This window comes from Pipistrellus hanaki (genome assembly GCF_964339955.1).
Source record: "Pipistrellus hanaki genome assembly, chromosome: 7".
NCBI classification, from domain to species: Eukaryota; Metazoa; Chordata; class Mammalia; order Chiroptera; family Vespertilionidae; genus Pipistrellus; species Pipistrellus hanaki.
The window spans coordinates 35981383-36269740 of NC_140509.1; the positions used below are offsets into that span (position 1 = coordinate 35981383).

The 288358-nt window shown below is 38.3% G+C and overlaps 1 protein-coding gene across 1 annotated transcript; it reads left to right on the forward strand.

The window, feature by feature from the left end:
* Positions 1-29479: 29479 nt before the first annotated feature.
* On the forward strand, positions 29480-212127 carry BCKDHB (branched chain keto acid dehydrogenase E1 subunit beta). The gene is made up of 11 exons (XM_084889141.1): positions 29480-29733; positions 37748-37825; positions 38935-39003; positions 62330-62463; positions 62691-62846; positions 65023-65131; positions 88559-88656; positions 91087-91197; positions 149662-149748; positions 210233-210380; positions 211836-212127. The coding sequence occupies exons 1-10, from the start codon at positions 29538-29540 to the stop codon at positions 210371-210373; spliced, it is 1179 nt and encodes a 392-aa protein (XP_084745267.1). The 5' UTR covers positions 29480-29537; the 3' UTR covers positions 210374-210380; positions 211836-212127.
* The last annotated feature ends 76231 nt before the right edge of the window (positions 212128-288358 follow it).

Sequence of the window (288358 nt, forward strand, 5' to 3'; positions counted from 1 at the left end):
GAATACATGAATAAAAAGGGCTTTTTTTTTTTTTTTTTTTTTTTTGCTGGAAAGAAAGCATTATAAAGTGTTTCTTACAGAGAAACAACATTAGCCATATTAAACTGCTAGCCCTGCAGACTGATGTAACCCATAGAGTGCTAGACCAAATGAGATGTCTGTTATGGATATCGCCGTTTTAAGTGACCTAGCTTGCAGCACTGGGATTTTCGGAAGGAAGGCTGTTCACAGGCAGACCTTTTCCAGACATGCTCTTGACTGACAGGGAGGGTTACATAGAGAATGAGGGATTTGCCTTTGTACAGAGGCATAACATGGTACATGGTCCTAGAAGTGTTTCTGTGTTCAAGTAAAGGGAAGTAAGTGGAAGTCCCTGCCCTCCAGGTGCTTATTTCTGTTTCCTCTCTTTCTATGTTAGGAAGGGGAAGTTTTATATTCTTGGCCCTAGCCCAAATGTCCTGGCATTGACTTTCTAGTTCTTGCTGATACCATGCGTGGTAGAGCAAATGCATGGGAGTATTGACAAGACAGGAGGGACAAGCATTGCACCTGTGTATGCCCACAGCTTTGGGAGGCCAGGGAGGGTGGGATGCAAGGAGTGCCGTCTTTTCCCTCTCTGTTGCAGTCTCTGCTGGCTTCCTTCTCTGGCAGGGATGTCCCAAGGGCTGACTCTGTGATAACCAGATATTCTCCCCACCCCAGGCTCCCCCTTCCACACTCTCCTGCTGGCCCAATTCTCCAGAGGGCTGGAAGGGGCCCTCTGGTGGTAAGGGGGAGAACTGAGGGTGCTGCCTATCCTGGAAGCTGGGCAGCTGGAGGCCTAGTGAGTCAAGGTTCACTGCCTCCAGTTCTGTGTAGAGTGCCAGGGACAAAACTGGTTCCAGTGTTTTAAGCAGGAATTTCTGGTCTGGGTGTCTGTCTGTACAAATGACTGATCTGAAAAAGCCAAAGGGCTCAGCCAGGGACAGACAGGCTTGCTAAATGGGTCAGGCCAGGTTGGAAGACATTGTGCATCACTACTTACCCAATCCACCTGGTGAGTGCTTAGAGCACATTCCTGTAACTGTTGCAGATCTCTGCATTCATTTGTCCTCACCAGCTTGTCCTTACTGCTTAACTTTCTAGGACTAGGGGCAATGTGGAACAAAGCAAGAATGATTTAACTCAGGCTACAACTCATAAGGATGAAGACAGATTTTCACCTTCCTATAATTAAGATGGCTCTACGGGCAACATTCTTTTTTTTTTTTTTTTTTTTTTTTTCCTTCTTGCCTCACCATAGACCTTCTGGATTGGAAATCAGGGGAGGGTCCTGAGGACCCATAAATTGAATAAATGTTCAAACATGACTTTTAGTGTTTTTTTTTTTTCTTTTTCAATTTTAATTTTTAATATTCTTTTGTATTGGTTTCAGGTGTACAGCATAATGGTTAGACAATCATATACTTTACAAAGTGTTCTAATATTTCTAGTACCCACCTGGCACCATTCATAGTTATCACAGTATTATTGACTATATTCCCTATGCTGTACTTTACATCCCAAAACTATTCTGCAACTATCAATTTGTAATTCTTAATCCCTTCACCTCTTTCACTCAGTTCCTCAAACCCCCTCCCCTCTGGCAACCATCAGTTCACTCTCTGAGTCTCAGTCCCTTTCAATTTGTTTGTTTATTTGGTTCATTGATTGAAAGAAACAAACAGGAAAGGAAGAGCCTTTGTTAGACACACCCTGTGAGCACCTAAGTACTTGCTGAATTCCCGAGTCTATAGAGGAAATTGGGAAGGAACAATCAAGGAAGGCAAATTGGGGCCAGACCAGGGTAGAGCCATCTAGGCCAGGCAGGATTGAGCCAAAACTTGCTCTCCGGCATCCCCCAAGGATCCCGGATTGCGAGAGGGCGCAGGCTAGGCTGAGGAACCCCACCATTGCGTGATTGGGACTGGGGAAGAACACGGGAAGTTGGACAGCCTGTTAGAGACCTCGGGAGGGCTCCAGTGCATGTCTGTCTCATCTAGCTCAGTCCTGATCAGCTGGACCACAGAAGCAAGCTAACCTATTGGTTGGAGCATCTGCCCTCTGGTGGTCAGTGCACGTCATAGCATCTGGTTGAGCGGCCTTAGCATATCATTAGCATATTACATCTTGATTGGTTGAAAGACTGGTTGATCGGACACTTAGCATATTAGGCTTTTATTATATAGGATGTTTGTTGATTTATAAAAATACGATTTTATTGATTTTTTTTTTCTTTTACAAAGAGGGAGGGAGAAGGAAAGAGAGAGAGAAACATTGATCGATTGCCTCCTGCACACACCCTGACCAGGGATGGAGTCCAACCTGGGCACATGCCCTGACCGGGAATTGAACCGTCAACCTTTCAGGCATTGGACGATGCTCAACCAACTGAGCCACACTGATCAGGACTGAACAGCCTGATTTAAATAACACCTTGCTTCTCTTCAGAAGAGGTGTGCCACCCCAGTGCCAGCTGGTGAGTAGACTCCAAGTGGGAAAGTGGGAATGTGAGTAAAAATAAAGGGGAGATAATGATAAAACACACACAAAAATTCCTTTTATGGTGTCTCGCTCTGTGAGCTGATTTTGACATTTGTGAACCATCAGAAGCCAAGAATTGCTTTCCCCCTGAACCATACATGCCAAGAATCCCCAAGAAGATGATATATTTTTTTAGACTAACATTCAGGCCAATCTGTATCACTTTCTAGATGAAAAAACTGATCCCAGAAAGTAAACAACTTGACCAATAATGTGTTGCATTTTATTTTCAGAGTGGAAACGAGGATGTAGGCCTTCTAACTCAATCATTCTAGGCCTCTTTTTAAAAATAATTGTATTGTCCTGATCAGTTTGGCTCAGTGGGTAGAGCATTGTGGACTGAAGAGACCCAGGTTTGATTCTAGTCAAGGGCATGTACTTTGGTTGTGGGCACATCCCCAGGAAGAGGTGTGTAGGAGGCAGCTGATCGATGTTTCTCTCTTATCGTGGTTTCTAGCTCTCTATCCCTCTCTCTTCCTGTCTGTAAAAAATCAATAAAATATATTTTAAAAAATAATTGTATTGATTTTTAAGAGTCACTAAGTCTCCTTTTTCCTAGACAAGAATAATATCTAACTTGATCCAAAATTTTCAGAAGTGAGATCTAATCCTTAAAAAATGTTAATAACTGATATAACTGGAATAATTATGTAAAAGTGACTGGCCTTTCATGCCCGTCTATTCTGATAGCCTTTGAATTATAATTCAGATCCTCACCTGAAAGTTCATCAATTTCTATTGTTGCATAATTAAGTGCATTGACTTTGGAGTTATTCAAATCTGAATTTGAATCTTGGCTCTGCCATGCACTGTGTGATTTTGTTCATATTGTTTAATCTTTCTAAGCCTTGGTTTCTCTACCTACAAAGTGGGAATAATAATGCCTTGCATGGTTGTTCTGAAGAGTTAACATGCTGGAGTTTGAAAGTGTTTAGCACAATGCCAGACATTTAGTAAGTCCTTAGTGAATATGTTATTTTTGTTATTGATTTGCAAAAAAACTTTAGTCTGATCTGCCCCCTCTTCCAAAAGAGGCAGTAATGGAAAAAGAGTGGTATTTGAGCCAACTACTGGAATTTGAATCTTGGATCCAGCTCTGAACTACTTGTGTGGTCTTAGAAATGTTATTTAACTATTCCATGCTTCAGTTCTTGCCCCCATATTATAAATGAAGACACTCTACCTGATTTGCAGGGTCATTGTGGTAAAGGAATGAGTTGTTTATATATAAAAAGTGTTTGGTATAGTGCATGACACTGCATAAATACTCAATAAATATTAGCTTAACATATTAATATAAATATTTCTGTACCTATTGGCCTTGAGATTTTTCTGATTTTGAAGAGAAGGTCCTTTTCTCTGGCTAAGGGTGAACTTTCCTTTTTGTCTATTTCTGTGTATTTTTATTGGCCTATACTTCCAAGTCTGTCATTTCTTCTTTTCCTTTTTTCTTCTTAAGGTTGAAAGAATCCTTCGCCCAATAATCAGAAATTAACCAATTATGCATGAAAGAAATGATCAATAGTAGAGGAACAACAATGCTGGCAATATGTCAGACGTTTAGAGCAAGTCTGGAAAAAAAAAAAACTAGAGGAAATGTTAGGAGATATTAAAAAATGAGTTAATGATCTAGACAAAATAGAAACTATGCTAAAATTCCTTGAAATTAGCCCAATTTTCCAGGTATGAAAAAGAAATAATAATATAGCCAATAATATATCTTTCTGTTTGCCAAAGATACGTTCTTTTATTTGTTCCTTTCTACCTTCTGTATATTCAATAATCATTTCTAAAAATTCTCAAAATTTGGTGTATTTATCTACTGATCCCATCCTGTTCATGTTAGTACTCTCTCTGTGTCAAGTTTCTGGAGCGTTTCCACCTCCCTGTCTTTGTGTGCACTGTAGCCGCTTTAACTGCTGCTCTGCTCACAGTCCTTCCCCAGTTCTGCCTGATGGCGGGGTTCTGGTTTTACAAAGATGTTCATACCTCCTCCAAGGAACCCAGAAAAGAGGGGCTGCATTCCCAGCTCTGGGCGTCAATCCTGACTGGCCAAAGGCCAACTTGGTCTTCTCATTATCTGCCAATGATTGGGTTAGGCCCCGGGCATATATCTTAATTCTGGCAAATGAAACATGAAGGGAACTCTGCTGGGGACCTCTAGGAAATGTATTGTTGTTCTTAAAAATAAATTCATGGTAAAAAGCAGTGCCTATTCTTCTGGGTATGGTCTGAATTTAATGTCATGAACTCCAGCAGCTTTCCTGCAACCTTGAGGATTGGGGATCGGGCCTAAACCAGCAGTTGGACATCCCTTGAGGGGTTCTGGATTGGAAAGGGTGCAGGCTAGGCAGAGGGGATGACTCCCCCGCCCCAGTGCATAAATTTCATGCACTGGGCCTCTAGTTAGTAAATAATAATACAAGAATAAACTCTGTGTTTCACGTGCTCAAAACTGAAAACCGACTTTTGCCCACTCCTGTATTTAAGCCAAGCTGAGTTGTATGTCATCTCATGTCTTATATGTAGTTGGAAGCATCCTAAATAATATACAAGCTCTCATTCTGCTTAGAGAAAGACATCTCTCTAGACCTCATACCTCCAAGTTCTACTACTTCTGTGAGGCTGGCCAAAGAGTCCCAACTTAGAGGAACTACTTTATTCACTTAGTTTTGGACTCTCTCTCTCTCACTCACTATAAGACATTCCCATTTTATTGCACACCATCTGGAAAACACATCTCACTGATATTCTCATTATACAAATGAGTAAACAGAAGCCTAGAAATGTCCTAAGATTCACCCAAAGTTTTACTGCTCTTTGATGCACTTTTATGTACACAAGTGAGCTTCTCACCTCAGAATGTGTGATTTCAATGACTAGGATATATCTATTCCCCTAGTTTTTCCCTTCTGCTTGCCTTGAGATTTGGATCAGGTGACAAAGAGGGAGATGTCAATATGAAATACTTTCATGACCAACCCAAGTGAAATCAGGTAAGAACGTACTTGCCAGGGGGATCTACAAACTAGTTTTACATCATCATACTTTAGAGTCACAACATGAACATTGGGAATGTAAACTATTAACCAAAGCGAAGACTAAGGGAAATAAGGAGCAACTCTATTCTAATTTTGACAGTAGGGTAGATGTTCTAACGTCAACAATTTGATTAACCTTATTTTCCTCATCTATAAATGGCTTTGCTCTCTAAATCATACTTTCTCCTTGTTATTTGAAAAATCACAATAAATGGAAGGGGAATTGTGGAAGCAAGAAAAATAAGTGTGAAATGCCTTGGTCACTACTAAACCTTAAATCAAACACCAGCATCCCATAGGACTCTCAACTTGCTCAAATTCATCAAACTATTGAAATTTGCTCAGAAGAGAAGTCACTGCTCTTTTTTAATCAAAGTGTAAATATGCAGAGGAAGTAATGATTATACTTTAGTTGCGTTAATTTGCCTTATATTTAGCACAGTAGATGTCCCTGAATGAGGAGACTGAATATGTTCCTAAACTCTGAAATCATGACATGAAAATTATGTCATGAGGCCAATCATTGCTAGAGTTGGGAAGGAAGCCCAGTAGGTCCTGGGTTCCCAGAGCAGAAGTAGGAGTCTTGGCTGTTGACACACCTAGTTGCAAAAGAAAAGGAAAGACTATCACTAATGAGTGAATTGTGATACACAATGATGTAGGTTAGCCAAATATATGATAAAATAAAACAGGGTTTATACTTTAGTTAAAAAATTCAGCTGAGACCGGTTTGGTTCAGTGGATAGAGTGTTGGCCTGCAGACTGGAGGGTCCCAGGTTCAATTTCAGTCAAGGGCATGTACCTTGGTTGTGGGCACATCCCCGGTAGGGGGTGTGCAAGAGGCAGCTGGTCGATGTCTCTCATCGATGTTTCTAGCTCTCTGTCCCTCTCCCTTCCTCTCTGTAAAAAAACAATGAAATATATATTTTTTAAAAATCAATTTCAAAAGTCAACCATGGGTCTTGCCAATCTTTCATTTTCCTTACTTTCCACTATCTATACGTCAGAAATATCAAAAGAAAAATGGATATTCCTATAATTCAGGCACTTTTCCCCATACCCTTTCCTGTCTTATACACTCCAGACTCACATCTATATTGATAATTCTTCTATTATCTTCCTTTTTTAAAACTTAAAAAAAAACCAACCATTTAAATTCTTCTATAGATCTAACTTTTAAAAAACGTTTTCATTGAATTTATTTGGTTGACATTGGTTACTAGAATTATATAGGTTTCAGGTGTACAATTTTAACTTTTTCTTTGCTCTTTCTTCCTGTCTTAGATAGTAAAGGTCATAGCTCATCTATTTTGTTATAAGGAGAATTTCTCACTTAAATTTTCCCTTGGTAATTATAATTACTATTGCTAAGGAATGTCCATGGCCCACCATGCAGAGCTCTCCAAAACAGTGAAGAAACAGAATAAACTCTGGAGCATAATAGCATTTATGTTTGTGACTTCTGTCCTCCATTATTTAGATTACCCTTCACATTGCATCATCTGTCCTCAATTGACTTCTCTAGCTTTGTTTCCTCATTACCCCCACTTCCCACCTAGCACCTTATATGCTACGAGTCACAAACTCTCTTGCTGATTCTCACACTGGTTCCTCTGATGGATGCTCCTATCTCCCCCCACAAACTATTTCTCCTTAAAGGTCCAGTTTATGTCGCCTCTCTTAAAAAAACTTTCCTTGATTTGGGCTCTTTGTTGGTCCCATCACTCAGTCAGTAGCTTCTTCTCAATATTTCATAGCTTTTTGAGTATGCCACCATATGATAATAATTAATGGCTTATTTGTCTCAGAGCAGAAGTAGGAGTCTTGGCTGTTGACACACCTAGTTGCAAAAGAAAAGGAAAGACTATCACTAATGAGTGAATTGTGATACACAATGATGTAGGTTAGCCAAATATATGATAAAATAAATAGATGAGCTATGACCTTTACTATCTAAGACAGGGTTTATACTTTAGTTAAAAAATTCAGCTGAGACCGGTTTGGTTCAGTGGATAGAGTGCAGGATGCTGGATTGTTAATTCCTTAATTCCATAACCTTAGTTCATACTATCTAGGCCTTCCTGTGGCCTAGAACAGAGCTTGGCACAAGGCAGGTACTCAGTTCGGCTATGAAAGTCAGTGCAGCTGTTTGAAATGATGTCCAATATGTTGCCACACACATAGGTCAACAAGACATTACACCAGGTCACAGCCACAACTTGTTCAGGTGTGACATTTTTTGGCCTGATCCCTATTCTTTGGGCTGCCAGTTGCAACAGCTCCTTGCCTTTCTTTTTTATCTGACTTTGGATCTCTTTATTCTCAATTTTCTCTAACGATGAAACTTATCTGATCTCAAATCCTAGATGCCTGCTTTAAAAGTTCATTTAATTGCCACCATTTAATAAAAAATATACCACTTTTTAATCTGGCAAAAAGATGCAAATGTCAACACATTTATCATACTAACATATTTGGATTTCTAAAACAAACATGTTTATATTTTATGGAATATGTCTGTGTGTATACATGCTCACATGTATATTCAGGTATATGTATACAGATATAAGTATACTAGTACACATGTATAAAATATGGTTTCTATGTTCAGTTCCTAAGGGTCCAAATTGAGCTTTGAATAGACGTTGAAGTTTCACTCTCACAATCTGAAATAAATTTGAATCATTCATAAAAAACCTAAAGCTTAAAAGTTTTTAAAAATGAAGTTCATGCCTGTTATTATGCCTTCATTGTGCAAACATTTATCAAATCCAGGAGTGGGGTAAGTGCCGGAATGCAAAAATAAATGAGGCAGTGCCTTCCCCCCACAAGCTGGTCAGGGCACAGCAGGAGCTGAAGCAGGAGTGGGTATAGGGAGGGCTGGATGGGTAGAATTGTGTACATCATCCTAAGGGGCTGGTTCTTTTTCTGCCATCAGCTGGGAATCATGAAGGCTTTAAAGAGAATAGAGGCACCATTCTCTCTCTCTCTCTCTCTCTCTCTCTCTCTCTCTCTCTCTCTCTCTCTCTCTCTCATCTTTAAAATGTCTCATTCTTTGAGAGAAATGGAATAGTGAGGACACAAGCAAATAGATTATTGTTAAAGGTTAGGTTGGGACAGTGAGGGTTTAAGCTATGACAGTGGACTAGGAATGCAAAAAATGGATTCAATCGCTAAAAGGTAAATCAATAAAATGGTTCCTTTCATTGGGGAAGGTGGAAAAGGGAAAGGGAAATTGTAGGTTTCTGCCTTGGACAGGGTTTAAGGGAATAAGGAACACAGAGCAACATGAAATAAGAAGCCAGATGTACAAGCAGCTACCTCTTGGGAATAGCTATGTGTCAGAAACAGCCAGAGCACAGCTGCTCTGAGTCCATATATTCTTCTGAATTCTGCTCGACTACGCCAACTGTCAGGGCAGGTTCCTTCTCAAACCCTACCAATTGCGCTAACTGTCGGATCCAAGTCCCTCTGCCAGGGACTGGACCTTCTTGGGCGAAGGTGGTGGACAGAGAAGCCATGAGAAGTTGCGGGTGTATATAAAAAAGCCTTTATTGTAGAAACCAGTGGCCATATAGCCATCAGACCAAGCAATCCGTCATAGCAAAGTCCCATACAAGTAGCCACACACCGGCTGACAGACCATACATCTTTCCAATAAAGCAGTAGTGGTCTCTGTACCCATAGCTATTATCTGAGCAGTTGCATGCTGTCTCTGTGCTCACAGCCTCACATAGCAGGAGCACCTGAGTTCTCTGCCTTAGTAGCTTCTCCAGTCTTTCCAGCCTCTCCTGCACACACAGTAGCTCCATCCTCTGGGCCTGTCTTTTCTCCTCAGCCTCTCCTGCACTCCTTGCTTCACATAGCAGCAGCACCAGTACACTGGCTTGTCAGTACCATGCATTAGATGACTTAGTAGACCCATGGTCGGCAAACTGCAGCTCATGAGCCACATGCGGCTCTTTGGCCCCTTGAGTGTGGCTCTTCCACAAAATACCAAGTCCTGGATGAGTCTATTTTAAAGAAGTGGCATTAGAAGAAATTTAAGTTTAAAGAATTTGGCTCTCAAAAGAAATTTCAATCGTTGTACTGTTAATATTTGGCTCTGTTGGCGACTAATGAGTTTGCCAACCACTGACGTAGACAAAAGAGGCCAGTTGCCAACAGTGGCATCCATCATTTGGCTACAGAAAGGTACTTGTGCACAGTGTACTGTGAGATTGTAGTCCTTGCACCTGCTTATGCTCTCTGAGCCTTGAACATTCTGATTAAGATCCCCATGTTGGGAGCGGCCTCGGCCATCTGGCACATTAAGAACAGGCCTGTCATGCTCTGAGTTGCCTTGACTGTCTGGCGACTCTGACATGGTTCCCACGCTCTGTTTGAAAGTTCAAGTCAGCTTTACGATTATTTAAAGTCAAGATCCTGAAAACACTACTTTAAACTGCCCTTCTAATCAGACAGCAGGAAAATGGATCATGTTTCTATGGTCAGGCTATGCTTTTCACACTTAGGCCACGGGACACAGCTTCAGTGCTTGAATCAGAGGCTGGGGCTCCCGTGCTTGGATCCAGCCATTCTGAATGGCAGTGTGCTGTGCTGCTTTGGTATCTGTGCTGGTTACCATTAAGAGAGTGACCACCTGGGACTGGTAACACCCCAAACTGCTGAAAACATCACTGGATAGTTGATTTATTTCTACAAGTTCCATGTTTTAAATTCCTAGCTCCTATTCCTGATCAACCATTTTGCAAACATAGGTCACACAAAAAGTCAGAGTGTATGAATGACCAATACAAAAGATAATGTAAAACAAACAAACAAACAAACAAAAAACATAACTTCTATGGCTGAAAACCTTTTTATAAGTGAGCTTTTCTTTTTAAAAAAAAGTTTTTATTGGTTTAGAGAGAGAGAGGAAAAGAGAGGGAGAGAGTGACAGAAACATCAATGAGAGAGAAACGTCAATATTGATTGGCTGCATGCCTCCCACTGGGGCTGGAAACCTGGAGCATATGCCCTGACAGGGAATTGAACCAGCAGCCTCTTGGTGCCTGGGTCAACACTCAGCCACTGAGCCACACAAGCCAGGCTGAAAACCTCTTTAAAGAAAGACTTTATTAAACCTTATGCTAGCCAGACAAGGGCTAGATCCTTGGGCATGAGGTCTAAACCAGCAGCAGCAAGGCTACATGGAGCAGGCAGCATATCCACCATCCTGAAGCTGGCAAGTGCTTTTATTAATATACATTATGTTTTGGAGAAGAAAGATATAAGTTGTTTTGAAAGAATTTACATTGGCTACAGGTAAGGAGGGTGGGAGAAGGTGAAGCGGGGGCAGTTCTATGATAGGAGCACAGTCTGCAACAAAAAAAATATTTACTACTTTTGATTGGTGAAGGTCAACAGCCCTGCAAGGTCATGCATATACAGGCAATGTTAAGTCTCATGGTTGGCTAATAGAAGCCTGGAATTGATTAAAAGCTGCAACATATATTTAATAATGTGGCAGCCTTTTGTTAATTGGTACACAGCTATTAACTAGCTAATTATTCTTGTCTTTCTCACTCTCTAGCTGCTTCAATGTAAGAATATCTCAGAATTTTTCTCTTGTCAATAGTAATAGCTAAAATGTGTTGAGCACATTAATCATCATAACATCTCATGGAGATGAAAACTACTGTACACTATGACCATTTTGCAGATAAGGAAACTGAATCACAAATTTCCCTGATGTCATTTGCTAGTAAATGGTTCCAACTATACAGACTGAGACCAGATCCTTAACTATTATACTCAATGTAATAAATATGACACCCTTCTAAAAATGAAAAAGCCATGCCCTAACCAGTTTGGCTCAGTGGATAGAGAGTCGGCCTGCGGACTGGGGGGTCCCAGGTTTGATTCTGGTCAAGGGCATGTGCCTTGGTTGCAGGCACATCCCCAGTAAGGATTGTGCAAGAGGCAGCTGATTGATGTTTCTCTCTCATCAATGTTTCTAACTCTGTATCCCTCTCCCTTCCTCTCTGTAAAAAAAAATCAATAAAATATATTAAAAAATAATAATAAAATAAAAATGAAAAAGCCAAAAAATTTCAAGACAAGGAAAACTCAGTGTACGTTGGGCAAGAGGCAGCGAGTAAGTTGTAAGTATAGCTGGTGACAGAACTACATTATTTACAAAACTCCAAGATCTGTTTTATTATTCCAGAATCATTAATCAAAACCAAGCTTTAAATATAATCAGTTTGCTTAATATTTGTCCATTTGGGGATTAGCTTGTCTTTCACTGAAGGTTAAAGTGTTACTTATAAAGATTGTGGATCTATTGCCTGTTACCGATGCATGGTGAGAACCAGAAGGCAGTTCAGGCAGGAGCTCCAATAAACTAAAAATAGCCCATAAATCATGCCTTTGCTGCTGCAGCAGGTTCTCAGGCCCTTACTCTGAAATAATGTAAGGCTAACCTGCCCTCCCTGGAACCACGCTGGGCATGAAATATATATAATGGTCCTGATTCACCAAAGAGGTGGTTTTAGTACTGAAAGTGCCACATCCTGGGAAACTTCTTCATACGGAGCAATGGATGGGACCTGGGCACCTGGCCAGTTGGTGTCCCTTGCACCATAGCTTGATTTGACTCCACAGATAAAGGTGAACCAAGTCCTTGTGAAATGCCAGGAAGTGTTTCTTTGGAGCCTTTGCTTTGTATTTACTATTCTTCAGTGTTTATCACTCCCTCTCCCCCCCACACACAGCCTGAATACAGGATTAAGCCCCCAGCTTTCTTGGTCTTTCTAGTTTCTGAGTCTCTCCCTCAATCCAATCAAAGATCTGTGATCATCATTTGCATTTCAAAACTCATGTATAGTAACAGGTGAATTCTCCCAGTGTGGGTTTTAAGCCCTTTATTCTCAATTCTGAAAGACATTTCGGGGAATTTGGGCAGGTGTGTTAGGCAATTTTGTAAGGGTAGGCATGCCCTTATGCATGAAATAGCACTCGAATCTTTAAGACTCTTAAGGGGAGAGGTTCCGAATAGATTGGACACACTTAGTTGCCTCTCTACAGTATTCCACTTCTTTACCCACGCTTCCCACACCATCTTTCCATGACCTTGGCCCTCCTTTATGTTTTGTAACTACAGGCCTAGATAAGCTCTCTGGACCTTAAGACAAATTCAGTGAGAGTCTTAAAGGACTGAAAACACAAGACACCAATACCCTATTTTTCCTTACTGAAATTTGCTTCAAATTTCAGGGCAAAATTGAATGGGCACAGGTAGATTTATTCCTGAAGATCTAGAATCAAGGAATCTCTTACATGATCAAGGGCTTTTCTTGTTTCTAGTGCTGTCTGGGTGCCTTTTTGCCCTTCTATTCTCAGAACCTTCTCTGTCAAGAGGAGGCAGAGTAGAGGTCAAATGTCCCAGAATCCTGAAGAGCATGCATCTAAAGAGATAGACATGTCCAGGGGAATTTAAATTAAGAGGAAGGTGGAGAAAGTGTCAAAAGCTTGGGAATTCTAGCTGTTAGGCAAGGTGGTGTTTAAAATGTGTGTTTGTAATGAAGATGCTGACAAACATGGGACATCAGAATATAATTGAAATGAGCTGAGCAAAATTGTAAAGTAGGCTCAGTATATGAAGGAATTCTAAGTATAATCGCTTGTGTGAGATGCTTATAGTTTTAAGGATAAATGGTATATGATTATGCAGCATAACAATCTCTCTACATATCAAGTTGACTTGGTTGCTCTTTGTGATTAGAATAGTAAATTCTATTTGTGTGTGCTCTCTGTGAAATTTTATTTAGGTATAATGGCCCTTTAATTACCACATGAAGCAGCAGAGCAGAAATTCCTTAGCATTTATTTTAAATATAATATATCTGTAATGCTGGGCATTGTGCTGAACATTTTACAAGTAGAAATTTATTTAAGCCTGATGATAATCCTTTGATATGCTATTATGAAACCCATTTTACATATAAGAAAATGAGACATAGGGAGGCGAATAACATAAACAAAGTGAAACAATAAATAAATAAATGGTGGCAGAAATAGGATTTGAACCCAGGCAGTTTGTCTCCAGTGTCTATGCTCAACTATTAATTTTGCCATTTCTAGAATTTTATATAAATGGAATCATGTTGTGTGTCATTAATAATTGATTTTAAAATGTAATTTTATTTTAAATAGTTTGAGCTTTTCCTTGAAAATCTTCTAAATAGCCTTAGTTGGTTTGGATCAGTGGATAGAGAGTTGGCCTGTGGACTGAAGGGTTCCAGGTTTAATTTTGATCAAAGGTACATGCCCGGGTTGTGGGCTTGATCCCCAGTAGGGGGCATGCAGGAGGCAGCCAATCAACGATTCTCTCTCATCATTGATGTTTCTTTTTCTCTCCCTCTCCCTTCTTCTCTGAAATCAATAAAAAAAAAATATTTTAAAAAAGGAAAATCTTCAAAATAAATTATTTGTTCACTGAATTACCATAAGAGTATCATCCAATAGAGAAGCATCTCTTAATTGCCTTAGCAATTTATTTATGTAAGTATATGTGTGTGTATTTTTGTGTGTTCCATTATTTAGCCTTTTATTGCATTTTATTTTCTTTAAAAAATATTTAAGCCTCAAAAATGATCCTTTTAAAGTGTCTTGTACAACCTGGTGTCCCACTGGGGCTTAGCTCTGGCTTTAAACACAGTAGGTGCTCAGTAAACACATAACTAAGTCAAACAGCTATTGCCCAAAATTCCAATCCAATTGCTTTATTGATCAAGGATGTGGTTGTGTAGTCCTGCCTACCTATGTTGCATTTCTAACCTGTAACCCATAATACTATCATAACAGAAGTAGATCTGAAACAGATTTGGGCTGAGCTTTCTGGAGCAATCCAAAGCAGTGGAAAGGCATCTTGCATCACTGTGGACCTGAAGCTCATACCCCACTTACTCCCTGCAGACTTGGCTGGTAATTAATTTTGCCTTCAGGAATGTCAGGATTAAGTCACAAAGATGAAAAAGACATGACCTCTTTTTTTCTGAATTCACGGTTTACCAACCTCTCTGAATGATGATGATTTCTTTTGGAGAACATATACATCAATTCCAAAGATGTCAGGACAGGGGTGTAGGCAATTGGTGCAGTTGTCTGGGGTGCAAGGATTGGCAAGGGCATATCTGGGTTGGCAAAGGGGAGTTTTCTCCTGAAGGCTGGTCCCTGAATTGAGCAGAGGGAATAAAGGAGAAGTGCTTGAGATTACACAGCAAAAGGAACTGGAACTGGAATCCTCTGAGATTTACAGAAATCGTAAATCTAGGGTGCCCTAGATAGGGTCACAATTTGTCCCTCATTCAAACTCACATTTATTCCACATGCACTTCAAAGAGAGGTCTAGGGGTGAGTGGGGGAAGAGCTGAGAGAAGCCTTTTGGAGGCATGGCCTGCCTGGCCTCTCTCCTCTAGGTCCTAAGCAGTTTAGCTCCGGCCCCAACTGTACACTCCAGAGGCACATGGCAAAGGCAGCGGCCAGCAGCAAATTGGACAACCACCCCAAAAGGTAGCTGAGGAATTACTCATCTTTTGCTACTCATACATGCCCCTTGGAGTCTCACTCTAGGCCCCAAGCAGATTATCAGTGTATTACCCCAGCCACACACTTCTACTGCCTCAGAGGAGCACAGTGAGAAGGGGTGATTCTGGAAGATGTGTAGAGGAGGCCAAAATGTGCTCTCCCCACTCCTCAGTTACTTTCCTGAGCAAGGCTGTTTTATACTAAAGGCACTCGAGCACCTTGTTGTGCCTGTGTGAACTGAGGTAGGTTACCCAAACTCTCTGAGCCTCAGTTTTAATTCATCACTTGTTATTAAGTCACTTCAATTTTCAGGAAGTGGCCGAAATCTCATGAAATCCAACAAACAATGAGAAGGAGTACAATTCCTAAAAGATTGGATCTCTCATTTACGTTTCTGCCCTATTGCTTAAAACAGATCTTCAAGCCGAAACCTGTATGGCTCAGTGGTAGAGCGTTGGTCTGCGGACTGAAAGGTCCCGGGTTCGATTCCGGTCAGGGGCATGTACGTTGGTTGCAGGCACATCCTCGGTAGGGGGTGTGCAAGAGGCAACTGGTCGATGTTTCTCTCTCATCGACGTTTCTAGCTCTCTATCTCCCTTACTCTCTGTAAAAAATCAATAAAATATATATTAAAAAAAAACACACCCAAAAAAACACACAGATCTTCAATTATACCTTAAACATTTGATAAAGAGCTGATTTTTAGATGTATAAGAAATGCGTTGATATTTATTTTAAGCAATATAATAAACAATGGCATAATATATAATCTATATCTATAATAATAAAAGGATAATATGCTAATTAGACCGGATGTCTTCCGGACATCCTTCCTGACAAAGCTGGGACTGGAGGGAAGCCAGCCCAGGTCCTGGGTGCTGGAGGCAAGCTGGTGCAAACAGCTGAGGGAAGGAAGGCCTATTCTTGCATGAATTTTCATGCATTAGGCCTCTAGTCTACATTAATAAAAGAGAAAGATGCAAATTGACCACCAGACAATCAGGAGTGAGTATGCAAATTAACCCAACAATGATGGTGGGTTAATTTGCATACGCAGGCATGGAGTGAACACTGAAGAAGCCAAGCCTTGCTGCAGCTGGAATAGAGAAACCTAACCTTGAGGCCTGGCTTCTCAGCTGCAGCCAGAACACAGAAGCCTAGCCTCGAGGCGTGGCTTTACCGCTGTGGTGGGAGTGATGGCCTGGGTCCCAGGTGCTGGAGGAAAACTGGTGCCGGTAGCCTGGGGAAGGAAGGCCTATTGCATGAATCTTCATGCAACAGGCCTCTAGTATATGTATAAAAGCCTAGCGACCGGTCACTATAATGCTCACTGACCACCAGGGGGCAGACGCTCTGCTGCAGGTGGATGGTAAGGAGCAAGGGACCCAGACTGGGAGAGACCCAGGTCTATCGCAGTCTGGGCTGCAAGAGGGATGTCTAACTGCTAGCTTAGGCCCAAACTCTCTTGGGATTGGGCCTAAGCTGACAGACGGATATCCCCTGAGGGGTCCCAGACTGTGAGAGGGCACAGGCCGGGCTGAGGGAACCCCCAACAGTACACGAATTTTGTGCATGGGTAGGGTCCCTAGGCCTGGCTGGTGATCATGGCTGATCTGTGGGGCAACCAGCAGGGTGATCGGGGAAACTGGTGGGGTGATAGGGGGTGGGACCCCTTAGGCACATGTGTCAAACACAAGGCCCGCGGGCCAAATCCAGCCCGCCAGGCCTTGCAATGTGGCCCGCACTGCGCTGTCATCACTGCACTCCGCTGTCAGTTTATGACATTGTCAGTTTATGACTGTTCAGTAAACCATTCAGCCCACGATTTAGGCTGGATTTTAGATTTTGGCCCCTTCTCTGATTGAGTTCGACACCCCTACTAGGGGATATCTGCCTGCTGGTCCCACTGCTGCTAGTGGTTGCCTCCCTCTGTGGGGTGATAAGCAGGGTGGTTCTTGGGGGAGAGGGGGGCCTGCTGGCACCTACCTTGGCTGGCCTGGGGCCTGCGGGCTGGGGGAAGCGCCTGAATTAAGCATCTTCCCCCTGGTGGTCAGTGCACATCATAGCAACCAGTCGTACCACTGGTCTTTCTGCCATTCAGTCAATTTGCATATTAGATTTTTATTATATCAGATAAGTAGTCTCATAGATTATTATTAATTATTGACAGGTATAATAAATATTGATACCCTACTCCCATGATACTATTGATATCTCTGTGTACAGTTAAAGGAGCAGCAGTTGGTTATGTGACCCTCAGCCTCCTATCAGTTGTTGTATTAGAGCAGGCTGGGCTATGCTCTGGTAATTAATCCCACTTGCTTAATCAAGCTGTCACAAGGTCTTGTGAAATGGATATCTAAACACATAGTTGTCAACTTGTCACCCAAAGAGAAGAGGAAACTGAAGGGTCATTAGGCTCAGGAATAGGATGTATCCCTTCTACACATTGTCCGTTGTCTAGAACTAGTTATAAGGCTCCACCTTGCTGTAAAGAGAGTGAGAGTGAGGCTTGCCCAGCCAGTAAGCAGTACGTTTCTCAGAACCAGATGGGTGTATAACAAGTACGACTCCAACCTAGATCTGCATGTGAGGTCACTTCTACCATGTCACCGCTTTTGCCAGAATGAGGGTTTTTTTTTTGTTTTGTTTTTTTGCGTACTTATCTCTGTTGAACACTATGTTTATCACTCTGAAGAGAAAGAGATCTTCTCTAGATCAATTCCATCAACCAGCCTAAAGGTGGGCTGACACTGCAGTGTCTCTGGGTGGTAACTGACCGTCCCTCATGCACATTCTGACCATTGCATGTGCAGTTTTACTTGCGAGTTAACTGCACTGAGGGGGTCAATGAGCTGGAGAATCCTTTGCTGAGGCTGAGTTTCCTTTGTAGAATGAAATCTTAGGCAAAGCTAAAAATCTATTGAGATGTGTAACCTGAGACACAGTCTACAAAAGTGTCATTGGGATCTTATGTAGAATTTATCCATGAAAAAGATATTTATAGTGTCACCTACTAAAGAAACCATTAAAGAGTCCATCTCTTTTATTCAGAACGTGTGTGCCCTTCTCTCCCTTGGAATCTAGAATATTTAAAGCAGTGTCTTAAAACTAAAGGCTACACTGGTTAAACAGGGTGGGAGACCCAGATCCCCACTTGACTGGCCTTCTACATGCCACTAGAGTTAGCAGAACTTTGAAGATTACCATACTTAGTAATATCTTTTTTTCCCTCTAGTATTTTCTGATTCTTTTCAACAAAAGCATTCCCTGCTTTGAGTTTATTAAAACTTGAGAGGATAGTCAGAATGGAAAATAAACCAATGGAAAGTTCTCTCTCTCTATTCAAGGCCTTGTTTCCATGCCACTACCTTCATTTACTTCTCCTTGACCATGAGCTAAAATAAATAATCAATATTCAATTTTAAACCTTTACACCACAGTCACCTAATGAGCCTGTTAAAAATGCAATGTGAATTCCCAGGCTCTATCCCAGGAGGAACTACTGATTTGGTAGGTCTCCAGTAGATGCTGGGATTCCATATCTTTTAAAAAATATATATTTTTATTGATTTCAGAGAGAAAGAAAGAGGGAGAGAGAGAGATTGAAACATCTATGATGAGAGAGGATCATTGATCAGCTGCCTCTACATGCCCCCCACTGGGAATTGAGCTTAAAACCTGGACATGTGCCCCTACCGGAATCGAACCCGGGACCCTTTAGTCTGCAGTCCGATGGTCCATTCACGGAGCCAGACTGGCCAGGGTGGATTCCATATCTTGTTGATAATAATGAACTAGTCAGGGACCACACTGAGAAACACTGCCATATTTTTAAGGGTGTGCTTTCTTTCTAGTTTGTATTACATAGTATGTGGGTTGCATAATGGTCTTTGGAATGGCTTATCTATAGCTGTCCTAGCTTACACATTTCCAATGAATGGACATTTCTGTGCACCAAGGTTTTTTTTTTGTGTGTGTGTGTGTGTGTGTGTGTGTTTTTTTAAATTGGAAAGGAGGTCTATGTTGGTTGGTGAACCACATACAGAAAAGGTAGTAGCAGTTACTATCCATCTCCCTACCCTCTCATTCCATGGACTCAGGAAGGACCTTATTAAGGTCCAGGAATGCTTCTCCCTCAAGCTGACAGACACTGTATTCAATAAATGTTTGTTAAATGAAAGAGAAAATAAATAAATGTTACTTTGGTCTGGGAAACCAGGCATATAAAAACTCTGAAACCAATTCCAAAATGAGTTTGAAGGGAATGAATTTGATTAAATGACTTATTCCCGTATGTGCTGTGTTCTTTTATTTGTAAATAGAATATTGTGGTGCCTGTCTAGTGTGTATTAATTTTTAAACAGCGGAGTATTTTAAGACTTCTGGATATGGACATTATATAAACATTTTGCATTAATATTTTCGCTTATATTTCTTTACAGATGGCTTCTAATTTAAATAATGTATATTTATATGCAAACTTATAAACAATAAGTTTGGAGATTGCTTTTTATATTTTTTTTGAAAAGTTACTTTAGCTATTATTTAATTCATACTTCTTCAGAGGAATTTAAAGCTATTTGTGTCAAGCCTTGACTTGAATCCCATTTTCACCCTAATCTTGTTTTCTTATCTAAAAACCAGAGTTAATACCTCCTTCCTAGAAAAGTTGAGGATAAAATAAAATAATGTTTGCAATATTTTGGGCTTGGCCTGTTATTACTTTAAGAAGTAAAGGCAGATAAGCTGAAATTGCTGCCAAAAGATGAAATAATAAATTCATTTTGAAATTAGTTGGTTGCTTTAGAAATCTGAATCGCAACCTTTCAAGGACACATGCAGTATGCAAATCATTGTACAATTGCATTATGAAGAGAATAACCAAGTGGCAATAATTTTTATTGTCTCATGCCACCTGGTGTCTTGACCAGGTTACTACAAACCATAATTGTAAATTGTTTCTTGGTGTCTTTTTAAACCAGAGTTTATATTTATTAGATTTTTTTTTCTGAACCAGGCACTGTATTAAACCTTTTATATGTGCCAATTATCTGATTAATTAATTAAACAAATATTCATTGAGCAACTTCCATGTACCAGTAATTTTTATGTATTATGTGGTTTTACCATCGTGACATCCCTCTTGGTGAGTTTTAATGTTCTCCCTATGAGACTCAGAGACGTTGTGATACACCCAATGTCAGACATACAGCCAGAGATAGAGGAACTGATATTTAAGTCAATTTCTATCACGGCCTGTATAGTATATAATAGTTAATTTACGCCAACTTCTTTCTGTAGCCATTTTTGTTTTACAGGATGATGATGAAGGTGCTTCCAAAATAACAACTTTATCAATCAATTTTTAACACCAAATACTTAGGTTACTATCACACTATTTATGCAAGATCCTTGAGCACTGTAATCCCATTTCACCCCTATTCTTTGCCATACATTTTACATCTAAACATATCATACACTCCACAATACAATGTTATAATTTTTACTTTAAGTAATTATTTGTCTTTTGATGAAATTAAGAAATGAAAAAGTATGATAGCATTTGTATTTATTCACCTATTTACCATTGATGGTTTCTTTTATCCTCTTTATTCTTTCTATCTGAATTTTCTTTCTTTAATTTCTGTTCTAGTAATTTGATTCTTATCTCATTTTTTTTTCTTGGCCATTGTAGTTAAATGTTTGTTAATTTTCTTGATCTTTAAAAAAAAACACACAACTTTTGGTTTTATTGATTTTTTCTATTTTAAACCTCTTTTTCATTAATTTCTAATATATCTTTATTATTTCCTTCTTCCTGCTTGCTTTAGGTTTAGTTTGCTCTCTAATTTCCATTGTTTTAAAGTGGGAGACTGGTAGTTGATCAGACTGTTCTTGTTTTTTTTAAATAGGCATTTACAGATATAAATTTTTCTAAAAGTACTGCTCTAGTTTTATCCCATAAATTTGATATATTGTATTTTCACTTTCATTCAGTATTTTATAATTTTCCTTTTTATTTTTTTTTACCCATTGGTTATTTGGGATTATGTTATTTATTTTCATATACTTAAGGGTTTCCAAAATTTCCTTGTTATTGATTTCTATTTTTATTTCATACTTTGTACTATTTCTATTCTTTTGAATGTGTGGAGATATATTTTGTGGTCTAATATGTGGGATCCCTTAACAGGACCCGCATGGTTCAGGGCCCACTCAGGGTCCGGTTTCTGGGGAAGGCCGCACAATAAAATAAAGAGAGAGACTGGAAAAGAGTTAATTTGGGGAAATGGGGGCCAGGCGGGAAGTCCACCTCTAGTGGGAAGACTAACCCCTCTCTGGCCTTTTACCATTCCTTTTATTGAGATTCTGAAACAAAGACATCTCTTAGGCGGGAAGTTCCAACAACAGAAAATCAACTTGCATTTACATATGATTAACAAATTAAAGTTGCCTCAACCACCACTATCTCAAATAGACAATTAGTTAATAGCTTTGACCATTCAGAGCCATCAAGGTTGGCTAGCTCTTTCTATAATTTACTACCAGTGACTCAACTTAGAGTCAATGAGTTAATAGCTCTGACCATTCAGAGCCATCAAGCCTGCCTAGCTCTTTTTACATTTTATTACCAGTGACAATGTTAGGTTTTGGTTCCGGCACTAATACATGGTGTATCCTGGAGAATGTTCCATGTGCACTTGAGAAGAATGCATAGTCTGCTGTGTTGTCAGGGGGAGAGACCATAGATGTCTGTTAGAAGCCTGAGGAAGGTCTTTCATGGTGACATTTTTGTGACTGGAGGGACCAGACATGCACCTCCCAGGCAGGATGACTGTATGGTCATTAGGTTTTCTTTTGGCTTTCACGCACTAATTCCCCCATTGGCTGGTAGCAGCTCCTTGATGTACGTTTGAGTAATCTCTTTTACTTTGTATATAGTTGTGGTTTATAAGATATCCACTTCTTTCTTAGTTGAGACAGCAATGAGCCCTAGCTGGTTTGGCTCAGTGGATAAAGTGTTGCCCTGTGGACTGAAGCATCGCAGGTTAGATTCCAGTCAAGGGCACATGCCTGGGTTACTGGCTTGATCCCCAGTGGGGGGTATGCAAGAGGCAGCCAATCAATGATTCTCTTTCATCATTAATGCTTCTATCTCTCCCTCCCTCTCCCTTCCTCTCTGAAATCAATAAAAAAAATCTATCTATCTATCTATCTATCTATCTATCTATCTATCTATCTATAAAAGCCTAAGAGACTGAACAATTGAACAACCAATTTTTTGGGGTGCCAGAAGAAGAGAGAGAGCAAGATATTGAAAACCTATTTGAAGAAATAATGACAGAAAACTCCCCAAACCTGGTGAAAGAAATAGACTTACAACTCCAGGAAGCACAGAGAACCCCAAACAAGAGGAATCCAAAAAGGACCACACCAAGACACAACTTAATTAAAATGCCAAGAGAAAAAGACAAAGAGAGAATATTAAAAGCAGAAAGAGAAAAACAGTTAGTTACCTACAAGGGAGCACCCATACGACGATCAGCTGATTTCTCAACAGAAACTATGCAGGCCAGAGGGAGTGTTAAGAAATATTCAAAGTGATGAATAGCAAGAACCTACAACCAAGATTATTCTACTCAGCAAAGCTATCATTTAGAATTGCAGGTGAGATAAAGAGCTTCACGGATAAGAACAAGCTAAAGAAGTTCATCACCACCAAACTAGTATTATATGAAATGCTGAAGGGTATTGTCTAAGAAGAGAAAGAAGAAGAAAAAGGTAAAGATAAAAAAAAAAATTATGAACAACAAAGTGACAATAAATATATATCTATCAACAAATGAATCTAAAAATCAAGTGAATAAAAAGTCTGATGAATATAATAGGATCAGAGGCATAGAAAGGGAGTGGACTGACAATTCTCGGGGGAAAGATGTGTGTGGGGTGTGGGAAGAACCTGGACAAAAACTGAACATCTATGGATGAAGATAATGCGGGAGGGGGGTAAGGGCATGGGGTAAGGTGGGAACTGGGTGGAGGGAGGCTATGGGGAGAAAAAAAGAGGAACAACTGTAATAATCTGAACAATAAAGACTTATTAAAAAAAAAAAAAAAAAGAGCAGATGCTCTACCCTAGGCCTAAAGAATAAGAATTTTTCAGTGTAGAGTCTAGGAAATCTGATATTTGAACAAATTTCTCAGGGACTATTTTACAAAATACATTTGAGAAACATGGTATAATGGCATTGGTTCTTAAATTTTAAAAATGTGTATTAGAATGATTTATGATATTTAAACTGAGGTTAGTCATTTACTTTCTCTGATCCTATCTTCTCATCCACAAAATGAGGATAGTAAGAACTTGCTCATGAAACTTATGAAATATTGAATATGTATGTAAAAAATTTTCATGTTGACTCAATAGAAAACAGTTGCATCATTTGTAAGTGTTTAGATTCCAAAAATCTAATGTCTAAGTTAAAATTTAGGAGCAGCCAAAACTGTGATTAAAAATAATTTAATAGACAATAATAACATTTGGCCACATTTATGCATCATGTTGTGGATAAATATACTGTCTTTCAGTAATTATACAACTAAGAATTTCCCTGATGAGTTAGAACAGATTTCCCTGATGAGTTAGAACAGCTGAACACCATGTAATGTAACTAGCTTGTGCTTAGAAGTCATGTTCTATTAAAAAAACAAAAACACTACATTCTCATGCTCTACGTCCAAGAAGAGTAAGTGGGGGATAGTATCACTCCAGGAACAGGCTGATGACTGCTGTAATGTCTGGAATGCCGCTAGCCTAAAGAACTGGCCAGCAATTCTTAAATTCTACCACTCAGTAGTAGCTGTCTAAATTTGTGCTTAAATTCATTGACAAATCAAATCACATTGGCCTGCCTAATTTCACGTGACTGGGACTTGCAATCTGCCCGAGATCTCAGAAGCAGAAGGAATGGAAATACTTGTGAGTGTCACTAATATTTACTATATGGGGCCTGGTTGTCAATAGGTGATTCCAATGTGAAGTCAGGATTGCACATCACTGGTCGAGGGTTTGTATTTTTCAGTGGAGGAGGGGGAAGAATTACCTGCTCTCCTGCAAGTCTCATGTTAATTTGTGTGTGCATGATATGACATAGGCCAACTTCTACTTTGCCTGTGCCTTGGGTGGCTTTACATGGTGCAGAGAACAAATGGTCATGAGTCATTGTTGATGACCACTTGCCCCTGTTCTCTTACCTCCTTAATATATATATATATATATATATATATATATATATATATATATATATATATATATATTGTTTTCAGAGAGGAAGGGAGTGGAAGGGATAGAAACATCAATGATGAGAGAGAATTTTTTATCTACTGCCACCTGCATGCCCCCTACTGGGGAAACCAGGCATGTGCCCTGACTGAGAATTCAGCTGTCTCCTCCTGGTTCATAGGTCCATGCTCAGCCATTGAGCAACACCGGCTGGGCTGTTCTCTTACCTGCTTTTCCACACTGGCCATCATCAAGCATTCCCAATATCCTTGCAAAGTCTCTGATACCTTCAGGAGTGCTAGCTGTTCAAAGTTTTGAAATGAGATAAATGAATAAAAGTCACAACAGAAAAGAAATGGAGGTGAGTTAACATATAATTCTCAAAAATTTCTTTTCATCCCAATTATATGTAAGCCACAATGTTAATTAGGCTTTTAGAAACCTGGAAATACAAATTATCTTAGGAATAAAGAAAAAAAATCACTACTTCCCGACTGGCATGTATTTTTGTTTACAGATAAGAGGCTCTTTCTGAAACATTATACAATCGGGAAGATATAAATATTCGGAGCAGAGTTCTGAGCCATCATTTGTATATAATCCTTCCACCAGGCTGAATACAAATGCCAGATAACGTCACTTTGAAGGATGCCCTGTCTGCAGTGACTGCTTCTAGGTTTTCTGTCCATGTAGGATGGTTCAGGTTCTTAAAAGGCTGACCACAGGGTACCTCAAGCCCTTGCAGGAGACTAGAGGCCAGAGAGAAGTTGCCTGGATGCTTGGGAAGCAGAGAAAGAGGGATCATTCACATGCTGAATGGTACAGGCAACAGACCCATGGATTGGCTTAAAACAATGTTCATTAAAACATAGTGCCTTGCTCATGCAAGCTCTCAAGACACACTAGTGAATAGTAGAATCAGAGCCTTAAAATTAGAAAGATCGTAAACAACTCCTAAATGACGCATGCATCCTCTCAAGAAGCTCCTCCAATAGTGTTTATCCACCGTGTACTTGACCGTCTCCACTGACAGAGAATTCATTATTTACCAAGACAGTCTATTTAGTAAGAAGTTTTTTTATACTGAGTTGGATTTCCTTCTTCTGTTTCTTGTTCTTCCCTCTGGAACCAAACAACGAACTTAATCCCTTTTCCACAAGAGAGCCCATCAAGCATTTAAAGAGAACTAATATATCACTTTAAAAATCAAACATATTAGATTTGTAGACCAAGTATCTTGTTTGTTTACTAGTAACTCCTCCAAAAATATTAGAATATCACATTGAAAGAATCTATTAGACAATATATAAAAACTCTTGAATAATGCAAGCATCTCCAGAAAGTTCATAAAAGCCTCCAGTTGTGTTCTACCACTGAGTTTTTGGCTGTTGTGGGTTGAGTTGTATCCATCCCTCAGAAGGTATGTTAACTCTAACCCAGCCACTGACACTTAGAGCCTCAGAATGTGACCTTATTGGGAAATAGAGTTGTGTATGTAATTAGTTACTAAGTTAGGATGAGATCATATAGGAGCAGGCTGGGCTTCTAATTCAACAAGGCTGATGTCCTTATAAGACGATACCTGAGACAAGAAAGAAAGAAGAGTAAGAACATCATGTGATGACAAAGGGAGAGACTGAATTGAGGCAGCTGCAAGCTGAAGAATACCAAAGATTGCCCACTAACCATCAGAAAATAGGAAGAGGCAGAGAAGGGTTCCTCCACAGGTTTCAGAGGGAGCATGACTTTGCCATCACTTTCATTTTGGACATCTAAGCCTCCAGAATTATGGGACAATATACTTCTGTACACAGATGTACCTAGTTATAGCAGCCCAATGAAACTAATATGCTGGCTTTGACTATAATTTGGACTTTCTTTTCAGAAGGATCCCAACAGGATCATTCCATGTAGTAATCAGCAAAGAAAGGAGAATCATGAGTTCTTCCATCTAAATATTCCCAGTCCTGAATTGAAACCAATTTCAAACAGAATCTTTGAACTAACATACATGCTGTCAAACACATGCTGTAGAGCATAATTCTTCTAACCCACATATTTAGGTGTACAAATGTAACTTCTTTATTTTTCCATAACTGGATTTTTAAACAGAAGCTTTGCTGATATATTGATATAATTTTTATGGCATTAAATTCACATTTTCGTGTTTTTATTTTTATATAATTTTCACAAAGTTGTGTAACCATTACCATGGTTTAATTTTAGTACATTTCCCTCACTTCCCCAAAGAATTCCATACCAAGTAACAGTCACTCCCCATTGCATCTTTACCCCAGACCCTGGCAACCACTAATTGATTTTCTGTTTCCATTGATTTAACTTTTCTGGGCATTTTGCATAAATGGAGTTGTAAAATAAGCAGTCTCCAGTGACTGGCTTCTTTCACTTAGCATAATGTTTTCAAGGTTCATTGATGTAACACTACCCCATTAATTTTATTACTAAGTAATATTTCATCATATTGATATGTTATACTTTGCTCATCCACATCTGTAGATGGAGATTTGAATTGTTTCCACCTTTCGGTTACTTTATAAACAATGCTGCTATGAACATTTGTGTACAGATTTTTGTGTGTACATAGTTTTCATTTCTCCTGGGTGTGTGCTTAAGAGTGGAATTTCTGGGTCATATGATAAATCTATTTAACATCTATAGAAGTTATAAGCTATTTTCCACAGCAGCTGCATCATTTTATATTCCCATTAGCAATTTACAAGGGTTTCAATTCCTCCGTATCCTAACCAACACTTGGTATAGATGTCTCATTTTGGCTATCTTAGTGAATGTGAAGTGGCATCTCATCGTGGTTTTGATTTGCATTTCTCTAATGATGTTGAACACATTTTCATGTGTTTATTGGCCACTTGTATATTTTCTTTAGAGAAATGTCTATTCAAAACCTTGCCCATTTAAAATAATGGACTTTACTTTTAAAGCATTTTTCCTAAACCTTGATACCATATCTGCATCTCTCAGCATATGAGAGAAGCATTTTTCTGTTCCAAATGCCATGTCATGATCATAAGTTGGAGGACCTGTGATACTCTTTCAGGTCCATCTACAAATAAAGATACCTACAGTTCTGTTTTATGGCTCTACTTTTATGGAAGGTGGGAAAAACTGGCCCTTAAATTAGCATGCTCTTTATAAACTTTTGTTTAACTCATACATTTTGTACCCTAAGTCATTCAGGTTCTTGAGGTTTAGTACTCAGAAACCAGTCTTTAAAGGCCAAGCTATTTTCTCTAAAAATTGTCTCTGCCATTGGCTTAAAGATCTATTTTGTAATTCAAGGGCAAGAATTTGACTCCTATGTTATTTGCCTCCTGATGTCTCTGCTTGAGTTTGAATCGGAACAGGTAACAAGATATAAGGATAAGATATTACAAGGATAAGATATTATAAGATATTACAAGATATAAGGATAAGATATAAGGATAAGATATTATAACAGGGATATTATGTTGCTACTAGAGGCCCAGTGCATGAAATTTGTGCACAGGGTGGAGACAGGGGTTATAGGGGGTGTCCCTCAGCCCAGCCTGCATCCTCTCACAATCCAGAACTGCTGACTCCTAACTCACCTGCTGGTTGCCTGATAGCCCCCTAACCACTCCCCTGCTGGCCTGATTGACACCTAACTACTCCCCTGTTGGCCCAATAACCTCCAACTGCCCTCCCCTGCAGGCCTGGCACCCCCCCTCTCCCCACAGCCCTCTCCTGCTAGCCATCTTGTGACACAAGGGCATGAGGGTCAATTTGCATATTATTTCTTTATTATATAGGATATGAAAGGGTATCCAAAAGCTGAGTCTAAACAGGTACATGTTGCACAGGTAGTGAAACTCAGTGACAGATAGTGAGCTAAGAGTTATTCTGAAGAGTGAACAGCAATTTTGCCTATCTTTCTAAATTACACTTCCAAAATTTCCTGAAAATGACAGTTTCCCAACCTAATATCAATGAAATGTGGCCAGGGTGGGTCCCACTTTAATTACATACGTACATTTCCAAGGTACTAGGCAGATGGTGTGGTGGAGATTGCGAAAAAATAAAAGTTAAAAAGTGATTTGTCAGGCAGACAAATCTGTTGGTACTCTCCTTGCTGTTCTTGACTGCATATAGTTGGACGTGAAACTTCTTAACTAGCATATGAAGACCTTCAACATTTTTGATCTGTCCTTTCCCACCCTCCTATCTTTATCTGATGGAAACACTTTCACTCTAGTTTCTGTCATATTTTACTACTACTTGTAAATTCACGGACAGGGAAAGTATCCTTTGAAACATCTGGATTTTGAAAAAGGAAGTTTACCAAACCGATTATTTTAAATGTAAATTAATGACTGGAATCCTTCAGGTTTTTAGGCTAATTAGAATACACCAGTCATTTTTTTCCCCTGCACCTGGGCAAAAAAATGTACCGAATATCTCTATTAATTGGATTTTTCGGAATGATATCCAAGTATATCTCTTTAAACTGCCATCTAAACAAAAACAATATTCTATAGAGGATGATTAAACCTTCAAGGAAGGTTTGGAACTCAAGACCAATAACGAATGCCCATCAGCAACCTTTCAACCCCTTCCTTCTAGGAGGATCTAGAGATAAAGAATAGGAGAGAACCAACAGGGGGTTACACTTCAGAAAGAAAGCATAAATGTTAAAAGGGAAAAAGCCACCGACCCTGACAAGTGACATTGGAAAAGAACAAACCCGGGGACGGGGTGGCCCATTGCAGGACCGCGTCCCAGAGCAGCCCGGCCGGCCCAGCGGACTTCGGGGAGACTCCGCTGGGAGGGACCGTGTCATGGGCTCTCACGCCCGGGCCCGCTTCCGCGTGCGTGCGTGCCGCGGGCCCACGCCGCTTGGCTTTGCTCCTCGCCTTTCCCACCTCCGAATGCCGAGCTCCGATTGGCTCGCTTCACGGAACCGCCCCTTCGGCCGCACCAATGGGGGAGCTGCCCCGGGGCTCCGCCCCCCTGCGGCCGGTGTGCGGCGGCGCAACTCGCAAACCCGGCGGCGGCGGCGGCGGCGGCGGCGTGCGGGGATGGCTGCCGTAACGGCGATTGCGGGCCGCCTGTGGAGGCTGCGTGCGGCCAGGGCCGAGGGGCCCTGGCGCGGGCTGTGCGGCGCGGGGCTGCTGCGGGGCTTCCTGCAGCCCGCCTCGGCCGGCGGGGAGGCGGCCCCGCGGCGGCAGGTGGCTCACTTCACTTTCCAGCCTGACCCGGAGTCCCAGGAGCACGGTGAGCGAGGAGGGGCTGCCCTGGGCTTGGAACCGCAGCCCTGCCCCCTGGAGCCTCGCCCTGCCTTTGGGTCCGATGAAGGCGGTCTCCTCCTGGCTCTGATTTTCTGACAGCTGAACTCTTGGGAGGAGATCTTCTGCACCCTCGACAGGGGTGGGAGCCTGGGAGGGCCTGAGGGTGAAGGGGGTGTCGCCCAGGGTTCACCCCCTTTCTTCGCTCCCCATCCTTGCTTCTTCTCCCTACCCTGGCCTCAGGTATTATGGTCCCGCTTGCCCAGGCCTGGGCCACTCACCACAGGCTGCCGTGTTTCCAAAGGAAGATTGATGTTTATTTCTTCCTTTGGCAGATTTAGAGCAAACAGAGGAAGTCATTGGATTGATTCTTCCAAGGTCACAGAGTAGGTGCTTTCTGGAGATGGGAAAGGATCCAGGCTTCCTGGCTAAGTCTAGTCCCGAGCCCTGGGCTGCGCTGGGCTGCAGGTGGAGGGAGGAGGGAGGCACCCAGAGCTGCCCGAGGTAGAAAGGACCTAAAGCACACCCCACACGTACGGACAGGACTTGTACGATTTATTCTGCAAGTTCCGTGTAATCTTCAGACGTCCAGAGTGTGTCATCAGAATATCAGAAACAAAACGGTTACCTTTTCCGTGTCTAAAAACGTCTCTGGTGCTACAGCTGAAGTGTGTCTTTACTTGTGAATAAGTCAGAAAGGACTTTGAGGGCTTACGAGGGGCAGGCACGCCTTTGATGCTTAGGACAACCTTAAAGAGGCTGGTAATGTTGAAATCCCCATTTTCAGTTAGGCTATTTGAGGTCTTGATAGTTTGCCCAAGGTTACGAAGATAAATTAGTGGAATTAAAGTTCTCCATGATTGTAGTTTCAATGCAAATATAATCTGCACTATTTAATCGAAAGCATCTCCCATGTTGTTATATAGTTTTTGTAACCGTCCTTTAGAAGACATGTGCTCTGGAGTAGGAACACTGATTGCATGGCTAAAAATCCTGGTCTGTGAATCAGATTGTCCTAGGCCCTGGTACCTGTAACTTTGAACTCATCACTTAACCCTCCGTAAGCCTCTATTTCTTTATAAGTAAAGAGTTAATAATAATACCTACTTCAGAGGGTTTTGTTATGAGGACTAAATTAAGTATGGTATACTTAACACAGTCTCTGACTACACTCAGCAATAAGTGGAAACTTTAAATAATTACCATTATGCTTTAGATAGTACACTTTTGCAGTGTTATACATAATGCATATAGAAACATTTCATGTGCCATTCATGTAACATTATTTCTTAAGGATAAAATCCCGGGGAGGATATTTCTGACTTGAAGAAAGAACATGTTAATGGATTTTATTGCATAGCTCAGATTTCCGTTTTACACTCCCATTGGTATGTATGAGGGTGAGTGTTGGGTATCATGCTAAAATCACAGGTGTACTGTGATACTGTGATTTATAATAAAGAATACCTATTCAGTCTTTGTTCCACTCCTGGCACTGAGCTACTGAAACACTGAAATTTCTTGTGATGGGAGCAATAAAGGTGTCTTGTTATGTTAATGTTGACTTTTGCAAAGTCCCTAAGTCTCTTAAGGATGGGAGCTGGTCTCTAGAGCAGTGTTTCCCAAAGTGTGGTACGCGTACCCCCAGAGGTACGGGAAGAGTTTGGTGGGGGTACGAGTTGCACCGGAGTTTGGTGGGGATATGCGCTGCACCGTGCTTAGCTGCGCCTAATTCTACGTTCTCATGAGTACGAGGGGTACTCAGCGTTACGGAAATTATAGAAGGGGTACCCATATGTCAAAAGTTTGGGAAACACTGAGGATTAGAGCATTGACCTGCACACAGAAGAGTCTCAGGTTCAATCCCTGGCCCTGGTCGGGGGCATTCAGGCAACTGATAGATGTGTCTCTCTCACAATGATGTTTCTTTTTTTGTTGTTGTTTTTTAAATTTAAATTCTTTATTGTTGAAAATATTACTTATAACTCCCCCCCCCCCCCCATTGATGTTTCTTCCTCCCTCCCTGCCTCCCTTCCTCCCTCCCTCCCTCTTCCTCTCACTCTATCTAAAAATCAATGGAAAATATCCTGGGGTGAGGATTTACGACAACAAAAAATGCAAACAAAAGCCCAAGATACCCAAGTGGAGAACTGCTGTTGGATATGTTGATGTAAGAACATCCAAACCTGTAGTTAATTTTTATAAAAATTTATTTTATCCAAAAAGGATATACCGGGAAGCAAGATACCGACAGACAGATGAGTGCTTTGGAGAATAATAGTTTGCAGTTGCTTTTCTGCATTTGAGATTAAAGAGGGAACTAAGGAATATTACATAAAGGTGGGAGAAAGCAACATGATGGGAATTACAGGAGAGTTAAGATTATGTGCTCTCTTGCATGCTTTAGAGCAGTGCTTTTCAACCTTTTTCATCTCATGGCACACATAAACTAATACTAAAATTCTATGGCACACTAAAAAAGTGTTATATTTTTTGTCAATCTGACAAAATAGGTATAATTTTGATTGATTCACACTGGATGACTATTGTGCTGGCTTCTCTCTTTTTTTTTTTTTGACAATCTAAGGGAAAAAGAAGTCAGTGCATGTTTTGCATAGTCAGGTATTGCATGTTTTAAAAGGTCTTGAGTCACATTAGTTGAAAATCGATGCTTTGGAAGGAGGGGTTTGAAAAGGATAGTATTAGAAGGTGAGGTCTGAAGAGCATTTCCAAGACATATGAACCTAGGTGCACCAAAACAACAGCCAGGGCTTGCTTAAGGCCAAAAGTTATATGTCTGGGCTGTGACTGCCCACCATCACCTTCCCCTTTAGGAACTATGATCAGATCACCTTTGCAAAGAACCTTTTTTATTCATTTACAGGTATAAAATCAGGAGCTCAGAGGAGAGATTTGGGTTATAGATATCCATTTGGGAGTCACCAGTATGTAGATGCGCTTAAAAACCAGTTAGAAATTGAGTAGAGAAGGAGCCAGCAAAACAAAGGGCAGTGACATCGCTTATCATATCATTATTGAAGTTACCAGGAGTCCTGGAGGGGCAGCCTCGGGGCTCTAGTCACAGTCTCTTCAACTTTAAGAAACATAGGGCCTCCCTATTTGGTTACCCAATCACTCTCCTTGCCAGCCTGTGTTTACTTTCTTCCTTTGACTGGATATGCAATATACACTGGCACCTTAAAAGACATTTGTGTTTACAGATCCTTCATTTACATTTTAATATCAAATGTTTTTGTCCCTAATATTGGACTCTCTCTGAAACGTCCTATATGGGATATATAGTAGTATGTTTAATAGAGCTTAGAATGGGGCAGAGCACCTAGCACATAGAAAGGGATTCCTGGACAGCAGGGTATCTAGAGAGGTGGAAGAGGTTTTGTTGGGGGAAAATAGGTAGTTTCTTAGGCATCTTCTCATTTCACAGTGGGGTTAGTGTCCCTGTAAGCCACTGAAATAGTCATTCATCATGCTTCATAAGCACATACTGATGGTCATGTATGTGGTAGGCACTGTGTGAAATGCTGAGATTTCTTTTTTTTTTTTTTTAAATATATTTTATTGATTTTTCACAGAGAGAAAGGGAGAGAGAGAGAGAGCTAGAAACGTCGATGAGAGAGAAACATCGACCAGCTGCCTCTTGCACACCCCCTACTGGGGATGTGCCCACAACCCAGGTACATGCCCTTGGCCGGAATCGAACCTAGGACCTTTCAGTCCGCAGACCGACGCTCTACCACTGAGCCAAACCGGTTTCGGCGAAATGCTGAGATTTCTAAGGAATAGAGTGAGACAGTGTTATAATACCCAGGTCTCCAGCAAGGACTAAGCAGCTCAGAGTGCTGGCAGAACCCTCATTTTTCTGAAACTAGACCCTAATTTTCCATATCATAGCTGTGTATTTTTGTTTAGGGTCTAATTACAAATATACTTACTTATTTATTTCTGAAGACTGCTCCTAGGGACCCATTTGCCTCTTTTGTCTTAAGTGGTCTGACTCTGTGGAAGGCTTCTCTCTCCCTTCAGCACTACTGCCTACTGGAGGTATTCAAAATAATTGAATACTCCATCATCCTGTTATAGCAATATCCCTTCTCCCTGCCTTTTCCGCAGTCTCTTTGAATTGTGACTTTGGTAGATTTTTTACCCCCTTCTCCATTCCCACTTCTTTAAGTGGTTGTTTAACAATTTGATTTGTGTATATTTTGTCTTTATGGAAACAGCTGCTTTTATTTATTTGTTCAGTCATTGACCATATGCCAGACACTATTATAAACACAGCCTATAGCTCTGGTCAAAGGCAGATAAAAATCCCTGACCTCTTTGAGCTCATGTTCTATTGTGTCCCTTCCATTCCACCCGCATGCCACTTATCTTTTTAGCAGTGATGATGATTCATGATGCGCTGAATAACAATTTTAATGTGTTCACAGACTACCTTTCTTCTTTTTCCTTTTCCTTTTTTTTTTTTTTTTTTTTAAACTTTCTATTGATTTCAGAGAGGAAGGAAGAGGGAGGCAGAGATAAAAACATCAATGACAAGAGAGAATCATTGATCTGTTGCCGCCTGCATTCTCCACACTGGGGAATGAGCCCGCAACCTGGGCATGTGCCCTGACCTCCTGGTTCATAGGATGACACTCACTCATTGAGCTACGCCAGCCAGGCCTTTTTTCTTTTAAAAAGTCTTGCCAGTGGCACAACTTTCGTTAGATGTGCTGGAGGTGCACTTATCTTATTATGAGGGAACACAGGCATATTTTATGAATGGTCTTTGACATAACCTATCCTATATAACAAAAGCCTAAGATGCAAATTATTCCCTCTACTGGGAGTTCGACTGCTTACTATGAGGTGTGCTGACCACCAGGGGGTGGTGCAGAACATGGCGGGTGTCAGCGACGCAGCGCTGGCAGCAGGTGCAATGGAGACGCTGCCAGCCCTGTTGGGCCCTGATGGGAGTGGGGCAGCAGAGGGATGGTGGAGCAGGTAAGTGGGTGGCACCAGGCCAAGGTGGGGGTATGAGCGTGGCCCGATCGCCCTGAAGATCACCCCGCAGGTGGCGACCAGCATCCATTACAGAGAAAGGGCAAACAAATAGCAATATTAAAATATTTCTTCCAAATATTTTCCTTTCAATGTGCATGAACTTGTGCACTGGGCCTCTAGTAGGAGAATAAATAGTTATAGGGAAATTAAATACTTAAAATGATCTTACCTATGATCCTGACCCATTTACAAAGCATACTATTGTACAACTTTAAAAAGAATTGAAAGTAGATGTTGCTGTATTAAAAATTGTCATTTAATAATATGTTGGAAGGATGTTGGAGCAGATGGGTGGAAAAGATAAAGGATTTAAGAAGTTCAAATTGGTTGCTATGAAATAGTCATGGGAATGCAAAATATAGTCAGTAATATTTTAATAAAAATGTATTGGGGTGATCATTTCTTCAGTTATATAGATGTTAAATCACTGGGTTGAATACCTGAAACTAATATAATATTGTACAACTGTAAAAATAAGCTATTTAAAAAATTTTAAAAGTTGTCTGCCCTGGCCAGGTAGCCCTGTGTTTAGAATGTTCCAATACTCCAAGGTTGTGGGTTCAATCTTCAGTCAGGACACATACAAGGATCAATGAATGAATGCATAATAAGTGGAACAATAAATATTTCTCTCTCCCTCAAAAAATCAGTAAAATATTGACATTTAAAACTTTTAAAAGCATTTGGTAGAATAGCAGTTAATCCCAAACCCTAAATTTTTGAATTTATTTGAAAAAAAGTATTCAGGAGTGAAAGTTTATGTGCTTACATGGAAATATAACCTTTAAATAACCTTGTAAATTATTTTCATATGAGTAAATTCTTTGTGGTTATCAAGCAGTACTTTCCAAGTTTCCTTGATATGATTTTTATTGTTAAAATATTTGCTTTATTCCCACTGGAAATTTGCTGAGCAGCAATGAAGCATTCAATATTAATTCTAATGGTCAGCAGACTTGAAATAGAAGCTTGGATGTTTAGGCATTTTTCATCTTCCTAGGTATTACCTATGAAAATCCTAATTGACAAATAAAAATCTTGCTTTAGGAAATGTATGAAATAGGAGAAAGAATGGGAATGCCATGGTGTTTGGAGAAAAAAATTTAACCTAAACAATTATCATCTGATGCTGGGCACTAATAAGTACTTTAAATAATTTTTATAGCCTGGAGAAGGATTTAAGGAAACTGTTAAATTATATAGCCTTAGCCTGAAGAAAAATAAATTATGGATGTGGTATGATTATTTTTTCTTTGACATAGTTGATAAAACAATATTTTCTTTAATAAATTCCTGTTATCTCTATCAAAAATAAGAGTAGAAACAGGCCTTTATTTTGGGCAGGAGGGCAGCAGGGATGATCTGATTGGGGATCGACAAGACCTGCAGTCTGCATTTAGCAGTATTGATGGGTTTAGAGTAGATAGAGAAACAGTAGGCGGTATGTCAGTAGATAATAGAAGATTCAAGATGTCATAGATCAGAGCCTGCCATGGAAAACATTTTTTCTAGGAAAAAAAGTGAGTGACCAGTGTCTGATGGCTAGAGGGCTGAAGGCAATAGCAATAGCTGCTGTGACCCAAAGTGGGAATTAGAACCTGGATTTTGGAACAGACTAGGCTACTGAGGAGCACAGAGATTAGAGGGGGCAGTAGTCAAGGTAGGCAGCAGGTGTTGAAGGGATTTGATACCAGCATAGCTATGGGCTAAAGTGAGCACCAGTGCATAGATGCACACTAAAATGAAGACTGGGCCTGTGGATCAGAGAAGATTTAGGCAGAAGCCATTCTCTGCTCTGAATAGTGGTTTTGGAAAGGAGTTGACCCAAAGTTATAGGATGACTGTGGTCACTGGGCAGCATCAAAGCTTAAATCATAGCTCTGAAGTCATAATGTTTTTGAAATTTTACATTTGGAACTTTATCAAATAAAGCTTTGTACCTTTCAGAATAGTGCCCAGACCAAGATGAAGGTCATGGACAAAGTCCAAAATCTAAGAATAAATAACTAATATTTACTCAGCACTCACTGTGTCAGGCATCATTCTTTGTGCTTTACATGTATTATCCATTTAATCCATTTAGGGAGATAGAGGTTGGCTTGCAGAGATTCTGTTTGGAGCAATAGATAATAGGAAGAACCAAGTGTGGTTTGTGTAGTCCTGGAGTTCTGTATTCTCCAAACACCAGCTGTTCTGGATACTGAAGTTTATTGTTCTTTTTTGTTTGTTTGTTTGTTTGTTTGTTTTTAAATATATTTTATTGATTTTTTACAGAGAGGAAGGGAGAGAGATAGAGAGCCAGAAACGTCGATGAGAGAGGAACATCGACCAGCCGCCTCCTGCACAACCCCTACCGGGGATGTGCCCACAGCCAATGTACATGCCCTTGACCGGAATCGAACCCGGGACCTTTCAGTCCGCAGACCGATGCTCTACCACTGAGCCAAACCGGTTTCGGCTGAAGTTTATTCTTAATGTTCTTCATTGTTTTATGGCCGATGACCATTTGCTTTCATTGGCATAATTAACACATGCCTCTGTGGTCATGTGCATTCTTATGGCTATGTTCCTAACATCCCTTAGGGCATATTCCCAGGCTACTCTCACTCTGGTGGTAACTGTCCTGACTTTGCTTAGCCTTTATTTTCAACATACATTTGGCCACTTGACTATATGCCTTCTTCCTTTTTTTATACTTGTTTTTTTGATTGTTTAATATGTGTAAATTTTGCCTCTTCACCAGCCTTCTAGAAGTCTGTGTTGCTTTTGTATCTTCTATAGAGCCATCATAATTTCAAATACTACAATAAATTAATGTAATGTGTTCCCTACCTTCTTTTTTACCTTGATTTTAATCAAGTTTTAATCCTTAAAAGGAGTTATTTTTATATATTTTATTATGTATGAAATGTGACTTAAAATTTTTATTTTTACAGGACAAACTCAGAAAATGAACCTTTTCCAGGCAATAACAAGTGCTTTGGATAACTCACTGGCCAAAGATCCTACTGCAGGTAAACTTCCTTTGTGCTTCTTGTGGTTGCTGCGTTACTTCAGAATTGAAGATTTACTGGAAATATTTGTCTGGAGGTCAGTGGTTAACTTTACACTAGTATGTACCTGAAATTTATAAAACACCTGACCAAATGGTTAAGGTTCCATAGTCTAATCATAATGTTAACATGTTTTAATCCACTCATTATGAACTAGTTCTCATTTATCTTTAACATCATCAAATTAACTTTCTCTCATGGTATGTATGATACTATATTAACACGTTCTGATTAATACCTACTGTGTACTATGTTTCTCTAGCACAGTGGTTGGCAAACCGCAGCTCACAAGCCACAGGTGGCTCTTTGGCCCCTTGAGTGTTCTAATGCTACTTCTTCAAAATAGACTTGTCCAGGCCGAAACTGACTTCTGTGCATGGGCCACGAAGTTTCAATTGCACTGTACGTGAGCACCCACATGTGGTATTTTGTGGAAGAGCCACACTCAAGAGGCCAAAGAGCCACATGTGGCTCGAGAGCCATAGTTTGCCGACCACTGCTCTAGCATATAGGAAAAACTAGAAAGTACCACTTTGTTCAGCCATCCTTCCTATATAGTAAAAGCCTAATATGCTAAGTGTCGTCCATTCAATCAATTGAAGTGTAATATGCTAATGATATGCTAAGGCTGCTCAACTGCTTGATATGACATGCACTGACCATCAGGAGGCAGATGCTCTGACTGGTAGGTTAGCTTGTTACTGGGGGTACAGCCAATCAGAACTGAACAAGACGGGCCAGACATGCTCTTGAGCCCTCCTGCAGTCCCTCCTGGCTGGCCAACCTCCTGTGTCCCTCCCTGGCCCCGATCGTGCACTGGTGGGGTCCCTCAGGTGGCTGCGGGTGCGGTGGGGTGGGCAGGTGGGCGGGGCGTGCTGCCACCACTGCTACTGCTCACCCCGCCCTGCCTGCTGCAGTGGGAGAGGTGGGGGGCAGGAGAGGTGGCTGTGGGGGAGGGAAGGTGGCTGTGGGGGAGGGAAGCCCACTGGAAGCCTTGTTGTTGCAAGAATCTTTCTGCAACGGGCCCCTAGTTATTAAATAAAACATGTTCTTTAAACATTGTTTTTCAGTAATATTTGGTGAAGATGTTGCCTTTGGTGGAGTCTTTAGATGTACTGTTGGCTTGCGAGACAAGTATGGTAAGTTAATATCTTGACATATGAACAATATTCTTGTAGAACTTTGACTTAAAGATCTTGAGAATATAAAATATACCTGTTATATTATTGCTATGTTCTTATTGTATGAAGGGGTTTCTTTGTCATTCCCATAGCCACCCATAGAATCCTTTGGCCTAGATTTCTCCAAATGTAGCATCCCTTTGATCTGGTTCATGTTACACATTATAGATTTCAAAATAATCTTCATTAAATGTATTGCTTATCACCTCATTCATATATCCAGAAATCTTTGATATTGTTGCTGCTTGACTTAGCCCATTTCACTTCCATTGCCTCTAATTTAAGATTCTACCCTGTTGGTCTCTGTTAATACAGTTCATCTTTCATCTTTTATTACCTGCACTAGAGGCCCGGTGCACACAGTGCACGGGGCAGGGATGTGTGTGTGTGTCCCTCAGCCCAGCCTGCACCCTCTCCAATCTGGGACCCCTCAAGGGATGTCTGCTGCCCATTTAAGCCAAATCCTGGTAGATATCCCTTTCACAATCCAGGACTGCTGGCTCCCACCTGTTTGCCTGCCTAATTGCCCCTAACCGCTTCTGCCTGCCAGCCTGATCACCCCCTAACTACTCCCCTGCCAGCCTGATTGATGCCTAACCACATCCCTGCTGGCCTGATTGCCCCTAAGTACCCTTCCCTGCCAGCCTGGCCACCCCTAACTGCCCTCCCCTGCAGGCCTGGTCCCTCCCAAATACCTTCCCCTGCAGTCCTGGTACCTCCTAAATGCCCTCCACTGCCGGCCTGGTTGCCCCTAACTGCTCTCCCCTGCTGGCCTGGTTATCCCAACTGCCCTCCCCTGCAGACTTGGTCACTCCCAACTGCCCTCCCTTGCAGGCCTGGTCCCTCCCAATTGCCCTCCCATGCTGGTCTGATTGCTCACAATTGCCCTCCCCTGCAGGCCATCTTGCGGTGGCCATCTTGTGTCCACATGGGAGCCATCTTTGACCATATGGGGGTGGCCATCTTATGTGTTGAAGTGATGGTCAATTTGCATATTACCTTTTTATTATATAGAATTAGGGTTCTTCAGAATATAGAAGTATTAGGATATATCTATATTTCTGTATGTATATGTATATATGTATCTATAATCTATATATGTATTTGTAACTCTCTCTATATAGATATATGTATCTATGTATCGACAGAGAGAGAAAGAGAGGGAGAGAAAAATACAGAGATTTACACACAATTGTGGGGACTGGCAAGTCTGAAATCTCTAGGGCAAGCGAGCAGCTGGAAACCCAGGCCTGGTTTCTATATTGCAGTCTCTAGGACAAATTTCTTCTTCTGTGGGAAACCACAGTCTTTTCGCCTAAGGCCTTCGTGTGACTGGTTGAGGTCCAGCTACATTATGAAGGGCAATCCTCTTTACTTAAATTCTGACTTTAATGTTAATCACATCGAAAATATACCTTCACAGCAATATATAGACTGGCATTCGATCAAACAACTGGGCATCATTGCTTAACCAAGCGAATACATAAAATGAACTATTACATTACCTTTCATCCCAGCTGATGGGTGTCTTTTGTAAGCATGTGATTCATTTCTGCCTCTTGCTTTCTTTCGTTTCATTTGACTCAGACTCTCAGAATGCATTGTGGCCCATCCCAGCCTTCCCACTCCTGATTTTTTATGTCGGGAATGTTTTACTGCCACCTATTGTGAGGGATGCCTTGCTGTACTTTTGACCATTTATTTCTTCTCTCGGTTTTATCTAATCTGGCAAAACAGTTAAGATGGGCTGGGGGAGTTGACATTTATCTTTCTTCTTACAATTGGCAATGCCCTGCAAGGCTTCTGTGTGCTAGCAGAGTACAGGGTGAAGGTCTCTAAGAAATTTTTTCTAATTGTTTCTTCTTATTCCATTCTTCTGTGAATTCAGGAAACCATAGCACATTCCACATCACTTACCAGTTCTTCTCTCTTCTCTTTAATAGCAGGTTGATTTCCTGGATCCTATCCCTCTGCTTTTGCCTAGCTGTCTGTTTCCAACAGCTGTTTAGAGTTTGACATAGTTGGGCCAGCCTCAACTGACTCAGACTATTTTCCAGCTAATTTAGACACCTAAAACTTTAGATCTTAAAAAAATGTAAAAGCCTTCCTACATTTAATTTAAAAAAGTAATGCATGTGCATTGTAGACTATTTGGAAATAGTCTTTATAGAAGATGGAAATAATTGTCTGTACTTCTAGAGACAACCATGATGGGTCCTCTGTAAAGCTTCTTGACCCTCAAGAAGACCCAGATGCTACTTAATCACTGCTCAGATTTTGCATCTTGCAAGTAATGTTGTAATTGTCTTTCCACCAAATCTGTGTACCAGGCAACTTCTTAAAGGCAACAGGTATTTAAAATGTTTGTGTATTCCTAGCTCTTAACATAGTGTCGGTGAATATCAAGAAGTGACCTATGGCCTCAGAAAGGGGATTTGCTTATCTCTCTTTAATGATTTTTTGTTGGTCTGATTCCTCTTTCTTAAAAAACGGTTAAGAAAAGGGAGAAACTAAGCCCATTGCTTTTAGAGGGCACTGCAGATTTATGTTTATATGACAAAGGGCTGAGCTAATGAACGGCTCTCTTGGCTTTATTGTCAGCAACTGCTGTGAATTTTCATAACAGCTTTAGGACTATGACTCCAGGTTGATCAATAGGAACAATTTAGTCACCACTACTTTCTCTAATGAGAGGAGGTGAGCTTCAGTGTGGGAAGTGAAGAATAAAGAAAATTAAGAAGAGAAATATGTTATTAAAAAGCTTTCTGCATATTAAAAAGTATCACTTGCCTTTTAAAAATACTCATCTGCCCTTTTGAGTGGGAATTTTCAGTTATATGGAAACATGTCTGTTTAGTGTTTTTCCCCCCTAAGTTAATTAATTAAAATATTATTTTGATATATTGAATGCATTGCATGAAATGACATAACGAAGATAGCATTAAATGACAGCAAAGGCAATGTTTTATGAGGGATTGATGAGCTCTCTGGGGAAGGCGGAGTGTGGAGTGGGAATCACAGTCAGTCAGTAGGTGGCAGCCTGCACTTTGAAATGAGACTGTCCGTGTTGGCATTTTACCAATGTTCTGGAACTGTGGAGAAACGGTTTAAATCCCATCGAGAGGGAGAATTTGAAGTATTGGGGTTACTGATATAATACTGTAAAGCTGTATACTACTTAATATAAAAAAGAAGGAATTGTATGAGTAAGGACAATGCTGTAAAAGAAGTAGATAGAATTCTGTTGTATTCCAGATAATCCAGGTGAGTGTGGGTTTAGAACCACTAAACTGCTTTTCTCCTTCCTTGTACTTTGATAGAACAAAATAATAGTCCTTTGAAGACCTAAAATTGAGTAGTATAACCTTATCAACACATTGCACACCAAATGGCAATTTTAAACTCAGCAAGGAGATCCCTTGATCAGGAGCAAACGTTGGAACTTAGAGAATTCTAGGGAAGCATTGAGTAGAAGAGGGCAATTAAAGGTCGTTGATTTTAGGGTGTGTGTGATTTTTATGCTGAATAACACACATTCTTTCATTTCTCTTTGAGACAGATTCCACAAGCCATATGCAAAATGTGTCCTCAATAGAGCGTGCGTGTAGTTTAGTCAGATAAGACTTTGGTAGGTCAGGCTCAGGGTGTGTTTTTATTTAACATATTAGAGGCCTGGTGCACGAAAATTTGTGCACTGGAGTGGGGGTGAGGGTCCCGCAGCCCAGTCTGCGCCCTCTCACAGTTTGGGAGCCCTGAGGGGATGTCCTACTGACGGCTTAGCCACAGTCTGGCTCCCTCTGTGGGAGGGGATTGGGTGGGTGATCGGTATGGTGCTGCCCCCATCACCCTGCCACTTCTCTTTGTGGGAGGTGACCAGGCAGGCGGGCGGTCAGGGGACAGCGCTGCCCCCATCACCCTGCTGCTGCTGCTGGCCTCCCTCCTTGGGAGGCAACCAGGTGGCCAATCAGGGGATAGCACCTACTGGTGTGGCCCTGCCCTCCCTGCCCCCCACCCCCCATCGCCCTGCCCGCCCCCATCGCCCCTCTGCTGACCCTGGTTGCTGCCTGCTCCTCCCCTCCCTCCCCCCATTGCCTGCCCATCCCTCTGTCTGCTGGCATGCACCTTGGCTGGTGCTGCCTGCTAGCACGCCCTCCTCCTCCCCCCTGCTGACTGGTAGTTTCACCTTTTGGTCCATTTGCATATTATGCTTTTATTACATAAGATTCTGTACTGATAGGAACACAACTGGGCTGTGATTTCTAAGGCTGTATTTTGGTCCACTCATTGGAGGAGAGGAGACTTAGGTGAGAAAAGGAACAGCAGAGGACTTACTGAATTAGTCTCCAGGACTAAACATCTGCCTTTTCATGGGATCTGAGGTGTTTCCATTACTGTATTCATTCCTCTATACCAGCTGCGGGCTGTCGTAGTAACTTGGGAAAATGAATATAACCATTTCTCATGTAAACATTATAGAAATTGTATAACCAGATACTTTAATACACTGAATTCAGGAAGGGGAAGTAGGACAGGCGTGTGGAGAGGGTAAGACTTCATCTATAATATGCCAATATTTGGGAGTCGACTCAGCCTCGGTGTCCTCATCAGTAAAATGAAAGGACCAGGTGATCCTCATGGACACATCTGGGTCATCTTTGTGCTTTTATTTTCTTCTTAAAGTGAAACACTTTTGCTTTATGCTTTGATTTACTTTACATTTAGAGGTCTACTTATTATAACAGTTGCTATATCATCTTAGAACCCTAGGCAACCTTAGGCATTATTGTTCTCTTAATATGTCCCCTTTCCAGTGTAATTTATAAGCAAAATCCTTTAACAAGTCTCTTATACTTTTATATGAATTATGAAATAACCTCAACAGAAAATGACCTTTTATTATACATTAGAGGCCTGGTGTACGAAATTCATGCACTCACTGGGTCCCTCAGCTTGGCCTGTGCCCTCTTGCAGTCCACGAGCCCTCAGGGGATGTCTGACTGATAGACATCCTTAGAGCTGCTGTGGAGGTGGGAGAGGCTCCAACCACCACTGCTGCACTTGCCAGCCATGAGCCTGGTTTCTGGCTGAGTGGTGCTCCCCTGTGGGAGCTCACTGACCACCAGGGGGCAGCTCCTGCATTAAGCGTCTGCCCTCTGGTGGTCAGTGCGCATCACAGCAACTGATCTATCAGTAGTTAGGTTTTTATATATATAGATTCCTATTGCAAAGAAATGGTTACTTGGGTGATAATCATATTCTTGGGTTAAGTTTCAGGGTTCCATTGAAGAATGGCAATCTGTGAAATGGGTTTGCCCTTTGAAGAGTTGAAATTAATTTTACTGAAGAAAAAAACATATAAATTAATGATAATTCTTCAGGGAATGAAAGTACATAGTTTATTTCCCCTATTGAAGTGGGTGCATTTATGACTTCAGAGAAGATTGAATGCCAGTTATGGATTCTAAGATGTCTAACTGTTCCATAAACTGGGAGTGGAAACAGCTATCACTAAGATGGTGTAAACTTTTTTTTATAATATGCCTATTAAAATATTTTTAAAGAATTGCTAGTAGCTTTAGGCATTTTTATACTTCCCAAAAGTTGGACACTTTAAATTGCTTCTAATAATACAAGGCACCTTTATTTTCTAAAAATATACATGTAGAATTAGTTAAAGAACATGTTTAATGTACCCTTCTTTTTGTCTCTTCTTTTTTAACCACTTGAAAGTTATCCTAGAAAATGGGATAAAAACATTGACATGAACTGCATGAGCTATGTTAGTTTCCCTTATATATTGCTTTGATGTCCTTTTGTGAACTTTCATTCCAAAAAAAGATTTTAGAATCTACTAAAATAAAAATTGGTATAAGCGGTCACTGTATTTCAATTTCTCTAAACATTGTAGCTTAACAAATAACATTTAAGAAAATAAGATATTTAATATATTTTGTAGAATATCAGAATTGGAGAGAAATGGAGGATATATCTAGTTCTGTGGATCTCAGCTGAGTGTGACTTTGCCCTCTTGGGAGCATCTGGCCATGTCTAGAGACATTTTTGGTTGTCATGATTGGAGCTTGCCAGTTGATATCTAGTGGGTGCAGGTCAGGATTACTGACCCATGATGCACAGGGCAGCCCTCTCCCATCAAACAAAGAATTATATGAAGCAAAATGCCAACAGTGTCAGGGATCAGAAACCCTGATCCAATCCCTCTCCATGGGATGTGGAAGCTGGAGTTCTGAGAGGTCAAATGTTACCAGTTTACCCATTGGCAGGTGGATGAGCCAGATCCCAAGTTCAGGCTTCCTACTGCACAGTTCTGAGTTTTTTGAACTACATTGTTTTCCCTTCTTATATATAAGTGAGCAACTCATTTATATAAAAACATGAGATATGTAAGAAATATATAAAGAATTTTAATAAACAAAGCTCAGTGATTTTGATTATTCATGGAATGAAAAGAAGCTAGTAATCCACATTAAAGTTGTAAAAAATTTGCCGAAACCGGTTTGGCTCAGCGGTAGAGCGTTGGTCTGTGGACTGAAAGGTCCTAGGTTCGACTGAAAGGGCAAGTACATTGGTTGTGGGCACATCCCCGGTAGGGGGTGTGCAAGAGGCAGCTGGTCAATGTTTCTCTCTCATCGACGTTTCCAGCTCTCTATCTCTCTCCCTTCCTCTCTGTAAAAAATCAATAAAATATATTAAAAAAAAAAAGTTGTAAAAAATTCTCTTTTTGGTTTTCTTTGATTTTTTTTTTTTTTTTTTTTTTTTTTTTGTGAACAAGTGTTTTGATTAGTGTATTAAGTTGTTTTGGGGTTGCAGCTGCTGCTTTGACAATATTTTTTTCCTTAGTTGATTAAACAATAAATGTTAGAGCTGTCCACAGGTGATCTCCCTGACATTTTAAGCATCAATGTAATGTCTTCACGCCAGTTTTTCTCAACTTTATTCATCAACAGCAGGTTTTTAGAATTATTAAATGTGTACAATAAGAGCTTAAGAGATAGGCTAGGACTAGTAGACTAGGAAAAATGGGACTATAGATCATTATTGTCACAAAGTATAAAATTGATTTACTTTTTAAACATCACTATTAAGAATTAGAAAAATGAAATTATATTTTATTAAGAAAAATATAAAGAGAGTGTAAAAGATCTTTTTGTTTTATATTTTCACTGTCAATTGTGACACATATTTTATGTCCATTTATTTTTAGGTATGTTAATGCTATGTTAGCTTCCCAAATCCAGTGCTGAATCATATGAAAACTCTCTTTCAGACTGCACTTCATTTATTTTTTTAATTGATATTTAGAAAGAGAGGAAGGGAGAGAGAGAGAAATATAGTTGTGAGAACAAAACATCAGTTGGCTGCCATCTGTACACTCCTTGTTGAGCCTACAACCTTGGCATGTGCCTGAATGAACCAGAGGAATTGAACCAACCACCTTTGGAGTACAGAAGAACACCCAACCAACTGGACCACACTGGCCAGGGCCAGAACGGCACTTTTAACAGAGGGAAGAACATGCATTTTTTTCTTTAGTATTTAGTATTTCTTGACTTAGAATGCATTAGACGTATTTAGTTGTTGTATTTTGGACAGCTCATTTTATAATTTTTATACATTGGAGCCAGTGATTTATTTCTTTATTAAAAAATACTTTTTTCTATATTTACAATTTGACTCAAATATAATTTTGAATTAAGAGACTTTTCTTTTTAGATCCCAGAAATTATCAGGCTGAAAGGAGATCAGTATAACAATCTATCTATATAATAGAGAAATATGCAAATTAGCCAGGATGCCGTAAATTCACAATGCAATAGCAGGGACCTCATATTGCATGGCACCTGGCTGGGGCGAGGGACCTCAGGCTGCAACCCCCACCCCATGGAGTTTGACGAGGACCTCAGGCCACGCCCCTCATCCAGTGGGGCTTGATGGGGGGTGGGGAGGACTTCTGGCCATGCCCCCTGCCCAGTGGGGCTTAATGGGGCCCTCAGGCTGCACCCCTTGCCTGGCAAGGTTTGACGGGGGACCTCAGGCCATGCCCCTCCTGCCCCAGTGCTGGGTTGGGGGACCTCAACCGTGCCTCCCACCCCAGCACCATGGAGGGGGACCTGAGGCTCCTCCCTTTACCTGGTAGGGCTTGACAGGGGACCTGAGACTGTGACCTCCACCTGGTGCTGGGTGGGGCCTGGTGCTGAGCTGGGTGATCTGAGGCTGTGCCCCCCACCTGGAGGGGCTTGATGGGGGTGGGGCCGGCCAGGTCTGGTCTCCTGCATTTTTAAAGCACATGTGGGTGGTGGGCAGGGACATGACTCTAGGTCCCATGGTGTGGTGTGCCTTAGACTCTGACAGGAGGGAGATTTTCATAGACATTTTACTAATTTTCTTTCATCTCTGACATTCCATTATAGAGAAAGGGCAAAGAGCAATATTAAAATATTTCCTCTAATTAATTCCCTTTTAATGTACGTGAATTTTGTGCACCGGGCTACTAGTTTTTGTATAGATAGTTGAAATTGCTCAGTACCTGAATCCCTGGATTCACCCATCCTATTTTGTTTATCTTGTGGAAACATCACACAGTTTGTTAAATTACAACTAAGGATGCTGTTCCTTCTAGAAGTTACATGCCTGATGTCTGTGGCAGCCTACTAGTAGCTTTATGTTGACATTGTGCTCAGGTATTTAGTTGATGTTGTCACTTACCTGAAATCATGTATCTGTTGTAAGAGATTTAAATCTAAATGCATAGATTATTACAAGCTAGACATTCTGTGTTTTAATTCTAACTTGGAATTCCACTGGGTAGCACCTTTGATACAGTTATAAAGTCACATACTAATTAAATTTACCATGAAAAATGACTTTTTCAGCCAAATTGGGAGTAGCCAGTAAAAACAATCCTGCATGGACTACAGCATTCATGCCATTTGCCAGATATTTGTTGAGCAAGACCTATGCAAACTCTTAGAGCATTGGAGCATAGTGCTTTTGTTTTCTGTCCCTGTTTAGCTTGGATGAGGTTCTCAGTTGCTTTGATTGGCAGAGGGGATGAGGGATGTGTTAGGTCAAGGTTGGCAAATGTCATGTACTAAGGAATCACTTGGGAAGTTTGTTGGACAAAAAGTTTTCAGTTTCCTAGTGAGCAGCTACACCCAAAGGCAGCTTTAGCAATGAAATACATGACCTTCTCCAGTGGCATTCTGCCATCCCTCTCCCTCCCGCGGTCCTCTGGCTATCAGCCAGAAGTGGTGGCATCTGGCCAACCTTAAATTACCCAAAAGATTCTTTTTCTGTAGTTTTGGCTCCCAGACACTTAAGCATTATTGGTAATAAAGGATTTCTCCTCATCACAATCTCTGGGCAGGCTGTTCATTTAACCCTCTTCTTTTCTTCTTCTCATGTCTGCCAGATTGGTGTCCAGCACAAACAAAGATACTTATTTTCTAAGCCGAAAGGAAACACACAAACACTGCATTACATTCTTAATCAAGATCCTGTAGTGGGTGAATTTGAGCATTTCATTCTTGGAAAGTGGAGGTTCCTCAAAACTCAAAAAGGAAACTTTTACATCACTTTAGGAACATGTTAATTCTTTTTTTTTTTTTTTTTAATATATTTTATTGATTTTATACAGAGAGGAAGGGAGAGAGATAGAGAGTCAGAAACATCGATGAGAGAGAGTCATCGATCAGCTGCCTCTTGCACACCCCCTACTGGGGTTATGCCCGCAACCAAGGTACATGCCCTTGACCGGAATCGAACCCGGGACCCTTCAGTCCCCAAGCCGACGCTCTATCCATTGAGCCAAACCAGTTTTGGTGGAACATGTTAATTCTTAAAGGAAGAAAGGAACATATTAAATGGCATAAACCCATTGTATCTATTAAAATCTAAATTAAACAGCGATAGCATAGACATTAAAAAGTTCCACAACATTTTCACAAATTCCTAAGTCCAGTAGGTCACCTGGATCATTTGCCTGAAGAAGGCACCTTTTTATTTTTTAAAATTGTTTTTATTGGTTTTAGAGAGAGAGAAAGGGAGAGGGAGAGAGAGATACAATAGAAACATTAATGAGAGAGAAGCATCTATTGGCTCCTGCATGCTCCCTACAGGGGATTGAGCCCAGAACATGGCCATGTATCCTGGCTGAATCGAACCCATGACCCTATACCAGGTGGCCGAAGTCACCTTTTCTTTTGTTAAGTAAAGAGTCTATGGAGTTTATGCCCACAGACCATTTAGCCATTTATTTAGCTTTTAGTTATTCTGTGTGTATATGGTTATATGGTTTTATGTTTATAATGCTACTCACAATGTTTAACTCTATACAAAAAGAGAAAAGTAAGATATCATGGATTACAATTATTGCATGAATTGTGTTCTCTTAAATGGCTTCAATTACCCAAGAATCTATTGAAAGTGAATCAGGAAGGGAACCAGCATCCATTGTGTGCCTCTGACCTTCCCAGCCTCTCCTAGTTTCTCTCAGATAACTTGTAAGTGGAATTTGAGCCAGATAGTCTCCAGGAAGTGTCTCCCTCATTCAGTTCTTGCCAAATTACTTTTATTTGCTCTCATATCTACTTCATGCTATTATCTATTTTTTTATTTTTTAAAAAATTTATTTTTATTGTTGATAGCATGCTATTTCTTTTTCTTTCTTTCTTTCTTCTTTTTTTTTTTTAATGTATTTTATTGATTTTTTTACAGAGAAGAAAGGAAAGGGATAGAGAGTTAGAAACATCGATGAGAGAGAGACATTGATCAGCTGCCTCCTGCCCACCCCCTACTGGGGATGTGCCTGCAACCAAGACCAGAATCGAACCCGGGACCTTTCAGTCCGCAGGCCGACGCTCTATCCACTGAGCCAAACCGGTTTCGGCGATAGCATGCTATTTCTTTATTCAGGCCTGGGGAAGCTGACCACTCAGCTTTAGCAGCCATTTCACTTAAAAATTTTAGTAAAGTACAATTTCAGAAAAATGTGTTTTCTAGGCTAGGTGATTCTTGGCTGTCAATATTTTACTCAGGGAGCAATAGGCAAGTTATTGCACTATCTTTCACTATTTAAATTTTCTTGTATCTGTATAGTGCTACTGCACTTATTTCCACTCTATGTCCCATTTCTCTCAGAATAATCTCTGTGTTGCCAGGAATTACAAGATTAGAGGAAAGACATTGTTCTTTGTAAGAGTTATCGATAGGTCTATGACTTTCAAGAGCCTAACATATCAGGATTTCCTGCTTAGTTTTATTTTCACAGGTACATTCTGATAGTATTTTCTGTTTGATCCCTAGTGGGGTCTTTGTTTAACATCATGAGCCTTTTCTCCCTAATTTCTGGTGGACTGCTGAAAGATTAAGTCCAATAGTTAGCATTTGATGTATATTTTTCCCCTTCCGGGCCACATGATACTATTTTTACATCGTGAGTCCCTTTTGTGGCGTCTTTAACAATTTTTTCCTATTTCTCCTTGCTTGTCCTCTTCTTCCCCTCACTTTGTATGCATCCTTAAGTGATATAGTGTCTATCCTCTAAAGAATAGGTAGAGAGAAAGAGAAAAAAAGAGAGAGACAAAGAGAAAGAGATATGGATCAAGAGGTCTTTTGGATGGTGCAACAACATAAGGATCTATGAACCCTGCCTTTGCTAACGTTGTGGTATTGGGTGCCTCAGGTGACTTTAATTTTTATCAATTCCCCCAGATCACCTCATGCACATATAATCCTATATAACAAAAGCCTAATATGCAAATTGACGAAATGGCAGAATGACTGGTCGCTATGATGCTCAACGCAGGAGCTACCCCCTTGTGGTCAGTGAGCTCCCATAGGGAGAGCGCCCCTCAGCCAGAAGCTGGGCTCAGGGCTGGCAATCATAGTGGCAGTGGCAGGAGCCTCTCCCGCCTCCACTGCAGGAGGGTGGTAAGGAGCTAGGGTCTCAGACTGCGAGAGCCCCAAATTTTGAGAAGGATTTCAGACTGCCTAGGCGGACATCCTGTGAGGGTTCCCAGATTATGAGAGGGCACAGGCTGGGCTGAGGGCGCAGGCTGGGCCTCCCCGCCCCAGTGCATGAATCTTGTGCACCAGGCCTCTAGTCTATTATATAAAAGCCCAGTGACCATTGTGGTGGAATGTCCAGAACAATCAACACTATGACACATACTGACCACCAGAGGGCAAATGCTCAACACAGGAGCTGCCCATGGTGATCAAGTGCACTCATATAGCGGGAGTGCTGCTCAGTCAGAAGCTGGCAAGTGCAGTGACAGTGGCAGGAGCCTCTCCCACCTCCCTGGCAGTGCTAAGGAGCAGTGAGCTGAGTGGTAAGGAGCCTGCTGCTAAGGAGCAGTGAGCTGAGTGATAAGGAATGATCAGGTGGGCGGTAAGGAGGGAGGGATCCTGGACTGTGAAAGGGGTCAGGACTGCGAGACCCCTTCCAGCTGAGGGAAAACCCCCTGCCCCAGTGCACAAATTTTGTGCACTGGGCCTCTAGTATCTAAATAAAAACAATGGGCTTGCTATGCAAATATAAGATTAAGACAAACATCTGACTTTTGTCTCCAACTAGAATGCTTCTCCTGAGCTCCTCCTACATAGATAGATATTCTGGAGTTTCTGCTGCCTGGCAACTCTGTCAGTTTCTGTTTGGGTCATTTTTATAGTTTCTGCAGAACTGGAAGGTTGCCACTCAAAATAGTCCTGGCTCCATTCAAGCATGTGATATGACTTGTAGGCCAACTGCTGCAAGATATGAAGGCTGTGATAGGTTGAAGTGCTCTCAATAGAGAAAGGCTGGCGTGGACTGTAACCACTGCCACATTGACCAGTGGGCACAAGGAAGTAGGTGATTAGTATTAAAGTGTTATCTGATAAGCAGAAAAAATGTCCCTGAATTTGGTCTTGGGCTAAGGCACTTCTTTGGTATGTCCTGGGATTACTCAGGTTATTTTTCAGGTTACAGAGACCAATTTACTAGGCGGGGTGCTTGTGGAGATGCTATCTGAGGAAGATAGGTGCCTTTCAGTTGTGTGCGTACTTATGAGTGTGTACGTACAGGATGAGTTTGAAATAGGATTCACTTCATAATACTGCTTTCACCCTAGCCTGCATGTTGCAGTACTGATGCGTAGGTCTCCCCTCAGAGTTTCTAAGTTACTGGTTTGGAGCATGGCTAGGTGTTGGATTTTTTAAAGGTCCCCAGGTGATTCAAATACGCAGCCAAGTTAGAGAACTACTCTATAAGTTACTATACATTTTAAGATGTGAACCCTGCCTTTAAGGAAATCCCAATACACTTGATAGGCCAAAGCATAATTACATGGTAGGTAAAATAAAAGTGTAAAAGTGAAATAACATAAAAACGATAGAAGTGCCCAAAACTTTGCTTTTTTTTATTTTTATTTAGGTCAGAATTTAAATGACAGAGAGTAAGCTAAATTGTGCACTGACAGTTTTAATAGAAACGAAGCTGAGAGTTGTGGAAAAAGAAACAGTTGAACATAGGTATCTACTTTTCTCCAAAAACTCTCCACTGAAATGTCCAGGGATCTTCTTTTGTAAAGGCCTAAATCCACAAGGATGGGAGACTGGGACTGGAGACAATATGAACAAAGTGCTGGAAGCTAGAAGGCAAAGGGCTTAGGCTTGGAAAATCAGAACCTGGAATGGGCAGTGGGGCAGCCAAGAACCTGCCTGGTTTATGTCACAGAATAACCCAAAGGCTCAGGAGTTGGCAACACCAAGTACTTCTGGGAATAGGGGTGAAGAGTGTTCGCTTCAGAATAAGGAGAACTAATTGAGTCTTTTTAAGAAGCCCTCAGATCTCCAACTTTTTTCTATTGCCTGGGAAATTCCTGAGGTTAATTCTTCATGAGAGGGCAGATGTTAACCCATCTAGAGGTAAAGGGAGGGCGGGGGGCGGGCCTTGGAAATATAGTCTTTATTTTGTGTGGATATGTGCTCAGCTAAACCTCTGGGGTTCTGTTATTGTACAAGAAAGAATGAATAATGGGGGATAATTAGCAATCAGTACTGTGCTTAAATATACAGGCATTGGCTACATTAGTATAATAATAACAATAATAATGGTAATAGTAGTAGTAGTGAACTCCTGTAGTGCTTTCTACATGTCCAGCACTGTTCTAGAAACTTTAAGTGTATTAATTCACTTAACACTCACAATCCTGTGACATTGGTTCTGTTATCCCATTTTTCAGATGTAGAAAGTGAGGCAGAGACTACTTGATAGGCCAAATCTTTGAGGGATTCTGATTATTCTCTAGTAGCTTGAAAATATGGATTTCTTTATTTTGAAACACTAGATTATATTCTATACCACTGCTCATTTTAGCTGGCTATTTGCATTGGACCAGACTAAAGGGTTCTATCATGTTACGCATCATGATACTTTCTGGCTTTCCTCAACCATTTGTTTAAAATGGATCTGACATTTTAAAAAGTTTCTATATCCAGTTTATTTCAAGTGAAATTCATCCTTCTGCATATATGCATTAGTTTTACATCCAAGTAGAAGCTGTTTTCCTTGTATTTTGTTGTGCACAGTGGCTTTCAAGCTCTGTCTGCCTGTTGATCTTGCTTATGGATGCTCCAGAGAAGTCATTAAAAACTTCAGAGTTGTCAGTTTTGTTGGACTTACCTTGGGGTTTCTCTCACTGCTGTTTTATTGTTACTATCATAGTTCATGCCCTCAGTATTTTTGACTTAAATGATTATGTATTCATGATAAGAGTGTTCTCACTCTTTCCTATTCTAGTTCACATTAATATAAAATTTTCCCGGAATACAGCTCCTATTATAATAATTTCTTGTTTAAAACATTCCCCATGCTTAATAGTAAAGTCCAGTTTTCTCAGCTTAGCATTTAAGATCTTAAGTGAACTGGCTTTCACTTTTCTTTCTGACTTTAGTTTTTAACCTCATGTTCTGCACTGAGTCCGTACTACTCAGCAAATGCACCAAAGCTTCCCTGCCCTTCTGCTTTCCTTACAGCTTCTACCCCTCAGAATTTCCTTTCTTTTCTCCCAATTGTTCTTGGCAGTTTTCATCTGGCACTACATCTATAACTCATTATAATTATTTTGTCCCCATATTTTACTAAAATATAAAATTCATCTTCATATCTCCGATGATGCTCATAATAATCCCAAACATAGAAATTGGTTGAATGAATGAAACAATGGGAAGCTAGTGGTCATGATTTAGTGCAAATAAAGTGTTGATTCATTTAACTGACAGTTTTTAGAGTATTGTGTATCAGTGAATGACTTCCATTGGAATTTTCTAATGCTGCTGTGAGTGAGTGTTTAAGGGACCTCTTCTAAGTATAGTCTATTAGCTTTGTCATATATTGGTTGATTGTTCAGAAATCTTTTATATTTATATTGATTTCAGAGAGGAAGGGAGAGGGAGAGATAGAAACATCAGTGATTTTTGCATACCCCCTACTGGAGAATGAGCCCAGAATCTGGGCATGTATCCTGACTGGGAATTGAAACCTGACCTCCTGGTTCATAGGTTGATGCTCAATCACTGAACCACACCAGCTGAATCAGAAATCTTTTTATTTTAACTTTTTTGTATTTGATTGTGATCTGAATACTTCCCTTATTGTAAGGTATTATATTATGATGTTTATGGCAAACTTGCTAAGCACCACTTAGATGTTATGTGTTTAAGTACACATATAGACACAGACATGGATTCACACATATTTTACCTGAGATTAATATGGGGGACAACTGTGTTTTCCCACACAGTGGTTATTAGGTAGATGTTATGAATGGTTTCACTAGTTAGAGCAATGATCTGTACCAGTTATTTTCTGCCTTTTGACAAATTCCGTTGACGTATTTTCTGATTTTGCTTTTGGTTACTAATGAGAATGTGCACTGGAAAAGTGCCAGTAGTCAAACTGTAAAAGTAATGCGTAGAGAAAGAAACATCTAACTCTAGCATAAGAATTTATAGTGCTATAAGTTATAAAAATTATAAAACATTTCAGATTTAGAGTAGAATGATTCAATTGAATTTTCAAAACTAATTTTTTTAAACTTGTTTTCTTTTTGACCAAACATCAATAATTTGGGATTTTTTAGACTCTTGCTTTTGGGATCATATTAAGGATCAGAATTATGGTATTTGTGTTTAGCTCTGCTTACACGTGGGCCTTGAATTTCTTAGAAAATCAGAAAAACTTACAGGTATTTTAAAAAGAGCAGATATTTAATGAATGTTGTTTATTTTCAGTTAAATTGATTTTTTATTCTTTTGAGCTTTATTTTATTAATAGCTCTTCAATTGGACTTAGAATTGGTTTAATGTCAACTTTCTCCTGTTTGCAAAGGGGAAAGCTCATTTATTTTTCATACTTTGTCATGTTGTTCCCTTTGCTTCTGAGAAAAGGGCAACAACCTATTTAGATAGGGAAATTTAGGCTATTTATAAAGCGAGGCAGGTTAATTTAAGTTGACAGCGTGGTAATGTCCTCCTTGGTGAATGACGCACATGGGTTTTAGATGATGTTAGCGTGCTGTTTTCACTTATAGCTAGGAATTAGCTGGAGGAATTTGTGTGCTTTGGGCTTTGGTGTTGACGTAGGTACTTGGTATACAGATATGTTTTAGGAAACATCTCATTTCCATATAAATGAAGGAAGATTAAAAAAATAATTTGGAAGGCTTGCTCTTAAATTCCAGCTGGTATCACAAGGATGATGAAAATATTTCTTTTGACTTTCTGGAAAAACAGCTTTGGTTGTGTTCAAGCAAAGTGAAGTCATTAGAAGTTTATTCAGAAATACCTTTGTGTTCATTTTATGAATCATTTTTTAGTATCAGCTATCTGTACATTTATTTAAAAAATTACATTTTCAGTGTACATTTCTCTAAACTCCAACTTTAATCTCTTAGTTTTATAGATATCTTCACTTAAGAAAGTTTTACAATCATGTCAATGACCTTGTCAATTTTATTTTAATAAAAGAAGAGCCAAAGAGTTCATCTTCCATGAGAAAACTGTGGTTCTCTATTTAAAAGACATAGTAAATATCAATTTGATTGAAAGGGTTTCTGTTTTTTTTCTTTTTATTTACGAGTGCCACTTAAAGAAGAGTCTTAAGTAATTGTATGGTACATATTCCCTGGACCCCAAACATTAAAATTACACTTGTTATATTCCATTTCATAAGGTGATTTCATAAGTGGGAATTTTATCTTCTTAAATCGCATTGATCATGGGGCAGATGCTCCGACCAATAGGATAGCATGCTGCTGGGGTTTGGCCTATCAGGACTGAGCGATCAAGATAGGCCGGACATGCCCTGGAGCCCACTGGAGGTCCTTCCCTGGCCTGATTGTGCATCTGTGGGGTCCCTCAGCCTGGCCAGTACCCTCTCACAATCTGGGATCCCTGGGGGGATGTTGGAGATCTGGTTTCAGCCTGGTCCAGAAGGCCACTCCACTTGGGAGGGCGCCAGGCCCAGGGCTCATGGCTGGCAAGTGCTGCTGCGGCAGCACCAGCCTCTCCCAATTGGAACTGATTGGGCGCTAGCCCACGGCAGACACAGTGGGGCTGGGATGAGTGGTAGGAGCTGCAGGTGGCGTTGGCCTGCAGGTTTTGGCCTGATTTGATTTCAGAGAGGAAGGGAGAGGGATAGAAACATCAATGATGACAGCGAATCATTGATGGCTGCCTCCTGATCCCTGCAGGCCACCCAGAGGGAACCAGTCCATGCACCAGATCTCTAGTTGGTTTGTAAGATTATATAGATTTCAAGTGTATAATTCTATGATACATGATTTGCATATTGCGTTGTGTGTCCACCACCCAAAGTCCAGACTTCTTCTATCACCATATATTTGACCACCATTACTCTTTACAACCCCACCGACCCTCTTCTCTCTAGTAACCACCATACTATTGTCTGTGTCTATGAGTTTTTGTTTGTTTGTTTTTGTTTGTTCATTTGTTCCCCTCAGGTTTATATCCCTCAATAAGTGAAGACATATGGTTTTTAACTTTTTTTGTCTGACATTTCACTGACTTGATATTATCAAGATTCATTCATATTGTTGCAGACCCCTTTTGGGTATCTACCTGAAGAATTTGAAAACATTTATTTGCAAAGATATATGCACCCCTCTGTCATTGCAGCATTACTCAGGGTGGCCAAGACAACTGAAGTGTCAAAATTCTGCTGATCCTTTAGTGCTCAATTCCAGTGCCTTCTCTTCCATGAAACTTAGCAGATTTCTGCAAGCCTGAAATAATCCCCTCTTCTCTAACAGCCTTTTACTTTAATGACACTTCTTTGTGTTATAGTTATTTGTATTTGACTTATCTCCTTATTGCATAAATTGTTTGAATGTTTAAAGTTGTTTAAATGGTATCTCTTCTTTATATCATTTGTAGCATCCAACAGTGCCTTGTAGATGGTCAAGTACATAGCTATTCCATTGGTTGAAAACAAATAATATCAAGTTATATTTTTGGTAGAACAGAATTAAAACCTCTGATGGTGTCAAAAGGGAATGGGAAGGTTCAATATTATCCTTTGCCACATCTATCCAACGAGCTTAGGAAGGTATATTTGAAGTATCTTTCTCATTATGTCCTCAGTTTGCTCTACCTCTTAGGATATAACATATTCATTAAAGATCTCATCTAAATTGTGGCAAATTGAGTACTTTGTTCATTTGAAAATAATTTTATTCCAATATTTCATATTTTTAGCAGTCTCTAATGTGGTATTTGCTGGTAGTAATTGAATTTCTTGGCAAACAAAAGAAGATCCGACTTTTAGTGCCAAAATAATTTTTATTTTACTCTTCAAGATCTCTTTGTAATTCATTACAAAGTAAAAATCTATTTAAAGTTTTTACCTAACTTTAAGAGCATAGTGAGAAAGAAATGTTGAATATAATTAAAATTTTTTTGAATAACTTGGTAAAATTAAGATAATCTGAACTGTGATATTGATATAGTCAGTTGGAGATACTTACTTGAATCCAAATTAATATGAGGATTTTCCCTCACATATAGTTAATTGCTTCTCTTTTCTTTCACCACCTTTTTCCATAAGAGTGGACAGTGTGAGAACTATGTCACTTCAGTATCAGTGATATTTTAGTTTTATGCACAAGTTTGGCAATTTTATACTACGTTTTGGAAATAGAAACATGTATATACTTATATATAGTAACTAGAGGCCCAGTGCACGAATTCTCTACATGCTCATCTAAATTTACTTGGTAATCTCATCTAGTCCCTTGTTTTCTTTAATGCTATTTTTATGCTTAAGAGTTTCATATATCCAACAGTCAAATTAATAGCTTATCTTAATATCTGAAGGTATTCCTAACTTAGCATTTCCAAAACTTAACTTCTGATATCTTAACATCTTTCTTTGTGGTTTTCCTTTTTTTAGTTAATGGCAACTCTCTTCTTCAAGTTGCTCAGGGCAAAAACCTTTGAATCATCTTTAGCATTTCTCTGACTCATACTCCACATCCAACTCATCAGCAAATCTTTTAGACTCTATCTTTAGACTATATCCAAAGTCTCACACCTTTTCTGCTTTTATAATTCATCATTCTTACTGAATTATTGTGATATCCTGTAATCAATTTTGCTGTGTCCATCCTTGTCTATTTATAGGCTATTCACCAAATACCAGCCATAGGGATCCTATTGAAATGCCACGTCAGAGAATGCTATGATTTTGCTCACCGGCTTCCTGTCCAGCTTACCTACTTGACTCATTCTCACAGTTAAAGTTTACAGTGACCTACAAGGCCCTCTCTCTGTGCCATCTTCCCATACCTTTCCATTAACTCTGCAGTTTTATCTTCTCTCATTATTTCTTACTCCAGACCATTCTGAACTTTTTGTCTTTCCCCTGATGTGCTAAAACATTTTTATACCTCAGCACCTTTGTACTAGCTGGTCCCTCTGCCTGGAACATATATTCCCTTGCATGTATGCATGTACGCTTCCTCACGCTTCATTTCTTCCTTTAGCTGTCACATCTCAGTGGGTCTTTTCCCATCATCCTGTTTAAAATCATAGTAGTTCCACCTGCTGTCCCAGTCACCTACTTCCTGCTTTACTATTCTCCATACCACTTGTCATTTAACACACTACATATTTTACTCATTTATTTTGTTCTTGTCCTTTTCCTGATTGGAATATAAATTATATAAGAATAGAACTATTTTTCTGCTGTATCTTCTGCATCTAGAATAGTGTCTACATAGTATTAAGTATTTTGTAAATGTTTGAAAAAGGTGTGAATTTTCAGTCTTCAGTATCATGATTTTTTGGTTACAAATAGAAATTGAGCCTTAGGAGTTAGTAATTTGTGGAGATTATACTTAAACTCACATCTGTCTTGGCTAATGGTATAATCATTGAATGTATTATTAATTTACCCATTCGGTATGAATTTTATACCAGGTTAATTGCATTATAATATAGAAAGTCATCAGTATTTTACATTTTATGTGTGTTCTTCTCTCAATCATTACCTGTTTGGGAGAAAATAGAAATAGATTTTTAACATTTAATTCATGTTGAAGCAGGGTTTTGTTTTTTTGTTTTTTGTTTGTTTGTTTTGTTTTTCCCCCTAGATCATAGAAACATGAAAAGAGTAAAGCTGTTTCCTCAAATAAAGCATCTTTTGGAGTAAGAATTCTGATAAACTCAACTTTTCTGCCTTCTAGGAGCAAAACGGACTATACTTACTGAGATGAAAAATATCTGAATTCAGGGAACTAGAAGTAGTAAGGAATCCTATACTATAAAAGGCTAATATGCAAATCAACTGAAGAGTGGAATGACCAGTTGCTATGACGTGCACTGACCACCAGGCATCAGATGCTCAATGCAGGAGCTGTCCCCTGGTGGTCAGTGCACTCCCACGGGGGGGAGTGCTGCTCAGCCGGAAGCTGGGCTCACAGCTGGCAAGCGCAGCGGTGGTAGTGGGAGGTGGTAGTAGAAGCCTCTCCCATCTCCGTGGCAGTGATAAGAATGTCCAACTGATGGCTTAAGGCTCACTTTTTATGGAGAGCATGCCTAAGCCATCAGTCAGACATCCCCTGAGGGCTCCCCAACTGCAAGTGGATGCAGGCCCCCCTGAGTGCATGAATTTTGTGCACCGGGCCTCTAGTAAACAATACTCTTCTTCTGGTTCAGATGGTTCAGGTATTCCACAGGTGTGGATTCCACAGGTGGCAGCTGGAATCTGTGTTCATTTTCTACCAGTGAATTGTTCTTAATTCAATGAAATCATACATTTTCAGAAATTATCAAGCAACTCATGGTCAAATAGGGAACTGATGAGGGATAGAGGTCAGTCAGAAGGTAGCCACAGATTGGGATGAGTATGAATCATGCTTTAAGTTTTTGCAGCTGCTTTTAGAGTGCAAACTGTAGGATGTTGCTAGTTGGCATTTTCTAGCACCTGCTCTATTTATGGTTCATATTCAAAAGGACTGATTGAGCTGAAAGTAAATTCTATGTGCCAAAAAGAACTAGAATCCCTATATTATGGAACTGAAATATGTCATAGATCTATGCCCAAACTTTCGGACTGTGGCTATTGCTTGTGTCTATCCATCCATGTCCCTGAAATTAGAATTTTTCATGAAATGCTAATATGGTTTGAGGGGTGATAAAATTTCAGATGAGAATTGAATTGTGTATGTTAGTAACATTATACCTTGTTGTTTCAGTGGAAAGCCTAAGGTGTTTGTTTATCAAGCTCCTTTATTTGACAGAATCTCAAATTCCAAATTCTGCCTGCTTTTTAGTGAGCAGAGCTGAAATCTATGCTCAGCTCTTTGAGCTTTCAGCTGCTACTTCCAGTGCTTTTGGAGTCTCTCTTAGGCACAGGGATCAACCAAGGATTTAAGAAGATTTAATGCACACTTTTTGGGTTGCCCTCACATGTAGTGCCCTTTTTTTTTAGGGACCAGTGCCTCAATTTCCAGCTACTAGCAGCTCCATACTCCATTCTCCGACACCTCATGCCAATAAGACTGTGTCTGTCTGTTTGAATTCTAGCTGTCTCATGTTACAGAAACTGGGGAGTCACCTCAAGGAATATGCCTTATATATGCCATGCTCATACACTGCTATTCTTCTAAGGATCCAATCTCTTTCAGTTTAGGCTTTTTTTTTTTTTTTTTTTTTTTCCTCTCCAGTGCCTTTAAGTAGTTGTTTTGTCATATTTTGTTAAGAGTTTGTAATCATTAGATGTGTAAGGGTTACTCTGCGATTATTGAAATTGGAACCTCCATAGCTTGGAATACATAGAGTTGTTGTTATCATTCCGGTCAAAATGCCTTCTAATTTTCATTATAACGTAGTCTTTGAGTCATGAGATACTTTGACACATGTTTAAAACTTTTTCTAATGTAAGGATTTTCTAATTACCTTTTTGTTAATAATTTTTAGCTTAATTCCATAATGGTCAGAGAATATACTCTATATTATTTCAATTCTTTGAAATTTGTTGAGATTAGATTTATAACTCAGTATGTGGTTAATTAACACCAGTGTTCTCTGTTGTCTTTATCAGTTAAATCATATTTGTTGATGGTGTTCAAATCTTACATAGTCTTTACTTTTATTTTGGTATGTTTTATCATTTACTGAGATTGATATGTCAAAATTGCCCACTATCTTGGGAATTTATCTATTTCTTTTTCAGTTATGTTTATTTATTTATTTATTTGAAGTCCATGTTGTCATAAGAGTTTAAATTTAGAATTATATCCTCTTTGTGAATTGAACTCTTTTAGAGAATGAATTTTCCCTCTTTATCTCTGGTAATGCCTTTTCCTTTAAAGTCTACTTTGTCTACTATTTAATGTAGCAACTTTCTTTGTTTTTTTAATTTTTATTTTTAGTGTGTGTGTGTATGTGTGTGTGTGTGTGTGTGTGAGTGTGTGTTTTATTTATAACTTTCTGATATCTTTACTCTTTATTTCATTTTAAGTAGTTGGATTTTGCTTTTTAAAAAAATCTCAGTGTGACACCCTGTCTTTTAATTGTAACATTTAGATTACTTATGTTTGCATTTAAAGCAGCTATCATACTAGTTACTTTCTATTTTTTTCACCGGTCCCTTGCTTTTTTTATCCATCTTACCAATACCAAACCATTGGCTTTTCAGTTGTATTGTGCATTACATTACACTCATTTGTGATAGTAAAATGATTTTATTTTCTTATTTTAGGAAAAGATAGAGTTTTTAACACCCCTTTGTGTGAACAAGGAATTGTTGGATTTGGGATTGGAATTGCAGTCACTGGTGCTACTGCCATTGCAGAAATTCAGTTTGCAGATTATATTTTCCCAGCTTTTGATCAGGTAGGAAGATTGCATTTTACTATAATTGGTCATTTCTAAGGTTAAGTCCATGAAGTATTGGTTTTTCCTCTACTCCCCCTATCTTAAGAACTTTGTGCTACTCTTGAGCTAGTGCATTGCAAGTTATGCTGTTATGGCATATATGTAAAGATCTAATAAAGGGTCGAAAGAAATGGATGGGAATGAAGGACTCCCTGTGACATGTCCCTTCTCTTTTCCCTTCTCAGATTGTTAATGAAGCTGCCAAGTATCGATATCGCTCTGGGGATCTTTTTAATTGTGGAAGCCTTACCATCCGTTCCCCTTGGGGCTGTGTTGGCCATGGGGCTCTCTACCATTCTCAGAGTCCTGAAGCTTTTTTTGCCCACTGCCCAGGAATCAAGGTATACTCATTTATGTATTTTATTTGATCTTCATTTGAGGTTTTCATTTTGGTTCATTCTATTAATATTAACTAAAATGCTTAACTAGAGGAAAACAAAACAGGATTTTGGGAATATATGTAAACCTTTAAAAAAAAAAAAAGAGCACAGTTTTTTGTTTTTTTTTATATGTATATTCATTAACCCATTGCTCAGGTTTATAGAGTATTCTTTTTGAAATAGTACCTGGCTTGATATTAATAGTACCTGATATTAATTTTAGGCTTCAAAGAGTAGGACTGAGAACATAATTGCTTTATCTTCATCTGTTTCAAAGCTCTGTTTCCTTCTAATAGGTGTTTTTCATGTAAATTAATAAATCTTTTTCTGGGATACATTTATAAACCTGTTTAATTCCTAGTCAGAGGGATAGACTTTTATTTTTAGTCTGTGTCTTTTTAAATAGACCAACAGAGGCCTCTGTTACCCAGCCGTGCTTTTCACTTCAGGCAAGGTAATATTTGCTCAAACAGTGAAAGTTGAAATATCTTTCTTTGCCTTCCACAACAATCTTCAATTTCTATAATATAATAACTTGGGTCTTTTAATAAAAACATTTTGCGTATTTTATCTTAATTTTTTACATTATCTTCTTTTCTAGTTCTATTTACTAAAGAGCCTTTTAGGGAATCATTATAAAAAATCATAGATATGTTCACCCACAGCTGTGTGTCTGTTTTTTGATAACATGAACTGGTTGTGAACATGTGTTTATATTTAAAAAAAATTTTTTCCCTACTAGAGCAAAGTCATAAAGTTTTCCCAGTAGGGTACAGGTTGCATAATTTTTCAGTGTAAGCTGGAAGTGGTAAGTTGGAACAGAAGCCACATTTGAGGAAATAGTTATTTTTGTGCTTGAGCTGAACATTGATTCACATTTAATGTTTATGATGTTACCCAGTATTTTTAAGAATAAATCTTTTCTCTCAATCCTCTACTTTTTCTACCCTCCCTTTCTCTTTCTTTAATCCCAAATGAAAATTGTACATATAGTACAAAATGCTAAAAATAAATACATGAAGAAAGCAGAAGAAAAATAATAAAGTGGGAACTTAAGATAAAGACATTGTGATGTGGTAAGCACTATGTCCAGGAGTCAGTTTATAGAAAGTGGAATAGTGTCCTCCAATAAAAATTATATGAAAATGAGTTTTGAAAGCTGAATATAGCTTGCTTCAAGGAACCTTATTTAAGCCTTTGTGATAAATTCAGGTTTATTTTAATGGTAACTTTTTCTATATAACTCTTTATTTTATGCAATTATTTAGTAATCATTGAAAATTAGGTGAAGTTTATGATTTGAGAGAAAATGGTGTAGAAACTTGAGCTGTGTATCAGTCAGAACTGGGTGAGAATCCCTGGTGTAGCAAGCGATGTAACCTTGGGTGAACTATTTGATCTCTCTTTAAGCTGTAGTCTGCATTTCTAAATTGGGGAAAATAACAATAGCTACCTTGTGGAGTTGCTGTGCACAGTAGATGAATTAGTCCACAAAGTGTTCTTGACCCACTTAACACATGTGGTACCTCCTGTCATTACCATTTTCTTCATTATCAACCTCATTCCCAGGAAGGTCCTGGAGTCTTTCCTGGTCAGCGGGAAGTGTGCAGTATCCACACTTTTCTTTACCTTTGCATTAACTACTTTAAAGTGCTCGATTATAAAGTTCAGAGTATTACCCTTTCCTGTAGGAAATGCAGACCATGTTTTTTATGGAAAAGGAGATTTTGATATTTAAAATTGGAGAAGAGAGTTGCATACCCTTCGAAATTAGCTGTAGAGTATTAGTAGAAAATATTTATTTATAGATAAATACAGAAAGATACTGACAACTTTACTTTTTTGTTTTGATGAATGCTCTTTGTAGAATACTTTTATTTTTATGTATATGCAGGTTTAGCTCCTTAGGAGAAGAGCATTTTTAGTCACCAGAATGTGATAGGCATCTAAAAAATGTTGATTTTATTTTGGGACAGAATGTAAATTTTTATTAAGAATTGTAATTAGGCCAAAAATGCCAGATTTCTATTTTTAATTAGTAACAATTGGTTATTTAAATGTCAACTCTTCTTATAATGAGTTTGCTGGGATACATTTTTTACTGAAATTGTCTTAAAAAAAAAATCTGTTTTTGCAGGTGGTTATACCCAGAAGCCCTTTCCAGGCCAAGGGACTTCTTTTGTCATGCATAGAGGATAAAAATCCTTGTATATTTTTTGAACCTAAAATACTTTACAGGGCAGCAGGTAAAGGTTTTCTTTATTTTATATTTGTGAATATCTTCATATTTTTTGTTATTTACTGTTCAAAAATATTTTTTCCTTGTAAGTTTGGTTTATACTTACTTACCTTGTAGAAAAAATTCTGATTTGTTCCATATTTAGTTTGTTCTCAGTTGTATATTTTATGTTAAGTTTAGAGGAAATCTAGCTATTTTATATTTTGATTGTGGAAAAAGAAGCAATGTGAATTATTTGAGAACATGGGACTATGGTCATCTACATAGTAGATGCGTTGTAAATGTGGGTTGAATGAAAAAGTGAATGAGCTTATTATAATAAATAACATTAAATGCTCTTATAGTTGAAGTGTCCATATAAGTGTTAATCTAAATTAGAATACTTTGATGATGAAGGAGGCACTATTAATGCTGTGACGTCAGGACTACATTGGGATGACTGACTAAGGAAAACTGGTGTACAGTCATGCTCCTTTTAGCTTAAAATCATGATTCTGTAAACACTCATCTGTGACATCAAATGATTTGTTCTGTTTAATGTATATTTTGAATTCAGGAAACACTACTTTGGCAAATCATTCTTTTCTTTGAATGGTTAAGCTTAAGAATATCTTGTTTTAGTGCAGTGTCATTTGCATATAATAAAATGCATAGATATTAAGTGTTCACTTTGATAGCTTTTTTGACAATCTTACACATCAATGTAACCACTGTGCAAAATATGACATAGAGCATTTTCATCATTTCAGGAATGATGAATTAATCCATCTTCCCTGCCAGTTCATTATCCATGTCCCAAACTTAGCCACTTTCTGCTTGCTATTACCATAGGTTGTTGCATATTTTGGGGCTTTGTATTAATGAAATCACACAGTGCTGTATATGTTCTTTTGTGTTTGGCTTTTTCAACCTAATGCTTTTGAGATTCATTCATATTGGTGCTTATATAAGTAATATATTCCTTTTTCATTGCTAAGTACCATTCCATTGCATGAATAGATCATAATTTGTTAGTTTTTGACTATTTTGTACAAGGACTTTGTGTGTGTGTGTGTGTGTGTGTGTGTGTGTGTGTGTGTGTATGTAGCCTGTCTCAGAGCTTGAGTTAAGCTAGGGATATTATTGTACATAAGTTTTGTTTTGTTTTTATTAATCCTCACCTGGGGATATTTTCCCATTGATTTTTAGAGAGAGTAAAAAGGAGGGGGAGAGACAGAAACATTGAAGTGAGATAGACACACGGATTGGTTTCCTCTCACATTTGCCCCTACTGGGCCAGGGATCTATCCTGCAACCAAGGTGATGTGACCTTGACTGGAATCAAATCTGGGACCCTTCAGTCCAAGGGCCAATACTCTATCAACTGAGTCTAACTGACTGGGGCTGTATATATGTTTTTGTGAACATTGTAAAATTTCTTTTGGGTAATAAACATCCAGGAATAGAGTCATTGTGTCACATGGTAGATGTCAATTTAACTTTAAAGAACCCATTTAAGAGAGTTTTTCAAAGTAATTGTGCCATTTTACACTTCCATTAGAAATTTATGAGAGTTCTAAGTTAAAAACAACTTGGTCTTAAGTTAAACATATTATAAATGGAATCTCTCTACTTTTTAGAAAATGTATTGTCACCAATATCCTATCATGGGATAAAAAATAATTAATGTAAGAATTTAAAATATTTAGGTGAATAGGAAAACATCGATGGTATATACTGAGTAGCTATTTGATTTGTAATAATTTGGATACCCTTATGAGAATTATATTTGTAAGGCCAACCAGTTGTTATATAGCTAATCAATTAGTGCAGATTTTTTTTCAGTATTTCATAAATGGAAAATTCATAAGAAACATTTGAAAAAGTAATTCACTTTGCAGAAATTTTGAAATCAGGACTGGTTAGGGGAATGTTTAATCCTATAAGATTCCAGTTAAGTGAATGAGCTTGAGAAATTTGTTGTAGATTTAGTCCTGTGGGAGATTATGAAAGTCTCTGATGAGGATCATGGATCAGAAGTTTTTCAGAAGTTTCCCCATGATTGATTATGTGCTGTTGCAAGAACACTCACTCTGAATGTTTTCTTGACCCCCCAATGGCTCAGTAGAGACCACAAAGTCTCTAATTTTTTCATTTTTTCACAACTAGAGAGCTTCTCTGCAGAAGAAAGAGAAAAAAATGTTACCCACCCAAGTCTTCATATGAATGTTCTCTAGGTGGTGATCAAAGTTGAACCTAGGGCCAGCAGCATAAGATTCATGAGAGCTTATTAGAAATGCAAATTGTCAGTCTTCATTCATGACCTACTGAATTAGAGACAGCGAGGCCCAGCTGTCTCTATCTTAGTAGTACTCCTGGTAATTCTGACTCATACTAAATTTTGAGAACCACTGCTTAAGGTCAGTTGCTTATCTACACTTACTTTATTTTAATTACTAGAAACCTGGGGTCCCAGATTGCAAGAGGGTGCAGACCAGGCTGAGGAACCTTCCTGGTGCATGATCAGGGCTGGAGGGGAGGGAACTCGGGAGGGCTCAGCCTGTCTTGCCCACTCCTGATCGGCTGGACCCAGTCAGCAAGGTAACTACTGGTTAGAGCATCTGTCCCCTGGTGGTCAGTGCGCATAATAATTACTGGTCAAATGGTCAAATGATCAAATGGTCGCTTAGCCTTTTATATATATAAACTAGAGGCCCAGAGCATGAAATCCGTGGCTGGGTAGGGTCCCTAGACCTGGCCGGCGATCAGGGCTGATCTGTGGGGCCACCCGCTTGCACCGCCATGGCTGGCCTGGCACCACCTGCTTGCTGGCCTACCCCCTGCCGCTGCCACCAGTCACCTCCCTCTGTGGGGCAACTGGCAGAGTCATTGGGGGAACCCTGCTGGCACCCGCCTTGGATGACCTGGGGCCTGCAGGCTGGAGGCAGTGCCTGTGTTGAGAGTCTGCCTCTCTTCCTCCCCTCCTCCCCCCCCCCCCCCCCCCCCCCCGGTGGTCAGTGCATGTCATAGCGACCAGCCATTCTGCCTGTTGTTCCGCTGTTCAGTTGATTTGCATATTAGGCTTTTATTATTTAGGATTTTTTTGGGGTAGAATTTGGGATGCTTTTAACCCATGGTTTTCTTTGAGTTGGCCTCTGGTTTGAATCAGTATCTTGCAGCTGACTATATCCTGGCTTTTGCTTTTTTTTGGGTAGGGTGTGGTGGAGGGGAGTTGACTGGTCTGACATTGATTCTTCAATTGCTGTCTACATGCAGCCAGCTCTTCTCCAGCTCTGTCTGCTAATCTCTCAGATCTTCTTCACAGTGAAGTAAATGCCAAACTTCCACTTGTTTGGAATGATATGAAAAGAAACGGAGCATTGTGATTTAGGTATCTGAGGTACCTCATGTCTGTGTTGACAATCAAATGGATCTATAAAAGAAGGTGCTTTAATTTCAAAGACCAGAGTAGCTTGATGATTTCTAAGTGGCAGTAATAGGAAAACTTTCCGTATCCTATATAATAAAAAGGTGATATGCAAATTGACTGAATGGCAGAATGACCGGTCACTATGACATGCACTGACCACCAGGGGGCAGACGCTCAATGTAGGAGCTGCCCCCTGGTATTCAGTGTGCTCCCACAGGGGGAGTGCTGTTCAGCCAGAAGCCAGGCTCACAGCTCACAGCTCACAGCTCACAGCTGGAGGGAGCTTCTTCCGCCTTCACTGCAGTGCTACGGATGCCTGACTGACATCCCCCAAGGGCTCCTGGACTGTGAGAGGGTACAGGCTGGGCTGAGGGGACCTCCCTGCAATCTTCCATTGTCTCCCCCCCCCCCCCCCCGCCCCCCATGCATTAATCTCATGCACCGGGCCTCTAGTTTGTAAATAATCATTTAATGGACTTTTTCTTACAGTCTTTCTTTTTGAATTTCCAACATACACTAGGGAATAGTTAAAATCTTGGGGACTAAAGATATTGCTGTTTATGTTTAGATTTTTGAAAAAAGGTTTCATTTTGTGAAGGTTCATAGAGTAATCTTTGTGAAAATAATTGGGAGTGGTGTTCATTCCATAATAGCTCAGTTAGGTTAATTATTCAGCAGTGTTAACTAAATGGAAAGTAGTTGAGTATAAGTAAATATAACCTTTGAGTAGTTTAAGGCAATGTTTATAAAATTGATGCACTTAAGCCCTTACATTTTATTTGTTGGATGATATAGAAATATTCATGAATTAGGCAATCCCAAAACAATTAGATATATTAGTTAGGATTACCCCATAATAAGACTGTAAATTAAATGGACATTTTATTTCTCTCACATAAATATCCAGATTGCCAGTTCATGGCTGAGGTGGTGGCTCCTCAGTTGTCAGAGTTCCAGGACTCTTCTGTCTATAAAAGAAAAATATAAGTGAAAGGAAAAGATAATCTCTGGAAGTTTAACCAGACATTTTAAACAGATAAAGGGAGGATTAGTACACTGGAAGATTAAAGCCAAAGAAATGACCAGAATATAATCTAGAGAAATAAAGAGAAGGAAAACATGAAAGATGTTGAGTATGAAGGGGGAGCGAGTAAATATACTTAAGGAACAGAGATGAGTATATTTTCTAATAATGTTCATTAACACAATTTTGTGGGCAGAAAAGTAATTCTGTCGTATGTTTGCCATTCTGCTCCATCAGGACTAGAGTGATACAGTAGGAAATATTTTAGGAAAGTATCAACTATTACCTGCTTTTTCCTCCGGCATCATTAAAATAAGATGTGATTTTCCCAAGTCTAGAGTCAATTCTATACATAATTCCTGAAGTAAATAGGATACTAGGTAAAGAGTTAACTTGCTAACTCAAAGAATTTCCCTCTAATTTTTATCTATGTCAGTAAATCCTGTTCAGGATTGATTCCGTTATAGTTATTCAAGGCTTTAGCTTATAGTTGTAGTGCACATCTTTCCCTCATTAGTTCATCTTTTGGCATCTATTGGTCCATTATTTTCCTTGTAGGACATATTCTTCCCATGGCCACTACTCTTACTCCTCTCCATGTGTAAGTCATCCTGTATGATGTTATGTGATGGACATGCGACTCTTCCCAGCTTTGTTACTTCCTTGGGATTTTATATGTGGACATAGAGCTGTCCTTTCTATATGTGGTTTGCCTGGGATGACATGAGAATAAGGCCAAGGCCCCTGTCACTGAATGAATGAGAGTTGCTAGTAGAAGATTGTGAGGCCAAGCAGATATGTTCATTGAAAATGGGAGGAAAGGAGGGAAATAGAAATCCAAAGTGAAGATTTTCACTATTTCATTAGGTTAATTTTTAAAGTTTGTTGAGTTATTCTTACTTCTTTAATCTTCCTTTGATAAATGGAAGATTTTTTGGGAAACTTATTAATCACATTTTAGGTTCAACTTCCTTTGAGTTTCAGTCCCCTGTAGACTTTAATAAATTTAATAATCTTGGCTAATATAATACATAATCTTGTTTAGAGCAAAGATGCTTCTCTCATAAGATGAAAACATTCCCAGTTTGACTAGCACAATAAACGGCAGCCTTTTATAAACATAATATAAAATCTACGTTTGTCCTAATAGCTGCAGCTGGAACCCCATCTATTTATACTTAACTAGGGGTCCAGTGCACAAATCGTGCATCTTGAAAGGAACTGTGAGCCGCAAGGCTGTGGTAGGTACAGGGACAGTTCTCAGCCCATCCTCTGCACCCCTGCCCAGCCCCTCCCGCTGTGATCCCCGGTCCCTTATCTGCCAGCAGCTCCACTCCTGCTGCTGCTGCTCCCACATGCTAATGGTGTCGGCCCTGCTTGCACCTGCTGACAGTGCAGAGCTATTGGGGCCAGTACCAGCAGCGGGTGTGATTGGGGCCAGCATCATCAGCAGGTGCCAAGTGGTGGCTGCTGCCCAGATCGCCCCTCAGGAGCAGAGGGAGGTGGAGAAGCCCTCAGGGGCAGCTGGGGCTGGCAACGGGCACTGGCAGTGGGTATGAGTAGCAGCTCTTGTGCCAGCAAAAGGTATGAGCGGGGCCTGCAGCAGGTGCAAGCACCAGGCGGGACTGCAGTGAGTGGGAGCAAAGAATTTTCACTAACCATCAGAGGCTGGCTCTGATGACAGCAACAGGCTTCTCGCCTTGGTCTGGTGCCCCCACTCATTCCATCATCCTGCCGCGGCTGCCGCCTGCCATGTACCATGCTCTGCCACCTGTTGCTGACACCTGCCATGTTCTGCGTGCTCCCTGGTGGTCAGTACATGTCATAGCGACCAGTTCAGTTGTTCTGCCATTCGGTCTAATATAATAAAATATTAGCCTTTTATTATAGAGGATAGTACTTAATGGTACTCACAGTGTTGCTGAAGGGCTTTAGATAAATCATGTGTGTATCTGTGTCATCTTTAAGCACTGTTTAGACACAGTACTAGACACTGTGCTATGATGTGTAGACAATTGGACTATTTCATTTAATTCTCACAACAACCTCATCAAAAAAGTTCTGCCACTGCCATAAGAACCTGAGCATTAGGGAAGTTAAGCAACTTGCTCAAAGCTCATTTTCAAACCCAGGTATTGGGCACTTATGGTGAAGATGGTTCCATTTAATCTTCACAAAAGCCCCATGAGGTGGTGGGACCCTGAAACTGAAGTTTTAGAGAGCATAAGAAACTTGCTCATAGAGAACTAAGTGATAGAGTTAGTTTTAAATGAATTTGTTCTGACCCAAAGCTGCTGTCTTTCTAACATTAGAATATGTTGCAACATATTTAAACATTTAATGAATGTAGGGCATACGTGAAACAAATTCTTCCAGAGGTCTAGTTTCATGCCAAAATCTGTTCTATTTATTCTTCCACAATTAAAATGATTCACTTTCTAATTGAATGAAAATATATATTATCAGTAGCTCTTTATTAAGGTAGTATATCCCTCATATTACAGAGTATAGGCATGGGATTAATTCGATTCTTTGAGAGTTATAAAAACTATACATGTCACAAGTCTAGTTAGTCACAGATGGGGTTTGGGAATGTCTGCTCCATGCTGCTTTTAGGGGCCTAGTCACATGTCCCCTTCTAGAGGCTAAGGTAGCTGAGAAATGTAGCCTTCCTACATTTTTGGGAGAGGGATAAAACTGGTGAATGCACAGTACTGGCCATTGCAGCTCTTCCGGACCTCTCTGACACCCGCATTTTTGGACCTGGTCTCCATATACTGTTCTATATTCAAACATCTGTGCTGTAGTGACTTTCACAGGTCTGGTCTACAACACATTGAAATAACTTCTTCAAGTTCAGCCATTAACTTTATAAACTACAAAGATAAAAGTGAAAATAGGTAATGCAGCAATTTTCTTCTATTATTATGAATATATTATAGATATAAAATGTATTTTCTAAATTTAGACAGAAATAATGAATATTTCTGGATTATTAATAAATATGGCATTTAAATACAAATAAACTTAAAAATGGCAGAGGGATACTTAGTAAAGATAGATAAGGAAGACAGTGTCAAAATGTATAAAATAGTTATAATTCAAGAAGAATGAGTCAGTGAGACATTATAAGATATAGGCATCTGTGGAGAAGCTGTTCTTGCATGTCTTGAACTCTTTGGTTATTTAATTGAATGATTGATGACACCGGTGATATCGAAGTAACCATGGTTTTTATCCTTAGTTAGTCTAGTGAGAAAAAAAGTAAGGGTAAAAGCCTTATGCTGCTTTATTTCCAGAATTTAAATTATCTTTTCAGGCAAAAATAGGTCATAATGATACTGATTCCTTTTTTCTTATTAGCAGATACACTAATTATGTATAAATTGTAGATGACTTTGAAGTTATTTTTGCCCAATAGCAGTATACACAAAAGCAAGGAATTAGTATTTCACATTTAAATTTGTTTTGGTTGGCATCATTAAGCTGATTATTTTTATGCAGGCTGGTACATTAATAGTACACTCACTGATAAGAATGGTTTGATCCAGTAATGAAAGGGAATTTAATTTATATTTTTAAATTTGTTTTTAAATTGAAATAATACTTCTACAGATTTTAGATAGCCAAATAATATATCTTGTAACAAATGCGTGCTTCTTCCTCATAGACAAGCCTTTTCAACTCTTTTAGTAAATTATTATCATATCCTATGTAATAAAAGAGTAATATGCAAATTGACCATCACTCAAACACACAAGATGGCTGCCCCCATGTGGTCAAAGATGGGTGCCACCATGTGGACACAAGATGGCTACTATAAGATGGCTGGCAGGGGAGGCAGTTGGGAGGGACCAGGCCTGCAAGGGAAGGCAGTTGGGGGAGATCAGGCCAGCAGGGAAGGGCAGTTAGGGGTGACCAGGCCTATCGGGGAGGACAGTTGGAGGAGGACCAGGTCTGCAGGGGAGGGAAGTTGGGGGGAGGGGGCAGGCCTGAAGGAGAGGGAAGTTTGGATGAATCAGGCCTGCAGGGGAGGACAATTAGGGGCAACCAGGCCTTCAGAGGAAAGCAGTTAGGGGTGACTGGGCCAGAAGGGGAGGGCAGTTGGGGGCATTCAGGCCAGCAGGGGAGCTGTTAGGTGTCGATCACACTGTCATGGGAGTGTTTAGGAGTGATCAGGCAGCAGGTAGAAGCAGTTCGGGACAATCAGGCAGGCAGGCAGGCAGGCAGGCAGGCAAACAGGTGAGCAGTTGGGAGCCAGCAGTCCTGGATTGTGAGAGGGACCCCAGATTGGAGAGGGTGCAGGCTGGGCTGAGGGAAACCCCCACCCCCCCACCCCATTTACACATTTTGTGCAGCAGGCCTCTAGTTTATAAATAATATACTTAAACTGTTGGTTTATCTTCCTATTATCAATAGTTATTTTGTCTCACCTTTTCCCCAGCAGCTGCTATCCTTCCCTCAACATATGCAAATTTTCTTTAATATCTTTCTAGAGTTACAGTGTAAATTTTTTCAGATCATTATTTAGTGTTTACATTGCTGTTACAATAATAGTATGATTCACAACGGAGTCCCCCAAAATAAATAAATAAAGCATTCTTTCATCTCCTCTTCAGTATACAATTGTTTTCTCTGAATACAATGCTTTTTTCTCTGTTTTTATTTGCTTAATTTCACATGGTTCCTAATTTCCTTAATATGATCTATTTTCATTATGCTTGGACATATTAGGTGGCCAATCAGCTCTTTTCTCCATCTTCATCCCTATCCCCTCAGTCTAATAACATGGTTAAGAACGTGGGTTCTGGATCCTGACTGCCTGAGTTTGAAGTACTGCTCTACTAGTTACTAACTGGGTGACTTTGGCAAGCAACTTAACCTTTCTATGCTTTAGTTTTCTCACCTGTGCCACCAGGACAGTGACAATACTTAGCTCATCTAATTTATTTAAAGATAAAATGGATGACTGAGGAAATTTAAAGGCTCTGAGTATCCAACCTGGCACAGAGAAATTTCTTAATGCCTATTGTGATTGATGTGACTGTTCTTTCCAGGGATAAGTTAGTTCTATCATTAGTCTTTGATATGTAATTGAAACAAATTTTGTCACACACTAGTTTTTTTTTTAGTCTATACACTAGTGCCCTGGTGCATGGTTTCGTGCACATTGAAAGGAAATTAACTAGAAGGTGGCTGGCAGGGCGGGACTGCGAGAGATGGGCTGGACACACCCTGGAGCCAACCTCCCATCATCCCGCCCTGGCCAGCCACATCTGTGGCAGTGCTGCACCCCGAAGGGTGTCTGTGGAGTGAGCAGGGTCCCTCTGGTAGGAAGGGTCCCTCGACCTGGCTATGACAAAACCAGATGTGACAAAATCAGATCTCTGACATCCCGAGGAGTCTTGGATGGCGAGAGAGTGGTTCTTGGGTGACGCACCCCAGGATCAGGTTCCCTCCTCTCTGGTTCTGGTTTGTGTCACCCAAGAACTGCCGCTGCCAAGTCACCGCAGCTCAACAGCTCCTGTGTTGAGCATTTGCCCCTAGTGGTCATTGCGCATCATAGCTACCAGTCGGACGGTCGCTTAGCCTCTTATATATAGAGATACAAGGGTGTAAAAAGGTTTGCTAAATGTGAACTTGGATTCTTCACTATAAAGTATCAATAGTTCCATTGCACTATTGAGCTAATTTAATTTTTCTGTGGTACATCTACACAATGGAATATTACCCTGATGTACAAAGAAAGGAACTTCTACCATTTGAAACAGCATGGATAGACATGGAGAACATTATGCTAAGTGAAATAAAGCAGTCAGAGAAAGATAAATACCACATGATCTCACTAATTTATGGAATATAATGAACAACATAAATTTATGAACAAAAACAGATCCAGAGACAGAGAATAATCAATCAGACTGTCAAACCTCAGAAGGAAAGTAGGGGAGAGTAGGGGGAAAAGGAGGAGATCAACCAAAGGACTTGTATGCATGCATATAAGCATAATCAATGGACACAGACACTAGTGGGGTGAGGGCACAAGTGTGGGGAGAGGAGCAATGGGGGGATAAAGACACATGTAATACCTTAATCCAGCGTTTTTCAACCGCTGTTCCGCGGCACACTAGTGTGCCGCGAGATGTTGCCTGGTGTGCCGTAGGTGCAAACAAGACAAGAATTTTATAATTTTTCACTATTTTGTTTACTTAATATTTCATAATAAAGTAATTATAAAATACTTTCTTTGTGTTTATTTGATTCCTATTCAAGAGAATTACTTTATATATAGTCAATATAGGCACAGAGTTAAATTTTTTAACATTTTCTAATGGTGGTGTGCCTCGTGATTTTTTTCATGAAACAAGTGTGCCTTTGCCCAAAAAAGGTTGAAAAACACTGCCTTAATCAATAAAGAACACACACACACACACACACACACACACACACACACACACAAACACAAAAACTTGGTAGCAAGACAACATGATGATTAAAAACAACCCCCCCCCCCCCCCGAAACTCATAGATACAGACAGTAGTATGGTTGTTATCAGAGGGAAGGGGGTTGAAAGTTAGTAAAGGGTTAATGGGGCCAAATATATGGTGATTTGACTTTGGGTGGTGGGCACACAATGCAATATACAGGACATATATTATAGAAATGTATACATTTTAAACCTACATAATCTTATTAACCAATGTCACCCCAATATATTTAATTAAATAAAATAAAATAAAAATGTTATTTTAAATAAAGAAAAAGATACACACCTGAAAATATGATATTTTAATATTGTATGGTAAACAATGTTATAATTAAAAATGAACAATGCCTTTTATTTTTTTAAGCTTATTTATAATGATAAAGAGCCAATATGCTAATGGTCAGGACTCTGTAACACATAATGACCGGTTGCAGGAGGCTGCCTGCGCATGCGTGGTGGGGTGTTGTTCTGGAGATGGGGCAGAAGCGGGAAGGCGCCCGGAGGAGGTGGGACCCTCACCAATCCTTCGCCACCTACCACTGGCACTCAGAGTGCCCCATCGCCCATCTGCCAAGGGAAGGAGCACAGCACAGCAGGCGGGAGGCTTCCATGCTCTACTCTGGTGCCATGACGGGGCAGAGCCACCACATTGCTCTGGAGATGGGGCAGATGCAGGGAGGTGCCCAGAGAAGGCAGGACCAGCCCAAGAAGACTCAAGGGACTGGGGCTAGGGCTTGAAGCGGCCAGAGAAGGCCAGAGGGCTCAGGGGCTGGGCCAGGCACTCTGGAGCTCTGTGTGGAGAGATTTGGGTGTCCAGACAGGGTGGCGGGTGGGTGGGTGAGGCTGAGTGATTTTGCACGTTGGGCTCCTAGTATTTTTTTATTTTTATTTATAAAAGTCATGTTCTGTCAGCAAGCTACTGATGCTAAGCAAGCCACCCATAAAATTTACTGGATTAAATCAAATTTTTTATATAGTTCATGTGCAGACCTGCAGTTTAGGCTGAGCTCAGCTGGCCAGTTCAGATTTCATCTACGCTCCTCATAGATCAGTTGTCAATTGCAGGCCATGTGGCTTGGATTTGTTGGTCTTAGCTGGGCTGTCTCAAATATCTGGGGCTGGGACTGGTAAAACTGTGGTCTACTTCTCCCTAATCCTCCAGCAGGCTAGCTTGGCCTTGTTCACATGGTGGAAGCAGAGGTTTCACGGGGACAAGTAGCAGCATCCAAGGTTCTTGAAGTACAGGCTAGAAACTAGCACACATCACTTCTGTTAATAGAGTGTTGGCCAAAGTAAGTCACAGGTCAGCCCATCTTTAAAAGATGGGCAAGTCGCATTGTGAAAGACTGTGGATACAGGAAGGTTTAAAAGAGTATGGCTATTTTTCAGTCTTTTATGTATGCTTGTGAACTCTTGAAAAACACAAAAGAGAAGATAAAAAGAGCTCATAAATCTATCCCCTAGCTACTGTTGCCATTTTCTTGTATATACTACCAGATTTTTATCTATATTTTTAAACATATGCTATTACTGTAATTTATTTGTTTTCATTTATTTGATTACAGACTTTTTACAGTTTTTTTTTTTCATATTCTTTCACTTCTAAGTTTACATTGTACATGTAAATTTCTGTCTTAACCTTGCTGAGTGGCATTTATTGTAAACCTGAAACAGGCAGGGGATGCAGATTATTGCTCTATTTTGTGACCAAAAGGCCTGATCTAGTAGCAAGAAGAATCAAAAGGTTTTCAATCAATTTGAAGTGCAAAATTGCCTTTGAATTTGTTTATGTATCTTCTGTGGTTGACATGATAAAATGAAATATTTGTGGAATGCGACAGTAGAATTTTTGTGTGCTTCTGGCATATTCTTTATATTATTCACATGCACTTTCAGACTAATTTGGGGCATTATACTGATGTCTATTTTTGATCATTGTCTTAATTTAACTGGATACATTCTCAATGACTAAGGTTATACTACATGGAAAAGAGTGATTTATTTATTTTATTTATTTTTTAAATAAAATTTAATGTCATGAATCATATGCACTCTTTGCAAAAACTTCAAGTAGCATAGCACTATAAAATGAAAAGTGAAAGTTCCTTTTCTTTGTTCTACTCCTGTCCTTAGACCTTTTTCCTGCATTTGCATTGATATACGTATGTGAATGTTTATAACATATTTACATATAAACTGAGTTATATAAAGTCATACTTTAAACACTGTTTTGTAACTTGGCTTTTCTTACCAATTCATTTTGGACATATTTCAATTCAGTGCACAAAGATTTAGCTAATTTTTAGTTCATATAATTTTGAGGGATGTACCATAATTTGTCCTTTCCCCTATTATGGAATTTTGAGTTGCTTCTAAATTCTGCCTATTCCAAACTATGTTGGAGTAAACATCCATGTTTATATATATTTGGGCATGTGGAAGGAGAAAATTATAGACCACTGTTTCTTACAGTAAAACTATAAACCTATATTTTTTAATTCCATCCTTGTTTCCTGTTCTTTGATTAAGCCCTGCACAATAAATGATTGATGAAGCCAAATTCTGCAAGTCTCTAAATGTCAGTTAGTGAAAAACTGGAAGGATAGGGTATTTTTGACGCAGTTACTAGGCAAAGACAAGACCCAATATGTAAGTATTTATAGTCTCCAAGCTAAAAATGAAAGCTGGAAATGTTTGTGAGACATGTCACTTGGGAATACTAAGCATAAAAATTTTTATGCTTTTTGCATTTTTATTCTCTTATGTATCAGAATTTTGCCTGTTATTGAATTTTTGAATTCTAAACTTTTTTTCTGAATTTTGTCATAAAGTTCTTTGCTAGTATGTTTAATAGAAGTCCACCTTGAAACAGCTGGATTCCCAACAATTTAATGCTGCCTTCTGGAAATGTCACGATTATATTTATGCCCATGTACTGGTTGTCATTGAGAGCAGCGTTTAACCTATTTGTATAAATTTAAATTTAAGTATAAATATAAATATAAACACAAATACAAACATAGAGTTTTTAAAGTTTCCCCCCCCTATTTTTCATCTTCACTGTAATGATTCTTAATTTCCAAGATCATTGCTATCTCCATTTATTTAGACTTCTTTTATTTCCATGAATAACTTGTGTAGGTATTTTCATTAGGTTTGACACATTTGTTGTTAAGATTATTACTAGATGTTTCACGTTTTTTTTTTTTTTTCTATATAGATAGGATATTATTTCTTACTGTTTTCTAAATGGTTATCACTGGTTTCAGAAAAGCTTTAAATTTATTTTTTAAAATCTTTATTGTTGAAAGTATTACATATATTACCCTTTTCCCCCATTGATCCTCTCCCTAGGCCTGGTTAGGTTTGAGACTCAGCATTATGCTGTCTTTTTGTGTGTGTGTGTGTGTGTGTGTTTTAAATATATTTTTATTGATTTCAGAGAAGAAGAGAGAGACAGATAGAAACATCAGTGATGAGAGAATCATTGATTGGCTCCCTTCCACTGGGGATCGAGCTCAAAACCCAGGAATCAAATGATGACCTCCTGGTTCATAGGTTAATGTTCAATCTCAGCCACACCAGCCAAGCTATGCCAGTCTTACAGAATGAATTGGGCTAATTTCTTTTTTCAGTGCTCTAGATCTGTTTGGGTAACTAGAATTATCTGTTGATAAGTTTTTTGCTTATAAATTATATATATATGTGTGTGTGTGTGTGTGTGTGTGTGTGTGTGTGTGTGTCTGTGTGTGTACACACACACACACACACACACACACACCAGTCCCTTCCTATCCATGCAACATATGTTCTAAGATCTCCAGTGGATGCCTGAAATCAAGGATAGTATGGAAGGAACCCTATATATAGTACTAGCCTCTTCACCCCCCGTTCAGGTACATAGAAAACTTTTCACTTGAAGCTCTTTCTCTTTGGCATATCTGAATGATCATATTCACTACTATTGCACTTTGGGGCCATTATTAATTTAAACAAAGGCTTAAAATAAAATTTCAGCAACATCAGAGAACTACACTTTAACAATGAAGTTCCAAATGGTTGTGATGGATGAAAGGCTGGGGGAAAGTGGAGAATCACAGTAATTTAACAGTCTGTGGAAGTAGGAGTCAAAAGTCGGCTATTTCTAAGTACTGTGCTAGCTTGAGAGCGGAGCACCAATATTTTAATTCCTTTATGGTTCCATTTAAAAAGTGCTGCATCACCGATATCCTTGGTGACAAATAAAATGATATTCTGTGGAGAGACAAGGGCACTGACAATTGAAAGTCAAAAGGAGAGGGAGAAGAATTTGATTCTGAATGTCAGTTTTAGTAATAACTTAACACTGACTTATCTATAATAATCAAAGCATAATATGCTAATTAGACCAGATGTCCTTCTGGATGTCCTTCCAGACAAAGTCAGGACTGCCAGGGAAGCCTGAGGGAAGCCTTCCCCTTGGTGCCAGAGGGAAGCGGGGGAAGGAAAGCATATTCTTGCATGTATTTTGTGCGTTGGGCCTCTAATTTGATTATATTTTCATCTTTTGTATATACTGGAATTCCAGTGCATGAAATTTGTGCAAGAATAGGCCTTTTTTCCCCAGCTGCCTCGGCCCTTGCAGTCCTGGCTGCCTCAGTGCTCGTAGCCTTGGCTTCATCTGGAGGTTCATCTGGAAGGTCATTGAGACAATCATTCTGCTCTTCAGCCATTTGGTCGATTTGCATATTACACTTTTATTATTATAGATAAGGGTGTTATAATAAAGCCCATGTCTGATTAGCCTAAAACTTTTTCTTTCAGAAAGAATAAAATAATTCTAAATGGTACTTGTGTCAGTTTAATTGGCAGTATTTTCATTCTTAGTGGTTCATAAAATAATGGTATATCTTATAATTGACAGTGAAAATTAATATATTTCTTTTTCATTTCCACATATTATTTTTATTAGGTGGTTATTTCCTTTTTAAACTTTCCATGCGCTGATGGAGTATGTCTTTAAACTAGTGCCCTTTAATTCAGCAGTGAATTATTTACTTTTTCAGGTAGATGCCAGTTTACCTTGTTAGAATCTGTCTACGTGAATCAAGTTAACCCATATATAGCTACTTACTATAGAAAATGCATTGAAAAATATTTACTAAAGAAATTCTAATATATTAAACTCAAAAGATAGATAATTGCTGATAAAATTGTTGAAGAGAGAACTTTTGTCAAATTATGAAATTCTGGCAGGAGAGCACATGAAAAAAATGCTAGGAGTAATTGCAAAATTATTATTTTATTTTAAGCCTTTATTTAAATTAATAATGATCCCCAAATGAAATAGTAGTGAGTCTGGTAGTTCAGATATTCCAAGAGTAAACAAGATATATTATAAATATAGTTAAATTTTAGTATATATTAAATATGCTGATGCATATTATACAATAATATCCTACCTAATAAAAGAGTAATATGCAAATTAACCATCACTCCTCTACACACACAAGCCATGCCCACCAGCCATGCCCACCAGCCAATTAGAGCAAATATGCAAATAAACCCAACCAAGATAGCTACAGCCACAAAAAGTGGGAGAGAGGCTTGGGTTTTCCAGGCAATGGAAGAAGCCAAGCTTTCTGCCTGCCCTAGCCAGCCTAAGCCTTCACTCAAGGCTGCAAAGTTTCAATTGTAGATAGTAAATAAATTCCAGATACCAAGGCCTCCGCTTGGGTCACCAGGGGGTGTGGCTGGCCTGCAAACCACCACAGGCCCCTCACCCAGACCACCCCTCGCCCCAAGGGAACCCCCACCCTGATCTGGGACACCCTTCAGGGCAAACCAGCTGGCCCCCACCTGTGCACCAGGCCTCTATCCTATCTAATAAAAGAGTAATATGCAGATTGACCATCTTCCAACACACAGTAAGGCTGCCCCCATGTGGTCAAAGATCCTGCCCCTATGTGGACATAAGATGGCCACCATAAGATGAGCAGCAGGGGAAGGCAGTTGGGAGCCACCAGGCCTGCAAGGAAGTGCAGTTGGAGGCGATCAACCCTGCAGGGGAGGGTAGTTAGGGGTGACCAGGCCGGCAGAGGAGGGAAATTGGGGGCAAACAGGCTGGCAAGGGAGCAGTTAGACATCAATCAGGCTGGAATGGGAGTGGTTAGGGGGAGATCAGGCTGGCAGGCAGAAGCTGTTAGGGGCAATCAGGAAGGCAGGCAGGCAAGCAGTTGGGAGCCAACAGTCCTAGATTGTGAGAGGGATCCCAGATTGGAGAGGGTGCAGGCTGGGCTGAGGAATTACCCCCCCCCCCCTGCCCCGCCCCAGGCCCCGTGCACAAGTTTCATGCACCAGGCATCTAGTCATCTCATAAAATCTTATTACATTAAATTATAGAAAATAGGTTAATTTTGAAGTTTTGTAAGGAAAACTGGCTGTTTTATCAGATTTGCTTTTATGATATATGTTTGCAAACTGTTTTGAAAAGAAATCTAGTTTGTCTCATTATGCAAAAGAATGACAAATGTGGGGTTTTCAAAGTAATTAATTATCAAAGGAAAAGAAATTCAAATGCATTTGATTTGAAATAGATCCAGGACTTCGCTGTTTCAATTTAGCATTGCTATTCAGTTGAAAATAATTGGTGAGTTTTTAAATTTTTCAGTGATATTTTAGTAATAAGAATACCTTCGGAAACAAACACAGGCTGACGCTTTATCCACTAAGCCGAACCAGCTAAGGCTGTTTGTATACTTTTTTTTTTTTTAATATATTTTATTGATTTTTTACAGAGAGGAAGGGAGAGAGATAGAGAGCTAGAAACGCCGATGAGAGAGAAACATCGACCAGCTGCCTCCTGCACACCCCCTACCGGGGATGTGCCCGCAACCAACGTACATGCCCCTGACTGGAATCGAACCTGGGACCTTTCAGTCTGCAGACCAACACTCTACCACTGAGCCAAACCGGTTTCGGCTGTTTGTATACTTTTTAACATCAGTGTTAAAAGTAAGTTTTGGTATAGAAGTGAGAATTATCAAAAAATCATGACCATGATTAATAATTGCAAATCTGAAAGGAGATTATTCAGAAAGATAACAGCTAATATAAGTTAAATATCAGTTTTATACAGCAAATGATAATAAGACTCACAATTACTGTTTCTAGAATGAAAACTTCCTCTTATAGTCTTAATGACTATACCATTGAATTATTTTAACTTATGAAGCTGATCTTCTAAAAACTGAAAGATGTCTACATCAATTAACTGTAATATGGCCTCATTTTGACCCTATGGTGTGGCAGATAGCCACATGCTGCTTTCACTGTTTACAGGTGAGATACTGGGGCAGAAACGCAATATAATGCTTTATATTGCAATATGCTTTATAACGCAATATAATACAGAAGTAGAGCCAGTCCTGGGCTCTGGTTGGGTGGATTTGCCCACCCATTTCCCATTGCACCATAAATTCTGATGAGTAAGATAGGCTTTCTCAGGTCTGGAGACTTTGACTGTGTTGTTCATAGTCATGCAGCATGAAGTAATGTATATTTTAAAAATATACTCTCTTTAAAAAGAACATTTATGTTTGATCACTGCATCATGTATAATGCAACATGAATAAAGCCCTACCGAGTTTCACAATTATGAACATTAATGGTAGATTAGTGCTAGGGCAGAAAAATGACCCTATTATCTCTGTAATGGTAAGATTGTACCCCATAAGGGAACTTACAGCCTTAAGAAGGAATTATTCTCTTGCAGATGCTTTCTACTTGAGTTGTTAATACATGAAATCAGAAGGAATTGGAAAAGTTTTTTTTAGGAACTTGGGAGTATTGAGCTTTACTTGAAACATCATGTAAATCTGTGTTTACACGTGTTTGTAGATGTGTGTATACACACACACACACACACACACACACAATTTCACACCTCCATGTCTTTGTATACACCTTTTGTTTCTACACGGAATACCTTTTTTATTTTCTCTTTATCTTTAAGACTCCTATCGCTTGTGCCCTCCTTGGTGGCAAAGTCTTCTCAATCCTTTTAATCAGGTTGTTGCTTCCCTTTGTATTCCTAGAGCCATGTGTCTTTACTGCTGTATCATGTTCTTGTTTGTTTCCTGATCTCTTTCCATTATTTTACTCCCAGTTGAATGTGTGTTTGTCAAGTACAGGGACTGCCTCTTACAATTTCAGTCTAGCGTCTTGCATTATGTCTGCAAATATTGGTTATGCAAAAACTATTAAATGAATACATGTATATAAAAGTATTTATATTTGTATATTCTCCCTTATTTTAAAAATGTGTTTACTAGTAAGATATCAAAAGCAATACAGTAATTTAGAAGAAAACTAGAAGGAAAAAGGAGGAGAATGGTAAGTAAAATGGGACTAGGCATGAACTAAGTAATGCCATGAATCTATAAGTATATAACTAATATGAATATAAGTACATTTGCAATTACAGAGGGAGCATATATATGGAACTTACAAAATACATGAAAAGCTATCTTATCTGATAGTTGAACAAAAAATTGCATCTCTTATTTTGGCCTTGGAAATAACTTTTTTTTTTTTTAAGTTATTGATTTTAGAGAGAGGGACATCATTTTGTTGTGCCACTTAGTTATGCATTCATTGGTTGATTCTTTGTGTGTAGCCTGACTGAGGATAGAACCTACAACTGGTGTATTAGGATGGTGCTCTAATCAGCCAAGCTACCTGTCCAGTGTTGGATTTCTTATTTTCTAAGTTACATTTTTGTCAACATATACTTGATGCTGAAGGATTTCTCTGTGGACCACTCATTAGTTCATGGATCAAAATGTAATCAGCATGTGGTATAAAGGAGTGGTCTCTGTACCACTGCTGTGAAGACAGGAATCTGTAATATTATTGTATAGGGTGCGCCTCACTTCCTGAAGTTTCATGCTCTAACTCCTCTTACCTGCCCTCTTTCAAAAAGCACATTGCCATAGGATAGGAATGCAAGAAGGTTGATTTGAAATAATAACTTTCTTTTATTATAAACATTTTTTAAATTAATGTAACTAAAAAGTATCTGTGAATTATAGCTTGCACTCTGGGTTGCCTATTTGCAAAGTTTTGAGAAATTGAACACATTAAAATTCTCTCCTTTCAGGGTTAAATTTATGCAAAATTTAAGAGATTAAAAATATATATATATATATATATATATTTTATTGATTTTTTACAGAGGAAGAAAGAGGGATAGAGAGTTAGAAACAACAATGAGAGAGAATCATTGATCAGCTGTCTCCTGCACACCCCCTGCTGGGGATGTGCCTACAACCAAGGTACATGCTCTTGACCGGAATCGAACCTGGGACCTTTCAGTCCACAGGCTGACTCTCTATCCACTGAGCCAAACCAGTTTCTGTGAGATTTTTTTTTTTATCGAAGATTCTTCTTGAATTTAATTCTCTGCATATTTTCTTGATGGGGGATTAAATTTTGCCATTTTGTTCCTTAATTAATTGATAAAATAATGAGGTTTTACTATTTTGGGCAATTTGATACTTTGAAACAGTCTCTCATTTGAACTTTCCAAAGGAGGTGCACGCACAACCTTTTTGGTGTGCCAGCCTTTAGAGTTGTGTGTTTTAGGGATTTACTAATCACTAGCTGGTAACTGATTTAAAAAGCAGGAAAGACAGGACTTCTGAATGATGGCCACTGACCAGTAAGACAGAGTGTGTACTGGCTTCAAGCCTTGTCTATGGGCTTGCAGATCTTGCTGCTGACAAAGATTTGATGTCAGATAGTCTATGTGCCACCTTTGGAATCTTTGCCAGATGTCATCGTGTTGTTCTTGACCCTCACTTTTGTTTAGCCACAGAGAACTGCCATGTAGGATATACATTTGAATATATCTGTCTTCCTGTTTGTCTCTTCCTTTGTTTCTCTATTCATCCTCTCATCCACGCATTCATCATCCAGCCAACCATATAGCCATCGGTCCATCAATCCATCTAATATTGTATTTAAGCTGTCAATGTATGGGATAGAAGTATGGGCTGGAATTCACCTCTGAAACCATTGCTTAGAACTGAGGTTGGCAAACCTTTCCTGTAAAGTAAGGTGACCAGACGTCCCGCTTTTGGCGGGACAGTCCCGATTTTTAACAATTTGTTCCACGTCCTGCGGCATTTTTAAAAAGTCCAAAAGATTTAAAAGAATCTTTCCAAAAATTGGGACTTTTTTAAAACGTCGTGGGACGCGGGACAAATTGTTAAAAATCGGAGCTGTCCCGCCAAAAGAGGGACAGACGTCTGGTCACCTTATTGTAAAGAGATAGACCCATGGTTGGAAAGCTGCGGTTCATGAGCCACACACTCTTTGGCTCCTTGAATGTGGCTCTTCCACAAAATACCATGGCCTGGGCGAGTCTATTTTTAAGAAGTGGTGTTAGAAGAAGTTTAAGTTTAAAAAATTTGGCTCTCAAAAGAAATTTCAATCATTGTACTGTTGATATTTTGGCTCAGTTGACTAATGAGTTTGCCGACCACTGGGATAGACAATAATATTTTAGGATTGCTGCCTCGATCACCCTTCAGGAGCAGGTGGAGAAGCCCTCAGGGGTAATCAGTGTCAGTACCTGCCGCTTGCACCCATTGACGGCGCCAAGCGATTGGAGCTGGTGCTGGGTGCCAGAAGCAGATGTGAGGGGTGGCTCTGGCAATGGCTGTAGGTGTGAGGGGGGCCATTCCCATCAGCTAGTGCGAGAGGCAGCTGCCAGCCCTGATTGCCCTTCAGGGCTTTTCCACCTCCCCCTGCTCCTGAGGGGCAACCAGGGCTGGCAGCCAACACTCGCACCCACTGACAGCATCGAGTGATTGGGGCCAGCACCAGGCACTGGCAGTGGGTGCAAATGATAGCTCCGTGTCCGCTGTGGGTGCAAGTGGGGCCTGCACCAGCAGTAGGTGCAAGCGCCAAGCGGGTCTATGATGCACGGGAGCAAGGAATTTTCAGTAACCAGTGCCCTGCTGGTCTGGTGCCCCTGCTCACCTGCTTCACCATCCCTCCGCAGCCAAAGCCTGCCATGTTCCGCACTCTGCCACCTACTGCCAATGCTTGCCATGTTCTGCGTGAGCCTCCCCCCCACCCCCTGGTGGTCAGTGCATGTCATAGTGATCAGTTGTTCGGATGTTCGTTTGTTCCCCCTTTTGGTCTATTTGCATATTAGCCTTTTATTATATAGGATATTGGTGATTGAAAAAATTCTCTCTCTCTAGTATTGGTTATAGAAATGTCATGGGGTTGAAAATATACAAAAAAAAATACAAGGAACAAAATTTTCTACTACATCACTGATAATAAATTTATAGTTTTTACTTATAAATATGATTTAAAAAAACCTTATTTTTGACCTGAAAATATGGCCAAGCTATATTGCTAAGTGGGGAAAAAGGGATATTATAGAAGGGTTCTTAACTTGTTCTTAACAGCATGTATGATGTGATTCTGTGAAAAGAAAAAAATTACATATGTCTTTGTATGTGCCTGAGAACCTGGCTTAGAGGCTTTATATCTATCTAGAAACAATGCCCCCAATTCCACTGCATAATTGGCTCTGCAAATATTCCCTAGCAGTTGTCAGTGGACATGGAACTACAGTCTGAATCATGAATACCCCTGAGCCTGGATAACAGATCTGCCTCCACTGTTACTAGTACTCTGGAATAGATTCTGAACAGTTTCCAATTCAGAGTTTGGCATGGATGCATTTGATTGGCAGAGCCCATGTTTTGTGCCCTAGCCACAAGAGAAGATGAGAAACTGAATACACGGACTTCACTTTTGTAGTGGAGAAAGGGTCCTCCCTCGTAAGATGGGGCATTTCCCAAATTGCAGCGATAGGATTAAGAAACCTGAATGCCACAGAGAAAAAGCTGTCCCCTGCAGACACCCAGGAAATTGCTGGCATTGATCACTTTTGGGCCCTGCTATCTGGTTTTATCTCTACCCCCAGACTTCTGTAAATTTGCTCCTTAATATAATAGAAAACTTGTCTGGGAACTTAATTTATTCCAGTAAAGTTTTAGCAGATATATTACGTTTTTTAGCTTTATTATTCAGATCAGTTTTAGATTTATAGAAAAAAGTATGAAGGTAGTACAGAGTTTCCATATATCCCACACTCAGTTTTCCCTGTTACGAACATCTTCCATTAGTATGTTACAGTTTGATACATTATTATTGTGTAAAGCCTAACTATTATTATGTAAAGCCTTAGTTTTTACCTAACATGCTTTTTCTGTTCCAGGATAGCTGCTATATTTCATACATTTATATTGTATTTTTCATCTTTGTAGTCATATCACGAAGCTGTATGGTAAATGCCATTTCTGTTATAAATGACCTGACATTTATGGAAGAACAAATAAAGCTTTGCCACAATGAGTTTCTTATATTCTTTTATGTACAAATGTCACACAAGAGAAACTAATTAACCTTTCATTCCCCCCCCCCCCCCCCCCCCCGTTTCATATTCAGTGGAACAAGTTCCTGTGGAACCATACAACATCCCCTTGTCTCAGGCCGAGGTCATACAGGAAGGGAGTGATGTTACTCTAGTTGCCTGGGGCACTCAGGTGAGTAACATTTATACCAACTGGTAAGGTTCTTGTGCTTAGAAGCTCTTACTTTTAATCCTGATACTATGAAGAATTAAAAACAATGCTTTCCTTGTGTCAGATTTGTCTTGTTGCTGGTACTGGTTTTTGATGGAAGGTCAGGTGCTTATTCAGTCATTAAAATATACATGCATACTAGAGGCCCAGTGCACAAATTCATGCACCAGTGGGGTCCCTTGACCTGGCCTGCGGGATCGGGCCCAAACCGGCTCTCTGACATCTCCTGAGGGGTCCCAGATTGTGAGAGGGTATAGGCCAGGCTGAGAGACTCCACTAGTGCATGATCAGGGCTGGGGAAAGATGCAGGAGGTTGATCAGATGGGGAGGGACCATGGGAGGGCTCCAGAGTGTGTCCGGCCCATCTCGATCAGTCCTGATCAGCCAGACCCCAACAGCAAGCTAACCTACCAGGCAGAGCATCTGCCTCCTGTTGGTCAGTTCACGTCATAGCAACTGGTTGACCAGTCGATTGTTTGCCCCCTGGTGGTCAGTGCATGTCATAGTGGAAAGTTGAGTGGCCTTAGCATATCATTAACATATTTTGCTTTGATTGGTTGAATGGCTGACCAGATGACCGGACACTTAGGCTTTTATTATATAGGCTTGCGAAGCCATTAAAAATAGGTTGAGTTTACAAAGATGAATTAATTAAAACACTTGTTTCTTTTGTAGTGCATTTTACCTATTCACTACTTGTTACTACACTTTAATATTTTCTTTTTCATCTCATCTGTTGCTATCTATCATGGTTACTTTACTGACCATGTGGACCATTCACTGGTCCAACCTTAGAATTCCATACCGTTCTCTTTTCTAGTAAACCTCACCATAATCTGTACCTACTTTTCCCAGTGCTTGTTGTCTCATTGCTCTATCTCCAAGCATTTAAGCTCAAAGCTTTTTCTCTGGCCATAGATATCTCTCTCTTACCTTTTCACCTTTTACAGGAGTGCTCAGTTTTTCTTTTTTTTCTGTGTAAAGGAAATATTTGTTTATTTTAAACTTTAATATGGTAGTATAAAGAAGATAATGCAAATTATTTGCAGTATCACAACCTCCTCCTTTCTTCTCCAGTCCTCATTGTTTCTTGCCTCTGGTGGGAAACCTTTTTATCCACATCCCTGACACTCTCAACATGTGTCCTTCTCTCTTTATCTCTCTATTTAAAAAAAAAAAGAATTGTTTCTTATTTATTTCAGAGAAAGAAGGGAAAGAGAGAGAGGGATAGAAACATCAATGATGACAGAGAATCATTGATTGGCTGCCTCCTGCATGCCCTCTTCTGGGGATCGAGCCTGCAACCTCGATGTGCCCTGCATGTGCCCTGACCTGGAATAAAACCATGATTTCTTGGTTCAGGGGTTAATGCTCAACCACTAAGCCACACCTGCCAGGCTTTGCCTCTCTTTTAAATAGGGAAATTAGTGTGCATTAGAAAGTAACTTCCATTACTTGTTTTCCCTTTAGACCTATCACCTCTTTCAGTCATTTCCTGTTTTGTTTTGTTTTTTGTCTTCTAAAGGGAGGCGTCTGTCATAGCTACCTCTCCAATCTGTTTCATATTATATTACATTTTTTTTTAGTACTGTGATGTATCAAACGGTTCCTCTCTCTCCTCATCTTTAGTTTCTTCTTTCCATGTCCATTTTATTAAAAATGTGTATCTCTTCATTATCTAAAAAGTACATTTTTTCCATCCTATTTTTCTTTTTAGTATTAGTATAGTTTCCTCCTTTCTTTGATTACTAATCTTGAACAATTTCTTCCACAGTATTTAATTTGTTAACTTCCTTATGATTTTTCACCTTATGAATTCTATTCCCATTAAGTCACTACAACTATTCTGTTAATATCACTCACCTTCTAATTGTTAAATCTAACTCTATCCCATATTTCTATGGCATATGGCACTTGATACTCTATTTAGCTTCTGGAATACATAGTCTCCTTATTTTCTTCCTGTTTCTTTTTTTTTGTGTTTTGTTTTTTGTTTTGTTGTTTTTGAAGCTCATTTTCATCTATTTCCCCCTTACTTATTGGTTATCTGCAGGGTTCCATGATTCTGCTTTTAACTCTTCCCTCTGAAAGCTTTCCCTAGAAACCCACTTACTCCTGTGACTTGACCTCAGTATTTGAAACCAGTATTTCTAGTAATGACTCCTCTCACTTTCTCTAGGAACCTCTTTACACCTGTTTTATAGACATTTATACTTTATTATTTTGGTGGGATATTGAGTTCAACATGTCTAAAACAAATTTATTAATTCTCTATGAAATTCAATTCCTCCGACTTTAAATAGTACTTCTATTAATGATGTCAGAACTCAACTAATGTTTTTGGCCTGAATTTCTGTATTTATTCTCTACATATTTTTCTTCTTATTTCAGGTTCATGTAATCCGAGAGGTGGCTTCCATGGCTCAAGAAAAGCTTGGCGTGTCTTGTGAAATCATTGATCTGAGGACTATACTACCTTGGGATGTGGATACAGTTTGTAAGGTGAGAATATAGAGCATCATTTTTTAAAAATCTTGGGAAAAATTTGTTAAATATTTGCAAATAATTATTTTGAAATTTTGAGCATTGTGAGCATTTTGGACTGATTTTAAATTTTAAAAATTTATACCATAAAAGATATGTATGTTATATAATAAGCCAAACACTTAATAAAACAAATCACTTAGGTGTTTTTCTTCCCATAGTTCTCTGTGTTGATTTGAAAATACTGTATAACTGTGTTCTTTATATCCTCAGCTTGGGTTGACTTGTGTGAGTAATGGAGTAATGTAAAGAAACACAGGGAGGTCATCTGAGTTTTTAACTTCTGATTAGTTATAATTTAATAAGCTAGGTTTAATATAGTTAGAAATAGTTTGGTTAAATTTCCTTTTGTCTCTTCTCTAAAAGAAATAGAGATGGATTATTTTAAAAAACTAACTCTTTATATAGTCTTAATCTGTGGATCATAGTTTTAATGTTGTGTTGTGGGATTCTGGCTGCTCTAAACCTATAGTTTTCTATCTAAGCTTTCTCTTAAACTCTGGCCTAATTAGATTGATCTTGTTGCTTACTATTCAGATGATTCACATAACCCATTCTCAAGGGTACAATTTAGTCCTAATTTACTGGGCTATGGCCAATATCATCTACTCCTTTATTGGTACGTAAGTAAGGTTAAGCTCTTTTTTGTGATGGTTTTATCTACTAAATCTTGGGTAACATTGCATGTGTTCTTTTTTTCTTGATTTATTGCTATAGCAAATAAGTCTTATGACCTTAGGGTATTTTACACTTACTATTTTTAGGAACTTTGGCATTATCATAGCTTTACAGGCTGTTTCAAAGGTTAGTTACATGAAAATCATCTGCAGTTACTCCTACTATAAAAGTATAGTGTAGAATAGATTTATTTATTTATTTATTTATTTATTGTTAATCATCATATGATGATATTTTTTCATTGATGTTTAGAGAGAGTGGAGGGAAGAGAGAGAGACAGAGAGAGGGAAACATTGATATGAAAGAGACACATTGATTGGTTACCCTCCTGCATGGGCCAGAGATCAAGCCTGCAACCAAGATTCATGCCCTGCCTAGAATCGAACCCAGGACCCTTCAGTCCATGGGCAGCTGCTCTATCCACTGAGTCAAACTGGCTAGGTCATATAGAGTGTTTTTAGGTGAAGATGGTGATGCATGTGTAAGAACTTTATATAGAAAAATCACAAAGTATCACTCAATGAGAATAGAGAAGATCCAAATAACTGAACCACATACCATGTTAACAATTTTTTAAAGCCAAGAATAGCCAAGGCAATTGAAGAATAAAGCTGGAGGATGTAATTACCAGGTTTCAAAATGTGTTATAAGGCTATAGTAATCATAATGTTGTATTGATGTAAAGATAGACACATAGACCAATGAAACAGAATAAGAGTCCAGCCGAGACCGGTTTGGCTCAGTGGATAGAGCATCGGCTTGCAGACTCAAAGGTCCCGGGTTCGATTCCGGTCAAGGACATGTACTTGGTTGCAGGCACATCCCCAGTTGGGGGTGTGCAGGAGGCAGCTGATCGATGTCTCTCATCGATGTTTCTGGCTCTCTATCCCTCTCTCTTCCTCTCTGTAAAAAATCAATAAAATATATTTAAAAAAAGGAGAAAAAAAAAGAATAAGAGTCCAGAAACAGTTTGTTGTGTCATCTGAATCAAGAAAAAGGTGAAATTGCATTCAGAGTGGAAAAGAAAAAATGATAAAGTTCTTGGGGAAAAAAGCATAGGTGACTATCTCTATAGTCTTGTGTAGTCAAAGATTTATTATTTTTAATATATATTTTCATTGATTTCAGTGAGGAAGGGAGAGGGAGAAAGATTATTACAATTGTGGGTCGTGTTCTTTCCCCCCCCCTTCATAGCTCCCCTCCACCCGGTTCCCACCCATCCTCTGCCCTTAACCCCCTCCCCGACACTGTCCTCATCCATAGTTGTACAATTTTTTGTCTAGGCTCTTCCCACACCCCCTACATCCCTTTCCCCCCAAGAATTGTCAGTCCACTCCCTTTCAATGCTCCTGATTCCATTATATTCACCAGTTTATTCTGTTAATCAGATTTTTTATTCACTTGATTTTTAGATTAACTTGTCAATAGATATGTATTTGTTGTTCATAATTTTTATCTTTACCTTTTTCTTCTTTTTCCTCTTCTTAAAGAATACCTTTTAGCATTTCATATAATACTAAAGTTTGGTGGTGATAAACTCCTTTAGCTTTTTCTTATTTGTGAAGCTCTTTATCTGGCCTTCAATTCTGAATGATAGCTTTGCTGGGTAGAGTAATCTTGGTTGTAGGTTCTTGCCTATTCAACACTTTGAATATTTCTTGCCACTCCCATCTGGCCTGCATAGTTTCTGTTGAGAAATCAGCTGACAATCAAATGGGTGCTCCCTTGTAAGTAACTAACTTTTTCTCTTGCTGCTTTTAATATTCTCTCTTTGTCTTTTGCTCTTGGCATTTTAATTATGATGTGTCTTCTTATGGTCCTCTTTGGATTCTTTTTTTTTTTTTTTTAAGATATATTTTATTGATTTTTTACAGAGAGGAAGAGAGTGGGATAGAGAGTTAGAAACATTGATGAGAGAGAATCATTGATCAGCTGCCTTTTGCACACCTCCTACTGGGGATGTGCCCACAACCAAAGTACGTACAAGCCCTTGAGTGGAATTGAACCTGGGACCTTTCAGTCAGAGGGCAATGCTCTATCCACTGAGCCAAACCAGTTTCGGCTGGATTCCTTTTGTTTGGGGTTCTCTGCACTTCCTAAACTTGTAAGTCTATTTCTTTCACCAGGTGGGGGAAGTTTCTGTCATTATTTTTTCAAATAGGTTTTCAGTATCTTGTTCTCTCTTTTCTTCTGGCATCTCCATAATTTGGATGTTAGTACACCTGAAGTTGTCCCAGAGGCTCCTTATACTATCTTCATATTTTTGGATTCTTTTTTCTTTTTTCTTTTCCACTTGGGTGTTTTTTGCTTCTTTGTGATTCAAATCTTTGACTTGATTCTTGCATTCCTCTAGTCTGCTGTTGGATCTCTGTATATTATTTTTTATTTCAGTCAGTGTATGCTTAATTTCTAATTGGTCCTTTTTCATATCCTTGAGGGTCTCATTAAATTTATCGGCGGTTCCTAAAAGATTCTTGAGTAACCTTATAATCGTTGTTTTCAACTTATATCCAGTCATTTGCTTTCCTCCATTTCTTTCATTTGTGACCTGTTCATTTGTCTCCGCATTTTGCCTGCTTCCCTGAGTTGATAGAGTGGCTTTTTGTGCTAGGATTCCTACAGGGCCCAGTGGCTCAGACTCCCCAGTTACCTGAGGTGAACACTCTTGGTGCACCCCTTCGTGGGCTGTGTGCATAGTTTTATAGTTAAGCCTTGATTGTTGTTGGTATCACTGGGAGGAATTGACCTCCAGGCCAATTGGCTGTGAGATCAGCTGTGTCTACTCTGGGAGAACTTCTGTGCTGGAGACACCCTTATGAGACAAGACTTACTTCAGTGGGGCTTTCGTACTCACTGAGTCTGCCCCCTGAATGTGTCCCTTATGGATCTGAAAAAAGTTGTAATCTGGATGGTCCTATTCTGACCCCTGGATACACTGGCTCTTCGATGTCCAAGGATGTGCTAATTTAACCTCTGCCTGAGGCCACCCAGCAGGAGCTATGGAGAGATCTGCAGATTCCTTTTCTTTGTTTTGTTTTGTTTTTGGAGATGCCCAGATGAGGTCCAGCTGTGAAGCAGTGCAAGCTGCTGTGGGGCCTTGGGCCTTATTTTGGATGTTATGGGTCTCAGTGACTCAGCAGCAGTTTGTTAGGTAAGTTTAGAATTCAAAGGACCAGGAAATTCATATGCAAAAGCCTCTTCGCTAAGCTTGAATGGGGCAGAGTCTTGGAGTGAGCATACAACAATGGTTTCCTGTCAGCCCTGCCCTAAGAGGCCCCTGGGTCTCAGTGTCCTGCAGTAATTGCTGCAAGCACCTCTGAAAGAAAGCCACCCCTGAGTTTCATCTTCTGCCAGATAGTCCAGTTTCTCCTTGATGAGTCTGGGTCCCCAGAGTCTCGCCTGGAACTGGAGTTCAGAGCAGTTGGGAGCTTTTGTCTCCCTCCTGATTGAGAAAGCCAGCTGCATACTCAGTTGCCAGCCCTTTCTGCATGTGCTCCTCTATACCTCTGCCTTCCACAGCTCCTGTGAGTATCAGTGTACTTTTCCCTTTCCTTATAGAATTTCCTCTCAGCCAGCCTTCCTGTGGTTTTGGATGATGTCTGTTTTGCCTTTTAGTTGTAGTTTTGAAATTGTTGTGCAAGGCAGCAGTTCAGATGTTTACCTATGCCACCATCTTGGTTTCTCTCTGTAATGTTTTCTTATGAATCAAGAACAAATGTTTTACCCTTCAAACCTTATGAAAACAATTTGGGCTTTCCACAATCTTTCTCCTTGCATTTCCTTGTCTGCAGGTGGGCCATTGTCATGGAATTTAGAGTTGGAAGAGGTCAGCCTGGGCCTGTTCCTTTTGGCCTTCTTGCTGGTCCCAGGAGTAACCTGTGAATTTTTCATCCATCACTAAAATGTAGTGCTTCTTATCAGGATTTTTATCTGTTTCAATATCTGTGGTACAAGATATTATCTCAGAGCTCCCTACCCAGGAATAATCTACTTCTTTTGAGGTACTTGGGTGGTGTTTTTTTTCTTTTCAACTTTTTAACAAAGTTAGGAAATGTCATGGAAAGAATCTTCTCTCTATTGCCTCTACTCTTTTCTCCACCCTGCCCCTTGCTTCCCTTCTTTATTTTTTAAAGCTAAGTTATGTTGCAAAAGATGCTGTGCTCATGGATGCAAATGGTTCTTCTTTGGCTATATATTGAGGTATCCATTGCCTCAGAGTATTTTCGGAGTAGGCTATCACTATGGCAGGACAAGTCCTCAGCAATAGCTCAGTGTGGGACAAGGCTGGGAGTGAATCACTGTGGCATGAGGGAGTGAAGATAGTTGGGAGTGAGGGTTCAGCATTCCTAGATTCAGCATACTTCTACTCCTGCATTCAAGCTATTTCCATTTTTGCTTCAAAAGTCTTCATTGGGGCCTTGGATAAAGATAAGGCAGTTCCTAAGCCTGGCATGGTGGGGTGGGTTTGTGGTGGTTCTGGAAGCTGAGTGGCCTTCAAAAATAAAGGAAAGGAACATTTTAGAAGTGGAACTGCAAAGGAGTTACACCATAGTCATCTGAATGTGGTTAATCATTTATATAGAGAGAACCAAGTTTAGACTTGTATTTGCATCTAATGTTAATATTAAGTATTTGTGAATAGTGCAAAACATGTTTAGAATTCCCATAGAGCTACTGAAGGTAAACATAAAAACATGTTATATTTTATGCCTTGAATTCTAATTTGTAGACTGTTTTTTTATTTTTGTAGTTTGTTTTTGTTTTTTTAAGACTATTGTAGATTTAATTTTTATTAAGATTGTTAACACTAGGAAGGTAATGTTTAGGGTCTCTATTATACTGAATTCTCTATATTTGTTTTATGGGGAAGTTGAAGTATTTACCTTTAGAAAATCCATAATAATTTAATGCCACCAATTTGTATACATATTTTCATTGATTTCTGGCACTTAATTGAATAATTCAATGATAAAATAGTAGCTATTTTACTTGAGGTTTTTAATTGGGGAGGGAGAGGAGGGAGAATGACTGAAGAATAAGAATAAGAGCTTGGAAGAAGTTGGTGGTGGGAAGGGGAGCTAACGTCTACAGACAACCACTAGAGGCCTCTCTTAAGCCAAGTTTCATGGCTAATATCACCAGGTTTACATAGTGGGGTCTGGCTGTGTCATTGTAAATTTAGCATCTTTTATGTATTGTTCTGAAGTAACATGAAAGTATTTTTGTTCTAGAGCATATATTATAATGTAACCCAGATGTTTTCTTTAATATGTATGTTATATCAGAATAATTGATTACCTATTGGACTAAAAACCAATTGGAAATTTGTGCTCTCTGTTTTTCTCTAACTGAGCTTTTATTAAAAATATGTAGTCAAAGAATGGCTAGGTGAAAATTATGTTTCTTTGACAATACAAGTATATTTGGTTTTAAAATTATTACTGATTTAGGATGTGTTTAATTGTTGAGAATAGTTTATTGTTTTCTGATGGTAATCTAAAAGTAAAGTTATTTTAAATTCTACGTTAAAAATTGTGTACTTCACTTATGATTATAATAAACTTTTTATAGCAAAAACCTATTTAAGAAATGAGTCAAAATTCTTTTTAGACTTAATATTATCTGGGGTAAATGAAACTTTTTTTTTTTTTTTTTTTTAAGAGTAATGAAAATAAGCTTCTTTTAGTTTGAGATTGTTTTGGATGCAGGTTAACTTTGCTGAGACAACAGGCAGACAGAGCAATGTTGTCCTATCCTGCCCCAAATGAGGAAAGCTGACAGCTAGGAACCTGGTTCCACTTTTGCCAAGTCATTGTTCCCATAGGATTTTTGTCATGACCACAACTATTTAGTTTTACTAATTGGAACAAGTTTTAAATCCTTGGACGCTATGTTTGAGATGTGACTACAACACTATTGCTCTGTGTAGTGACCCTTGGTCAGTTCTTCTGAATTCTGTAAGGGCAAGACATTTGTATATTTTTATTTCTGTATCCTGAAATAGCATGAAGATGTCCAATATGTACAAGATACTTATAAATATTTATTGAATGCTTTTATGGAATTTCAAAAATAACATAATAATTTGGTTTTTCAGTGAAAGAAATTAAAGGAGAAGCTGATAATTCCTGTAGAAAAAAAATATACACTGAGCTGAGTGTGTCACTCCTGCCATCTGGCCTATTTTTGCTATGACTTATGTTTTAGATATGCTTTGAAGAAGATTAAAATAATGGAATCTGATTTAATTTTGTATAGTATATTTTATATAACAAAGTTTAGCATAGTGTACGGTAAATAAAAAAAGTTAAATGACATGTTTTATGCCTATCTCTCTTAGTGTTCACAACTGTTCTTTGAATTAGACATCCATGTCATTTATTATAGGTGAGAAAGCTTAGGTTTAGAGAAAGTAGAGTAATTGTTCCAGGCCTCACAGCTCACAGAGCTGGCTCTACCAGATCGCTAGACTCTAGAACCTTTACTTTTTTATTTTATTGCTTTTATTAAGAAGCATGCAGCTTCTCAAGCAGAGTTTGCACACAATTTGTAAATAATTTTCAGATGTGATTTGAATATAAATTGAAAGTAAAAGAGATATTGGCAATAGAAATGTATTTATGGGGAGGGGTACTACTTTTTATGTTCATGTTTATTTTGGGTAGGGCTGTCACAACTCTATGTGTTCTGGTTTAATCCTTTCAGTTGCCTTGTGTGCTACGAATTATTGCTCCTGTTTTAGTGATGAGAAAGCCGAGTCTCATAAAGATTAGGAACTTCTCTAAGTCCCTCAGCTAATAAGTGGTAGAACTGCAGTTCAATCTCACATCTTAAATTCTTGAGTCCTGATATTTTCATAGTACAACAGGGCCTCATGTTAGATAGTTATTTTGCAGTTAACTAACTTCATGCCTTAATAATTATTGTGAATTTTGCTGATGATATGCTTCTAAATTTGAACTTGCAACATCTTTTATAACATTTTAGGAATTTATTTTCACATTTGCCCACCTGTATAACAATTTTAAAAATATATAATATTCCTGAATACTGTACACACCTTGTAAATTATACTCTCACATTTCATTTCATTTGGCTCTTTTTTCCTTCTACGTGGAACTGGAGAAAGCAAGATTAGATTATATAATTATGTGTTTCTGTTTCTAATTATTTTTGATGTGCCCCCTTATACACTTAAATTATTTGAGTTTCACTCAAGATTTTCCTTTTGTTTAAACTTGTGCTTTTGCTATTAGCAACAGCAGTGAAAAGAAAGAAATCATTACCTCATTTCATGTTGAAAAAGTTTTAACATTTTAAGTGTTAAGTAAGAAATTTACATTTGTTGACTTTCTGTTCTTCACTTTTGATGGTCATGTAACTTACTTTCCCATTAAAATGGTAATTACACTTTTAAAAAATTATAACTTTTGTGCTATAACTGGTAATATTTTCTTGTCTTTTCTATAATACTGTGATTTTGTGGTATCTAGCTGTTTTAATTTAATTTAAAAATTTATTGAAACCGTGGTCTACAGAGGTTTTGAAAAATGAAATTAGGAAGTATACCATTTTACCTCTATAATTTATCTACTGCAAAATTTTAGCACTTTTATCAGTCATGGATAATCAGCCTTTGCAAACATATACACTCCCTGCCACTTCTGTTGCTGTTTCTTCCACGAACTTGGTTTTGTTTTGTTTTTTTCTATTTATCTTTTTTCTTTTACAACTTTGACTATGTTATATAGTTTCTTGCATCGCTGTTCCACATCTTGAGAAGTTTATTTTTTTAATATTTTTGTATTTTTGTTGATATTGTGAATATTATCATTGTTGTTATAGTTCTTCACCTCCCATTTTTTCCCTTTTCTATGTATGGCAGTAAAAGATTTAAAAAATTAGAGTAATACGTAAACATGTCAACAACACATATAGTTGAGCAGAGCTTATAATGCAAAGCAACACTTTCATCCCTATCCCTAGGTTCACTTCCTAAACACGGTCCCTTTTAACCATTTCTCTATTTTGTTCTTCTGATGGCTATTTCCGTATCTCTAAGTAAAACATTGTACCACTATTTTGGCTATAGCACAATTTATTCATATCTGCAAAGTCCTTCATTCTACAGAAATACTCACTAAAACAAACAGGGTCTATGGACCACTTAAAACTTATACAACTTTGTAAGCGTTTGCAATTAGAGTCAGGAAGGATTGAATCTGCTGAGTTATAGAGTTAAGAGCAAAATGCATAAAAGTTGGGGAGAACCATGTAATAAACACTTTTGAAATGGAGCAGATGGGCCAGCCTGAGCCAAAAGGCATAGTGCATGGAACTGAATTTCTGAGACTCAGCGCTGTGATTATGCCATGTCTTTTATTGTTTCTTAGTTACACGAATCTCTAATGTGCTGGAACAAATTGCATATATGCCAATATGATTAAGTCAGTTGCTGCTTCCTTTGACCCTAAAACACATTTTATACCTGTGCCAAAAAATGGACTCCCCTTGCCCAGTCCACTCACTCCTGTGACTCAGTGCTGAATTAGGTTTGATTGACAAAGTGTAGGTCACATCATTATTTTAGCTATGATTAAGACTGGAAAATATAGTTTTTTACATTCTACCTTGAAAAAGTGGGATTAATAATTAGGGCAACTATGAAAATGTGGAGAATATGTTTTAAAAGTTTCGGGTTACTCAGGAATATGAGGCTTAGTTCACATGTGTGATACCTGTTTGTGTATCATTGTACATATGTCTTTATTTATCAGACTTGAGCATCATTTATTTTACACTTTGATAATGAAGTGTCAAAATGTGCTTACATTACCTATTAACCTGTTATTTTCATTTCATCATTTCCCCAATTTTGAGTTATATTGTAGTATTTTACTTTCTAAAATGGATTGCCTTTTGATTTTTAATAATTTAAATCTCTATTATCTTGTTCTGTTAACTTTTCTCAGTATGTCTCAACCTTTCACTGTGTGAAAGTGACATTAATGCCCTCTACCCCTATCTTCACTGCCTTTTTTCCCTGCCCACTCATATTTTCTGTTATTTATTTTTTACAATGCCAAGACTGATAACAATAAATTGTATTCTGTAACCACATTTAAATTCTTCAGCTTTTTTTCTTCTTCTATAGGTTGATTCTAAAAGTTAAAAATCAGTGACACTCTTGATATTATTATGATAAAATAGGTATTTTTCCCACTGTGATGGCCTGGGAGGAAGTAAAATTTCATTTATCAATATTTTTAATTGCAGGTCAAGTGTGTCAGCCCATAGGCTCCTTAAAGGAGATGCTCTTGGCATCTAGATCTAATGGTTTGCTTTTCCTTATAGTGCATCAATTCCATAAAATCTTGCCACATTTCAGATGTTTCATACTTGGGCATGGCATTCTTTTAGGTTCTTTTGGATCCTCTAGAGTTTTTAATAACCTTTCCTTTTCTCCTTGAAAAAAAACATAACCAGTCTTTAATATATCTTGAAAATTAATGCTATGTCCTGGAATCTTGTCTTCTTAGGAATGATAGTCCCTGTTCCAGTCTTGACTATCATTCTCTAAATCTCCCTTACAACAGTCTTCAAGGATGTTTCTCCATTTGACTCTTAAAGACATTTTCTGGGTTCTATGACTTTCTCTTTCATGGTTTTTGCCCTTATTTTGATGAGGAATGTACTTAACTTCTTCAAGTAAAAGGTATATAGACGAGGGAGGCTTTCAGCACTTGTATTTGGAAAATATTTATTTATTTTGCAGTCAGACTTGATATTTGGCTGGATATAGAATTCTAGTTTCACAGTTACTTTCACTTAGGATTTTGAAGATAATGCTCGGTAAAAAAAAAATTTCTATTAGTGTGGTTCTCATTCTTGTATAGGTGATTTTTGTTTTGTTTTTCTGGAAACTTTTATGATTATTTTGGTCCTTTTATGGTGAAATGCCACAGGTGTGATTTTCCTCTAGGAATTTATTACTGATTTAAAAATAATTATACCCTTTCTCTTTGTATACTAGTACATAGAAAAACACACTCATATTAGTTGAATAATAGACTTTCTAGATTGATTCCTTGTTTCACATATTTTCTGTGCTAGTTATCCAATTGTGTTCTTGCAACATTTGGGACATTTTCTCTATTTTATCTTTTAATTCTTACTCTGAATATTTTTTAATTCCAGCAAACAAATGTTGTTTTCTTATGCTTAGTTTTTTTTGTAGCATGCTGTTTGTTTTATGTTGTATCTTCAATTATTCTGGGTATATAATATAAATTATGCTTATATATTATAAAGTAAAAGAACAATAATTTTAAAAAGTTCTGTTCTATAAATTACCACTGTTTATTCAATAGTTTGTTTCTTTTGTAATACTTTTTCTTTTTGATGATTATTCTGGGTAGCTGACTGTAGTAGGCATCTCCATTATATGGAAAAAAATGAGTAGATCTGTGCACATGGGTGAGACTGTGCTTTAGGGTGAGGGAATGAGAGAGAGGTCTGTCTTTAGGCCTCTAGATGTGCAGATAAGCTAGGCTTGCCTCTTTGATATCAGCCCTCATGGTATAGGCCTATTTTTGTAGGCCATTTGATTAGTTTTATCAGCAACTAGCTTCTTTGCCTGGATTGTCTCTGAGATCAGGGTTAGATAGATATTTCATTGGAGAAAGTGGGACAGTTGGTTCAGCTGCTTGATTTAATTTTCATGTTTTCATTCCCCATTCTTATATCCATTTTTCATACTTGCTGCTGAGCCCATCTCGGATCTATGGGGAGATTAGTTGGCTTCCTCTTCCCTTGTGCACCCTCCTTCCCCACCCCTCATGTGTCTGGGCTTTAGCTTCCTTTGCTTGGCTTACATTTTTGTCATACATCCACAGGAGACCTATCTTAGTCTCTTATGTCTAATAGTCACTGCCTCTCTCCAGCTTAAGATGTTTTGGCTGTTCTGGGTTTTTTCCCTTTTTGTAATCATTTCCTGTCTTGGGAAAGCAAAGGAAACAAAGCATGTACTATGTTCAGTCTATCATTTTGAGTTGGAAAACTTCTCTATTACATATTTTTATTTTTTAATAGAAAGCTTGATGATTTGTATACTTCCATCTATGTATTGTTATTTTACCAAAAGCTTATCTATTTCAATAGTTTCTTAGTTGATTTTCTCAGATTTCCAAATTGGTAATCTTATTCGTCAAGTAAGACCAATTTTATCTATTAGTCTATATTCTTATTTGGTGAGAACCACCGAACATTGTTAAATGACAGGGATGATAATAGACATTGAATGGGATATTTCTTAAGCACCATCTTGAACTTATTGAATTATTAAGTAGAAAATGGAAAGTACATTACATGAGTTTCTGGCTTATTGAGAAAAGTATCAGAATTTCCTGCTCAGGTAGTGTTTTTGAGTGAGTGGATTTGGCACTTATGGCCTGAATACCTGTTATACTTCTTATGCCAATAACCACAATTTAGAATTGGAGATGGAAAAGAAGGGAAAGTCAGCTTTGTCAAATAATAAATTCTCTCAGTAGAGTTAATCAAATTTTAGATGACTCAGTTGGTAAATCATTTTTGGGCAGTGAAATTAATCTTAATTCTTGACAGTAAATCAAGAAAAACAAGTCATTTAGGGGTAGTAAAAATGGATCTTCTAACCTGGAGTGAATGAGCACCTAGTGAAACAGCCATCACTGGAGAGATACCTGCATGTGATAAATAAAGCCCACCTGCTTGCCTATGGGTCATTGCAAGGACAAAAATATATGGTTATTGGTTTCATGTAGAAGAAATTTACTTCTTGCTTTATTTTTATTTTTTAGAGGTGCTTTAAGAATCGCCTTGTAGATATCAAAATAGATTCATGATGTGAAAGTTCTCAGTATAGTATTTGGAAATGCTTGGTGTAGTTGTAGAGAAGAGATTTTATGTCAGAGAAAAGATTGTATATCAGATGTATCCATAAAGGGACTTTATATCTGATGGGATTGTCACAAAACTAAATAAGTGGCCTCTTGTGGTCATGAGACCCTCATTAACGGGAGAAGCTTGATGATCATCTATCAGAGTGGTTAAGAGAAGGATTGCGGAGGATAGCCTACATAATGCCTTCTACATCAAAGGTTGTATGAAATAAAGGAAAACAATCCTTTAGTATTTTGAAATATAATAAGTATTAAGTTAAATACTATAATAAAATAATACAGATATTATAAGAAATTATTAATTTACCATATATTTTATATAGGATTTATCTTTCACATTTCTGGTAAAATGCCTGTGTCTTTAAACTTTTCTTTTGCTAGCTTTTAAAAAAAAATATTTTTTATTGATTTCAGAGAGGAAGGAAGAGGAAGAGAGAGAGAGAAACATCAATGATCAGAGAGAATAATTGATTGGCTGCCTCCTGTACGCCCCACACTGGGGATCGAGCTTGCAACCTGCGCATGTGCTTTTGACAGGAATCGATAATGGGACCCTTCAGTCCTCAGGCCCATGCTCTATACACTGAGCCAAACCAGTTAGGGCTCATTTTGCTAGCATAATCTTCTTTTTCAAATGGAAAATTATTGATCAATTTTGTAAGTAGAACAGACATCTATTAGCCAAGTTTTATGGCTTTTTTTTTTTTAATAACACCCCTGGCATATGCCTTTTTAACTTTCCATAGTTGCTATTATCTACGCTGTCCCCTCACCCCCAGGTTTAAACCCATTTTGATTTATACTGAACCACCTGCAGAACCTCTTGAACCATTTGTTGCTTTAGTCAAGCCATAGTGATTACTTAGGACATAGTGTCCTCTTGCTCCTTTTAAGACTTTCTTTCTTGCCAAAGTAATGTTTTATAAACTGAAGAACTGGATTCCTATACTTATAGTTCAGTTCTGCCGATGGTTTTGGATTGCTCTCAAGACAAAATGTAAAATCTTATTATTATACTAGAGGCCCGGTGCATGAAATTTGTGCACGGGATGGGAGGGTGTCCCTCAGCCCAGCCTGCACCCTCTCCAATTTGGGACTGCTGGCTCCAAACCGCTCGCCTGCCTGCCTTCTTGATTGCCCCTAACCACTTCTGCCAGCCAGCCTGATCATACCGAGGGCTCTTTCTGCTAGCTTAATCTTCTTTTTCAAATGGTAAATTATTGAGCCAATTTTGTAAGTAGAACAGACATCTATTAGCCAAGTTTTATGGCTTTAAAAAAAAAAAATAACACGTCTGGCATATGCCTTTTTAACTTTCCATAGTTGCTATTATCTACGCTGTTCCCTCACCCCCAGCCTGATTTATACCTAATTGCCAGCCTGATTGATGCCTAAATGCTCCCCTGCCAGCCTGTTTGCCCCCAAGTTCTCTCTTTTGCTGCCCATCTTTGTGGTGGCCATCTTGTGTCCACATGGGGGCAGGATCTTTGACCACATTGGGGTGGCCATCTTGTGTGTTGGAGTGATGGTCAATCTGCATATTACTCTTTTATTAGATAGGATAGAGGCCTGGTGCATGGGTGGGGGCCGGCTGGTTTGCCCTGAAGGATGTCCTGGATCAGGGTGGGGGTTCCCTTGGGACATGGGGTTGCCTGGGCGAAGGGCCTGTGGTGGTTTGCAGGCTGGCCACACCTCTTGGTTACCCAAGTGGAAGCCCTGGTATCTGGGGTTTATTTATCTTCTACAATTGAAACTCTGTAGCCTTAAGCGGAGGCCTGGGCTGGTCAGGGTGTGCAGAAAGCTTGGCTTCTTCATTGCCAGGGGGCAACCCTAGCCTGCCCCTCTTTCCAGCACCATGGCTGACGCCATTTCTGTTTAGATTTATGTATCTTCTATCATTGAAACTTTATAGCCTTGAGTGGAGGCCTAAGCCAGCAAGGGCAGGCGGAAAGCTTGTTTTCCTCCATTGCCTGGGAAACCCAAGCTTTCCTCCTGGTCTCTGTGGCTGTAGCCATCTTGGTTGGGTTTATTTGCATATTAGCTCCTTATTGGTATAGTGGAGTGATTTTTAATTTGCATGTTACTCTTTTATTAGATAGAATATTTGGTCCTCCATTATCTGATGCACGTCTACTATCGCATTTCATTTTTTGCCATTTTCTCCACACATTTGTGGTAGTCTAGTTATACAATACTGTTTGTGGTTCTTTGTTACTATAGTGCCTTGGCACATGCTGGCTTATCTGCTCCTTCTTTTCGGATGGACCTGAGATCTGTGTAGTCTTTTAACACTCAGTTTACAGTATTTCCCTCCAGGAAGCTTTCTCTGACCTGCCTTCAAAGTCTGCACTGGCATTGTTTTCTCAGTGTTTGCAGGGCAGGCACTTTGCACCTAACTCACTCAGAGCAGGTTTCCCTTCATGTTGTCTTAATGTCCTAGGTTAGTTCTTTCAGTAGACCCTGCCTTTTGTATCTGTATCTTCACAACTACTAGAATGTGTAGCGGCATATAGTAGATTTAAAAAAAAAATTGTTTCTTGTGTTGTAACATATGAATTTATCAGAGATTAAGTTTCTTAGAATCTTATTTTTTTCAGGTTGTGGCTGAGTATTGAAGCAGGTAGAATAGGATTCTTAGTAGCTGAGGTGGTTGCCATAAAAGAACACAAACAAGAATTCTGTAGGAGAGTATATGAGGCCCTTAATCATATCTCTTCAACTTTTGCTTTGCATAGAATTCTAAAAAACTTCTTTACATAGTGCTATATCTCACATTATTAGATTTAGAAACAGCACATTAGAAGATGGGGGAAAGTTATTTTAACAGAGATAGGGATATTGGCAAGACTAAAGCTGATATATTGATAGCTTGAGAAAAAGGCACTGTATAAGAAAATAAAATAAAAAACAAACAATAAAAAATGCATATGAATATTTTCAAAAAATTACAGCTGTTTTTTAGCGATTTAATGTAGAAACAAGGTTGACATCTTCTTTGATCCAATGGTATTATAATTGGTATTTAATTTCAAATTCTACCTATCACCATGAATAGATTAATTTCTGTACTGTATACTGAGCTTGAAATACAGTATTATTGCTTAAAGGTACGAGTGGGGTGAACTCTCAAATATGTTGAATAACTCAACCCCTATAGTGCTAAATAAATGAGTTCTTGCTGACATTCTCTCTAAAAGCTGCAGGGTACCAGTTAATTATTTGCTTCTAATAATTAATTTTCCTTTGGTTACATTAACATTACTAATAATATTATGTACTATTTTTGTTAGAGCATTTTTTTTCTATTAATTTCTGATTCACATGTCACATTTGGAAACTAATAAAATGACCCTTTTCTCTTGGCTCTTATTATTCTTTAGTTCTTTTAATCATGGAACTGATACTATTTTGCATGAACTCCGTCTGACATTTTCCAAACTGTAAGTGGATTGGCAGAGGAAAAATTGGGGAGAGATTAATCCTACATTTTTATAGTTTGAGACGTTGAGGTTGAGGTGTGGCATATTTTATAGTAACAATACTAAAAGTCCCTGTGCTGGGGCTTGGGACTATTGATCTTCTTGGTGTGAATCACTTGAGACATGTTTGTTGTCTTCCAGTGTGGTTACACTCTTCTAGAGCAGGTTGGACTGGTGGTGCCAAAGAGTGGGGTGCGTTTTGACTAATCTGCTAAGTAGCCTTTTATCTGAACGCCTAGTTTCTCATTGGTGTTTCTGACCAAAAGGAAATGGTTGGAAATAGGGATTTTTGTTTTTAATTAGTCTCTCTAGGGATGAGAGGATTATTTTTGAAGAATGGAATTTTAAGAAAGCCTGACAAGCTCATTTCCCATGTGACTGAAAACATTGGCAGTTGAAAAGATTTCACAAATAGGAATTAGAGCCAGATTTTCCCGTAGCTAAGCTGCTCTTTGGGAGTTAGACTTATGGGTAATCTTTATCCCTACTTTGCTCATGGGACTTTTATGCTTTTTCTTCTCTAATGGCTCCAAAGGCTTTCATGGGGCTTTGTCCTTCCATCCTGTACATTACAAAGATCTTCAATACCATTCTGTTTTGTATGCATTTAAATCAGATCATTTGCTATCTGCCACAGGCATCAGGCTGCTCAATGCTTCATTATCTCTCTAAGATATTTGTCCTCTTCTCTTATACCACCATCTGCTAATAAAAGCCTAGATTGTCCTCGTGCCATTGCACAACACCCTCCCATCATCACAAGATGGCTGCCACAGAATGGCCACAACAAGATGGCTGGCAGGGGAGTGCAGTTATGGGCAATCAGGCCAGCAGGGGGGGTGGGGTGCCGTGGGGGGCAAACAGGCCAGCAGGGTAGGGTAGTTGGGGGTGATCAGGCCAGCAGGAGAGGGCAGTTGGGGGGGGGGGATCAGGCGTTAGGGGACGGCAGTTGGGGGCAACCAGTCTGGCAGGAGAGGGCAGTAGGGTGTGACCAGGCTGGCAGGGAATGGCAGTTGTGGGCAATCAGGCCAGCTGGGGAGGGCAGTTGGGTGTGACCAGGCTTGTAGGGGAGGGTAGTTGGGGGGGACCAGGCTTGCAGGGGAGGGCATTTGGGGTGACTAGGCCTGCAAAGGAGGGCAGTTAGGGGCGACCAGGCCTGCAGGGGAGGGCAGTTGTGGGTAATCAGGCTGTCAGACAGAAGCAGTTAGGGGCAATCAAGCAACCAGGCAGGCAAGCAGTTAGGAGCCAGCAGTTCCTGATTGTGAGAGGGATGTCTGAATGCTGGTCCAACTGCAGGATCGGGTCTGAACCAGGCAGTTGGACATCCCCTGAGGGATCCCAGATTGGAGAGTGTGCAGGCCTGGCTGAGGGACACCCCTACTCCCATGCATGAATTTCATGCACCAGGCCTCTAGTCTATAATAATAAAAGCATAATATGCTAATTAGACTGGACAGCTGAACGATCTTTTGGACATAATTCCAGACATCTTTCCGGTTGATACTGCGGCAGTGGGGGTCGATGCAGTGGTGGTTAGGGGCGATGAGGCAGGCAGGTGTGTGGTTAGGGGTGATGAGGCAGGCAGGTGAGTAGTTAGGGTTGATCAGGCAGGCAGGCAGGCAGGCAAAGGGGTTCAGGTGATCAAGCAAGCAGGTTAGTGGTTAGGGGTGATGAGGCAGGCAGGTGAGTGGTTAGGGATGATCAGGCAGACAGGCAGAAGGGTTAGAGGTGATCAGGCAAGCAGGCAGAGGGGTTAGAGGTGATTAGACAGGCAGGCAGGTGAGTGGTTAGGAGCCCAGTGGTCCGGTCCCTGATTGCAAGAGGGTGCAGGCTGGGCTGAGGGACCCCCCTCCTCTCCATTCATAAATTTTGTGCATCGGGCCTCTAGTAAAATTACAATGCTGCTGTATTACCACAGCTTTACAACTTAAGAAGCAAAGGGATTGGTTGTTTTGCTCAAGATCCTATAGGGAAAAAGAGAAGTAACCAAAAGTGAACGGACTTTGGAAGTCCTCAAGTTTGGTTCCCTGGGCACTGTGTTGTAACACCCTGACGGTCATCTAGCTCCCAGTAGAGCCTTCCTCTGAAGTAAGGTAGCCAGTTCTCATGTTGTGCAGTTCTAGTTGTTAGAAAGGTTGTAGCTAAAATTTGCTTTTCTGTAACTTCCACCTTTTGATTCTGATTTTTCCTTTTAAAAGACCATGTTTGTATCTACTTCTATGAGACTTGTCTTAAAATATTTGGATACCTTCCAAGCTTCATTGTAATCTTCTCATCTTTAGGTTAAATATTCCATTCAGTCTTTTCAACTGTTACTAAATATTTTGCTTTCCAAATTCCTCCTATCCCGATATTCTCTGGACATACTCTCATTGATCAATGACCTTTTTAACTTCAAATAACTTGAAATGATACTTGAGATATTGCCAGTTAGTCAAATGCTCAGTAGGACTTGTTTTCTCCTCAAAGGTCAGCTCTGTCATGACCTAGAAGAAGGAGATCTATTTATGTTTCAGTTCTGGAATACCTGAGAAAGTAGCGAGTTTCATGTCATTGGATATGTTAATCAGATGCTATATTATATATGTCATGGATCTTTTAGATAAAAACTAATAGAAAGGGTGTTGAGTGTGTGGTGTCCTTACAAAATAAATTAAAATTGTTGTGTTTAAAAAAACAACAACAACAAACAAAACCAACACATCACCGTTAGTACTTGCTTTGGCAGTACATATACTAAAATTTGAATGATACAGAGAAGATTAGCATGGCCCCTGCACAAGGATGACACACAAATTCATGAAGCATTCCATATTAAAAAAAGAAACCACCTTCATGGAACAACCAGCTATACAATATAGGGTGTAGTAGAATGCATAATATTGGGAATAATACTTGAGTGAATATTCTTCTCTTAGAAGAGCATTTAGATAGTTTTGTCTTTCGATCAACCACCAAATGAACTTGTGAGGATAATTTGCATCTGTGAAACACTGTATCTTTGTCAAAACTTTTAGTTCACAAAAATTTCATCAACATTTTCCCTTCATATCAACATACAGCACTTTAGTTTTCTCCATATTTGCCCATATTTAATTCTTTATAGAGAAAAGATTTGGGGCAAAAAAGGTTGTTACAACCTTTTTTAAAAAACCTTTGTTACTAGCATTATTTTATCCATTACCACCTACTTAGCCATTTCCTTTGCTAGGATAATGTTAACTATGCTTTATTAGATTATCTCAGTCATTTATCAATGACACTTTTGTAAATGGAGTATTGTTTACTCTTAACCCAAATATTAAGTTATTGAAATATGTATTGACCTTACTATAAATTCAGGCTTAGCTGCTAGATTTTGCCAGACCCTATGGTAGTGACAGTTTTTATGGAGTCTGTTTTAGGACAAGTAGTTCTTTAGTGACCATGATAACAACATTCCACCGTATAGTCTGATTTATTTTTTTCCATGAAGTAATTTTTAAAATGTGTGGCTGTTCTGAGCTATTTAGTCCAATAATATGTTGCATATAAAGACATTCAATGAGAGGGTTCTTGTGTTACAAGGAAAGGTTGTTAAAAACCAAAATCTCTCAAGTAAATTGTGGTCTGTAACAGTTTCACCCTTGGGGAAGGGAGGCTTGTTGAAACTTCCATGACTATTAATCTTGAGAAAGAACATGTATCGTCTTGTTGGACCAAGGCCGGGAGCCATCTTATCAAGCCAGGGCTACACAAGTAGGGTCAATTTAAATCTCGTTTCGGCCTGGTAATCAAAATGAAGATGGTTGTTGGTGTGCATGGATGGTGTTGGGTCTTTTGACAAGTATGTGTAGGCGTGAGTCATGACTAGTCCTTTTTTCTTCATTTTACCAATTGTCTCCCTAAAGTCACTCACCAGAAATATATAGTAAGAAATTGAATTTGCTTGGCTCACTAAACTTGTTTTAGAGAATGGTTGAGAAAGACTTCCAGCTGGAGCTGTTGGTTTTTTCCTATGCAGATGCCTGCTTTTAGCCTTTTGTAAGGATAACCTGATATACTGCTTCCTTATTTTGCTACCAGGAAGTGCTCTGTCCTGGTTTTGTAGCCCTCCGGCTATAAGGCCAACTGCCTGGTCTGGTTAGTGCACAGAGCTTGGTGGCATGGAGAGGAGGGAGGGTTCTCAAGCCTGGGTTTTCCACTAGTTGCTGGATAACCTTGGGCAAATGAGTCAACCTGTTCTCTGTTTTCTTTCCTAACTTTATAAAATTGAGACTTTCTCTTAGTCCTTAGTCTTTAAAAAAAAAAAAAAGGTCACAATAATTACAGAAAAGGTAATAAGAGTGAGTGAATTAACACTTATCTGGATATATTAGTTACTATAAATAGGGTGACTTTTCAGATTTCTAGAACAAATTAAACAAAATGCTCCAAATGTGTTTAATATGTATCCCAGATTGTCTATGTGAAATAAAAGATGTAAGTTTGGTTTAGTTTGTTTAAATAATTTCAATTTCTTGAGGAAAGGCAATGTAGTTATTTATGTTGTCCATGTAAATTGTATTATAACATTAAAGAATTTAACAAGATACAGGGTTTAGTCATTTAAATCCTTATAGTCTCTTCAGGAGGTCTGCTTGTAGACATTCATGTGGATCCTTCAAAATCATCTAGTTAACCAAAATTTTAAATTGCATCAGGATTATTTAATCTCTTTAGTGTCCTCACTTTTTAATTTAATTAAATAAACAAACCAGTGAATGAAATAAGCTAATTTTTGAAAAAGTATTTGTGTTCCAGTTTACATAAATTTAACTTAAGTTTTTGTGTCCTAAAAGTCTATTTCTATTATGTCTTTAAAATCCTATTAGCTCATTAATACTTCACTTTTCATATTTGGGTGCCCTTGAAACATATAAACTTCAGTAACCTGAACTCTAATCTGCAGTTATTAATGCAACCTTGTTTTAGGTGTATGACCATAAAACTCTTTGAAGTAAATCTTCTGTTTATGGACCTAAAAGTATTGTACTTGGGGTAACAAGCTAAAGTGTAATGTGAGAAGGGTTTTGAAAATTATAAATCACTCTACTAATGGTAGAACTGAGATCTAATAAGAATAAGTCTGTGACTCATTGTAGCTTTCCTTGCTTTTTATTCTCGTGAGCAATTGAAGAAACCCACTGTAGGGGGTTGGAAATAGTCTTTCTTCTGATTGTGGGATGACACAGTGATTGCTTTTTCCAACCACCACATGTGGTGATTCTGCTCTCTGGAATGACATGGGGCACTCTCTGAGCAAACAGCAACAGCATTCCAAGGAATGTACAATAAATAATGAATGTTAAGACATTTTCCCTCGCCAGATGTAAGGTTTAATAGTAGAGGAATAATATAAAATGACCTACAGCAAAATTTGGGAAATGCCTAGATAGATAAAGCACTCCTGCTGTTAGAAATAAGCAAACTCCTTTTCAGGTAAGAATATATGACTTAATACATTTAAATGTTGTTTTCATGATTTTTGGAATTACTTAGAAAATACATTGATTGATAAAACCGAAAAACTTTAGTGAACTACTAGTCTATTTGAGCTATTATAGAGTCTTTGTTTCCAGATATTCACAAATATCTAAGCATGTCGTGCACTTTGGTGTGGCTTATTTTCCCCAAATGTTTAGTAACTGATAGAATTTTGTAAATTAAATTATATTTTACATACAGTGGAATGAAATCTAGTTCCTAAGAGAATTCTGGGAAGGAGACATCTAAACTTATGCTTCAGAAATCCCATTCAACCACCTAAAACAGCAGCTTCAGAATTTCTAGAAGAAGGAACTTGGGGGTTAAGTAGGGAACACCTTACAGACTTGCCCTGAAATGGTGTTTTCTTTATGTACCATTGGGGTGGGCGCTGTACATCTGTCATAGCCAGCCTTTGGTGCCTCACGTCTCTTCAGACCAGACCCAAGCCAGAACAGGCATGTGTGCAGAGATTCTAACTTTTAAGACCTCAGAACTTTATTCTCCCCTCTGCAGGATGGGAGGGCAAAATAATAGCAGTGGAGAGACCTAGTATGAGTTCCTGGACCTCAGAGCTGCCCAGGAGCCTGAGAACTCCTCAGGGGAGCTTGGCACCTGCCCAGTAGTCCTATGTCAATGACTCTTCACTAAAATAGTAAGGAACAAAACTAGGATGTGCTAAAGGCTCATTAAGATTATCTATTCATTCAGTTTATTTTTTGTACAAGTATTCATTGAGCATCTTCCAGCACTGTATAGGTGTGCTAGAAATGGAGGGCATACCAGCAAACAGAACAGACAGTATTTTATCCTCTACTGGGGAGACAATCAGCAAATCTGTATGTACATCACTATATCTATGTCAGATCACAATAAATTTATGAAGAATGATGAAGTTTAAAGGGATAGCAAGGTAAAGGGAGGTGCTGTGTTACACAGGGATGACCACTCAGGTGGCTTTTTTTTTTTTTTGAGAAGATATTTGACTTAAAGAAGAAATCTATGTAAACACAGGTATATATTGGAGATATTGCAAGTTTGGTTCCATACCACAACAAGAAAGCAAGTCTCAATCTTCCTACTGGTGGAGGGACTTGTCTTCATTTTGTTAAAAAAAATGCAACATAAGTTAGGCACAGTAAAAGAAGAGCAATAAAACAAGGTATGCCTGTATCTGGGGATGAAGATAATAATAGTATGTGCAGAAGGCCTGAGGCAGGGATATGCATGGCCTGATGGAATAACAGGAACCAGCAGCCAGGTCAGGAACAAAATAGGGATGTCTGCTCTCACCATTATTTATCAACACTTTTTCTGGAGTGTTAAATAATGATATAAGACTAGAAAAATTTAAAAATTGTTGTAAATGTAAAAAAGAAAAATAGTTACTAGTATTTTAGATGACATCTTTGAAGAGTGAAACTCAGGAGACTTTAAGTAAACAGTTGAGAATTAATAAAAGAATCCTATATAATAAAAGCATAATATGCAAATTGACCAAACGACCAAACAGCTGAATGAGTATCCTGATGATGATCCAGGACCACGCTATGACACCCACTCGTGCCAGGCCAGCCAAGGTTGGTGCGATGCGATTGGTCGGGGGCCCGGCCATTATCACCCCGTGATCGCCCCACAGAGGGAGGCCCAGGTCACTGGCCAGCGGGTCAATCAATTGGGGGTTCCATGATTGCAACAAAGGTGATATTTCACATAACTTGCAAAATTCAACTTATTTAATAACAGGTGCTGACAAAGTATAGTTAATCTAAAAAAAAAATAACATTATATTCCTACCTAATACATAAACATTATTTCTTGGCATATAAAGATTTAAATATAAAAATGAAACAATAAAATACAAGAAAATTTAAGAGAATATTGTAAAATCTAGGACTGGAGGATATAGTTTTAAACAAGAGAGAAAATATAGAAGTTATAAAGAAAAAAGATATTTGACTAAATATATGAGAAATTTTATTTATGGCAAAGTTACAGAATTGATAACTTACAGACAAAATTTGACAAAGAAATAAAAATGGCAGTTTGTGACATGTGAAGAAAAGGGGCAAAGTACCTTTACAGTTGTCCCAGCAGAAAAAAAAGGCAAAAATGATAATTCTTGCAAAGAGAAATCAAATAGCCAGTGGCTATGGATAAGATGCTCGGCATCACAGAATCTATGTTCTTCTTCTGTAAAAATGGATAATTATAGTACCCACTTCATGCTGTAGCTGGCAGGGATAAATCAGATAACGCAAATAAGATATTACAGTGCTTGGCACACAGTATGTGCTCATTAAATGCTAGTTTATTGCCCTGTAGAAATAAAACATGAATAGGTAAGGATTGTTGTGAAAGGATAGCTATTGTAGTAGTGGTTGTAGTTGAGAATATTTGGAAAGAAAACGGAATAGCCCATAAATAGGAAATAATCGGATAATTTGTATATCATTACTATGGAATTTTATGCCATTGTTAAAAATAGTTTAAATTATATCCTTAGGTTTAAGTAAAAAAGACTTTTTTTTTTTTTTTTTTTTTTTTTTTTTTTTTTTTTTTTGAGTGAGAGGAAGGAAGAGGGACAGATCAGTTGCCTCCTGTCCATTTCCTGACCCGGGATTGAACTAGCAACCCAGGCATGTACCCTGAGCAGGAATCAAACCAATGACCTTTTGGTGCACAGGACGATGCTCATCCAACTGACCCATACTAGTCAGTGCGAGGAACTATCCATAGGTTAGAAACTGGTTTATGATGGTTTCAGTTTTATAGAATGATACGGCAAATATCCTTTGAAATGTTTTTATATGGTGCTGAACTATTACATTTCTACACTTAAAAGCTACCATTTTGCTCTGGCCAGTGTGCCTCGCAGGCTGTTTTGTTCCCAGTGCTGAGAGGTTGCCACTTAGATTCTGGGTCAGGGCATATACCCAGGTTGTGGGCTTGATCCCCAGTAGATGGTGTGTAGGAAGCAGCAGATCAATGTTTCTCTCCTTTCCTCTGTCTAAAATCAATAAAAATATACTTTTAAAAAATCACCATTTTGATGTACAACATTCTAAAATCACACTATATATGTCACTGCCTTTTTCTACCCCTTTCAATATTGATCTCTCACTCTCTTTTTTTTAAACTCAAGGTCATTAAACCATAAATTCTTGTTCTAGGTTAAAATACCAGAATGTTTTCAGAGAATTAAAGAGTAAAAGTATTTGCCATTGACTCCCTAGTTTTTGTGATATTCCTGCTTTTTTTTTTTTTTTTTTGAAAAAGACTTTATTTTTTTAGAGCAGTTTCCATTGTTTGGATGTGCCACAGTTTATGCATAATCAAAAACATTTGGCATTAAGAATAAAGCTGCTATAAACCTCTGTATGCAGGTTTTCTTGTGGGCATACGTTTTCAGCTCCTTTAGGTAAATTCCAAGGAGCATGAGTGTTGGTTTGTATGAGTAGGTTTAGTTTTGTAAGCCACTTCCAAAGTGGCTGTACCATTTTGCATTCCTACCAGCAACGAATGAAAGAGAGTTCTTGTTGCTCCAAGTTTTCACTAACATTAATTGCTGGTTTCTAGATTTCATCATTCTAATAGGTATGTAGTAGTATCTTATTGTTGTTTTAATTTGTATTTCTCTGATGACATATGTGGAACATCTTTTAGATGCTTATTTTGCATTTGCATATCTTTTTTGATGTCTGTTAAGATCTTTGACCCATTTTTAATTGGATTATTTATTTCTTATTATTGAGTTTTAAGAGTTGTTTATATATATATATATTGGGTAACTCTTTTTATCAGATGTACCTTTTGTAAATATTTCTCCATTTATGGCTTGTCTTTTCATTCTCTTGATACTCTATGCTGCAGAGCAGAAGTTTTGAATATTAATTAAGTTCAGCTTATCAATTACTTCTTTCATGGATTGTGTTTTTGGTGTTATATCTACAATGTCACCAATTTCTCTTCCCCACACCCCCACGGTGCCTACCAGCTGGTTTGGAACTGGTCCAGATTAGAGGAATCTGTCAGCTTAATTTAAACAAAGCATCCTGGATGGGTTGTGTGTTGACACTGTGATTTCTGTCTAGTACTCTGAATGTCAAAGTGCAGGAATTCAGTGATGTGTGGATAAAATGTTTTTTATACTGGTCTTTTTTCTCCTTTGCTGTCAAGCAATATCTCTTTCTCATTATATTTCTTTATTTCTCTTTGTATCTCTGCTTCTTAAATAGGAAAGAGAGACCTGGAGTTGGTATTGTATACACATTGAGATCCCATAGGCCTTTTGTAAGATCATCATGAGTGAGCTTTAGAATATGAAAATTACAGTATCTTTTGGCTTTAATATATTCAATTTTTCTTCTACAGTCATTTGTGTTCTGTGGTGACTAGTTACATTGATTTGTAAACAGCCAGAGGAAAGTAGGCATTGCTTACACTAAAAAACTAATGTGATTCTGTGTTGGGAGTTGATGCTTCCATGAGCACTGGCATTGGGAACCCCTGGTCAGCCATGCCTTGCAGATAGAAATGGCTTTGTTTGGCCATGGAACCTGGTATCAGTGTCCAGTTGAGAGTAAGATCAGGCTGTGCTGGTTAGCCAGACAACTAACCTGTGCTTCATGTGGAATAGCTGGTTTTGCAGCTATTCAAGTTCGGATGTCAAATGTAAAACTAATTTATTAATACTAGTTTATTAAAAATGTTCAAAACAATTGTTATTCAGCCATTTAGATGTTATATGTTTTTTTTTGTTTGTTTGTTTTAATATATATTTTATTGATTTTTAACAGAGAGGAAGAGAGAGAGATAGAGAGCTAGAAACGTCGATGAGAGAGAAACATCGGCCAGCTGCCTCTTGCACACCCCCTACCGGGAATGTGCCCGCAACCAATGTACATGCCCTTGACTGGAATTGAACCTGGGACTTTTCAGTCCGGAGACTGACGCTCTACCACTGAGCCAAACCGGCTTCGGCATAGATGTTCTGTTGTTTTTAAATAAAAAATTAGGCTGTGAATTATTGCCTTATATCTTTAATGTTGTGTTGCTGTGTTCCTACTGCACTTTATACATGCAACTAATGCATTATTTATATTACAGTGATTTGTTTACATGCATATTCCCTGCTTAACCAAGAAGTATTTGGAAGAAGGGCTTTTTGATACTTGTGTTTGAACAAGTTACAGACTTTTAGGTGACCAATTAGTGTTGAACTGATCTGAAGTGTAAAATCAAAGTCCACTCTTCAGAATACTGTATACATTTACTTAAATTTAATTCAAACTTTAGGTCTCAGTTTAGCTGGAAAAATAATTTAATCTATGAATGTAAATATAATTTTAGGTCTCCTGGTCTTTCATAGTTCCATATATAGCCCAAGGCTCTCTGTTATTTATATGGGGGAAAAGCTAAAGCTCTCACTATATGGCTGTTTTAAGCATTTTACATTTATTCCTTACCACATCAGCATGAGGGAGCTATAGTGAAAATACTGAAGTATAGAAAGATTAAATAATTGGCTCAACTCACATAAAAAATGAGCCAGGCTTTGAACCCAGTTAGTCCAGCTTCAGAATCTGTGCTTTTTCATTTATCTGTATGTATTGTGTGCATGTATGTGAGTCTGTATCTAGAAAGAGAAGATTAAAAGACATATTCTCTATTTGGCATTCTGTAATGGATGTCATTAACACTTCTTGGAAAATATATAATATTTTGCAGCCAAATCTATGTTTCTCTAAGGTCAATATTTAACATGAAATAAAGTATATTTTTTTCATATACGTTAACTCTAAGAGGAATTATGATGCATTGGAATGGGTTTTGGAGAAAACCAACAGAAAAGTGAGAAAATTCAAGCCATGCTATTGTAGAAAGCATTGTAGATATTTTATTTTGACAAGGTTTTATAAGGGAATTGAAATGCTTTTACAAATATTTGAAGATTTAAGTTGGTGGAAAGTTCATTTTTTTTTTTTTTCTTTATAGTTTGGGCAGATAAACCTAGGAGTGCTTAATAAAGGATTTAGAGCAATAGGTTTTCCTCAGGGTAAGGAGGAATCTTCTGCACAGATGGGCTGTCTAAGAAAATAATGAGTTTCTTCATACCAGAATGGTCAGAGATCGGCTGGAAATGGGATTGTTACTGAGGATAAGCAAGTATTTGGCTGATTGAATAATTGAACTAGGTGACCAGGTATAAAGTTCCTTCTAAACCTGTCCTGCAATTTAGTGATTCTAACAATTTGGGACAGAAGATAATCTGTTAAATTTACTCTTACCACACACCACATCACCTGGAAAAGATCCATGTAGATGATTTCTAGTGAACCCTTGCTCATTAATCCTACTGGTTGTAGAAAATGGTGCCTGTCACAAAGTTATTCATAGTATCAAGCTCATGAAAAATCACTCATGAAATTTAGTGATAATTGTTGCTTATATTTCCTTAGTGTTTATTATATGTCAGGAATTTTGTTAAACACCTTATTTACTCTTCATTGTCACCCTCTAGGTAAGTAATATTATAGGTAATCCCTGCTTTTCAAAAATTTGCATTATACCACTTTGCTTTTACAAAATTAGTACCTGTTTTTGCTAACCGAAAGAAATCCAAAGAGGCTTTTTTAATTTTGACAAGAAGTGAAAAACCAAAATAGTGTTCAGAGCGTTTTCCAGTGAACCGTTATAGGGGCAGCGTGCACCCTGAGCTGCCAGGATGTTCCACCAAGCTCCTTCCCCGGACCACACTCAGCATCCAGTCACCATAGTTTTGAACTTTGTGTGCATCTGTGCTTTATGTCGATTTATTTTGTGCAGCAGTTAGCAAAATGTGTACTGAGGTATCAGAAAAGCTTAAGAGAGCTCATAAAGGTATTATACTTAGCATAAAACTGAATGTTATTAAGGGTATTTGGTATGATTTGGTAGGTTATATTTTGGGTTTGGGGACATGAAAACTTTTTCATATAAATTAATGCTAAATGCTTCCATTTCAGCTTATAAAAGGTTTTCATAGGAACACTCTGCTTTTGGATATGTGGGAAACCTATACTGTCTGTCCCCCAGGTGTAGGTGAGAGGGTAAATAATTTGTCCATGTTCCCATCAGCCAGTAAATTGATTTCCCTAGGACTTAAACTTAAGGCTTTCATAGTCTAAAACCATATGCTTTACCACAGTGCAACCTTTCAACTTCTTAGCACAGGTCAGAAATTGAAAATCAAGGTAATTATTAAGCTAAAGTTCTTGGAATATGTTGTTTATAATTGTTTATATCAGGAGAAAAAAGTTTGGATAATTCCATCAGTTGGAGGAGACTGTTCTAAGGGAAGGAAGGAATTAATGAAAAAGAAAAATGGATGGAAAGGAAAGCATTTTCTAGAAACATTTTATGTTGAGGTGAAGTATATTATAAAACTTAAATTAATTTTTAAAGTTCTGTTTTTATAAACTAACTCTTTAAAAAAATAAGAAATAGGTGTTGAGATTATCTCTAAATTACTCATTAAACAACAGGTAATTATGGACCATCTTTAAGAAAGGAAATTGGTTCCTCTGTGGTGAATCTGCAGTCTTGGATGTTGATGCCTGGGTGTAGAGGCAGTGTGCATCTCAGTGTCACTCCTGGATGAAGAATATTCCACACAGAGTAAAAGTCAGTTCAAGCACTAAAGGCGGAAGTGTGCCTAGTGTACTTAGGAAATGCCAAAAAGTTCATGTGGCTGGAGCATTGATAGTGACAGCAGGTGTAGTCAGTGGTGAGGTTGGAGAGTGGAGTGTTAGTCCTTTGGCTTTTACTTTGAATGAAAGGCGGGCTATTGTGGAGTAAAATGATGTAATATATTGCAAAAGGCTTGATCACATTGCTGTATTGGAATACACTGGACTGAGTCACTGAGATCAATTTGGAGATTATTGTGGCAACTTGGAAGAGACATGATGGTGGCTTGGACCATAGTGGGTAGGAGTAGAGGTGGTGAGAGAAGTGGTCAGATTCTGGGTGGTTTTAAAGACAGAAACAATAACATTTACTGACAGATTGGATGTAGGGATTGGGAAAGAGGAGTCAAGGATGACTCAAACTTTTTGACCAGAGCTATTGGAGGGTGGAGTTACTGCCAACTGAAATGAGATGACTGCAAGGATATGCTTTTGGAGGGAAGATAAGGAATTGAGTTTTGACTGTGTTGTGTTTCATATGTTCTTTATGAGTCTGAAGTTTGGGAAAAAGTTCTGAACTGAGGATATACATTTGAGATGAGTCATCGGCATATAGGTGGTATAATCCATGAGACTGGATACAATTACCAAGGATTGAATGTAATATATAGAGATCAGACAGAGAGAAAGGCAGCCTTGGAACCCTCCATCCTTTAAGGGGCAAGAGAAGACACCAGCAGAGGAGACTGAGGAGTGATCAGTGAGGTAGGATACACCAGGGAGTATGAAATCCTGGTCGCCAAATGAAGAAGAGCATGTGGTCAGCTGTGCCAAACAATGCTGATAGGATCTGTAGATGAGTACTGAGACCATTGGTGAATTTGAAAAAAAAATTTAATGAAATATTAGGGAGAAAACCTGACAGGTGTGTTGAAGATAAATAAAAAGAGAAGAATTGAAAATTGCTAATGTAGAAAATTGTCAAGGAGTTTTTTTGAAAAAGGAGAGGTGGAGATAAATAGTATATACTATGTAGGATTGTGGAAATAGGTTCAAAAGAATGTTGTTTTCTTTATTTTAAAGAAATCATCTTCCCAATAAACAGCACAGGTTAAAGTTGATGTCCAGTCTACAAATTGGCTTTTTTTTTTTTTTTTGTCATTTGCTTACCCTTTGTTCAATCCTCTGTAAAATGACTACACATCCCAGTTTTCCCAGCATAATTGTTTTTAAATATATATATATTTTATTGATTTTTTTACAGAGAGGAAGGGAGAGAGATAGAGAGCTAGAAACGTCGATGAGAGAGAAACATCGACCAGCTGCCTCTTGCACACCCCCTACCGGGGATGTGCCCGCAAACAATGTACATGCCCTTGACCAGAATCGAACCTGGGACCTTTCAGTCCACAGACCGACGCTCTACCACTGAGCCAAACTGGTTTCGGCTCCCAGCATAATTGTTGTTCCAGAATAAATAATAATAACCCCTTCTCAAAACTGAATTTGAACAGTACAGTACTTGGTTTCACTGCTCATTAGTCACCCAGGCCTACAGAATGTGACTTATTCTGAAAGCAGATACTATGAGTGATGTGTGTGGTGATGATCAATTAGGCTAGGGGGTAAGTAGCACTTCTAGTATACCTAAGGTATAGTAATTGTGGACTTGAAGAATCTGTGAGATGTCCCGACATAGTCCACTGGTAATGAGGTCTCCTACTAAAAGGAAGAGAACACTTAAAGTATGCCATTTGGGTAGGTGTCCAGAGACCCAAGTCAAACAGGGATAAAGGTAGATATGGGGTCTTGAGTATTCAGCTAAGGATCAATAGAGAATGGTTTGGCAGGTGATAGAGACTGGCACCTTTTAAAAATTGTATTGATGAGAGAGAGAGAGAGAGAGAGAGAGAGAGAGAGAGAGAGAGAGAGAGAGAGAGAGAGGGAGGGAGGGAGAGAGGGAGAGAGGAGAGAGAGAGGGAGGGAGGAAAGAGAGAGAGTACATTGATTTGTTGTTCCACTTATTTATGCATTCATTGGTTGATTCTTTTTTTTTTTTTTAATATATTTTATTGATTTTTTACAGAGAGGAAAGGAGAGGGATAGAGAGTTAGAAACATCGATGCGAGAGAATCATCAACTAGCTGCCTCCTGCACACCTCCCACTGGGGATGTGCCCGCAACCAATGTACATGCCCTTGACCAGAATCGAACCCGGGATCTTTCAGTCCGCAGGCTGATGCTCTATCCACTGAGCCAAACCGGTTTTGGTCATTGGTTGATTCTTGTAGGTGTTCTCACCAGGGATCGAATCCACAATGTTGGTATATAGTGCAATGATGCTCAGATCAACTGAGATATCCAGGCAGGGTTGAGACTGGCATCTCTTTAACAGGCAAAATGTTCTATCTCTTGATCAGGGGTTAAGGGAAAATGATTCAGTCATGGAACATCAGGGCTCTAATACCATATACTCCATGTATCATATACCAGACTAACTAGACAGGTTCTAGTCACTAAAGGACTGGATGACAGGATAAAATATAGCTACAAAGAGACAAAGCAAAAGGAAGCACGACCGAGTACTGACTCCCAACTAGAAGTACAGGGATATTAGAGTGATACTGACCCTGCTGATTTCCAGGCAAAAGTTATTATGCTTTGTTCTTCAGCATGAACATGAAGGCTGCAATGTCAGTGGATGCAATCCCAAAGGCAGGAGTGTCCCACTTGGGAGGGGTTAATGGAGCCCATGGTTCATGACATATTTTGCTCATTGATGAGGTGATAGGTGTGGAATCTGTATATCTGTATATATCTGATATGGGAAGATTCAGAGTGCATAGAAAGAATAGTTTAACCTCATGTCTGGATAACACCAGGCTAAATTAAGCATTGCCTGTCAATAGCTATCAATTAGTGAGACAAGTTCTCAAGTATCTGTATTTAAAAAAAAATCTTACTCTATATGGATCTCAGTGTAAGTATAGGAAATTAGAATTACGAAGCATGTGTTTATATTTGCCTATTTTAATAAATTTGTGTAAGAATGAATGAACAACTCATCTTTTTTCAGTATATTGTGACTTAGAGAAGTTATAAGCTCTAAATATAATAAGCAAAGTGTCTATGAAAAAAAAACACTATTTTCTAATTACTACTTCTGCCAACCTGAGTCTATCAAATGATAGAAGCTACTGGGTTTTTATGTTGGAGAAACTGTAATTGGGAAACACATGTGACGAATGTATATTTGGGGAAGACTGAGGTGTTGGATGACAGATGAAAGTGGAGACTGGAGAGATGTAGAGAGGGAAGGACAGAGTTTTGAGGTTATTTTGCCATGTGTGTAATTATATATCTTGAACCATGAAATAGCATAACTAATGCTATATGTTATGATAAGAAATAGCTAGGCAATGAGTGGTTTCAAAACCATGTTTAAAAATTAAGCTTCCTTTAGAGGTAGTACCCCATAGTGATTCTAAAAGGGGTTGCTCATAAATCAAATCCTGAAGGGCTCCAACATAATTATATATATATAAAATAGCTCTGTTAAAATTACCATTAAAAGAATTAGGCATAAATCTTTTTGTTTTGTTACTATCTAAATAGAGAACAGATTTGTCTTTGTTCTGAGGGATAAATGGATAACAGGCCTTTTGTTTGTGTGGTTTGTGCTTTATGTGTGTGTATCGACTATAATAGTAACAGATAATGTCTTTTAACAGCTCATGGAAAGAATTAGTTTTTTTCTCTACCAAAAAGCTAGCCTTGTGGAAGCTGACAAAAGTCATTACATTATGATTTTTGGCTCAAGAAAATAATGATATCTTGGAAAAAGTGAAGGAATATGGCAATGGAAGAAAGACATCTGTACTACAACAGACAAATTATTTAAACAAAAGATACAGTGTTCCTTTAATTGGATTCTCATGGACTACTAAATGTGCTGACCAAAGACAGTATCTGGAAGAAAGGAACTTTGAATTTCTGAATCATAATTTTTACAGCTTGGGTTCAATTTAACAAACTTTATTGAGCATCTACTCTGACTCAAACAGCCCAAGTTTGATTCTCAGTTCTATTATTCTATCTCTCTGTGTATTTATATCCTCATTTCTGAAATAAAAGTGATAATAGCCCTTATCCTCTGGTTATTTTGAGGATGAACTGAATTATAATGCATGTAAAGTATTTAACCATGTTTGCCTGCCATATTAACATAGAAGGTCATCGAATTAGAGTCTGGCAATTTAAAGATGCTAACATTCTCTTGGTGGGAGAGATAGTCAAGTGATCCAACAGTTTCAGTATTTTACTGATGATGCCAAGAAAATGTTTATCAAAAGGTTGTGTGGGGCCCAACCGGTGTGGGTCAGTGGTTGAGTGTTGACCTATGAACCAGGAGGTCATGGTTCAATTCCCAATCAGGGCACATGCCCAGGTTACCAGCTCGATCCCCAGTGTGAGGCATGCAGAAGGCAGTCAGTCAATGATTCTCTCTTATCATTGATGTTTCTATCTCTCCCTCTTCCTTCCTCTCTGAAATCAATAAAGATATATTTTTAAAAAGGTTGCTGTGGGGACATAGAGGTGGAATAAATAACAATTTTAGTAAGAGAGTTTTCTGGAGTAAAATCAAGAATAATTTTCTGTAGGAAAGGAGAAAAGATTCCTCCAAAAAGTCCAATAAAGAAAATGTAGATGAAGCTGAAGGCTGGGACACATCAATTTGTTGCATTTTAAGCTTCCTTTCTTGCTGGGTCTACCACAGCATGTGATCACCACTTAGACACTTGGTAACAGTATCATGGTGATCATTCTGAATTCTGATTCCCTTTTTATTTGTACTATCAATTACAGAGTCTAATAGAATCCAAATAGAATTGGAATAATTGGAATGGCAGGTGACTTTTCCTTAGTGTAGAGCTCTCCATACTCTGGACAAAGTATTGGCTTCTTGGTTGGGTTAGAAGAATGCCATGAAGAAGGAACAGCACTTGCCTGTCATGGCCTTCTTTGTCAGTTGTAATGAATTAAGAGGAAAAGACATGAGTATATCTTGTCAAGAATAAAGCATGTGGGAATCATGCTGTAAGATAATCTTGACATTAATTTGTGATTCTCTAAACTGTAAAAACTGTACACTGTTAAGCAATATGTGCAGAAATTTGACTTTATTTCTTTGTAACTGAACCTGGAACCTCCTTTTCTGCTCCTACTGAGGAAACATGTTATATATTGCTACTTTAAGTTAACATTTTGGGTAAATATTCACTCCTATGCAAGATGTAACAGTCTTCAAAATTCATAGTCCTTCTTAGGGCTGTCGTGCTCATTCTTCATCCCCACCCTCACGGCCACCACAATATACACCAGATGGGGTCTCAGTGTAGGGAACGTTGTGAGAAGGGAGGCATCCATGTAATCCATTGTTCCTGGGCCTCCTGGTCTTTCCTGTGTATCTCATCCTGCTTGGGCTTTGGCCTTTGCCTTCATGTAGTCAGTCTGCTATTGCTGTATCTTATTGTGATTTTGGGGTGTAAGATAGAGTGTTGACTGCTTGTTGATCCATCAACTGGCCCCATAGTTCTCCCTGCTCAGTCCACCCCCTAACCGCACTGCTGCAAGAAAAGCTTTATCAGACATCCCTGGGAGGGGCCGTGGGAGTATTTCGAATCTCTCTGACACCCCACTGTAGCCAGGAAGACAGGGAGGCTCAGAGCTCTCAATCCTATTCTTCCTGGCAAATTTCCCCATCATTGCTGCTCCGACTCAGAGGACCCATCAACGTGGTTCTCCCAGAGGGTTTAGTTAGGGAACAGGCACAAGCCCCTAATATTTGTAGCTACCCTCAATTCATCTAAATTTGTTACCCTGTCTCCTGTTCATCCCACTCCAGACACACACTTGCGTGTGTATGCACACACACACATACCTTCAAAGACCAGACAATGTCTAAACTCTAATGTCTAAACTCTACCAGCCAATTGGATATTCGTCTCTTTTCCCAGAGCCAGGAAAACTGCTCTAATACCATATTGTGCTATTGCCATAATCTGAATAACTTGCATATAAACTCTCAATTCTAAATGTTACAAGCCAAATGCTTTTGGAATATCAAAACATACCATCTCTCGAACTCTTTCAATAGAGAAAGTAGGTTTTAAAACAATTGCTTCCACTGATCTAATTTTAAAAATTCTATTGATAACTTTTATTTGGAAAGTTAGAACTGAACAACAAAGTCTTTGTTCTTGGTTGTATCTGCCTGTCTGCCAAAGCAGAAGCTATCTCAGTAGGAATGAAATCAGATAATATTTCAGAAACACTGTGTTTTTTTTAAATCGTATTGCCTAGACCTGAGTTGCTACACCACAGGAGAGCACTCAGTCATTCACAGCCCTAACTATGGTAACAAGTCAGGCTGATATCCATGCATATTTTATAAACAGAATTGTTAGTTTGTCACAGATGTGTGATAGGTAAGCTGATGTTAGTTAGATGTAGAGGGGAAGCTGTTGGTCAGCATTTACATACTGACTCCTCTCTGATTCACTTGGATATCTTTACGTTTATTAAACCTTCCGGAACCTTATCTCAAAGAGACAGTGACTCACTTACAATAATAAAGCAGACTGTCTGTACTTTTGAAATCTCTATGGAAAGATGTCAGCAGATGACCAAATTCTGTTGTTAAACATGCAAAATGACTAGAAATGGCTCTTGAAGTGACCCCTGTTCAGTTCCTGAAATAGCAGCTCCTTGGATAATCACCGTTGTGGATTGCTGCTCACAGCTGTGTTAGTGGAAGTCTGGGGTGATGAGGAAGCGTGAACACTGGTCCTGTCAGGGTTTTGATGCTTTCTACTACTTAACATTCCGAATGATCCACAGCTCTTCTTAAATTGCTATTAAAAATTCCAGTGTTTTATCAGTTTCAAGTACTAGTATCATTGTCCAGTAATTATAAGACCTACTTGCCTCAAAGTTTTTTAAAGAATAAAATTAGATAAAATATGTGAACATTGCAAACTTCAACTCAATGAAAGTGTTAGGCTGTTATTGCTAATTTTTACTACCCATCCTCATTGTACTCTGTTTTTCTTTTATATATATTGTTTTTTTATTTTTAATACTTTGGGATAGCCTTGCCTGTAAAGGTTGATTTTTAAAGAAAGTGATCTTTTCTCAGAGTCAGCACCCACCTGGTCAGTATCATCTGTCATCTCAGCATCTTTTTCACTGTGTAAGTCATGTCCTGGGGTTTTGGCTCTTTTGGGGCCTGTGATTTTTTTTTTTTAAATGTATTTTTTTTAACATGGATACACTTCCAAATATGCTGCTATTTTATACTGCACTTCATTCTTTGCAGTGTTTTTGTTGTTCTGTTTTTTTTAACTCTAGTCTCCTTGGGCTTATCAATTGTAAATTGGTTTGAAAAAATTTGACTCATATTTAACATTTGGATCAAGTGCCAATTACAATACAGTGATAGTACTGGGGAGGGGAATGAGCCCACGGTACCCAGGCTTCCTGTTTGAGTACCAGTCAATGGTGGTGCATTCACCAAAGCTGGGAATACAAGAGGTGGAGTGGAGAAGGAGAGGAGGTTGGGGTAGAGTTGGGGTGATCAGAGATTGCTGCTAGCTTTGGATTTTGGGGGTAACAGGAAGTGTCCAAGATGTGATACCTGGGAGAGGCCCTGACTCCCAGTATCAGATCTGGGAGTCATTAACATAAAGACTGTGATTGAAAGAAGGGAATGGATGAAAGAAAAGATAGATAAATTCCCTTTTGGGAGTTTGGTTATTCTTCTGTAAATAGAATCCTGGTGGGGGAGGACCCCTCAAATAGTTATGGTGATGTCAAGGTATTTATGTGTTGGGTTTCCTTGATAGGCTTTCTGGAATCTACAGTTTAACAATCAGTGACACTCTTAGAGTAGATTGTCTCAGCCTGAGCACTGTTTGAATTTTATTTCAAACTAGAGGCCAGGTGTACCCATGGGGTCCCTTAGCCCAGCCTGCGCCCTCTCACAATCCGGGATCCCTGGAGGGATGTCGGAGGTCCGGTACATGGACTTGGCCTGATCCCCGCAGGCCAGGCTGAGGGACCCCATTGGTGCATGACTCTATGCACCGGGCCTCTAGTATACATATAAGATCTTGCTTAATCTCTTCCTGCCATCTCCTCTTCCTCTTTTCTTCTGAGATTCATCATTCTGTTCCATGTTTTTATGCTGTGCCCTGAGTGCCCATCCCTTGGTGGTCAGTGCATGTCATAGCTACCAGTTGAATGGTCAGACAGTTAGCACATTATCCTTTTATATATAGACTAGAGGCCCATTGCAGGAAGATTCCTGCAAGAAAACGGCTTCCTCGGGCCTATTCCTGTAAGAACAGGGCTTCCTGCGGCCGGAGCGAAGCAGAGAAGGGCGTGTCTGCACTGCCTCGCTCCCCTCCCGTCCCCGCTGCCTCGCTCCCCTCCCGCCCCGCTCCCCTCCCGTCCCCGCTGCCTCGCTCCCCTCCCGCCTCCGCTGCCTCGCTCCCCTCCCGCCCCGCTCCCCTCCCGTCCCCACTGCCTCGCTCCCCTCCCGCCTCCACTGCCTCGCTCCCCTCCCATCCCCGCTGCCTCGCTCCCCTCCCGCCCCGGTCCCCTCCCGCCTCCGCTGCCTCGCTCCCCTCCCGCCCCGCTCCCCTCCTGTCCCCGCTGCCTCGCTCCCCTCCCGCCCCGCTCCCCTCCCGTCCCCGCTGCCTCGCTCCCCTCCCGTCCGCACTGCCTCGCTCCCCTCCCGTCCGCACTGCCTCGCTCCCCTCCCGCCTCCACTGCCTCGCTCCCCTCCCGCCCCGCTCCCCTCCTGTCCCCGCTGCCTCGCTCCCCTCCCGCCTCCGCTGCCTGGCTCCCCTCCCGCCCCGCTCCCCTCCCATCCCCGCTGCCTCGCTCCCCTCCCGCCCCGGTCCCCTCCCGTCCCCGCTGCCTCGCTCCCCTCCCATCCCCGCTGCCTCGCTCCCCTCCCGCCTCCGCTGCCTCGCTCCCCTCCCGCCTCCGCTGCCTCGCTCCCCTCCCGCCCCGCTCCCCTACCGTCCCCGCTGCCTCGCTCCCCTCCCGCCCCGCTCCCCTCCCGTCCCCGCTGCCTCGCTCCCCTCCCGCCCCGCTCCCCTCCCGCCTCCACTGCCTCGCTCCCCTCCCGTCCCCACTGCCTCGCTCCCCTCCCGCCTCCACTGCCTCGCTCCCCTCCCGTCCCCACTGCCTCGCTCCCCTCCCGCCTCCACTGCCTCGCTCCCCTCCCGCCCCGCTCCCCTCCCATCCCCGCTGCCTCGCTCCCCTCCCGCCTCCGCTGCCTCGCTCCCCTCCCGCCTCCGCTGCCTCGCTCCCCTCCCGCCCCGCTCCCCTACCGTCCCCGCTGCCTCGCTCCCCTCCCGCCCCGCTCCCCTCCCGTCCCCGCTGCCTCGCTCCCCTCCCGTCCGCACTGCCTCGCTCCCCTCCCGCCTCCACTGCCTCGCTCCCCTCCCGCCCCGCTCCCCTCCTGTCCCCGCTGCCTCGCTCCCCTCCCGCCCCGCTCCCCTCCCGTCCGCACTGCCTCGCTCCCCTCCCGCCTCCACTGCCTCGCTCCCCTCCCGTCCCCACTGCCTCGCTCCCCTCCCGCCTCCACTGCCTCGCTCCCCTCCCGCCCCGCTCCCCTCCTGTCCCCGCTGCCTCGCTCCCCTCCCGTCCGCACTGCCTCGCTCCCCTCCCGCCTCCACTGCCTCGCTCCCCTCCCGCCCCGCTCCCCTCCTGTCCCCGCTGCCTCGCTCCCCTCCCGCCCCGCTCCCCTCCCGTCCGCACTGCCTCGCTCCCCTCCCGCCTCCACTGCCTCGCTCCCCTCCCGTCCCCACTGCCTCGCTCCCCTCCCGCCCCCACTGCCTCGCTCCCCTCCCGCCCCGCTCCCCTCCCGTCCCCACTGCCTCGCTCCCCTCCTGCCCCGCTCCCCTCCTGTCCCCGCTGCCTCGCTCCCCTCCCGCCCCGCTCCCCTCCTGTCCCCGCTGCCTCGCTCCCCTCCCGTCCGCACTGCCTCGCTCCCCTCCCGTCCGCACTGCCTCGCTCCCCTCCCGTCCCCGCTGCCTCGCTCCCCTCCCGTCCCCACTGCCTCGCTCCCCTCCTGTCTCCACTGCCTCGCTCCCTTCTCCACAGCATTGCTCCCTTCTGCAGTGCTTGGCTTCCTTCTACATTGTCTTCAGTCTTCACTCCAGTGCCTGCGTACGCAAATTAACCACCAGCTTTGTTGGGTTAATTTGCACACTCTCTCCTGATTGGCTGTGGGTGTAGCAGAGGTATGGTCAATTTACATGTTTCTCTTTTATTAATGTAGATAATTATTTGTTGTGGAAGCTGTCCTATGCATTATAGATTGTTTAGCAACATCTCTGCTTTCTACCAGATAGTGATAGCATTCCATTCCCTCCCTCTCCCACTCTAGTTGTGACAGCCAAAACTGTCTGCAGACATTGCTAAGTGTCCCATGGGCTAGATAATGCCACCAGAGCAAGTTTTTCTCTGTTTATGAAAAGCATTTTGGGAGGAGCTGTGTTAGCTTTTTTGTTCCAAAATAGCCAAAAACAAAAAGAACAAAAAACAAACCCCCCCCAAAAATTCACTTCTGCAGCTCATTCATTTAGGAGGATTAAGAAATTTTAGTTAAAGAAATCTGCACATAAAAACACAGATAACTACTAATTTCAAATCAAATCTTGTTTCCTGTGTTGCGTATCATATGTGAATGAAGGGGGTGCTTTACTCCAAATAAGGAAATGACCTGTGGCAGCTATTTCACAAGAATTGCTTTCAGTTCCTTACGTGTCAAACATTTAAGGCAGAACATCCAAAAGAGTTACCTGAGAAAACTCTTACGGATGCAGGTAAGAGAGTGGGGTTCAAGTTAAGAAATCATGATCTTCGTTATAGTAATTTAAAAAGCAAACACACAAGAACTAGTACTTAATATTTTTAAACTTACACTTTTTATAGCTCATAAAGAAAAAAACAACATAAGAAAGTAACTTAATAAATTACCTGCCGTGTAGCTGAATTAATCTATAGCTTGAAACATTCCTATTAGAATTAGTTACTCAAATTTACAGAAACATTTATAAGGTATGTTAATTGCAAGCACTTGCTCTGAACTGATGCTGTTAATTATTCTATTTGAGTATAAATTCCGTGAGGGCCGGGATTTCATCTTTTTTTCCTTTTTAGACTTTTCTTTCTTAAACACTCCCCCCACTTCCCTTTTATATCCATGTTACAGTTCACAGTAGTGCAGAGAGGAAGCAACCTCTGAGGGTATTTTATTGTCTTGTTTGTTTGGCTCTGTTTCTGACCACTGGTTCCCTTCCTCACAGCCTATTATCCTTAACACTCCATTTGGAAGAGAGCTGAGGTTAGAAGTTTAGACCATGGTGGCATCAACTTTCCTCAAAGATCTTATAGCATTTCTTTATAAGCTCTCATAAAATTGTGTCTATTGACTTCCAGCCCCTATTTTAATCTTGTTCTACCAGGAAAGGGAAGAGGGAAAAAAAAAGATTCTAGCCTTTACAACATGTGTTCAGCCTTTATTCAGAGGCCCGTTTCTACCTCCTCAAAATCTGATCATAGTACTTGATGGATGGAAGTGGGAGGAAAGGGGGGAAAGGAAGAGAATAATAGAGTTTGGAAGTCATTATACTGCTTTTCATTCTGAAGACAGGGATAGTGGTATCCGGATAGCAAGAAAGGTGATACCTTTACTGTTTATTTACTACTGCTATTTGATTGGAATGACAAGACCACTTTGGAACTATGTTTTATCATCTGAAGCAGAATTGGATTTGTGTTCATCTAGTCATGTACAGTACAGGGAAAATGGAGTGAATACAGTATGACAACTCTGAGTCTCATCCCTCAAGAGTCTGTGGTGCAGTGGGTAGAGTGCACTTCTCCAAGAGTAAGTGCTGGCTTGGGTGTACTTGGGTGACTTAACCTCTCTGTTCCTGACTCCTCATCGATGAAACCCACTTAGATCTGTGAGGATTTCATGTGATCATTGTGTAAAGCAGTAGTTGAAGCAGCATTTTTTATTTTTAAATGGTGAATGTATAGATTGTTTGTTTGCTCAGGAATTATGTGATAACTATTTCAGAATTATTTCCTGGTTGTTGTAGGAAATTACAAGAATTGTTTTGGCATTACCACAAACTAAGTAGTATCATTGGTTAAGTCATTTAACTTTGTGGACCCTGGAGTCCATGTATTCAAAACTAGTGAAATTGACTGTCTTTCATTTTCTAAGCTCTGAAATTCTATTTTATTTTTCTATTTAAAAACCTAGCTCTCATTTTGTTAAAAATATATCTATCAACTAATTTGATTTAGATTCATCTGCTAGATTTAAATAGCCATGGTAACTGTGAGTCTTTTATAAATAATCCTGCCATTTTTCAGGTATGTGTGTGCAAATAGAATAGCTTAATTGATGTCTTGCAAGTTAATAAGTATTAATGAGTCCTAGTCAAGATTAAGGGATAGTATAAACTTATTTAAAATGTATCCAGAACACCCAGCCTGTCACTGAGATACATGACTAATGCAAAATTCTATTAAGGTAATATTTGTAACCAAATGCTCATAATTTCCAAGCAATCTGTTGCTGTAGGGAGGTGAATCATGTGTCCTTTCTGTGTTTAGATTTTTTTTCCTCCCGCCATATGTTTATTGTATAAACCAAGGAGATTATGTACAATTAAGAGGGAACAACTCTAACTCCAGGCATCACTCACATTCTCTATTCTCATGGAAAACTACGCTTAGTGTCTTAAAGACCATATTTTTCTGTTATGTATTTCTGTTTGTTTATAGTGTTTGCAGCAACCAACATCAACAGATGGTTTGTGCTTTCATGTATAATTTTTAAGGTAATGATAGGGAGCTATTAACCCTCAAATCTAACCTACAAAATATTTTCAACAAGCTGTGCACAGAATTTTTATTGAGTTATTAACTTATTGGACTCTGCTGCTAAATAAAAGTGAGTGGAAACATAATATAAATATTTCAAAACTAATATGCAAAGAGAATATGAATTGACACAGAACAAAATCTCAATTTATACTATGATTAGAGGCCCGGTGCATGAAAATTCATGCACTGGAAGGGGGGATCCCTCAACCCAGCCTGCCCCCTCTCACAGTCCAGGAGCTCTCAGGGGAGGGAAGTGACCCCACGGTCAGGGGAAGGCAATGCCCCATCACACCTCGGCTGCTGCCACTGGGTGGCTGCAGGGGCCGAGAAGACTGGGGGACTTTGGAGGCGGGAGTCCATTTTTGTGGCTGTGGGTGTGACATCTTTGAGGTGACAGTCATCATTTTGTGAACCATCTTTGAGGGCGTGACAGTCCATTAGCATATTCCCTCCTTATTGGCTGTGGGTGTTGCCATCTTGGAGGGTGGGGCAGTCAATTAGCATATTCCCTCCTTATTGGCTATGGGGACTGCCATCTTTACAGTGGCGTGAGGGTCAATTCGCATGTTCCCCTCTTTATGAGATAGGATAGTTACAGTAGAATGCTCACTGTGTGCTAGGCATTATGTTAAAAAACTTGATATGCACTATTTCGTTTAAACACTCCAACATTACTCCTAGGCAGTTGTGATTCCATCTATTTTATAGACAAAGAAATGAGACTCAGATAAAGAAACTTGCCTATGTTCAAACTAGTGAGCAACAGAAGTAGGGGTTGATCAGGCAGCCCAAGTCCAAAGGCCATGCTGAAGTGGCATTTTAAAATAAAATTTCCTAAATTTTCTTCAGTTCAACACTGGGACTTATTTCTGTTTAAGTCAAATGAAGTGGCAAATTGAGTACCTTAATTTTCCACTTACTATCAATCTCAATTGTATTTTGACAAGGTTATTGGTCATAAGTTATTTATGAAAATATAATGTTTAATATTTAAAACAATCCTAACCTAATTTATTAACACTGAAATTTTAACAAGGAATAATTATATCCTACCTAATAAAAGAGTAATATGCAAATTAACCATTACTCCGCTCCACAAGCCATGCCCACAAGCCACACCCACAAGCCAATCAGAGTGAGTATGCAAATAAACCCAACCAAGATGGCTACAGCCACAGAGAGCAGGAGGGAGGCTTGGGTTTCCCAGGCAATGGAGGAAAACAAGCTTTCCGCCTGCCCTTGCTGGCCTAAGCCTCCACTCAAGGCTACAAAGTTTCAATTATAGAAGGTAAACAAATCCAAACAGAAATGGCTGCCCCACTGAGCAAGCAGGAGGCTTGGCTCCGCTCCAGGCTACAAAGTTTCAATTGTAGAAAGTAAATATATCCCAGATATCAGGGCCTCTGCTTGGGTCCTGGTTGGCCTGTAAACCACCACAGGCCCCTTGCTCAGGCCGCCCCACACCCCAAGGGAACCACACCCTGACCTGGAACACCCTTCAGGGCAAACCAGCTAGGCCCCAACCATGCACCAGGTCTCTATCCTATCTAATAAAAGAGTAATATGCAGAAGATATTTTCAAACTTGTATGCTTATGGTGGATGGTTTTATTCTAAAATCTAGATGTTTTCTGATTCAGTCTTATAGTTTTTAACAAATATGGATACCCACATTATTAAGAATAAATTAATATTTAAAGCAATCCGAATGAGACAACTACATTTATCATGGTTAAATTTTCACACAGAGAAATTAAATACTGTATGATCTCACTCATATATGGAATCTAAAAACACCCTAACTCATAGAAATAGAGAACAGATTTGTGGTTGCCAGGGGTAGGCAGCATGTGTAGGAGGTGGGGGGAAGAGTGAAGGTGGTCAAATGGTACACACTGCTACTTACTAGTATAAGGTAAGTTCTAGGGATTTAATGTGCAGTATGCCTTTAGTTAACAGTACTAAAAGTTGCTAAGATAATAGATCTTAAAAGTTCTTAACACACACACACACACACACACACACACACACATTTGTAGCTATGTGAGGTGATAGAAGTGTTAACTAACCTTATTGTGGTAGTCACTTCACCACATATACATTCATTAAATCATTACTTTGCATACCTTAAACTTACCCAATGTTATATATCAGTTATCTATATATACAAAAGCCTAAGCGACTTGCTGACCAGCTGACTGGTAGACTAGCTGGTAGTTATGACACACACTGACCACCAGGCAGCAGACGCTCAATGCAGGAGCTGCTGAGCGGCAACAACTTTGCAGAGTGCCCTCTCGTACTCCGGGACCCCTCGGGGGATTTCGGGCTGCCAGTTTTGGTCTGATTTCCACAGGCCAGGCCAAGAAACCCCACCTGCCAGAGGGATCCCGCTCACTCCACAGATGCCCTATGAGCCCTGGTGCCACCCCAGTTGCAGCCAGACAGGGAGGGACCATGGGAGATTGACTCCAAGGCCTGTCTGACCCATCTCGCCCAGCCCCGCTTGGCTGGCCACCTTCTAATTAATTTTCTTTCCACGTGCATGAATCCGTGTACCGGGCCTCTAGTATCTGAATGAAGCTGGGGGAAGAAATAAATTTGCCCATTATTGTTATAGTCCATTTAAAGTTATTTATGAGACTCTTAAAAAAGGAAAAAAATATTAATGTTTAGCCCTTCAGAAAATGAGTTTATTGAGCATCTATTCTGTCCTGAGGCACCAAGGTACAGCAGTGAAAAAACAAAGTGCCTCCTGTCTTAGAGCTTAAATTTATGATAGGATGAATGACTGATTTTGGTTTAAAATTCTAGTTTCTCTTATCTTTAATATCCCTTTCCCTCTGTCCACACACACCTGTATACCAACCCCCGAAATATATATATATACATTTGCATACACATTATAAGTATGATATCATATAGTTATATGTATGTATATGCAGATAATATATATAATGTAACAGTATAAATATCTTGTGTGGTGTAACTTAACATACATTTCTCTGTTTTTATGGTAAAACCTACAAATCAGGGAATTAATTATATATGAGAATAATGTACATTTTAAAAATTTGAATTCTGCCTTTAAATATTTCTTATTACGTATTCCGAATGTCCCACCAAATGTCCCACTTAATGTTCTGGCTCTATAATATGTCTATTTTCCACATTAATTTGTTGACAGACATTTTATATATATATGTGTGTGTGTGTGTGTGTGTGTGTGTGAATATATATATGTAAATATATATACATACATATATATGTATATTTACTGGTGCAAGGGACCCCACTGGTGCATTCATTTGAGTATACACACACACACACACACACACATATACATACATATACATGTATATATACATACACACATATACACATACACACATATACATATACATACACATATATACACATACATATACATACACACACAGATATATATGTATGTATATACTAGAGGCCCGGTACACGAATTAATGCATCAGTGGGGTCCCTTGGCCTGGCCTTCAGGATCAGGTCAAAACTGACATCCTCCAAGGGGTCCCAGATTGTGAGAAGGTGAGGCCAGGAAGAGGGACCCCACCAGTGCATGATTGGGGCCAGGGAGAGACGTGGGAGTTTGGCCAGCTGGGGAGGGACCCCACAGCAACATTATAGCGACTGGTTGACTGGTCGACTCTCTTCTCCCTGGTGATCAGTGCACGTCATAGCAAGCAGTTGAGCAGCCTTAGCACATCATTGCCATATTACGCTTTTATTGGTTGAATGGCTAACTCAGTGTTCAGCAAACTCATTAGTCAACAGAGCCAAATATCAACAGTACAATGACTGAAATTTCTTTTGAGAGCCGAAAACTGACCTGCTGATGGGCCATGAAGTTTCAATCGCACTGTATGTGCACATCCACACATAATATTTTGTGGAAGAGTCACACTCAAGAGGCCAAAGAGCTGCATGTGGCTTGTGAGCTGCAGTTTGCTGACCACTGGGCTAACTAGTCGGCCAGACACTTAGAATATTAGGCTTTTATTATTATAGGATATGATAGATTTCTGAGAGGAAAGGAAGGGGAGAGAGATATAGAAATATCAATGATGAGAGAGAATCGTTGATTGGATGCCTCCTATCCGCCCACCTCTGGGGATGGAGCCCACAACCCTGACTAGAAATGGAACCATGACCTCCTGGTTTATAGGTCAATGCTCACCCACTGAGCCAAGCCAGCAGGGCTACAGACTTTTTTCTTTTCCTTATTTGACTGAAATGAAACAAAACAGAAAAATTTGTTACCATATTTCTCCTATGAAGGACTGAAAATAATTGGCAAGCTGATTTTCACTTCCACTGGCGTATAAACACATTGGAGGCCTCCTGGTAGGATTGATGGGCGCTGTGAAGGCCTCAGGAGTGCAGTGTTGCCCAGTTCCTTTGAGCCAGAATTTAAGAGTAGTAGGCTACTTTTCTTCTTGTACTTTTAAAATTTCAAATGCTGTAATTTCCACTTATGATGTCATTTTGGAACATACTAGTACAACAGGACTACTGAGAACTTGAAGCGATCTTGGATAGCTTTTTGTTTTTCTGGGTTTTTGAAACACGTGGTGAAGAAATGGCTCAAATATCTTTCTTTTGAAACTGGGTCTGCTCTGCTAAATGTACTGTTCAATGAAATGGATGTTTATATTGGTAAATATCCGCAAAATGTTTGGGGAGGCCAGAATGGAAAGATGTGTATTCAGTGTATAATTTTGTGGGTAAAGATAGCATGGCAGAAAGTACATCTTGACATTTGAAAAAAAATGCATTGTTTTGCCAGAAAGATGTTTCCTTAAAGTATATGTTGCAAAGTCTTGGGTAGAATCCAGCCTGGAGACATATCTCAGCTTTCACAATACTAAAAAAAAAAAAAAAAAAAAAAAAAGGAGTTTGACCACCCACATCTGAGACTGTGTTCCCTGGCTGACCACATTGAGCGCCACTTGCTACTGCCTCTACTATTCACATTACTTTGGGCGCTGAGACATTGTTTATAAGGAAAGAACATTTCAGAGTTTTCCCCTGAAAACAAACAGGGTGTTAACTATAAATATAAACTGATTTTTAAATATTGAATTATATTTCTGTTCAACCAATACTATTGCATCTTAACTCATCACTATTAGTCCATTGGCAATGAATTTGATACAGTAATTCTTGACCCTGAGATCTAATCTCTGCCCCTTACTGCCTCTATCAAATAATCAATGAATGTTTATAGACAAATTCCTTTCTGCTAAAGGAATTCTTCTCTTGAAACCATCTATCATATACTAATTTCTCATTATCATCTTGGTTTTAATAAGATCAAGAAAATTATGTACTTTCACTTCAAACTACCTTAGTTATATATACTCAAAAACATGAGTAACTTTTACAGAAACATCTTTTGAGTCATACCCCCAAAGGACCTAAAAGATCTTAAGCTTTGCCCATGTAATATGAACTACACAGGATTTTTTGTTTCATAATGCACTAAAAATCCATTTACTCCAATAGAATTGGACCAGGCTTTAGAAAATTAAAGCATTTATCCATGGTGATTCCGCAGTATAGCAGTGTTTATACTTTTGATCTTTCCTTAGAGAGGAATTACCTTGGTAGACAACCAGCTGGCTTTAGGCAAAATTATACCCTTGATATGTGCTTAAAACAGCAGTGTAAAATGTAACTGCTGACAATCCTGGTTTTTGGTTAAAGTCACTTTCTTATTACACAGTATGTTGGAAGCACAAGGGATGATGTCAGTTTCTACCCTTTAGAACTCTTATGATGGCCAGACATAGCATTTCCCTCTCTTGTCAACACTTGAGAAAAATTTGCCAAATGGAGACTTGTGATTGGTAAAGGAGAAAATATTAGTAATTATTTATGAAAAGAAAAATTCATTTTTAATGTTATTTGCAAAAGACCTCAGGAGTTGAAACTTTAAATTCTAAAAAACATTGTTTTTAATAATTATAACTTGATTTCTAAAATACTTTAAAAAATTGATTTTAGAGAGAGGGAGAGAAGGAGGTAGGGAAGAAAGGAGAGAAAGAGAGAAAAAGAGAAACACCAATATGAGAGAGAAACATTGATTGGTTGCTTCCTGCAGGTTGCTTCCTGCACATACTTGGGTTTGGATCCATAACCTGAGTATGTGCCCTGACCAGGAATTGAACCCACCAACTTTTGATGTATAGTATAATACTCTGAGCTACACTGGACAGTGCTGTTTTTGTTTTTTTTAATTCTTTTCCTAAAAATCAATTTTAGAGAAATGAGGGGTTGGGAGTGAGAGAGAGAAGAGAGAAGAGAGAAGAGAGAGAGAAGAGAGAGAGAAGAGAGAGAGAGAGAATTCTGCCTTAGCAATCTTTAAGCTACTTTTCTTCTGTTTGGATATGCTTTGCCCTAGGACATGTGGGAGCCCATATTAGAAACCTTTAAGGACCTTGGTTAACTCATCTTTGTTTCCCCAATATTGGCACATGTGAGTGGCTCACGATACTCGTTTTGATATGAACCAGTGACCTTTGGAATTTATATATCATTATAGCAAAATGAATATTTATTGTTAAAAATATATATTTTATTGATTTTGTACAGAGAAGAAGGGAGAGAGATAGAGAGTTAGAAACATCGATGAGAGAGAGTCATCGATCAGCTGCCTCTTGCATACCCCCTACTGGGGATATGCCCGCAACCAAGGTACATGCCCTTGACTGGAATCGAACCCGGGTCCCTTCAGTCTCCAAGCCGACACTCTATCCATTGAGCCAAACCGGTTTCAGCCAAAATGAAAATTTATTGAAGAACAAGTACAGACTCCCACATGGGGAGGGGGAAAGAGTCCCCAATAACATTAAAATTTAATTGGGAAATAGCATATAATACTCAAGATGGTGAAGGTGATTTTCTGGTTTGTGCCAGTGTTACAAACTTTTTTTGTTGGCATTATTCTGTCCTAACTGTTGATAGAGTATGTGTGGGACAAAGATACAGGGCTCAGAAGGTTCTATAGTATGTACCTAGACTCCATTGTTTCCTTGGGCAGTGGATTGCAGCTACTATTGCGGTTTATAAGTTATCTTTGTGATTCTGGCTTCAATCTCCATTGAAGATTTCTCAGGAGAGGAGAAATGTCCTTGTGTCTGTTTTGGAATAGAGGATGGTGAGGAAGCCAGATGTGAATTTTTTTGCAGGAAGAAGGACATGGTGAACCACTGAGTTTGATTATATCTTTTTCCATATGGAATATCATATTCTGAAAAGATGTTATTTCCAGTCCGTAAGGAGATCAATTTAAGAAATTAGATGTATTAGCACTCTTAAAACACTCTTTGTATAACAACAAAATTCAAAGAACCTGATTTAAAATTGAGCAGAAACAGATTGAAAAATGGTTAGTGATTATCCATCGGTAATCATTAGAGAAATGCCAATCAAAACCACAAGATACTACCCACATCCATTAGTATGTTTCTAATATGAATGAATGAGAGAGAGAGAAAGAGAGAAAGAAAGAGAGAGAGAGAGAGAGAGAGAGAGAGAGAGAGAGGGAGAGAGAGAGAGAGAAGAAGAAATAACAAGTGTTAGTGAGACCATAGGGAAATCGGAACCCCTGTGGCATTGGTGGTGGGAATATAAAATGGTGCAACTACTCTAGAAATGGTATGGCTAGTTCTGAAAAAAATTAAACATAGTGTTTAGCAACTCCACTTCTGAATATATACCCAAAAGAAGTGAAAGTAGAGGTTTGAATAAGTTCATAACAGCATTATTCACAATAGGCAAAAGGTAGAAGTAATCCACTTATTCAAGAGATGAATGGATAAAAAAAATGTTGTATATACATACAATGGAATATTATGCAAAGCATAACCACTTCTAGGAGTTAGTATAATTTTTATGTGCCAAAAACAATTTTTCAAAGTTAGAAATAGCCATTATCTTAAGGAGAGACATTTTGACACATCCTACAACAAAGATGACCCTTGAAGACATTGTTGTAAGTGAAATAAGTCAATCACAAAAAAGATAAATTGATAAAGTTGAAGCAGAGATTGAATACAGGTATTATAAAAATATTTTAAGTGCTGCTCAGAAATCATAGAGCAATAATAAGAATGAAAACACAGAAACAACTTAAAGTGGCTATTTTAATCTTTGAAAAATTTTTTGGCAATCAAAAAATTATATTGACTCCTAGAAATGGTTATGCTTTTCATGATTCTTAACCTAATGGGGATGTGGAAAAAAATTTTTAAGACAGATTTATTTATATACTTACCCATGTCATGTTTCACTACATATCATAAATGTCCACCAGTCCAGTACAATACGCTCATCATCACAGAGACGTGACCGTTTGTCAATGGAAAGGAAACTTCATGCTCAGTAGAAAGGGAAGAATGTTTTCTGTGTGTTTGTGCCTTGCAACCATGCACTTAAAAATGTCCATTAAAATGTACTGCTAACTCCCTATTCTAAAAACAATCTATAATAGAGCAGGAAATATAGGTGAAAAAAGTTGGCCCAGGGTAGTTCTCTGTTAGAATTAGAATAATGATTAGAGCTTAGTTTTTAGGACTTCCCTTTTAATGCCTTTCACAGCATTATTAGTCTTTCTTAAGAGCTTCAAGACATCAGAAAATTGGAGGCTTGTCAGTGATTCATTTTAATCACTATGTGCTTTATAAAAAATGTTAGGAACATTTGTTGAACAATCACAACCATTCATTAGGTATTGTGATTAGCTACTGAATATTTGATACCTTCTGAATTTGTGCTTATGAATGATTTAGAATTTGCTGGAGGAGACAGTACAGACTTATGCACACATACCCTACGAAAAAGAATACCCTCCAAAACAAAGAAATAGGTGATACATAAGAACTTTTTCAAACTGTTTATAATTTGACTAGCGGCCCAATGCATGAAATTTGTGCAAGGGACTCGGCCCTCGCAGCGGCAATGGCTGGCCTTGATCCTCGCAGCCCCAGCTTCGTCTGGAAGGTCGTCCAGCTCTCTGATCTAATTAGCATATTACAATTTTATTATTATATACTAGAGGCCTGATGCACAAAGATTCATGCAAGAATGGGCCTTCCTTCCCCTGGCTGCCGGCATCGCCTTCATTCTGGCTGGAGCCACCTTTCGGCCTTTGTTCCAGCCTAGAGCCAATTTCTGCCTTCGCTCCAACCCAGAGCTGCCTTTTCGCCTTCCCATGCTGCCCAGAGGCCTGGAGCAGCTGAAGCAGTATGGAATGCCTGCATAGTCACCATGGTGACGATGCAAGCGTCCTGCCCCTGGCTGCTCAGTGCCTGTGTATGCAAATTAACCCACCATCATTGTTGGTTTAATTTGCATACTCATTGGTGGGCATCTTTCTCTTTTATTAGTGTAGATAACATGTAAATTTGTTCCACAATAATGAAATGAGCATAATTTGCTCAACTTAATGTACATTTGTCATATGCTATATTCTGCAGAAGATATAGATATAAATTATAAATCTTAAGAATTCCTGTCTTAAGACTTATAATTTTTAAAAAATATATTTTATTGATTTTTTACAGAGAGGAAGGGAGAGGGATAGAGAGCTAGAAACGTCAATGAGAGAGAAACATCGACTAGCTGCCTCCTGCACACGCCCTACCGGGGATGTGCCTGCAACCAAGGTACATGCCCTTGACCGGAATCTACCGGAACCTAGGACCTTTCAGTCCGCAGATCGACGCTCTACCACTGAACCAAACTGGCTTCGGCAAGACATATAATTTTGAGTGTGGTTGAAAGGGTTAATAAGACAGATGTCCACAGGGCTGTCCCATGAGGTAAATTAATAGTGTTCTTAACCAGAGGTATAGCAGTGAGTGCTGCCTTGATCCTAGTACTTGACCCTTGCCCTTGTACCCGCATTGTCACCTACCTCAAATTCTATCAGGAAATGGCTGCTAGAATCATGAAAAGAAATGGAAAAAATTACTATGGGATTTAAGCCTAGCTAGTTGGAGGGACCTCTGAGAAGGTGTTGTCTGCAGTGGGTCTTGAGGTATTGTGATTGAGGAAGGGAATGAAGGCCTACCAATTCGGGAAAGGAAGTCAGAGGAGGGAGAGCAGCCTAACATGTCTGGAGCGCAGAGGGACTGTGAGGAAACAAGCTGGAAGGGTATGGTTGATTGTCAGAACATGTTTATTTGACATGTCTGGATGTAGCATTCAAAATCTTTCCACTTCCAATTTTTGCAAAAGTGTTTCAGCTCTGATCAGGCAATAATGAATCAGTGAGAATGTGTGAAATTTCCCCAAATATTTCAAGCCTTTTCAGTATTATTTGTTCATTTTTCTCCTGTTGACTTTATTCACTTCTCTTTATGCTCTGTTTGCTCCCTTACCTACTTTTTCCAACGGGTATAAAGCTATCAGGATTTAGGTTTTCTCAGCTTACACCACTTTCCTATAATACCAAATATTCATGACACCATCACTAATATCCTTGCCAAAATGGACTTTTCCGAACTTTCTCTGGAGTTCGTGACTGTTCTTTCTCTTTTTGCATTGGCATTTCTCCAGTAGAATATTAGCTTCTAATCTGATTATGTGTGAAGACCATGCTGGTTATAATGATTACAAGGCATATATTAATACATTTGTTAGCCTGGGATTGATTGTGAGTTTTTTCTGGTTAATTTTTCTAATGAATTTGGTTTCTAAACAAGAGGCCATTTAAAAAACTTAATTCATTTGCAATGATATCTGAAGCTTATTTAAATCAGGTCTTTAATGATTGTAAATTATATAAATAAGTATTAATTAGTATATTTGATTAATGAAACACAAGTATATGATTTTACTATTACTTCTGCTCATATGTATTTATAAACAGATTTGATTCCAAAAGGAAGTGGAAAAGGTCAGTTGTGATTTTTAAAAAATTTTGCTTTTCATTAGCTTTACATTTAGCAGGAAAATGTTAAAAGAGCTATGAGTTGCCTATCCAAAGTGTTAGTTTCCTACTTATAGCAGTCAGAAAAGGTGGCCAGACTTGGTGTTTTCCCCTACAGGCTGAATGGCTCTGTGGGAGAAAAATCTTGCTGTAGATTTTGAGTAAACAATAAGTAATATATACTTATATATTTGCTTTTTGAATGTCACTGTTGCACTTGCAGGCATATGCAGGCTTAATGGTCTGTCTGTCTGTTTACTTTCCTCTGGAATGACAGTTTCACAGTATTCCTGGTTGGATTATATTAAAATCTTTAAAGGCTACATTAACTGAAACACATGTCCAATGTTTGGACAGCCAAAATCTGTGCAATCTTTTTAATGGAGTATAACTTAGCAACTCTGCTATTATCACAGATATCTTATTGTTAGAGCTCTATTAAAATATCCTCAATTTGGAGTCCTTATTTAAATTGTTCTGGGATGTGCTGAACAATACTTTTGCACTATTTTAAAATGGATTTTGCCAAGAAAGCAATAGTTTCGTAAGTTAAACAAGAACTTGCTTAATATAGTTTAATTATTTTAAGATATTTTTTAACTAATTAAGTTTTTTTTCCTGTCTACCATATTTTGAGCATTGTGCTAGATATCCTGCCTGGATAACTTGAGGTTCTGGCTATGAGTGATAGCATCTAGGTAGAAGATGAACACTGGGAAACAGTCGTGACGTGGCCCAACCGGGAACCACGGTATCTTTTAGGGTTTTATCAGAACAGGTATTGTGATCTGTCTATTATTGGCGAAATCGAGATTTTGATAGCTCCTCTTGTTATAATATTCTGTGTTGCCCTGGAGAAGGGAGTGATTAACTGAAATAGTGAGAAAGAATGAGATTCCTTGGGACAAATGCAGGACAGACCAGTACTGACTGACTTAGCAGCCCACAGTCTGTTTCACTGCTTGCCGTTTAGAATTGCTTTTTAAAGTTTTCTTGGCACTTTTTCTTGAGGTCCTGTAAGGAACAAAGACCTTTTATTTTGTGGCAGAGGACGTGAAGAACAATTATTTGCCCAATCTTTTATTGGCACAGGTTTCCCTGGTACATCTGTCCCTTCTAACTTATTGGTGCTCCGTTTGCCTAAGGCCAGGGTCCTTGGAGCAGGTTTTAGTGGCATGAAGTTGAAGAAGCAGATACTGGAAAATCCAGGCTTATGTGATCTTTCGTGTCTTTGATAAGTTCAGCTTTCACATTGAAAAGTTGTTTAAACCTTTATAATTTTTTCAAGTTGTGATATATATTTATCTCAAAAGAAAACTTGAAACTTTAAAATTAGTAAAATCAATTTTAAAGTATTATTTATATTTATATCTATAGTTATCATTTTAAAAAACTTAACAGCCACCTCCATTGAAAGGCACAATATTAATTTTTAACTAAGTACACCAAAATGCTAAATTGGACTATAAAAATTTCCTAGCAGTTATATATCATTTGTGCCTCAGGGTATAAAAATTAATTGCTTATTACAGTTGACAGAAATACATAGTTTAATAAAAATATCTTATTTAATCATAGAAAATAGGAAGACTATCACACTCTTCAAACTTGTAGATTTGTAAAATCTCATCATAATATCACCAAAGCTTTCATGATTTCCAAAATAGTAAAAGAGCCATCTTCAGAAATTTTAGTAAATTAAGGTTGTGAAGGATAAAAAGCATATACTAAGTTGAATTTATATTATACCTTACAAAATCATTGAACTGTATTCACAGACTCAACCTTTTAATGATATATGTTAATTATATTTTTAGGGTGTGACTTTGAAATATCAGTGTTACTTCTAAATTTTGGCATTTTTCAGAATTTTGATGTAATTTGTTTTATCTATTTTAATACTTTTCAGATATCAGAGTTGATTTTAAGAAGCAAAAATAAAACTTAGGTACTTTCCAAATTAAATGAAGTGACCAATGTAAAGTGCTGAACTCAAAACCTAGCATATAGCAACTCCTATGATAATCAGTTTATGATTATGATGGTTATTTCTAACTCCTGTCTCCTTGCCACAGTCTCTCACTGGTTTGTATACCTGACAATTTCCATAAACTCACAGTATTATTAATTTTCATTGTGTCTACCTTCTAGCTCTTGATGTTTAAGAAATTTCTGGTATTACTTCTTTAACTGTCAGTACATAACTGTTGCTCCAGAACACACATGTTTACATAACACACACACACATATGTGTTAAAGAACTTCACTTTCTCTAATACCAGTAGCTTATTTCCAAGAGCTTGTGGGTCAAGAGATAAGCTGGATATGATCCTGACCTGCAGCAGATTATACAGATACTGGCATGGCAAGGCTGATTCCCTGTGTTTTTAGTGTATTTATTTGCTGTGGGAGTTTGGGTTCTCTGTATCTTAAACTAGTCCTATAATAACAAGAAAAACATTATATGTTTTTCTGAGGAAATTATGGCTGCACTATAAAATATATTTTTTACTTTCAGCATTAATTCAAGTACATTACTTTTATTTTAGACTATTTATTTTAGACTTACTAAAAATACTTTTAGTAATTAAAAATATCTTTTATATAAAGTAAAAAAACAAAAGTCCCTTCCCTCTAATTCCTTTACTGTCATTTTTTCAGGAGAAATAAGTTTTGATAGTTTGGAATGAATCCTTCCAGACTATTGACACCTGTGGCTCAGTGTATACATGGCTGTTTTTGTTTGTTTGTTTGTTTTTGTTTCCCCACTGTTGTTTTTCACTGGTTGTTTTTCACAAAAATGAAATTGTATTGTTCTGGAATTTGCTCATTTTGTCAAACGTATGGGCATCATTTTATATCCTCAGTCTTTTTCATGTCTGTGTAATACTTGACTATATTGATATATCTTGGTTTATTTAGCCCTCTCCTGTGAAAAAATATTCAAGGTCTCTGCTTGCACATCATGTTGTATGAACTCCATGGTTGAAAGCTTAGTTTCCCAACTACACTGTGCAGGCTATAGGAAGACTAGGTTGCTTACTGGCATTCATTTGATCTTGGATAGACTTCATTTCAGAGTACCAGTTCTGTTATGGAGTTTTCAGGTAACAGTAGCAGTATTATGGAAGTTTCTCATTCTTACCTCTTAGAAATTTAAAATGCATTGCCTAACTCAAGAGGATTTTTTTTTTAGCTGTTCCTTTAGACTAGAGGCCCGGTGCATGAAATTCGTGCATGGAGGCGGGGCGGGGGGGGGTATCTTTCAGACCAGCCTGCGCCCTATCCAATTTGGGACCCCCCCCAACGGATCGGGCCTAAATGGGCAGTCGGACATCCCATTCACAACCCAGGACTGCTGGCTCTCAACTGTTTGCCTGCCCTGTCTGCCTGATCATCCCCTAACCACTCCCCTGCTAGCCTGATTGATGCCTAACTGCTCCCTTGTCAGCCTGGTTGTCCCTAACTGTCCTCCCCTGCAGGCCTGGGTCTCCCCCTTCCCCTCCCCCCCCCCCCCCCAACTGCCTTCCCCTGCAGACCTGGGTTTCACCAAACTGTCCTCCCCTGCAGGCCTGGTCACCCCCAACTTCCCTCCTCTGCCAGCCTGGTCACTCCTAACTGCCCTCCCTTCCTGGCCTAATCATCCACAACTGCCCTCCCCTATCAGCCATCTTGTGGTGGCCATCTTGTGTCCACATGGGGTGGCCATCTTCTGTGTTGGAGTGATGGTCAATTTGCACATTAGTCCTCTATTAGATAGGATACTATTATATTGGCAGTGGTCTGGGCTTTTGATCTATAAAGTATGACAAATCCTTTTTTAAAAATTAAGAATTCTTTAGATCAGAACATCTTTTGGAGAATTTTTTGAGAATACATTTGTTTTCTTTCAATTGTGTAATATTTTTGTTTCTTTATATGTCTAACTGGTGTATTAAAGTTTAATTTGTGATATTTCTGGTGGGGAGGCTGTTGTTGGGGGGTGGAGGGATTGAGCAAAAAAGAAAAAAAAAACTCATGGAAAAAATTTAATTGTGACCATCATAAACAGCAAAATTAATCATAGTTCTAAAAATTCAAACATCAATATTTCACAGTCAGCATTTCATTGGGGTTGGGTATGACATTCATAAAATTTTATGTTCTTTAGTCACTATTTACTTAGTAGATATAATAGTAATTTATTTTTGTTGTGGCTACAGGCTATATCTTAGAGTTTAACATCTGCTCATTTAAACTACTGCATATTTTTAAAATTCTCTACTCCCAATTGCCTAGAATGAAGGAAAAGAATTGATTTATATGCATATTTTTGCTTTGGAGATTTTTTTTCATATTTATAAAATAATAATGTAGAATTTAAGGAAGGTAATACATTATTAGACATGTAGAGGAAGAATTACCAATTCTCTTTGGTAATATGGTAATTGTTTAACATATTTTAAGTAATAACCAGCTGTTGACTTTAATATTTTTTACCTTTCAACAAAGCTGGTATTCTGCTATGATGTCATAGCTATATGCTTTGATTTATTACTGCATAGATTATGTCATGCATACTCTGTGAACAACCATGCTGAGCCAGTATTGAGAATACTCTTTATTATTTGTGACATTTTCTACGTTAAAATAGAATTGAGGTTCTTAACCAGATATTAATGCACATGGTTGAAGAGAGTTGTAAACCTTTTACTTTTGCAGTGATTTCTCCCTTCTAACTCTCAATGAACATTTACTTTGCTACAGAGTTTACATGCCATTTTTGTGTTTTTCTTCTCTCCAAAACAGTATTTCCTAAGGCTATTTGTTTATATGTAAATATACCTCAAAAAGTGTTAAAAATACTTTTATTAATGTAATTTGAAAAATAAAAAAGATTGATATATGAATATGTGAAATACAGTAATTCATTTTATAACAAGAATATTTTATATAATGAAGTGCATTTTTTATGACATACATAGAATTAAAAATCTCTATTTTATAGTAGCATTATAAAATTTTTAGCCCGGTAAAAATCAAATGACTGTCTACTTGAAATAGTTGTGCTGTAACTTATTAGACATAGGATTGAATTACTAATTTTTTATCATTTATTGAAATTAAATAATTCATTTTATTACTTAATCAAAACTGCAGTCATATACTTGACAATATGTATTCTGTTCAACATTAGGTTTTCCTTTTCTTTTTCAGTCTGTGATCAAAACAGGGCGACTGCTAATCAGTCACGAAGCTCCCTTGACGGGCGGCTTTGCATCGGAGATCAGCTCCACAGTTCAGGTACAGTAACTTCTTGGCATTGATTTTAACATTTGTGCAATTGCACATGTCTATTCCAAGAAAAAATCACTTGTCACAATATATAAAAATATGCACTTTTTGGAAGTGCACATTTTTCATTTGACTCCACCTCACTCTTTTAGTAATGGTCTAATTACATCATCTAAAAAAGAAATCTTAAAATAATAAAAGCTGAAAATTTCTTTATAGGAAGAAGAATGTTTCAAATGAGTTTAATAAACTAATGTCACTTATGTTTCTGGGATAACAAAACTTTATATTTGTATGTGACATTTCTTTCTTGATAAAACATAAGCTTATTATGAAATGTGTTGTTATAAAATTGATTTTAGATTCTCCTGCCTTCACCTAACAAAAAATGCACCTGTCAAAATGTAATAATGTAAATTCAATAAATAATTTCAAAACCAATAATTTAATTTATTAAATTAGTAATTTTTGTTGTTATTGGTAATCCTTTAGAAATGGTTTAAAAATGTATGTCTGTTTTTAAAATATTCAGTTAAAATGCTGCATATCAGGGAAACTTCCTAGCTATCTCCATATGGAAAATTTTTATTTAAAAGTTTTATTTCCATTTGTATCACAGATATGAATAAGATGATTTAAATGGGTTTCATTTTTCCTCATTTTTAAAATTAAAAATTATATAACTATATTTTAAATGTAAAATATATGCATTTTAAATTCAGAATATTTTTTGCAGTTTGCAAACATTTTACTTTATGGGTGTTAAGATAATTTGTTGTTAATACATACAAATTGAGAATTTCTTTAAGAATATATGGTTTAATAACTTGGTTGCTAATTAAGATTGTGATATATAAGAAATGATAAGTTTTTATTTTTAATCATTTAACTAATAAATAATGATTTCTACCAATGAAATATCTTTAAATTCTAATTGACAGCACTCTAAATATTTTTAAATTAGATGAAGCCAATATAAACATAAAGTTTAAAGCTAGATCAAAATAATTCATAAGTACATTCAGAAACAAAATATACTGTTATTTTACATGTTATATATAGTCACAAACTTAAGAAAAGAAAATTGAGTGTTTTTTATAGATTTGTTGTTTTCCCATTTATTATATAAATTAAAATTTGAAACATACTGCTTTTCATATAAAACAAGTACCCGGTATTTATTGTACATATTACTAATATAGTAGCATACTGTTCTAACTTTGTAAAAAATGAAGGTTGCAGGGATGAATTATTTCAACACCAAGATGTTATTTCAAGTTAGAGACAAGACTGAAAAAAAGAAACCGGGATTTTCTGATTTCTAGTTAATGCGTAGTCCACTAATCCATTTGAAATGATAGTGATTGTTGCTCATAGAATCTTTATCTGACAGCCTCCTTTTGTTTTGTTATCTGAATGCCATCTTCTTCTAGCTCAAACATTTTATTTGCATTTGAGTATAAAAGGAAAACAAGTAGAACCTGTACAAACTCCTCTTGTGAAGTTACCTTTCTCTGTGCACTTCTTAAATTTGATCTCCATAAATTATTAATAAGCTGCAGTAGGATGAAATGTATTTTTTAAACTGGGAAGGAATTAGAATTAGGAAGAGTATCTCATCTAGTGTTTCTTTGTTTTGAATAATATTTGGACTTGTGTTGGCAGAAAAATGTTTCTGAGGCCCCAAGAACACGTGAATGAATTCCAGTTTGAGGAACACTGTACTGTGAATTAGACACAGTCAGTTTAAGAAGCTGGCACCAACTAGATAATAACACTGAATCAAAATCAGATTGATTCAGTGTTATTGATAGGTGCTAAAAGTTATGAAAGAAATTACCAGAATATAATTATATTTATATCATAATATAAAGACAAAACAAAACAAGACACTTTGTAATACTCTCATACTTCTGAGAATATGCCCTGAGGTCTTCAGGTGTCTGTTGTTAGAGAAATCCTGACAACCTACGTCAACCATGTTTCTTTTATAGTTAAGTGTTTGTCATCTAGAATGCTTGTGATTTATCTGGTTTAAAAGGACAGTGAAAACTCTGGGACTTGGATAGGAATATTAAGTAAATATTGTGTGTATGCATGCGCATTCTTTATTCAAAGTCCCCACCTCCTAGGGGAAGATAGCAGTTTTAGATTCATTATAAAATATTCTGTTTTCTCTTTTAAAATCATTCAACCAAATAACAAGAAAATGAATTAAGACAATATTGTAAAATTGATAGGGGGATCTGCATTTGATATTTTGGGGAATTAGAATTTGATTTATTAATATGCAAATGATTTCAAAAATGATTTTACCTAAGTGTTTAATTCAGATTTTACTTGCACAAATGGGAAGTATGGAGAATGAATTTTAATAATATAATCAACATAGTATCCTCAAAAGTTTGCCTGTTGGCTTTAATGTAGTGATAAAGGAGAAAACAAAAGAAGTAAAGCTAGATACCTTGAGAGATTTTATTCTTTTTTGGTAATAATGATTTTATATACTAATTTAGAGTATTCTGAATAAGAAAAATCTAATTTTCAGTAATTATTTTATGAAACATATTCAATTAAATACAATATACTATATTGAGCATCTTCTTCATCTTATGAAAAGTGAAGCCTGTGTCAAATTACTAGTGTCTAGTATTTAAATGGAAATCACTTAAGTGTGAGGTGCAGTTGCTTTGATGTCTTGGAACGAGTCATTTCTATATTTCTTTTTGCTGTGTATACTTAGCTAGGTTAAAAAGGGTAAAACAGGGTTAAGAAATTGAAAGCCAGTAACAGAGAACTTTTAACTGTTGTCTTGAAAAAGAACTTTGAAATTATGGATGAGAATGATCTATAAATTTGAGCACTATTGATTAAAAGACTAAATTATTCTCCTTGTATCAGCACTTGTAAATTCCACATGAAAATGAGCAAATACAAAATAATATCAATAAATAATATTTTGTGGAAGATACTTGGTACCTCTTTAAAAGCTCAAGACAAATCTTAGAAAGGTGCTCTTAAAATTATACTTTAATGGTTATTAGTTTTTTATCAAAGTATTATTTATACAAATATTTTATCATAGTTTAATAATACAATGATTATTAATAATAAAACTATTTTAAGTGCATTAAAATCTGATAGCATGGTTTTTTGTTTTTCTAGTATTCTAAATTATTACTCATATTAAAAATTTAAAAGTTGGAGGAGAATGCAGCAATATGGGGGTATTCTTTTAATGTTGTAGTTGGTATTTTTAGATAGAAAAATTGTCATGCTATATAAAATTGGATATCAAGTAAAGGGGCTTTTTTGGTAGGTATAGGAAATATTGCTGGCATTACCATTAAGATTATTTTTAGTTATACAGATAAAATATGAAAAGAATGAAAATATATTTATATTTTATTTACATAGTTTTTCAACTTACGGCAGATGTCATTTCCATAATACAAGGAACTCAGTATCAACATCTTAAGTTTTTTCAAGCTTGTTGCCTGTTTTTCATAAAGCCATTTGTTTTATTATTAAAAAAAGTATTATTAACATTCTAAGTTTGAAGGTATATTAAACTCACAAGTGATTAGATTTCTTTATATTGAATATAAAAAATTTTACTTATATTTATCAATAGTTTCTTTATAAAATATATGCTTACAAAAATCAAAGCTAATACATTGAATCTTCGAACTTCTTTACATTCCTACTAGATTTAATTTGAAAGTCAACTGGGAGCAGAATAAGCTGAGGTCTGGTATATTTGGCTCCCCTCAAGGGGAGATTTTTTGGTCGGTCATCCAAAGCTTCACTGTCTCTTCCCACCTAATTTTACATTCCCATCTGTTCTCATTTTGGGGTGAGGGAACTTTTTCCTTTTTCATTTGACACACAAAACTTGGAGATGTGCTTCTTTTAGGGAGTTAAGCATTCCCATTGTGCACCCTGATCTGTGGAAAAGTGCAAAGACAAGAGTTTAGACAATTCACTGACTGCGATATTTAGTTTGAGCAAATATTTCGTTGTTTAGAAAAGTATATAAATTAATTTTATGTGGTGCTTATATTTCTCAGCTTTATGTAACCACAGCTGTAAATAAAAAAACCTTTATTGTGCTAAAGAAGTGTTAATATCATCTATTTTAATATTTCTCCAAATGAATTTATATATTCTAGAACACACTATTAAAAATAGGCATTATTTGTTTAAATGTTGATACCAAGTAATTTGTGATATTTTAACAGCTTTAAGTTTTAAATAATAATACTTTATTTAAGCCATATAGAAACCAACCTTTATTTTTAATTTCTAACACATTCTCATAATGAAATAAATTTTGACTCTGATAGGCTATGATAATAAAAAATGTTTTTTCTGGATTCAATGCTTAATATGAATGCCAAAAATTTTAGGGATTGGGATTGGCTTAAAGGTTTCCTTTTTTTTTTTTTTTTTTTTTTTTTTTTAAACACATGGAAGCAATAAGCCTGTAATAAAGAGTCCATTTGGAGAGGATGGTAAGTTTCCATACCATTGTTTCATCCTTTCTGTGCGGTCTCTTTTCATAGAATAAGAATGAGGAAATTATACATACCAACATATATTTTTAAAGAAAATAATATTCTACTAGTTTGAAAAGATTTTTTAGGGTCTATACAAATCATCATGAAAGGAAAATTTTCATAATTTCAAGTAAAGGAATTTTCTTTTCTTACTCTTTCATGTTAGATAGGATTATACAGAAAGATTTTATCTAGTGGATTTAATATTACTACCAAATTTACAAGCACTCTTAGAAGCATCAATTTGAAGAAGAGGGAAAAGGTCCTACGTAATCTTGAGTTTTTACCATTGTGGAAATATGTTAGTTAAAATTACTTTGTTGGTAAAGTAAGTCATCAGAGAAAACTGTCAGAGTAGTAATTTGATGAATAATTTACTGCAATTTTGTAATCTGAATTTTTTTTTAACTAGTGATGGCAAAGCATTTGTGGACAACAGCTATGATAATCAGGAAAAGTGTGCTTTTGTACTAAAATCTATTTAGATGGAGCCAGAGCATTAGAAAAGCAGTTAAACACAGAATGTTCAGATATAGATTGGCATTTTGCCCTAAAGCCTGTTGAATGTTCATTAAACAAATGGGGTTTGTAGTCATAGAGCTGAACTATAGACTAAAATCTTTCAGGGCTGCATCATGGATGGGGCTGCTGATATCACTGTGTTCAACCCATATTGTACTATTTTGGTCTTCCTACTTACCCTGACCACACCATGTCTCTTTCTCCTTTGTTCATTAGTATAAATGCCAAGGTTCTACCACCAGTCCTTTAATTCTCCCCATTTTTCCTTGGGAAGGATCAACCATATGCATGGCTATTTTGAAACTTTTAAATGCAAAACTTTCAAAATTTGCTCTTGAGTGTTAGACTCAAAAGCCAAATTCATGTTAAGTTTGGCAGTGATAAGAAATTTGGCATGTCCTACTGGAAATATATTTATAAGAATCAAAAATGAGACAAGCAATAATCGTTATGCTGAAAGGCATATACATCAGTCTGTAGTGAGAACAGAGGCAGAGATAAGGAGCTATGCGTCAGACTGTTGGACCTCAAAAGGAGGGTGGGAATAAAAGGGAGAGATCAACCAAAGGACTTATGTGCTCACATATGAGCCTAATCAGTGGTCAAGGACAATAGGGAGGTGGGGGCATGAGTGAGGGAGGGGGGGTTTGGAATGGGGGTTTGAGGACATATATGTGATACCTTAATCAATAAAGAAATTAATTTAAAAAATAAATTTGGTATGATAAAATAATTTATATGGAAGGAAGGATTTTAATGTGAAAGAGTAAAAAAAATATCAGCACATAGTTTGGCTCTCTGCCAGTTTGTAGAAATCAGCTTATATCAAGACCAGCTCTATTTCTCAATATTTTTCTGGATCCTTTAAATTGTCTTCTTTAGTCTCTCACATTTTATCACATTACTAAGTATTGTTTTCTTAAAACACACATCAAGAGAGGATTAAAAATGGTGGCAGAATAAGTGGATACTGCACAGACATGCTCCCAGGAACAACTCAATATATAGAAAAACTTGCTGATAGTCAACAGAAAACTCACAGGAGAGAACCCTGACACCTGAGGACTGGAGACCACATAAAAACTGGTAGGAGGAGCAGAGGCAGGAAAAGGCTGGCCAGGTGCCCACAACAGCAACTGAAGTCCCGGAGAGATATCTCAGCTATGGGGGTTGCTACTGAGAACTCTGAGATCTAATCCTCAAGCTGGGCTCTTCAGCAGAGAGCACTAAACTGAGGAGGGTACCCACATAACATCGAGCTGTGAAAAGCAATGGGATGCTGTCTGCCAGGGAATAATAGCTGGAAATTCAGGTACCATCTTAAAGTTCCAATAGACAAAATTCCCTGTGGAGCCACCCACCTAGTCCTCTGCCAGGGTGTGGATGAAGTGGACTGGAGCTGTGAGGGCAGAAGACAGGGCTGGGGACTTGGGAGATAGAGCTGAGAAGGCAGATACTCTTAAGTTTCCTGGACTGAGTCATTCCCTTACACAGCTGAGGACATCTTTCCCACTTAGGCATCTGCCTTCCTTGTCTGGGGGGAAGACAATTGACACACACTATTAGAAAACATTTTGCCCTGAAGCCACTTAAGAGATTAAAATTAACAATTAGCCTTCAGGCAGTAGTAACTGCCCCAGTCTGTTGAAAAACACTCTCACCACACTTGAGGACAATTGCCTGGGAGGCAATTCAAGTCAGAATCCTATCAATCTGTAGGTAGAGGCAGTCTCTGGAGGCTTTGAGTCTATGCCTGATCTAATTAGTCAGAAATAGCCCTTAACACTGTCCTGCACTAGAGATTAAGAGGTATAGAGGATATACCTAATACATAGTCACAAACCCAAATAGAAAGCCAAAATGAGGAGACAAACAACTCCCAAATTAAAGAATTAGAGAATTATTCAGAAGAAAAGATAAATGAAGCAGAGATAAGAAATTTATCTGAAACAGTTTCAGGTAAAGATGCTCAGCAGCATGAAGAAAGATATAATAACTATGAGAAAAGAATAGTCTGAGATAAAGAATAACATAACACAAATAAAGAACACATTGGAAGGAATACACAGCAGATTAGGGGAAGCTGAGGATCAAATCAATGAATTAGAAGACAGTGTTGAAAATATCACTTACTCAGGAAACCAGAAAATAAAAAGAATTAAAAAACAGGAGGGCAGCTTAATGGAGCTGTGGGACAATGTGAATTGTAACAATATTGGAATGGCAGGTGTGCCAAAAGAGGCAGAAAGAGAGAAAGGCATAGAGAAGGTATTTGAAGAAATAATGGCAGAAAACTTCCCTAACCTGGTAAAGGAAAAAGTCACACAAGTTCAGGAGGTACAGAGAATCCCAAACAGAGGAACCCAAACAGGCTCATGCCCAGACACATGATAATTAAAATACCAAAAATTAAAGACAAAGAGAGAATCTTAAAGGCAGCAAGAGAAAAGAAAACTGTTACCTGAAAAAGAATTCCCATAAAGCTGACACCTGATTTTTCATCAGAAACTCTACAGTACTGAAGGGAATAGCATGAATTACTCAAGGTAATAAAAAGCAAGGATCTGAGGACAAGATTATTATATCCAGCAAGATAACTATAATCATATCAGGCCAAGTTATTATTCAAAACAGAAACAGATGGTCAAATAAAGAGCTTCCCAAACAAACAAACAAACAAGGCTGAATGAGTGCACCACCATCAAGGCAGCATTACAAGAAATGCTAAAGGAATTGCCGTAATGAGAAGAAGAAACAGAGAGAGAAACCTAGCCATGAAGAAATATAATGACAATAAATAAGTATCTCAATAATAACCCTAAATGTAAGTGAACTAAATGCTTCAGTCAAAAGCCTTCAGGCAGTAGTAACTGCCCCAGTCTGTTGAAAAGCACTCTCACCACACTTGAGGACAATTGCCTGGGGGGCAATTCAAGAATGGATAGAAAAACATGTCTGAACTATATGCTGTCTACAAGAGACCCACTTCAAAACAAAAGACACACACAGGATGAGAGTGAAGGAATGGAAAAAAAATTTCCATGCAAATAGAAAAGAAAAAAATAGCTGGAGTAGCAATACTCATATCTGACAAAATAGACTTAAAACGAAGGCCATCACAAGAAACAACAAAGATCACTACATAGTATTAAAGGGATTGATCCAACAAGAAGATATAACCCTAGTAAATATATATGCACCCAATGTAGGAGTGCCTAAATATATTTAAAAATTTTTCTAGAGGACTTGAATGGAGATTATCAACAACACGGCTGTCGTAGTAGGGGACTTTAATACCCCTCTGATTTCCCTGGATAGGTCTTCCAGACAAAAACTTAACAGAGAAAAAGAGACTCTAAAGGGCACACTGGATCAGATGTACTTAATGGGCATTTTAGAAAATTTCACCTCAAAACAACAGCATATACATTCTTCTCAAGTACACATGGATCATTCAGAAAGAACATATGTTAGGACACAAAACAAGTCTACGAGTTCAAGAAGATTGAAATCATATCAAGCATCTTCTCTCAGATCACAGTGGAATGAAATTAGAAATCAACTATAATAAAAACACCCAAAAATACTCAAATGCATGGATACTAAATAGCATGTTATTAAACTATGAATGGGTTACCAATAAGAACAAGAAATAAATAAAAAATTTTCTGGAAACAAATGAAAATGAACACACAACAACCCCAAATCTCTGGGACACAGCAAAAGCAGTCCTGAGAGGGAAGTTTGTAGCACTACAGGTATACCTCAAAAAACAAGAAAAATCAGCAATAAATTATTTAATCCTACAACTTAAATAACTAGAAAGAGAACAACAAGGAAAGCCCAGAGTAATTAGAAGTAAGGAAATAATGAAGACCAGAGCAGAAATAAATAATATAGAGACCAAAGAAAAATACATACACAAAACACACCCAGTGAAACCAAGAGCTGATTCTTTGAAATGATAAAGAAAATTGATAAATCATTAGCCAGACTCATCAAGAAACAGAGAGGACCCAAATAAATAAAATCAGAAGTGAAAATGGAGGAGTAACCACTGACACCACAAAAAATACAAAGAATACTAAGAAAATACTATCAACAACTATTTGCCAACAAGCTGGACAATGTGGAAGAAATAGACAAATTCCTAGAAAAATACAAACTCCCCAAACTGAGTCAGGGAGAAAAAAAAAAAAAAACTTGAATAGGCCAGAAACCACAGATGAAATAGAAGCAGTAATTAAAAAAAGACACAACTCCCACCAAACAAAAGCTCAGGTCGATATGGTTTCACAGGGAAGTTTTACCAAACATTCAAAGAAGAACTAACACATATACTTCTCAAATTATTTCAGAAATTCCAAGAGGAAGAAACAATTCCAAATTCTTTTTATGAGGCCAGCATTATCCTAATTCCAAAACCAGATAAAGACAATACAAAGTAAGAGAACTACAGGCCAATATCCTTGATGAACATAGATGCTAAAATCCTTAACAAAATATTAACAAATCCATCCAGCAATATGTAAAAGAGATCATACGCCATGATCAAGTGGAATTTATTCCAGGGATGCAAGGTTGGTACAGTATCCACAAGTCAATAAACGTGATACCTCACATAAACAAATTGAAAGACAAAAATCACATGATCATATCGATAGATGCAGGAAAAGCATTTGACAATATCCAGGACCCATTTTTCATAAAAACTCTCAGTGGGAATAGAGCGGGGATATCTCAACAAGATAAAGGCCACATATGACAAACCTACAGCCAATATTATATTCAGTGGACAAATACTGAAACCATTTCCCCAAAGAACCGGAGCAAGACAGTGATATATACTTTCACCACTCCTGTTTGATATGGTACTGGAAGTGCTAGCCATTGTGATTAGACAAGAAGAAGAAATAAAAGGCATCCAAATTGGAATAGAAGTAACATTGTCATTATACCCAGAAGACAAGATATTGTAAATAGAAAACCCCAAGTCTTTTTTAAAGACTCCATTATAAAAGTACTAGACTTAATAAATGAATTTGGCATTGTAGCAAGATACAAAATTAACACCCAGAAATATATGGCTTTTTTTATATATCAATAATGAACTCACTGAAAGTGAAACTACATATACAATCCCATTTATCATTGCAACAAAAAAATTAATGTTCCTAGGAATAAACTTAACTAAGGAAGTAAAAGACCTGTACTCAGAAAACTACAGGACATTTAAAAAAGAGATAGAGGAAGACAAAGAAATGGAAGGATACACCATGCTCATGGATTGGTAGAATCAACTTAATTAAAATGTCCATACTACCCAAAGCAATTTATAGATTTAATGCAATCTCCATTAAAATACCAATGGGATATTTCACAGACCTGGAACAAACTCTCCAACAATTCAGATGGAATAAAAAAAGACCCAAAAAAGCTGCAACAATCTTGAAAACGAAGAACAAAGTTGGAGGGATCACAATAACATATCAAGCTATATTACAAAGCCACTGTTTTCAAAACTGCCTGGTCCTGGCACAAGAACAGACATATTAACCAATGGAACAGAACAGAGAACCCAAATGTTAACCCAAGCCATTATGCTCAATTAATATTTGACAGAAGAGGCAAGGGCGTACAATGGAGTCAAGATAATATCTTAATAAATGGTGTTGGGAAAATTTGACAGAAACATGGAAAAAAATGAAACTAGACCACTAACTTACCACATGTGTCAAACACAAGGCCCGCGGGCCAAATCCAGCCCTCCAGGCCTTGCAATGTGGCCCGCACCACGCTGTCATCACTGCACTCCGCTGTCAGTTTATGACACATATGTCAAACACAAGGCCCGCGGGCCAAATCCAGCCCGCCAGGCCTTGCAATGTGGCCCGCACCGCGCTGTCATCACTGCACTCTGCTGTCAGTTTATGACATTGTCAGTTTATGACTGTTCAGTAAACCATTCGGCCCGCAATTTAGGCTGGATTTTAGATTTTGGCCCCTTCTCTGATTGAGTTCGACACCCCTAGTTTATGACATTGTCAGTTTATGACTGTTCAGTAAACCATTCGGCCCGCGATTTAGGCTGGATTTTAGATTTTGGCCCCTTCTCTGATTGAGTTCGACACCCCTACCATACACAATCAAACTCAAAATGGATAAAAGACTTAAACGTAAGATGGAAACAATAAAGATCTTAGAAGAATCCTTAGGCAGCAAAATATCAGAAATATGTCATAGCAATATCTTTACTGATACAGCTCCCAAGACAATGAAAACTAAGAAGAAAATAAACAAATGGGACTACATTAAAATAAAAAGCTCTGCACAGTAAAAGAAACCATCAATGAAACAAGGAAGCCCACTGCATGGGAGAACCTGTTTGCCAATGTTATATCCGGTAAGTGTTTAATCTCCAACATTTACAGGGAACTCATACAACTTAACAAAAAAGGAGATAAACAATCCAATTAAAAAATGGGCAAAGGACCTAAATAGACACTTTTTGAAAGTTGACTTAAAGAAGGCCAAGAGACATATGAAAACACGCTCAAAGTCACTAATTTGATGCAAATCAAAATGACAATGAGATTCTATCTCACTCCTGTCAGAATAGCTTTCATCAACAAATGACAATTGCTGGCGAGGATGTGGAGAAAAAGGAACCCTCATGCACTGCTGGTGGGAATACAGACTGGTGCAGCCACCGAGCAAGCACTATGGAGGTTCCTCAAAAAAGTTAAAAATGGATTTCCCGTTTGATCCAGTAATCCCATTTCTAGGAATAAATACCAAGAAATCAGAAATATCAATCAGAAAGGATATATGCACCCCTATATTTATAGCAGCACAATTTACAATAACTAAGATTTGGAAACAGCTTAAGTGCCCATCAGCAGATAAGTGGATTAAAAAATTGTGGTACATCTACACAATGGAATACTACACTGCTGTAAAAAAGAAGGAACTCTTATCATTTACAACAGCATGGATGGACCTGGAGAGCATTATGCTAAGTGAAATAAGCCAGTCACAGAAAGATAAATATCACATGATCTCATTTATGGAATATAAGGAGCAACATAATCTGATGGACCAAAATAGAGCCAGAAGAAGAAAATATTTTAGACTATAATAGAAGTAATCCTATTATTTGCAAATTTTTAGTATTTTCTAAAACTTTTGTATTATTATACTATGTTAGTACAGTTTTGGTAATATTATATTTACATTTTTTTCTTGGAATATTAACTTTTATAGCATCTAATCTTATATTTAAAATAATTTTCCTTGAAACATTAATGTTTATTGCATGTAATATTATTATACTTAGAATGGTTATCTTGAAATATCAATGTTTATTGCATATAAAAATAATAAAATAAAGTAAAAGGGAAAAAATAGAATAAAAAGACAACACATCAAATCTTGTCCATTCCCTGTTTGACAACCTTCAATAGATCTTCTTTGGCTGTAGAAATAGATGGTTTTTGGTAACCTTTAAGATCCTCCTTTGTCCAAACCAAGGTTTTCAGTGTTATTTCTTACATCCTTTTATGACTCCAGTGTGCTGCCCACACTTGCTCTTTCAATCAACTTTTATTGAGTATTCTGGATACAGGCTTAAATTTGGGCATTTCACTCAAGAAGTAGAGACCTTATTTAGACATACTAAGAATTTAGTAGAAGAAATAGATGCTACAGTGAACAGATAGTAATCCTATGCCAGGATGGAGAAATATTCAGAAATCTGTGTAATTATAAATTACTTATTCATCTAACCCAGGTGTGACAGCTGAGTTAACACTTGGAGGATAAATATGATACTGTGAGTTAAGGTGGGTGGGGATTCCAGGCAGAAGGAACAATATGAATAAAAAGGCAAGAAAAATATTTGCTATTCTAGGCTTTAAAGAGGTTTTGGTACAATTGAAGAGTAACATGTGAAGCTTACAGTATATAGTAAGGATCAACAAGTAGGTAAGAATTAAATCCTAAGAATCTTATATGTAATACTGAGGAATTTGTTTTTGTATGGAAGAAGTAGAATCAGCTCACAAAGAAATAAATTCGGTTTATTTCCATATAATGCATTTAAAATACATTTTATAAAGTTCTTGGCAAATAGGAAGTAGTAGAAACTCAAAAAATAATGGTCACAATATTATCATTTAAGGCCAGAGGATGTAATTAAAATATTTTAAGCTGGATAATAACACTGAAAGATTTACAATTTAAAAAAACTCTGGCACTAAGTTGAGGATGTATTGGGTGGCAGGAAGTTCTAGAAATTAGTTGAGAAATGATTTGAGTAGTTTAGGTGAGAGACTTAAATGTCTCCTAAACGGAGGGCATGGGAGAGGGGCTGGAGAGAAAGGTGAGTTTTAAACTAGGAGGGAGAATCTGGAAGGCTTGCTGACTGATTAGGTAGAGTAGGGCAGGGACTGAAATGGGTGACAGTGAGGCAGGCAGGAATGCAAGATAAGACTTAGCCTGGTTTCAGGCTGGATGATTTTCGAATAGAGGTGCAGTTTCACTGAGCTGAGGCATATCATTGGAAAACAGGCTTAAGAACATATTTTATGGAAGATGATTAATTCATTTTAGACTTATAGGATTTGAAATGAGAATGAAAATATGTCTGCAGCTCAGGAGAGAAACCAAGGTACAGGGAAAGATTACGGAATGAATCATCATCTTGTGGTGGTCGCTGAGGCCAAGAATATGGGGATGGTCACACAGAAAAGGATAATCTTTAGAAGTTTGTTTCTGAAGAAGTTCCTAGGTATACCGACATTTAAGAGAAAGAGAGAAAGGAGAACTGTGAAGTGAGTGGGATGGAGTGGCAGAGAGTAGGCAGGAAGACATGTACGGAGAGTTTTACCCTGGAGTATACAGGCAACATTATTATGTGCTTCTGGAGTTTGTTGACTAAATACTGATGGTTGTACCTTGTACATGGCAACTAGAAGACATTGGTGGCTTTGATGAAAGCAGAGGAGTAGCCAAGTTGGGAGCCATATTTTATTTGGGCTGGTAAGTGAATGAATGGTGAAAATTTGTAAAGCATATAGACTACTGTTTCAGGAAACACAAGTTTTAAGGAAAGGAGAGAAATAAAGTAGTTAGAAATGGGTTCAATCTCTTAATACTATTTACTCAGCATGGAATGTCATTCTCTTAGTATGAACCCCTTCCTGGTAACCTCCTTAATTTCTCCCTCTCCTAGCCCTTTCCCTTCTACTTCCAGCCCATCTAGAATTTTTGTTTTAAATATCTCTCAAGTCTGTCCTTTGGCTTCCATTCCCCTAATAAACTCTAAATGCACTGGGGTAAGGGGGGTTTGAGGAGAAAGAAAAGAAAACCCAACTCCCCAATCTAAAAGAAAATGTAGGAAATAACTGATGTTGAGATAGGTAAGAAATTTTTTAGCAAAAAAATAAAGCAACAGGATCAGTCATAGTGTCAAAGATTAATATATTTTCACAAAATGAAAAATTTAGTTATTAAAACAAGCACAATTAATAGGAAAATGGCAACCAGGAAACTGTTGAAACACACAATAAAAGATTAATATGTGTACTATATTAAACATCCTTTAATATTGATAAGGAAATTAATAACTTCTTTATTTAAAAGGTCAGAGTCAGATTAATTTTAGAACTATTAATGGCAAGTAAACATGAAATCAAATGCAATTTTTTAAGACTAAAAATACACATTTCAAAATTGAGGTATCAATGTCATTTGTTACTCATAAGGGTGGTACTACCTAAAAACTTAATTATGTGTCGTGTTGAGGTGGTGCAGAGTGAATGTAGAAATTGATTCCCTTTTTTCAGGAAACCAGGTTAGAAATGTGTATCAAGACTTCCTCTGATTCAGGAATGTAGCAATTGTCACTTTGGCATCTCACGCAAGAACACATAAGGACATTTTCTCAGTGTTGTTCACTTGATAAGAAAATGTTTGGCAATAGGAATATAGTTGAAAAATCATGAATGTTGTAGATTCACTAAAAACATTAAAAGAATAGTCGACACATTTGTATACACATGCTATTAAATGAAAAATTCACTATGCAAATCTACAGGTATTTTACTTGCCCAATTTTTTGAAAAGAGAAAAACCTATACATATGACTTTTTTTTTCTTATGTCTAGGAAAATAAGACTTTTGTTGATTTATATTTTCTTTCTAATTATTTCTGTATTTTCTATGAACATACAGCATAATAATTAAAAGTTTTATTATAATTAGATGTATTTCCACATGGCATGATAAATTTTACAATTTTTCCTAAATTATTTTAAAAATGAAAGCCCATTTTGTTCATAAAGTTTATTTTAAAAATTTTATGTTTTGTTTTGAATTGTTTTTTAAATCATAATCATTTGAGCTTTGTGAATTGTCATTCATATTGTTATTAAGTTACTCAGATTTGTGATGTGGTATAGTTTTAAAACCAGTCTAACCCCATGCATAGATCTTGTTATTCTGAAGGTTAGTCTGCCCCCTACACCCATGGAATATTTGATTTATTGCCCTCATTGTAAAAGTGAAAGCAGCATTATATTGGGATAGTCAGATTATTTAATTTTCCTCTGTTAATTGGTCAGTGATACTGAGACTAATAATACTAACATGTAATGATATGAACATTGGATCCTTTCTTATTTTCCCTCCCTCTTGGTATTAGCTTTATGATGGATGGTCATCATTTTTTTTCTGAAATCTCCTGGACATAAGCCAATTAGAAAGAAAATCATCCACATTTCAAGTGTCTGGGTGGTGATTAAGTGTACCAGTTTCTCTCACGCAATCCTTGGTATTTTTTCTAATCAGATATAGTCCCCTTTGAATTCAGGGGTGCATTCATACTAACTCACCACACACTCTTTTTTCTCCCTTTCTTTCTAACCTCTGGTTAGCATTTTGATATGTCCCTTTGGTGATGTTCCAAGACCACTCCTGTCCATCTTATTTATCTTTCAGTTAGATGGAAAAGGTGAACTCTGCTGGAATGTTTGAAAGGAAATGTGATCAACTAAAATCTTATGTTAAAAAAATGTGGTCCTTCATCACAAGGGAGACAGGAGAATGTGAATTCTCCAGTAACATGTTTTGAAATAGCACTTCCTCAGAAAAGGTATCCTTGATGCCCCGTTTATAGTAGCTTCTCTGCCCAGAGTCTTCCTCCCTAATATGACTTTGTCCAACTGCCCTCAAGCCCTTGAAATGTTCTTCTTCCCTCCTTAGAAGGCAAGCTTCCTGAGTTTGAACACCATGTCTGACTTGTTCACCCCTATAATCCTGGGGTCCTGAATCATGTCTTGCACTAAGCAGGCACTGAGCAATTTAAATGAATTGTTTGCCCCCCAAACATCACTGTTATTAGCCATTTCTTGGAGTATGATATTCTTTTTTAAAAAAAATATATTTTATTGATTTTTTACAGAGAGGAAGGGAGAGGGATAGAGAGCTAGAAACATCGATGAGAGAGAAACATCGACCAGCTGCCTCCTGCACACGCCCCACCCGGGATGTGCCGCAGCCAATGTACATGCCCTTGACCAGAATCGAACCTGGGACCCTTCAGTCCACAGACCGATGCTCTATCCACTGAGCCAAACCAGTTTCGTCTGGGGCGTGATATTATTGCTAGTTTATGTTGTATATAGATATTTCTAGTCATAAAGACAGATAGGTTGCATTGCGGCCCTTTATACACCACCACTTCAATATGCTTACCAAAAATAAAAATACATTTTTTTGTGTGTAAAGTTACTGATATTATATGCTCTTATCCTTTACATTTTGACAAAGTGTTATTTCTTTCAAAGTGATTATTGCTTTTTCCCTCATATTTCTCTAGTGAGGCTAAATCAGACATAGACACTTATATAGTTGCCAATGAAGTTTCATAGAATGAATGAGTAAAATGATGGAAAATATAACTTTCTTTAAAAAGTCAGTGGTTTCTAATAAAATAAAATAAAAATAAATAAATAAATAAAAAATAATAATAAAAAGTTAGTGGTTTCTATAATTTGATACCTTTAAATTGTATTCTAGTACCTTAAGAGTTATAGTTTCCTCTCAGAGTTCTTGAACATCTGGCTGTATCCTCAAAGAAAATTAAGTATAATTGGTTTAAAATGTTTCGCTCTCTTATTTGGTGTGAAATATTTCAAAATATTTTTTTAAAAATGTATAACCTTGTTTTAAAGTTTTTTAAACTATAATAAGTTTATTTAAAATATTATAAATGAGAGAGCCTGTGTCCAATGAGTGGCCAGTCTGTGGCAGAACTTACCAGGTGATTGGAAAACACACAAGGAATATTCAGGAAAGAAAACAAAAGAAGATTCAGGAAAGAAAACAAAAAAGAAAAACAAAAATGAAACCTTTATTTAAAGCAGTGCTGCTGGCTCAGGGTATTTAAAGCTCCAAAGCCTGAACCCCTTATGCAATGAGATTACTCCTTATATACATTCCTAAAATTCTTTGTTTCCTAACTTCCGGGCTTTTGTGGTAGGCATTTGCATCCCTACCTAAATTAGTTAGAATGGGGAAGTGAGATTACAGCTAAAGGCCTGGCCTCCGTGATGCCAATGATCTCCCCTCTGGCTAAGCTGTTAAATTCTTGGTTTGTGGTCCTTGTAAACTGGGAGTATTTAGGAAAACAGATTATTGCCCAGGAAAGGGGCAATGACTTAATTAATTATAAGCTAATGAGAATGTGCATTAGGATACTGGTTCCTGGCATAGATTCAGATTGCTATCCTTCCCCTACCCCCCAGGTTGCCCCCTATATTCTCCTTCAAATCCTCTTGGCCACCTGAGGCAAAGTACAACACCTTAGACACCATCTTAGTACAACATTTTAGGCAAATATGGAGAAGCACATTAAATTCTTAAAGAAATGGTAGGCATGCATTGTCAGTGTTGTATTCACAGTCAGTGAGGGACTGGGTTGGCCTCCTGGGGACAAGAGTTAAATTTTATCAGCTAGTTTGTCATGCATCTTTGTGGGCATTAAAGTTGCTGCTGTTGAAAGCACATTTTATTTAGATAATTTAGTATAATTAGATTTATATCCCAACTTAGTTTAGGTTTTGTTAAAGGGTCATCATCTGTTTTCATGAATGAGTTCACAGATTACCAAAACATTGTTGAGTTGAAAACAGATTAAAAGAGATTAACTACTGCTAATGAATTTTCTGCTCTATTTGAATCAAAACACTTGTAAAAATTAAGACAAGTTACAATCAGCACTTAATGCCAAAATGAGCAATTGAAAATGAAAGCTGTAAGCAGGAACCATCTAGTTTATAATTGTTTTGGTTTTTAAGATCTATCAATATTAACGAAAGTGTTCAAGATGTTTTAGTTTGCAGAAATGTCTGAAAATTAGCATTTGATTGGAGAAGTGTTGAATATTTGATTTTGTTTCAAGTTAATGTTGAAGAAGGCACTTTATTTTTAATTTTTTATCCATTTGAAGAGACTTTTCTGTTTCAGTTCTTAAGAGTATCATATAATATTTATTATTAAGATAGTTCTATTGCTGATAGCACCAAGAATCTATTTGTCTTTATCAAAACTATTTAGGTGAAAAGTGTAATTCATGACTATTCTTTTAAGAGCATCTAACTACAGGGTGTCCCAAAAAATGTATATACACTTTTAGTGATTATAAAATTAGTGTTTATTACCATACAATTCATTTTCAAAATTTAAATGAATCTGCAGAAATAAATAATTTTTTTTGTCAGTGCCTGTTTTCAACTGAGGACCATTCTGGTCCAGGCACTGCTGATAATGTAATTATTTCTTATCTATTGAAAGGATTAGTTTGCCTTTTCATTGGTACATTTCTGCATTTCTTTCCTGGATTGATTTTATGTTTGCATCTTAAAATATGAATAGTATAAAATACTCATCATGCTTGTATCCTTTGGTGCTTTCTGAACCACTCAGACAGAATCTCAGTTTTCCCTGAGATGGCTTGTATTTTTATAATTTCTAGCACCATTTTTTCCCTTTACTCCAAAAGTCTTTTAAAATATTTAAAAGACTTTTGGAGTAAAAGTCTTTTATTTAGCTCTATATTAGCAGGTAAATCAAAATATTCTTACCTTTATAACTCCTCACTGAAGAATATCCTGCCTCTGCACCCTGACAATAAATTTATGCTTTTTTTAAAATTTTTTTTTAAATTTTTTATTTTTTTAACTAGGAACGTTTCTGGGCATTGAGTTCTATCTAAGTATGCATAGCAGACCAAATTGAATGTATTTTGTGAATAATATTCCAACATGACACAATCCTATAGTTTATTAAAACCAGCTTTCCTGTGGAAGTTCCAAAAACAATAGTTCAGGTACAATAAAATAATGAAGTACTCCATACAATTGTTGATAAAATAGTCTTTTGATATGATGGAATGTTTTATTATGTATGCAGCTAAATTAAATTCAGTATTTATTTTAATAAAACCCATATATTTGACAAAATTGGACCTTAACTAACCTGTGTTTTTACAGAGTCATGGGAGCCACAGTAACAATAGATCAGTGGTTCTCAACCTTTCTAATGCTTAGACCCTTTAATACAGTTCCTCATGTTGTGGTGACCCCCAACCATAAAATTATTTTCGATGCTACTTCATAACTGTAATTTTGCTACTGTTAATGAATCATAATGTAAATATCTGTGTTTTCTGATGGCTTGCAACCCACAGGTTGAGAACCGTTAGCAGAGTCGCCTAAGACCATCAGAAAACGCAGACATTTACATTATGATTCATAACAGTAGCAAAATTACAGTTATGAAGTAGCAATGAAAATAATTTTATGGTTGGGGATCACCATAACATGAGGAACTGTATTAAGGGGTCGCGGTATTAGAAAGGTTGAGAACCACTGCAATAGATGAAGCTAAGTCCTCCTATTAGTGAGCATGCAGCTTATATACCTTTTTAGCTTCAGATAACCGCGGTATCTTTTTCCTCTTTTCCTTCCTCACTTTCTTCCATCTCTTTTCCTTTACCTTTCTTAACAGTTTTCTCTATGCTAGTATCAGCAAACATGTGAATCTTGACAACAAAACTATAACTCTTCTCACCTTGGACAAACTTAGCATTATTCTAGGTAGTTTGTGTTTATGAAAGCCTTCTCCATTCTAGTAGGCAAGAATTAGAAGTACCCTGTAATACTGGAAGAAAGTAAAGGAATGAGGTTGGATGTAGTTAAATATTTTCTTTTTCACATGGTTGATCAAAAATGTTATAGAATTAATTAATACCATTTGAAAAGCATTTTTAAGGTGAATTATTTGTCAATATGAAGTGTGTATGTTTGTGTTTCCCTCCAAATAATTAACTTCTTTACTGATTTCTTTTGAAATGGTGTGATGGTATAAGGTCTTACACATGGAACTTCTGCTATGTTGTTAATTGCTTTCAGGAATAGCATTGCTAACCATGGTTTTAATGGTGCTGTTAGAGCATAATTTGCTAAAATTGAAAAGAGGGAGATTATTATGACACATAATTAAAAGACATTCTCCAAATCTGAAATGAAGACGCAAAGCAAGTGGGGTCCATAAAACAGCTTTAAATAATTTTCCCTAAGAATAAGTCCAATTTTCATTTTTTCCCCTTCAGAACAAATGTCCTAAAAAAAGAAAAAAAGAAATCCCATTTTGAAATGTTATGCTATTTGAAGAAAGTTGCTAGGTACTTGAAAAGTTTATTTTGTATGACTTTTCTTACTGCTTTCTTTGTTACTTAAAGTTGGAACATAATATTATTTGTTCATCAGTGAAGAAGCATTTAATTAATGGTCTGAAACAAAGTTGTTTCTAATATCAGCATTGTGTTACCTCTATTAAAATAGGTTATTTAAGTATCAAAGCTTGGCTCACTTGCTACCAGCTAATAATTTGTTTTCTTTGGGGACACAACCTCTAAAGTAATGTTTTCCAAGAGGATAGAATTTCATGTTGTAGCAATAGAGGCGCTTCTCTAGAGATAATTGGGAAGGGTAGGTGGAGGGCCTATCGGGTGAATGCTAGTTTGTTTGTTGCAAGCCTTTTTCTTTACAACTATGAAACCAAGTCTCTCTACTGTCTATAATATTTTATAACTGATAACAATTTCATTGATGAAATCTAAAGTCCTTATTTATTAGTGAATGTTCCTTTTGCCTTTTGCTGTCATAGAGGTAGAGTATGATCATATTTTAAGTGTGATTTCTTATTTGCATTGGTTTTCATGAAGCTTTTGGTCATCTGTATGCAAATAAAGCTGATATCTTAGAATACATTTATCTAGAGAAGAAATGTTCAGATATGTAAAGTAAGTGACTGTAGAGTTTCAGCTTCCACGTTAGGCTAAGGAGAAATGATCTATAGAAAGTAGGAAGTTAGACCACTTAGTTTGTCCAACTATTAAGCAAAGTTACTTCCATTTTGAAAAATTCCCATTACGTAGTGCCTAAATAGGAAGCTTGTCATAAAGACAGAGCAACTTATTTTTGAGAACAAATCTTAAAATTTTTCTAAGGAATTATGTAAATGATCTCTTGTAAATGCCAAAAACATACGACACACCTTTTTATTTTGTATAATGTTTAGTTCTGTAATCATGATGTAATCATCATGAAGCATATTGAGGAGTAAATGTTTGACATGTTGACTTTTCTGGCAAAGCCATATGTTGTCAAGCAGGTAATAGAAGCATTTTCTCCTACAGTGTGCATAACTAACTAGCACTAGGCCTGTCTGTTATATGTTAGTGTAAACCTATTTGGATTTTCTAGCTAGTCAGACCTTGATAAAATAACTAGTTCTATCCTTAATTGTGCTTTTACATTTGTTTAGCTTTAAACTATAGTGTAGATTTACAGTTTTCAGTTACAGTGTAAAGGAAAATAACATGAAGTTGTGCTGGAACAAAATTCTGGAATAAAGTGAAATATGAGCAATGCTGTGAAACAAACATTATAATGGGAACATATGGAACAAAACAGTCTTTTTTAGAAAAAACATCTGTTGGGTGGCAGCACTATTTATGTTTGAGATTCATAGTGTTAGTGTAAATGGGATGATGACACTCTTAAAAGGGCAGAATTTCTATTGTGCATGGCAGGAAATGCTCTTTATTTTATTAAAACTAGGAAGTACAAGTCATTTAGGGAAAAAGTCTCCACATGATATTACCTACTCAGAGGGGAGTTCTGCTGTATCTTATGGCTTCAGTTAGTAGGATTTACATAATCCTATGTCAAGATCCTGTACTGTTGAGGTAATGCTACTGTAATAAATCTAGCAGACAGATGGAGAAAACAAAGCATTTTCAAAACTAACTAAGTCCACTTATGAGTTATAACTGAATAAGTCTGGTAAAAATAGATGATAGAGAGACAAAAGAAACTAAGAATTAGGGCAAAACATATGAAAAAAAAAAAATCTTAGACTGTCCAACCCAACTTTCTACTTTCTCTGTTCTGATGTCTTGCATGCCAATGAGTGTGCCACACAAACCTGACACGGAGCAGACACCGGCGGCTTCTTCATAAGTATCAGCAAGGCCTAGAGCAAGTTAAAAAGACTCTACAGAGAGTCAAGGCTGCCTGTACCAAGATCTCTTTTTTCAAAGAACTAGTCCACAATAAAATGAGAACAGCAAGAGTGCTGTCTCTCTCCCCTCCCCCTTCTGCTACTTTCTTCTTTCCCTCCCTTTATTTAATGAAAATAGAAACTCTTCAAACATCCACATCTTTCATTCTGTAATTTTGTTCATCTTCTTTTATTCTTACAAATTATGTTAATTTGTTTTAATGTTTTTGTTAATAAATCAACCTGATGTCCATCACCCCTTCCTTTGCCTTTATTTAGAAAATTGCACCAATTCGTAAGATGATGCCATGGGCCACTTTTTTCATTGTCACAGAGATGCTTTAGTTTCTTAGGGCTGTGTCTCTATTTTTTCTCTCCTTTTTATTACACAAATAACAGGTCCATTTAAGTGGGTCTCCAAGATATTACTAATAGGAACAGCCTATCCTAAAAGGCGTGTTCTAAGAATGTTCAAGTTTTTCAGTAATTTTTAAAAAATGACACACATTTCAAGGTTTTTAAAATGTTGTAGCTAAGTAATAAGGAATTAAATTACAGATAATATTGGGCCATTGAAGTCTAAGTTAGGTAATTAATTTGAAAGAGATACATTTTTTTTTCCTAAAGTGTTTTATTTTTCTTTTTTGCTCATTTTTTAAACTGTGATACTGGTTTTGTTTAGGGAAAATAGGGAATATAAAAAGTAAAAATATGGTAAAGGGCATAGAGCCAACATTTGTTATGCCAGACAGCATTCTAATGTCTTAACCTGGGTTATTTCATTTGCATATTGACATATTAACATAAATATTTACTATTAACACAAAACTATTAACAGAAACCTATCTAATAAAAGAGTAATATACAAATTGACCATCACTCCAACACACAAGATGGCCTCCCCATGTGGTCAAAGATGGCTGCCTCCATGTGGACAAAAGATGACCACCGCAAGATGGCTGGCAGAGGACACCAGTTGTGTGAAATCAGGCCAGCAAAGGAGGGCAGTTGGGCAGGAACAGGCCTTCAAAGGAGGGCAGTTGGGGATGATCAGGCCTGCAGGGGGAGGCAGTTGGGGGCGGGGGGGACCAGGCCTACAGAGGAAGGAAATAGGGGGGACCAGTCCTGTAGAGGATGGCAGTTGGGGGCAATCAGGTCTTCAGGAGAGGATAGTTAGGGGTGACCAGGCTAGCAGGGGAGGCCAGTTAGGAGTGACTAGGCCATCAGGGGAGGGCAGTTAGGGGCAATCGGGCCAGCAGGGCAGCAGTTAGGTTTAGATCAGGCTGGCAGGGGAGTAATTAGGGGAGTGATCAGGCTGGCAGGCAGAAGCAGTTAGGGGCAATTAGGCAGGCAGGCAGGCAGGTGAGTGATTTGCAGCCAGCAGTCCTGAATTATGAGAGGGATGTCCAATGAGATGGGGCCTAAATGGGTAGTTGGATACTATAAAATAGGAACCACTGTCGTCTTCATTTTACAGATGGAGAAACAGGCACAGAAAAGTTTAGCAACTTGATTAATATCACAGTTAGTAGGTAGCAGATTTGAACATTGGCCATCCGTTTCCAGACTAAGTTCTCCTAACATTTGTCTGTGATAGAAAAACAGAAAAAGTATCTCTAGTAAGTTTAAGACACTTCTATTAAATATTTGTGAGAGTTCTGGTCTGTAGCTCAGTTGGTTGAGCATTGTCCCAAGTTAGTAAGCGGTCAGTGATTCGATTCCCAATCAGGATACATGTCTGGGTTTCAGATTCAATCCCTAGGAGGGGGCATGTAGGAGGCAGCCAATAGACGTTTTTCTCTAATTGATGTTTTTCTCTTTCCCTCTCCTAAAAAAAGTCAATAAAACATTAAAAAATATTTGTGAGAATGTTTAGGGACCATTAGAATTAGTCTTACAATTTATTTTTAGTTTGTTTTAATGCATGACTAATACCAGTTTTACTGATAGAAAAACAAATACTTAAATAACCCTACTTGAATAACGATTTCTTTTTGTTTTTCTTTTTGTTTTTAATTAGCAAGATAATTTTGCAAGCTTTATACAATTATCAAATTGTGCCATATTTTATTTATCATAAGTTTGGGCCAGTTTTTAAAACATAAGTATGCATTATTTATAACATCATATTTGTGATATTGTTGTTTTGTTCTCTAAGAACTAGAATAATTTAAAAAGATCTGTAATGTAAGTTTTCAAATACTAGTAAACTTCTATATTACTCATAAAAAATATTTGGCAAGTAAGTTCTTAGTTTACAGTTTTTCAAAAAATGTAGATAACTAATTGTTACATGACATGTCTATATGTTGTGAGCTTTAGAAGTGAAATTTTTGATCTTTAGTTTGATGTTCAACTTGTAATGCCATTTCCCAACATTAGATAATAACCTTATTTTATAAGATAACCAGATCTTCATTTAAAAAATAGAAACATAACTGAAGGAATCTTTTCTATATTTTAATACCCTTTAAAATTTTTATTTTACTTTGCTCTGGAAGAATGATAAAGCAGGAATTTAAAAATCAACATCCTATATAATAAAGAAGTGACATGAAAATTGACCATCACTCCAACACACAAGATGGCCCCCCAATGTGGTCAAAGATGGATGCCTCCATGTGGACACAAGATGGCCACCACAAGATGGCCAGCAGGGGAGGGCAGTTGGGGGCAATCAGGCCTGCAGGGGAACAGTTAGGTATTGATCAGACTGGCAAGGGAGTGGTTAGGGGGTGATCAGGCTGGTAGGCTGAAGCAATTAGGGACAATCAGGCAGGCAGGCAGGTGAGTAGTTTGGAGCCAGCAGTCCTGGATTGTGAGAGGGATGTCTGACTGCTGGTTTAGGCCCAATCCCAGTGGACATCCCTCAAGGTGTCACAGATTGGAGAGGATGCAGGTTGGGCTGAGGGACACCCCCTACCCTGAAATTCATGCACCAGGCCTCAAATTAATTATAAAAATGAAATACAAGTTAATTGACTGCTACTTTTTAAAAAGTTGTTTTTACATTATCAACAACCATGAACAAAAACTATCAGGCAGATAAGATTCATTGTGATGATATAAATACTTTGGAAAGGAATATATAATTTTTTATTTTTTGTTTTTTACTTTTGTTAACTCAGTTAAAAGTACCCCGTTAACAAGAACATTTAAAAAGCAAACTGCCCATTCTGTGCCAAGTAGTTTCTAGTCACTAACTGATTTCTATCATGTGTCCGGTTTTAGTTTTAGTAGTGATCATTTTATTTGAATTAGTTGTTGAACTGACTTGAAGTATTCATAAAACCTTTAGTAAAATTGCATCTCACTTTATTTGGGGCATTGTATTCATTGGGGTTGGTGATTTATGGCCCCAGGGAGAGCTTATAACTTTATTCCCAAGAAAAGGATCTTGTTACAGCCTGAAGTGATAAATTCCCCTCTAGGCATGGAAGAAGCTATTTGGCTGCTTGCTTCAGGTCTTTTTTATTCTCAGCTTTATTTTTAGCTTCCCATTGCCCCAATTCTCTTGTTATTGTGCCATATTTATATTTTCTATTAATTGTGCAAGTGGAGAGAAGAAAGTGTGGAAATAGTGATTCTTAGATTAGGCTGTTTGCCTCGGCTGATGTTTTAGGGTTATCAGCTAATCTTTTCAACCTACACCATGATGATAGAGGTTACAGGAACACCTAAGATGTCAGAGTGAGAAAATTGGACATGACCTTTAGCTAAAGGAAAATTGCATGAAATTTAACACAATCTGTGAATGCTTTTGAGATTCAGTCATATATTATTTCCTCTTTCCTCCCTATTCATGACCTCTCTCTTAACAATGCTCTCCTTACCGACAGCCTCCTAGACATTGACTTTTCTCCCATATGCCTTTAAAAATGTAATTATTTTATAGGCCATTGTTAAGTATCATTCTGGAGGCTTCTTAGTTGCTTTAGAAGTTTGGGAGCATAATGTGACCACTGACTTAATTGATCTTGTTTTTAAAGATGAGCAGATGTCACTTAAAGAAAGCCATTGTGAAAACATAGCAAGCAGTAATGTTGTCTTCCAAGATTCTAAATGAGTCTTTAGCCAGTTAACTGCCACGATATTTTGAATTTAATTTAAAAAAGTCTGCTGCTTGTGTCTATAGACGCTTATGGCATACAAATATTTAAGGTAACAGATCAGTTCTCTAGTGTGAGACTTGGAGCCCGGAGGGTTAATTGGAGGTGTCATGAGTGATTCGGTGTAATTTTTTAAAAAAATTTCTTTATTGATTAAGGTGTTACATATGTGTCCTTATCTCCCTTTACCCCCCTGATCTCCCTTTACCCTATCCATGCGCTCACCCCCCTGATGTCTGTGTCCATTGGTTAGGCTTATACAATATGTATGCATACAAGTCCTTTGGTTGATCTCTCCCCCTTCCCCCAATCTCCCCTACCTTCCCTCTGAGGTTTGATGGTCTGATTGATGCTTCTCTGTCTCTGGATCTGTTTTTGTTCATAAGTTTATGTTGTTCATTATATTCCATAAATGAGTGAGGTCATGCGATATTTATCTTTCCCTGACAAGCTTATTTCACTTAGCATAATGCTCTCCAGTTCCATCCATGCTGTTGCAAATGGTAAGAATTCCCTCTTTTTTTACCGCAGCATTGTATTCCATTGTGTAGATGTGTCACAGTTTTTTAATCCACTCAAATGCTGATGGGCATTTAGTTTGTTTCCAAATCTTGGCTATTGTAAATTGTGCTGCTATGAACATAGGGGTGCATGTATCCTTTCTGATTGGTGTTTCTAATTTCTTGGGATATATTCCTAGAAGTGGGATTGCTGGGTCAAATGAGAGTTCCATTTTTATTTTTTTGAGGAAACTCCATACTGTTCTCTATAGTGGCTACACCAGTCTACATTTGCAGCAGCAGTGCACAAGGGTTCCTTTTTCTCTACATTCTCATCAGCATTTTTCGTTTATTAATTTGTTGATGATAGCCATTCTGACAAGTGTGAGATGGTACCGTATTGTCGTTTTGATTTGGATTTCTCAGATAATTAGTGACTTTGAGCATGTTTTCATATATCTCTTGGCCTTACTTCTGTCTTCTTTTGAAAAGTATCCATTAAGGTCCATTGCTTATTTTTTGATTGGGCTATTTATCTTCCTTTTGTTAAATTGTATGAGTTCCATGTAAATATTGGAGATTAAACTCTTATGGGTGATAACATTGGAAAATATGTTCTCCCATGCAGTGGGCTTTCCTGTTGTTGGGTTTGTTTGTTTGTTGTTGTTTTTTTGTTTTTGCTGTGCAAAGCTTTTTATTTTGATATAGTCCCATTTATTTTCTCTTTATTTTCCATTACCCTAGGAGCGGTATTGGTGAAGAAATTGCTTTGGCATATGTCTGAGATTTTGCTGCCTGTGGATTCTTCTCTTATTTTTATGGTTTCCCATCTTATGTTTAAGTCCTTTATCCATTTTGAGTTTATTTTTGTGTATGGTGTAAGTCGGTGGTCTAGTTTCATTTTCTTTGCATGTATCTGTCCATTTATTGAAGATACTGTCTTGACTCCACTAATATTTGACAAAGGAGGCATGAACATACAATGGAGTCAAGACAGTATCTTCAATAAATGATGTTGGAAAAATTGGACAGATAGATGCAAAGAAAATGAAACTAGACCACCACTTACTATTCCATTAATCTATATGTCTGTTCTTGTGCCAGTACCTGGCATTTTTTAGAACAGTGGCTTTGTAATACAGCTAGATATCTGGTATTGAGATTCCCACCTACTTTGTTCTTCTTTCTCAGGATTATTGCAGCTATTCGGGGTCTTTTTTTTATTCCAGATGAATTTTTGGCAAGTTCTCTCTAGGTCTGTGAAATATGCTGTTGGTATTTTAATGAGGAGTGCATTGAATCTATATATTGCTTTGGGTAGTATGAACATTTTGATGATGTTGATTCTACCAACCCATGAACATACCCTGTTTCTCCGAAAATAAGACAGTGTCTTATATTAATTTTTGCTCCCAAAGATGCACTAAGTCTTATTTTCAGGGGATGTCTTATTTTTCCATGAAGAAGAATATGGTACACATTTATTGTTAAATGAAAATAAAGGAAATTTATTACCTGTATACGGTATGGTAGTATAATAGTTGTCAATACAAACCAGACAAACTGTGAATCCTACAGTATCAAGAATTTACTCATTTATTCAATGACAATCATGTCATCATCTTTTGGAACATCATCATAACAATCCAATTCCTGAATTTCCTGGTGAATTTCTTGTGACTCCATTTCTTTCAGAATCAGTGGACCAAATCTCTCATGTTTAGCCTAGGGGGGGGCCTTATTTTCAGGGGGATGCCTTATATTTAACTCAGAAGGAAACCTGTAAGTAGGTCTTATTTTCGGAGGATGTCTTATTTTCAGGGAAACACGGTAGTACATTCTTCCATCTGTTTACATCTTTCTCTATCTCTTTTTTTCAGTGTCCTGCAATTTTCCGCGTATAGGTCTTTTACCTCCTTAGTTTAGTTTATTCCTAGGTATAATTTTTTTTTTTTTTTTTTTTTTTTTTTTGTGCACTGGTAAATGGGATTGCTTTTTTAGAGTTGTGTAAAATTTTTAAAGCACAAGTTTCTTAGGTGAAGGTCTATTTACTCTATCCCACTTCTCTTCAAGAATTTTAAGGAGATGCTGTCACTAAAACATATCAGACACATACATTATAGATTTATAATTTTATTTATGATTGACATTTATGAAAACCTAATGCTCAATTTTAGTTAAGATAGGCACAATCAAACTTTACTTAGTGTATTGTTTCATGCAATTTGGTTAACATCTTCCTTAAGTTGGAATAATAATTTAAAGGGGAATGAGTAAAAAATAGAACCAAACTAAATATGGTTTCATATGAAAGAAATTAAACTAGTAACTTTATTTTCTTTTAAAAAAGCATTGGACCCAATTTATTTTATAGGCAACTTTTTCTGGAGTTAAATATTTTATATACAAATGCTTATGTAAAATAGAATTGAGAACCTGGCCCATCTCATTTTATGAAGTTATTATAACTTCAAAACCAGACAAAGACAATTCAAGAACAGAAAACTGTAGGCCAATTTAAGACCTTTATGGAAAAATTACAAAACTTAAAATCATGAAATAACAAATGATTGTTTTAAAAATACTGTGTTTGTTGATAGGGAAATTTACCACAATAGCAAGTTGTCTAACTGATCTGTAGATTCAGTCCAATTTTAAACAAAGTCCAAGCAGGCTTTTTTTTTTTTTTTTTTTCTTGAAATTTGACAAGCTGATTCTAAAATGTTGTGGGAGAGTAAGAGCTCAAAATACTCTAATTAGGAAGGATTATATGAGGGATAATGTGTTACATGTTGGCATAGTAGGATCATCCCAGTGTAGATAATGCTTGCATCCATGTCTCTGTCTTTGTACTTATCACAAAGCACTCAGACACACAGCACTGATTGTACCTGCCCTGCTGCTCACTCACCTGCACAGCCCAGGGGCCAGACCAAGTCAGTTCAACTTGGCCTCCTAGTATATTCCTTCTGTCTTATAGAACTGCTGTCAGGGGTGGAGAACCTTTTATGTGCCAAGGGCCATTTATACATTTATAACATCATTATCGGGCCATACAGAATTATCAACTTAAAAATGATGTTGCTATGAAAAAAACTCCCTTATTTATTGAACTTCAAGTCCTGCCTGCAATTGCCTTGGCAAAGCCAGACCAAATAATATGGCCCACGGGCTCGGATGTTCACCCCTGGAATGAAAAGAAATCACTAGCACAGAAAGAACTATTGCTGGCAGTGGTTAAGAGAAACTACTCTTGCCAAAACCGATTTGGCTCAGTGGATAGAGCCTGCGGACTGAAAGGTTCGATTCAAGTCAAGGGCATGTACCTTGGTTGCAGGCATATCCCCAGTAGGGGGCGTGCAGGAGGCAGCTGATCGATGTTTCCCTCTCATCGATTTTTCTAACTATCCTTCTCCCTTTCTCTCTGTAAAAAAATCAATAAAATATATTGAGAGAGAAAGAGAGAGAGAGAGAGAGAGAGAGAGAGAGAGAGAGAGAGAGAGGAACTACTCTCGAGGCAGACTGCCTGGGTTTGAATCCCAGCTTCACCTCTTAGTTGTTGTATGATCTAGTTGGTTATTTAATTTCCCTCTGCTTCAGTTTTCTCATCTGGAAAATACGGGAAATGGTAGTACATTGTGCAAAATGTTATTGTGAAGATCAAATGAATTAATACATATAAAACTAGGGCACACAGTTCTTAGGAAGTATTAGCTATTACTATTTCTGTTATTCTTTTCCTAAAAATGCTTTAATCCTTGTGTCATCTTTTGAAAATACTTCGTATTAGGCTTAATTCGATGTCAAATTGTTGGTACCAATATACATCTTATATGATAACATCAACAAATAGCAGGTTTAGTTAACGATTGAACACTGTACTATAGGCTGGAGTTTAAAAAACTTTCAGGTCAAAGGTATCACTCTAGTGGAAAGAGACATTTATCAATGAACAACATGATTACTAACTCACCAGTACAATGGGAATTTGTGCACACTACAATATAAGAATAGAGAAAAGGCACCTGGTTCTACGAAAATCAAGTCTGGAAGACGCATGAAGAATGTGGGGCTTTCTCTGAGGTCTGAAGATGAGTAAGTGTCTTCAGCATGTAAGCAGATACACCAGCAGGGCTGATATGATTGGAATTCTATTCATAAAAAGAAGCTGTTGGTTGTGGCAACAGGATGTGTGATGATAGAAAGACACCGTCTGACACAGATAAAGAATATAGTTTAAGTAATGGAAATGATACAGGAATTTATGGAAACAAATAAATCAGGTGATGACAGCATGTTCTCATATGGAAGTAGAACTTTGCAGTTTTCCATGGAGTCATGCAGCAGTGGGCTGATTGCAGGCATGAGTGCTCACTTTGTCCTGACCCTTCTCTTTGTCCTGACCCAACTTCCTCCTGAGAGCTGGCTCCATGCCCATTGGAGACTCTCCTTCTGGAGACTGGCCCCAGCTCCACCCACTAATCAGAGTGAGTGGCTGGTACAGGTGAACACAACACATTTTTGAATGGTGTTTACCATGAGACTAGTGAGGTGAAGGTTATTTTCCAGAAGCATTTCTCATCAGGCCAACCTCTACCCATCTGAGGTCTCTTCATGAAAAACATCTCTGCTCTTGAAGCAGAACCTTAAATTACATAACTCGCAGCTTGTTCTGAGGCTGGCTTCTCAGTCTTTCAACTAGTCTCCACCACCAGCTTTCTTTCCCAAGAGGCATTATGGTCTTGGAGAAAAAGGCTTTATTTATTAAGACAGTCTGAGGTTATACTCTATTAGATAAGGCTGTATTTACTTAGGAAAATTATTCCTCTTTTATTAATGTTTTCCTTATCTGTAAAACGAGGACAGCAATCTAACAAAGGATTGCATAAGATAGTATATGCAAAGTGCCCAATGCATTGCTAAATACATAATAGGAATGCAGCAAATTGTTTATTTTTGTCCATTTTCTAAAATTGGACCGTATTAATATTAAATGTCCCTATACTCTTTCTGTGGTGTTCTGTGCTAATGACTTTCCATTACATTTTTTCCCCACACACATCACAAAAGGAGCATGCCTCTTGAATTTTCAGTTAAATGAAACTTAAGTCTCCAGATATGTTCATTAAATAACTACAAAAATACTTATGAGAGAAATATCAGTAAGTAGATACACCAGCAGGGCTGATATGACTGGAATTCTATTCATAAAAAGAAGCTGTTGGTTGTGGCAACAGGATATATTTACCTTACATTTCATTCAATTTAGTCTAGCAAAATTTTTTGAATGCCAAATATAGCAAAGATCTCTATAATTGCAAGTAAGGGATGATCTAATAGAAATAAAATAAATATACAAATTAAATCAAATATGAAGTTGAATAAGATGAACCATATTTAAAAAAATAAAAGGTTACACTAAAACTATAAAGTTCATAAAGCATTGGCTATTATCATATGTGTCCCTGTGTACCTAAGTGTATGTGTGTCATTTTATTTTTACACTTCTGCAATTGTGCTTTGTATGTGTGTTTTTGTTTCCTGTTTGTTTTTTTTTTCACTTAGCATTGATTATATCATGAGCATATCTCATATCTTAATTATGTTCAAGAAATAGTGTTTAATGGCCATCATATGCCAGTAGTTTAAATAGTCTTCTATTGTTCACCTTTTAGTTCATGTATTCACCACTTCAAGCCTCAGTAGAAATGAAAGAGCAAACTTCACTAACATTGATTTTTATATGGAATATATTTAAAGATATTTGTTACTATCAAAGTTAGACTTTTATGTTGTACTATTTAACATTATATTAACATATTAATCTTAAAGAGTACTATTTAAATTAAATTTTAAAAGGTAGATTTTATAATTAGCTTTCCATTCACATATATACATATACTGTATATAACAACATGATTTTCATAATTTTACCCAAATTAAGATAATTTAATGTGTACCCGCTATTATTTATCTTAGTATTATTTTATTATTTTAAAAATATTTCTTTTGGTCTACTATTTAAATATAGATTATTGACAGTAAATTTGAATATCAAGAATGCATTTAATCTATTTTTGTCTCATATACATTTGTTAGCCTTATTAACATTATTAAAAATATTTTAAAAACTATTTACTTGTTCTATGACATTGACATTTAGTTATTTATTTAGAGAGGAAGTAGTACTATTCTCTATTTTGGCCTTTTTTATCTATAAAATGTAGCTCATAGTATTTTACTGGAATGATATAGAGTGAATTATTTAAAAATATCTAAAGCACCTATCAGAACATCTGACATAAAGTAGATACACAATAAATGACCACATCATTCTCAGTCTCTTTCTCTCTCCAAACCTCCTCCCCTCCCCAAAGTTAGAGCATAAACTGGTCTGTAGAAGATTCTATCGGGAAAAATGAAATGAGAAATGAAAGTGTCTTTTAGGGATATCGTTCCCATCAGGCAAGTTGTTGGACTACGGTGACTTCTAAGTTTTTATTCACATTCTCCAATTCCAAAATTCTAAAACAGTAAAAATAACTGGTCTGCTTGGTTAGCAGTCTCAAGTTTTGGATAATTTAGTTTGACAGTTGAATTATAAAACAGATGTTAAAACATTTACAAACCTTAATGAATTATATTTTAATTGAGTTCAGTCATTTTAAGAACATAAGCTATAATTGTCCTAGGTTTTCCTCAAATCATAATGATTTAATTTATATATAAAAATGTAATTTTAGTTCTGTACCATTATGTGACAAAATATTCAGTGAAACTCTAACACAAAATGTTTTTGTTGTGTTTTTTTGTTTTGTTTTTTTTCCCATTCTGCATCATTCTGTTTTCACATTGCCTGGTCACTAGTCTGATTCTTTTCCAGGTGAAAGCACACCCTTTCCATCAGCACTCTCCTTCCCAAACAACAACTAGGTTTATACCTCATTACCATAGGCTGGGTAGCAGCATAAGCTAATGTGTTTATGATGTCCATTCTTCCTTTAATTTACTCTTCAATTAATGGAGAAAATTATGAAATCAAGATACTTCCCACGAGTTCTTAAAATACAGTGCCTCATATCACTGACTGTTGTCTTGTGATTTCTGCTTTCTTTGCCTAGAAGTACTGGCAGAAATGAGAGGAAAGTGATCTTATTAACCCCTCAGTGGCTAGCTCAGGGGTCCTCAAACTTTTTAAAGTGGGGGCCAGATCACGGTCCCTCAGCGAGCTGGAGGGCCGGACTATATGAACTACTAATTCCTACTGTAACACCTTGGCTGCGCTCACTGCCCAAAAAACCTGGCGGGCAGGATCAGACTCCCCTGGGGGCTGCATGTGGCCCGTGGGCCGTAGTTTGAAGACCCCTGGCTGCAGCCCAGTTGGGAGCTTTGTTGCAGAATGCTTTGTATACTACCTCCCTATCTCAAGCACAGACTACTCTTGACCTTGGCTTGCAATCTAGGGCAGACACTATTTAGGAGCACAGAATAGTGTGGCTTTTATTCTGTTTGCTTTTAGACATTCTAAGTTAGCTCAAATTAGGATTCTCAGAAGAGAATCTTGGGGTGAGGTTTAGAATTAGAACATTTCTCCAAAGATAAACAAGATTTACCATATCAACCTTTTGTTAGGCATTCTCTCTTGACTTGCTCTAATTCTTTAAAAAGTTGTCTTTTTATTCCATTCAGCTTTCCTTGAGCTGACCTTCCTCTCTGCCTGGGCTTTTAACACACACACACACACACACACACACACACACACACACACACACTATGCATCTTTAGTTTTCTTCCCTCCACCCTCCAGGGGGCAGAATTGACCTAGAATTTGAATTTCCCTGTATTAATTTCCTATTGCTGCCGTAATAAGGTACCACAAACTTGGTGCTTTAACACAGCACAGATTCATTACTTGACAGTTCTGTAGGGCTGGAGTCTGATGCATGTCTCACTGCTAAAACCAAGATGTCACAGGGCTGAGTTCCTTTTTGGAGGACTCTCCAGGGGATCTTCCTGGTCTTTTCCAGCTTCAAGAGGCAGCATACATTCCTTGGTTTATGGTGCCTTTTTCATCTTTAAAGCCGGAACTCCTGCATCTCTCTTCCTCCTTTACTGACCACAGTTGGGGAGCTTCCAATTTGAAGGATTCATGTAATTAGATTGGGCTCACCTGGATAATCCCTGGTAATTTTCCCATTTTAAGGTTCTTAATCTTAATCATTTTTGCAAAGCCTCTTTGCCTTTAAAAGTAACATATTCACAGTTTCTGGGATTTAGGACATATGCATTTTTCAGGGCAAGTATTCTTCCTACCACAATTTCCTCTTTTTTGAGTGGAGATTTTTTCTTCTTCTATTATTCTGAGGATTTGGGGGAGACCACTCACCCCTCTTCCACATTACAATGGGCCCAGTATATAGTCATTTTAAAAGCACACAACCCAGTGCCTCTCGCTCCAGACCAGGGCTTCTCAACCTCATTGTTTCCCTTCTATTTAATAGACAGGGTTTTTGGCTATCTCTCCCTCTACTTTCCTCCAGCAACTCTGGGACTTGTTTTGAATGTTTGACACACTGAGTCCTCAGTGAGCTGGCCAGTATCCTGCCTGCAACTTTCCTCATTCCCATGACAGGGCATACATTGTACTTTGTAGAAATGACAGTCAAATCCCATCAGTTGTAGGTGTGTGGGCAGTAATCCACTACCCTGTCACCCTCTATCCCCTTCCATTGAAGCTTTTCTCTGTACAGTTCAGTTTGGGGCTCCTAAAACCAGACAAGAAATTTAATTAGTTAATCATTTAAATGTATAAGGTGTCAGGATAATTTTTTTGAGGAAACTCCATAATATTTTCCAAAGTGGCTACACCAGTCTGCATTCCCATCAGAAGTGAATGAATGTTCCCTTTTCTCCACATTTGTTGTTTGTTGATTTTTTTGATGTTAGCCATTATGACAGGTGTGAGATGATATTTCATTGTAGTTTAAATTTGCATTTCTCTGATGATTAGTGACTTTGAGCATTTTTTCATGTGTTGCTTGGCTATTTGTATGTCCTCTTTGGAGAAATATCTATTCAGGTCTTCTGCCCATTTTAAAATTAGATTGTTTTTCCTCTTTTTGTTGAGTTGTATGAGTACTTTATATATTTTGGATATTAACCCTTTATCAGGGTATCATTGGCAAGTATGTTCTTCCAGTCAGTGGGTTTCCTTTTCAATTTGATGGCAGTTTCTTTTGCTATGCGGAAGCCTTTTATTTTGATGTAGTCCCATTTGTTTATTTTCATTTGCCCTAGGAAATGTATTCATAACATATTGCTATGTGAGATGTCTGAGATTTTACTGCCTATGTTTTCTTCTAAGATTTTTATGGTTTTGTGCCTTACATTTAAGTCTTTTATATCCACCTTGAGTTTATTCTTGTGTATGGTGTAAGTTGGTGGTCTAGTTTCTTTTCTTTTCTTTTTTTTTTTTAAATATATTTTATTGATTTTGTACAGAGAGGAAGGGAGAGAGATAGAGAGTTAGAAACATCGATGAGAGAGTCATCAATCAGCTGCCTCTTGCACACCCCCTACTGGGGATATGCCCGCAACCAAGGTACATGCCCTTGACCGGAATCGAACCCGGGACCTTTCAGTCCCCAAGCCGATGCTCTATCCATTGAGCCAAACCGGTCTTGGCAGTTGGTGGTCTAGTTTCATCTTTTTGTATGTGTCTGTCTAGTTTTCCCAGCATCATTTGTTAAAGAGACTTTACTCCATTATATGTTCTTCCCTCCTTTGTCAAATATTAATTGACCATTATGGATAGATAGCCAGTTCTGCTAACTACATTGATAGATACCACAGTGACTCTGTATAATGAAATATTTTACATACACAAATTATTGATACTGTTTTATGGGGATATTTTGAATGGCATACAGAAACTAATGATAGTATTTTGCTGATATCAAATATCTCAGAAAAAAATAATCTTTCTGTGGTGATTAGAACATGTGATATATAAAAAATAATAATTTGATATAACAAAATCATTAATTCACTTAAACACTGAACATACAGCAATCTGCATCATGTCTTACTGATGTGAAAACCCTATTACTTGACAACATTGGTCTTGTGGCAGAATCTGGCCTTCTGTCATTGTATTTCTGGAAATCATCAGGCAAATGCATAGCTGTCCTTTTTCTGGTTACTATTTTATGGAAAAATGTGGTTACTGGGTGTATCATTTTAAAAGTCTGCAAACTCTTTGTCTAGAAAATTGAACACATACTAATCAGATATTTAAAAGACTGTCAAATACACCAGCAAAATAGAATTAAAGGAGGTTGTTCATAAGATGTTTGAAGACTAAGAGAAAGCTATCACTCTTAGGACTATTTTGTATATAATCATAATTGACACACTTTTGATTTGAACTGTTTAGTGGTGATAATTATGTCCATCAGAAGAAACAGAACAGTTGTTTTTTTTTTTAACAGGAGAGTGAATAGAAAACTACTTCTTAATTTCTGGAAGTTTAAATTGTTAGACTTCACTATCTTCTCTTCAATTTAGAATTAAAGTTTGGGATTAAAAATACTTGAGCGGAAAAAAACCTATAACTCAAATCTAATTATGAGAGAATCTTTAGACAAATCCCCAAAGAGGGATATTTTTCAGAATACTTGACTAGTATTCCTTAACTGTCAGAGTTATACAAAACCATGCAAGTCTGAGCAACTGTCACAGTCAAGGAGATCCTAAGGAAACAGGATGACTAAATGTAATGTGGGATCCTGAAGGGTGGTTCTGGAATGGAAAAAGGACATTGGGGAAAACTGAAGAAATGTGAATAAAAGATGGACTTTATTTAGTGATATTATATCATTACTAGCGGCCCAGAGCACAAATTTGTGCACCAGTGGTGTCCCTCAGCCTGTCCTGTAGGATTGGGCCAAAAACCAGCTCTCCAACATCTTCTTAAGGGTTCTGGATTGTGAGAAGGCACAGGCCAGGCCGAGGGACCCCACTGGTGCATGATCAGGGCTGGAGAACAGATGCAGGAGGTTAGCCAGCTGGTGAAGGACCACAGGAGGCTCTAGGGCATGTTTGGCCTGTCTTGCTCAGTCATGATCAGCCAAACCCCAACAGCAAGCTAACCTTCTGATTGACTCTCTGCCCCCTAGTGGTCAGTGCATGTCATAGTGAGCAGTTGAGCAGCCTCAGCATATCATTAGCATATTACCTTTTGATTGGTTGAACTGACAACTGGACAACCAGACACTTAGCATATTAGGCTTTTATTATATAGGATTGGTTTGTGAATTTGATAAGTCTATCGTACTAATGTGAGATGTTAATAACAGTGGAAACTGGCCATGGGATGTTTGAGAACTCTCTACTGTCTCCACAATTTTTCTGTTAATCTAATACTATCTTTAAAGTAATTTTTATAAATTTGGGAATAAATTTTGCAGAAAAGAAAGCATTTCTACCTCAAAGTAACTGGTGCAGAACCTCAGTGCTACCACCTACTAAAGCCAGAAGTCCTGTGTTGTTTAAGGTCTTCTCTGTAATGCTCCTTAGATCTGGCCTTTTTACACCCTTATTTTGAGTCTTTGACCTCCTGTTTGACAGTCTATTGGCCTGTCAGTTTCACTATAGTGAATGTAGGTTAAGAAACAAAGAAACTAATATTTACAATGTGCCAGGCATATACTGGAATTCTCTAAAATTAACACTTCCAGTTTTTAGAAGCCTGTGAGATAAACTGAGGAAAACTGAGATTCAGAAGACTAAATGAACTTTCCCAGAACCACAAAGATGCCTCCTAACAAACTGTGCAATGGAGCCTGTGCACTGAGACTGTGCACATCAACTCCAGGACTCTTTTTATCCTTATGTCTCTGTCATCTTTGTTATGAGAAGATGTACATCAAGATATTTTTTAAAATATATATTTTATTGATTTTTTTACAGAGAGAAAGGGAGAGGGATAGAGAGTTAGAAACATTGATGAGAGAGAGTCATCGATCAGCTGCCTCTTGCACACCCCTACTGGGGATATGCCCGCAACCAAGGTACATGCCCTTGACTGGAATCAAAACCGGGACCCTTCAGTCCATAGGCTGACGCTTTATCCACTGAGCCAAACCGGTTTCGGCCATCAGGATATTTTTAACCTATTTTCCTTTTTAAGTTTTAAACTTTTTGAAATAATTATAAGCACTCATGAAGTTGCAGAAATATTAATTACAGTCCTGTGTACCCTTCACCCAGTCTCCCTCCATAATGACATCTTACATAACTCTATTACAATATCAAACCAGGAAATTAACATTGGTACAGTACTAGTAATTAGATTACAATACCTTTCACCATTTGTTTAACTTATATATTTGTGTGTATGTGTGTGTAATTTTATGCAGTTTTAGATTTGAATAGTCACCACCGCAATCAAGATATAGAACTGTTCCCTTACAACATCTTTTTATAGTTTCATGCTCTCCCGCCTTCAATCCACTGGACACCATTAATCTTTCCTCCATTGCCATAGTTCTGTCATTTCAAAAGTATTTATATATATGGAATCATACAATATGTTTTTTTTGAGACTTTTTTTTAACCAAGCGTAATGCCCTTCAACTCCATCCAGATTTTGTCTATGTCAAAAGTTTGTTCTTTTTGTATGGCTAATTAAGTTTTCATGGTAGGTATGAATAAACCACAATTTTCTTTTTTAACATTCTCCCATTGAAGAACATTTGAGTTATCTTCAATTTTTGCCATTATGAAAAACTGCTGTTTTTCTGCACATATTTGTGTAGATATGTTTTTATTTCTGTGCAATAAATACTCAAGAGTGTGAAATTGCTGGGTCATATGGTACGTATGTGCATGTTTAGTTTTATAAGAAACTGCCAAGTTATTTTCCAGAGTGGCAGTACTATATTACATTCCCTCCGGTGATATAGATATGTGAGATCACCATGCTTTTCCCTGAGCTTGGTGTTGTCACTATCATTATTTTTCTGTTCCAGTAGGTCTGTAGTAATATCACATTGTGGTTTTAATGTTTATTTCCCTAATAGCTAATGAGGTTGAACATCTTTTCATGTACTTATTTGTCATCTATCCCCTCTTTGGTGAAATGTTTCAGTCTTTTCCTACTTTTCCAAGTGAGATCATTTCTTTTTTTTTTAACTGTTGAGTTTTAAGAATTGTTTACATATGTCATGATTCATGATATGTCAGATATGTAGTTTACAAATATTTTCTTACAGTCTGTCCTTCGCTGGCCTTACTAAATCTGTAAATCTTACCATTTCCTAGAGGTTCTGATTTTCCCTTTACCTTTTAACCTCAGGGGTCAAACTTTCTGGATTCTATTATAATTACAAAAGAAATAGTGTTTTCCCACCTTCACTCCCTATTATAGAGAGTTTGACACTTTTGAGAATGTCTTTTCCTGTTCATTTTGTTTATGATGATTCAATTATTTTCACCAATATGGCCAGCTCTCATGTACTTTTTCCACCTCAACTTTTAAAATGTTCTCTGTATCTATGAGTCTATTTCTGTTCTGCTTGTTCATTTACTTTGTTTTTAGATTCAATTCTAATAGGTCTGCACTTATTGCCATTTTATTGTTCATAGGTTTTATCTTTTACTTTAAAAAATATATATATTTCTTTTATTGATTTCAGAAAGGAAGGGAGAGGGAGATAAGAAACATCATTGGTGAGAGAGAATCATTGATTGGCTGCCTCCTACACACTCCCCACTGATGATCGAGCCTGCAACCTGGGCATGTGCTCTTAGCTGGAATCAAACCAGGGACCTCTCAGTCTGCAGGCTGATGCTCTATCCATTGAACCAAACCAGCTGGTTCTTTTTTTTATGATTTCCATGTTCTTTTTTATGCTGTTAAAATTCTCATTAAGTTCATTGAGCATCCTTATAACCAATGTTTTGAACTCTGCATCTAGTAGTTTTTTTGTCTCCATTTTCTTAAGCTCTTTTTCTGGAGTGTTGTTCTGTTCTTTCATTTTGGACATTTGTATCCTCATTTTGAAAGCCTCTCTGTTTATTTCTCTAATTAGGTAGAGCTACTGTGCCTCTGGGGCTTTGTAGAGTGGCCTTATGTATAGGTGTTCTATATGGTCCAGTGGTATAGCCTTTTCAATCACCCAAACTGAGCACTCCAGGTGCCACCACCATAATCATTCTCATGTGGGCTGTGTACACCTTAATGTTGTAGTTGAGTCTTGATTGCTGATGGCACCTTGATGGGAGGAATTTACCCCCAGGTCAATCAGCTACAATGAGTGGCTGTAACCATGGACCACTGTGCAGGGAGCCATCCCAATAGCAGGACTTACTTCAGCGGGGCTCTGGTGCCTGCTGATTCCACCCCTTGAGTGTGTCACTTGTGTTGGTGCTTCAACATTCTGTCATTCTGTCATTTGTGCTCCACTGGGCCTCTTGGGAGGTGTAGACCAAGTTCATCCACTGCCCGTGTTCTGCTCTGCACCACCCAGCATGAGCTACAGAACTATCTGTAGATGATGCTACTTGTGCTGGACTTGGAAGTGCCCAGGCAAGACCAAGCTGCCAGCCAAAGCCAGTGGCTCCTAGTGCAGGGCCTGGGACCACTTAGCAAGAGGTATGGGGCTTGCTGAGTTCAGATGTTGCTTATTTGAGACTAGAGTCCCAGTGCACAAAATTTGTGCATGGATAGGATCCCTAGGCCTGGCCAATGATCAGGGCCAATCTGTAGGGTGACTAGCAGGGTGATCAGGGCCCCTACTTGCACCTGCCATGGCTGGCCTAGTGCCGCCTGCTTGCTGGCCCTGCCCCCACCGCTGCCATCAGTTGCCTCCCTTTACGAGGTGACTGGCAGAATGATTGGGGTGGAGGAAGGGGGCGTTGCTGGTACCCACTTTGGCTGGCTGGTGTCATCAGTTCACTGGCCTTGCCGCTGTTGCCAGTTGGGGCCTGTGTGCTGGGGGCAGCTCCTGCATCGAGCATCTGCCCCGTGGTATCAATGTGTATCATAGCAACTGGTCATTCCATCAGTTGTTCTGCCATTTGGACTATTTTCATATTAGACTTTTATTATATAGGATTATAGGAAAGTCTGAAGAATGAGTCAAGATAGGTTATTCACATAGAAAAGCCATTGGAAACAACTTGGGTGGGCTTGCAAGTTGGTGGGGTGTAGTCTCGGGAATCACTAGGGAGGGGTGAACAGTGTGAGCCAGGTTGATGGAGACTCAGATACCCATCCCCACCCTCCCACTGGCTCTGTGGGGCAGAGCTCTCACAAAAGGAATAATGGCATCTGCCAGCATTTATATCTAGCAGAAAGTTGCCCCTCTAGTTCTGTTCTTGATACCAGGCACTTCAGTTCCTTCTCATATGTCCCTGGTGCCTTTTGAGCTGCTGCCCCAGTGCTGGAGCTCAGATGGAGTGTATCTGAGTAAGTTTATCTGAGGGCTCTCTAAGAAGAACTGCTTGGGACTCCAGCAGTCCTCCATCTCTCTCAGCCACAATCTCCACTGGTTTTTATAACCAGAAGTTATGGGGACGTCTCTTTCTAGCACTACCTTAATGTGAATGTTGGTGTATTTGAAATTGGAGGTCTGGTATGGGGCTTATACCCTTGGCTCCTCAGGAGGGACCTCCACAGCCAGGATCTCCTGATTTTAGTCCTCAACATGGTCCTAAATGGTTTGGCTCAGTGGATAGAGCTTCGGCCTGCGGACTCAAGGGTCCCCGGTTCAATTCCGGTCAAGGCCATGTACCTTGGTTGCTGGCACATCCCCAATAGGAGGTGTGCAGGAGGCAGTGATTAATGTTTCTCTCTCATCAATGTTTCTAACTCTCTCTCCCTATTCCTCCTTTCTGTAAAAATTAATAAAATAAAATAAATCTTCGACACGTGTGTGTGGGACCAGCCTTTTCCAAGTCTCTGCCCCTTCTTCTAGTCTCTATGTGGCTTCTTTAATTCTATAGTTGTAGGACTTCCATTCAGTTCAGTTTCATGCAGTTTGAATGATGGTTGTTCTGCCCTTGAGTTGTAATGTTGATGTGATTGTGGAAGGATCAAGTATTTGATGTATATAGTTGTGGGAAGAGGCAAGTACCACATTTACCTATGTGTCCATCTTAATCGGAAGTCTAATATACTTTTTAATCTCATTACTATGAAGTTACCCCTTTCAGTATTTATTCATAATTAACCTTAAACAAAAAGCATTTTGTGACTTTTTAAGGTCCTTGGCTTTCTTTTGTTTCTTTGTTTCACTCTCTTTTAGTTTCTGTGTTGTTATTGTGAGTTTATTTTGTTTTGGTTTTGTGACTATCTATATTTAATCATTTTTTTTCCATTTGTGTATCAAATTGATCAGCTGACAACCACCTGAGTTCAAGCTTTGTCAGGAATTCAGAAGTAAAATTATTTTTGTTCAAAATCTGCTGGCTTCTGTTATCAGTACTGAAGGGCTACGATTATTAAACCCTTGCCTTTCTCCCAGCTTGAGAAATATGAAGATAAGTGAAAACTGGAAGTTTTCAGGTTAACCTCAGACTTACTGCTGTGCCAGACATTGTATGCTCCGATGACATCTGCTCTCAGGAGCCAGGAGGCATTTACTTTTTCAGTGACTGGAGTTTGATTTCCTTTGTTATCATGCTGCTCAATGCACACTGGCAGTGTGGATGATTGAATGGAAGCTAGAGCCATGCTGTCCTGTCACTTACCCTGCTGATAACAGAGTCAGGCAAGGACCCACATCCTCTACTTTCCTGTATAGCATGAGTCTGAAAACCAAAAAATTCGAGATGTTTTGTCATATTTTATTTCACAAAAGAAACATTTTTTTTCACAGCATGAATAGATAACTAATTAGAATTTACTTCAACTTTCTAAGAAATTAGTCTGTATGTAGAGATTTCAATTAATGATTCTAAATGATAGAATTGTCAAACAATCCAAAATTTTATAAATTAGTATTAGAATAAATGCTCAGCAAATAGAGCATTTATTTGTAAAAAATTATACAAAGTATTTGCACTTTGTATAATTGGGTATCTAGAACATTTTCTAGTTATATTTTGCCTTCATTTTTAGATTACCCTGACAGTCACCCTGAGTTGCTGGGTGACGAAATTATTGTGGGACTAGCTCAGAATTTGCTATATTGGGGGTAGGGGAGAAAGAGGTTTTTCTCTATTGCCCCTAGATAAAGCAAATCAAAATCTGTTTCAGTCTGCAGTGAATTCCTACTCCTTACCAAAGGAATAATAGATACCATTTATAAAAATAGGATGTTCGTGCATGTTGCTAGGCTACTCAATTTTGAGCCTTTTCTTAAAATACATAATCATTAAAAAAAAAAAATACCTGAGAGAGATGCAGAGATAAGAAATAAGAAGAGGAAATCAGTAATATGAATATATGGGAAATTGTTATTATCATTAAGACACTGGATATGGTAATAAATAGATTATTAGAAGAAGAAACACATTTGAACTCTAGCCAATAAAGGATTCCAGTTAATTACAAACTATAGTAAAGTACTTCAATTTTAAAGCCCCTATTTTTATTTTTCTCATGTGCTCAGAGATGGGCATTTCGGTGTTGATCCTTAAAACATTTTTTTACTGAATGCAATGATAATTTCCCCCAAATTAAACAAAAAAGTGATCCACTCATCTTGGTGACTTAGTACCCTCAACCCCATGTTGTTTCTTATCTCACTGAGATCCTCATCAACCCTGGTATTCATCTCTAAAGATATATTGGATTTCCTGTAAATGAGCCTGATTCACCTGGATAATCTTATAATTTGTAGTAGGCACTCTTTCATCTGCTTTATTACATATCCAATATAGTAAAAGGCTAATATGCAAATAGACTGAACTGCAAAACAACAGGAACAATCAAATGGTCACTATGACATGTGCTGACCACTAGGGGGTGTATGCAGAACATGGTGGATGGCAGGATGGTAGAGCAGTTGAGCAGATATGCCAGACCAAGATGGGGCACAGGTTTCTATCATCAGGGTGAGCATCTGGTGGTTACTGAAAATTCTTTGCTCCCACACACTGCTGTCCTGCCAGGCGCTCCCACCTGCTGCCAGCACTGAAGCCGTCACTTGCACCCACTGCTAGCGCTGGTCCCACTCACACCAACAGCTGGCACCGGAGCCACTGCTCATACCCACTTCCAGTGCTGGCCCCAATTGCTCCACATTGGTGGGACTGCCAGCAGAGGAGACCAGGGGCCATGAGGGAGGGGCAAGGTGGGGGCACAGAGGGTGGGACGAGACGCGCCCCTGTGCCTACTGCAACCTTGAGGCCCACGGTTTCTTTCAAGGTGCATGAAGTTGTGCACTAGCCCCCTAGTAGATATATAAAATATGAACACCATGTGTCCCTGTCAGGCTGGTCTGTTGGCCATTTGGCTACATGGCTGTTCCTTCTCCCTTTCATTGCTCTGTTGCTCCTTGTGGTCCACTCTCCCCTCCTGTCTATGCTGAAGTCCAAGGGCTTTCTCTCCACCTCTAGATCACATCAGGCTCTTTTCTGCCTCCATGTGTTTCTACTTATTTTAACACTTTCCCTGAGAACTCTATACTACTAAGAGCTTGCTATTATGTCTTCTGCAAACATTTGTGGATGTCCTTTCTAGGACTTTCACCCACTGTAATATAGAACTCTGTGGAGGTAGGGACATTATGGGCTCTGAAATATTTAATTGGCAAATGATTGAATAAATGAATTTTGAAAAATCAAAATTAAGGTCCTGAAGGCTTCCTAAAAAGGGCATTTGAGCTGTATTTGAAACATGGACCTGTGAAGATAGCAGGGGATAGGAAAATCAGAGTTTGAGAAGAGAGGCTTTCCTATATACAATAATAAGTAGGTAATATGCAAATTGACTGTCACTCCAACACACAAGATGGCTGCCCCCATGTGGACACAAGATGACCACCACAGGATGGCCAGGAGGGGAGGGAAGTTAGGGGGAATCAGGCCTGCAAGGGAGGGCAATTGGGAGGGACTAGGCCTGCAAGGGAGGGACCAGGCCTGCAAGGGAGGTCAGTTGGGAGGGACAAGGCCCACAGGGGAGGGCAGTTGGGGGTGATCAGGCCAGCAGGGGAGGGCAGTTGGGGGCGACCAGACCTGCAGGGGAAGGCAGTTAGAGGTGATCGGGCTGGCAGAGGAGGGAAGTTTGGGGTGACCAGGCCTGTAGGGGAGGACAGTTGTGGGGGACCAGACCTGCAAGGGAGGGTGGTTGGGGGGGACCCAGGCCTCCAGTGGAGGACACTTTGAGGCGACCAGGTCAGTAGGGGAGGGCAGTTAGGGGTGACCAGGCCAGTAGGGGAGGGTGGTTAGGACCAATTTGGTCATCGGGGGAGCAGTTAAGCATCAATCAGGCTGGCAGGGGAATGGTTAGGGGTTGATCAAGCTGGCAAGCAGAAGCGGTTAGGGGCAATCAGGCAAGCAGACAAGCGGTTGGGAGCTAGCAGTCCTGGATTGTGAGGGGGACTGTCTGACTGTCCTCAAGGGATCCCTGGGCTGAGGGACACCTCCCTCTCCATGTATGAATTTCATGCACTGGGCCTTTAGTATGTTATAAAATAAGTAAGCTTTGCAATGGAGGGAGGCCTGTGCATGTCTGTACTGGGTTGTGAGGGAAGTAGGTATAAGTAAAGAAGCAGCTTTGGGGAGCCAAGAAAAACTTCTAACTAGGGGAGGGACATGATCACAATGGTAACAGTGTGGAGTCTGGTAGATGAATAAGACAGTGTGCAGTAATTGCTAAGTGGTAAAAATCTCCACACCCCACTTTCTGTCTTGCTGATTTTTGCCTCATCAGCGACTAAGCTCATTAATGCCCCAGAGTGAATCAGAACAGAAGTCAAAACTTGAGTTATCTGGTCAGCAATTGCTTATTGATGCCTACTCTGTTTCAGGTATTATACCCCTAAAGCAGTGGGCTGTGAAACCAATGTATATGACACTTTGCAATGTTGGTTTTGTACACCTTAAGATACAACTCAAAGATTTGCCTGTTGATACTGAGCCAGTGAAGACAAAGCTGGCAAAAAAAAAAAGTCTTTCTAAATGGGGGGATAGAGGGGGAGAAGAGGGAAGTGTATTTAAGTTAATAAATGTAATAAATTTCTTTATTACTCTGCACAGGAATACTTAGATATCTGGAAACAACCACAGATAAATATAACCTTTGAAAATGTTGTTTTTTTTAAGAAACTCCAAGAGCTGCGTGGAAGTATATGTTGTTTTCTTGTCAGTTTTGCTTCTTATGTGTCATTTGCTCCCTGGAGACAGATTTTCTTCTTCTGCCTGGACCTACACACAAAGCCCTCTCTGGCTGTAACATTCTTAGATTCCTTTCATCACACATTTTATCTTGTTTTGAAACTGGAATACAATGACTGGTTTCACTAATTTTACATTTGTTATATAGCTGAATTCTAGTGAAATAATTCAGTTAGCAAACATATTGTTTGTTTTACACAAAAGTGGTATGTTTTAGTCTTGAAACTAGTTTGTATTGTTGTTGCCACAGAAAAGTCACCTTTGCCCGAATATTAGTGCTCAGAGCTGTTGCTTATTGATAGGGAAAGGGGAGTTGCCATAGTAATCTAACAGCCTCCGAGGGAATGCGGTCATGGCCTTAAGCATCCGGCAACCCACCCTGTTTGGAACGCCCCTCTGAAAAGAATTTCCTTCCATGGAAATTGATTTACTGAAATAAAAGTAGTTCCATTTCTGTAGCTCATATTTGTCCATAGGTTTGTTTTGCACAATTGCCTTCTTTAATGAAAATAAAAGCATTTATAATAAACACAATATATTTTATTCTCTTCAAGAATGAGGTTAAATATATTGCATATTAATTATTTCATAAATACGTTTGCAAACACTCAAACAACCTTTACTATTTTCATGTGATCTATAGACTTGAAAACCAATTCAACAAGATGCCTTTCAAATGTTTTTATCAATATTTGGGGTTTCAGAGTTCAGCAAGTGTTCTGAGGTAGAGGGAAGTCGTGGCATTAAAGACATGTGCTAAGTGACTTAATGCTCATGTATAATAATTGTACAACAGTAATATAAACCTGCCATCGGTAGTTGAAATTGCTCGCAGGCAGCTTGATGTGTGAACACTGTGTTTACAGGACCGAGACTGCACATTTGCTCTGCAGCTGTGTTGAACGGTATCAGTTTGGCGCACAGCATGATTGTTTTGGAGGGAGAATACTAGTAGACACTTTAGATCCCTTTTGGCAATTCTGAGGTAACCGAAGCACCTACTGCTGAAGTGAATCATATGTATTTAATTAGATTTGCTACATAATCAGTATTTGAGGAAACCCAAGGAAAATCCTTGTGGGTTGGTGATTTGTATGTCAAATATATACATGCTCATTTAGGGAACAGGGAATTGAAAATGGTGAAATTCTAACGCATCATAACCCAGTTATATTACATGTTTTTTTTAATTGCACTTTTAAAAGCAATACTTTCCCAGGGATGACTGAAATGCTTGTCCTGACAACTGGGACCCATCTGTTTACGTCCACGGGGAGGGCCCATGTGCGCACAGCCACGACCGCACTTATATGTGTGTAACTAGCTATGCACTTATAATGTGAGAGCCCACAGCTATTAATAAACACCCCAGCACAGCTGTGGAGACTGCCAATAACCACTAATCGAAGCTGGCAAGCAGAGGCTGAGACAGGGAAATCCATACCGCACTTAAACATACATCTTAATTTAAGATTAATTTAATTGCAATATCTTATCTGTTGTCTGTTGTTTTAACTGCATAAAAAGAATTTTATTCTTAAGAGACATTTATTGAAATACTTCATAAATTTTCTTCTGTGGTTTTAGAATTCTACAAAGTGAGTTAACTATGGGAATAGCTATAAGTATTTATTGGGAGAAGAGGATTGAGTTTCATATTCCCATTTAAGTTAAGGCTAGGATAAAATTTGTAACCTATGTTCATTTAAAATATATTTTTTTAATCTATCAAAATTATAGATTTTAATAGATTAAAAAATCTATCATATTTTTTATGGTGTCACATTCATATCAGATTATATTGCTGCCTACGATCATGAAATTTCTATCATAGATACGGAAATAATTGAAAGGGAGCAAATTAAATTTTCTAGTGGAGCATTTTGATTTTTTTTTTTTAAGATATATTTTATTGATTTTTTACAGAGAGGAAGGGAGAGAGATAGAAACGTCAATGAGAGAGAAACATCAACCAGCTGCCTCTTACACACCCCTTATTGGGGATGTGCCCGCAACCAATGTACATGCCCTTGACCGAAATCAAACCTGGGACCTTTCAGTCCTCAGACCGACGCTCTACTACTGAGCCAAACCGGCTTCGGCACACTTTGATTCTTTTATTTAAACTTAGAGCCCACCATTGGTTGAACACCAGTTTTCCTGAGACTTCACTGCTTCAGGACTCAAAGTGACAGCTCACGCCCTGCACTCCAGCAAGCTGCTAGTAATAAAACAAAAACAAGTCCACTCATGTCCACCCTCCCCCTCATTTGCACATTTTCTTCCCAGCCAGTGCCTAAAAGGAGCAAACGTAAATCCGAGTCTAACCTACTGTAATCCTAATTTAAAAGACCCATTTCTCCTCTGCCCCACCCCAAGAAAGAGGTACTAAACTGTTTATAGCTTTTTTGTTTGTTTGTTTGTTTGTTTTTGTTTTTTGTTTTTGCCCATGTGCCTCCTGGAAACCTACACAGCAGAGAAAGGGAGAGCTCCATGGCTCTCGTGAAACAAGAGAAAGAATTCTAGAAATATATTTAAAGTTGTGTTACTTTCACCTTAATTCTAGTCCATGCCTTCTAAAAAAGGAGTAACTCATACTTTTATATGATTACTGAAAGGCAAGGGCTAGCAAATTCTGGCCATGGCCCAAATTTAGCCCACCCCTTATTTTTTATAGCCTATAAGTTATTTCCAGTCTAGCGTACAAGGCATACAGCTTAACCAGCGATGTAGCAAAGGCTTTTAAAGCTTTTCGTTAAAGTTTTTTAAAGTCTTGATTGGACCTGACAAATATAAAGACAGTTCAAACAGTTTTTCTTTCACAGATATAATGATAATGCTAAATACAAATATTATCGTGTATTCAAGAAAGACTCTTTGGTCCACTATTTCATCTTAAATATAATACACTAGAGATTAACTAGGATAGCTGGTTTAAATACCAACAAAACTGGGAGCACCTTAAACTTGGCCAGACTCAGCGCCTCACTTGTGCCACCACAGAGTTGTTGAAAGGATTGAGACTATACAAATAATTACACTTGTTTATCACTAAATAAGAGCATCTTCTTGGTTACTGTTTAGTGAATGTCTGGCTTTTCTGTTCTCTTGTATGCATGTCCATACTCCTTTTTCTGAACCCATAGGCATATGGACAAACATTTCTTTTCCTGTAGGCTACGTGGATATTCGCCAGAATATGTAGATTGAACACAGAATTGCTTGTTTATGTCCATGTGTGTGATGCACATCATAGTGTGTGTTATATGACACATAGGGAAATTCCTGCAATCTCTTTCAGAGAGTCAGTGCTGTGTGTGTTAGCTTCTGATTCCTAATTGTGGGAGCTGATTGAATTGATATAGTTCAGACTCAAATAAGTAAATAAAAGAATAGCACATCAGTGCTCTGGTCTGTCTAAATAAATTATGTAAACATTACCATTTTAGATGAGCTATAAGTTTAGTTTATCTAAATTTATTAATAAATAGTACCTTTAGGCAATAAATAGTACACTTAACTATAAAAGTACCCTGAGCTAGGTCCACTCCCTAATCACCCTTTGCAAATATATCTGTGGTTTTATCAGACTTAATAGAAATTTGACCATACATAACATTCAATAAGTGAAGACTTGGGTTCTAATTAGCACACAGTTTACCCAATATTGGGAGCAAAAAGAGAGGCATCTATATTTAACCCACTAATTCTGAAATATCTCTCCATTCTTGAAATTCTAATATGAAAATATATGTATGCAAATGCATTGACATTCAATCTGAACAAATTCTTTGTAAGAAATGTTAACCACCTTTGCAAGTAGAAACATAGATATATAAATATAGTAAAGAGGAAATTTTACTTGGGATTCTGCATTTTATTTTAATTTGATACAGACAGTAATTACAATTGCAAGACTTAATAGGTCAAATTCATTATGTTAGCGAACGCCATCCTCATATAAATAATGAGAGCATTTATAAGCCTTTCCTTACTCATATCAGGTTGCTGCCAGAAACTTGTTTGCATTGTTAATTTGTTCCATTATTAAACTTTGGAAGTGCAACTACTACTGGGATTCAATTAACGGGTTTTGACCACATCTCCGTAATTATTGATGATAGCCTAGTACATTTATTTCTGCTGTGCTTTTCCTAGTAAAATTGCAGTGATCCAGTGACCAAATTAAATTTCTGAAAATAATATGATTTATTCACTCAGCAAAAGCAAGCTTGAAGTCTGTGTTGCTATGATACCCAAGATTAACTTTAAAAAATATGCTTAATATCAGAAAAAAAAATTGACACATCTCTTTGGCATTAAGTTGATTTCCCCCTTTTTCTTAACTTATTTAACAAGAATTCTTTTAAACATAAATTAAAAGACAAACTAGAAATCAAACATTTTTAAATAGAAGGAAAAGCAATAAAAACCTATATTACAACAAAAACATTATTTTTAAAATAGAAAATATTTTAGCATTATGTTTTCAATTCAGCTTTTCAAACTTTTTAGAAAGATGGTGCCCAATAGGGGGAAATCATTATTCTAGTAGTTTCGTTTTATAATTAGTTTTGAAACTTAAAAACGGGTTGCAAAATTGGGAGACTGACAACTCCTAACAGAAATGTTTAGTGCAGGTTCAGTTCCCAAATTCTAAGAGAACATACTTTCCATGTCATGAGACAAAGGAACCGTCAGGTTGCTTTAGCCAGGATTCATTTCTGCCTTCCGAGCACCATGTAGTGGTGTTGGAATGCTAAATGAAGAATTTCGTGGAAAAAAACAAGCAGAAAAAGTGAATGCTTTGTAGGATCCTCAAATGCTGCTCTGCCTGAGTATTTTGAATTTCCTGGTGCCAAGCCAAGAAAAAATCCTACCTTACAGAGAGCGATTTGTTCATGCGATGACTCAAGGCTGCAAGTGGCTATGTTTATCGTTATGCATCCACATTCGAAAGCAATTTCACTTTTGAGCTTTGCTGCCTTTCATGCTGTTTCTATAGGAAGACTTGGAACGGTAAAAGTTAAGAAGCTTCAGGGTCTGTGGAAATTTGAGAGCATTGCCGTTTTTTTCCCTACTATATTGAATATAAATTATTTTAACAAAAGCAATGGAGCCACGGTACATTTTAAATGTCAAGTTTGCACATAGTATAGCTAAAAAAAAAAAATCAACTTTATACTTCAGATTTTTAAAACCTCAGAACATTGTTGGAGACTTCATTGCAGCAAATAAACAAATGTGTTGTAGAAAGATTTAATGAAGAAATGGTTATTTTAGACACTGTTTTCACTGTGAGGCAGCTTTGGATCATAGCTCAAGGCTGTAACTAGGGGAACCTTTGAAAGCAGAACCACGCTTTTATAGGTTTACCTGGAAAACCACAGTGGTTTGGATGGGGTGCTGGTTTTACCTTTGTGATTGCTAATTAGTTTTTATGAACATTAAAATGAATTAATATTTATAAAACATTTAGTATCATTCCTAGACCATAATGAGCACTGTTATTTTTGTGACTTTAGGTAAGATAATATCTAGAAACTTGTCACTTGCTTTCATTTATTTCAGATTTTAAAAATGATGAAATTTATAAAGCTATAGTTTTGAAAAGAAAGCAATCTATATTATATAGTAAATTACTAATTTTAATGTTAAGTTTTGATATTGAAATTTGTTCTATTTCAATTTGAACAGTTGATATATTGAGATTCATAGATAAATCTACATTAAGATGCTTGTGTTCTGACATGAGGATTGAATTTGCACCACAAATCATTTCTACACATATTTTAATATCATATTCCAACTTTGTTTTAGACAGCTAGACTATATCCAGGGAAACTTGTTTAGATCAGAAGTAGTATTTCTAACTTCGAAAATAAGCTTCCATTTTAAAAATGGAATTGGAATTTAAATGAAAATTCTATTTTAGAATTCAGTTTCATTCTTTAATTACTGGAAAAAAACCTTAGAAAACAACAATTGTACCTAATTTGTCAATAATTTGCATTGAAGAGGGAAAAAAATGGATTTTAAAAAAAAGTCAGCAGGCACTGAATACAGTCCAGTGAAGCTGAGTAATAGAGATCTCAGCTTTTAATTTAGTCAAGATTATGATTTTACATGGAAGTTTTGCTGAAATAGTTGGGCTTGACAGGTATTCTACAAATCTGGATAGAATTATATTAGTCATATACTGTTTTATTTGGTTATAAAAGTTCATTTGTATTTTAAAAGTGAGATATCTCATATCAGCAAGTGTTTGCTGAAGAAAGCTCATGTGAGTGATATTAGAAAAATAAAATAAACATAGTTCTAATGTTTGGGAGCATTCTGTTAGTTTTGGGGTAGATTTGGGACTCTGCTGTCTGAAGAATTAATTTCATAAGTTTGTGCTCCAGAGAAAGGTATGAACTAATTTGTTTTAAGCTTTTTCAAAATATGACACATAATATTTAAATAATTAGCTTAAATGAAAAATACATTAATAAAATTATATTTACTTAATTCAGTAAATGAAAGTAGTTTGGAATTGCTGACAGAGTGCCTTTCAGGTTTCTTTGACTCTTTCGCTGAGAAAGTATGATTTAAGACACCAGAATCATTTTTTCGTATCTGCTACAACTCATGTTTAGGCTATGGGAAGTTTTCATGACAGATTTAAAAACAATTTAAAACAAATATTCTCTGATAATATTTGGAAGCTGGGGGAAGTCTAACCTTACATAAATAATTAGGACTAATCAACTTTTAATAAAAAATAAGTTTCTAAGTTCATGAACTTTAAAGCTATCAAATATTTTTGGTATATTCGTTTTTCTCATAGTTTTAGAATTCACCTCTTTGAGTGCTCATTATGACATCTGGACATCTAATTACATTTAGAAGCAAAGTCTCTATTGTTTTATTGTTAATAATAGACAAGTACCAAGCAGTATTGGAATTTAATTTTTAAACTCAGTACTTTCACAAGTAATTAAAAGCTCTTAATGTTTTCTCCGAGAGAAGAAATCACTTTATAATCTATATATCTTGTTCAATGCTCATTACATTTACAACTTAATTTACCCTCCCAGATCCCCCTCTTGGAAACAAAAATATATTCTCAGAGTTTATGGTGGCATAATAACAATTATGTGGTAAAACCTGGATCTTTTTGTTTGAAAGTAATTTAAAAATCAGTTTTTGAGTTATTACTTTAAGAATAAGTTGTGGACTGATATTTCTCGTTGATCCAAGGAGGATCATAAAATCCTGATTTACTCAGTAATTTCATAGGCTGTGAGTGTCTATTTTGACTTGTGATGTGTTTCTCATTACAGTGTCCTGCTTTTCTGCCTTTCCATTAAATGTTTAGAAAAATTCATTCAATATTTTTTCAGGGAAAGGGATTTCATCAGCCAATGTCATCTTTAAGAAAGAAGAAACACACATAAAAGACCTAAATTTTTCTATCTCACTTTAAACTTCATAATTTCAATTTAAGATCATATGCATGTATTCTTACAAAGTGGGCTATCTCCAACTTTATGTCACTGAAGACCTGAATAAAAATTATTCTAAAATTGTTCTTAGAAAGAAATATGAATCTGGAATTGCCTCAAATTAAAAACAAACAAACAAAAGTGAAATGATTGCTTTTAAAATAAATAATATTGTATGGTCTTTATTTTTGATTCAATTTTTTGAAGTATGTATGTCTTGATTACATTCTTTTATCTACTTTTACTTGTAACCTTCCAGTAGCTTACCGAGAGGCTATTTTTCTATAGTAGCACTACTTAGAAATTATGTTCTTTTTAGAGGAAATTTTAAAACCGTTTCCATAGATCTTAACTATAGTCTCAGGAACTGGCAATTAATGTCTAGGTCCCTGCTCCCCACCAGGAGGCAGCACGGGGCCTGAGAGCAGCCCCACAGACTCTCTCTCAGTGGTTACCACCCTCCTTACTCATACAGCACTGAAACTTAGTTTTGGTATTTCTTTACATTTTTAAAAGGCTTAGTAAGTGTCCAATAAATGGTAGCTGTTCAGGATCTGTGCTTATAAGGGACATTACTTCTCACCGTTGATTCTTCTGTGTACCAGAGTCTTGTCTTTAATGATGACTTGTTCTATCATCTCAGATACCTTGTGTTTGCTATAACTTGGAAAATCTTAAGAGAAAAACCAAGACCTCACAGTTATTGAGTCACTGTGATGTGTCAAGCATGCAACTAGGAACTTCTCATAGGCTACTTCACAATCTAGGGGAGCAAACAGGCAAGGGGACAATAGTGTCACAAAACAGTAGGAAGATACTATAGCAGAATTCTTAATACTTCTATTTTGCTGTTGAGTAATCTGAGGCTAGGAGAGGTTAAATCACAGTAGAGCATAGATTCCCTTCAGACAGAATTCCAAATCCCATGCTGTATCAATTATATTATCAGCCCTGCCATAAAAACAAAAAGATTTGTTGAGAGTGACTGAAGCCACAGTGTGGAATGCCTGAGACTGATTTCAGTGATGTAACTCCTGTGACGTGGTGACAGGAGAATTTAGGGTTGATGTACTTCAAACTTCCATGGGAGATGGGGTTCAGTGCTGAGTGATCCTGAGTGATCCCACAGAAGCCCTCATATGGGTGCCTTTACATGCACATACATATACGTATAACCTACATTATATTCACCAAAACAGAAATAATTGCAATACAATTAATTTTTTAAAACCTATCTGTGATATTTATCTTAAAACAATAATGGATCATATTTTATTTTTACTTTATAGGATCCCTGTCCTTTTCGATTTCAGTGAGATACTAATACATTTGTTTTGTTACAGAAAATGGGCCAATAAAGAATTGATTTTGCCTAAGTCTATTATTTTTATGACTTGAAATTGTTCTTCCACATTGTCTTCTTCCTTTCCTGGTTATAATATGCACAGCAAGCCAGATGGCTGATGTGTAAACAGTTTGAGATGTGCTTCTTGGAATCATTTAGGATGGCCTATGGTCGGCAAACTGCTGCTCGCGAGCCACATGCAGCTCTTTGGCCCCTTGAGTGTGGCTCTTGCACAAAATACCACGGCCTGGGCGAGTCTATTTTGAAGAACTGACGTTAGAAGAAGTCTAAGTTTAAAAAATTTGGCTCTCAAAAGAAATTTCAATCGTTGTACTGTTGATATATGGCTCTGTTGACCAAAGAGTTTTGCCGATCACTGGCCTAGGAGGTTTCTGATAGCAGGCCCATCAGCTTGTTGCTCTCAGGTCTTTCCTTCATGCTGAAGTATGTTTTCAGTGTCTTTACTTAACCCATTATGCCTCTCGAGGTTCTCTTGCAAAGCCTTAATCCCATTCTGCCTTACATGTCACTGTTCTTATATTTATTCCTGTTTTATTTTTCTTACTATTGCTATTCTCAACAGTAGTGCTTCAGAACTATAGAAGAGTGACTAAGAACATGGGCTTGGTTGGAATCTTACTTGGCTAAGTATGGAGCTACTTGACCTTGGGCAAGTTCCATCACCTTGGTTTCCTTATCTGTGAAAGGAAATTTAGAACCGACCTCAAGGATTTACAAAATGATTAAATAGGTTAAAACAGAACTCATTTAGCACCATGCCTATTATGTCATAAAGTGTACTGGTCACTATTCTTATAAGAAAATTCTCATAATTCAAATACCATACATAAAATGCCATGCAAGGGGCTTTTGGAAGGAATATCTGCTTTTTCATTAAATACCTAATTATTTATGCAAAAGCACACAGCACAACAAAATATATGTAGGTGTTACTACCTAACTGGCTTAGGGTTCACTTTCAGTCCTTTTAACCAGAATCAGGTGAAACTTTGAACCACAAGTGGCTGGAGAGAAGTTCCTCTGGGTTCTCTCCTGTTGCCCCTGGTTACATGTTCCACTGTGATCTGCTTTGGAACCTCACCGTCACATCTGTCAGTGTTTTCCATGTCAAGCTCCCCTGGGAGAGAGCCAGCAACTGATAATCCCCATCTTAACTCCTGTGCAGGATACACCTGTAATCCTCACAAGAACTGGTGAGCTAGGTAATTATTTCTTCCCAGTTTTCTATGGATTACTATTTCTGAATCAAAACTCATCAATGTAGTTTTTAAAATATGAGTGTGTTATGGAATACAAAGAAGAATATGATTAATGGAAAAGAAGAACAATTAATCTGGGTTGTTTGGAAACTATAGAGCACATGGTTTCTATAGTTATGGTGTCATACCGTGGTATATAAAAGAGAGAGTTACTTTGAGGAGGATTAACCGGGTACATTGATCTACAAATCCGCCAATGAGATTCAATACTTTTCTAAGAGTGTGTGAGTGTGGGTGTTTTCCTGTGTGTACAGCTTCTGTATGAAGACAAAACCAATGCAGAACAAAGAAAGACTACACACACATAAATCATTTGTACACGCACCGGTTCACTGGGAAGTAACTGTACAGCTGCTGACCAAACATCTTATTTCCAATTGCTTTAAAGGAAGTTTAATAGAAGTCCGTGGAAGAAAACATTTAAATCTCTTTAACACAATTTAGTTATAGCAAAGTGTTAAAATTTTAAACTTTTGGTTTGTTCAGGGGAATAGCCTTATAAAATTAATCACAGTCTTCCATGTCCTTGAATTATCTTCTATAATTTTTACGTGCTTCTATATAATATGTTATAATCATTTAATTCCATATAATTTACAGTAATTGTTTTCAAATTAAGGAAGTGCTGTATATAAAATAACAAATTTGTGTTTGTAAATTATATAAAATAGGAACTATTATTCACATAAAAGCTAACTCATCACTTTACTCTTTCCCTTTATTTTAGTCCTTTTAATTACAAAAATAATACTGTGTCATAAAATCTCCAACAATACTTTCAAAGTATGAAGTGAAGTCCTTTCTCACCTCCTGCCATTCCCAGTGTCAAAGGGTAAACACTGTTTATAGTTGAAGTATGACCTTGCGGACCTTTTTCTACGCCCACGTAACCATAGATGCATTCTTATAAAAAGTGATTCTCATTCTTGGGGAATTAGAAGCATTGCTATTTGAAAAACTTTTGGTCTGATGATTTTAGTCCTTTTGCTAAAAGGAGTGATTTTCACAAATACAGATTATTTTGTTATATGCCAGCTTCCCAGGACTAGTCCCTTGATTTTCTGTATTTTGCAGTATTTATGGATAGTTTGTGTATGAAAAGTGCAGTATTCAGGGAAAATGGAAAATCAGCCCATGTCAACTAATGTATAATAAAACTGAGTTAATCCCAAATTGACAATTTAAATCCTTTTAAAATTACTTGTCGAAATCAAGAAGCAATCCACTCAATCTGTCATTTTTTTTTAAGCTTATTAGTAGTAGAATTTCTTAGGTGACTCTATAAATCATACGTATGTAAGGTTCTCAAGTTGATACTGAGATTTCCTGTTGCTAGGAGAAGCTAACACTTATTTAGTGCTGGATACTGTAAGTCGCCGTGCTTACTGGAAGCAGTGGAGGCATACAAATGGCCAATTGGTGCTCTTTGGATCGAATTTGCTCTGTTTCTGTGGCCTTTCTGCTCTGATATATAATACTTGTCACCAGAAGAAATATGCACAGAGGGTAGGGATTATGCATCAAGCATCAGGATTCTTTCATGTAAAATTTCCCCTCGAATTTAATGTGAAAATACAGTTAGCAAAATATGTAAGAAAATGTGGATCTCCGCAAATCCGTTGTGAAGGAAAGCAATGTAAAAATCAAGTGTGTGTGTGTGTGTGTGTGTGTGTGTGTGTGTGTGTATGTATATATATATATATATATATATATATATATATATATATATATAAAACAAAACCCAAAGGTTTTATTTCAGGTAATAGCTGTGAATGAGAAAATTAATATATTCCTAAGAATAGTTTAATCATATATATCTCTTTTAGACTTTTTTTAATGCTCTAAAAATTCTGTTTTTAAATTTGAATTTGTCACTGTTATAACATGTTTTTTTCCCCCTGAAGATAATTTACTACAGGATTTTTCTATAGCTGAGACTCTATAGTTTTTCACCAGTGCTGCTAGCCTCACAGAGTCCATGGTCTCTCCGAGGAGACAGACAGGCAGCTGCCGTTGACTGTGCTGAGTGCAGTGCTGTAGTCCAGGGCAGAAGTCCTTCCTTTGCTGGTGGTGGTGCAGGGCTGGGGTGGTGTCAGAAAGACTTCCCAGCAGAGACGGCTCCTTAAGTGATACCTGAGAATATTTGCTCATTAGTCAGGCAAAGAGCAATGATCCTAGGAGATCAGTGGCCAAGTGTCAAGGGATCTACAGAAGCCCGCTAGTGAGAGACTGGGACAAAGTCAAGTAACCGGTGGAAGTTTAGTGTGGCTGCATAGAATAATTATAAACATTTATTATGATAATATTATGTTTATTATATATAAAACTTAAAAAAGTCAGGAAATGAGAAAGCATATGATCACTAATTTCAAGCTACAGAGTTTACTGTGAACATATTGTTCTGATTGTCATGCCTTACATTTGTATTTGTAGAACAGCATGTTTGGTATAGTCCACGTTTGGCTTGAGCAATAGATATGTATGTAGGCATGAAATGCATATACATACATGAAAACATTTTAAGTAAAACTGGGATCATGGCAAACATGCTGTTTGTGACCTTTTTTTAACTAATGTGACAACTATCTATTGTCACGTTACAATAGATTTATTTTAATGCCCTTGAATGCAATTGTATTTTAAGTTGGAATGTTTCATTTCTGTAAATGAAAAAAAGATATCTTTTTGAAGTTAACCACCCGTATTCATATCTGCAGGAAGAATGCTTTCTGAACCTGGAGGCTCCTATATCCAGAGTATGTGGGTATGACACACCCTTTCCTCACATTTTTGAGCCATTCTATATCCCAGACAAATGGAAATGCTATGATGCCCTTCGAAAGATGATCAATTATTGATCACAAGGTAAGTCAGCCCTGCATTTTGAGAAAGCTAGCATGTGCCCCCGACCATAATATTCTGTTGCCTAAATATCAGTGGCCATCATTGTGTTGTGTTTTGGTGAATGGCAAATACCAGAACAAAATGTGGACTTAAAAAAAATTAAATCCACAGTATATTTGCATTTAATGGAGACATAGTAAGCATGTGTATTGTCTGATTTCTCTAAAACAGATGCTTACATTTATTAACATTGAGTAGTCACTACATGAGGGTTCTCTGCCATGGTTTAATTGCAAAAACACCCTGTGTTCTAATTTTTACCCTCATTTCTATTATATTTTTATTAGCTATTTAGACTTTTCACCAATAGGGGTAATTTCTGTCATTTTAAAATGGCCCTTTAAGCGTCATCAATTTGGTCTCCAGTGATTTGGACTCTGGTGACCCATACATAACATTCTGAAATTTGCCTTTATATTACTTGAAAAAATAACTTTGTTGAACAGGAAACCTACGAATTGTCTATAAGGTAAATTTTTACTTAAAAAAACACACAATAAAATATTCAGCACAACCACCATTACAAGGATTTTTTTGGCAACTGGATGTTTTTACATTGTGGATAATAAACAATATTTATTCACTATGATTTTCTAAGTTGTGCTTATATGCTTCTTCAGCATGTTAGTGTAGCAACAAAGAATACCATTAAACACTGCTAAGTGAGTTTTTAGGGTTTTTAATGCTATAGAAGTTGCTGTCACTGTGACATACTGATTTATTTTGTCTTTGGCAATTTTGAAATTATTCAAAAATGCGTAGGAAGGAATTAAATGCTGTAATAACACAGCCATACTTTTTAAAGATAAGAAATACTGTATTCCTGCCTCCCATGAATGGGTAGTAAAGCTAGCTCTCCTGAACCAGAGAGAGAAACATAAATTTGTGCGGATAGAGAAAATAATGTCCTCCTCCTTTCTCACTGATCTCCACACCAAAGTGTTTGGAGTTCTATTCTGAGAATACTATTAAGTTAGGTTCATTAGTCCACATATCCCTGGCATCTCTCAGACATGCAGAGGTGGATGCTTTATTTCTGATGTCCTCTTCATGTCTGTGAAAGCAGCTGGCTTCTAGAGCACGCAGCATGAAGACTGGTTAGGAGACTCCCTCATTTTGTTGTCCATCTTGTTCCCTCCTATGGACCATCATAATGGAGAGTCAAGGTAGCCTCATATATGCCTTGTAGCCATTTTGAAGGTAATACTTAGGTGGTGGTTTTAAGTTTGGGTATGTATTTCCTTTTAAACAACAAAAGATATTAGCCTATTATGAAAATATGATAAAAGATGCATAAAGTTTTCTAATCTAAAAGTTAAATATGGCATTAAAGAAAGTAATTATGCAATTAAGAAAATTTTTTATTTAATTCACAGTAGCCCATATGTCTATAATTGTTATTGATTTCTTTTACAGAAAAACTGGAAGATTGTGACTAGATACGGAAATATTTTTCTGAATTTTTTTATATTTTCTCAGATTTATCTCTCCTTGAAAATAGAATTTTTATGAAATGAAGCATGATGGATATTGGCTAAAAATTTGAATTAGTTATTGTATTAACACACATGAATTTATTTCCGTTAAGAGTGTTTTAGATTAACTTTTTTAAATGTTTATATGATAGTCATAAATTCCACTTATTTACATCTGTAAATATTGGGTATGGGGGAAAATATTCAATAAAGCAAAATCAGATTGGTCTTCAGATTGTGTGTCTTTTTTTTTTTTCATTAGTAATTTTTTTCAAGAATTTTGGTTGCAGATGCAGGGAACCAAAATGCTGCTACCCTGAAATTGCTCTTTTAAGAAATTGATTTTAAGCTGCTTATTAAGAAATAAGACTCAGGGAGCCTTTGGCCCTCCCCATCCTCCTTCCTCCTGCCTCAGAGATTCAAACAGAGAAACCTGCTTCAGGAAGACCTTGGGTTGTTCCCATAGCCTACCTTGAATTGATATGGTAAACAAGAAGGATTCAGGCAGGTGCCTGTTAGCTGGATGCCCTGTGTCCCGCTGTTTCTGTGTGGTCTAGCAAGGATTTTTCTGCCATGTCTGTTCCCCACTTCCTCAGCTACCTGCAGATTGCCCTTTGTCTCCTCTGAAATCTAAGATCCAGTTCTTCCCTTTTTTCCTTTGTCCAAAAATATTTTATATACCCAATGTTGCCTCACTGTCTTTGAAATCTTTATGGAATCTTCATGCCTATGTGAATTTTCAATGCACGTGTATTAAAACTTTGATTTTTCTCCTTTAATCTGTTTCTCTTCACTTGATTATTAGCCCAGCCAGATGAACTTATAAGATGGGAGGGAAAGTATTAATATTTTTTTTTTAGCCCTCATACAGACTAATTGTTAACCTGCTAATTAGATCTGAGTAAAATGAAATGTTTGGAAATGCCGACTTTTCAACTTTAGGGGTTTTTTTTACGGCTAAGATGGATGTTTGTATATTGATAACACTTCTGGGATGTTCTTCCTGATCTTCCCTCTTGCCTCACAAGGCCCTGATGGGCGTGCTCACTCCTCCCCCAGCATGGAGGTAGGATCAGCCATGCTGCCTCTCTTCATGGAAAGCCTGTGCCTGTCTTAGTTCTAAAGGAGCCAAGCTTTGGCTATAGTTGTATTTTTTTGCCATGATGTTACAAAGTAAATATTTCCCCCCTGTTTTTTATATTATTCCTAGAGGCCCAGGCTGAGGCACGAGGTCCCTCAGCCCGGCCTGCACCCTCTGGCAGTCCAGGACCCCTCCAGGGGGTGTCCACCTGCCTGCTCCTGCTCCTTAGTGCTGCCTCTGCTCCGCTCGCCAGCCGTGAGCCTGGCTTCTGGCTGAGCAGAACTCCCCCTGTGGTGCACTGACCGCAGGGGTAGCTCCTGTGTTGAGTGTCTGCTGCCTGCTGGTCAGTGCCTGTCATAGCGACCAGTCATTCTTATTGTCATTCCACCATCTGGTCAATTTGTGTATGAGGCTTTTATTATATAGAGTATAGCTGAAAAGAAAAACATTAGCAACAACAAAAGGCTCAAATTGGAGGAGGAAGCCTTCTTGTTGGGGACTTTGCCAGGACCTCTTTATCTTCTTTTGCCTCTTCTGCCTTTCTTCATAGTTTTAGACAGGCCTGACCTGCCAAGGAGTCCCTTTGTAAAACCCTCAGCCTTGACCCTGTCCTCAGGGGTGTGCTGTTATCTGGCCCCCCTACCATCAGCTTAGCAGAAAGTTCCACCCTCCCAAACAGCAGGAAACAGGGTGATAGAGTGTTTTCTTGCTCTATAAACATTGAAAAAAGCGGACATTTTCTTAGACTTACAGATGTATATGTCATATTAAAACTGCAATTTTAAAAGTGTCCTAATTATTTTTATCAGAAATTTGGAGGAGAATACGAAAGTAACATTTATCAATTGCCACAAATTTGGAGATAAAGGAAAGGCACTTAAATGCAGATTCCAGAGAGCAGTGGGCTGAAATGAAGAACCAAAGCATTTGTTAGGGGTAAAAATGCAGGCCTGCCCTTGATTTAAAAATAGGAACACCTGTGTAGTGTAGGGTGGGAAAGATGTACTTGTCAGCAACACGTTGGGAAGGATTTAGGGAATCCAGTTGGCTTGCTGTCCAGGACTTTCTGAGTGTAAGGCGCCAAAACTCCGTATGGACTTTGGCTTTGGTCTCTGTTCCCTCGGATGGCTCAGGTGCCCTCGCTGGGAGGTTCGCACTCACAAGGTCAGCCCACAGAGCAGAAAATGTGCAGCAGTCAACCACATCTCGGCCTACAGTGGGTTCTGTTTGAACGTATTTGTTTTAGTTGAACTTATTTTTTTTAGTGGCTATTATTTATGATTTTAGTTAAAGTTTTGTTGCCATTGATAATTGTTTAATACTTTTTTTAAAAAAAAACTTACTTGTTATTGTACAATTTTCCTGTAGGTATTTCAATGTTATTTTAGTGTTGTTTTTGAAATAGCAAGCATGAGACAACTGTGGGGATCATCTTTGCAGTAACTGCCTGAGCTTGAAAGCATTTTCCCCTCCAGTTAGCCCCACAGTCCCTAGCAGTAAATACTCCTTCTCTTCTGGTTAATTCTGAGCTCAGTCTGCACAAGATGTGCATATGCATCTAAGAAATTATTTAAAATACATTTATTTACTTGAAACAAATGTTCCTTATTGTGAAAATAAGAAAATGCCTGATGTGTCTTCTTCTGATGAGAGATTTTCTTATTCTCACAATAAGGAACATTTGTTTCAAGAAATAAATGTATTTTAAACAATTTCTGATGAGAAGAAGACACATCAGAGATGTTAAATGAACGCCAAAGCCAGAATCCCCCACACTGGCCTGTGCTGAGAAATAAGTCTGCTTCCTGTGAGAACGTGGATATATAAGTGAATATAATCTTCTGTAGCTCAAAGCTATGCAGTTTTGTTTGGAAAAAAATATAACATTTACATTCTGTACAACTGATAGATATCCACCCGGAGTAAACAGACCTGTGTACATTAGCAAAAGAAATGCACAAGGTCCAGAAATGACCTCAGTCCAGTCCCTCAGGGTTAAGTCACATAATCTACAAAGTCTTGTTGGGAATCCCATAGACATTCCATTCGGTTTAGTGAAATCCCTTTCCCATCAGCCTGCTTGTGGTGGACACGTGTGGTCTCTGGCTGCCTGGCATCCCTGCCCCCACCTTCTAGTAACAGCGCTGCTGTTTGTTTGGAGAACCCCCTCTCCCCACCGCATGTGGCTCTGGAGGGGCTGCCAACCCCAGTGCCGACCAGCACTGGCCACAGGGATGGCCCTGGCCCAGGCTCCAGCGGGGACCTCAGAATAGAAAGTCAGGTGACCGGTGGAGACCCAAGATGCAGGCTCAGTCTTGTCAACAACACTGAATTCTACAAGACTGGGCCTCAAACCTTACCTGTTCTAAGGTCACCTGAGAATACAACTGATAGGTATGAACCAGCTAGTCACACAGCATTAACCTACAGCAGAAATTCTTTGGGGTCAGGAACATGTTGGAATTTCCAGAGAGATGTGAAGTTTGGAGTCTCTGATATGCTTTGTTAGCCCACCTAGTTTGGAAAGAAATAGAAAATATTCAAATGTGGGCAAAGATTTTGAAATCCTGATATCCGATACCCCCCTCAATATGGTAATTAAAGATATTTGCCTAGAAAATGAGAAATAATTAGAACAAGGATGAGGAAATCACAGCTAGAAAGGATCAGATGTAAGAATGGAAACAAAATGATACATCTAAATAATTATATTAAATACACTTTTTAATTTTTTCCTTCAGCATTTATCCTCTATATGCCCTCCTCCACCTCCCCTACCCCCACTCCCTTCTACCCCACAATCACCACTGTTATCTGTCCATGAGTTCTCTTTTTCTTCTTTTTTGCTCAACCTCTCCCTCCACTTCCCCCAACTATCCCCCCCCACACACACACACACACTAGAGCTGTCAGCCTGCTCTCTGAGTCTGTCTCTATTATGCTTGGTAGTTCAGTTTCTTAAATTCCATATATACACTTTTATGTAACAAATGTTCCACATTTGGCAAAGGAATATGTCATAGTTAAATTCTTTATATTGTAAATGTGTAATAGTAAAATGTAAACAAAACTTATGAATACAGAAGATATGTACAGAAAAGTTGTACAAGGCTTTGTCATCCTGCTTTCACTTTGCTAGATGAAGTGGACAATCATAAGTAATAAGGTTGGGTCTGTAGAAATATATTTTAAACTTTGTGCCTCCATGAACATAGAATAATTACATTTTAAAGTATGCATGAGCAGTTAAGAAAAAGGATCATACACTAAGTTACCAAAAACACAAACGCGCAGTAAATTCCTCAAAGAGTATTAAAAGGCACGTTTTTCTGACCACATCCCAAATTAATGACATATATTCAACTACTTAGAAGTAAAAAAGCACCCAGCTTCATAACTGTGGAGCCGCGGAGGAAATGTAAAACAATTATAGAATATTTATAACATAAGATCACTGATGTGCCTCTGCCAGGGTTTTCCTCAGAGGTAAATTCGTAGACTTTAAATCTTACAAAAATACAAACTGAAAATACAAGAATGTAAGAATAAAGACGAGGAAGCACAGAAGAAAGAAAAAAGTTAAAAGCAGAAAGTTCCAAATGAGAATAAACTGTAAGATAAATATTTTTATAAAAATGAAAACTTTCCTTTTATTTATAGCTAGAGGCCTGGTGCATGAAATTCATGCACTCAGGGCTGGGGGGTGGGGGGATGGTATCACTCAGCCCAGCCTGTGCTTTCTTACAGTTGGGGAGTCCTTGGGGATGTCTGACTGATGGCTTACGCCCGCTCCCCTAAACCATCAGTCGGACATCCTTAGTGCTGCCATGGAGGTGGGAGAGGCTCCTGCCACCATCTCTGTGCTCCCAGCTGTGAGCCTGGCCTCTGGCTGAGCAGTGCTCCTGCATTAAGTGCTTGCCACTGGTGGTCAGTGTGCATCATAGCAATTGGTCATTCTGCAGTTTGGTTGATTTGCATATTAGCCTTTTATCATATAGGATGCCTGTGTCCTGTGAAGATGGAACTATGCTTATATATGATCATGATACCACCAAATAAAGGCCCCTCAATGATGGCATCAGCTAATATTATTAAGGTCCCTTTGTTTGAGGGGAGGAAATTATTTAGCAAAACCTAAACATTTATTGGAAGTATTGATAAGCAGAGGTCTTTATTATTAAGATATTTTGTTACATCATTTTAAGAAATAATTATTAAGGTCTCATTTTGCTAAAAATCCTGTTTTCTTGCTGAGGCTTACTTGGCTACTCTTAAGTATTTTACTTACTATGAGTTTTCATAAGATATGGTGACTTTAGCCCTAGCTGGTTTGGCTCAGTGGATAGAGCATTGGACTGCAGACTGGAAGGTCCCAGTTTCTATTCCAATCAAGGGCACATGCTTGGATTGAAGACTCGATCCCCAGTAGGGGGCATGCAGGAGGCAGCCAAACAATGATACTCTCTCATCATTGATGTTTCTATCTCCCTTTTCCTTCCTCTCTGAAATCAATTAAAAAAAAATTTTTTTTTTAAAGATATGGTGACTTTAAAGAATTAGAATAATGAAGTTTAAAATGCCATGTTGATCTCTTGGTTCATCTTCCTACTTATTACTATCCTGAAATTGTTTTTTCTTTATCCACAATGTTTTACTTATTCCAAAAAGGCAGGGGGTTTTGGTTTGTTTGTCTGCTATGAATTTTGCAGAGCCTGGGACAGTGCCTGGGACAGTGCCTGGTCCACAGAGACATTCTCTGTGTTTCTGAACAAGCAGGTGAAAGGAAATGCAGGCCTGTACTTGAATCAGACCTTGTACCAGAAAAGCAAGTAGATAGAGCCCACTTTGTAGATATTTAAAGTGGTGCTTTGATAGTAATTGATATCAGGAACAGAAACAGCCCTTTATGTAGGGCTAGGGTTCCCAAGAGATGAGCATTGTTTTTGTGTTTTTTTGGCCTCTTTCTTCAAATAGAAATCAAAACCATGTATTTTTTAGAGTGGCTATATGACAATATTGTACGTTAATATGCATATATATGCAAACGGACAAACCCAGCAAAAATGCTCATTCAAAACTCTTAATTTGAGGATGGTGCAATTAGTGGTCATTTTTCATTATCCTCCTAGACTCTGTTCTCAGTCACCAATGGAGAGCCAGCTTGGCTCAAAGTAACCTCCCAGTGGCCCTATCTGTGCTACTTCCCCAATTGGTAGAATCTGCAGACTTCAGACTGGGCTAGAGGTAGCACTCCATCCCCTTGGCCACAATGACTGGTTGACGGATGGAAGGTGACCAAAATTGGGTCAGTCAGAATCTTCAGAATTTTTCAAACAAATAGATTTTTTAAAATGCTATTGTGGAGGGAGCTATGGCCATCTTTCCTACTGAGGAAGGCCATCTTTTTCTGGAAAAGAATGGAACCAGTTCACCAAGGAAAGAGCAAAACTGAAGTGCAGGACTTAGTCAGTCCAGGTTCTAATCTCTGGAGTCACCACAATCAGCTCCAGGTCTGCCACAGGAAACCTCAGCTGTTCATTCTCCTTTTCATCCTCTGAGGAACTACCCCAGGATCCTTCCAATAAACTATTTTTTTTGTTCAAGTTGGATTTCTGTCACAACCCAAGGCATCCTAATTCAATTATTCTAAATGCTTACGAATATATTCAATTTGAAAGAAGAAAGTCCACCTGTTTTTAATATACTCAAGGAAAACCTTTCACCTTTGAGATTGTTCTATATATTATGCTTGATATTTTTTTTTCTTATCTATGACATGCAAATTAGCTACAGATATTGGGTTAATGTCAACTGTCTTAGCCCATCAAAGAATGAATTTACACTTTCTGCCTGAACGTTGAGTGCTGGCAGCCTCCTCCTGGGGCAGGAGAATGAACAGTTCCACAGTATCTGTTTTTTAGAAGCCAGGTGCCTCTTGAGGGCTTGTTCCTATAAAGTTCTTAATGAAGTCCTAAGACCTTACAACTGTTGTTAAACTTCCCCATGTAGCTGAAAAGCAGCCCTTGGGAGTTTCTTTTTCAAAGAAGTTTAATATGCCTGTTCTCAGTCTAATAGCAAGTTTTTCTTTGAGAATACTTTGTGTAATACTTTGTGTAAATTCCCCATATTTGCCGTCCTTTTGTTGAAGCATAGATTTACTTTCACCCTTATTTTATCTTTTATATGAACAACTAGAGGTTCAGTGCATGAATTCGTGCACCAGTGGGGTCCCTTGGCATGGCCTGTGGGATTCAGGCTGAAAGTGGCAGTCCAGCATACCCTGAGGGGCGTGGTAGTGTGTGAAGCGGCAGGTGGCCGGGGAGGAGCCCGAGTCCAGGCTGGGGCGCTGCTGTGCCTGGCCTGCTGTGCCTGCCACCGCCACCACTAGACAGGCTCACTGCTGCTCCGCTGTGGTCTCTGCGCTCCCATCCTGGGCATTACTGGAGTGCCCATGACTGAGAAGAGGCTGCGGGCTTGTGCCCAGTCAGCCCTGATGCCAGTCCCGATTCTGGTCCCGGTCCTGATGGGAAAGAGGCGTGCAGGGGGAGTGTCTGCAGGAGAGGCTTGTGCTGCAGCAGCTGTGCTTGCCAGCTGTGAGCCCAGTGTCTGAGCAGTGCTCCCACTGTAGGAATTGCACTGACCACCAGGGACAGCTTCTGCACTGAGCATCTGGTGGTCAGGGTGCATTATAGTGATTGGTTGAATGATCACTTAGGCTTTTATATGTATAGGTTTCAAAGAGGTTAGAGAACAACATGAATGTTTGTGTACCTAACGAACATTGGAATATATAATTTATCTTGCCTAGACTACCCTCACTTAGAGGAAAAATGGAAAGCTCCGTTAATAGTAACAAGTAGTGTTTTTGGAAAAAAATCCTGTCCCAATTGCCAGACAGCCTCACAGGGTTTCCCTAATTATTTGGGGGAATTGCTGGAGGGTTGCTTTTTTTTTTTTTTTTTAATTTAAATTCTTTATTGTTGAAAATATTACATATATCTTCTTTTTCCCCTGTTGATCTCTTCCCAGCTGCTCCCACCTCTCAGCACATGCCCTCACCCCCCTACTGTTTGTGTCCATTGGTTATTTTTGAACAGTCATTTGAACAGCCACGGGGAGTCCAGGGTGCTCGGCTGAAGCTCCAGCTCCCTGCAGACGTGTCTGCTGCCTGCAGCTCTGGAAGGCACCTGCCCTGAGGCCCTCAGCTCCCACAGGGACTAGGGTAGGTGTGGATGCCATTGAAGCTGTTTGTGTTTGGGCCCCTGAATTGGTGACGTGCCCTGTGTCCTCCCTGGAAGCAGGAAGCCTTTATCTGCCATTGACATCTGTGGATCCCTGAATAGTGCGGCTGTGTGCCCCCGGCGTCTCCTGGATATCCGGTGAGACAGGCCACGGTGACGACCAGTGGTACTCAGAACCTCTGTCCCTGCCTGGGGCTGAGCCAGGGGCCCCGCTTCACCTTCTTGGAGATGGTTTCCCCACAGGCTCCTCTTTCTCCGCACACAGACCACTGGCCCACCCCTGCCGCTCCTGCAGGCCAGGCGCACCTCCTAGCAAGTACACGTTAGTCCTAACTTGGTTTACTCTTCTAAAGAAAGACCTCATGGCTGTCAGATTCTTTGATGTTACTTTGTGCACAGTAAACATTTTCATATAGATTATGGGAAAATTGCCTAGAGAAAATGGAACAGCTGTGGTTTGTGATTAATGGTACATCCGTATGATCAGATACAGTGTAGAATTTGCAAGTAATGATTATGAAAATTATTTAGCAACATGCTCATTATATACTTTTAAGTGGAAAAATCAGGATGCAAAATTATATGTATATAATTACAACTATTATTACTTATGATTTTTCTTGCATAGGAATAGAGACCATGATAGTACTGTGAGAGAGAGGACATGTCATAAAAAAAGATTGTCTTCCTTAGCATGTTTTTTTTTTTTAAAGTAATAAAATACGGAATATATACTTAACTGTTAGCAAGTGTTAAGCATTGTGTAACCTGCCTAGTCTTTATTTTTTAAATATATTTTGTTGATTTAAAAAATTTTTTTATTGATATTTTACAGAGAGGAAGGGAGAGGGACAGAGAGTCAGAAACATTGATGAGAGGGAAACATCGATCAGCTGCCTCCTGCACACCTCCTACTGAGGATGTGCCCGCAACCAAGGTACATTCCCTTGACTGGAATCGAACCTGGACACTTCAGTCCTCAGGTTGATGCTCTATCCACTGAACCATACCCGTTTCAGCCTGCCTAGTCTTTCAAAGAGCCCCTGAGCACCAGCACTAAATAATGTTTTTGTATATCTGCAAGAACCCGAAATAAAATGTTTTTTCTTTCTCTCTCTTAAACTTTCCCCCCATATGTTCTTCCCCCTCCTATCTCTCGTTCTCATTCTCTCTCTCTCTCTCGTTCTCATTCTCTCTTCATTCTCTCTCTCTCTCTCTCTCATTCTCATTCTCTCTTCATTCTCTCTCTCTCTCTCTCTCTCTCTCTCTCTCTCCCCCTCCCTCCTTCCCTTTCTCTCTCTCTCTCTCTCTCTCTCTCTCTCTCTCTCTCTCTCTCGTTCTCATTCTCTCTTCATTCTCTCTCTCTCTCTCTCTCTCTCTCCCCCTCCCTCCTTCCCTTTCTCTCTCTCTCTCTCTCTCTCTCTCTCTCTCGTTCTCATTCTCTCTTCATTTTCTCTCTCTCTCTCTCTCTCTCTCTCTCTCTCTCTCCCCCTCCCTCCTTCCCTTTCTCTCTCTCTCTCTCTCTCTCTCTCTCTCTCTCTCTCTCTCTCTCTCTCTCCCCCTCCCTCCTTCCCTTTCTCTCTCTCTCTCTCTCTCTCTCTCTCTCTCGTTCTCATTCTCTCTTCATTCTCTCTCTCTCTCTCTCTCTCTCTCTCTCTCTCTCTCTCTCTCTCCCCCTCCCTCCTTCCCTTTCTCTCTCTCTCTCTCTTTCTCTCTCTCTCTCGTTCTCATTCTCTCTTCATTCTCTCTCTCTCTCTCTCTCTCTCTCTCTCTCTCGTTCTCATTCTCTCTTCATTCTCTCTCTCTCTCTCTCTCTCTCTCTCTCTCTCTCTCTCTCTCTCCCCCTCCCTCCTTCCCTTTCTCTCTCTCTCTCTCTCTCTCTCTCTCTCTCTCTCTCTCTCTCTCTCGTTCTCATTCTCTCTTCATTTTCTCTCTCTCTCTCTCTCTCTCTCTCTCTCTCTCTCTCTCTCTCCCCCTCCCTCCTTCCCTTCTCTCTCTCTCTCTCTCTCTCTCTCTCTCTCTCTCTCTCTCTCTCTCTCTCTCATTGTGAATGATTTGTTAGATAATCTCAGAAGGGAAGATTAAAAAGAAATAATCATCTTCTACAGCACTGTAGTAATGCCTTTGTAAAAGTTTGACTCTTTCTATTAAGACCTATACATTTATTAGGGTCACAGCAGAAAGTACTAGTAAGATGTCACATTTAAAGGTTTTAATTGAATGGAGTTTAACAAAGTGACAATTTACAAAGGTATGTCAGATGTAGAGGACTGGGAAGGAAGGGTGGAGCACCTAGGAACTGGCAACTGTGGGAATTCGTAGCCACCCCTCACCTGAAGGAGCAGGGGTGGGGAGGTGTGGTCTGGAGCCTGGTGGCAGCCGTAGCCATGGAGGCGGCACTGCTGGACAGGTGTGGCCACAGAGAAACGGAAGAGTGGCTGGACTAGCATGGGGAGGGAGAGGAGTGGGCCCATTGACGAAACCCTATTTCAAGCCCACAGGCCAAGGCAGCCTGGTGAGGCAGCCCCTAGAAGGCAGCCTCTCCTGAGACAGAGCAGGGCAAAGAAGGGTGGAGACTGGATTTAGAGGGCGAATGGAGAAGAACCAGCCAAGGAACCCCATGGCATAGTAGGCCACCAGAGAGATACTGGTTTAACTGCAAGCTTACTATTTTTTAAGCCAATGAAAAGTGTAGATCCTTTGAGAAAAAGTTATGGCAGAGCATCTATGCCCTGTATTCGCAGCGATGCTGTGTGTGTCCTCAGTCTTCCTGCAGAACTCTGGGCTGGCTGTGCTCTCAGCCCGTGCCCAGGGCCAGGCGGCTGCTCCTTGTGCTGTTTGCCAGCTCCCTCTCTTTCCTGGGCCCTCGCTTTTCCCTTTCGTCTCTCAGGAAACATCCTCCAGGAGATTACTTGGAAGGCCTTCATGGGACACATGTTTTCTGAGCCCTTCATGTCAGAAAATGGCTGTACTCTCACCCGTGACTAATGGTTTGGCTGCGTGTAAAACTTTAGGCTAAGAAACATTTTTGTTTCAGGATAGTTAAGATATTGCATACTTTACTTTTCACACTTGTTTCTTATTATTTCTTTCAGAATTTGTCACTTAGTCAGATTTTTGGGGGTATTTCCTTAACCTAATCTTTTAACCTTTTATGTTATTTATTTATTTTTTTTTGTGCCAATTTTTAAAAAATCTTTGCATTTTTCTTACATCATCCTTTTCTTAATTTAAGGCTGTCATTAGTGTGTGTGTGTGTGTGTGTGTGTGTGTGTGTGTGTGTTTTAGAGGCCCGGTGCACAAAATTCATGCACGGGTAAGGTCCCTAGGCCTGGCCGGTGATCAGGGCTGATCAGGGCATTCCAGCTGCTGGCCGGGGCCTCTCTTCCCCCAGTTGCCAGCTGCTGGCTGGCGTCTTCCTTTGTTCCACACCACCTTCTGGTGGTCAGTGCACATCATAGGAAGCAATAGAGCTCCCAGTCTCCTAGTCAAACTCCCACAGGGACACACTGCATATTAGCCTTTTATATATATATATATATAGATATGCGCACACACATAAATATAATGTGTGTTTTTCTTAATATCTCAGGATATAAGAGCTATGGCTTTTTAGAAGTTTGATTGTGCTTTCTGAGTTATATTGTTTCCATTTTTCTGTTTATTTTAGTGTTGTTTTTTTCTGTCTTATATAAGATGATTGCCAATTTTACCCTCAAGGTTGAGACATCAACAGCTGATTTGGGTTGTGGTATTTAAATACAGTGGAATATTATTCAACCATAAAAATAAATGAAGTCCTGATATACGTATGCAGTAATGTGATGAACCTCCAAAACAGCATATTAAGGGAGATACAAAAGGTCACATATGGTTCCGTTTATGTAATGTGTCCAGAACAGATAAATCCATGGAGACAGATGCAGATTGGTGGCTGCCAGGTCCTGGGGAAGGGAAAAAGAGGGAGGAAGTGCTTAATGGGTAAGGGGTTTGACTTTGAGTGATAGAAGTGTTTTGGAGCTAGACAGAGGTGGTAGTTGTAAAACACTGTGAATGTACTAAGTGCCACTGAATTGTTCACTTTAAAATCGTTAATTTTATATTATATTAGAGGCCCGTTGCATGAAGAGATTCGTGCAACAGGCTTTCCTTCCCTTGGCTGCCTGCACCAGTTTTCCTCCAGCACACGAGACCCAGGCCTTTGCTCTGGCCGCCACCTTCATTCTTCGCTCTGGGTGGAGCGTGGCTCCTGTAGCTCCCTCCGCCCCCGCCCTCCCCCTCATAGCAGGCATCCCACCCCACGTGGCCGCTCCGTGCCTACATGCATGCTGCCCAGGGGACAGGGCCGTTGCCATATTTGTCAGGCTAATTTGCATACTCATTCCTGATTGGCTGGTGGGTGTTGCGAAGGAACAGTCAACTTGCATGTTTCTCTGTTATTAGTACAGATGACTATCACCTCAGTACCTCATTTCTTTTAAAAGCTGACCAGGAGAACCCAGGATATGTCTGTGTGTCTGGCATGACAGGCAGTGGCCTTCATTTCTGGGTGATCAGCCAGAGAGCTGCCATGTGGGGCGGCTCCAGCATTGTTAGCACAGAAAAGGACTTCCTCCGGGGCTTCTGCCAAGAAAGACATTCTAATCTCTCACCTAAAGGTGGCAGCCTGATTAAGTTCTGCTTAGATTTTGGGAACTGGATGTAACATTAAATTCCATTTCCCACCTTGTGCATCATTCTATTGCTCTGCACCAAGTTTTTCTCATCCCAGAGCTTCTCCTCCACTTGTCCAGGGACTAAACCTCTATCTACACATAGACGCCGGTTCTCCCCATGGGAATGGTGGCGGAGTCCCCCGTTTTCTTCTCCTGGCCTCAGTCGTGCTGTGGGCCACACCGAGACCCTCCAAGGGTCTTGGCACAGCCAGTCAGCTTCTTCCCGTATGGTTCTTCCTCCGTTGACCTACCTGTCATGGTCCAGGCTCCCCGCTCTGCACAGCTCCTCTCTCTCATTGCTTCATCCTTCCAACAATGTGTTCATGTCCCCTCTTCTGTTGTCTTTGTCATTAGGGTGTGTACTTTAAAAACACTTTTTAAAAATTATCTAATGCCATCTCAGGAAGGAGAGGCTATAAACCTGTTTGTTGTTCAATATGTGGGTTTAACCCGAGGCCTGTATACTTTCTCTGAAAACCCATCAGGGGAAAACCTCCTCAGGGTGAAAAGAATGCTGCCCAGCTGTCAGCTCTAAAGCAGGCTGTGTTCTCAGAGAGTTCACCAAGTACGCAGACTTTTCTTGGGCCTGGTTTTTCACCGTGAAAGTGGCTATGGGTGCGGGTGCGGCGTGATGGGACATGCAGGGACCCACATTCATCAAATGCCAGTTCTGTACCCAGAGAACAGCACTTCACCTCCTCAGGCACCAAGTGCAAATTACTGAAATTAACACAAATGTTTACCTGTCTTGTGTGATTGTCTTTGCAAAGTATCAATTTTCACAGCCCTCTTTGAAGTAGGTGGAAATTAAGTAAGTTACTGTCTCTGGAGCCCTGGAGCATCTGTCTGCACCTCTGCTCCAGGCTCCATTCAGGCCATTAGCATTGTTTGCACCTTTGACCCCCAGCAGGGAGAATCCTGCCTTATTCATCGCCATGCACAAAGCAGCTCAATGAATAGTTGTACAATATACAGTGTTCCTGTTATAGGAATAATGATTTAAATGGAAGAAAATACATTGATAAATGTGAAGTGATCTTAGAATTTAGTATTAGCTCTGACTAAAACTAAGAGCCTTGCTTGCACAGCTTGCTATTTTAATGACTCTATTTCTGTTGTTAGGAAACTCACTGGTGCATGTCCATTTGTTGCAAGGACCAGAGGTCTACTCATTGATTTGTGCTGATGCTCGGTGAGATGGATCCCAGAGAGGATTCTAGGGCTTACAATAATTAGAAAGTTATCATACACCTTTTTTGTGTTTTGTTTTTAAATGTCCACACCCTGGGGCCTTTTGCACTTCCTCTGTGCTGTGTGCCAGCTTCATTCTCTTCTCCCTGCTGACCTTGTCAAGGCACTCAGCGCCTCATGCTTGGCTGCCTTAAAAGGGCAGCCTCTACCTGGCTCTCCAGCTTGGCTTTTCATAATTAACAAACTCAGTATTTGTTCATGCTAATTCCACTTTCTAGAAGGGGGACTGATTGGCCTAGCTGAAGTCAGGTGCCCCCTCTGTCCACAGCTGGGACTGGGCGGGGAAAGATGGCATCTCTACCAGCGTGTGCCTGGCAGGCCCCTCTCTCAGAAGGAGTTGGTTATTGTTATTTCTTCATTACTAAGCTATCTTATCCAGAGCTTCACAGGTGAACAGTGAATGGACATGTTCTCCTTTAGAGGATTTTGTGTGGCAGAGGAGCACCTGGAGGTGGGGTATTCTCTCAGGACTTTCTTCCTGGTGCTGCTTTCCCTGTGATCAACTAGGGAAATAGCACTTTCCTCTGCTTCAGTCACATTTCTCAAGTGGTTCGTTCAGACACTGGCAGCTGTAAAGGAATCGGTGCGTTGTTTGGGGACATGGAGCCTCTGTGGCATGAAGGCTAAGAAGCCACACGCGGACAGAGGCTTGGTAACTTTCTATTTCTTTTATCCTCTAAATGTTGTCTTTGCACACAGAGGACACGCGTTGTAGATTGAAAAGGCACTGAAAGAGGGCAGATTCTGAGAGACACTGGCATGGCAGAGAATGAGAGAACTAGTTCAAGGACCGAAGGTTATGTTTTGTCTGGAAATAGTGGTCCTGAGAGTTACACGCTTAAAGCGAGCATTTACGTATTGTGTCATTTTATATGCCAAGCGTGTGCCAGGCTGTCTCCAGGAAATACTGACCCATTGCAAGGATGGGCATGGGCTGCAGCTGGAACCGAGCTGGGCTCTGAAGCCACACAAGGAAATCGGCTTCCTATTTCTTCCTCAAGGCTGCCAGCCCAATCCTGATTCATGCCTTCCTTGGTAATTTCTTCTCTTTCTTTCAATCCCTTAGCCACGGGTGGGGAACCTTTTTACTGCCAAGGACCATTTGGATTTTTATAGCATAATTCTCGGGCCATACAAAATTATCAACTTAAAAGCTAACCAGTTATATTTGGTCAAACAATTAATTTACCCCTAATGCGTTGGCAGGGCCAGAGCAAATGATTTTGGGGGCCTTATGTGGCCCGCATGCCAGACGTTCCCTACCCATGTCCTAGGTCAAGAGAATCTGATCTTATTATTTAACTCAGAGTGAACTCTGGAGCCCCCAGTTCCTGGTTCAAACAATTTCTTATAGCCAGGATATAACTGTTTTCGTTTTTAGAAGATGCACGGATGCTCACCTAGGAAAGGAGCTGTAAAGGTTAGGGAACCTAATGGGCATGATGATACCTAATGACTTCCCAGTGGAATCAAAGATTTATATATATATATATATATATATATATATATATATATATATATATATATTCTTTTTTTCCTTCAGCAATTCAGCAAGCTAACCAGAGTGTGCCCCTCCTGGCGCTATATAGCTCTGGGTCACTATTGCCCCTTCTCGGGATGACCAGGGAGAAGGCCACCAAGGACTGTTGCAGGACTTGCCAAGCTTGGTGTAGAACAGTGTCGTGGGATGCTGCCTAGAAGAGAGAGCTTGTATTAGAGTATGGAGCCTAAAGTGGGTATTTATACTGTGGAAGAGAGCAGAGAAACCTGCACAGGGAAGGGCACAGGCAAGAGCTGATGTGAAAAAAGAGACCATGTTGGGCTCACAGTTTTGCTTTATTTATTTATTTTTTAAACTTTATAGACTTAAAGGATTTGCTTAAAAAAAAAAAAAAAAAGTGGCCCTAAAATCTTAAAAATTGCAACCTGCTTGAATTTCAAACTTAATAAATGGTCTGTCAGCTCCCTGACTTGAAATAAAAGCTGCATTAACCAGAGACATGCCTTTTGTTGTAAGTTTAAATAAAGCACCTCTAAAGAAGAAGAAAATTCTATGTAATTTTATATAATTAAATGTAGCTATTTTGTCTTACTACAATTTTCCGCTTTGCTCCTTCTGTCTACAATTTTGATAGATTTGGATGGTTTATTTCAGTGCAAGCTTGCCCACATTTGTAGGGTGCAGATGGTAATTACTCTCTACCCAAAACCAGACAAGATGCCCCAAGTTCTCAGTTTGATGACACTTGGAAATTTTTAGCAAAGAAAATAGTGAATGCTCTTCAAATCTGGGCACAAACAGTGAAGCAAACAGCCACTTTTATTTCTGCTTTTGACCCATCTTTTCCACTTCTCTCTCCTTTTCAACAGTGAGAATTTGATTGAGAATATTGACATGAGCCTTTCTAAAATGGCTGAGAGTACCATGCAATTCCAAGTGCTAATATGTTTTTGATTACAAGAAACTGTTTTCTCAAGAGCCTATCTTTAGGAGACATTTATTTTCTTGTCTCTTCGAATAAAAGATCGTGCAGAATGTCAACCCCTAAGTCCTATGAGTCTTGTATGTAATATTTTCTCATTCCCTTTCCATCACACATGGAAATTAATATTTTGAATTTTCTATGCTTTGTGTGTAGAAAATTATTCATGTGCTGAATTCCTTGAAGTTAGAAAAGCTGACCTCATTTGTGAGCATTGTTGAACGAACTGTGTTATGATAAGCATAGCCCAGGGCTCTGGGCCAAGGAGATTCCAGAAGAAATATAGGATCAAGTTCAGACTCCTCAGAACATACAGTCCAGTTAAGCCGAGGTAGAGCAATCTTTTGAAGTTTTTCTTTAAAATAGATAAACTTGACTCTCTAAAAGTCCAAGGAAGTCTACATAAAAATATGAAGAGATTGAGAGTACAGAGCGTATGTTAATCTATGGCTGTTGTGGAGTAGTTTGTAGGTGACTAACATCTGGACAACCTTAAGCTTATTTATAGTCTTACAACTTCATAGTGAGCTCTGGGCTACCACTAAAGACAACAGAATCCCCGTTATTTATGTCACTGACTCATAGATATTTGAGGCAGTGAGTTAAAGTTACAAATAATTCACAGATACTTCCAACCACACCACAACACCCTTTCTTCCTTATAAAATTTGGGATGACTAACAGTTGTCCAATAGTGATATTCTGAAGCTTCTTCTTTTTAAATATCGTGTGTATGTGAATCATGCGGACTTAGAGAATGTTTGTCACTTAGCTATTTGTATTTTTGCTCTGAACTTAAACATCAATTATCCCAGGAAAGAATGAACAGTTAGCTAGCATCCTCAAGACACACCACAAATGATCAGGGCTCTGAAAGGGACTACTGGCAACTAGAAGGTGTGCACAGTGGCTTAGGCATTGCTATTGAGTCTGAAGTGGGAATTTGATGGATAGTGGTAGGTTGGAGATCTGGATCTGTTTCTGTCTTGATGTGGGGTGGGGAGGTCCTGAGCCATGAAATAAGAGGAAAGCCCTGCTCTCTGATTGTTCAAATTAATTTTCAAACGAGTACTATTCTACAAGTAAACAGCATTTTCCAATTTGTTTCAGAGATTATTAGAGCCTATTTTCCCTCATGTTTTCTTCAAGATCCTTCGTTACAGCCACTTATACTCAAGGGAGTGAACCCCAAGCCCTGCATCTCTCAGCTGAGATTAAAACCCAAACTTGTTCACACTGTAAAAACAGACTTGTGATAACAGCAAGTGTTGGCAATTCATAGAAAGATAGATTTGCTCCTACTTTGGCTTCCCCTGTACAATCCCTGGACCTGTTGAAAGCACACTTGGGGCCAGGAATTCGTTCTGAGCAGGAGGCTAGAATACGACACTTTTGGAAATATTTGAAAAGCAAACGATCTCACTACAAGTGGTATTAGTCTTTTAGGTATAATCATGCAAAGCAGACTTGTGTGATGTGCAGTTTGTGTTTTTATAAGTGAAGGGTGTGTTTTAATTTTCTCTAAGTCATTTTCACTCCCTAGACCAATGCCGTACTCTTGGATCAGGAATAATCAAAGCAGGAATTTCTCCGCTTGGCATTCACCTCTACTCATTAGATGTTAATGAGGCCGAAGTTGTAGAGCCAAGTCCCACGTGGGGCAGTTGGCTTCATATTGAGAGAAACATGTTTCAGAGGCACAGATTGAATTCCCATCTCTAGGCAACACCAGGCAGATACCTATTATGTGACACAATTCAACACTGAGGAAAGGGTATAAATGTTTAGCATATTATAGCCCTTACTTATCAATGGGGGGAAAGGTGCCAAATAGAGCCTAAAGCCTAGAATACCCCTAGCATCCTGTATATAGTAGACATTGCACCGTCTCCTTTAGTGGTGAGACAAAACATTTTTTAAAGAAAAAAAAAAAATAAAGTTACCTATATATGAAAGCACAATTTTGATTTCTAACCCAAGTGTTCTTTTGACTAAAAGTATATTTTGTTCTGCATAGCATGTTTTACACAATGTTTTTAGTGCTATTCTTGGTTTTCGTATATCTTATTATCAACATCTCCCATTTTCCCATCTCATAATATATTGCCTAATCTATTAGTAGTAAAAGGGAAGGTACATAAGCCAGTTTATCTCTCCTTCCATGTATCCATCCATCCACTCCTCATCCATTTATCCATCTAGATTTCCTATACGCGTCTGAAGTGTAATTTATCTTTGTTGCAATGAAGTTCTCTTCGTTGACTCCTTAATCCTTTTAAATCTAACTTTTGGTTTAGGGAATCTCCACGTATTCCTCTCTCACAGATTAACCTCCCTGTTCAATGTCTATTCTCAATCCCCAGCCCGGGGACAGGAGGGATGAGAGGCAGGTTTCAGAGATGAGCCATTTCCCTGAGCCCTGGCCTGTGCCATCGGGGAGGGCAGACTGTCTCCTCCCCGCCTGCCAGCAAGAGTGTTGCTCCAGGGCCATGTTTGAGCAAATACCAAACATCCTCTCTCCTAAACACTTCTTTGTCTTCCTGACTCTGATTATCCTAGTTCCACTTCAACCTAATTCTGCTCTCAGGTACAGCCCCGTGCAAAATGAAAGTGTGGGTTCCCTTGTTCAAAACGCAGGAAGAAGTACCCCTAGATGCTCACATAAAGTTTTTTCATTTCTCTTGCAGTTTCTCTTCGCTGTGTATCTATTTGCTATTTAATGTCATGCTAAGTAAAGAAAAATTGAAAAAATTTAAATTCTTAGTGTGAACTTTACCATTTATCTTTATATTGTTCAATACTAATTTTAAGTGCACATTTAAGAGCATTTAGTTTATATGTAGACTTACTGAAATGGCATAATCAGTATTTTGTGGCTTATACACATATGTATCTTATTCTTACCAGAATAGTGGAATCACTACATAAAACAAACTTTTAAAATTCCATGTCTCAATATGCACACATCCTCCCGCCACTCTCAACTATGGGCCACAGATGAGTAAGACAGAATTGAAAGGAAAAGGAAAGGAAATGTGGGTTGCCTTTTTTTTTATTTTTTTATTTCCTCTGTGTCATTATTTTTAGTATAAGTGTTCTCCTTGCTGGGAAGAAAGGATAGAAGAGGATGGATTTTTTTTTTTTTTTTTTTTTTTTTTTTTTTAAGTTTCTTAGGATGCCTTGATTTCTTTCAAAACAGCAAATTCTGGTTTGAACAGAAATCATGACCTTTGGGACTTTCAGGCTTCCCCACTCCCCTGACTGAGTTGAAGATGGAACACACTCACCTGCAGTCCCTTTGAGACTTGCTGAGCCCCACACCTCGTGGGCTCTGGAAGTCTGTGCTCAGGAGACATCCCAATGCTGCCTGTGCATGGGGAGGCAAGGCCTGCTGGACACCCATGGTGCACACATTTCTCTGCTCACACACATGTCCAGTGTCCTATCTGACTTCAGTTACAAAACACAGGCTCAGAGATAAAATTATAAAGAATGTTAGACTAGAGTAGTAGAGCATTTCATTAAGCTTGGAGACCTCTGAGCATGCAGTAAGACTGTCAGGGTACACACCCATGAAGCTTGGCCTTGGATTCTTTGATTTCTCTGTTTCATCTTGTCCACCCATTAAGTGCCATATGTAGTTCTGTCACCATCTTCTCTTTCTAGACTACATTCACCTTACAGATCACTCAACACCTGTTTCTAACTCCCAGCTTTTCCCCAGGCTCTGACTACCCCAGTGCCTGCTGCATACACCTCAACATGTAACATGTCTAAGCTAGAATCCATCATTTTCCTCCTAAAGCTGTTTTTCTCTGGTTCAGTTACTGGAGCCAAAATTCTCAGTCACTCGGCCTGCAGTCTGTACAAGGCTGAGAACATGGTAGTCGCCCAATATATATGGATTTATTACTCATATTGAAAAATCTACCTCCAGTTACAATTTTGCAAGGTTCAGTCATTCAGAAGTTGGTTGTTCTGGTTGTATTTAACCCATATATTCCCTTTAAAAATTATTCTTACAATATATCTTCAAGACATTGTATAGAAGCTAGAAATTAATATAAATATAACCACCCATTTTTACTTAATACTAAGCAAGGCATTGATATTTATAGTCAAAATGGATACTGGGATTTGAGTAAATTTCACTTACATATGCTCACACCTTTGCCTTTCAGTTGATCCCAAATAAGCAGTTTTATTTCTTCTTTTCTGTTTCCAGATTTATATATATATATATATATATATATACTTTTTAAAACTCTGTCAGTGGGCCTCAGACTTAGTCCCTTTCAAAGCCACATTGGCTATGGTCTTGTTATTTGAATTCTTTTTTGTTGAAAGAATTGCAATTGGATGGATTTTAATTATGGTGTTTTGATATTTCCAGTGCTTCCCACTCTGGTTAGACCATAAATACAATCACAGTATTTTTGTTGTTTTTCTGGCACTTTCAGTTCAGACTAGAACCCAGGAAAGGTTCAAGGGCACTAAAAACACTACTACCATCAACAGGAAAAGACAAACAGAACTAATAAAGAAAGATGGGGTTTGAATTATTTGAAACCTCAATATAGTATTTGGCTTATATTTAAGTGAGGTTCCAGTCAGTTCCTGTTTTTTTGGGACTCTTCGCGCCGGTTTCTAGCCATCTTTGCTTTAGGTTTGGCCTGTGGAGAGACCAGACTGCCTTTCTGCCTGACTGGGGCTCATCCAGTCATTAACTGCCTGCAACACCAAGGTAGAACTTTTACTTATTTCAGATGGCCCAGGAACTGGAAATAATGTGTTACTTGTATAATGAATCCTGAGAAATGCCAAAATAACATGTGGCTTCCAAAAGTGGCCACAGAGCTGTGAGGCACAAGGAAGAGGAAGCCAGCTTAGAGTCTAACATCAGCCTCAAAATCTGTGTTCTGGGGGAAGTTAAAGTGCTAGTTATTTGTGAAATTTGAAAATAAAATTTTAAGTAAGACTTACTTCTAGGCTGTTCTATGCTATATTTTATTTATAGTACATTATAATAATTCTCTAATTTGGAGGTAACCTGGATAATTTTAAACTATCCCCTTAAGCAATCTTAACAGTTCTGTGACATTTCATTCTTCAACATCAGAGCCGATAAAGCAAAATATCAATCCATCAAAACACATTGATTGAATTTTTAATGCATCAAGCACTGTTATAAGATGAATAACTCCTACTTTCAAAAAATGAATTTTTTTAAAGGTTACTGACATAGATATGATAATTAGAGGCCAGTTCAGTATAGCATATAGTTCTCTTAAAGGAAATGGTCAGAAACTAGACCCTTCTGGGGAGAAGAAAGTGAGGCTTAAATTGTCACTCTGGAGATTGGTGAGGACCAAAGAAGACATCCTCAGAGAACTTGTGAAAAATAATATAGCTAATGGGTTTTAAGCATTGGCATTTTGCATTTCTTTAGTTGTGAAAGGACTCTGCATTTCTGAAGACTGAGCAATGTGGCATGTTGAATAGTTGAGGTGTGATTATGGAGGAATTTAAGAACTTGAAAGAGTAGCTTGTCTTGGTAGAGTAAAAAATTATTTCTTAATGGTAATGGAGTGGTAGAGGGAAATAAGAAAGGTCTATTTAGTTCCTTTGCCCATTTTTAATTGGGTTGTTTCTTAAAAAATATTGAGTTGTAGGAGTTCTTCATTATATATATATATATATATATATATATATATATATATATATATATTTTCTTTATCAGATATATAATTTGCAAATTAGATTTCTCCCATTTTGTGGATTTTCTTTGTTTTTTATTATATACTATGTAGCACAAAAGTTTTTAATTCTGAAGTCCAGTTTATATTTTCTTTTGTGACTCATGCTTTTAGTGTCATATCTAATAATCATTTGACAAATCCAAGGTCACAAAGATTTACCCCTATGTTTTCTTCCAAGAGTTTTACGGTTTTAGTTCTTACATTTAAATCTGATCCATTGAGTTAATTTTTGCGTGAAGAGATCAACTTCATTCTTTTACATATGGTTATCCCTTTGTCTCAGTGACATTTATTGGGAAGACTGTTTTCTTGCTTCTACTCAAGAGCAATCCCCTTTCTCCCTTTGGCCCTTATGTTTGGAAAGGCTCAGCTCTCTTTGATGCACTGGGAACAAAACAATGGAGAGATGAAAAGAAATTGGGTTCTTAATACTGTGTTTGAGATATTGAATGTACCCAACTTAGAGTCTACCACATCTTTGAATTCTGGCCATATAAGAAAAAAATTTCTGTTGCTTAAACTAGTGATGTATATTGCTTAATACTTAAAGACAACAACCTGAGCATGCCCTTTAAAATATGCTAACAGATACTGAAAAATTGCTGTATGATCTCACCAACAGTATATAAGATTGCCCATTTTATAATCTATACTAGCCTGACAGGCTGAAAATGACATCTTTTTACTTAGGCATATCTTAAATTTAAAATGTGGTCCACTATTTAGCATAGGCTCCTGTTCATTTTTTTCTTTAATGAATTGTTTCTTTTTCTTCACTAACTCTTCTAAAAGAATGTAGGATATTTCTCTTACTGATTTATTATGAGTCCCTGGCATATAATAAGATTATGTATTTCATAATCTTTATAAGCATTTTCCTAGTTTGCTTTCAATTGCAATTTGGTTTTAAATGCATATAAAACTTATCTTTTTATATAACCAATTATATAGATTATATATAAATACTTCATTCTTCAAATGATTATATTGTTCAAATACCCTTATGCATAATAAAATTAGTTAATTTACCAATAACTTTCAAGTGTTTCATAGTTTCAAATTTTACATTTAATTATTTAACTCGCTTAAAATTTGTCTTTGTGATGTTAGATCCTTTCCCCCCCCAAAATATTCATCTCTATTGTCTCTTTTTAAAAAAATCCTAATGATTTTTGGATGGGTAGTACACTCATTTGATTAAAAATTCAAAAGGTACACTGGTAGATTAATATGGGCTTAATGTAGAGAGAATTATGTTTTCTTTATATACATCCTAACTTGAAAATTATTTTTCTGTATTTATTTGAAAAAGAATATAGATTTTGAACAATTTAGAAAATCATATTTATTTGCCAATATTTGGTTGATCTCTTACCGGCACCCCTGGCAACCCTTTTCTACCTTCCCACTGTAGTTTGACAGGCTGTTGGTTGCTTCTTTGCCTGCATTTCTTTCTATAGGCTTTTTGTAGTCACAGTGCGAGAGGCTGGCCAGCTTGTCACCTGACCTGCTTTGCCTTTCTCCTGGTCTTCATTAGATAACATTCCCAGCCCTGCTTGAAGTTAGGTATGTTTCTATCATCAAATTTTGCCAGGGGAATATATGAAACACTGATCCAAACCACTTCCAGATCTGGCCCATAAAAGCTTCCACATGCAATCTTCCATGCTATTTCCCATTTCATGCAACCTTAAAGCCATGTGTTGAAGATAATGGAGCCACATGGTAGAAAGATCCTGGTTCCTTGAACTGCCAATCGGAGAAGAGCCATCTGCTATTCAGGGACATATGTTTTGGACTTCACATTCTAGAGAAATAAACTACTTTTTTTTAATCTACTGAAATCTGGGCTCTTTATTTGCCAGAGCAGTAAGTGTTACTTTAACTAATAATACTCAGAGCCTATTTGTTCATTACACTTGTTTTTTGCCTCTCTTTTGTAAGTCATATTTTTGACGTCCTTTTTGAGAATGGTCAACTTTTAAAAATTCTCTATTGTATGATGTTCTCATTCTCTTGTGTTGTCATATTTATTAGTTCCTTGTTAATTTTTGTCTCTTACTCATTCATTAAAATGTATACTGTCAAAAGACAAGCTGTGTGATTCCCACCCCCACCCCCCTTGGCTATGCTAACTCCATATTTATTTTTATGGAGGAATCTCTTTCTAGAGTCCTCAGTTATTGGAAGGTTTTCATTATCTGGTCAGCATCCATATAGAGCTGCTTTGATGCATCAAGGTGCAAATCTATTCTACTTCCATGATTTGGTCCCTTAAACCATGTACCAAAAAAGTGAAGTAAAAGCCAATCTTCCATCATGCTCCCAGGGTTTTTCTGTTTTTGCTGCAACTTCAGTATTTGTCCTCTGGGTAGAAGAATGAGTCACTTTCATCTCCACACATGTATTTCTTCTTGACTTGTTTCATGTTTAAGTTGTAACTACAACTGTCTGAGAATATATTGGGTGTGCTATAGAAATTCGTATTCATATCACCCCACAATAAATTCCTTTTTAGGAGGGACAGCTCTGCAGTTACTTTTTATTTTTATTAGACCCCAGTCTCTTGGTATTCTTAAGACACAGATTCCTAGGCCCCACTTTGGAAATTTTGATCTAGCAATTCTAGGGATAAACCCAGGACTCTGTAGTTTTAAAAACTCCTAGGTGATTTTGACATGTAGCTAAGAACCTAATCTGAAAGGAAATTAACAGTGTAGCAAGTAACTAACAATAAGTCATTTCAAAAGCAGTATTAAGTGGAAAAACTTAAAATAGCATGTACGAAGATAGGTAACTATTATAAGTTTCCATCAACAGATGATAAACAAAATGTAGTATTTATATATACATAGGATATTATTCAGCTTTAAAAGAAGAAGTTTCTGATGCATACTACAACATGAATGAACCTTGAAGACATTGTGCTAAGCAAAATACATTTAAAAAGGACAAATACTGTATTATTTTGCTTATATGAGATACCCAGAGTAGTAAAATTCATAAAGACAGAAAGTAGAATAGTGTTTGCAAGGAACTGCAGCAGAGAAAAATGAAGACTTATTGTATAATGAGAACAGTTTTGGAAGACAAAAAATGTTCTGTAGGTGAAGATGGTGATGGTTGCACAATAATGCAGATGTATTTAATACTTGAAATGTACACTTACAGTGGAAAATTTTATGTAAATTTTACTGATTTAAAGAATAAAATAAGTGGAAAATAATTAAATTCTCTCCTTAACCTACCCCTTGCATATTTATATCATTAGAACCATAGCCTTTGAGAGCCAGAAAGATCTTAAAGATAGAGAGACTTATATACAGCCAGCAAGTAAGTGAGTAACGGAGAAATATTAGCTATAAATCTCGGTTGTATTTACCAGAACACCATGTTTTAAGTACTACGTGACTGATTGTTGGTATGGAAGGTTAATTCTGGGGATTCCATTGCGACTTCTACCAGGTTCCTGCAGACAGGAGGTATCTTTGCTTGGAAGCCTCATGGCTAACATTATTTCCAGTAAGTCCGATAAAGATCTTGGTCTATAGAAGCAACTGGGATTTTTAGTAACGGGTGTGTTTAGGGGCATTTCTCAGGTTGTCTGGAGGACTCAGGAGTTGATTTTTTTTTTTTAAGTCCCTAACATGGGGGCCATGGGCTCTGGAGCAGAGAGTGAAAAGAAGCTCAAGGAAAGCTTGTGTCTTCCTGGCTTTGAAGCCTCTGGATGGGCCTCTCTGTGGTGTTTTATGACTAATTAAATCACACTTACGCGGAGAAGAATGGCCAACATTGCTCTCTGGAAAAGACTTTTCCCAAACTAAAAAAAGTGGAACAACTCACTGATCAAGAATTTAATGAAACACAGCTTGGAAGAAGCTAAACAAGGATGAGTTTACATTTTATTTGCCACACACAAAACATTCTCCCAGTGTACAGGGGATCATGACTAAGCCCGGTGTAAGGACTTAGCTGGGTTGTGTGCACACCGCAGCTCTGGAAAAAGAGACTGCTAGCATTCCTCAGGCCACACTGGGATTCAAGGCCCACATACTTAATTCCTCCAATGGTGGAATATAAATTGTGCAACCACTGAGCTGCCAGAGTTTTCTCCAGTTATGACTTGTAACAGATGCAACGGTCACATGTCACTGAGATTGTAACAGCTTGGTCATGTCAACTGAGAAAATATGGATTCAAAGAATTTGCTCTTTTCAGCCTTTTCAAAATAAACCACTGCGCGGTCAGGGAAGGAATTATATCTGGAGCGAAAATATAAGTCATTTCAAAAGCAGTATTAAATGGAAAAACTTAAAATAGAATGTACGAAGATAGGTTAATTTATTCCTAAGAAAGCACCGACAACTTTGGACACTTAGATGCCACAGCAGTGACAACAATGAAACCTAAGAAAGCTAATCATTTTAACACGATCTTCTGCAGGGATCTTACTACGCCCATCTTAGGTGGCCACATTCCAGTAAAACTTAAATATGTCCGCAGTACTGTGTACTGTGCAAAGGGGGATAGTGTTGTGAGATGAAACTTCCTTCTCTTGGTTTGGAAATCAAATGTGGCAAAAGTTAGCAGGCACGTTGTTCCCAAAGTAAGAGGATTTGCACACTTAGAGGCTGAGAGGAAGGTTTATTCAACTTTTATCTACGAAAACCAAAGCCTACTTTTCTGTTTCACTTCAGGTCTTCTTGGCAAAGACTTGCGGCAGACATGGGTCTGGTACAGGCTGGTATTTTTCTCCCACGTTATACTTTAGCAGAGTATCATTCTAAATGCAGCTCCTACATGTATAATCACTTCAGTTTGATACCAGGCAAGGTAAAGAGGCTACTTATATCTGTACCAGACTTTCTGGAAACAGGAAGGAAAAAAAATGCTTTTTGGTAACAAGAAGAAACAGTAAAAATGTTGTCTTCTGGGAGCTGAGGGTTTTTCTGTCACCAGCGATAATATTTGTGTACAGCGATGATTTGACATGCATCCTATAATCTGTTGAATTCATTTTGCCTCCTGGGATGGACACGATCATTTCTAAAAGCTAGTTTACTTTCAATTCTTTTCTCTATTGTTTTTCTGTTTTCCTCTGACCTTACCTTTATTACTTGCTTCCTTCTGTTTAATTTGTGTTTAATTTGCTCTTTTAGCTTATTAAGTGGCAAGCTCAGAAAATTGATTTGAGAACTTCTTTTGCAATATATTCATATAAAGCTATAAATTTTCCTCTAAGCGTTGCTTTAGCTGTCTTCTACCGTTTAGTATGTTGTATTTTAATTTTCATTAAGTTCAAAATGTTTTTAAATTTTTCATGGGATGTCTTCTTTGACCCTTGGGTTATTTAGAAGCATGTTTTTAATTTCCAAAAATTTGGGAGAGTTTTCAAATATCTTTCTTATTTTAATTTCTAGTTTACCAATGTTGTGGCCAGAGATCATACTTTGTAAGAATTCGATGTTTAAAAAAAATTTTGAGATTTTTATGGCCTGGAATATATCTATTTTGTAAATGTTTTGTGTACGAATGAAAAAAAATCTGTTTTTAATCATAGCCAATATCTATTTTCAATTGTAAATATTGCTGTATTCATCTCACAAACTTACATTTGAGTTTCTCTTTTATGTCTTTTATTTTTCTCTTATAATTTTAATGTTTTTCTCTAATTCTTGAATACATACAATATACTTATCATATTCATAGTAACTCTTTTAAAGTCTTTGTAATTCCATTACTTCTGTATATGTGTCTGTTTTTGTTTGATTTTTATTTGATTATGAGGTAAATATTTTTCTGATTCTTGTGTGCTGGTGACTTTTTATTGGATGTTTGATATTGGGTTTGTTTTTTGTTGTTGTTGTTGTTTTGTTTGTTTTGTTTTTTGTTTTTTGTTTTACGAGTGTTGGTTTGTTCTGATATACATTTACCGTATTTTCCGGCATATAAGACGACCCCCTAATTTTACAGTTAAAACATAGGTTTAGGCCTATATTCACTGTATAAGACTACCCCCCACTTCAAAAAAAAAAGACTTACTTTGCCGTCAAGATCTGCAGGTAATTTTTGTGTAATTTTGGTCTTTTGCCCCCGATTTTCGGTTAACTTTTTTTTGTTTCAAAAGTCGTCTTATACGCCGGAAAATACGGGTATGTTTTTTGAAACCAGTTTGATTTTTTTTAGACTTTCTTACATCCTGAGAAGCCTATTTTCTCAAGCTAATTTAGCTCCACTACTAAGGCAATACCCTTCTGGGCACTCTAATCATTTCCCCATGTATTAGAAAATCTCTCTACTCTGGCTGGTGGGAATTTGAACTACTCTCAGCTCTATTTGAACTTTATAGCTTGTTCAGCCTACAGCTTTTCAGTGTTTCTTTCCTTGGCTTTGGATATTTTCTTCTTTCGCATTCACAGCTGTGTACTCACCAGGGCATTCTTCTATAGATCTTTGGAGCTTTCTGCTGTGAAGCTCTTTCCTCTCCAGTACTCTTTTCTACAAATTCTAACTATTTTGGCTTTTTTTGAACTCTAATCTCAAGCTTGGGGAGGTTCTGTTTGGGTTTCCCCATTCTGCACTGCAGTCTGCAAACTTCTGGGCAACAACTTGGAGCACTTGTAGAAGGTTCCTCATGCATTCCTCTTCTCTCAGGGATCATGGTCCTGTGTTGTTACTCAGTATAAGTCACTGGTTTATATGTAGTTCTCTCATGGATAGCAACAGGATTCTCTAGCTGGGCACAGTCTGATTCTATAATACTAAAATTTGTCATGTCATTTTTCAACTCGTATTACATATCATTTTATTGTTTATATATAGGAGCCAGTATAGAGTAATGAGAAAGAATCGGGCCATGGAAACAGACAACCCAGAGCTGAACCATAACTCTGTTTAAAAAAATTCATTAATTTAATTTTTCAATTTATTCATGACTTAATTTTTTAATTTTTTAAATTTTATTAAAAGTCTAGTTTGTGCCAGGCATTGTGCTACATTGCAGCTTTATTTTATAATATAAAACAGAGAGAAATAATACCTACCTAATTGTGATAGATTTAAAAAATGGCCACAAGTTCCCTTCATGTCTTTGCATGATCTTGCAGTGAAGTTGCAGCTTCTCCTATCAAGAAGTAGACTCTTCTTCTTTACCTATTACATCTGGGCTGGCCTGTGACTGACTTTGGTGGATATACTGTGGTGGAAGTGATGCATGAATTCTGAGCCTGGATCTTAAGAGTCTTTGCAGGTCTCCCCTTTCTTTCTTGAAACCTTGTGCCTGCCAAGTGAAAAGGCCTGACCTGGCTTGCTGACGCTTGAGAGACTTAATGGAAAAAAGCATCTGTTATCTCAACCTGCTAGTCAAGGTCATTGTAAACCAGCCTACCCAGCTGCCTGTTATGTACCAGGTACTATACTATATTCTGTTTATTGAGTTAGGTGAACTTAGCTAAGATCTACTGAGCCTAGCTCACACCAGACCAAATGCATACTTGAGCTTAATCTAAATTGTCAACCTGCAGAATTGAGAGTTAAATTTAATGTCTATTGTTTTAAGTCTCTGTACCACCCCTATTGTAGGATAGTTTGTTATAAGAAAAAGCTAACAGATAAACTGTATTAGATTATGGTGGAGATTAAAAATAATATGCGTAAAATTCCTAGCCCAGTGCCTAATATGTGGTAGGGATGCAACAAGTGTTTAGAATTGCTATTTTTTTTTAATCACCATTGTCATTATTTTAACAATATTAGCATGTCAGATTGGTGAGCAGAATTTATTTGAGACCTCTGAATGTTTTCTTATTCTGAACTCTTTACATCCATAGCTTCAACTGTACAGTTAATGTGTGTGTGTGTACATACACACACAACAGACACACATACACTCGTATCTATACACATATATTAACTCTTAAAAAAAAACCTTGATATGATAATTTAGTATACTATTGTACAAGCTAGTTAAGAAATAGGGTAGACTAATAATAATGTAAATATCATATAGTCTGCATGGGAATAAAATTTTTTCAAAAGTTTTGAACATTAAAATGCACTGAACAATAAATGTATATTAGCCAAGTGTGATTAAACTTTGATAATCTAGAGGGTACTGAAGGTTTTTTTCCTCATCCAAGATTATCATTATAAGTATTAACTTACTGTGTGATATGTAGGTGACTTGATGTTTTTGACTGGTTGAATGGAAGATAAGTAAGCTACATCGTTGTGCACAGCTATTTTGGGCCGAATAAGTAAAGCTTTAAATTTCAACTTTAAAGTCATTTTCTCAGGGAAACTTTTCTGATATTGGCAACTCTGATTAAATTATATTCCCCAAGTTATACACTCTACCGACATACAATATCCATTCCCTTATTAGTCAATTATAATAAAATAATTGTTTATGTAACTGTTGAATATTCATATCCTCTATTCCACAATAGATTGCACCTCAACATTTCTTCCTGGCATTTAATGCAATGGCTGGCACTTAGTAGATATTTGGATGTATAAGAGGTAAAATGGGTTAGGACAGAGAAAGGTCACTTAGATTGAATAGCAAAGGAGTCATGTACACATGTGTTGACAGCAATTTCAATGGATTGATGGGGAAAAAACATTAGACCCCCCCCCCCCCCCCCCGGTGAGTGAATACTACAAAAAGGGCAGAGAAAATAAAAAAAGAATCCCACATCTAAGTTACTAACTTTATTTTAAAATGAAAAATGCTTTTAATGCTTGAACATTTTTTCTTATAAATTAAAAAAAAAATCTAAAGTGTCAGGTAAAACAATTCACCTTTTTATAAGTAGATAATTTGGCCATCACCATGCCTCTGAGGAGGAGCGCACAGAGGACCTTTATTCGTGGCAAGTGTTCTTGTGATATTAACCTCTTTTAGTTTTACTTGCACACTTGTTTCAGGGCTCCAGAGTTCGGACAGTTAAAAGGACACATACATAATAGAAAAAGCCAATATGTCCGATGGCTTCTATGGACTAATTCAAGAGGTCTCATAGAAACCACCACTTGGGTATTAGAATAAAACTCCCACTAATATCGGGTGAAGATTTATCTTTCGGGATCCTATATGTACATTTCCTCTACTTCCCTCATGGCAGAAAGGGCCCGTCTTTGTGAGTTTACTCTCTGCTTTGGAAAGCGATTTCATTATTTTGTGTCAATTTTCATCAGCATGTAAAAGGTAAAGACAAGAATTGAATGACCTTTAGTTTCAGGGCCATAAATATTTCAAAGGAAACAGCCCTTTCCAGTTCAGGAAAGGGTGTGTCAGCTGAACAAATGTCACCACAGGTTAATGTGTTGTCTTTCACCACCAGCCATCTGGTCTGTCATTTGGCTTGGGTCCCATGTGTGCATAAGATGGGTCATCTCACTCCTGCCTCTCTTGGAACTGTCTCCCTATTAGAAAGCCATCAAACAAATAATCCACTTGGAACCCTGTCATCTGTCTCCTACAGAGTGATGGAGGTTGAGGTGGCAAGAAAATGAAAGCCAGGCCCTGGAGCAGGCAGTTGGCCCGGGCACCGTTTTCTTTATAGGGATTGTTTCCCGTTAAGTTGCTAATGAGTCCTTGGTCATAGGTGAGTGGTATTCACCTGAAAGAGGGAAAGTCCAAGGGACACATTTTGGGAAAGGAAACTGTACCAAGCTTAATACTGAAGTAAAATGTACGTTAAGGTCACAAGTCCGGGCATGTGGAGCGTTTACGGAAACAGAAGAGACTAATCAGTGCCATCTAAATGGGACACCGGATTGAGGTGTGACCTTCTCCAGAAAAACGAGCAAAGTTTCTTTAAAACATTAGAAATCATGTAAAATGCACATGCTAAAAAAAAAAAACAAGACTTGTCCACCCCTTCTCTTCCTTTGATTCTTTTATATAACATTCACTTATTATTTATGATGTGCTTAAAGTAGCCATCTGGTAAAGTGAACGGTAAACTACCTGCTCTTCTGTTTTTATGTCGAGTCCTTAGTCATTGTATCACCTTTTATACAGTCCTTGGCTCGGGCAGAACATTCCACAGAATACCTTATGTATGAGGTCACACTGAAGTAGGCTGCAAGCTGCAGTCCTGAAGTCACCTTTATTGGTATTTAATGATAGACTCCTTTCTCTTCTAATAGTGAACTGCCTGGCGCAGTAGAGAATGACAGCGCATCGGACGCTGTGGTGACATCTCCAGCAGTAAGCCTTGATCACAAATGCATCTTATATTGATGTCATTACTATATTTCCAAAGTGCCCTTTTCACATGGCCATTTTATTGCTCCCCTTGAGTTGCCAAAGTTCCCCGACTCCTTCTCTCAGTGCCAAAAAAGACATTAAACTATTCAGCTGGTCTTATCATCTTCCAGAAAACAATAAAGGCCCTATTGTATGCATTTAGCTAAATATGTTCATTGTGCCAGGGAGACAGAAGTTAGGCATGCCCTCCAGTGTGGGCTGAAGTCCAACCAGAGGGCTTTACGGCTCCTCCATCCTCTGTCCCAGGCCCAGTGTTCAAACGGACTTCTTGCTGTGAAGCATGCATTTGGTGAATTTTATTCTAGACACCAAATTCTCTTTAGGCTTATTTGTGTATACTTTCAAAATGTTATTACAAGTTTATTTTGGTCTAGCCTTTTGGAAACTGGCCCACAATTGAATAGTCCCGAGATGAAATTGCCACAAGGTGAAGGGGAAAAAACAACAACATAGAAACCCTAACAAGTGTGTGTCCTGGGAACTTTGTTCTAAGTCGTGGCATGTTTAATAGGACCTTTCCACAGATAAGGAGAAAGGTTTAGTTACATTAGATGCCCTATAGACCAAAAAGGAATAAACACTTTAAAAAGGTATCACTGGAAGAAAATTTCTGTGTAATTTAAAGCACACATATATAAAAACATTGCCGTTTGAATACTTGCAATTCGATCTGGATTTTGACCTTAGAAATGCTATCTCCTTCCCTGAGTTCAGGTACGTGAATCATTACTATGATATTTAAGAATTTAGTAAGTGTGGCAAGACTGATAATTCCCCGAATCTGTTCTTTCCTAATGTTATGAAGCATCACATAGAGTTGTAGTTGAATCCTGAATCCAAGTCTCTTAGTTAGACACCCTACCCCTCCCTCGCCTTGCAGTCAATGAGGTGTCTGGGTTTAGAAATTAAAATTTGGGCAGAATACCTCCAGACTCTTGGTGGATGTGATAGAGATATCGTTTCTTTGTGTTCCAGATGGTGGGAAAGAATAAGGTGGCAGGAACCTGGGCTCTGAGGGACTGCATGTGGCAGATCTGTGCCCAGCTAAACGACACATTTTAGTTCTGTTACACCAGAAGGAGATGTCCATATTCTCTAAGCCACTGTACTTTGGATCCTGTTTATTAGAGGAGCACATCATTTACTATAACTAACACAGTTATAATTCCATTTCATCAGAAAATGATGTGTACTTGTTATGTTAAAGTTTATGTGTGGTTTTAAAACTTAAGAAACAAATAGACTTTGAAAATGTTTCTTCTCTGATTGGAGATACAAATACCAGTGTCTATTTTTCATAAATTTACTTTTCCATACATAGATGATATAAGGATTTCCCTGTTATCCAGTGTTGATGAGGGTGTAAGGAATCTTGGACTTTCATACACAAAGTGGAATGTAATTGTTATGGTCTTTTGGAAGCTATTTGGTGGTATCAATCAGAAACAAAAACACACATCGTTTTGGGTTCCACTGCTGGAAACTTGCCTTCCAGAAATAACGAGGGATGATCACATGCTCTGACAGGGGAAGATGACAAGGGAGAAGATCAGTGTGTCACAAACAGTGTGCATATTGGACACCACTTAAGTAAAAGTGCGTGTGTGTGTCTGTGTGTGTGTGTTTCTGAGTGCGTGTGTGTGTGTGTGTTTCTGAGTGTGTGTGTGTGTGTGTGTGTGTGTTTTTCTGAGTGTGTGTGATCAGAGGAAGAACGAGAGGCAGAGACAATGCAGTTGGCCTTTGTGCTCCTTCATTGTCTGCAGCATCCAACATCTAATGAAAGCCAGATGTTGACCTCTATATTACACACTTCACCCTTGCTATCATCCAGCGTGTAAAAAGCTGCGTCCACATGAGTAACTACATCTGTGGTTGCACAGGAAGAGCACAGGAAGACGAGGCAGCAAGGTTGCCTCTCGCAAGGCAAAGGGGATTTGTGGCGTAGACTGGAACACACAGGAGAGCTATCGTTTTTCCATTCTATATACTTCTCTATTCTTTGACTCTTTAAATAAGTCCCATGGATCCTTGACTCCAATATAGCATAACATTAAAAAAACCACAAAATATTTAAAGTGTTTGGTGAAAATGTATGCACCATAGGAGCTTTTTAAAGTGTCCGGTGCTAATGCTGCAGTGGGATTCAATGTCTCCAAACCACGGGCTTCTAGGAAAGTAGTCGATCAAAGAGGACGGGTCTGGGTCAGAAAGAAATTGAATTAAAGATGGAAAATATGACTTCTATTGGAGCTCTTCAGGCAGCTTTTGGCCTTTCCTGTGAGAGCAGTGTGGCTTCCTTGCTGGTGAATTTGGGGAAAATGGGGAGAGCCTCCCGGGCCGCAAGCTTCCAGGCTGAGCGTGTGACTGCAGCTGGGAGATGGCTGTTCCAGGGGGAGCTGAATACAACGCTCGGTCCCCAGTCAGCGAGCAGGCAAGCCCTCTACGTGGCATCTTAAAAAGTAATAAGTCCCTTTGCAAACCAGGAGGTAGGAACACATCTCTTGTCAGGTTCACAAGGAACAAGTACCATTTAGAAGCTTCCTTTTCAGAAACAAACATTAAAGTGTAACACCTTGAACTGTTGTTTTAAGTGCTTAAGAAATTTAAAAAAATATATATTTTATTGAATTTTTACAGAAAGGAAGGGAGAAGGATAGAGAGTTAGAAACATCGATGAGAGAGAGTCATCAATCAGCTGCCTCTTGCACACCCCCTACTGGGGATATGACCACAACCAAGGTACATGCCCTTGACCGGAATCGAACCCGGGACCCTTCAGTCAGCAGGCTGACGCTCTATCCACTGAGCCAAACCGGTTTCGGCAGGAATTTTTTTTTTTTTTAATTGAACTTTGTGGTGGTTTTCCATATTGTATCCATATTGTATTGCTCTTCAGTGTGTGAGCACTTGGGTAGGTCTCAACAGCGACAGTTAAGAGTCAGAAGTTCAAACTCAGTTACATCAAACCAAAGATTATTTCAAATGCTCTTAACTATGAAGTAAAATAAAACAATACCCAAATCTTCCTTTTCTCATCCAGTAATATTATTAGTATGTCAAAATCATTTAAATGACCTAAAATGGAGCTTCCTCCCAAAGGTTACTCCACAGACCCCTCTGGGAAATGCCAGTGCTCGGCGCGTGTGGTTCGGATAGTTCTGCCAAAGCATCCGGTAGTGACAATGAACCCAGTTCTTAAAAGTAATATAGCTTAGAGAAAGCAGCCATGCTCTCAGGCATTCGTTTAACACCTACTCATGGATCCCAACATGTATTTAGAGAGAGAAAGTTAAATAAGCCGTAGATTTCCCTCAAAGGGAAAGAGAATATTAATCCAATACTTATAACATGAAAGCACTGTAAGTTGATACTATCAAAATGCTTTGGGGTCCCAAGTAAGGGCAGAAAAATTCCTCTAAGTTGTAAATGGTTTCACAGAGGAAGTGACATATAAAAGAGCCGTTAGGGACGCCTAGGATTGTCTCCAAATATGGAAAGAGGCAGGGAGGGAAGGACAAAGCACGTACAAGTAGTCTGTCCTAAATACATAGCCATAGAGAAGAACATGACATTTATAACAGGGCATTTTGTGACATTTTGTAACAATCTTTATTTGAATCCCATAAAGTTAATATTCAGCTTTAGACATTCAGAAAAGGAATTTGCCAGCTGGCAGTAGGTTTGAGAGAATAAGGATTTTTTTAGGATTCTCTTCTCATTCAACATCAAAAACTGAGCCTTGGGATTTCATAGGTTTTTCTCTGTGCACAAGAGATACCACTGACCTTTATTGAAGTTAGCCATGAGAATGGAGTTTGGAAGAGGGAAGGTGAGGCCTGGAGGAAGGAGAAAAGTATCTTAACTTTTCTGACCACAGACAAACACTTTGAGAGGGAGGAGACAGAGATCACAGACAGCGGTTTGAAAAGGGACTGCTGGGGAGAATGTCCAGGACATGGTGATGGTGCAGCAAGACGTGAGCGTGAGGCATATGGAGAGCCGGAGAACAAGCTTGTTAGGAAAAATGGATTCTGTGGGATTTCAGTGGCTGCGGTTGCACCAGAGTCAAGGAGGCACTAGGAGTGAAAAATAATCTCTGGAATTTGTGGCATAAAAGGTGACTGTTGAACCCTAGCCGCTTTGGCCCAGTGCATATAGCATCGACCTGCAGACTGCAGGGTCCTTGATTCGGGTCAAAGGCACATGCCTGGGTTGCAGGCTCAATCCCCAATGCGGGGCATGCAGGAGGCAGCCAATCAGTGATTCTCTCTCATTATTGATGTTTCTCTCTTTCCCTCTCCTTCCTCTTTGAAATCAATAAAAATGTGTTGTTGTTTTTTAAAAAGGTGACTGTGGAAGAAATTAAACATGGATTCATTCCCTCCCAAATCTAATGTATGTGAAAGGACCACTATCTATGTAGATTAGGGCTGTTGAGACGGATCATGAAGTCCACACTGCATAAGCAGTTGACACTGTTGCTCGGCTTTGAAACTGTGTGTGAGCGCATGTACGCCTGCACTCAGCTCCACAGCCTGGACAATGGGCGCTGTCTGATGTGGTGGGATAACTCGCCTCTCCATCACAGCCCTTCCCAAGAAGGTACAGCTTCTTTTTACATGGTTTCCTGTATTTGTAAAACAGCATATTGGCGCCAGGACAACTTAAAAAAAAACTGTGTGGCTCCATAGGCAGCACTCAGCAGGGCCCTTGGAATGTGGAGCACCAACTCTGTGCTGGGAGGCAGCCCGCCAGGTATCAGCAGACCCAGCACCTCCCAGCCCAGGAATGAACAGGGTGGGGTGGAAGAGAAGAGGAGGGGTGATGAATCTTGCAAACTTGGGTGAGGACCATTGCAGGCCTTGAAGAATAAAAGCCACGTTTTTCTGGGTGTGGTTGGCTGTCCATTGAAATCCAAGTGAGAGCCATCTTTCTGACCAGTGTTTCTTGCCTCGATTTTTCTCATCTGCCAAATGAGGGCAAAAATTCCTGCTGTGTAACATACTGTTATTGTGAGGATCAGATGCATGAAACATGTGAAACAAATAGATGGCACTCATTGAATATCTGCACAGCCCTGGGAACTGGACCAGGGACCTGTTTATTACCTCATTTGTCCCTTACAAGAACCCTCTAAGGCAAGCTGTCATCTTCATTTCACAGACGTGGAAACAAGTTTGACAAGGTTGACATTACTTGTTCATTCATTGGTGTGCTTCACACATTTGTGCTGAACACCTAAGATGTGCCAACACGATAACAGACCCTGGGAATAGAATGGCAAATTGGCTCTACTACGTCCCTGTGCTATCGGAGCCTCTATTCCATAGGGGAAGATTGATAGTAAAATTAACAAATAAAACATAATAATATTAATACAGAAAATTGAGATAAGCCTATATCACATGGGACCTGCGTGTTGTCTATTTCCCATATTCTATGAACTTGTTTACTTATCCATTCAAAGGCTTGCTTAGACTTGGTTTTATTTTTCTGACAAAAATCCTTGATCAATGGCTTGTGGACTTCGTTTACATCACATCAGGGGCCCATCTTACCTAGCTGTTCCACACTGAGCGATCATGACATGAACAGCCTTGACCCTTCCAGGGTAAAGTTGTGATTCTCTTTATCACTAGCTATCAGTCCATACAGTGATGATTTGTCACCCTGCAAATAAATACCCAGCTCCCCATGAATCTTTCACCAAATGGTTTTAGAATCATTTCCTGAAATCGTGATTTTATTAGTCATTTTAAAATTGTGATTGTATAATAATAATAAATAAGTATTTATTCACTATTTATTACCTAAAGTTCTGTAAAAAAGAACATTCCCTCACCAACCAGTGCTATTTTTCTTACTGCAAAAACAGTTCATACAGTTCATATTGAAAGCATTTCATTTTCCCCCATTAATTTCCAGTAAGAAGTTAGTGCCAAAACTATTTCAATGGTGACTAATGAGTTTATTTTTGGCTTTCCTTTTTTTTGGAGTATTATAATGAACTCATGTATTTTAATATAATAATGTTCAAGTTGGTTAACAAGAGCCTGAGTGCAATGCAAGGGGAAAATTACCTTTGACAGAAATAGCTGAAGAGGAGAAAACATGGCTGAGAGAGTGTTTCACGTTGGTCATGGTGAAGAAGTTCTTAAAGTGGCAGGTGCACTTGATACCAAAGGGCCTACTCCTTGCACTACGTCCAGCCCTTTCTAAAGTGAAATGTAAAAGTATTTCAAAAGTTAACCATATTGCTCTTTAGTAATGCCTCGCTTAAAGTATCAGCTTTTGCTGTTATAGCAAACAATTCCCAAATCTCAGTGGATTAAAAGCAAACAAACATTTATTCCTTGCTCACAAGATGGTCTTTGACTACAAATTGGCCTTGGTTGCTGGGCCATACTCCACGTGTCCTTTCCTTCTGGAACCCAGGCTACAGGAATAGTCACAATGTGGGACAGTCTGATGGTAGAGGTGAAAGAGTGCAAAGGTTGGAGGGAAATGAAAAAGTCTCTTAAATCCTCCAGCTGTGTTTACATCATATCTGCTCACATTCCATAGGTGGAAGCATGTCATATGGTCAAGCCCCTTATCAATGGGGTAGGGATGAATATAAGGTGTCCCCCCCCCCAAAAAAAAAAATGTATACACACTTAACAGCTGATCGCTCAACTCATGTTTCTTTTCAAATTTAATCCATTGGAATTAATGATTACTCAAAATATGTATACATTTTTTGGGAACACTTGTGTTTTGCCAGTAGGAGGCACTGAAAACCACATAGCAAAGGCAAGGAATTAAAGCTTTTTTACAGGGAAGCAGATGGTGCAAATACTTGACAAAAATATTACAGTTATAACAGATTGTCACTACCCAGTAACCTTCATAATAGGGCTAGAAACATGAATATGGCATTATGCAAACATTTTCTAAACAGCCAAGGTCATACAGAGGATGTAAGAATTGAAAGTGGTTACAAATGTAAGTGTTTAATATACCAAAAACAATTATGAAATGTTAATTTTATTATTTTGAAGTGTTTGTATGTGATACTTTATTTATTCACAGAGGTCTCCTTTAGTCCTTTATTAAAAATCTGATTGCTCTTAATTTACTCTCAATTCTAAGAAACAGATTAGAAGTAGAAAGTTGTAGCTTGTGGTGGGCCCGGAGCACTCTGAAGGCAAGCAATGACAAAAGGAAGGAGGGACAGTGGGCAGCAAAGGAAGTCCTAAGAATAAATCAAGTACAAAAGAAATTTCAAGAACCAGAATTATTTGGGATAACTTAGAGAAAAACAATCTTGCACAATGTGATACCCCTTAGCATACAACTAACTCTCTCTCTTACTGTCCATGCTCTGTCTTCTTATTTTATCTCAAAGTACATTTCCTTCCTAAAAAAAACACAGACATACACACAAACATGAACCTATAGTCCTGTTACATAAAAATCACGTACATTTTGCTCCTGTTTTTAGGAAAATCACTATTATACTACATATGTGTATTAGTTTGGACAGGCCAAGTTAGGCTACAGTAACAACTCCCAAAATTTTGGTGGATGAAAGTAACAGGTTTATTTCTTTTTCTTGCTTTCTTGCCCAAAGGGAAGAATTAGAAATAGTATTCAGTGAATGGTGTTAGGAACCAACACAATGAGGTCCTATGTGTCTGGGCCTGCTGTAAATATGCAACAACATAGTTGAAGAAAGATGTAAGACCCTGAGGGAGGAGGACCCATGGGCCGATGGGTTTGAGGGAGCATGACAGAGGAGAAAAAATAGCAAGAAGTAGTGCAGTGAGGAAACTGGAGGACAACCTCAGACTTGGGAAGAGAGCAAGTCCTCAAAGCATCAAAGATTTTCATGCATTCAAACCTTTTCTCAATCTCTCCCTGTTCTTCCTACTTTACCCTGAGAGTTACTCTGATCTCCTTTCCCATCACTTCCATTCTCTTTCAATAGATTAGTTGGCTCCTCACTCTGATATACCATAAGCAGAAGTCTAAGAAAGGATCTGCTTAGCATTTCATCCTTTCTTTCTGTAGAGCTCTGTAATGGGAGGATTTGGGTTTTTTCTTAGACGAGCATGAATGTATGTGACATGGACTCCTAAAGGAATCTGTTGCATATACTCTCCCTGACCAATTTCCTTTTAACTTTAGGAAGGGTGACTTTGAGATCGTAATTGGGATCAGGGGTGTCCTAGAGGCCAACAGTGTGAACATAGGAACGGGAAAGAACAGTTCTACAAGCACAGAGGAGAAGTCAAGAAGCAGAGTCCCTGGTGACAAGCTCCTGGCTCCCCAGAAGCCTCGCACAATGAGGAGAATGGGAGGACCCTCTGTCTCTTGACCTCACAGTCAGCAATGGTCTGCCACAAAGGGTGTTTCTGGATCATTGTTCTTTCCAGCTGCAACTAGTCACATTTCCCCCCTGGAGGCCTGACAGAGAAAACTATTGTCCACACACTACTACGCTCATGATCTCACAGAGCTCCAGGCTACTGCTGTTCAGATGCAGGACCCACTCCACTCTTGAGAATCTACACTTGGTTTAATGAAGCTGTAAGAATCTCAGGCATGAAACATTTGTGGGATAATAGGCTGAGTGTTGGTAAGTCTCTTAACTAATAGAAGTCGGGAATGTAAAAGGCGAAAGATTTATGTAGTCTGAAGAGAAACCAGAGCATAGAAGTCAGGAATGTAGACCTCTCAGCCTCTGCTCATCCGTAGAGACCTGGGTGGAGCTGAGGACTGTTTGCAAGACACTGGGTGCATAACTACCTTTCCAGACGGGACCTCAGGCGATTAAGGCCCAGAAGACCCTTGGAGTGTGTATAGTATCTGGATTTGTCTGCAAGACCACACACTGCATCAGCAGTCCCACTCTGCACGTCGCCAGCCTTGTCCAGCCAGGTCCGCCAAGGTTGACTCATACCTTTCTGTGCTTTTTAGAAGCATTTGAAGTTCATTCTACAATCTGGCCCTGGCTTGTCTTTCCTCATTTGTGCCCAAATTATCCATGTAAACGACTCTCCACTGTGGTTTGAGCATTCCTGTTATGCATATTCATTATCCCCTCAACTTCAATAGACCATGCTGATCCTAATCATTTTTAAGATTGAGCTCAGACCTCGCTTCACCCATGAACAGCCCCAATTACTCCTCCTCAGGCTGGAAGGCATTTTGCCTCTTATTTCTTATATTACACGTAGACCAGAACTCTCCCCACCTTTCACCCACCCCTATTCCTCTTATGCACATTGAGCCATTTTGCACTTAACATTGTAAATATATCTTACACCCCTAAGCATCCTGAAAGATCAGGAAGCAGGAGGGAAAGTGCAAAGATGTATTACATTCTTTTATGTATCCTGATTGTCAGCTGGGATTACTACACTTACTGAAACATATAAAATTAACTCAGATCCTCTGGGAAGCTCAGGGCCTTCCCTATGATTTGTACACATTGTGGGAGGTTTATAACCCCATTCTCATAATTAGTTACTATCATTCTCATTTTCCTATTTATCTGAATCTCCCACATTTCTTACCTCCTAAAAACTTCCTTATCATCTCTGCACAATCTAGTCTTGGAAACGGGTTTCCGTGATGTACCACTCATATAAAGCATGTGCAGTAGTAGCAGATTATATCGAAATCACGATAGTACCCAGACTCCGTTTGGTACCATGTAGAAAAACATGGGGTATTTGATATTGGTTTTCTTCAGCATCATTCCTTCAACTGAGGGATTTCTCATGAGCTAACATTTCTCCACAAGACCTTTCCTGGGCAATGAGATGGTCCCTACACCTTTCCTCTCCACATGTCTCCAATGGCACAGAAATCCCCCGCCACCTGCACATTTCCAATCACATGCTAAATCCCTCATCCATCACACCCAAAGCAAAGTAGCCAGTCAAGGTGTCAAGCTGAAAAGAAGACCATCACGCTGGAAACAGGCATGCTCCTTACTCCCTCAGGGGCAGGAGCAGCTCAAGCTGTTATTTAAGTAGCAAGTTTTCTCTTCATTCTGATATAATCATATCCAACTTTTTTGGTTTGTTTTGGTATCCTTTTGGATCACCAACCATAGTGCTTTTTATGGCATATTTGATGTCTATAAGTTGAATGAAATAGTAATGAAAACAACGAAAACCTGAGGTACCTCTCTGCTCTGGTAAAAGGCTGTGGCTCTGACAAAGTATCTGGTCTCTCTCACCTGCCTCATCATTCCTACTTTCTTCCCACCCTCCATATTCCTGTCTGCAGCCTAACATCTGATTGCCATTCTAATCTCCTAATTAAAAGATTAAAATATTTAATTTCTTAAATATTATACAGTTTATTTGTAATGGCTCAAGCTACATTGACCACTCCCTTCACTTCTCCATTACCAGCCAGAAAACAGAATTGTCTTCCAAGAGCCAAAGTAAAGCAGCTAAGCGCTTAAGTACAAAGATAATATTTGGGTAGAAGGTCCGGTCAAATGTCCTTCAAATGTCACCTCCTTAGTGGCCCCATATTCTGTAACACAGCATTTTCCCAAGTGGGTTCTCAGACCTTAATGAAAACAACTGTGGGTGCTTGTTAAAAATATGGAATCTTATTGAATCAGAATCTATGAAGGTTCTTATTGCCTTAATAATAAGCCCCCTTATCGTCATCATAATAAGGGGATTCTGATCCTTAAAAGAGTGAAAACTGTAGTGTCAATGTATTATCCTCTTGTCTTTGTTTTGGAGAGAAAAGAATTCTTCCCTTCTTAGGCCAACTGCTGCTTCCATCAGGATCCACCTGCCTTCCCGCAGGGAGCATAATGGGTTCATTATGCCGTGTTGACAGCCATACACTTTCCTGTTTTATTTCCACGTTAGCTATGATAAACTCTTTTTTAATTTTCCTTGAGGATAATTTAATTAGGTTTATTCATCAAAAACAGATGGCTGTACACACCTCTTGAGCTGTAAACTTATCCAACACACTCCTCTTTCAAACAAGTAGCTAGAGAGCAAACATGAAGCATATGGATGCATTTCGTGGCATTTTAAACCACAGGCGGAAATGTAGCCGGGAAGAAGTAACCTCAGCTGGCATGTGATTTACCACCAGAGGTATATGAGTGTGGTACACCTGTGTGTATTTGGGACATGGGAGTGGGGCCTTCAGTGACCAGACATCTCTGCTGGACTCGGACCTTATGCCTTCTTTGAAAGCAAGCCCCTGGACCCTCCGAACTGTGGGAGATGAGTGCTGGCAACATTAGGGAAAATCCCACCCACCAGTCACCCCCAGCTACTGCCTGATTCTGGAGAACTCACCTCTCATGCAAATCCTGACCCTGTTGAACATGTGAGCTTTGGCGCAGCATCCAGACTGAATTGGCACATATTCCCTCTGTCTGTTGGGGTGACTCACTGAGTGTTCACAGCACATTTTCCCTTTCCTGGCTTCCAGCTGTAGCTATTGGCGCCCTCATTCTCTCTTTGGAACAACTCAGCACTCCTGTACTAATGCGGTCGCTTGAACTGATGTGCAATTGTGTGTAGAGTCCTGCAGAAACCCCTGTTTACCATGAGACTGAAGGCTGGGGATCCGTCATATCTACCAGAGAATCAGACATGGATCCTTACCACTTTCTACCTTTTGCTACTTAATTAGTCCTATTTATGGCCCTCATGGCTCCCCAGGGTATAGAAAACTCGCAAACTGCAAAGACATGAAAGTGCCCATGGTCAGGAAACCAAAGGCAAATGTATCCCTTTCACCTGAGTCTTAAGATGAGAAAAGAAGGCCTTATATATCTGGAAATATGAGCCCTTTCCCCTGCTCTCTGCTATCCTCAGCACTTGCGTGTAGTTTGGAGTGCATTATCTGGAGCTTGTATGTCAATATATATACTTGATATGTTAATTATCTTCTCAGGTAGGCTGTAATCTTCCTTAAGAGCAGGGATCCAGTCTCTGGCCTCTTCTGTAACTGCCCAGAGCCTGGTTTTGGGTTGAGCTGAATGCAGCCTTAGAGACTAGGCTCGCTGAAAGAGTGAATGGGGCACACTCCCCTGGAAAAGCCAAGTCTGTTGAAGGAACGACTGTTTTGCCAGTAATGTTAATTTTTTCCACACACTTTCTGCACCATCAAAGGAAGGAGCCTCTTATTCTTGGATGGGGAAAAATGCATAGTAAATCAGTCGGCAGTAACATAATTTTACCTCCTGGGTCAAGCAAATGGCCAGAAAGAGGTTTTGAAGAAAAAGTATTTGTAGGCATCTGGGCACACAGCAAAGGCTGGGCATTTTACATGAATTTGTGCATGTGAACGAATGTCTAAGTTTTCCAGCTGCTGTTCAGTGGCTAGAAGAGACAGCAGGGGTTCTGTAGATACAGGGAGTGCGTACAGTGGAGTCAGTGATTGAACCCTGACTAAGCTACATATTAGCTGAGTCTGTGTGACTTCACTTAACCTCTTTGAGCCTCAGGTGCTTCATTTATCAAACATGTGCAATTGAAATTCCCACAGAGTTGTGGTTAGAATTCAATGAGATTATTAAGGCCAAGTACCTAACCAAGTAACTGATATGATCATTAAGCTGTGGCTGTTATTAATGGTGCTCGATTAAATGCAGGCTTTGAGGGATGGGACAGTTAAGGCTGATACCTATCTTTTGGTTTATTCCTAATGCTGACCTCAGTTCCTGAGTAGCTCACTCTGAGAGAAAAAGGGAAAATTATCAGCTCTCATAAAGAACAACACTGTATTCAATGGAAGTTTTTGATGCACTCTTATTGGCCTGTTGTCAATGCTTTGCCTCGTGGAAAGCTGGCTACGTGGATGACAGGATTGTTCCATCACTTTTATTTCCAAATATGTAACTAGTGTTCCTCATCTTTCAAAGATTGAATTTCAAGTTTATGTAACTGCATGGAATTACCCGGTGATTTGAGCAACTCAAATTCATAGTGACAACCTGAACTCATAAGCCGTTTCCCAAGCTATCCCAAACAGATAAAGGTCACCTTCTATCAATAGAACTGGGATTTAAGTTTAAAAAAATAATTGGCAGGAGGTATGTTGTGATACACATCCACAGTTTTTGAGGGAGATACTGTACTGAGCTCTCAGAGAACAATGATTTTACCCCAGTGGCTTCCATATTAGAAACACTCACCACATACATATTTTAAGTCTTTAAAATTAGCTAAATGGTGGGGAGATATTGATAGCAGAAGCTTTGAAATTTCTGGGGGAAAAACATGTTTTATTTTTTAATTGAAATATCACAAATCATAGTATGTATTATACAATCTAAATCGATGATCGCATATTTTAACAAATAATAAAATTTCCCACAATATTCTCAACATGGAGAGAAGTTTGTTTTTATTAAAAATAAATGTTTCTGGGACAAATACATTGATGTAGAAGCACTTGCTTAATTTTATATTTCCCATAAACTCTATTTGACTTTTACTTCGAGGACACACAGCAGGAAAGCGATCTGGAATTCCCCACCCTAAACAGAGGATAAATTTAGTGTATCCTTGAGTGAATACTACCCAATTACTGCCTCACTACTTGATAGAGGAAGAAAAGCAAAAATACTTCCAAACTGTTTTGTTTAGGAAAAGTTGAGTGTTCAGGTTTATCCTCAATACATTAAAGCGGAAGGAACTTGGAGCTCTGTGTCCCAGTGGTATCTTTCATCTGTGAATAATAAGAACTACAAAGAATTGGTTGCTATTGTAAAAAAGCTGGTGAGCTCTAAGTCAGAGTGAGTCAAAACTCTGCTGAGATACTACTTTTGGACCAACCCAGCCTTCTTGGCTTGAAATTAAACCAAGTCAGATGGACACTTTTCAGGCTTATCTTAGTTGACTGCTCTATAACCTTTGACATTATGCACTGGAATCTCCTCCATGGAACACTCTCCTTGGCTTCTGAGATCCTTCACTCTCAGGGCAATTCTCCATTCTGCCTGGCAATAGCTCTTCTTTCTCGGTTGATCCCTTAATAGTTAGCTGGGCTTCCTGTGTTATCTGTTAGGAATCCTGTTTCATAACATATTCACAATCCCTGAGGATGTTAATTTTTATTACATCCCTTATTACACATCAGGTGAAGAACCAAAAATCTATATTTTCTAAAATTGAAGTCTGTATTTATACCTCCTTATTAGATTTTTTTCACTTGAATATTCTTCTGATACCCCAAAAGTAATCTATTCTTTTCTGTCCTGCTTCTCTTTTTTTTCCCCAATCTCAATGAACATTATTACTCATTGCCCAATTTAAAAACCTAGGTGTCATTTTTGACTCCTCTACCCCCATAATTCCCCTCAAATAATCAATCTCTAAGACCCGCTGTGTCTACAGTGACTCATCTCTCATGTGCATCGATTTCCATCCATATTCACTGCTAACACTTCAGTTCAGGTTCCTGTCATTGATTCCAGATTCTGACTCCCATCTGATTTTCCCTGATTCATTCCTCTGTGGTTCAGACGTTTCTGAAGTGTCACAAAATAGAATTTGATAATTTATTTCCCTGATTAAAACTCTTCAAAAATTTACCATGGTCCTTATGATAAATTTCAAACTTTCAAGCATCAGCAAAAATAATCACTTATACACTGACTCCGCCCCCTCCTTTTTTTTTTTTTTTTTTTATCTCTCTCGTTTCAGCTCTTGAGATTTCTCCTTATACTGTACACTATAGCATTCTTTTCATTTTTATTATTTTCAATTACAGTTGAGATTCAATACTATATTAGTTTTGGGTGTACATCATAGTAGTTAGACATTTATATAAGTTATGAGGTGATTCTCATGAAACGTCTAGTATCCATCTAGCAATATTATTGACTATATTCCCTGTGCTGTACTTAACATCTTGTGACTGTTTTGTAACTACCAATTTGTACTTCTTAATCTCTTTCACCCAGACTTCCAACCACTCTTTAATCTCAGCCATATTGAGGTTCTTGAAGTTACTGAAAGGGTCATTTTTTATTTTTCCTCTGGGTTTTTGCATATGTTTTCCCCTCTGCCTGGAGCAATTTTTCCTTATTTGGTTCACACCCACCCATCTTTGTACCTGAGAGGGCATTTCATCTGGGAAACCTTCCCTGATCTTCTTTGCAATTCCAGATCTGAGTTAGATGCTGGCACTTGTTAGGTCTGCAATACCTGATGTATTTATATTTCATAACACTTAACAAAAAATGTTTTCAATGCCAAAACCGGTTTGGCTAGTGGATAGAGCATTGGCCTGCGGACTGAAGGGTCCCGGGTTCAATTCCGGACAAGGGCATGTACCTTGGTTGCAGGCACATCCCCAGTAGGGGGTGTGCAAGAGACAGCTGATCGATGACTCTCTCATCGATGTTTCTAACTCTCTATCTCTCTCCCTTCACCTCTGTATAAAATCAATAAAATATATTAAAAAATATTTTCAATGCCTATTTACTTATCTGTTTCCTCTAAGAGCTATTTGAGATCAGGAGTTATATATTTTCAGCAATGTATCCCTAATGCCTTCGCCAGTACTTGATCTATAGTAGGCACTATAGACCTAAGTAGATACGTCTTAGAACCACTTAATTGTTGAATTACAACTCAAGAAGAAGAACGTGATTCAAAGACTTTGCCTTATTTTGCAGTGACCAAGCTTCAGATAAGGCTCGCTGGGCAGCTTTCCATAGCTGGTGTATCCCCATTCTCTAGACAGGAGAACACTAAAGAGAAAATTAATAACTGAGCTGAAGCTTAGTAGCCCCCAAATGTGCTCCAAGTCCATAACCAGAACTCTAGGAGTCTTCTCTATGCCTTTCGAAGGTACCCTCTAGTTTTTGAAACCAGGGAAATATTTAACTCCATATTCATGTTTTTGGGAACTCATGTGGAATCCAGAATTTTGGATCTGATGCTCTAAGAGTCTGTGGGAATCAAATCAAGATTGTCAGTGGCTAAAGACTGCCAAGAGGCCTTGATGTTCCCATAAAGTTTTCTTCTTCCAAATGAATCTTGAGATTATTTGTCTATAGTTCTGCCAGAGGCCTCTCCAGACTGTGATTCGTTGTAAGTCACCAAGGACATTGTTCTCAGGTCTCCATCTTCCTGTCATTGCATGAGAAATGGAACTTATCAAACATGTAGCAAAGCCAAAGTTTCTGAATTCTACAGGACTGTTCAGAGGGCTAGGAATCACACACACCCACAATTAAAGCAGAAACGAAGGATGAGTAAATAAGGAACTGAGAACCACATATTTTCCTAAATTAGATTTGTCTAAAAGATTTAAATATGCAAACATATTTTGAATGATCTTGTAAGAATTATGGTTTTGTTATTAAAAAGCAATTTTGCTTTGTCCTTATGTGTGAAGTAAAAAAGAGACTTGTTTTGCTAGATTTTTCACTTTGATAAGCATTGAAATTTGAGGGAATACTAATATTTTTAGCCAAATTTAAAAATTTCTCTGTATTTAAAGGATACTCCATCTGAATTCAAGCTGTGTTTGGGTTTGGAAACACATTTTTCATTGGCAATGAAAAGGATGTTTGATTCTTATGACTTGGTAGACCTCAAACAGGCTCACACACAAGCTGTAGTCCTTGCGATGCAGATGTGGAGGAAACCAATAGATGTGAGCAAAGTTTGCCTCTAAGTGAAGCAAACAAATGAGGATTTTAAAAGAGAGAGATGAATTTTAATAAAAAATTTAATCAAAAGGTTTGAACTTTTGAACTTGTTTTTTGATTTTTAATATTTTTTTAAAATTCTGAAATTGACTGGATTTTCTCAGCTTTAGCTGTTTGTTTCAAATTCCTCTTGATAAAGAGTAGAAAGACAGTGGTTTAGCTATTTTCAAGGATTAAAAGAAAAACAACCACCTATATGTTATATACCATAACATTGGACACACAGTGTCTCATTCACTTTCACAAATTCCCTACACAACAGTACTATTTTCTCCATTTTACTCAGACAGGTCAAGTGGTGTGCTCAAACACATGCAATTAATCACTCGCAGGCCCTTCCTTCCCAACTGTTGTTTTCTGTACCTGGACCACTCCGCCCAGTCCTCCCTGATCCAATTGCCTCCCCTAGAAATGTCCCAGCTTCTCTACTTTATGTCTTTTAAAGCTCAGCTCTTTCATGAACCTTTTCTAGTTCACTACCCACCATCCCAGCCTTAGACAAGTGCCCTTCTGGGTTCTACCAGTTTGTAAACCTGCCTCCACCAAGCATTCATTACGAGTGTATAGAGTCTCTTTAGTCAGTCTCATCCTCTGGATGTCAACTCCAGTTCACAGATGGAGCTATACCATTTGTATATCTTCGGTGGTTCACTTAGCCCTAAAATAACTTATAGTGTGGTATCTACAAATACATGCCACAAACAAACCTACCTAAGGATTTCTATAATCATTCCATTGCCTCATCTTTAAAAAGAAAACACAACAACAACAAAAACAAAACACCAACCCTCAATATCTTACTAAAATTCCTCTCCCAGCCCCGCCCGGTGGAGGCCATTCATTGCAGGAGTGAAGGGAGACTGCTTGCTCCTTGTTCCCCACACTGCTTTCAGACTATTCTTCCAAAATAACCACTACATTTCACTTCAGGAGAAAGGCTACACTGTTTACACACTGCCCCTGGATATGCCTGGGCTCCATATTCTAAAACAGATAATAAAGAGCTTCAGATAAGGATGTAGCGCTAGCACTTTTTATTTATTTATTTATTTATTTATTTATTTATTTATTTTAGAAATTAAATCTAAGACAGTGAGAATGTGAGGACAGAGAAGCAAGGCAAGGAAGAATGGGAAGTCAGGAAAGGTAAAACACACTATTTCGGGTACTTCTTCACAATGAGCTATAAAAAGACACTTCTGTTTGGAGGGAATAAAGGAGAGGAAATTGATCTGCCCAGTTTTTTTTCTGCCTCTGTTTGGCCAAGATGGCACTATGAGGAGTTAAGTACCTTGTCTGCCAAGATGGGTCATCTGGCTTCTTTGGCATCCCCTTAGGAACAGATGTACTCTGGCAGAATTTCCCCAAATCTAGAAAAGATGAGAGGATCCAGGAACGGCAGTGTTTACTTCTAAAGACTGGTGGTGGCTTGCATGCTTTGCAATGGAAGTTGAGTAAAGAGCTGAAGATCCCAGAACCTGTAAGGCTGAGAGACCCAGAAAAGGCACATGAGTCTCACACAGGTGCATCTCCACCTTGTACATGCAATTCATTTCTCTCTTTATTCTGTCTTCTGTCATAAACCCCATTGCCTCCTGAAACTGTGGTGGAGCTAGTCCAAATGTCTTCTACCTGGACAATATACTGGCAACACAAGCATAGCACAACATGTCTAAAACTGAATTCAGTAATGCTTTTCTATCACATCATTTCATGAATTTCCTCATTTCTCTTCACTGACACTCATAGTCACAAAGTTCGAAACCTCAGTAATCTCTGGTTTCATCTGTCCTTTTTCTTTTAGGAAGGGCCCATAATACAAACTCAGCAATTCCCCCACAGTGACAAGGACACTCTCTGGTACAAATTACACATTCAGCGAGTGTATGGATAAAATGAATTGATGCCTTTGGTTTTCAGTTTGTATTTGTACAGAAAATGCTGTTAACTGGTGGGGAAGGAGAAGAGGAAATAGAGGAGCCAATAAACCAGGAATAGTTTTTCAATGAACCAGTCACAATCAACACAGAAGCTTTTGCTGGGAGCTTGAGCAGCCGAGGTGCATTGGGTCTCTGTTGCTTCCTGCAGCCACCACATCATTGCCAACCACGGTGGTTGGAACTATCAGCATATACGGGAACGAACAGGAGGGTTCAAAAAAAAAAAAAAAGAAAAGAAAAGCAGATGTATTAATTTGTCATAATTGCCTGCTTTCAATGGAAGAATCTCAGAGGTACTTAAGTTCCTGGACCTTCAATCAAGTGCCGAGTTCCTGCAAAATGTCTTGTTTCTGCTAGGCAATTTATGCCTCTCTGTAAAGCAGAAGACAAGTTCTAGGAGGAAGTCAAGTAAGGCTCACTTGCTGTTTCATCTCTTTACATATATTATTAATGAAATAATTTTAGAATAAAATTGAAATGTTATGAGAAAGTTCATGTCAGATTTGGAAGCTCAGAAGTTTTATTTATTTTTTAAAAATATATGTTGATTTCAGAGAAGGAAAGAGAGAGAGAGAAACATCAAGGATGAGAGAGAATCATTGATCGGCTGCCTCAGGTATGCCCCATACTGGGGGTTGAGCCCACAACCCAGCATGTGCCCTGAGCAGGAATCAAACACAACCATGACCATCTGGTTCATAGGCTGATGCTCAAACACTTAGCCATGCTGTCCGGGCAGAGGTTTAGACATGTTGTCAAAAATGGTGACCGAAAGCTTTCACCTTGAACATAACAGAAAGGCTCTACATTTCAATAGTCAAACCTGCTAATCAGGGGCTGGGTCTGAGGGAGTCACCACCCTGTCACATTGTTGTGGAATCTTCCATCTATAGAAAAACTGCCTTTAGTGCAAAAGAAAATTAGATTCCAGAAGTGATATTCTGCCAGAAACATGTCTAATGGCCTTTTCATCTGCCTGATGAACTCATGGTAGCTATGGAAATTCTCAATTCCTATTTTGGGTCAGCTTCAGAAATGTGCTTCAAATGGACTTATCAACTAATAAACCAAGAATTTTTTTTTACTGTGTTTAAACATATCTTGCTCAGATGTTAAAGATCAGGACATTTTAGGGTCAGGTTTGCTCCATAATTTTTCTATGTAACATATTCACTTCCCATTAAAATCCAATTTTCTCTACCAAGAAGGTGTTAGGTCTCTGGTCTCTCATGGAAATTGTTCTTCTCGTGAGTATTACCTCATCCAAATGTATGTTTCCAGTGAACCTGTCATCACGCAGACTTGATGCCTTAATTTTTTCCTTTTGTAACAAGATGCCTAACAGGCCTTGTTAGTGAATTTGGTGGTGGTGGGGAGAGGGGGAATGTATGGGGATTACCAGCATTAGAACCATGCCCAGCATCTGAAGCTGAGATTTTAGGGGAAGTTAAGGTGTTTCTTCAGAATCAAAATCAGTGTAATTGGACTCAATTCATTTATTCAACACTTGGGTCAAATATATGAACTCTACAGATACAAAGATAACTGTGCCATTTGCTCTTAAGGATGCTAAAACACGTCCATGTTTTGTCCATACAACAAACACTTTCTGAGCATGTTTCATCTACTGGGGTAAGCTGTGGGGATACAATAGTACATGGCACACATCCTTTCGAGTGCTGATTACAAGGCCTGATATAAAGCAATAGGCTGTGACTGAGGAACAAATAATGCATAGTGGGCATTCACAGGATATAGTATCTACAAGCATATGGTTGGAAATTAAGACTTTGCTAAGGTGGCAGCATTAGTTCTGGTCCGTAAAGGATAGGCAAGATTGAAAGTGTAGAGATACTGAGGAAAATTATCCTCAATAGAGAGAATAACATATCTGAGGACCCCTAAAACTAATGTTCCCTAGTTACATGATTCCAAGATCACAAGATCCAAAACAGCTTCTCAGAAAACCGCCAGGGAGAGTCTGAGGTACTGTTATGTGTGTGTCATATTAGGCGAGGTTTTCTCAACAGTTTCCTCAGATTCAGCAGCTAAATATTTTTGGACTTAGATTCTAGGGTCAGAGACTTTTACAGATAAGTGGATAAAATAAAAGGTATATTATACTGCACACATTGCTCAGGAAGCAAGTTAGTCTCCATTACCAGAAAGTTCTACAGAGAGTCTGAAATGTGACACCTTGCTCAGCAGCTGACAATACTTTTGCTTATATTTTCAATCTGCCTTCAATTCTGTTTATTTCAGTCATCTTAATTTACTGTCTAGGTACTTGAACCAACAAGGATACAAAGCGATCTGCAATTGTCCCAATTGAGATACATCAGTTTAAGGAGATTTAAATTTGCATCAGCATTGCCTTTCTACTAGACTGTCACCTCTTTGAGACCAACATGATGGTATCTATTTTTGTAAAAATAGAATTCTACAGTTCTGTGTAGGTAGGGAGAGTACAAATGTTGGCTGAATTGAACAGAGGTAGCACAAATCTGGCCTTTTTTCTCTAAAGACTCAAACTTCAGCGTAGGCTCAGTGAGTAAATGTTCCCCTATGGTTTGTAATTTCTTTCTTCTTTCCCTTCAGGCCTACAGGAATTTGCCAAAGGGAATTTACAGACCCTGCTCAGTCTTGCTCAATGTCTTCTTTGAGGATCAGGCTGAATCTGTTTAATTGAGACTTTATTGAAGTCAAGGATACATTAATCCCGAAATGAATGGATAACTTTTCCCTTCTTATTCTTGGCCTCCATCAAAATTACCACCATCTTGTTGAATTTTGGAGGCTTATTGTTTTATTGTTTCTTATAAAAAAATTAAAGTGACACCACATTATGATACAATGGTAACCTTCATAGTCTCTTAAAAGATATCTTGAGCATTTTTCCATATTATTAAATATTCTCCCACAGCACAATTTTATGAACTATGTGTATTCTATTATGACTATATTATTATACTTTTGAGCCCTCAATATGAATACATTATAATTGTAAAATATTCTCATAATATACAAATGAATATATATCAATTGCTTCACTCACTAATTCTCATTGTTCTTACCAGAATTAATCAGCAACCATGTCTTGCATTCAATGGTTTGGCACTTTTTAATGCAGTTGAATCTGTATGTATAATGAAGTTTATTATTTTTAAAATATAAATATTGAATATTGAGTAGATTTAATTATATGGAAACATATATTTCTAAAATACTGTGAAATCTGCAGACTTTGCTAGCCAGCTTCAGAAACAGAACCTATCCTAGTTCCCAAAAGTTAGAACTGCTTGAAATTTCCTTTGACTTATTTACAAGTTTTTATATGTTATTTTAAAATATACATTTACAGCTCTGAAAGTGTATTTTAAAGCTGTATATAGTTTCTTTCTTTCTTTTTTTTTAATACATTTTATTGATTTTTTACAGAGGGGAAGAGAGAGGGATAGAGAGTTAGAAACATCGATGAGAGAGAATCACCGATCAGCTGCCTCTTGCACACCCCCTACTGGGGATGTGCCCGCAACCAAGATACATGCCCTTGACCAGAATCGAACCTGGGACCTTTCAGTCCGCAGGCCAACACTCAATCCACTGAGCCAAACCGGTCTCAGCTAAAGCTGTTTACAGTTTCAAACACTGTGGAGGTGGAGACATGCTCTCTAAATGTTCTAGATTTGTATCTGGTCTTTCACAAGCAACAGTTTTCAATCGCAGCGAAGACAGGAACAGCCGGCACGGGTCCTTCCCAGGTCCTCTTCAGAATTCCGATGTAGATGCCATCTCTTTTTCTTTGGCGGCTGCACTGTCCCATTTGAGAGTCAAGGTTGGTGCCACCTAAGTGGATTCCTGCTGCCAGGAATGTGAGCACACTCTTCTTCATCTAGGACATCAAGTGTTCTGGACGTTGTGAAATGTTTCCCTTAAATTATGACAGACACCCAGGACAATGTGGTGTGAACCCCTCTCTGAGTGTCATGGAAAGGCCATACTTTTTTTGTGTCTTTCCTTTCTTCATCAGTCTTGCCAGAAACTTACTGGATGTATTTATCTTTTTGAAGAATTGTCTTCTGATTTGGTTGAATTTTTGCATTGTATGTATATTTAATAATCCATTAATTTCTACACCTGTTTTTATTTTTTCCTTTTATTATTTTTTTTTGGGGGGGGGGCAAGGGGATTCTGTTTTTATTCTAACACCTTAAGGTGAATGCTTGGCTGGTTAAGTATGATGAAAATGGGTTAAATAATATAAAGCACTTTTGTCCTGGCCTTTACAATGTCAATAAAGTCCTGCCTTCTCTCTCCTCTCTTTTAGCCATTAAATGCCAAGGATCCAGTAGGCTCAATAGGATTCCAGTCTGTTCTAGGAGGTTACAATCCCACAAAACTGGATGAGTCACAAGTGCTGAATCCTTGGTGACAGTGGTATAAGGAGAAACAAACTTCTATTGTGTTAAGTCACTGAGGCTTCAAGATGTACCTGTTTGGGCACTGTAACATAGCATAGCCTGATGAGCACATTTATTTTTATTATGGTTTTAGATAAATTTGTATTTATTTAGAGTACCTTAATTTTTAAAAATGTATTTCCCTTTTTCTGAGTTTTTATTTGATTTTTTTCCTTTTCTGAGATTTTAATAAATTCTTTACTATCTTTAGAAATATATTAAATATTTCTTCTCAGTCAATTTATTTTAATTTATAAAGAATATTACTTTTCTTCTGCCTATAATTTATCCTTTAGAATTTTCTTTAAGAAAGATCTCTTGGAATAAATGCTCTCAGATTTTGCTTGCTCATAATTAAAAAAAAATTGTTTTTAAGGTATACAAGATTGAAGCTTTTGTTTCTAAGAATTGTGAATTAGATTATAACAAACCAATCTTTCCTCTGAGAATAACTAAAGAATCAGGGTAAATATGAAACACCTGTTTGAGGGCCGTGGCGAAGTCTGAGGCAGCCATAATGAGTGTGGTCAAGATCCTGAAGAGAATGGAATTGAAAAAAAGGGGAGCCTAACATTACTCACTGCTTTTCTCCCAAGTACTTTTGCTGATTCTTAATGTTGCCAGGCTGAGAGGTTGATCAGAGATTTTGTTTATCTCTGGGAATACAGAAATTGCGTACCTTAAAACATTTATTAAAAGAACAGTAAATAAATGAGTTACCAAGAATCTAATGGAGAAAAGGAAATGGAACATATTTTTTTAATCTAAAGAGGCAAAAAATAAATAAAAGAGGAACACAAAACAGATGGAACAAATGGACAAAATAGCAGGCTGGGTTTTAAATAAAACATACCAATGTTTACATTAAATATCCCAATTAATGGATAAATAGTAGTGTAGAGCAGTGTTTCCCAACCTTCTCTCATGATGAGAATCACCTGGTGGAGTTGTTAAAACACAGATTCCTGAATCCCAACTAAGAAGTGCTAAACTAGAATTTTTGGGAACATATATTATAGGTAAAATTGTATACTTAACTAGTGCTCTAACACAGATGTTATATACAGAGCACTAAATTAGGTATGCAATTTTACCTATATGTTCTCAAAAATTCTAGTTTAGCACTTCTTAGTTGGGATTCAGGAATCTGTGTTTTAACAACTCCACCAGGTGATTCTCATCATGAGAGAAGGTTGGGAAACACTGGTGTAGAGGAGAGTGTAAAAACAAAACTCAACCCTTTGCTGTTTTAAAACGTTATACCTTTTTTTAAAAAAAACAAACATTCATTATTGTGATTTTATTAAAAAAGCAGCTAATTAAAAGTAGTTCGTTTCCCCCAAAAGCAAAAAGAAGGCCAAGTTTTCTATTTGTATTTATTGTTCTCAATGTTACAAAGATCAACAAACATAAGATAACCAATGATATGCATAATTCTATATGGATTATTTTCATTTCTGCTTTCACTGTGAGATTAAAAATAAGTTTAAAAGCCAGCCAATAAGTCTGCTTACCTGAATGTGTTCTGCAGAAATTTAGAAAAAGCTGGCAATAATAAAGCCATGTTCTGAGCCTTAAAGATGTTGAAGTCATTAAGATCCCTGAAAATGGCTATCAGAAAAAGAAAAAAAAAGTTTAAAATACTAATATCAAATCTTATAATCCTGCAAATGGTATTAAAAAACTAAAATAACAAAAATGTAATTATGCTATTTAGTTTTGTGAGAGTGTTATAATAACAATGACTAATATATTTTATTAATGCAGAATTAAATGTATAGTACAAACTTTCATTTTCTATCTTAAACCCATTATTATAAAGTACCTATCATTAAACCATGTTCTGATTACGTAGTGATAGCCAGAGACTAACTATACATCAAAATGAATTTAAGTACATTTTGATACTTATTTCCTTTACTTCTTTGATAGCTGATGTATGCTTTTTTGAAATACATTTTTATTTTTAAAAATTTATTGTTTAAGGTATTACAAACAGTAGTACATATGTCTCCTTTTTTCCCCCTCATTGACCTCCGGCTGGCATCCCCTACTCCTAACCGCCCTCCCCCCACCGTATTTGCTCTCCCCACTCCTCCACCATTATCTTGCGTCTATTGGTTGTGCTTATATGCATGCATACAAGTCCTTCGGTTGATCTCTTACCCCCCCCAATCCTCCCCTACCGTCCCCCTCTAGCTTGACAGTCTGTTCAATGCTTCTTTGCCTCTATTTTTGTTCAACTGTTTATAATGTTCTTTATGTTCCATAAATGAGTGAGATCATGTGGTATTTATCTTTTACTGACTGGCTTATTTCCCTTAGCATAATGCTCTCCATTTCTAACCATGCTGTTGCAAATGGTAAGAATTCCTTCTTTTTTACAGTAGCGTAGTATTCCATTAAAAATTATACCTTATATATGAAAACAAAAAGTTTCAAGGTGAAAGAATTAAAATAATATAACATGTAAACACTGATGATTCTAAGATAACATTTATTTTCGGTCAGCCCAATGAAGATATTATTTTATTCTCTTTCAACTTTCACTTTTGCTTTTGAGAAACTAGATGTCAATGTAATTGTCATTTATTTGAAGGTAATCTGTATTTCTTCTCCACCTGATTTTAAAACTTTTGTCTTTGGTACATAGTTTTGCCATGTTGTGCCTAGATGTAATCTTCATTTTATTTATCTTGAGATTCATTAGCCTTCTGGTAGCTATTAACTAATCATTGGTTGTGTAAATTTCTTTACATGTTTCCTTCAAATGTTCTTTCTCATTTTCTATCTCCTTTTCCATTGATATTTATGTGGAAGTTGGACCTTCCTATCTTATTCTCCTTGTCTCTTAGCCACTTTATCACATATTCCATTTGTCTATTAACATGTGCCACCTTATGGAAAATTTCACACAAACAATCTGATTAATTAATTTCATTTATGGCTGTGTCTAATGTGTTGTATAAGCGTTTATAATAGTTTTTATTTTCCAACAGGTTTTATATTTTTATTTTTCAAGATTGGCTTTTCCATTTTAAATAATCTTTTGTTCTTCAGGTATTAAATTCCACATTTTATTTATTTAAACTTATTAAACATATTTATGTTATATTTTAAAATTGATAATTCTAATACCTGAGATCTTTATGGGTCTCAGCAACCTGTATTAGGTTAAACTGTGTCTCCCTCCCTCCAAAAAAATTCATGCGCTTCCTAGAACCTCAAAATGTGATTTTATTTGGAAATAAGGTCTTTGCAGATGTAATTAGTTAAGATGAGGTCAAACTGGAGTGGGGAGGGCCCTAACTACAATGTGATTAGTGTCTTTATAAGAAGAAAGGATACACAGAAACACAGGCAAAGAAAGAAGATGAAGACAGACACGTGTGGAGAATGCCATGTGAGGACAGGGGCAGAGATTAGAGTGATGCATCTGCAGGTCAAGGAAAGCCAAGGATTGCTAGCAACCCCTGAAAGCGAGCCATGGAACAGTCCTCCTCAAAAGCCTTCGGAAAGACATGGCCCTGCTGCCATCTTTAATCCAAGCTCTCACTTCCAAAACTGTAAAGATTTGAATTGTTGTTATTTTAAGCCACCAAGTTTGTTGTATTTTGTTAGAGCAGCCCTAGAAAACAAATGGTCGCTTTACCTGTAAAACGGATAATACAGACTCATCTGAAGATATAATGTGGGAATTGAATGAGATCAGGTGTATCAAGTACTTTGCCTTGTCTGGTCCAGAATAAGTGCTCAATGCATGTCATCTTTTGGAATTTGATTTTCAAACACTTCACCTCTGTGACAGTCTTGGATCATTTTTTGAGTGTGCACACAGATAATACATACATGCCACACATATACATATGACACCTGCATATACACATTGTGTAGATTCACATACAGCCGATTCCAAGTCTCTTCACTCAGATCTCATCCACGTCATCTTTCCATATGACCCAGCTATGAACCCCTTTAAGGATTGCTCTTATTTTTAAAAACTGCATAAACACTGCATCTGAAAGTTTCTCAATTTCAAACCAGATTTCATATAATGGAATGTTAATATTTTTCCTTTAAATAAGAGAAAGAGCACACTAAATTTCTAGAAATAATAAGCTGAGTTAGAGAGGGAAAATTTCATCAATAGTTAGTGACTTCTTGGTTACTTTTAATTAGTTAGAAAAATCTTGCACAAAACATTTTTTTTTCTTCAGAATAAAAGAAAAAAAGAAAGAGTAATGACAGATCCAGTGGTTTGCATTGTGGTGCTGCTCACTTAGGAAAAGTGACAATTTCACTTTATGTCAGGAGTTGAACCAGTCATTTAGCCTAGCCAATTGAGCCAAAACCTTGAAGTAAGGGATGGAGTGCTATGAGAAACGTTACATTTAATCTTCTGAGTCTTAACATATTACAGTTCCTATGAATCAGAATTAAAGGGTGCTTTGAAATAAATTCTAACATGAATTAGCAGAATAAATGGACATTTGTACGGCATGATGTTATTTTTAGGAAGTTAGAGAGTGGCTTTTCCCTCCTAGTTGTCTCCTTGGAAGAGAGCAATGACAAAAATTTTGTTATGTTGTTATGGGATATAAGTATACATGACCCATCTCTTTTAATATGCTTTGATATTCTGAGGATAATCCTAGGTGTAGTATATGAATAAGGAATAAAGTCCTGGGTTGAACAATAGTGTCATCATTCAAAGATAGATTGTTTAACACTAGACATCAACTAGGAAAACTAAAACTGTCTTTTTAATTATGTATTTTATATCAAGAGAAGACTTTTCTTTCTTCCTTTAAGGGTTCAATTTATGATGCAATTATGTAGCCTAGTTATACCATAATTCAATTTACATAGCGATATTACTTTATGAAATGAGGTAATTAAGAAAAATGTTTCAGTCGAAACCAGTTTGGCTCAGTGGATAGAGCATCGGCCTGCGGACTGAAAGATCCCAGGTTCAATTCTGGTCAAGGGCATGTACCTTGGTTGCGGGCACATCCCCAGTAGGGGGTGTGCAGGAGGTGGCTGATCCATGTTTCTCTCTCATCGATGTTTCTAACTCTCTATCCCTCTCTCTTCCTCTCTGTAAAAAATCAATATATATGTTTCAGTCAAACTTTAAAGTATCAAATCAACTAATATTCATAAAGAATTTTTTGGCCTTGGCTGATGTCGCTCAGTGGTTAGAGTGTTGGTCCATGCACTGAAAGGCTGTGGGTTCGATCCTGGCCTTGGTTGAGGCAGGTAGAGAATGTATCTCCTTCCTTCTCTTTCCTCCCTTCTTTCCACTCTCTCTAAAAATCAATGGAAAAAATATCTTCAGGTGAGAATTAAAAATAAATGTATCTTTTAAAAGATAGTGGAATAAGACTCACTATTCATAAATATATGACTCATAAATATATGACTCCTGGAAATTAATTCATTTGTTCATTCACATGTTTATGCAAAAATATATCATGCTGAAATGAAACCAAGGTGTAGGAATATAGGGGAAGATAATATACAAATTCAATAGGTAGCATATGTAGTATGTTAATAGTGATGAGTATGAGGAAAATATATTTGAGGAGGAAGATGGACAGTGGAGGAATATATTGCAATTTTAAAATATGTTTTTATTGATTTTTAGAGAGAGAGGGAAGAAGAGAGATAGAAACACCCACGAGACAGAAACATCATTATTTGGCTGCCTCCTGCACACCCCCTATTGAGGATGGAGCCCACAACCCAAGACTAGGAATTGAACCAGCAACCTCTTGGTTCATGGGTCAACACTCAACCACTGAGCCACCTGGGCAGTTGCAATTCTAAAAAGGTGGTCATGGAGGGCCAGAGAAGGTGCTAAAAGAGCTAATACCTGAAGGAAGGGAAGACATATTAAAGTGAAGTTGTTGAATTAGCCATTTGAAAATCTGAATGACAAAGGAGCCATCTGAGCTGAAGAAAGCTTACATAAATGTGTTTAGAAAAACCTTTTAGGATATCCTCTGTTTTTAAGAATTTCATTTTTATTTACAGGAGATACCAAAACTCTAGACCAACATTAAAAGGTGTTTAGCTTATTCTGAAGTGCTATCTCTGCCAGCATCTATTTGTTCTAGAACCAGTTCCAGCAATTTAGCCAAAGGCTTTGATCACAGGCCATTTAGATATTTTAGGGTAAGTGTGCCCTCAGCTATCGAGTGTATGATTGTGTTGTGGCTTGAGGTGTAGTCTATAGTTCACTGGCTTCAAAACACTGGGTCATGCTCTGGTCCACTCAACACGGCAGGAACCTTAAGCAAGGAACTTTCTTATACCTGCTCCTTTAGAGTCGCTATTCACAAAATAAAAAGATTAGACTAAATGGCTTTAAAAAGACACTTTTCGTTCTCACATTCCATGATTATATATTTGCTTTGATTCCTATGTGGAGAATTTTAATGATCATATTATCTAGTTCAGCAGATTTTTCCATAAAGAATTTTTTTTTTTGATCTTGTTGGTGATGATTTTTCTTCCTATGCTTCACTCGCGGGCTTCTTCTCTCATTAAGAAAACTTATTTACAAATTTGACTCTGAAAAGGGGCTCCTGTATGAGATGACCTTAGAATATTTATTTCATAAGGTGTTTATGAGATTTTTCTGTCTTATTCCCCATGAAGTTTAAAGCAGAATTAATGCAAACCTAACCAATTTTTGGATCCTAGACATTCATTAAATTTAGAGAGATTGTAGTCTTTTGAGGTATTGAAAAGATGTATTATCTTCTAGTTTATTTTTATTTTTCTCATTATTTTGTTGATTTAGTCATCACTTTGCCAATTAGGCTTTTGAGGTCTTGAAAAGAAGTATTATATTCTGGTTTATTTTAGTTTTTATCATTGTTGACTCAGTCATCACTTTGCCAACTCATTAAGTCCCATTAGAAGACTGTAATCTTTCTGCTTTGTCTATTTCTCTTCTCCCTCATCAGTTTTCAGGTTATTTCTCTGTCATTCAAAAGTAAGGATATCTATACTTGCTTAGTTTCAGAAGTGTAGTTTGTTTTATCAGTTTCTGGTTATTGCTTTTTTAAAAATTGTTATCATTATTAAATCAATTGAATAGTGAAATTCCTTTCTCTCTAAAAAGAAGTATACACCACTAATTAAATCAGGAGGAACAAAGTTTAGGAAAACATAACTGTTTCAATTAGTATTGAGGCTGCCAGCCACATGTTTTAAAGCCACTTAGGAAATTGATAATCCAGGAAGGGTTGAAAATAAAAAGAGATGTCCCTTAAAACATTAATGAAAGCAGGTGAAAGTGGGGAGCTCAGTGTAGTGAGCACAGGTTGGCAGGTAGTGAGTACTCAGTAAGTATTGAGTGAAATAAATAACACACACACACACACACACACACACACACACACACACATATTCTCCTATAAAAAGTGTCAGGATAAACTTTAAAAAATATTTATATTGCTTGTGACTCTATTGAACATATTTTAGTAGAAGGGTGTGATAATTATTTACTAAAACTTTGTGTTCACAGTCACAGGAATAGGTTTCCTTCAGAATAAACTGAGATATGGAACAAATCAGATGACTCTATCTTTTTAAAAAATATATATTTTCATTGATTTCAGAGAGAAAGAGAGAGGGAGAGAGAGATAGAAACTTCAATGATGAGAGAGAATCCTCCTGCATGCCCCCTACTAGGGATAGAGCCCACAACCCAGGCATGTGCCCTTGATTGACCAGAATCGAACCTAGAACCCTTCTGTTTTCTGGTTGACTCTCTATCCACTGAGCAAAACTGGCTAGGGCTGGATTCTCATTTTACTTGAAACCATGGGAACTGAAATGGAGAGGTGGAAACATTTAAGGTTTAACCAATTTTTTTTTTATATTTTGCAACTAAAATAGATTGAAACAAGAATAAGAACAAGAATGAAAACATCATAGAATCTCTGCATTGTGAAGTGTGCTTCTGAGCAGAAATAGGAGGGGGAAACTTTAAAGAGAACTTTCTGAAATGTAAAGACACCATGAGATTATGATAATGATGCTAAAACCTGATATGTGCCCTGATGGGAATCGAACACAAAACCCTTCCATGCACCAACCACACTCTAACCAACTATGCCAAACCAGTCAGGGCTCCTGTAAGCATCTTGGTATAAAACTCAGGCTGTGCTGCTGTAAAAGAGAAGGAAATCTTACCATTCGCAACAGCTTGGACGGACAGAGAGAGCCTTATGCTAAGGGAAATAAGCCAGTCAGAGAAAGATAACTAAAACATGATCTCACCAATTTGTAAAATATAATGAACAACATAAACTGATGAACAAAAATAGAGCCAGAGACAGAGAAGCACTGAACAGACCGTCAAACCTCAGAGGGAAGGGTGGTGGTGGTGGGGTGGGGTTAAGAGATCAACCAAAGGACTTGTATGCATACATACTAGTATAAGCATAACCAATGGACACAGACACTGGGGGTGAGGGTATGTGCTGGGGGGTTGGAGTGGCCAGGAAGAAGTCAATGGAGGGGGCGGGGGGAGAAGGAGACATATGTAATACTTTAATCAATAAAGAATAAAAATAAAATAAAATGCAGCTGAAAAAGTTAAAATAAACAAACAAACAACAACAACAAAAAAAAAAAACCAACAACTCAGGCTGACATCAAAATTCACCACTGCAACAATAAGTATCAGAGAGAATCATGGAACAATCTCTACAGAATCATTCATGTAGGAAACAGAGAAACATTGTCAGATATTCATTGGCTCAAAAAACATAGTAAAAACAGTCTTGCAAAGTTGCTTGAAAACATCCATTGTCTCATCAATGTAAGATTTTAAGAATGATGAAACCATGGAGTAAATGTATAGGCTTTTTTTTCTCCCTTCTAGAAATATACTCAAAGAAAATAAATCACAATGCATAAAATAATGTTCCTTAGAATTATTTATGATATATAATAAAAGCCTAATAAGCTAAGTGACCGGACGTCTGGTTGGCCAATCAACCAATCAAAGCGTAATATGCTAATGATGATATGCTTAGGCTGCTCAACCGCTCATTATGATGTGCACTGACCAGCAAGAGGCAGTCAGTCAACTAGTTGACCAGTCACTATGATGTGCACTGACCACAAGGGAGTAGACGCTCTAACCAGTAGGTTAGCTTCCTGCTGGGGTCTGGCAGATCAGGACTGAGTGAGAAAGGCCGGACATACCCTGGAGCCCTCCTGCGGTCCCTCCCTGGCTAGCCAACCACCTATGTCCCTCCCTGGTCCTGATCATGTACTGTTGGGGTGCCCTTTCATAATCCAGGACCCCTCTGGGGATGTTGCAGAGCCAGTTTTGGCCCAATTTCACAGGCTATGCAGAGGGATCCCACTGGTGCATGAATTTGTGCACCGGGCCTCTAGTATGTTATAAAGAAAAATTGAACAATGAAAGGTTTCCATTAGAAGACCATGAAATGGCATTTAGTCATTAAAATGATCAACAAAAAAGATTTAAATGGTGCAGAAAAAACCATTTAATGGTTCTCATTTTGTGTGATCTAAGTTATGGAAGAACCAATGCACTGGCAATTATTGGAAGGGAATAGTTCATTTGAGTTATATTTAGAGAGGGTGGATTATGGATAATGTTTGACTGCTTTTTCATATTTTATCAATTTTTTATAAACATTTTGTGACAAACATAAGACTTTTATTACAATAAAAAATAAAAGAAAGAACTGATAAGTTCAAAATCAGTTTGGAGTTAATTTTAAGAAACCAGAATGTGTAGCTTGTTCAGGGTAGACATATCATTCTTTGTTCACCTAGAAAAGTATAAGTAACATAGGTAAGCTACAGGCCACAGGCCACAGGTCACATGCCTGAGTGATCTTCGGAGCCAACTTAGCTTTGGCCATAAGCTTGGAAGAAAATGTTCTTCTTTTGAAATATTTGCTATTTCCCCTCTTTCATGCTTTATTTTTTTCCTTCTACTTCTAACTGAATTGGAACTTTCACTATAGTTTCCTTCAACTTTGCAATTTCTTCCAAAACATTTAGATGCTCACATCTCAAGTAGCAGTGAGATTCCCAATAGTTAACTTCCCAGTAACGTTCTCAAAGGGTAATTTCTCCAAAATGATTGGAATTGCTTCACTTTCCACAGAAAATCTCTCCTTTAAGTTGTATTTACATAACATAAAAATTTGCTGTCTTATGCAGAAATATTTTTCAACTGGACCAGTTTTTATTCCTGTTCCGAAAATACTTTTTCAAAAAATTTATCATTTTAACAAAGTATGCCAGCATATCTGTTTTTCGCAAGAATGCTGAAAAGGATTTGTTAAAACGATGCACTGTCATTCCAATCCTACTTTATATACCAAAGGGCCATAAAACATAATGACTGGGTGGAGGTCAGGAGCAGAAAAAAACAAATATTGCATGGTCGTTTACGTAGATTTATAGTGCCTCAAGCCTATTATGATTAAATATTGCAAATTCTGGGATAAAAAGCAAACTACTTTCTACATATTTTAAAATAATAGCTCAGTTTCTATTATTTCTCTGAACTTCTCTATATTTCTTTCCTCGTGATGTCTTTGCCATGTATAGCTTTTCTTCTTATGTACCTTGAAGGAAATGTCTGGTTTTGTACTTCACTGGTAAATTGTTAAATTTCTTGCCTGTTGTATTTCTCTGGACCGCACATCTTCTTTCCTTCCCTCCCAAACCCAGTGATCCCAACAACCAGCAGCTAACAGAAACACTAACATAAGCACCTGATGCTTTAACAAAGCCTACCTTCAAACAATCCCAAGGCAATTCATTGATGGTGCGATGCAATTTGTTTACACATGTGCCATATCAAGACAAAAACGAAAAGCAAAACTTAAGCAACATATGCAGGTTTTGTTTTGTTTTGAGGAACTAGAAGCACTTATTTTTAAGTACTTGCTTTATTATCCATGAAAGTAATAAATTGATACCACTTGTGTTTGGATTTTTTCAGAGACCCAGAATCTAAATATTATTACTAGTTGTAGAAGCCCTGTGTCTTGAAAATGATATTGAGGTAATTTTCTTTTAAGAGGTAAAATAGCACTGGAGCCAAATTGTTTGGATTTGAACCAAACTTCTCTCTGCCATTTTCTAGCTGCGTGAACTCGGGCCAGTTATTTACTACTCTGTGTTTACTTTCTCAGTTTAAAATGACGATAATAATAGAATGTACTTCATGGTGAATTAATGTAAAGCACTTAGAAGAGTTCCTGGTGCCTGGTAAGTTGTATGTGTTCAATGCCATTAACATCTATATTATTATTTTTAAAACTAAGGTTTTCCTAGAACACCTATCATCCTATGTGTAGATGTCTATAATTATTGACATAATACATTACTCTTCTTCCTTTCCTAAGAATAAGATTGAAAATTAAATTGTCTGATATGGCCTGGCTGGCCTGGCTCAGTGGTTGAGCATCCACCTATGAATCAGAAGGTCATGGCTGATTCCCGGTAAGGGCACAGGCTTGGGTTGCAGGCTCGGTCTCCAGCAGGTGAGAACCTAATAAAGGAGGTGGTTTAGGTGTAAGCTCTAGATTGGTTTGTATGTGAAAATCACACTCTTGAGCAAGTTGTTTACTGTTTGTAAGGATGGGACAATCTTGAGAAGAACAGTCCTTCTAGGGTCATAAAGCATATATCAAAGCATCAGAATACAAAAAGTAAAAATATATGGTTAGTATGTACTTCAGCTGAGCCTCTGAAGTACTGATTACAGAAAAATCACTAAAACCACTTTTATCAGCTACTTGGGTTTCAACCAGCCCTTTGAAATAAATGACAGAAATGTATATTCAACTGGTTGCTCCTTATGCATTTCATATAATTTGTATTAGATAAAAGCAAAAATGTGTGATACATTTTCTGTTACTTTTTTTGGTAAATTTTCTTTAACTTTTTGACCTTTATTTTCTAGGAGAAGAAGTAATCACTTAATATAATAGAGTGTGTTCTCAGTTGGGGCAATTTGGTTCTCCAGGGGGACTTGTGGTTATGCCTGGAGACTGAGGGGAATGCTAATGGCATCCAGTGGATAGAGACCCAGGGTGCTTCTAAACATCCTACACCATACAGAATAACCCCTGCAGCAAATAATTATCTGGTTCAAAAAGTCAGTAGTGCTGAAGCTGAGAAGCACTGCTATCATAAAGTGACTGGGAATTCACCTTCTATTTTCTCACCATCTTCTTAACTTGCATATGTAGAGATTTGTTATGATATTAAAGGATAAAGCATAAACATGAGGAATGAGTCTGGATTTTGATATTTTTTTCCTTGCTTGCTCATGTCCTTCCTGCTTCTCGCCTGATTTTGAAGATAGCATTTAACTCTATGTAATTTCAATTCCTGTATTTAGAACTCAGATTGCTATTCTTCAAATCTGTGTTATAACTGCTAAGTTACATTAAAAAGAACCCTTTAATTTGCTTTTATACTGGTTGAAAGAGACTGAGGAAAAAGTGGATGAAAAAGTTCATTACATGGAAATACCTATTCTACATTCAATAAATAAATGTTTGCTGTGAGAGAACTCAGTTTGATAAGCTTACAGCACTAAGAAGTGTGGAAATTTTTTATTTTACCTGAAGCTTTCTTTTCAGTCATATTCAGATTGAATGAAAAGGTGATACCATTAGTATGGCTCTCCAGTCTCTATATGACATTCAAATAGAGATTAAAAAGTGAAACAAAGATCACTGAGAATAAGAAAAAAAAAATCACATCAGTTGAGGGAAAGTGGGGCCGTTAAAAGAGAAGGAATTCTAGAATTTGGAAACTCCAGTAAAACAAAATGTACACTAGGTAGGTCTCCATTTTCCAGATGATACCTACGAGTTTAGGGACTGTCATGCCCAGCAGGTATGACACTGGCCAAAAGTTTTTTCAACTCAGTACAGTGAGGAACTTTTGTTTCTTATAGGCCCGATCTCCAATCTTTTAAAGCAAATCAATGAGAAAATTATATACATGTGTTTGTACTAGTGTGGGTATAATGTTATAATATAATTTATTTTTAAAAGTTATATAAACTTGGGTAAATCACTTGAACATTTCAGTTCTCACATTTATAAAGTAATATAAATCTGCACATATTGAATATTTTTAAAACTGGATTGTATGGATACATATGTAGATACATATGTTCCACAGATGGTAATGAAAATAGCAAGGATTGTATTTATTCAAAAGCAGTTATTCTTACATCTGGAGGCTTTTTTACACACAGATTGCTGAGTTCGACCCCCTGAGTTACTGATTGAATAAGCTTGAGGTGGGCCTTTGAATCTGCCATTCTGATAAGCTATTGCTGCAAGTGCTGTGCAGGAACTCACTTTGAGAACACTGCTCTGTAAATGTAGTGATTCCCCATCCATGATGCTATTTACTCTCTTGATCACAATCCTGACCAATAGGCATTGTTATTCTCATTTTATAATAGTGGACACTGGGGCTCAGAAGATTAAATAGTTTACCCAAAATCAACCTAATGATGTGAGAGAGAAAAAAAAAGTGAATTCTGTTCTGGTACCAGTTTTTTGTTTGTTTGTTTGTATTCTTTGATATCTGATATTATCCTAATACTATATTTGATCAAGACTATATTATTTCCTTCATTACTTAGAGCACGTGCTATATTTATGTTTGACCTGGGTATTTTACTTTTTTTTCTTCTTCAATCATGAATGAGACACTGTCTATGAATTGAATAAAAGTCTTAAGTATATAATAATAGGCAGAATCCTAGTTTCAGAGAGAGTGTAGATGACATTATTATTACTTATTTTAGTCAGAAGGGTATTTAGCCTGGTGTTACATATTCAATTATTATTGCACTTCCTTTATTACTAGCTTTGGACTTGAATTTCAGAGGTTGAAGGGGAAGAAATTTGAGGGTGGAAGTAAATTAACTTTTACTTGATGTCAATTAAATAATTTAGGCTGGATACTTTATTAAGCCCATTATTTCACTTGCTTTCAATAAGGAGGACAGAGGAAAGGTGGGACACTATAGTAGGATATAGATATGAAGGCAAAATTAAAGTATCCTTTATGAAGAATGAACCTCTTAATAATAAAATGAGAATTTGGGGATTCCTAAAACGTTAATATTTTATAATTTAGATTCATATTGAATAGTGATGGATCCAAGTTTTCTGCAGTACCACCTGCAAGGCAAAATTATTCCAGTTGACTCCTGATTTCAAAGTTTGGGGCACTGTATTTTTCAAGCCTATAGCTTTAAAGTTTTAAAAAATTTATATATATTTCCAGGCACTCAGCCTACTTTTGTTCTGGTGTTTCCATTTTTTTTTCTTTTCCCCTCCTTCACTGCTCGAGTCCAACACAAACGGTTCCCTTTCAACACAGAGTTCTGCTTGTTATTTAAGATAGAAATAAGGTTACAAAGGCATTTTCTCATGTTATTTCCATAACACCTCAAACTGAGCTTTGCCTCTAGGCCAGTTCCTATGGAAAACCCAACCAAATGCTTTTGGAAAACCCAACCAGTGTCATCAGCAAAAGAAGCTCCAGATCCCATGGCCCATTTACCAGCTTCCTCAGTGAATAACAAATTCGTTTGACTGTGTTGCCATTATGAGGCTATCATGACAGTAAATTTTATGGAATAACTCAACCATAATTACAAAGAAAAACCAACATAGCAATAAAGCAATTTTGAGGAGAATTTCTCATTTAGATCCAATTTTCTATTCTCGGAAAACGGTCATCCTAAACTCATTGAAGGGTCAGCATGCAAGAGGCAAACAGCAGATTGCTGATGTGTTCCTTAAAAAGGACCTCTCTTCACACGAGGGCTTGGATTTTAGACTGTAAACATGCACCCTTAGATTTTATGGGAACAAAAATTTCTCCAGAGTAAAAAGGGTATAGATCACTTTTTCACAAGAAGGATCTTTCTTAAGTGTAAATATATGATTGCTCTTTATGTGCAAGGCCTCCGCTTGCCTTGCAAAGGTTTATAGTGTGCACATAGACCCTGAAAGCATAAGGCTCACCATTAAAGCTGGAACTCTACTAGTAATCTCCAAATAGCATAATTTACCCTCTGTTTGGTCTGGCAAGGCGGCAGGGCATGAGTGTTGGCCTCTTTTTCTCTCATCATTGGTTTGTCCAAAGTTCGTGACTAATTGCTTAAAAAAATAATCACTTTTTAAATGCCTTTGCCTATTTTTCCCTTTTATTATTCTGAGAACCCTTTATTAAACACCTCCTTTGTGTACAGTTCACATTATTAACATTTAAAATTTTATCTTTATTTTTGAAAGTATTACAGATGTCTCCTATTCTCCCCATTGACCCCCCTCCTCCACCACTCTCAGGCCTTCATCACACTATTGTCAGTGTCCATGGGTTATGCTTATGCTAGAGGCCCGGTACACGAGATTTGGGCATGGGGATGGCGGTTGGGGGTTGTCCCTCAGCCCAGCCTGCACCCTCTCCAATCCGAGACCCCTTGAGGGATGTCCAACTGCCTGTTTAGGCCTGATCCCAGAATGGGCCATTGGACATGCCTCTCACAATCCAGGACTGCTGGCTCCCAACTGCTCACCTGCCTGCCTTCCTGATTGCCCCTAACCACTTCTGTCTTACAGCCTGATCACCCCCCCTAACCACTCCCCTGCCAGTCTGATTGATGTCTAACTGCTCCCCTGCCAGTCCATTTGCCCCCAACTTCCCTCCTCTGCCAGCCTGGTGACCCCTAACTGCCCTCCCCTGAAGGCTTGATCACCTTCAATTGCCCTCCCTTGCAGGCCTGGTCCCCCTCAACTGCCCTCCCTAGCAGCCTGGTTCCTCCCAACTGCCCTCCTCTACTTGCCTGATCACCCACAACTACTCTTCCTTGCAGGCCTGGTCCCTCCCAACTTTCCTCCCCTGCTAGACATCTTGTGGTGGCCATCTTGTGTCTGAATAAGGGCAGGATATTTGACCACATGGGGGCAGCCATATTGTGTTGGAGTGATGGTCAGTCTGCATATTACTCTTTTATTAGGTAGGATGCTTGTAAGTTCTTTGATTAATCTCTTCCCAGTTCCCATCCCCACTGCCCTCAGTCTGTTTCCCCTCCACCCCATTATCATACCAACTAAAGCTTGTAGTTGAAATTTCATTGTTTTCATTTAACTTTAAAATACACTCACATAGTTTTAATGTTTTGACTTGGCAACTCATCATATATTTAAAGTTATGATGTTCATGTAAAAAAAAATTCTGCGTTTTAATGTTTTACCACAGAACTGTGGTAGAGATGCAGAGGTGGGGTATGCCTGCTCTAGCAATATAAAAAATAAAACTAGACTTGAAGTTCTGTATGTATTTTTCCTGGTGCTTTGTAATTATTACCTGGACTGTGCAAGAGTAAAACAAAGGTCCATTTTGAGTGCTCTGGTGTTTGGACCTGTGCTCTGTACCAATCTCCAAACATCCCAGCATTGAGGTCCCTGGGGTAGAGAAGTGGGGAGAGCAGTGTAGCTTGGTGGTTAAAGGCATGGGTTGTAGTGCCAGACAGAACACTGGCTGAAATCCATTATTTTTTGGCTCCTTAGTTATGTGACCTTTGAATTCTTACTTACACTCAGTTGCCTTATTTTTAAAAATGAGATTATATACTTACTTACTCAAAGTATCCTTTTGAATATTAAACAAGAAAATATGGGTAAAACACCAGGTGAAATGACTGGCATAGAACAAGCTCTCAATATATTATAGAATAGCCCTCTGTTGTGAACAAGTTACCTGGTTCAGTGACAGTATTGTTTTAACGTATATTATCAACATCTGTTGTGGTCACAATCCTCCTAACACTCTTCTACGCCTGCCTCTGTGTGTTTATTTGTCCAAGCTTCTGAAATATTTCTTCCAGGACTCAATTTGACAAGTAACTAATTTGATGTTGGCTAGGGAGGAAGGCAGTTTCTAAGTCGTTCCAGATACTTGTGTCTTCTGTAGAATTGGTCCCTGCCTTGTTTTGAAGGAATGCTGTAGAAAAAGCTAGGTTTGACTACCAAATATAAGCTTTAGGTAATAGATAACGTTTAATGCATGCATATTAGTCTGTAAATGACATTGCTTATTCTCTCACTTTTTAGGACCCATCTATACAGAAACCATTGCACAGTTCTCCTAATTTGTTGATCTAGCTGTCCTTTGAGCAGAAGACTTCACTCTGTCCAACTTAGAGGGCGCTTAGCTTGCAGGCCATGAGAACATTTCTGGGCACAAAAATATTAAAGGAACTTTGCCATTTCCCTGAGCCAATGTTCTATAAATTTCTGGACAATGTGTGAGGGGGACAAAAGACAGAGTTATAGACAATCTTGTAATATTGGGTGCAATATTGGGTGCAACAGCCACTATTGGGTGCAAATAAAACACCCCAATTTGTATGAGGTGATTGTCATCAAGAGATTTTGGATAGTGTTGGGCTTTACAATCTGGTTGATCCAACAGTCTATAATAGTACTCACTTAAGACACTACTACTCTGCTGGCTTGGAGTTTGGGGAGATGGGAAAGGGAGCAAACCAAAATTGCTTCTAAGATGGAGCAGATTTCCAAAGTGACTATTACTTGTTCAGTGGAACTCAATTAGCAGTCAAGGTTCCTGCACAAAACAGGTGACGCAGTCAGACTGGGGTAATTTTAAGAGAACGTAATGAAAATGTCATTGAAAAAGATGGGGTTGGTGTACAAGGAAACCATATGGGTAATCTAAGAAACAGAGCTGGTGGGGACACCTGTACTTAAAGAATGAGGGGAAGCTAGAGACACCCACACTTCATTCTCCAATTTCTTACTGGTGTCCCTACTGGCCCGCACAACAGGAAGGCAGAGGGCAGGGAAACTCTTTGATAAGGTCCATTCAAATCATCCACCTTAGATGCAGAGCAGGGTGCCTCAGACGGATCATGGATCTGAAGGGATGGATGGAATCTGGCACAGGCCACTAAAAGGTGCTTGAATTTGCCTTCATTGAAATTGTTATATTTATGTCAAGATAGAGAAATAGGAACCAAATTGACTCGGGGAAATGTTTGCAGTGGATAGCAATATTCACATATTTGTAGTACTTTCTTTTTTTAAAAAAAGTTTGCATGTTCCAACGAAAAGAGTTTCGTCTGTTATTGTTAGAAATTCCAGAATAATGTAAATACCATTAATAGAAATGGTTAATAGCTTGTGTGTCTATGTGTGTGTGTGTGTGTGTGTGTGTGTGTGTGTGTGTGTGTGTGTGTTGTTCTCTGTGTTACATAATCACAGTATAAGAATGTAGGTTCTGGAGTCTGCATCCTGAATTTGGATTAAGATTGCCATTTATAAGCATGGACTCAAAGGCAACTTATTTAACTCCTTTGAGCTTTGATTTTACCACTTCTAAACTGGATGTCATGGCAGAATTTATACATGCATGTAAAATGCTCATCACACTTCATCTTAACTATTGTAGGATTTTCAATCCTATTATGGTCTATTGCAAAACCACCCTTTAGGTGTGGTTCTATGATACTTTTACTAATATTGTTCTGGTCTTAAAACTGAGCTAATGAATTGTATTTAAATGCTTGTCCTTCAGAAAATTGTTTCAGAGTGACACCTTTTAGATGAACAGTTAAATAAATAACTTTCTTTCCTACTTAGGCCCCTATCTGTGGGTTGTAATCCATGCCACTAGGAGGAATTGCCACTACATCTGATGTAGCATTTACTAGGCTCCTGATAGGTGCCAATACTAAGATAGGCGGGTGTGCATATGTGCAGTATTAGGTTTTTAGTAGTAATTGGGTAATAGTTAATGGGAATTATATAAAATATATATAATTTTTTTCATTTCTGGAATCCTCTTGGCATGACTTCCAAAACTCAGTCACTAGTTAATGGGAATTATATAAAAATATGATTGTTCAAATATTTAGGGTAGCTTCTTTTTCTAAAAGGCTGCTTTTTTTTTTTACAATAAAATGTTTGAAAGTAATAAAATTATTCATAAGATATTAGAAAAATGTCAAACTACATCCTTTTCCAAGTGACTTTTAGCCACTTTTTAACTGAAAGAAATTAGATATTTATTTGTATTCAAAACTTTAGTAATGAATATATAATTTGGCTAAGAAATTCCTAGAGGAGAATTAGGCCAACATGTATTAAAATTAATGGAAAATTATTATTTTGAGAATTATGATTGAAATGAATGGTATTCTTGCCTATATATATTCCAAAAGTATTGACCATTCTATCCTTGGCTGGGCAATTTAGTTGGCTAGAGCATCATCCTGATACACCAAGATTGTAGGTTCAATCCCTACAAGGTATATATAAAAATCAACCATTGAATGCATAAATAAGAGAAACAACAAATCCATGTCTCTCTGTCTCTGTCTCTCTCCCTCCCTCACCCTTTCTCTCTTTTTGCAGAAGATATCAATAGCAATGAACAAATAAATAATTAAATAAATAAACAAACAAATGTACTGATCATTTTAAATTAAGCTTTGAAAGATAGAGGTTGGGGGAAGGAGGAGCTCGCCGTCACATACTGATATGGTCATGTATGGAGGGCAAGCCTTGGGAAGTGGATCTTTTCCTGAATCAGCCTTATGCTCAAGTTAGATATCTTTTTAAAATATGAGCAAAAAATATTGGGAAACAACAACAAAAAAGTTTTCATAGACTCCCAGATGATTACGGTTTTCCTACCATATTAGAACTAATTGAATTCTGACATAATACTCTATTCCTCTCCTCTGTTCCAAGTTTTAGGTGTTTTTATAGCAATTTTGGTCATATTTTGGTAATGATGTAGATTTATGGAGGATCATACCAGATGATTCATACAAAATACTTTTTTTTTTTTTTTTCCATTTCTGGAATCCTCTTGGCATGACTTCCAAAACTCAGCCACTAATAGAACAGAAATACAGAGTGGCTAAGTTTCTATTTCTAGAGAAAAGTTCAGTAACTATGGTACCCTAGACCTGGGGTGGCTGGATTTGGTACTTCTAAATCTGCAAAACATACTCATCTGCAGCTTTTTAGGGTCTCATTTTTGTGTGTGTTTATCTTGGTGCTTTGTAATAACATGGTTGGCTTTTGGTAATGTTGTTTGTATATACATTCTATATGTTTTTAAAATAAGTTAAATTTATTTTTGGAGAGATTCATTTGGGTTCAAAGAACATTCTGGAAAATTTGGGTACAAACAGGTATAGAGCAAATAGATAAGATTCTTAGATATTATTTTTATTAAACTTGCTGACAAAAATGTAATACCCATTTCTCCAAACACACTTAGCACTTGCTGTCTAGTGTGTTCACTAGGTAACATGGTGTTAAAATTAGAACTTGACTTCATTTAGATATTCTTGCAATAGAAATAAATCTTTTATTTTTAAGGGAAAGGAGAATCTGTCCCAGTCTGTGAAATAATACAGATGGGGGAGAAAAATCCTACATCAATCTGAATATGTAA

What these genes read in the sequence shown, in the direction of transcription:
- BCKDHB (XM_084889141.1), top strand. Translation starts at nt 29,538, where the DNA reads ATGGCTGCCGTAACGGCGATTGCGGGCCGCCTGTGGAGGCTGCGTGCG. An exon ending in TTTTCCCAGCTTTTGATCAG is followed by an intron (nt 62,464 to 62,690) that starts GTAGGAAGATTG and finishes TTCCCTTCTCAG; the next exon opens with ATTGTTAATGAAGCTGCCAA. An exon ending in CCCACTGCCCAGGAATCAAG is followed by an intron (nt 62,847 to 65,022) that starts GTATACTCATTT and finishes CTGTTTTTGCAG; the next exon opens with GTGGTTATACCCAGAAGCCC.